The sequence below is a fragment of the Cryptomeria japonica genome, chromosome 5 (genome assembly GCF_030272615.1).
Source record: "Cryptomeria japonica chromosome 5, Sugi_1.0, whole genome shotgun sequence".
Taxonomy (NCBI): domain Eukaryota; kingdom Viridiplantae; phylum Streptophyta; class Pinopsida; order Cupressales; family Cupressaceae; genus Cryptomeria; species Cryptomeria japonica.
Window position 1 is genome coordinate 383,281,974 of NC_081409.1, and position 288,358 is coordinate 383,570,331.

Sequence of the window (288,358 nt, forward strand, 5' to 3'; positions counted from 1 at the left end):
CTTAGTTGTTGGCGATAAAATCAAGGACAGAAAGCAAGGATGGATTTGCTATTTCTAGCAAATGTACATTGAATGATGAAAAACACATTAAGATGCATCCCCTCTATGCAAGTGATCGATCCATAGCACATTGGATTATATTTGATGAAGATTTGATCGGTGGATGGAAACCCTAGCCATCCTATGTTTGAATTGGCTTTTGGCGGGAAAGCTTTTGTTTTATAGATGGCAACCTGAGACAGATATTGTGTTTGTTGAAGTGTGAAGGAGAGAGTGAAATTACTATCAAGGATCCGAAGAGATAAACATCTGAAGTGATTGAGGGTGAAAGTTATACCCATAAGGAGGAACAGAGTAAATCGGTATAAAGAGAAATCGACAAAGTGAGCATAGAACGCATAGGTGACAAATTAGAAGAAGTAGTACCTAACAGAGAGTGACCAAGTGTGATTTGAATTCAACATAACAGAGGGAGAGAAGATTTATCAGAGTTAGAACCAACAGAAAGATTAAGTTGCAATGTGTGTTGAGTTAACACAAGCTGGTAGGACAGAAACCGGTAGTGCAAAGCTTTGAAGGGTTGCAAAACTTCATTTGCAATAGGGATCTCATTTGTGTATCTAAATTTTCATATCAATTTCACTGAGTAGGTGCTTAGTGCAGGGGTTGTAGCTCTTTTAGGTTGTAACCTATAAATTGTGTAGGGGTTGGTGCTCCTTTGAGTTGGTGTTCCTTAGGTTGGTGCCCTAAAAAACTGTAATCAAATCTTTTCATAATGAGGCTGGATTGGAGCAGAAGATCTCCAATAGCTATTCTCACTGAGGTTTTGCCCACATTGGGTTTTCCTTGTACATCTGGTGTTATGTGTTACATATTCATGTGTGTGTTGTACTAATCTTTTAGATATTTCTCCTACACACTTTGTTTACTTTGTTTTGGTAACCGATCTGCATTTTGTTTATTTCATATTCTACCAGTATAGCTATGATTAAGTAAAAATTGTTTAAATCACTGATTCACCCCCCTCTCAGTGATCCATTGTGTCCAACAATTGAATAAGTCACCTATAAATACAGATCATCAACCTTATGATAAGGTCGGATAAACCTTAAACCCATAAACACATAATTATAAAAATACATTACATGATATCACCAGACTGATATTATGATTTACATTACATAGCATGGACCTAAAATAAATTCCCAAACAATTATATGCATCGAAAATCATGCTAAGACCAATCTCCAACACGTTTCTTCAACCGATAGAAACCCTCAGTCCAATAACACTGAATATCTAACCGGATCCAAATAGGACCACCATATGAGCACACCAGCCAATGCAAAACCACCAAACAATTGGGACACAATCAAGAAACACCTTTAGTACGTTAGAAACCATTTCTATAAGCCGAACCAAAATCACCAAACCATATCATCAAATATCGCTAACCGGTAAAGCTAATCGGTACCGGGAAATACCAACCGGGAACATAAGCGATAGCTTCTGGAGAACCAAATCATGAACCAACAGAATATGACAAGCATATAACCATCCTAAATAACCATCCAAAACCAAAACCAGGGATCTGATCATACTGGATCAGAATCATAGCCAAAACCAAGATAAACACCAAGTCTAACCAAGATAGGTCCAACTAGGATACAATGTTGACATCAATGACAACACTTGACCAAATCCAGCATATTTCCAATAACATTATCTTCCTTGCCTTTTTCAAAAGTCTAAACCTCTTGGTTCAAAAGTGCATGACAACATTGCCCCCAATATGAGGGAACAAACCTATTAGTAGACTTGTCACCAAGGTAGTCTCCTGGAATTCCCCCACACAAGTTCGAACCATTGCCAAAAATTCCAAATTTGATCTTCTTATGGATAGGAGTATAGTGTTAATTACACCATTCAATTGGACAAATAAAACTAGGTAAAGTCGCTAAAGTAGAATGCTTAGAAAAATCACTAATAGACCTTTTTTATTTTATTTTTTCCTTCATTCCAATCACACTTCATATCATTGTTGTCATACTGAGTTAAATAGTCACTCTTCACCAAATTTTTTATCACATTCAAAGTATATTTTTCATGATCATGCTCATATCCCCATTATTCAATATTCTCTTTAATTACATCACAATCAACTTAAATTTCATCATCTACCTTTTGAGGCTCACCAATAATTGTATTAGTTAAATTTCATTACAACTCTATGCCAAATTTTAGCTAAACTTCACTCCTCAAATAACTTGTCTCTTTCACTCTGAAGTTTTCCTTTAATTCCCTTCTTGGTTGATTTTCACTTTTCTCTTCAAGCTCAAATCTAGATTTTGTTAGAAGAGACAAATCTACCACTTCAAATGCTCCTTCCTCTTTCCACGGCATTAAGATAGTTTTCCTTCCATCATGTTGAAACTCATAAGTATTCTCTCTATCTTGATGGATAACATTATTCTCATATTTTCATGGCCTACCCAAAAAAATGACAATGCATCCATCGACAACACATCAAATAATATTTCATTCTAATATGGACCAATTTTGAAAGCAACAAGACAATACTTATCAACAAGCACATCATGACTCTTCTTTAACCAATAAATCCTGTACGGGTTAGCTTTTTTAGTATAAGAAAGTTTTACTTTATCAACCATTTATGTACTTACTACATTTCCAGTAAATCCACCATCTATGACCACCTTGCACACTTTGTCCTTATATTTGTATTTTGTTTGGAACATGCTCTTCCTCTTCTAATTAGCTTTGATTTTTTCTTTATCTCTAGATATTCAGGTTTTTATCAACATCAGGTTCTCTCTCAAATCAACTTCAACTTCATCTAACCAATTTTTTTTCCTTTTCTTTTTGGGCTATCATCACCCTTTTGGGGTTTTGAGGGAAATCTATAGCCTCGTGAGCTTCATCACAAATAAAACACTTCAAGGGGCTTTTCTCTTCTGACAATGGTTGTCCACGTCATGTACCTCTAAAGCTTCCCCTTCCTTTAAAGTCAACTTTTACATTCTTACCTTCTTCTAGCCCTTCACTGATGGCAGGTTATAAGGAAACCTCTTTCCCTTTTCTTTGATAGATTTCATCTCTTTTACTCATTTTTTTTTTTTTGATTTAGTTTCTCCCTAGCCTACAAGGCATATTGATATGCATCATCTACAATAGGAATTTCACCAATGTAAGTTCATCTTGAAGTTAGAATTTGAGTCCATTCACATACTAAGTTTCCACTTGTCCTTTATTCTTTTGGATTTCCATTCGAATTTGGAGTCTCATAAACTATTTAGTATAAGTTTGCATTGATTGGTCCATTTGTTTTAAATTCTAAAATTCTTTAAACAATTTTTTGTTTGAAAACCTTAGGGCAACAATCAGGCTTACAAATATTTCAACATCTTAGGTCAAAGACACAATTTATCTTTTTCTTGTCTTCTTCTCAAACTTTACACATTTTACCACCATAGGGTTGCATAAAATTTCCACTTGGAAGCAATGATCTTTATTCTTTTTGGTCATCTCCGTCTATGTCTTTCATCTCAAAGTACTTATCGAATTCTTGACCCAATCTAAAAATACATCTCAGTTGAGTTCATCTCTAAAATAAGAAGTGTCAAACTTTACCTGAGAACTCCATTTTGTCAATGTCGCAATAAGCTTCTCCATATGATCTAATATTTGTAGCATTCACGAAGTTCTCTAGTTCCTCTCTAGAGTCATCCAATTTTAATCTTGCCTCAAAGGTCTCTACTCTTCGAAGAAATTCACTAGTGTTCCTTCAAGGGCTTGCATTCCTCTTTCCCCTTTGCCCCTAATTGAGACAAACTCTCCTTTGGGTTATCGCATATATATTTGTTTCAGAGCAATATGCGATAACCCAACGGAGAGTCTCTCTCTCTCTCTCTCTCTCTCTCTCTCTCTCTCTCTCTCTCTCTCTCTCTCTCTCTCTCTCTCTCTCTCTCTCTCTCTCTCTCTCTCTCTCTCTCTCTCTCTCTCTCTCTCTCTCTCTCTCTCTCTCTCTCTCTCTCTATATATATATATATATATATATGCAGATTAAACTACTAGCCTCTGCAAACCAGTCTTCAAAAAGATGTTGCTTAGATCTTGTATAAGAACCCCATTACCACACACAATTGCTAAAAATAAACAAACACAAACATTTCTAATCCAAATAAAGTATAAATTTGAATCCAAGGTTATTTTTTGAATGCGTAAGAAAAACCATGCTGAAACAATAGTAACACAAATTGAGAATTCATTGATATTAAAATCACCAATTTATGTAGCATCTACACAACTGAGATAAAAAAAAATCTCTTCCTTCTTATTCCCCCCCAAAAGGAACCCAAAACCTTCCTCAAATAACGTGAAAGGAAACCAAAAATAGGAGTGACAAAAATCAACACACAAGAACAACTAAAAAAAGAAAAAAAAAAACTGAAGGGAATGTGACAGCTAGTAAACCATTACAAAAAATTTATCTATCTTATACAACAATTACATTAAGGTATGAGTAAAAATTGAGGCTTATGTCTAAAATCTAGTAATGGATGATATTAGACCACAATAAGTTATTGCCCAATTTTCATGCAAAATGCATTGTTTTCTAGATTCATATTAGAAACAAGCATGCCAAAATAAATCCAAAACGAAAGGAAAAAATATAAGATATGCAATTTTCACTGTTACACATTTGATAAAGAAACTAAACCTTAATACTTTTATTTTACTATAGAATTATTTTACTCAATTAACAACCATTAAAAAATTAAGTTTTAATGTTTACTTTAGAAAGACAAAAAAACCTACATAATTTTTATAAATTATCCATATAATTGAGACCATTTGTGCATATATTTGAACTTGGACAAGATATGGACAAGAATTGAGAATCGAGTCTATATCTAATAATGGGTTCAAATGTTTAAACTATAATCAAGTTATTTGACACTTTCTATAAGAAATGCAAATAAGTTTTATATAAAAAACAAATATGTAAAATGAATATAATTTTCTATCATTTTTTTATTAAAACGAAACCAAAAAAGTTACAAAAATAATGCCTATTCCTATATTTTTCAGCCAACAAAATTATTTTACTGTAGTGGGCATAAAATGCATGTCGTTATGTTTGATAATTTTGCTCTCCCGACACTGTATTAATTAATTATATTAAGTGGATTGTCACTCACGAGTAGTTATGTGTCGGTTGGTTGATGGTTGTGTACCTCTCGACAACCATCGAGTTCTTTAAATATGTTGTTTACTTGCCAAGGTAGGTAGTACAGTATAGTCGAGTCTATTGTAATCCTTGGCCGACTATCTCTAGTCTCTTATCTGCAATATATGCATGTGTGAATAAAGATAAATTTTACTGTCGTGCCTGGTATGCATTGTCATGTACATTTTTATTTTCTATATTTAATTTATTAGTTATAGTGGTAAGCATTTTGGCGTCATTACCTTAAAAGAAATCGGGTCAACCTTGAGTGATTCATGCTCGTAGACCCATTAAATGTGAGAAGAGACCACAGGGTAGTCAAGATCAAGTGATTCACCAACCCTCAGTTGGAGGGAGAACAAAGACAAGTTGAAGCTTGGAAGTACTCGGAGTGTTCAGACGCTGGAGGTGGACGTGTAGAGCAAACGCGCGTGTTTGAGAGTGCAAGGAAAACACCATAATGTAGCAATCATAATAGTCAACCCAGGTTCGACACACTTGGAAATACTCAAAGTATTTGGGATGCTAAAGGTGGACGTGTAGAGGATGGGCCTATTTGGTCAAGAGTGTAGGGAAAGCACCGGAACGTAGTGCTCAAAACAGTCCACCCAAGTTTGGAACACAAAGTGAATACACACGTACCTTTTGTTAGACAGTTCAGATAACCGGAAGACAACTGAGAGAGGGAGTTGAATCAGTTGTCACAGATTAACGAAAGCATTATCAATTCAAAATAATAATACCAGAATAGCAATTAATATAATTATAAACAATAATCATAGAATAAAATCCATCCACATAACACCAAGATTTGTACGTGGAAAACCTAGTAAAGGGAAAAACCACGGTGGGAAGCCTACCCACAGTTAGATAATACTTTTGCAATAAGTCTATGAATTTACAATGAAGGGGTCTGTAGTTGCAGGAAGGCCAACAACCTAGAGCACATTGCTCTTCACAAAAGGAGTCTCACTGACTACATACAAATCCAGACTACAATCCAGAGAAGTGTTGAACTGCAAAAGATAGCATCTCCTATGCCTGAGTACAGTTCTAGTTAAGCTCAATACCAAAGGACTAAATCCTCTTACAAACCCAATTCAATCTCCATTGATCGACCAACTCCTCTGTCTAAATGATATTACAATATTCACACACTACATTCCTTGACCATGACCTCTTACAATAACCATGATGATCTACAATGAGATCTTGCATCTTATTTATACAAACCCTCGACCATAAACAATCAGGTCGGCTACCAAACAATAAACCAATTACATTATTACAAACCATGTCGACCTTAAACCAAAATAAATAATATCCAACACATAAGACATCCCGAAAAATATAACAATAATTCTTGTCCACATGTTACACTAATGTCAGTCCATAACCTAGATCAACCGGGACCAAGTATAGGTCCACACGCTTTAGCAATGATCTCAAAATGCCAAGTCTCGAACAAGATTACCAACATAATCCTGAAACTCTATCAGAAGCTGCACCAACACCAATTATGCAATGCATCAAAGATCTCCACCAAAAGATCTACTAGTGAAACCCTCGTCGGAACTAGAAACCAATCTTCTGTGTAAGAAGGATAGCATCCAATCACCAGAATGAAACCAACTAACCAAATATGAGTATAGGAATTATGAACAAGCCAATTCCATCACCAGATTATACTGGAGTTAACCAGATCATGTCGGATCCAAGTTAACCAAAAACCACTCAACCTACCAGGACCAGAAGTGTGTCGGTAAACTATCCAAACAACTAGTGTTGACATCAATGACAAAACATCAATGCAACACATAATCAATTCCACCAAATGGCCAACAATCTCCCCCTTTGGCATTGATGGAAACACTAGATGTGAAAAACATCTAAGTACCAAGAAATTCCAAACAAGTCTCCCCCTGTGGAAGACAACCAACAATCTCCCGCATATAGCTCGGAATATCAATGTCTCTCCCTTGTGAATAATATCTTTGTAAAGTTCTGACTATCTTTTTCACATCGCTATCACTCCCCCTTTAACATCAATGCCAAAAATCTAACAGAAATATCAAAGCAAAAACATAAGCCGCTGAATCTCAAAGCTGACTACTCCCCCTGAGTAGTAGCATCCCCCATCAATGATGGAATGAATAGTATTTCTAATAATGCATGTCAGACTGATGTCAAACCGCATCAATCAAGTCTCTTTCGGAGGGGCAGAAACCCCCAATTTGTTTCTTTGGTATTCAAAAGATTCCTTAGATAAAGGTTTAGTGAAAATATCTGCAATCTGTTCTTTAGTGTTCACATAAACCAGTTTAACTTCATTTTCTTCAACCTTCTCCTTCAAAAAGTTATACTTGATAGATATGTGCTTTGTCTTAGACTGAAATACTGGATTCTTTGATATATCAATAGCATCAGATTTATCATAGTGAATAACTATCGGTGCATCACAATCCACCTTTATATCCTTCAACATTTGCTTCATCCATAAAACTTGTGTACAATTAGTAGCAGCAGCAACATACTCAACTTCAATAGTAGATAAAGAAGGACATGACTGGTTCTCGCTGATCCATGAAATCAACTTCTTTCCAAGAAAGAAAGCTCCACCAGAAGTACTTTTCTGGTCATCAACATCTCCTGCCCAGTCAGCATCTGTATATGCACATAAAGTGAAATTATCATCCTTAGGATACCACAAACCATATTTTGATGTACCTTGCAAGTATCTAAAAATCCTTTTCACCGCCATCTCATGATTTTCTCTAGGATTGCTCTAAAATATTGAAACAATACAAACAACATTCATAATGTTAGGTCTAGTCTGAGTTAAATAAAGTTGACCTCCAATCATAGATTTGTATCTTGTAGGATTTGTAAGATTTCTCACTTGTAACCATAGGTATACTTACCAGTTTAGAATCTCCCATACCAAATTTCTTCAACAATTCCTTGACAGATTTAGTTTGACAAATAAAAATACCTTTGTCAGTCTGAGTAATCTGCAAACCTAAGAAAAATTTCATCTCACCAATCATAGACATCTCAAATTCTTTCTCCATGTTCTTAGAAAATTCTATGCATAATTTATCTTCACCTCCAAAAATAATGTCATCAACAAATACTTAGACAATCAGTATATCATCATTAGTGATTTTATAATATAAATTATTGTCAACGGGTATGTGCAGGATCATGGTGTGCCAAAACAGGCCCTTAAGTGGCAATGAAATTTCAGAAAAATCAGAGTTATACAACTTGACATGAAAATTTGAATAAGTTGTGAACATTATTTTTAAAATATGTAAGAAGAGAATATATAGAAAATTGAATGTAGTTTCTAAGCTACTAGTTGTTTTTTGGAAAAAAAAAATCCTATTTGATGAAAATTTCAAATTTCAATGCAGTGGTACTAAAATTTTAGGAAAAAAATAAGAAGTAGACGTATGTCTGACCACCCTAATCACAATCAAATCTTAATATTTTTTTATAATATTTATAATATAAGTATTAGACTCATGTCCGGATGTGACACATATATTTTTTTAATTTTTTATGAATTAAATAATTATTTATGATTTTTTTACTACAGTTTTTCAGTAATTCAGAAACTCCTACGACTGACCACCTTAACTTGGTCAAAACCTTATGAAATTTAATTTTTTTTAATTTTTCCCTATAGTAGATGAAGCATAGGATGTGACGCATGTTTCAGTTTCAAAAAATGTTATACCGTTTGAAAGTTATGAGTGTTTTTCAATCAGTATATCAATTAGGACTATTGTCAGAATTCAATTAGAAAATAAATAATAATTATTTACTAAAGTTGAAATAAGACAAGCCTTATATTGTTGGAAAGTTGGGAACGTCCTTAAAAAACCCTTTTCGTTTTTTCAATTTTGGCTACAAAAAAAGTCGTCAGCCACCAGTGTAAAGTCTGGAAAACCAAGGAATACTGAAAAACACGTTTTTTCAGTTGACTTTCCAGGCTTGTAACTTCCAAGCCTAATACCAAAGCATTCTCGAGCCGAAATTTGAAATTTGAAAATTTGAGTACAAAAATCAGATATCGGATAAAATCAAATATCGGATTTTATCCGATATCCAATTTTTGTACAAAAATTTGCGGTCCCCGATGAATTTCCCTTTGCCGCCATTTATGAAGTAAACTGCCACATGGCAGAAATCCGATATCCAATTAAATCGGATATTGGATTATGTGGTAGAAATCCGATATTCGATTAAATCAGATATCGGATTTTATTAGTCATATTTTAAAGAGGAGAGAGAGAGAGAGAGAGAGAGAGAGAGAGAGAGAGAGAGAGAGAGAGAGAGAGAGAAGGAAGGAGAGAGAGAGAGAGAGAGAGACCATATGACCCCTAACGACACAATTTGGTGTCTTAAGGGGACCTATGGTGTCATTAGGGGTCATATGGTGTCTTGGGACACCATAGGACCCCTTAAGACACCAAATCATGTCGTTAGGGGTCATATTGTGTCTTACGACTCATAACTATGACCCCTAATGATAGTTATGTGATATGGTGTCCCATGAACCCTTATGACCTCTCAGGAGACCATATGACCCCTAATGACACCATATTGGGTCGCTTTGGGTCATATTATGTCCTAAGGGGTCATATTATGGTCTATGACCCCTTAGGACACCATATGACCCCTAACGACATGATTTGGTGTCTTAAGGGGTCATATGGTGTCTTGGGACACCATAGGACCCATTAGGACACAATATGACCCCTTAGGACACAATATGACCCAAAGCAACCCAATATGGTGTCATTAGGGGTCATATGGTGTCCTAAGAGGTCATAAGGGTTCATGGGACACCATATGACCCTTATGGACACCATATGACCCCTAACGACACCCTTGGACCCCTTAAGACACCAAATCATGTCGTTAGGGGTCATATTGTGTCCTAAGGAGTCCTATGGTGTCCCAAGACACCATATGACCCCTATGGACACCATATGACCCCTAACGACACCATAGGACCCCTTAAGACACCAAATCATGTTGTTAGGGGTCAAATTGTGTCTTACGGGGTCGTAGGACACAATATGACCCCTAACGACACAATTTGGTGTCTTAAGGGGTCTTATGGTGTCACAAGACACCATAAGACCCCTAACGACACCATAGGACCCCTTAAGACACCAAATCATAACATTAGGGGTCATATTGTGTCTTACGGGGTCATAGGACACAATATGACCCCTAACAACATGATTTGGTGTCTTAAGGGGTCCAATGGTGTCGTTAGGGGTCATATGGTGTCCCATGAACCCTTATGACCTCTTAGGACACCATATGACCCCTAATGACACCATATTGGGTCGCTTTGGGTCATATTGTGTCGTTAGGGGTCATATTATGTCTTAAGGGGTCCTATGGTGTCCCAAGACACCATATGACCCCTATGGACACCATATGACCCCTAACGACACCATAGGACCCCTTAAGACACCAAATCATGTCGTTAGGGGTCATATTTTGTCCTACGACCCCGTACAACACAATATGGTCCCTAACGATATGATTTGGTGTCTTAAGGGGTCCTATGGTGTCGTTAGGGTCATATGGTGTCCATAGGGGTCATATGGTGTCTTGGGACACCATAGGACCCTTTAAGACACCATATGACCCCTAATGACACCATATTGGGTCGTTTTGGGTCATATTGTGTCGTTAGGGGTCATATTGTGTCTTAAGGGGTCCTATGGTGTCCCAAGACACCATATGACCCCTATGGACACCATATGACCCCTAACGACACCATAGGACCCCTTAAGACACCAAATCATGTCGTTAGGGCTCATATTGTGTCCTACAACCCCGTACGACACAATATGATCCCTAACGATATGATTTGGTGTCTTAAGGGGTCCTATGGTGTCGTTAGGGGTCATATGGTGTCCATAGGGGTCATATGGTGTCTTGGGACACCATAGGACCCTTAAGACACCATATGACCCCTAATGACACCATATTGGGTCGCTTTGGGTCATATTGTGTCCTTAGGGGTCATATTGTGTCTTAAGGGGTCCTATGGTGTCCCAAGACACCATATGACCCCTATGGACACCATATGACCCCTAACAACACCATAGGACCCCTTAAGACACCAAATCATGTTGTTAGGGGTCATATTATGTCCTACGACCCCGTACGACACAATATGATCCCTAACGATATGATTTGGTGTCTTAAGGGGTCCTATGGTGTTGTTAGGGGTCATATGGTGTCCATAGGGGTCATATGGTGTCTTGGGACACCATAGGACCCCTTAAGACACCATATGACCCCTAACAACACAATATGACCCCTAACGACATGATTTGGTGTCTTAAGGGGTCTGATGGTGTCATTAGGGGTCATATGGTGTCCCTAATATCTCTCCTCCTCTCTCTCTCTCTCTCTCCCTCTCTCCCTCTCCTCCTCTCTCTCTCTCTCTCTCTCTCTCTCTCCCTCTCCCTCTCCTCCTCTCTCTCTCTCTATCTCTCTCTCCCTCTCTCTCCCTATTGGCATATGGACACTCCAATGAGACATTGTGTGTGATTGAAGGTTTTGTCATTGATGGCAACCTTGCAATCCTATGGCACCGACAAAGCATTACTCAGGCAACCTTGCAATCCTATGGCACTGGCAAAGCATTACTCAGGCAACCTTGCAATCCTATGGCACCGGCAAAGCATTACTCAGGCAACCTTGCAATCCTATGGCACCGGCAAGACATTATACCGGCAAAGCATTACTCAAACAAAACAGTGCTCCGGCATCAACAAAATCAATCTACACTGGCACTGGCACAGAAGGAAATATGTATACCGGCACAGAGGCCGACAGGATTTTTGATATGTAATATTTTGTTTATCATTGTAAGCCGACTTGGCAAATTGTAAAATGACTCTTGTATATAAAAGAGATCATTGTAGGCATTTGTAGAATATGGATAGAAAGCAATAAATAAATTATAAGGCAGACCTAATGTGTGAATTGTAGGTCAAGGGTATATGTAAAGAATATAGAAAGAACCGGTACTGAATCTGGCATTGAAGATGCTATTGTAAAGCAGTACAGAATATTGGATTTGTGTAAATCCTCATTGTAAGTCAGTGTGACTTCTTATTGAGTAGTGAGCTCCAGGCAGTTGGCCTTCCTACATGTGCAGGCCCCTATTGTAAGTAATATTCTCTTATTGGCCAGTAAGTGAATATTGTGGGTCCCAAATCCCACCGAGGTTTTTCCCACACCGGGTTTCCTCGTTAAAAATCTTGTGTTATGGTGTTCTTTTCATGTGGATGCTTTTGATTCTGTTATTTGCATTAATTCTTGCATACCGATATACTGTTACTTTATATTCTGCATATTCAGTTTTAAGAAAATTTCATTACCGGTCCGATACTGATTCACCCCCCCCTCTCAGTATCTGTGGGAACCCTAACAATTGGTATCAGAGCTTGGTCCTCTATTTTCAGAAGCCTAACAGCTTGAGGAAGATCTTGACACCGGTAAAGATGGAAAATCTGATGAAGCAACTTGAAGGAGCTCTTACTAACTATGATGCAGAGAAGTTGAAAAATATCAAATTAGAAGATGATTTAAAAGCAGCTCAGGACATTATTCAGGCACTTCAAGAAAATCTTACTGTTACAAGAAACAAGAGAAGAGAACTTTGTGAAAAATTGCAAAATGAAAATGATGAAAAGGAATCACTAAATGATATGATAAGCAAATTGAAACAAGAGATCATGATAGCAAAAAATGAAATGCATGATATGACTATGAGATTCTGCAAAGAGATTGAGGACAAAAAGAAGAATGAAGAAGAATTGACCAGAAGACTAAGTGATGCAGCAAATGAGAACACAAGACTTAGCTATGAAAATGACATGTTGAAGACAGATCTGATGCATACTCAAAATGACTCGAATGAACTAATGAGACAAAAAGAGATCTTGGAAAGGGAATTGGAAACTGCAAATCAACACAAAGAAAAATTCAAGAAAAGCTCAGAAGAACTTGGTACCTTATTGAAGAATCAAAAACCCAAAGGTGACACTTCTGGAGTTGGATTTGAAGTTGAAGAAAGCTCCGGTACTGCAAATACCCAGGATCAAAGCAAACCAGTAAGACCCTCTAATACTTACAAATTCAATGGAAAATGCTTTAACTGTAATAAATATGGTCATAGGGAAAATGAATGTAGATCTAGGAATTATCAGAACATCAATCCTCCCACCGATCAATGCACCAAATGCAAAAAAATTGGTCATAACTCTGAAAATTGCAGAATGAATGTAAGATGTTATGTTTGTGGAAGATTTGGTCATTTATCAAATAAATGCAGAACACAAACCGGCATAGGTTATGGGAAAGCTATTCAGAAAAATAATGTAACTTGTTATGCATGTAACAAGATTGGTCATATTGCTAAATTCTGTAGAAGTAAAGGTACACCGGTAGATAACAAAAGTACTAGCTTGAAAGGTAAAGAAAAGGTTGAAGAGGTTAAGCAAGAATTTTCAAAGCAATGGATTAGAAAAGGTGATCTAAATATTGGGGTTACTCCTCCACTGGTAGAACCAACAAATGCTTCACCGGCAGGACAATATGATGCTCCACCGACAAGACAGAACAATGCTCCACCGGTAGGATGTTCTTCATCAAATTGAAGAAAATTATCTTGAGGGTTTGGCAATTTAATGACACATGTGCTATTATTCTCTCGGTTAGAGAAAAGAAGTTGAAAATCCTTCATTACTAGCAAATAAAGTTGAGTTAATACATTGCCGGCAAACAATTAATGTGGTAGGTAGCAGAAAAGACTTTATAAAATAAGGTTTTTGGCTCCATTTCATTTCACCATGAATTCAAACTTTTAGAGAGCGTGAAGATTTCTGAGCTAAGGCATTCCGAGCAAAGAGGCAAAGCACTTCAACAATCAATCCATCCAAAGGCAGAAAAAAGGTATTTATCATCATGGCATCCTCCTCTGCACCTGAATTCATAGCAAACCCTATAGTAGTCAAGGTTATAAAATGACCTAGGCCCGTGTTTCAGCTAGTTCCCAAGGTAGCTAAGAAAGATGACAACACAGGTGCTTTTTCCCAAATTCCAAAGGGTGTTGTTTATGCAGAAGACCCTAGAATGTATATTCATTGCAACATAGAGGAATTAGGTGATGAAGAAATCAAAAACATGTATAAATCTGTTATATGTGACAATGCCGGAAATGTGAAACCTGAACATAAAATTGTTGAAACCCTAGGATTCACTGAAATCCTCTGCATTCCTAAATTTCCCAAGGAAGTGGTTAGGATAGTTCTTAGCAGGGTACATGGCTCATTCTTTTGGCTTGACTCAGTGCATAAAATTACAAAGGTAGCTATGAAAGCAGTAACAGGGTTACCTTCCACCGGTACTAGACCCGACAAAACCAAGAAGGTCTCCAATGACCTAGTAATGAAATTGACTGGTGCAACATCCAACAAAAGATCATTGAGGGTTAATGATGTGACCGATACAAATGTGAGATTCATTAGCATGATTCTAGGTTACAAAGCAACTCATGCAAATAGGCTTAAGTCTGTTTCCAGTTTATGCATAAAAAGTGGTTATGACATGGTTAAGGACGATGTAAAAATTGATATCTGTGAATGGTTAAAAGATGAGTTAATTGACAATTTGGCAAAAATCAAGAAGGATAAGAAAGGAACCTTTAGATTTGGAAATTTTCTTGTATGCTTAATGTTACATATAACCAAACAAGCTCCCAGTATAGGCTATAAGGATTTTGGATTCGACATACCGGTAGGAAGACAATTGTCTGACTTATTCAACAACATGGGTGAAAACAGAGAAAAGAATATCAATGAGTATTTTCAAGCACTAAAGGTCAGAATGAATAAAAGAATTAGACTATCACAAGAAATTGTCAACAAATACAAGGATGATATATGCTTTGTAATCAAAAAGGATGAGATCTAGATGGAAGCAGTCATCCCAAGAACAATCTGGGTTACAGAGATGGGGTATGAAACAGATGACCACATAGTGGAAACTTATGCCAAAGCACTTCTGGAAGCCCCCAATGAACCAAAGGAAGAAGTATTTGGTAGTGTTGAGACCATCGAAAGTCAAATTCAATCTAAAAAGAGAGTAAAGAAAATTGAGGCATTTGTGAGGAAAGGAACCAGGCAAGCAAAAGCCATAAAAGATGATGTATTAAAGAAAACCGGCATAACAGAAGAAGAGTTGGCAGCCCAACAGCCTGAAACTCATCTATCACCGGTAGATACCTCCTCAGAAGGAGATATGCCAGCAACTTTCAAAAGAGTTGTTAGGAAAAGAGACCCCTCACCGGTATCCACTCCTTCACCTAGAAGGACAAGACAGAAGCAACAAGTTGTGAGGTCTCCAGTCAAGAAATCCACACCTAAGAAAAAGTTGATCCCCAAAAAGAAGAAGAAGACAAACACTGACTTGGCCCCTTTTGACATATTACTGAATGAGATCACAAAGGAAGGTAAATTGAAAAACATAGGGAAAATCTATGACACCCTATCAGATGATGAGAAAGGACAAGTCGAGGAAAGTGTTATATTACACATGGACATGTATAAAAAGTTTTTGATGCAAGTCCTAAATGAAATTCCTGATGAATTATATAAAAGACTTGAGGCCAGAAGGCAAGGAATAGCTGAGTTGGATAAGAAAATTAAAATAGAAAAATTACTTGCAGTATACCTGGTCAACTCACCTAAGGAAATTGATGATTTGATAGCTCAGGCCAACTGGACAGTTTTTTTCACTGCACACCGGCAAATATCACTAATGGCAGGTAGAGTTACTGAAGTTTCAAATGAAACAGAAGATGGTTGGGATACATTCTTGGTTGAAAAAGAAAAACAAGAAGAATATAGGAATCCCAAGCCCATTCTGGTATATCAAAAGGACAAAGGGAAAGGTAAAGTTGGTGGACCACCAAGTATCAAGATTAGAGACAACTTACCCCCACCTCCTTTAAATACTCCACTGGTAAAAACAACAACTGCAAAAGATCAACTGACAACTGAGAGCATGGACACAAAGGATAATAATCCTAATCCTGAAATCTTATATACTGTGAATGTTGATACTCAAAAAATCAACATAGTGGTAGATAAGGATACCACAGATAAATCTGATAACAAAGAGCAACCAGCAACTGGAAACAAAGAGCAACCGGCAACAGGAAACAAAGAGCAACCGATAGCAGATTTAGAGAAAAAGATGGAATCTGAAACACAAACAGAGTAACCAACAGAGCTAAAGGCTCCAGAACAGATGCCACCAGTAAGAAATGAAGCAGGAAAAACTATGCTTAAAGAGATGGAGACACAAACAGACCTACCAGAGGTCAATACCAGCATGGTCACTTCCACCGGCACTCAGTTTATTGGGTCACCATCAAATGTAACAGAGATATTGCTCGAATCTATCAAGAAAATAACTGATTATAGCTCACAAGCCTATAAAGCGATAGATGATTCAATTCCAGTTTTGAAATCAATAGCTCCCAATTGTAATATAGCCAACAAAGATTCTTTAGGCCAGTTGGATACACTTTGTAAATATATTTCTGGAAATTTTGAGCAAACAAAGGTAGAAACTATAAAGGAAAGTGTAGAAAAAGAGAAACAGAAATTCTTTGAGGAAGGAATAAAGAAGTGTAACAGGGAATTTAACACACTTCTACCGGAACTGTGCAATTTATTGAAAGAGTACAAAACTCTGTACAAAGACACCTATAAGATAAACTTTTTGACCACAGATGTAGACAAAAAGATGAGCAAGGTACATGAAGAGATCAATAAACTTGCTAATAATTTTGTTAACTCACCTGATACATTATCAGTTTTTGAGGAAAAGATAACAAATTTTGAGGAAGAATTGCTCAAATTAGAAAGAGAAAAAGAGAAAATAATAAACAAGGCAAAACTTTTGAGATCGAAACTAAGTCCAAGATTGGACTATTTAGCATCTCTGTGTAAGGAAATCTCAGAGGCACTAACACAGGGTAGCAAAACACTAACAGAGCACTTGCAGCATCTCACCAGTACAGTATACAGAACTGAGATAGCAATAAAGGAGAGCAAGAAGTTTATGGATGGCATAAACTTAATTTTGGGAGATATTCTTCAGATAATAACTACCCAACTACAAGGTTGAGTTTATGAATTGGTACAACCACAAAATCTACTAACCTTTGTCATTGATGCCAAAGGGGGAGTAGTGGATGAGAAAATTCAAAACACAGGGATCACATGCTCAGGGGGAGCTCTCACATTTTTGGTAACATTTTTTGGTCTACACATTTTTTGGATATCTTTTTGAAATTTCTCATGAGTGTTGCCATCAATGCCAAAAGGGGAGATTGTTGGCATATGGACACTCCAATGAGACATTGTGTGTGATTGAAGGTTTTGTCATTGATGGCAACCTTGCAATCCTATGGCACCGGCAAAGCATTACTCAGGCAACCTTGCAATCCTATGGCACCGGCAAAGCATTACTCAGGCAACCTTGCAATCCTATGGCACCGGCAAGACATTATACTGGCAAAGCATTACTCAAACAAAATAGTGCTCTGGCATCAACAAAATCAATCTACACTGGCACCGGCACAAAAGATGTACACCGGCACAGAAGGAAATATGTATACCGACACAGAGGCTGACAAGATTTTTGATATGTAATATTTTGTTTATCATTGTAAGCGGACTTGGAAAATTGTAAAATGACTCTTGTATATAAAAGAGATCATTGTAGGTGTATATGGTGAAAAATGGACAACAATAATAATAATATTGAAAGGCTAAATGAATTCAACCACAAAACCCTAGCCTAACAATCAACAAAGAACCACCATAACATATGAAGATTACCTAAGACAATGCAAATCAAATGAAATTACCAAGATTATACCATCACATGTCCAAAAGGGTTTTGATCTCCATTGATCTTGCTTGATATATTTGCTCTTAGATTTTATATGCACAAGAGCTCAACAAAGAACGGAATGTGGTTGCAAGTAGGATCGTAGTGTAGTCAAGTCCTTAAGATTTTTCCTTAGGTCATTAGCCTGCTTCATTAGGGTTCATAAGCATCTCCTTATATAGAAGACACAATATGAAATGGAGGGATAAGATTGAGAGGTGTAAAAGGAGGTCGGCTATGATTAGAGGGTAGGTAAAAGAAATAATAAAATAATAAAAGGGGTAGGTAGTATAGGAATTAAGAGATGAATGACATGTGTCATGGGTAGAAAAGGTTAATGAATTAATTAAATAAATAAAGATTTATTTAATTAATAGAGGAAGTGGGATAATTAAATAAATAAGATATTTATTTAATTTAGGAAAAGGATAATTTAAATAAATAAATGTATTTATTTAAATGAGAAATAAGGCTAGAAGAGGGTAAATGAATTAATTAAATAAATAAGGATTAATTTAATAAATAGAAGAATTAAGCTAAAGTAATTAAATAAATAAAATATTTATTTAATTAGACATGACAATTTTCGGTGTCTACAGTAGGCATTTGTAGGATATGGATAGAAAGAAATAAATAAATTATAAGGCAGACCTAATGAGCGAATTGTAGGTCAAGGGTATATGTAAAGAACAGAGCAAGAACTAGTACTGAATCTGGCATTGAAGATGCTATTGTAAAGCAGTACAGAATATTGGACTTGTGTAAATCCTCATTGTAAGTCAGTGTGACTTCTTATTGAGCAGTGAGCTCTAGGCAGTTGGCCTTCCTGCATGTGCAGGCCCCTATTGTAAGTAATATTCTCTTATTGGCCAATAAGTGAATATTGTGGGTCACAAATCCCACTGAGGTTTTTCCCACACCGGGTTTCCTCATTAAACATCTTGTGTTATGGTGTTCTTTTAATGTGGATGCTTTTGATTCTATTATTTGCATTAATTCTTGCATACCGGTATACTGTTACTTTATATTCTGCATATTCAGTTTTAAGAAAATTTCATTACCGGTCAGATACTGATTCACCCCCCCTCTCAGTATCTGTGGGAACCCTAACACTCTCTCTCTCTCTCTCTCTCTCTCTCTCCTCTCTCTCTCTCTATCTCTCTCTCCATCTCTCTCTCCATCTCTCTCCCTCTCTCCCTCTCTCTCCTCTCTCTCTCTCTCTCTCTCCTCTCTCTCCATCTCTCCCTCTCTCCCTCTCTCTCTCTCTCTCTCTCTCTCTCTCTCTCTCTCTCTCTCTCTCTCTCTCTCTCTCTAAAATATGAATTAGATATCGGATTTTTGCCATGTGGCAGTTTAGTTCATAAATGGCGGCAACGAGAATTTTTTGGGGGGACCACATATTTTTGTACTAAAATCGGATATCAAATTTTATCGGATATCCGATTTTGGTACTAAAAACCCAAAAAAAAGGGTTTGTGGGCCATTCTATTGATTCCAAGGGCCAACAGTCTGGGTCCTATGTTTTCTATCAACGATCACGGAGTTGGAGACAGCTAGAGACAAATTAGTGCTTTTGGGAGATTCTTAAAGTGAAAACTTACATTGTAAATCATGAAGGAGCATATGTGTGGAGGGAAATGGGGAGTAGTAGTCATTGGAAGTCTAAACACAAAAGAAAACTTTCAAATGACCAAGTTGAAGTGTATAGAGAAAGAGATAGAGAATGTCATAGGAGGAGAAGACAATGTATGTTAAATATTGCTAATGTTACTTCAATTGAAGAGGAAATTGAAATTGAAAATGTGCCACAAGTTATTGAAAATGAAAATGTAGATTTTGAAAGTGAAAATATTGAAAATTTTGAAAATGTTGAAAGTGATAATGAAAATGCTCAACATGTGGAAAATTTTGACATAGGAGGTGAAAATGTGGAAAACTTTAACATTGAAGGTGGAATTGCCTCACCAAGTGAACCATATGTAACACCTAATTACTTTAGAAATGAAGACCCTCTCATGGATGAAAAACAAATTCCAAATCCAAGACCTTCAAGAACCCCAAAATGGTTAATTGAAATCGATGAGAACATTATTGTGAATCTTGAAGGCAAGAGGTCAACAAGAACTGTTCGGTTGTGGGCTACAAAACTTTTCAACCAAAATTTCAGCAATAAGACATTGACCAAGCAATGCCAACTCTTTGTTCAATTGCTAAAGATGATAAAGATGAGACCATTGCTAAACAAATTGAAGATTCGTATGAACAAGAAGACGGAGAGAAATTCTATTATTGCAAAAAATCTATTTGACGCTCTCAATTCTATTGGAAAGAATACCAAAGAAAGAGATAAGAGAGTCGCTCGAAGAGTGATTACAACCTCCTTAGTAAGCCATCAATTGAGGAAGGCTCATCAAATGAGACAAACTTGTGTTGATTTTAACATAAACCGTAAAACTTTGGATAGAGCACTTGCATGAAGACAAAGACTTGACGATCCACTTCAACAAGATACATGGGCATTTGGTGGGAGGCTTCCACGTGTTGATAGAAAGTTGACTGACAATGTGAAGGAAGAGATTCAACAATTTTGGCACTCTAATTCTAGAGTGTCACCCAATGTAAATGACGTTTTCAAATTAAGAATCGGCAACTGAGACCACACACCGCATCCCAAACATTTCTTGGAATCAAGCCAAACAATGTTGTACAAATTTTTTTGTGAATTACATCCAACTTTGCAAATATCACAAAGGGCCTTTGAATCTTTGAAACCATTTTATTGTGTTCCTCATGTGGAGTTTTCAATGTACCATGAACTTTTATGTCATATTCATTCTACGATGCATACTAATGAGATGTTGTAGGAGTGTGGTGCAATGCTATTTCTGAGATCATCAAGAGACTTGCAAGATCTATTTTTATGCCCTAGAGATGATGGCTGCTATTTCTATAGAAATTATTGTTTGAATGAGAAGTGCTTAGAATGCAGTGGGTTGTCAAAGTTTGTTTCATGTTTTCATGAGGGCAACGAACATGAGTTTGGAAATAATTATGTTGAGAAAAAAAGATACAAGATAGTCAGGTGAAGGTTCTAAATGCGAATTAGTCTCAAGAGAAGTGAGTATTGCTGATTTTATTTTGGATTTTAAGGAAAATCTTTTCTACAAGTATGCAAGGCACACCCATAGGTCTCAGTGGTTGGATCAACAATTCAGGATGTGTAAGAACTCTTTCCCGATTGGCAGTATTGTATCGGTGGTTCATTTTGCAGAGAACTATACATTGCAACCACAGAATGAGGTACAGTCTCAGTACTACAATTCAGTCCAGATTGCTATTTTTGTTCACATTACATATAGACATGCTCCTAATAGTATAGAAGAGGACAGGAAGATAATCAGGGAGTATCATTTTTATATGAGCGATGATAGATCACACTCCTCCGAGTATGTGCAACATTCTTTCGAGAATTTTTTTGAGTTCTTGCATGAGAAAGATATTGCAATTGACCGACATATAATATGGTCAGATAACTGTATGGGTCAATTCAAGAATGCGCGTATGTTTTATTGGTTGAGTAGAATGCATGTGGAGAGCCGTATACCTCATATTTGGTGTTTTTTTGAGGTGAGGCATGGGAAGGGAGAGCATGATGGAGCAGGTGCATGTTTGAAGAGAGCTCTAGTTAAGGAGCAATTGAGGATTTCAGGTGCAAATTTCTCTGATGTGCGTTCTATTGTTGATTGGTGTAGTTCAGCATTGTCACATGGAGGTACTCTTGATTCAGCAGTGAGCAGTTTATTTTGGTTGGTTGAGGAGGGAACAGTGGGAGATAGATTGGATTGTCAAACAATTAAAGATTCTTCAAAGATGCATTCATTTCTCAGCTCAGATGCAAGTACATGGACCATTTGGACACGAGTGTTGGCTTGTTTTTGTCAGAGTTGTCTTCGGTGTGATTGGGATCAGTGCGAGTCAAGTGAGTGGGTTGATACGTGGGTTCCCCACTATCTAACTCCTTTATCTCAAACAATATCCTTGTCAAACGATGACATGGAAAGTTCACTTGAGTATGATCGTCTATCAGATCTTGTACAACCAGGACATGTTTTTGCAGTTGTTGCACCGCAAGGGAATGAAGAGAGGTCAGAATATTGGTTGGCACGATGTGTACAGGGAAAACAAAAGCTAACACAACCAGTGACAGATGATGATGGGTTCACATATCCTACAGGTTCAGTTGTTGTTGTGGGAACTTGGTTGCAAACATACATGATTAGAAAGAATGGCATAGCTACATTTGAAGACTATGAGAGACACAAAACCATTATAATGTATTCACACCTTATTATAGCTACAAATGTCAAGTTGTTGAAGCATCAAGCAAAACCAAAGACCAAAGAGCTATGGACAGTGACTACTATTGATCATGAAGCAATACTGGATACTCTTAAACAAAGAGATGACCCTTCAGGCACACTTGAGTAGTAGGTCTTTAATGGTGCCTTATTTTTTTATCATGCATTTCATTTCAAACAATGATCATTAAACCTTAATGTTCAAGTTTGTTACGTGTATATTAAGGATGTGTTCAAAATGTAGGTCTATTGATAAACATTTTTTTTTGGCAACACGGTTTTTGCATGCACATAGCGAGTACACTCGATATAATTAGAAGGGACGTATTTTTGCAACACGACTTATTATCATGCATTTGATGAGCTTTACAATTTTTGTTATTAGAGAACACTATTTGATAATTTTTTATGATATAATTATCGCATAACCTTTATGCTCATGAAGGTATTTTTTGATGATATACAACAGTATCACATTACGATTTTTGCGTCAACATAGTGGGTTCTGTTGATATAATTCGAAGGGACATATTTTTTATGGTATATGATCCCACCTTTTCATTTATTATCATGCATTTCAGTTGAAGTGATTATCATAAATTCGTTATGTTCATCCATGCATTTTATGTGTAGACTAACAATTCTTAAAAATATAGGTTCATGCTAGATCATTCGTCGTTAACGAGACCCTCTCTTGGTGATGGTACATATTCCTTTGTGCATTAATGAGATTAAATTGTGGGCCTTGTTATATTTATTATCATGAAGATGATTCAAATGCATGTGGCTAGGACACATCTGCAGTGGATCAAATTGTCATGACAGATGATCTATTGAATCAAACATTTGACATTGATAGTCAGGTAAATAGGTTAATGTTGGGCCTTCAACATCAACACCTACTAGTCAAAGTGGTCATCAAACTTTCACTCAGGTAAACTTGTCTATTTTTATTCATTAATGGTTTATAAAATAAAGTCAGTTAGATTTTGGCAATTGAATAACATTGTTTCATTTTCAGATGCACCTAATATTCTCTCCACAATGGAGCATGGTGTTCTCAAGCAGTAGCATCTTTGATGCTTTTGATAGTAGTATGAGTCAGATTAGTAAATTTCTAATTTGATGCTTCCCACAGGGCTTTGCAACTTCAGATTGTGAGTGTGCCCCTGTTACAAATGAATTGTACTTTAATCGACATAGATGGTCTATGATGGCTTTTTTGTAAGACTATATGGTTTTATCACATATATTGTACTTTAATTGACATATAACAATATCCAAGTGGTGGTTGGCATGAGCTTGAATATGGTAAATTGTATGCATCTTGAAGTTGAATATGATATGTTGTATACATCTTGAAGTTGAAGTTTGATTAGACTTTGTCAGCATTTGATGAATCATAAATGTCATTTTATTATTAATCTTGTGAGTGTGAGGTGTAGGAATAAATATCAATTACTTTGAAAGTCATGGATGGTTGTCCTCATATGATAACCACCAAATGGTTGTGCCTTATGAAGAAAAGCTGAACAAATAATAACTAATTGAGAACATCAATTCAAATCCATAATCTAGAGGATACTAATAATAGATCTTTGTATATTTATTTTTTCTAATAATGAAACAGGTACAACTGTATTGAGATAAAATGAAGCTTTTCTCTCATATGAAGATGTCACATTGGCAAATTGGTCTTTATTATAATACACAAGACATAAGTAAAATCAAAATGCTCTTAGGGTACAGTTTTTGACTTGAACCATATTGCATAAATCTCAAGGCTTCAACTTGATTATCATTAAAGGTTTCTGATTGTTTACAAAATATCCCTTCATATCCCTTCATGGATGTCACATGCGTAGGGTAATAATGCCTAATTGGACATGTCAGAGCTGATGGTTCGTCATCACGATGAGCTGAACGAGAAATTGACCAGGCGACAACATTCCATTGAGTGAGACTGACGATTTTTTTTCCAACCGAAAAATTGCTGCCCTAATAAAACCATAGAGAAAATTGAAATACCGAGATAGGATTTTGTAGGGACCCCTCTCATGGCCCCGTAGGTTCAAATAGATTATTTGCAGGTGCCATAGATTCCGAGTTAGGGCCCGTCAAAGTTTGACAATTTTGAGCACTTAGGGCGCTCAAGGGACGATGCTGGTAGGGTATGACTCCAAGTGTTTGATCAAGTGGGGGGGGAAAATAGGAGCATGCGTAGGGTAATAATGCCTAACTGGACATGTCGGAGCCGATGGTTCGTCATCGCGACGAGCTAAACGAGAAATCGACCAGGCGACAACATTCCATTGAGTGAGATTGGTGATTTTTTCGCCAACCGAAAAATTGCTGCCCTAATAAAACCGTAGGGCAACTTGAAATACCGAGATAGGATTTTGTAGGGACCCCTCTTGTGGCCCTATAGGTTCAAATGGATTGTTCGTAGGTGCCACAGATTCTGAGTTAGGGCCCATCAAAGTTTGACAATTTTGAGCACTTAGGGCACTCAAGGGACGACGCTGGTAGGGTATGACTCCGAGCGTTTGATTGAGTGGGGGGGCAAAACAGGAGCATGCATAGGGTAATTATGCCTAACTGGACATGTCAGAGCTGATGGTTCAACATCGCGATGAGCTGAACGAGAAATTGGCCACGCGACAACATTCCATTGAGTGAGACTAACAATTTTTCGCCAACCAAAAAATTGCTGCCCTAATAAAACCGTAGGGAAACTTGAAAAACCGAGATAGGCTTTTATAGGGACCCCTCTCATGGCCTCGTAGGTTCAAACAAATCATTTGTAGGTGCCACAGATTCCGATTTAGGGCCCGTCAAAGTTTGACAATTTTGAGCACTTAGGGCGCTCAAGGGACGACGCCGGTAGGGTATGACCCCGAGCGTTCGACCGAGTGGGGGGGCAAAATAGGAGCATGCGTAGGGTATTGTTCATTAAATGAATTGTATTGTTTATGAATTGTATTGTTCATTGAATGAATTTTATTGTATTGTTGATTAAATGAATTGTATTGTTCATTAAATAAATTGTATTGTATTGTTCATTAAATGAATTATATTGTTCATTATAAAAACAACACTTACGATGAAATGAAATGAATTGTATTGTTCATTAAATAGCCATTATTAACCATTGTTAATTATTGGAATGAAGATTAAAGATTTCCATGATAACACCACACACAGATGAGCAACAATTTATATGATCGAATATCAACTTCTGTATATATAAAAATTTCGAATGATTACAAATGTATGTCCATACACAAATATGGCATAAAAACCAGCTGAAACAAAATGTATGTCTAAATACGTGAATGTATGTCCATATACAAAATATACATGCCAACTAGACATGTAAGCATCCCAAAACTATCTATAACATCCTAAGCTACTGATGGATCATCAAAATCGATCCTCTTCGCCGCACTGCTCAGCTCTGAAGGATCCTGCACAAGAAAAACAAACCACGATTAATATTAGTTATATTATATAATTCACATTCAAAAAGTTAACATAAAAATTAACTATTTAATTAAACTATTCATGTTTACCTCATCTCCATATTTTCTCTTCAGCTTTGCAGGACTCTTGATGTATGTCTTCGGTAGAGGAGGTATGTTTTGAATATTTTCATAAACAACCTACATATGTTTAGAAACATGACATTGATACAAGTTAGCATATAATTGTCACTGATAATAACAAATTATATCTACTAATCAAAAAATAAAATAAACACACATCTACTCGAGGCATCTCTTCTTCTTCAGGTATACTGGGTGTAGTCATCAAGGATGTGAAGCCAAGGATTCTCTGTATATATACACAACAAGTATATGAAACTATCAATCTATGTCTAGACATGTATAATCACTATAAGTTATTTAAACTATTCATTCAATCATATTTGCATTCAATTACCTTTCCCTTGTCTCCAATTGCACTACTAGATCCTAGATCACACTGCACCGTACTCGTGCTGCTTGTGCCCTACAAGAGTAAAATAAGATATACATGCAAGTTACTACATAATCTAATTAATACAAATATAAATGATGAGCATGTATGTACAATAAAATACAAACGACTAGGTGCAATAATATATGTACCGTCAAGCTGTCGAGGCCAAATGAAATGGCCAACAAGGTGCCCTCTTGAATCTGTCTCAACTTATCCTTGGTCATCAACTGTTAAATAGACCATGTAAATAAAAATTAGTACTTAATATTATCTAATTTATAAATATTTAATTAAAATATAACATGAACTGTGAAAACACAAATCTTACCAATACATCATCAATGTATGATGACGGTGCCTCCTCGCCTCTAGCATGTGAGGACTCCCCAAGGTATCCTCCAGTCTGTGTAATAACCTCTGGTTCATCATGCATCTCATGCACCTCGTAATCTGCACTGTCCACAGTAAGATCAACGGGCTGTCCAACTGGACCCAAGCATACATGCCCACACATGACACAACTATGGGGCACGCATATGTGTGGAGTCGAGGATGACGTGTCAGCACCACGCAATGCACCGCTACCATCAAAAGTAGGCTGAGCTCTGACGCAGCCTGAGAAACCAAAAGGCTACTCAAAGAGTGAATAGCCGATATGGTCCGTGAAGCTGCCTCACAAATTATATCAGGATACTAAACTGGAGGTGGGGGATCAACAGAAGGAGGGGGGACATATGGGCCCTAGACTACTCTGACTGCCCCAGGTCTATTTTGGGGCATACCTAAATCTACACCCTGGAAAGGTTGGATGTCAAAGTAGTTCACATGTTTCTGTAAAACAAACTCAGCATACAATTTTTTTATGAAATAGAAGGGGATATCAAGATTGTTGTTGGGTGGTTTGTCAAAAACCATCCACCAATGATCCCAAAAGTTTTTCACAATCCCATCATTTGTGCACCATTTGATAGAAAGTTTTATTTTTTGGGGATCTACAGGCTGACCAGTACGAGGATTGACAAACAATGAGGTGATTTCGGCTTTGGATATCTCAAGATCCTTGATATCCTTATATGACAAGCCATCTGCATATTTTTCCTTCATAGAATCTCACCACAAAAGGGCGGCATCGTGCTCCTCAGTCATGGTTTCCATACTTTTTACGATCGACGTGAGAGGATCAAACAATGGGTTTAGATGAGGGATCCTACGATATACTTCTGCAATCCCCCTCAATTCATTCAAATTTTGTGCAATCAAATCTTGAATTGAGGGGGGCTTTGGCAAATGAGGGTTTGGTTGTTGCAGTTGTGGTTGGTCAGTGTTTTCATTATTATCTCCCATTTTTAACCTAATTGAATGTAAACAATTAAATTTAGTTAACAAATTTAAACAATTAGGTATTTGATTTTAAAAAAACCTAGTTTTCATTTAAAAAAACCATATTTTCAATGAAAAATCAAATAAACATTCACAAAAAATACAAAAAATGAATGAAAATGATTCAAAACGACAAAATTCTTACCTCTAAATCTATTTTTTAGCAATCTTTTTGTCAAAAAACCGGATATCGGATGGAGCGGATATCGGATTTTGACAAATTCACGCGACCCGTGAGTTAAAAATGACTCACGGGACTGTCACTGTCTAAATATAAAAGTCTCAAAAAATCGGATATCCGATTTCAACACATAAATTATTTTTAAATAACATATATAATATAATAATATATTATATAATATAATAATATATTATATAATATAATAATATATTATATAATATATTACTATATTATATAATATAATACAATATTATATAATATATAATATAATACAATATTATATTATATAATATAATACAATATTATATTATATAATATAATATTATGTTATATTATATTATAATATAATATAATTTAATATTATATTATATAATATAATTTAATATTATATTATATAATATAATATTGTATTATATTATATATAATATAATATTGTATTATATTATATATAATATAATATTGTATTATATTATATATAATATAATATTGTATTATATAATACGTATTATATAATACGTAACATATAATACGTATTATATAATACGTAACATATAATATATTTTTTAAATTAAAATTACAAATAAAAATCGGATATCCGATTTGCATAGGTAATTACCACGTATTATATAATACGTAACATATAATACGTATTATATAATACATAGCATATAATATATTTTTTAAATTAAAATTACAAATAAAAATCGGATATCCGATTTGCATAGGTAATTACCAGGCCAAGGTGTACTGACACCCAGGCCAAGCAAAAAGTCAACACGGATTTTTGCGTTTTTAGGCGAGTGAGGAAGGCTATTTTTTTCACATCGCCACTTTTTGGCCCCCCTTGATCCTGCACTAACCCCAACATTGCCCTTAGTAAAACCAAGCTTCAAAAGATATTTATCCAACCTTGCATATCAAGCTCTAGGTGTTTGTTTCAGGCCATATAAAGCTTTCTTTAACCTACAAACAATATGAGTATCATCTGATAGTGAAAAACCATCAAGTTGCTCAATATAAACTTCCTCATCAAGATCCCCATTCAAGAATGCACATTTAACATCCATCTGAAAAGCCTTGTAGTTTTTATAAGCAGCATATGCAAGAAATAATCTTACAGCTTCAATCCTAGCTACAAGTGCAAAAGTTTCTCCATAATCAATTCCTTCCTTCTAAGAATATCCTTTACAAACCAATCTAGCCTTATTCCTTATAACTTCACCATCCTCATTCAATTTATTCCTAAAAACCCATTTAGTTCCAATAACATTTTTATTTTTAGGTCGGGGAACCAAAGTCCATGTGTTATTTTTCTCAATCTGATCTAATTCATCTTTCATAGATTTTAACCAAAATTCATCTTTACATGCCTCAATTACTGATACCGGTTCAACTTGTGAAATTAAACATACCTCATTAGTTTTCAGTCTTCTTCTTGTCATCACTCCATTGCTCTTATCCCCAATGATTTGATCTTCAGAATGATTCGATCTTACATACATAGGAATCTTCTGACTCTCTGTTCCTCTTCCCTGTTCTTCAATTACTGTAGAGTTTTCTGATGTTGCTAGAGTAACTAGTTTAACTCTCTATTCTGATTAAGGTGCTACCAGTTCAGATATAATAATTTCCACTGTCGATTCCTTCTCATAAATTTTGATTTGACTTTTGCTCAACTCATCTACTTTGACATTAGCACTCTCCACTATTTTCTGCAATATCTTGATATAACATATATATGCTTTGCTTTCATTAGAATAACCAATAAATATGCCTTCATCACTTATAGGATCAATTTTTTCAATAGCATCATCTCTCCTGATATAACATTTACTACCAAAGATTCTAAAATACTTAACTATAGGTATATTGCCAAACCATAATTCATAAGGTGTCTTACTGGTTTCTCCTTTGATATGTACCATATTAAATGTATAAACCATTGAACTAATTGCTTCTCTCTAATAGATATGAGGTATATTTGCTTCCATCATCATTGTTCTAGCAACATCCAAGATAGTTCTGTTTTTCCTTTCCACAACTCCATTTTGCTGAGGTGTCCGGGGAGCAGAAAACTATCTTCTGATACCATGCTTGTCACAAAAGTTATTAAACTCACCGAATGTGAATTCTCCACCATGATCTGATCTCAAACATTTAATCTTCAATCTTGTCTCAGTTTCCACTTTAACCTTAAATATTTTAAACTTTTCAAATGCTTCAAATTTTTCTCTCAAAAAAGTAACCCACGTCATTCTAGAATAATCATCAATGATTAGCATGAAATATCTATCACCATGAAAACTTTTGACTCTAGTAGGACCACATAAATTAGTGTGAATAAGATCAAGAACATCATTTGATTTATCTTGTATACTCCTAAAAGAGATTCTAACCTGTTTACCCATTTGACATTCTTTACATACCGAATTATAGGGCTTCATAATCTTAGGTATATCTCTAATAGTCTTAGTTGAACTGATCTTTACAATGCAATCAAAATTTTCATGACACAACCTTTTATGCCATAACCAACTTTCATCAATCTATGTAATCAAACATGTCTTCTCACCGGAGTTCAAATGAAATATGTTACCTTTTGTCTACGTATCGGTTGCAATCTCCAAGCAAGATTTGTTAATGATTTTGCATTTTCCATCCTTGAACTGTAATTGAAATCCCTTATCTACCAACTGTCCTACACTCAAAAGATTATGCTTCAAAACTTCGACATAATAAAAATTGTCAATATTGTTCTTACCATCCAATGATATAGTTCCTTTTCCCTTAATCATACATGCCTTGTCATATCCAAATCTAACTAATCCACCATCAATTTATTGCAAAGACAGAATCTTTCCTTTATCTCTAGTCATATGATGTGAACAACCACTGTCAATTACCCATTCATCATTATCCTCAATTTTAGCACCAAGTGCCTTCTCCTTTGGTACATTCTCTTCCAGTGCCGGATCATCTTCCTTGATAGCCAAAAATACCCATTATTTCCCATTGTCGGATCCACTAGCAGAGTCTTCTATCGGTTCATCATCTGAATTAGTAATACCTTCCTCATCCACTATGTAGCATAATTTGTTTTCCTTGAATCTAAACTTGTTCTTATTAGGCTTAAATGATTTCTTAACTCTTTCTTCAAATCTTAAATTTCTTTCAGGACATCTAGATACAAAATGACCAATCTTATTACATGCAAAACATTTAAAAGGTTCTTTTCCTTCATACTTACTTCCTACCAGTCCTTTCGATGCTCTTCTAGAAAATAGTGCTTCAAGTTGCTCAAGCTCTTCATCTTCTCTCTTCATATCTTCTAATTCTTTTGCATATAAAACTCTCCAATCTTTCTTGTCGATTGTAGATGTAGATGCATGAAAAGAAGGTTCAATTTTCACAGCTCCAGATGGTCCAAATTCCTCAAGCTCAAAAGCAGACAGTTTCCCAACCAGAGTATCTTTGTTGATAGATGTATTTGCCATTGTTCTCAACTCATTAATAGAAGTAGCCTTCATTTTGTAAGCCGGTGGTAGGACTCTCAGGACTTTAGAAACAATCTCATCTTCGCTCAGAGTTCCACCACAACATTTAATTCCCATAACAATCTCATTTACTTTTTCCATGAATGCAGTAATCCTTTCATCTTCTTCCATCTTCAGATTTTTATATCTCACTCGGTAACCATAAAGTTTAGCAATCTTGACTATAGGGTCACCTTCATTAAGGGTCTACAATTTATCCCATATAGCCTTTCCAAATGATTTGTCTATTAATCCCATAATTTTCTGATAAGAAAGTCCACACAAGAGGGCTTCTCTTGCTCTACAATCATTCTCGAGCTCCTTGTCCAAGTTTTTCAGAGGAGGATTGCAAGATCCTGGATTAAAGGGTGTGACACCATTCTTTGTGATCTCCCAAATCTCCTTGCCAAGACATCTCAGATGAGTCTCCATCTAAATCTTCCATACTGTATAATTTGTTCCTTCAAGCCTCGGTATATCCCTTCGAAAAATAGCTCCAGAAGAACTGGATGAACTTGAACTGTTAGTCGCCATAGGATCTTCCTCAAGCGGTTAAGCTTTATGCAGAGAGGAGCAAAGCTTTGATACTAATTGTTAAATAGTTCAAATAACCAGAAGACAACTAAGAGGGGGGGGTGAATCAGCTGTCACAGATTACCGAAAGCATTATCAATTAAAAATAATAATATCGGAATAGCAGTTAATCCAACTATAAACAATAATCACAAAATAAAAGCCATCCACATAACACCAAGATTTGTACATGGAAAACCCAGTAAAGGGAAAAACCACAGTGGGAAGCCTACCCACTGTCAGATAATACTTCTACAGTAAGTATGTGAATTTACAATGAAGGGGCCTGCACTTGTAGGAAGGCCAACAACCTAGAGCACACTACTCTTCACAAAAGGAGTCTCATTGACTACATACAAATATAGACTACAATCCAGAGAAGTGTTGAACTACAAAAGATAGCATCTCCTATGCCTGAGTATAGTTCTAGTTAAGCTCAATACTGGAGGACTAAATCCTCTTACAAACCCAATTCGATCTCCATTGATCGACCAACTCCTCTGTCTAAATGATATTACAATATTCGCACACTACATTCCTTGACCATGACCTTTTACAATAACCATGATGATCTACAATGAGATCTTGCATCTTATTTATACAAACCCTCGACCATAAACAATAAGGCTGGCTACCAGACAATAAACCAATTACATTATTACAAATGATGTCGGCCTTAGACCAAAATAAATAATATCCAACACATAAGACATCCTGAAAATACAACAATAATTCCTATCAACACATTATATTAATGTCAATCCATAACCTAGATCAACCGGGACCAAGTATAGGTCCACACACTTCAGCAATGATCTCCAAATGCCAAGTCTCGAACAAGATTACCCACATCATCTTGAAACTCCATCAGAAGCTGCACCAACACCAATTATGCAATGCATCAAAGATCTCCACCAAAAGATCTATGAAACCCTCGTCAGAACCAAAAACCAATCTTCTGTGTAAGCATAATAGCATACAATCACCAGACCAAAGCCAACTGACCAAATATGAGTATAGGCATTATGAACAAGCCAATTCCATCACTAGATTATACCAGAGTTAACCAGATCATGTTGGATCCAAGCTAACCAAAAACCACTCAACCTACCGGGACCAGAAGTGTGTCAATAAAGCATCCAAACAACTAGTGTTGACATCAATGACAAAACATCAATGCAACACATAATCAATTCCACCAAATGGCCAACACCTTTCGAGTGAAAAAAATGGTGAACACCCAGGAGAAGTAGAAACTGCCAAAGTTCACAAGGGATGGATTAGAGGTACCCGTACGACACTAAAAAACATGTATAACCATTTGGGAGGCAAATGGCCAAGACGATTAGGATTACTGGTTGAAGGCATTCTCAACAACCCTTCAAGGGATTGCAATTGATTGGTATATAGACCTCGATGCCCAACACAAAACCAGATGGAATGATCTGAAGAAGGTATTCCAGGAGGAATTCAAACTACTAAGAGATGATGACAAGATCGTGGCTGAAATCTATATTACCAAGGAAGGGGAAAATGATTGTGTATGCACTTACAACTGTAGGCTCAAAGAACTGTTGAACAAGATGGAGAACTAGCCAACTGACAAGTTGAAGAAGAGATGGTTCATTGAGGGATTGATACCCTCACTGCACAAGAAGATGAAAGTAGTGCCTTTATCTTCGTACGTCGATGCTTACAATCGGGTGATGGACATCAAGAGTGAAAACAAAACCTCCTTCCGAGGGAAAAGGAAGATCAATGATGACAAGAGCATTGAAGGTAGCAGTGATGATGAATCCAAAATTATACAGGCCCTTTGACGAGATATGTTGAGAATGATGAAAGAATTGAAGGCTAAGAAATGAACCAACAAAGAAGGTAATGAACTATGGTGTACTAAGTGCAAAAGTGAGGGGCACACAAAAGTTAATTGTCCTAGAAATATGTTTTGTGAGATTTGTCAAGTGTTGGGGAATTCAATCAAGAAGTGCCTGTACAATTTGAAGATGAGAAGTACACAAGTACTCTTCACATAGGGAGAGTCCAACCCATCAAAATCACATAATGTATCACCAAGCGGTTATGGAAATCAACAAGGGCGAAACCAAATACAATACGACTCCAAAGGATTGTTGGAATTATACACTCTTATGAGAATAGTTGATGTTGTCATTGATGGCAACCAACTGGCAACCAACCAACAATTACCGACACCGGCAATAGATTTCTACATACACCAGCAGGCACTTCACCGACATTGGCAACAATGCTTACCGACACTCAGGCCAACATGGAATAAACTTTTGTTTATTGTATTTTAATGTAAATATCTTTTAGCCAACATGATACATTGTAATAGACTCATATATGTATGAGATATTATAGGTCATTTTTGTAAGTAGATGGATGAGAAGTATAAGGCAATTTTATATAAGGTGATATAGTTGACAGCGAAGGTTTTGGTTATTGTCTGAGCTTAAACCGGTACTGAACCTGGCATGAGAGATTTTTTTTTGAAGCAGTACATTGTATTGGATTTTGATAATCCATTCTATAGTCAGTGTGACTCTTTATTGAGCAGTGAGCTCTAGGTCGTTAGCCTCCCTGCATGTGCAGGCCCCTCATTGTAAGTAGTATTTATTCATTGGCCAGTGAGTAAATATTGTGGGTCACAAATCCCACCGAGTTTTTTCCCACACCGGTTTTCCTCATTAAATATCTTGTGTTATGGTGTGTTTTCTATGATGTCTCTGTTATTCTTATTTGTTGCATTAATTCTTATTTACCTGTACACTATTTTGGGATGCAAAGTTTTAAATAAGTATAAATATTTTGTAAACTGGTTAGACACTGATTCACCCCCCCCTTCTCAGTGTCTTTGGGATTGTCATTGATTCTAACAATTGGTATCAGAGCCTAGTCCTCTTTTTGCAAAAGCCTAACAACTTGAGGAATATTCTGACACCGGTATAGATGGAGAACTTAAGAAAACAATTGGAAGGAGCTCTTGAAGATTTTGATGTAGAGAAATTGAATAATATCAAACTTAAAGATGATCTAAGAATTGTACATGAATTCATTAGACTTCAGGAGAACTTTGTTATAGCATAAAATAAAAGAAAAGAACTTCATGAGAAGATGCAGAATGATGATGATGATGAAAAAGAAACTCTTAGAGACATTGCAAACAAGTTGAGACAAGAAAATAGTAATATGAAGAATGAAATGCAAGATATGACTATGAGGTTATGTAAAGATATTGAAGGCATGAAGAATAATGAAGAACACTTGACTAGGAGACTTAATGATGCTGGAAATGAAAATCTGAGACTTAGTCATGAAAATGATATGCTAAAAATAGATTTGATTCACATGCAACATGATAAAACTGAGCTTATGAGACAAGTTGGAATTCTGGAAAATAAGTTGGCTACTGCAAATAAACATAAAGACAAATTCAAGAAAAGTTTAGAGGAGCTTGATGACATGCTGAAAACTCAAAAACCTAATGGAGATACAAATGAACTTGGATTTTAAGTTGGAGAAAGTTTCGGTACTGCAAACAATCAAGATCTGAACAAACCAGTAAGACAACCTAATGCTTATAAATTTAATGGGAAATGTTTCAATTGCAACAAATATGGTCATAGAGCAAATCAGTGTAGATTTAGAAATAATCAAAATATGAACTCACCCCCCGGTCAATGTTCCAAATGCAACAAAGTTGGTCATAATTCAGAAAATTACAGAATGAATGTGAAATGCTATGTTTGTGGAAGATTTGGACATTTATCTAATCAATGCAGATCACAAACCGGTCAAGGATATGGAAAGGCTATTCAGAGGAATAATGTAACTTGCTATGCTTGTAACAAGATTGGACATATTGCTAAATTATGTAGAAGCAAGAATGCACTGGAAAACAATATGAGATCTAGCTTGAAGGGAAAAGAGAAGGTAGAAGAAGTAAAGCAAGAATTTTCTAAACAGTGGATTGAGAAAAGAGATCAGAGAACTAATGAAACTATATCTTCACCAGTAGAACAGAGTAATCCTCCACCGGCAGGAGATTCTTCATCTAACTGAGGAATAATCCCTTGGGGGTATGGCAGCAAATTGAAAAACATGCTTTCTACCCTCGGTTGATGGTGAGAAGATACATTTCTTCTTTACCGGGAGGTGTGTTAAGTTTTCACTTAACCGACGATCATTTAATGATGTTTTAAAGAACTTTTTGGCTATAAAGCACCGAGAAACCCTCATTTCAAACTCACCGAGCATTCAAACTTTTTGTGAGCGTGAAATCGAGCAAAGGCATTCAAGGCGAATCTGAGAAGTGTTTTTCAAGAATTCAACAAACATCTGGATAAGAGGTATTCTTCATAATGGTTGCTTCATCTTCTGTTCCTAAATTTATTTCGAACCCTACCATTGTGGAGAATGTAAAATTCCCTAGGCCCGTATTCAAAATAATTCTTGAGATTGTGAAGCAAGACAACTCTGTAGGAGATTTTTTAAAAATACCTAACGGTGTAGCATTTGCAGAAGACCCTAGGATTTACATACATTGTAATATAGAAGACCTAGGATCTGAGGAGTTAATGAAAATGTTTAACAAGGTCATTTGTGGTGAACACGGAATTGTTAAACTCAAACATAAGATTGTGGAAACTTTAGGTTTTGTGGAGATACTGAATATCCCTCAATTTCCAGAGGAAGTGGTAAGGATTGTATTGAGTAGAGCACATGGAGAATTATTATGGTTGGATTCTATTTGTAAGATAAAATAACAAGCAATTAGGGCAGTTACTAGTTTTCCCTCAACTGGTAGTAGACCTGATAAGACAAAGAAGATTCCCAAAAAAATGGTGACAAGCCTAAACGGAGAAACATCTGACAATAGATCGCTTAGAGTAAATGACATTAAGGACATTAATGTGAGATATGTAAGTATGGTCCTTGGATACAAATCCACACATGCTAACAGACTCAATTCTATTTTTAGTCTTTGTATTTACCGTGCTTATGAAATGATAAACAACAATGCTAAGATAGATGTGTGTGGATGGTTAAAAGATGAGCTTATTGACAACTTGAAAAGTATTAAGGGAGACAAGAAAGGTACTTTCCACTTTGGAAACCTTCTGGTATGTTTGATGTTATATTTCACCAAAGAGATCCCCAGTACAGGACACAAAGACTTTGGTTATGATATATCGGTAGGAAAACAACTACAGGAGGTTTTTACCAGCATGGGAGCTGATAGAGATAATAACATAACAAATTACTTTAAAACTTTCTAATCTAAGATGAGAGCTAGGGAAAGGATTCCTTAGAGCATAGTTGAGAAATATGACAAGCAAATCTGTTTTGTCATTAAAAGAGATGAAACCTGGATGGAAGCAGTAAGCCCTAGAACTATTTGGGTTATTGAAATGGGTTGTGAGGTTGATCTACATGTTCTGGAAACGTATGCAAAAGCACTACTTGAAGCACCTAGAGAGCCCTCTGAAGAATTCTTTGGAAATGCAGAAACCATAGAGTAAAGTATCTATACAGAAAAGGACTAAGAAAAGAGACAAATTCGTTAGGGATGCATCCAAGAAGGTAAAAGAAATCAAAGAAAATGTCATGAACCTTAGTGGCATATCGGCTAGTGAGCTTGAAGGACTTCAACCGGAGGCACGTATTTCACCGGTTGACACATCTTCTGACAATGACAGTAGTAAGGCAACTGAATTTAAAAGAGTGGAAAGGAAGATAAAACCCTCACTGGTACCCTCTCCTTCACCTAAGAAAACAATAACTTTAAGGAAGAAACAATAGGCAATTAGGGAACTGAAGAAGAAAATCACACCATAGAAGAAAAAGACATCGATTACCCCTTCATTGAATGACTTATTGAATGAGATAACATAGGAAGGTAATTTGTCTAATGTGAATAAATGGTATACTTCTTCAAATGATACTGACAGAAACACCATTGAGGAAAGCATTATTCTACACTTGGACATTTATAATAAAGTTTTGATTGAAGTTATTGAGGAGCTACCAAATGATCTCTCCATGAGACTAGAAGCAAAAAGGCTATTAGTGATGGAATTAGACAAGAAATTGAAGGTTGAAGCACTCTTGGCAGTTCACCCGGTTAACTCCAAGGAAGAAATAGATTAACTTATTTATGAGGCTAACTGATCAGTATTTGCTAGTGGACACTGGCAAGTGAGCCTGATGGCTGGAAGAGTGAAGGAAATCGCAGATGAAACAACAAATAATTGGGATATATTCTTTGTGGAGAAAGAAAAACAAGAGGAAATGAACAGACCCAAGAAGACATTTAAGGTTTATCAAAAGGACAAAGGTAAAGGAAAAATTGATGGAGTTCCAAACATTAAGATTACTGACAATCTTCCACCGCCACCTTTGGATACTGCATCGGTACACTCAGAAGATCCATTGGTTATTGACACTGAAGGAATAAGACATGATAATACTAATCTTGAGTCAGAGATACTTTTTACAGTGAATGTGGATACTCAAGAGGTAAACATTGTTGTGGATAAGGATAATTCAGAAGTTAAGTCAGACAATGTTGACAATAGCAACATAGCAGAGAAACTGGTACAAACTATTTAAACTAAGACATCAACACAAACAGAGCAACCGACACAAACTGAAAAACATACTGAAGATAAAGGTAATAGCATAGGGCCACCAAAGACAGAGAATTCGATAGTTGAACTTTTAGAGAAACAAACTAAGGCAGAGGTGCACACAGAGACAGAGAAACCGACAATCACAGAAACATTGAAATAGTCTGAGAAACCTTTAAAGGTTGAGATGCAAACACAGATTGATCCACCAGAATAAAATACAAGCAAAATGGACACATTTGATGGAAGAAAAGAGGTAATAAAAATGATTGGTCAGACATCTGACACATCTACATGTGAATTCAGACCTACCAATGTTACAGAGGTACTTTTGGATTCAATTAAGAAGACAACAGATTGCAATGCATTGGCCTACAAGGCAATTGACAACACATTACGTATTCTTAAGTTGATTGCACCAAATTGTAACATAGATCACATTAAGGATTCTTTAGATAAATTGGACACATTGTCCAAATTTATTGTTGATAATGTAATAACTATTGATAAGGTGAATGAGGACACAATTAAGGAGAGAGTTGAAAAAGAGAAAAACACATTCTTTGAAGACACTATAAAGAAGTGTACAGAACACTTGAATACATTATTATCGGTACTTAACTCTACAATTTTGGAGTACAAGGATCTATATAGGGAAACATGCAAACCTCACCTTTTGACAGAGGACATAGATGAGGAGATTAGAAAAACACATAAAGAAATTGATGATATAGTAGATAATATAATTGGTTCATCCGGACATATATCAGTTTTTGAGCAAGAAATGGCAGTTTATGAGGAGAAGTTAGAGAATCTTGAGAAAGAGAAGGCAAGGATAAGGTCAAATGCCCGGGAACTTAAAAATAAACTTGGTCCTAAGTTGGACAATCTTATCACTTAGAGAATTGAAATATCTAAGGTATTAGTTCAAGGAGAGCGATCACCGAAAGAACACATGCATTATCTCACCGACACGATTCAACAGACTGAGGCAACTTTGAATGATACCAAAAGGTTTATGCAGAGTCTGAATTTAGTTTTGGCAGATACTTTTCATTGTAACCAACCGGTTACAGACTTTGAGGTGAAATTTTTGCACTCATTTGATTATTTTTGACAACCTTTGTCATTGATGTCAAAGGGGGAGTAGTGGAGAGAAAAAATGCTTGTACAGAGGAGATCACTTGCTCAGGGGGAGCACATCTTTTTGGAATCTTTTTGGACTTCAATTTTTGGAAACAGTTTTTGGATTTTTCTCATGAGTGTTGCCATCAATGCCAAAGGGGGAGATTGTTGGCATTCTACACTCTTATGAGAATAGTTGATGTTGTCATTGATGGCAACCAACTGGCAACCAATCGGCAATTACCGGCACCAACAATAGATTTCTACATACACCGACAGGCACTTCACTGACATCGACAACAATGCATACCGTCACTCAGGCCGACATGGAATAAACTTTTGTTTATTGTATTTTAATGTAAATATCTTTTAACCAACATGATACATTGTAATAGACTCATATATGTATGAGATCTTATAGGTCATTTTTGTAAGTAGATGGATGAGAAGTATAAGGCAATTTTGTATAAGGTGATATAGTTGACAGCAAAGGTTTTGGTTATTGTCTGAGCTTAAACTGGTACTAAACCTAGAATGAGAGATGTTGTTTTGAAGCAGTACATTGTATTGGATTTTGAAAATTCATTCTATAGTCAATGTGACTCTTTATTGAGCAGTGAGCTCTAGGCTGTTGGCCTCCCTGCATGTGCAGGCCCCTCATTGTAAGTAGTATTTATTCATTAGTCAGTGTGTAAATATTGTGGGTCACAAATCTCACTGAGGTTTTTCCCACACCGGGTTTCCTCGTTAAATATCTTGTGTTATGGTGTGTTTTCTATTATGTCTCTGTTATTCTTATTTGCTGCATTAATTCTTATTTACCGGTACACTATTTTGGGATGCAAAGTTTTAAATAATTATAAATATTTCGTAAACCGGTTAGACACTGACTCAGCCCCCCCAGTGTCTTTGGGACTGTCATTGATTCTAACAAGGATGTCCTATCATACAGTGCCAACAATATAGCGAATGGGGACACTTCGCGAGAGACTGCCAAAATAAGAAAGACAACATACAATCATTATGAAAATGGTGTGGACCAATTGACCATAAAGACACCAACTGTCCAAAACAAAAAGGGGTAAATATGCTAAACATCAAAGAGCCAGACGAGGAGGTACTCGCAATCACGAGGTTACAAAGCAAAAAAGAAGTGTACCCTGATCCCCATACGAAAAAGGAAAGACTTCAAGAGGCAAAGGCAGATGTTGAACGAGCGACGGGGGAGGAGCGAAGGGCCTCACATGATGCCTCCAATACTACACCATGATTGGAGTCCGAAAAAACTATCATAAAATAAATGTTACAAGCTACCATACCAGTATAGGTATCTGATCTTCTGCAGACTATTGCATAATTGAAAATGGCCCTCACAAATGTAGTTGGTGACAATATCATCAACTAGGAACATCGCGAACCGACGAAAAAATCATCTGGCACATCTACCATGTAATAACCAATGACAAAACCATCTAGCACATCAACCGTGGACCCCATGCTGCACACTATGAGTATTGGTCGGGAGACAACTGTAGTACAAATGGAGATCATGGGATGAAAGCTGACCAATACCATCGTGGATGATGGCTCTAGAGTAAATGTATTACCAAAAGAAACATGGAGGGGTCTGGGAAAACCAACTCTATGGCCACCAACATTCTAGCTTGTAGGTGTCGACAAACATGGTATCAAACCTGTTGTGAGGTATTCACACATCACCCCATTGCAAATGGGGACCCCCACTTTTTTGCTTTCTAGGTTAGTCATCTTAGTTTAGATGTTAGTTGTTGTTGAGTCTTTTCTATTAAATTTTTATTTGTAGTTTCTCAAGAGCTGATCAAATCTCCCTCTTAAGAATGAAGTGAGGTTCAACACTCCCTTTTCCCAGCCAAGATATAATCACTTCCAATTCTCCCACCACTGCTTGTGGGTGCCCAAACCCGAGAACTCCCATTTTCATTCCTCACCATTTCACTATTCCATTTCCTTCTATCTCCACCTCCTCTACCACACTTCACTTCCATTTACCATATCCTCTACCCACTTACCTTTCTATACTCCATCTACCATTCCTTCCACCCATCCCCATGTCCTAACCTGCCTTATATTTCCTAACTTCCATCCCACATCCTTAACCTAACCCTTCCACTACCTTTACCTTTATCTCCATTACCCCTTCCATCTCATACACCTCCCTACCTTCACCTATACCCTCACTTACCTAACCCTCTTCCCATCCTAGTATACTCATCCACTACCCTTCACCTACATATATCTTCATTTTTACCTACACTCCCATTATATTTTACTCCCTAACCTCCCCTAACTCCATCCACTACCCCTTATACCTCCTAAACCCACGCATCTCCTACTTCCATCATTTATATCCATTATGTCCCCCTTTCCCCCTTTCCTCCAACATCCCATTCCCCCTCTTTCTCCATGTATCACATTACATGTTGGGCCCCACACACTCCAAAATAGAGAATTAAATAAGTTTTAAAGGACTCTTTGTTGGGACCCACTAACTTTTGGATTGGGAATTTAGAATGTTTTTTGCATTGCATGGGCTCCACCAAAATTTTGAAATGAAAGAAAAGGATTTTAATAAATTTTAAATAAAAGGGAGAGCATCCACCTCACTCTACCCCTTCCACCTTAACCCCTTCATGGCACTTCTTTACCACATCACCCCATCTTTGGGCAAATAGAGTGAACTTCATGAATCCACATAGATGAGGGAATTTCATTTATTTACCCAGGACAATGAACTTCAAGATTCATGATACAACAACCAACTTTGAATTTCACCTTTGACCCTTCATGAGCGAAATGGGAAGTAAAAGAATGAAATAAATTTGAGGACACTTACTTCATGATCAAATAATTTGGAGCAAATTTCATGATTTCACAATTTGGAGCACACATCAGCAAGCTTAAAAAATTAAGACACATGAATGAATTTCAAGTGAGTGAACTCTACTTCATGTGTTCCCAACTAAAGGCGAAGGTGCAAGATTGGTTACATGATTACTACCTTAAACTGATTTGAAGTTTGGAAAGAGTCATTTTTGGTTAAGCTCATATAATGAAGGAGAGTAAGTTCAAAGGCAAGGACAACTTCATGAACATCAAGGGTGGAGTAAACTTCAAGAGCTCCTCTCTAAGAGCGAAAATCAACTTAAAAGTGCTCCTTCGTGAAGGTGAATTTCTCTAGATCTTCTTATCAAACCTCCAAAACACATAAAATCAAGGGATATATCAAGCTAAGAAGAATTATCAAAGTTATATATTATGTATTTGATATCATGTTTGTTTTGTTTTGTAGATGGGAGAGGATGGTGATTGCAAAGCGAAAAGGAGAAAGATTGTAAAACCTACACCACTGTGTAAGAGGAGAAACTTCACGCCCAAGAGGAATTTCAACCTTCACCGCACCATGGAGACATGAAGAGATCAAAGGAGTGCGAAAGAGAAGTTATACAATCACTCCAAGGCAAGCAAGTGAGGATGAAGGAAGGACTCAGTTACCTCAATATATCCCATCACTGCTACTTCGAGCAAGCTTGTAATGTCAAGTATCAAATCTTCTAAATCTAGAAGCAAATTGAGGTGGCATCTCAGTCACCACTCTTTAATCAGAGGGGTTCCACATCAACATGTCTAGATGCAATGTACCTGACTCACCAATGATGGCACAAACTTTGAGGCACCTACCCTTATCATCTATTGGTCATGCCAAAGTGCTGTAAATATTTCATTGGCCGAACTAAGTTTGTTGTAACAAACCCTAATTAGGGTTTTCATTGTAAAATATCGGCCATTGATTTCAAATGGATCTGAGCCATTGAATTGTATTGAGAGCATTATATAAAGCTCAAGCTCTTCATTTGTAAAGGTTAATAGCGAGTAGAATATCTAATAGTCAATAGATAGTCTTAAGAGAATATAATAGTAATTAGAGTAGAGTAGGAGGAGGAGGCAGAAATTGTTGCCTAAGTTGTAAATGAACTCCATTTTCATTGAAGTTATGATGAAGTGTGTTGTTTCTTTATAACGTGCATGATTTCTTGTTGGATCTTCCTGTTAGATGATAAATAATTAGATTGAATGGAAGAATTTGTTGAATGCATTTGTGTGGAATCTGCCCAGTCCATACCACTAGCCTCTTACTGATTGTAAGTGTGCCTTGTGTGGTCAACTGGAATGATATGAGCTTAACTTCAAATCTTTATTCATCCATTGCTTATGCAATAGCTTGAATGGCGATCAATGTTTGATGGTATCGATTCAAACATCTTTGAAATATCCTTAGAAGATTGCACTGAGCTTGTGTCAAATTATTCAAGTTGATGGTGAGACCTTGCTCGGTAGGATTCCATATAGTCATTCATCTATGTTCTTACATTCTAGGCCTTAGAATAGACCTTCTCAATCCTTTACCTTTTGCCATTTTTTCAAAATCAAGCTAGTTTAGGATCAAAACCATCACCATATTGTAACATCAGATGATCTAAGTTCCAACAAATCAAGCATTCAGGCATTCAAATGTAAGTCCCCTTGTAATTCTAGCATAATCACATCAACCAACAAAGCTTATCCACATGTAGTGACCCTACATTCATGAACCTTGGAGTCGTCTCGAATGATCCTTAAGCTAATCTTCAGCATCCAAGAGACTTTGTTCAAGAGAGGATAAGATACTTAAGGTATTTTATTATGTGTTCGCATGTGCCTAAAAAACACATCACCAAAACCCTTGGGAAAAATTATGGCACAAAAAGTTGTTATCGACACCCAACATTTCTTCCTCGACTTCATCGTCATTCCACTAGAGAAAAAGGCCTATGATGCTCTCCTTGGAAGAGGTTGGTTGATCATGGCGAAGACAAATCATAACCAGAAGAAGAACACACTCTCCATCAAGACTAAAGGGCATAAATATGTGATTGACTTAAGGAAGTAGGTGGTGAGTGAAGAATTGGCATCCTCTGACTCAGAGTCTGAGGGTGGATATTTTGGTATGGATGAAGGAAGGAAAGGGATGTAACCCAATGATGAAGGGGTGCTCGAACTAGAAGATTGCTTTGAAGATGAGACGAGTTCCCTGAATGGACTATTTCATAGGCAAATGGAGAACTATGAGGTATTTTCACTAGCATGTAATTTTATGGAAGCTACAACTCTTGGTAAAGAGCAATTGATGAAAGCATTTAAAGTTGATGAATAATGATGAACTGCTAAGGTCCTAATTGGTACTGAGAGGAGGGGGGTGAATTAGTACACACAAAAACTGCTTCAACACTTTGTCATATCAAAGCACAGCTAACCGATTGTCTCATAGCAACACCGATTAAACAAAAGTACTTCAGACATCTATACCGGTTAAATAAAAATACTTCAGACAACATACAACATATCTCAAATCTTGATGACTACTTCACCGATATAATCATGCATGAGTTATATCAATAATACCACAACCATTTAGCACTGCATGCATATCTAAGTTAATCAAAAACCACTCAATCATCACATGAAAAACTCACAACCCATAACACACAGATTTTTCACGTGGAAACCCAAATGGGAAAAACCACGACATGGATGGATACCCACAAGCTTCTTTGTGAACTCTTTTGAAGTCCGCTCTGTTAGGAACCTAGTCCGGTTAAAGACTTTACAATAAAGGTTCTGTTAGGAACCGATCCTGTTAGGGATCACCCGGTTAAGGGATGGTTAAAGGTTGAAACCCTGTTAAGAGTTACCTCGCAAGAGGATTTAAATAACTCAATGAACTGGAGCCACCTGGCTAGAGGATTTACAACAAAGCCTGTTAAAGCTACCCGGTCGAGGGATTTACCTTCTGTTGAAATGGTTAGAAGACAACAGGTAAAACTTCGATCTGATAACAATACTCCTTGCTAAGGCAAATCCTTTTCAATTCCTCTCTTCTGCAATCACACTCTACAGATTTCTCACTCTGGTTTGGCAAGTATCAAATCTCCAACATGCGGACACAAACACAACTTTTGCCAACAACTATAATAATAAAACTCATCGACCTTATAGACAACAATTAGGTCGATAGCATAAACCCTAAACCCTAAAATTTTTAGGTTTACAATTACAAGCGATCCAATCCTGACCGTCAAATACATTACATAGAATGAAACAATCTAAAATAGATCTCAAGTCATTCTTCATTGTCCAATATTCACTGCATCTAGAAAACAATAACACATCATGCGCTCTTCACACACCGCTAAGAAAAACGTACATTCTCGAGGTAGACATTCAATGCATTCAATCTTCATGTGCAAGATCCTCAAAGAAAACCTTCATGTGCACATAGCTGACGTGACATCTATATCTTTATCCTTGTTCTTAACTAACTCATCACAAAACATCATCGGTTGCACCGCACAAGCCAAACCGAAAACCCTAGAGCTGAACAGAGACTACCAACCGATAGTCATACTCAGTGAACCTCGACACCGGTCCACTCCATCCTGGTTGACCATAACCGCTTCCAATATTCATACCGGTGCATACCAGTTCGCCTGCTTGAGTACTTATTGACATCAATGACAACATACATGATCATCGCTTCATCATATGCCAACAATCTCCCCCTTTAGCATTGATGATAATGCTCAGTGTATCAGTACTCAGTATCTGCACCATTCTGAATAACATATACCGGTTTAACATAAGAGATCACCACCACCACTTGAACTGGTTAGTGTGCACTTCAGCCAAATATCCTCTCCCCCTTATGTCTTCATCATCAGATATCTTCTCCCCCTTTGACAACAATGCCAAAGTGGAGGCACAAGCTTCCAAGCTCCACTATGTTGCTCCCCCTATGGAGTAGCATCCTTCAACACATCAATCCTATAAGATCTAACATGGTAGTACCTCACTGATGTGGAGCACACAACTTTAGTTTACTTCATGAAGGGGCCGAACCCCTAATTCACCTCTCAAATAGGTAAATGAAGTCTTCGATAAGGGCTTAGTGAATATGTCTGCTAGCTGCTCCTTACTGGAAACATGTTCTAATACCACCTCTTTATTCTGAACCTTTTCTCTTAAAAAATGATACTTGAGCTCAATATGCTTGGTCCTAGCATGCAATACCAAATTTTTGGAAATATTGATTGCACTAGTATTATCACAAAAAATACTCACCGGTTTTGATACACTCACTTTGAAGCCATTTGGTACATGCTTCATCCAGATTTCCTGAGTGCAGTTCATAAATGCTGCCACATACTCTGCTTCAGCTGTAGACTAGGAAATACAACTCTGCTTCTTGCTCGTCCACGAGACTAGTCTTCCACCAAGGAAGAACGCTCCACCGGTTGTACTCTTCGGTCCACATTACTTGCCCAATCTGCATCTGTAAACACTTTGAGATCAAAGTCGTCATTGTATGGATACCACTATCCATAATCAATTGTCCCTTTCAGGTATCTAAGAATCCTCTTTACCGCTACGAAGTGGGATTCTGTTGGACTCTTCTGAAAACGGGCCACTATGCCCACTGCATGAGCAATATATGGTCTATTGTGCACCACATAGTGCAACTTACCAATCATTGACTGATACTCCTTCTCATCCACCAATGTTGTATCATCCTCCTTTGTTAATTTGCAGCCGGTTACCATCAGTGTTCCAACCAGTTTTCTCTCCTCCATGCCAAAGGTCTTCAATACCTCTTTGATATACTTAGACTAGGTAATGAAGATACCCTCTTTCATCTGCTGAATCTATAGACCAATGAAAAACTTTATCTCTCCAATCAGAGACATCTCAAACTCCTTTTTCATCACATCTGCAAATGCATGACTCATATCATCATCTCCAGTGAAGATTATATCATCTACAAATACTTCACATATCAGAATCTGATCACCTTTAGATTTCAGGTAGATTTTGTTGTCCTCACTTGTTCTTTGAAATCCTATCTTCATAAGATGAGAGTGTAACTATTCGTACCATACCCTTGGTGCCTGTTTCAATCTGTATATGGCCTTGTGTAATCTGCACACCATGTCATTATCTTCTGACAAAGCAAACTCATCTGGTTTCTCAATATACACTTCTTCCTCCAGGATTCCATTCAAGAAGGCAGACTTCACATCCATCTGGTATACCTTAAATCCCTTGAATGCTGCAAATGCAAGTAGCATTCAGACACCTTCCAATCTAGCCACTGGGGCAAAGGTTTCTCCATAGTCTTCTCCTTCTTCATGAGCATATCCCTTGCATACAATTCTTGCCTTGTTCCTTACCATTGTGCCTTCTTCATTCAGCTTATTCCTGAAGACCCATTTGGTACCTATGACATTCTTGTGTTCTGGTCTGGATACTAAGGACCATGTTGCATTCTTCTCTATCTGGTCCAACTCCTCTTCCATTTCCTTTATCCAGTCTTCGTCAGTAAGTGCCTCTCTGGCGGTCTTAGGCTCAAATTCTGAAATCATGCAAGAATTTTCTTTCACCTTTCTCCTTGTAAGTATTCCTACATCTTTGTCTCCTATGATTTGCTTTGGATCATGATGTAGTCTTACATACCTAGGAATGACCGTAGCTAGTTCAACTTGCTTTTCCTCTTCTTTTTCCGCTTCATCTTCTTCTTCACCTAATAAAGCTTCTATCGGTACAGAAACACTGAGGTCTTTGCAGTGTTTGTCACTTGTTTCTTTCTTAATTGGTTCCCGGAAGGCTAAATCCGGTTCATCTTTTGTTTGCTTGCTAATGGTTTCCTCAGGCTTCTCAGGGGATTCATCAACCCTGACATTGATACTCTCAACAATCTTCTGACTTCTGAGTCCTCCTGTTGTAGCACTTGAGAGCTTTGCTTTTAGTGGAATATCTCAGAAATATTCCTTCATCACATTTAGCATCAAACTTGCTCAGGTGCTCACCTCTCCTAATATAGCATTTACTCCCAAATGCTTTGAAATAACTCACATTGGGAGTTCTCCCATTCAAGTACTCATAAGGGGTTTTTTCTTTACCTTTCTTAATGAGTACCTGGTTCATGGTATAGACTACAGTGCTCACCACTTCCCTCCAAAATGTGTGAGCGACATTTCCTTGGATCAACATAGTTCTGGCCTCTTCAACTACAGTCCTGTTGTTTCTTTCTACTATGCCATTCTTCTATGGTGTCCTTGGGGAAGACAATTGCCTCTTAATACCGTTCTCCTCACAGTACTTATTGAATTCATCAAAAGTGAATTCACCTCCCTGATCGGTCCTTAGGCATTTTATCCTTCTACCGCTTTCCTTCTCCACCAATGCCCTAAAGGCTTTGAACTTTCCAAATGCCTCAGACTTGTCTTTCAAGAATATGACCCACATCATTCTTGAGCAATCATCGGTAAGAATCATGAAGTACCAATCTCCCTGAATACTTCTAGTTTTCATCGGACCACACAGATCGGTGTGTACTAGATCAAGTAAGTTCTCTGCTGAAAAGGACTTACCTTTGAATGTTGAGGAGGACATCTTCCTAAGTTGGCATTCTCTGCACAAGGCATCCTCCAGTTTGTTCAGCAAAGGCAATCATCTTATTGCCTTGATCTTACTAGCCTTTACAATATTGTCAAAATTTATATGACAAAGTCTCCTATGCCATATCCAACTGTCATCAAATTTTGCCATTAGGCATTGACTAATCTTGGCATTCAGCTGGAACATGTTTCCTTTGGTCTGCTTACCGGTGGCAATAAGTTCACCACACTTTCCAATTATTCTGCAGACTCCACCTTTGAACTCTAGAATGAGTCCTTTGTTGTTCAGCTGAGCAACACTCAAAAGGTTGTGCTTAAGGCCTTCCACCCAGTAGACATCATTCACACTGCTCTTTCCATTTAGTGAGATGGATCCTTTTCCTTTCACCATGCAAGGTGCATCGTTACCAAACTGGACAACACCACCATCATATTCTTCAAGAGACAAAAACTTTCTCCTGTCATCGGTCATATGGTGAGAACACTCGCTATCAATGATCCATTCGTTGGAGTTGTCAATATGTGAGACAAGGGTTTTTTGGTTAGACAACTCTTCCTTGACAACCACAAACATTATGTCCTCATTCTCTTCATCCTTAGATTCCTCATCGACAACACCTTCATCCACTGCAACAAGACAATTTTTCCTACCCACTCCTTTATACTTTCTAAACCTCTCTGGTTTATCCTTATTGTCATTGTTAGGACAATTAACAGCTATATGTCCTATCTCATTGCAGGAAAAACACTTCAGAGGAAGCTTACCTCTATATTTTCTGGTGCCTTTTGGAAGTCTCTTGGCAAGAAGAGATTCAAACTCCATCAGAATCTCCTCGTTGTCCATATCTTTGCTTGGCCTGGATTCATAACTGGTACTGACCTCTTTTCCTTTCTTGGTCGGTGCGGAGGAAACAAACGCTCTAAAGGCTGAATCGGTCTTCTAAACACTACCATCATAGCTATTCAATTTATATGCAGTCAACTTTGCAATAATAGAGTCTAATGATACCTTGGTTTTGTCGATAGACCTTAGCTCTTGCATAGCAGCAACCCTGATTGCATAGACCGGTAAAAGTGATCTCAGAACTTTACTGACAATAGTGGCATCATCAATTGTTCCACCAGTGCTCTTGATCTCTCCAACCACTATCTTGATTCTTATGTTATACTGCTGAATGGTCTCTCCTTCAACCATCCTCATATCTTCAAACTTTCCTCTAAGGATTTCTTCCTTAGCTTGCTTGACATGTTCATCACCGTCATAAATGGATTCCAGTTTGTCCCACACATCTTTCAGATTGTCCTCATCTTGTACATCAATGAACTCTACATTGGACAAGTTGCTAATAAGGGCTTCCATGACTTGCCCATTTTCTTGTATCTCTCTTTTCTGATCATCGGTTAGAGTGCCAGTGGGGATTACATAGGCATTCTCAACATATCTCCAGTGTTGTGCACCCAAACTCTTGATATATATCTTCATCCTATCCTTCTATATTGTAAATTTGTCCCTATTGAACTTAGGACCTTCCCTCTTCATCATTAAAACGTGATCTTTTGCCTCAAGCGGTTAAGCTTAAATCACCGAGGACCTGGATGGGCTCTGATACCAATTGATGAATAATGATGAACTACTAAGGTCCTAACCGATATTGAGAGGGGGGGGGGGTGAATCAGTACACACAAAAACTGCTTCAACACTTTGTCATATCAAAGCACAGCTAACCGGTTGTCTCATAGCAACACCGATTAAACAGAAGTACTTCAAAAAGCTATACTATTTAAACAAAAACACTTCAGACAACATACAACAGATCTCAAATCTTGATGACTACTTCACCGATATAATCATGCATGAGTTGTATCAATAATACCACAACCATTTAGCACTGCATGCATATCTAACTTAATAAAAAACCACTCAATCATCACGTGAAAAACTCACAACCCATAACAAACAGATTTTTCACATGGAAACCCAAATGAGAAAAACCATAGTGGGGATGAATACCCACAAGCTTGTTTGTGAACTCTTTTGAAGTACGCTATGTTAGGAGCCTAATCCGATTAAAGACTTTACAATAAAGGTTCTGTTAGGAACCGATCCTGTTAGGGATCACTCGGTTAAGGGATGGCTATATACCCTGTTAAAGGTTGAAACCTTGTTAAGAGTTACCTCGCTAGAGGATTTAAACAACTCAATGAACTTGAGCCACCTGGTTAGAGGATTTACAACAAAGCTTGTTAAAGCTACCCGGTCAAGGGATTTACCTTCTATTGAAATGGTTAGAAGACAATAGGTAAAACTTTGATCTGATAACAACACTCCTTGCTAAGGCAGATCCTTTTCAGTTCCTCTCTTCTGCAACCACACTCTGCAGGTTTCTCACTTTGGTTTGGCAAGTATCAAATCTCCAACATGTAGACACAAACACAACTTTTTCCAACAACTACAATAACAAAACTCATCGACCTTATAAACAACAATTAGGTCGGTAGCATAAACCCTAAACCCTAAACATTTTAGGTTTACAATTACAAGAGGTCCAATCCTGACCATCAAATACATTACATATAATGAAACAATCTAAAACAGATCTCAAGTCATTTTGCATCATCCAATCTTCACCGCATCTGGAAAACAGTAACCCATCACACGCTCTTCACACATCGCTAAGAAAAATGCACATTCCCAAGGTAGACATTCAATGCATTCAATCTTCAAGTGCAAAATCCTCAAAGAAATCCTTCACATGCACATAGCTGACGTGACATCTAGATCCTTATCCTTGTTCTTAACTAACTCATCACAAAACATCATCAGTTGCACCACACAAGCCAAACCAAAAACCCTAGAGCTGAACAAAGACTACCAACCGGTAGTCATACTTAGTGAACCACGAACCAAGAAACACCAGCAAAGCCTTTCCTCGCCTAAAGATACAATCCAGAACATCCGATGGGAAGTGGCACTACCACCCGACCATGTGATCCCGAAATGGAACCACCCCACCGTGCTAGGAGATAGTAGAAAACCCTCAAGCAAGCAAAGTAAGACAAGTACGAAAGGACTACAAGACTCCGCAAACATCCATGTAACTCAATTCACAAAACACAAGTGACTCTAAGGAGAGAGTGTCATCGCATGTCTTACGGTGGATACCAAGGTACAGCCTCCATAGGTCCCAACCCCCATCTTGGGTTTCTCCTAGTAACCTCTCCCGAGCCTCCGATTCCAACTAAGTCTCATGCGAATCCTACCAATCCTTTCGTGAAGACAAGGTGGTAAGTTTGCCATTCCAGGCCTTCTTGTAGCATTATGAGCCCTGTACTAGCACTACACCTATGCATGAGGTACATTATCTTAATTAATATTTATCTCACTCCCCCCCAAAATATTATTAGGTTATCACTTTTTAACTGACTTTCAACGGGTTCTCCTATCATCCACTTTGGGCACGGCCCCCGCTCGAAAGCCACTCTCTCTCATAGGACACTAACAGGAAATGTCTCTCTACAAGAACTCTATGGCGAAACAGACAACCATAACCAATCTTGACAAAACACAGGTGAAGGATACTCAATCACTAACCCAAGATTGACCATTTGGACAAAACACACAATGACTCACATCAATAAGGTTATACAACAACACTTGACCAAGGAGATATAATAACATAGGACACAATGACAACTCAACCAGAATTGCAACGAAATTAAGCTTGACTGCAAACACCATTTACACAAGATCCTAACACAGACAATCTTTTCTTAAAACAGCCAAAAGCACAAATAACTTGCAATTAAAGATTTTCTAGACAATAAGAAAATACAACTATATTAATACAAAGAAATCAATTTTGTCATTTGTCCAATAAGGTTAAATCAATCACATAAAAATTAACCCCCTAATTATATGTTCATGATTACTTTACAAATAAACCCGATTAGATTGTATCAATAATCTAAATTAAATTCCAAATTCCAAATTATATAATAATATAATATAATTACATAAATATATATATTCTACGAATATAATATTATATAATTATATCACATTAAATTATATAATAAAAAGATGATTTAATTTGAAATATCTTTCATTTCCAAAATAACATAATTAAAACCACATAAAATACTATATACATATATATATATTATTATTATTATTATTATTTTTAAATTAATTTATTTATTTTTTAATAATTTAAAAAAATAAAAATAAAATAAAATTAGTTTTTAAAAAAAATTCACAACTTCTTTAAAAACAGTAAATTTAAATTTATTTTTTTAAACAGAATTAATTTCCAAACCAATTTATTTCCAAGGAAATTATTTATTACATAATTTCTCCAAAATAATATAATAAAATAATTTCCCTTAACTTACAATAAATTTAATTAATGATTAAATTTATTTATATAATAACTAATTATATCCCAAAGATACACAAATATTAAAAAGGACTGCCATAGCCAAATATCGAAACAAAAATCAAATAAAAGGGAATATTTTCTCTGGTAATCCCATTCCTCCCAAATCTTGCAATTTTCATGCACAATAAAAATCTTGACAAAACTTACCATAATAATTTTCCCAATTTTCTCAAAATTAAATCTATAACACCCAGAAAATAACTTCTTTCCATAAACTAGAAATTAACTTCAGGCATGAATTTTAAATCAAGAACATGGATTAACCAAAAGAGGGTTTTGGATTGACAAATAATATACACACACATCATTCAGAAAGATAAAAGAAATAAAAATATTTTCTTTGAAACAAACAATCAAAAGAAGCCACCCAACCTGGTATAGTTTTCCTGGAAGAAAATTTGTAGAAGAGAACCAATCCTCCAACAAGCTTCCAAATAAAATTCTTTTCCTAAATTCCCTGATCTGTTTCCTGTGCATCTAAAATAAAGACCTATTCCCCTATTTAAACTAAAATTCTAGGTTCAATAGCTTTTAGTCAAAAACCTAAATTTAGAATAAAAGTAATTTTATTTTATTTTCTAATTTTATAACAAAAGATAAGCTAACATGCAATAATTAAAAATCATTATTCTTTATTTTCTTTTCTCATGTAAATTAATTAATTTTCTAAATAAAGAATTAAAACAATACTTTAATTCTAATTAATTCTTTTATTCATTTATTTAAAATTCTAGGAAACAATAAATAGAATTAATCTAATTTATTTTTCCACTAAAATTTCAATAAAATATATTTCTAATATCATGCAGCTTGCAACTTAATTTAATTATTTCTTTTAATTAACTAAATTTATAATCTCAATGCATAAACAATTCAACTATGAGATAATACCATAAATTTAATTAATTAATTAAAACCACTAAACAAACCACAGAGCAAATTAAAGCAAAGACTCATAAGAAGACCAAAATGACAAAAATACGAAGGCCGAACAAACTAACAGGACGACCAACTGACGACACTCACACGAGTGTAATTGAATAAAATAGGGTCAACTACTATCTCCTCCACTTCCATCGGAAAATATAAGGCACGCTCAGACCTGTGAAGCCAGGTGGAGACGATACCTCGTACCTACCCGATACTTGTACCTGTAATATCCTGCATCACCGAACCACACATGCATATATACAATATAGAAAATACGGTATACACATCGATGAAGGAGAATCATGACGTTCCCTGTCTCACCAAAATGAGTGAAGGAAAATCGTCTCCTTGCATCCAATACACTCGCAGACACACAACATATAATTCCACATTGCATAAATAAAGTAAAATGTCAGTACATAGCAATAATCCATAAAATGCCATAAATCACAAGTACTGAAATACTGCAAATAAATTATGCATCTCATATCCACATAAAGCATGAAATAATGTCATAAAAATCTGAATAACACATCATGGTAATGTATCCACTGAAAACAAACAATAATAAAGTATGAGTCTAAAGAGTTCAAATGAGTAGGGGTACTACAAAGTCCATATGGAATTGCTAGACAAATTTAGAGAAATCTGAAAATCCGTACAAGAAATTGGAGGATGGAATCCATATGAAGTCTGTACGAAGGAGGAATCACACCAGAAAAGGCACGTGGAAGATTCGTACGACTAGTTTGGCCAACATATCGTGCATAAATTTGAAGCCGAAGTGATTCCCTACGATTGAAAGATTTCGTACGACTGGAAGAATTGGACAAAAGATAGTGAGGAGACAATACTGTACGAAGAGGAGAGGTGGTCCGTACGTAGTCCAGACCATATGCTGTATGGCTTTGAGACAAAAATTGCAGAAAATAATCATCAAACAGGAAGTTGGGAGCTGTACTTGGAAGTACTGCCTAGGCCGTGCAAGATAGACTCTCATTGGAGATTGTTGTTTGATTTCATCAACAATGTTTTTGGCGTCTCAAAAAATCACAAAAATCATGTGCACCATGGACTTCTGTGTGGTTTTGAAGGTTGCAATTTGGTGTTGGCAGCGGGGGCACTGCCCCTTGACCCCATCCTATACCGCAACAGGGGGTGCGCCCTGGGTGCTGCCCCTCGACCCCACAAGGGGCGCTACCCCTTGACCCCTATTGTGGGCGTTGCCCCCAAACCCCCATTTGATTTGGCAGGTACACTACAAGTTGGGGTTATCTAGTCCAAGTCACTATTTGTCATTAGTCTTCTTGAATATTACTTAATGTTTGCTTGTCGTTTGGAAGATGACTTTTTCTTTTGGGGGGGGATAATGTAGTTGGCATAAAATGCATATTGTTATGTTTGATAATTTTGCTCACCTGATAGTGTATTAATTAATTGTATTAAGTGGGTTGTCACTCATAGGTAGTTATGTGCCAATTGGTTGATGATTGTGTACCTCTCGACAATCGTCGGGTTAAATAAATATGTTGTTTACCTACCAAGGTAGGTAGTCCGGTATAGTCAAGTCTATTGTAATCCTTGACCGACCATCTATGGTCTCTACTCTGTAATAATTGCATGTGTGAATAAAGATATATTTTATTGTCGTGTTTGGTATGCATTGTCATGTACATTATTATTTTCTATATTTAATTTATCAGTTGTAGCAGTAAATATACTCTATGAACAAACCATTGAAAATGAAATTTTAATTAGACTGAGAGGCATATTAAATCTCAGACATCATTTTAATCGTCACCGTTAAAAAGAATATTATGGTTTATTCGTGCAAAATAAATTGTCAACACTATAATTTAAACCCTTACAAAGTTTGCAAGAAAGAGAGATAGACAAAGAGAGGTTACAAACACTCAATAAATAAATGAAATTTGCACAAATTTCATATATGTATAAATATTCTAGTAAAGTTTAATTTACATATATAACTATTAACTTTAAAGTTACAATTTATTTTATCTAATAATTTAATAACTTAAATTAAATAAATTAAATAAAATCCAAACTAAGTTAAATTAATCTATAATATAATTAAAATGCATGAGTTAAGTTAAATCAATTTTATTTAATTTAATTATCATTATATTTTTAATTAAAATATATGGGTTTGTTTACAATTAGCTTTTTCCTTAATCTCATTTCCCTTTATTCAATTACATGCTATCCTTTACATTTATGCCAACTCTCCTTAACATTCTATTAATTCAAAGATTATTCCTAATCCTAATTGTTTTATTAATTCAAAGATTATTCTTAATCCTAATTGTTTTATTAATTCGAAGATTATTCCTAATCCTAATTATTTTTTAAATACATTAGTAAAATATATGAATTTTTTTACAATTAATTTTTTCCTCCATCCCATTGACCTTTATGTCAATTATGCTCTCAATTACATTTATGTCAACAATGCTCAACAATGCTTAACATTTTATTAATTCAAATATTATAACCCTAACTATTATTTCAACCAAAAATATGCATACTACTCACCCAACACTACTTAAAAATAAAATTAATAAAAAATATAATATAATTAAAAATAATAATAGTAAACATTAAATACTCCTTTTCTAAAAGATATATCTGAACGTACTTTACATATATTTATTTAAACACAAAAAAGTCATGTGCTTTAAAAGCTAGAAATAAAGTCCACCAATTATAACCAGACTTTAACTAATATTAAAAAACACTAGGTAATTTAATGTATAAGGCCTCCTCATACAAGCATCCTGCGATGTAGTATCTAGGTAGTAGTGTAGGCAAAAGGTTAAAATGGTGGAACAATTATTACGATTATAATCATCCCGTACAAAAAATTCCTTCACGTGAATTGTGCCTTCCGTAAAAATAAAAAATAAAACATCTCGTCGCATCAGCTGTAGCTGTGACTGTGACTTTAAGACAAGATCATTCATCTTTATTTTTAAGACACCTACCAACGTTTTTGGGAAAGTATACAGATATTTTCCAATATCCTAAATGAGGTGTGTTATGGTATAGAATAACACATTCCATTATCTGTTATCGTAAAACTATCTAAGACTCCAATTTGAAAGCTACCAAAATATCAAAGTATTGTAGTCATCCTTCAATCGCATGGTAATATGGTTGAATTAAGGTTGTAGGATGATTATTCTGTAGATTATGGTTTAATTTCAAAACAGTTAGATAATGACGAGGTAGCCACTGTGATCGAAATGAAAAAGAATCCACGAATTCCACGAACATATGTATGCGATGGATTTCCGTCTTAAATTCGTTTGAATGGTCGCTGTGGGGACGTCACACTCGTTAAATCTTAAATCAATTTTGTTGAGATCGTAGATTGATCTTTATGAGCCACGTTGGCGAATTCGAAATCTGAAAGCCCTGCAGTAAAAAGATGTCGGTCATCTTCAAGAAAGGCGTATGCAACTCACAGTATAATAGTTGGAGTCTCCGACCATGAGCTTGAAATAGGGCCTCAAGGTTTTAGAAGTAGAAGGGTGTAAAGAAAGTTGATTTTAAGCAGTTAGAGGAACACTGGAAATGGCTGGTTTTGGCAATAGGGTAATGGTGGCAGCAAAATCAGGTGCCATAGCCCCCTGGATGGGGCTGGTGGCTGGAGTTTGTATACAGATTTTAGCAGGAAATCCATACAACTTTCCTCTTTATTCCCACAAATTGAAAACTGTACTTGGGTACAATCAATTGCAGCTGACCAACCTGGGAGTGGCTAATGATATTGGAGAGAACGTGGGTCTTCTTGCTGGCTTTCTCTGCAATAAGATTCCACCATGGTCCATTCTTTCGATTGGAGCAGTTGCAAGTTTTATTGGGTATGGCGTAATCTGGCTTGTTGTCAGCCAAACTATCAATCCTTTGCCTTATTGGGTGGTAAGCAAGTCATGCTTCTTTCACGTTTTTCTTTTTCTTTTGTAAAACGTAAAATATCTCATCGTCTTCCCCTGATTTTGCCCCTTTAAGAAGATGGAAGTAAAAGTGACTTTACAGCTTCTGCAATACTGAATTATATGTAGAGCCATGTTTTGGGTGTCAAATTAGCTTGGATTGGTTATGACATTCATCGGCTTACTTTGTATATGGGAACCGTGTGGAATATTGTTTTAAGTATTTTACTGAATTGCAGCAGTTCGCAAACCAGCTTCTGTATTTTTGTTCGGGTTATTTTCCATAACTTTTAATACCAAAATTACATATAATGTTTGGTGAATAGATGTTTTTTGTTTGGGTTTCCTGAGGGAGAGTTTATGAAGTAGAAATGTAAACATAGCTAATTTGTGCCTCAGTTCAACAAGGGTTTGATTTTAGCTGGTGAGCCTCTGGGCTGAAATGTTCAATTATAAATTTATAACAGACATGATATTTCCACAGTCCACGCAAATGAAATTTAGAATGCTGCTGTAAAAAACAGTTGAAGTATTTTTAATGTTAAAATCACTTCCACGGTTTTTCCCAAGCACTCTGAACTTCATGTTAAACCATGTTTATCAGGAAGCCTAAGTTAAAAACTAAATTCTATGGTAAGGGGCAAGGAGTAAGCTGGATCAATACCAGCGACTTGGGGTCCAGCGATTACCCCAAATCATGGGAATTACTCGAGTCCTGCGATACTGTAGCATCAATTGAAACTACAAAAAATCTCAAATGAAGTAGTGGCGGAAGCTTAGTTGCAGAGTGCCTTGAAGTGAGAACTAGTTGGTGGGTGGCTTTCTTACTTGTGAATGCTAATATCCCAATAGTTTCATTTCTTCTTGTCTGCAAAAGGGTTTGCCACACCCAGTGGGATGAGAGGCAGCAGCATCCATTAAGAGGCAGAACCCCGAGCAAAACAGATGACTTGGATTTTCTATTAAACCCGCCGCCTTCATATGACAGAAATTAGCTTTTTTACTTTTTTGGAATCAAGGTAAGTCTTGATGGCTGATTACCTATTTCAAAACTAGCGGGTCATTTCTATTTATTTCAGACATTCACATTTGTCAGTTCAGTGCACTTGGGCACGGATAATATGTTCCTGTAGGATTCGTTATATAATCATTGCTCACTTTTTCATCTGTAAGAGAGGTGAAATATTGATTGAACACTAAGAATTTAATTCACGGTTGCTGTAATCACCCATGATCATGGTGTTTCTAATTTTCCAATGACTACTATGTCTTTTTCTTTTTCCAATTTTATGGAAAAGTCAAAGTTTCTTTTTGGAAAAAACCTACCAATTTTTTACTCCCCTTTGTCATTTTGCTTATAATTTTGATTTCATTGATATAAGGAGCTTTTGCTTACTTTGGGAAAATCTTATAGTGGTGAATTAATAACCCCATAGTTAAATAGCAAATGGTTTTAGATGATCAGAAATGGGGAAAGCATCAGAAAGCTCAAAAATTTGAAAGAAAATAGTGCTTATATTCTCAACTTGTGAGAATTGTTGTCAGAGTTCTGTGGTCATCTTAAAAGCACAATTTTCAAAATTTGAAACTGGAATATGTTAAATCTGGTCTTTCCAGTGCCATGCCTTTTAAAACATGCACATAGCATGTTTTTTCATGAAATTGCTTGAAAGGTTAATGAATGGTAAGTGTGATAGCAGAGCTACACGGTAACACAGTGATAGCATATGGTTGAGTCAAAAAGCCCTCTTAAAAAAATTCTCTGTTTGAGAATTTTCACACGAACATTATAAAAACAAAGAATATTATTAAGATCAGCAGATAATAACATTGAAGTACTTCTATGCATAAAAAGAAGAGAGTACTAATACAGTGTCCAGCTTCTTGGAGCATTGCATAGAAGTATAATTATGTGTTTTAGTGTATATGCTGGTGATAGCTGTCTTCCACTTCCAAAGTTTGGAACGAAACAGCATGGTGTAACAAATCTTCTAATCAGGGGTAGTTATGTTGATTATCTAACCACATTGTCAATTGTAGCTTTGATTTCATTCAGCATAAATATTTATCAGTATAAAGAGCACTTACAATGGTTTCCACTATATCAGAAAGAAGTTTTATTTCAGAAAATCATAGCAATTTGATTGCAATTCATGCCCAAGGAAATTTTGAAATTTTGTGATTACCAGGGAAACCAATAGAGTTTGAAGTAAGCCACATGCATCACAATGACACAGAATGTACCCTATTGTAAGGTACTTAAATTCTTTAGACCCAGCAAGAAAATGTAACTACTTCACTTCGTTTCAACAAATTTAAGCATTTACATTCTTTTTGTCATAGCTGCTAGGCTATATCGGTATGTGCATTGTTAAGCCCTGAACTGTTTGTGGTCTCACTTTGAAGGGAAAAGAAATAAACAAACAAACAGGAGGGTTTCAAAATTCTTGTATTTTAGTCTTAAGCCAGTTTGTATGGTCATTCCTGTACATGTCTCCAAGTTTTCAAGGTTAGTTGTGGTCTTTGATTACTAATTTGAGTTGTATTATCGAAAAATGTCTCAAGTCCATATTGCAATTTAAGGATTTTGAATTTGACTCAAATTCTTAGGTTTGTGTTTTAGATCACAAAATCCCCGAACACTGTAAGGTGTAAGTTGTAACGCCTATGCATCAAAGTCCTTGTTTGTGGAGTATAGACTATAAGTCTATTTGGTTGTGTTCCAAGGCATGGGAATTGATCAACATTATCCCATAGTCCTGTTGTGACCTAATCACACATCACCCCATCCAACCCCCCTACTTTTTAGGTTATCTCGGTCTTTTGTTTTGTTCTTTGGGGTCTTTTGGTGGCAGTCTCGTCAGTCTCTCTGCTTTGCATGTGTTTGGGGGTCAAATTGATCAAGTCTGTTTTTCGTTTGAGCGAATTTGGTGAAGCCTAGGGTTCATTTTGTCGATTTTAGGGTTTCTGCCTTTAGTCCTAGATTTTAGGGATTTTTGTTAGGTTTTTTGAAAAATTGAGTGTAGAACTGGAATCAGGAGCCTTCAGGGAACCTCCCAATAAAATTTGAGCAAAATCAGAGTAACTTTCTATTTTTAGAAAGTTCCTATTAGGGATTTTACTGTCCCAAAATGTCTTCGTTTTGCCAAAAATCAAACTTACTATTTTTAGTAGTTTCTATTTATAGTAAGTCATCTAGCGTCTTGTTTTGGGGTCTAACAGTGACATTTTGAAAAGTTTCTATTTTTGGAAAGTTCGCTTGTGACAGATGATGAAGGCTGAACATTCCCGAAAAAGCTGTGTAAATCCGGATGGTCAAAAAGCAGACAGAGTAGATAAAAAATGGCTAAGTGAGGTATTCATCCCAAGAATGGAGATCTTGAAATTTTTTTAAGTCTGGAAGCAACTAAAATCCATCAAGTCCAGGAATTCATGAAAAATGTGAAAAATCCATACCCACCCCAATCCAGCGCCCAAGGAAGTCATAGGGTGCCAAACTGAGATGCTTGTGGAAATCCTTGCTAGGTGAAGATTAGCGCCCAAGATTGAGGATAGGTGCCAAACTTAGGAAGGCATGGAAAATGTCAAAAATGGGAGATTCCTTGACTTAATGCAAATTCCGCCCAAGTCCTAGCAAGGGCGCCAAAATCACATGGTCTTGGATAGAATGCTCAAGGAAGGAATTCCTTCCACAGGGCAAAATAGCGCCCAACTGAGTATAAAGGCGCCCAAATGGGGTGCCCTTGGAATTCATAGAAATGCAAGGAATTCCTTGCCTTGGGAGAATTGTGCCAAAGGAAGGTATAAGGGCGCCAAAGTTGATGCAACGTGGAATTCATAAGCAAACCTCAAATTCCTTCCTCACCAAGTTTTAGCGCCCAAGGCATGAGTAGAGTGCCAAAAGGAAGGAGTCATGGAAAACAAAGAAAGTGCCAAGTTCCATGCCTAAGTGCCAATAGCGCCCTAGACCAAGGAAGGGCGCCAAGTCTCTCTTGCCTTGGAAAGATAGAAAAAGTGGATTTCCTTGCCTCAGTGGAAATTGCGCCCAAGGCATGATAAGGGCGCTGAAAATGACATGCCATGGAGGATTTGTAAAATGTGGAATTCCTTGACGTGAAGGAATCAACGCCCCGACCAAGGAAAAGATGTTGAAGTGACTAAGGCGTGGAAGAAGTGAAGAAATGATGAAATTCCACCACACAAAGTGAATTCCATACCCAAGTCGAAAAACTGAGGAAATTGTCTAAGGCATGAAAATCCAGAGGTCAGGAATGGAATGAAAAGCAAGAAATGCCCTCGGGAAAAAATTTAAAATTTCCATTTTTAGGCACCAAATCTAATCTAATATAAACTTTTTGTAGAATAGGAATCGTGAGAGATTTCTCTCTCCATTGGACCCGGGTCCTAAATTTTAGGAAGATGGTGGAAAAGCGTGGAAAATTCCCTCCATAGCAGGAAAAGTCAAGCCAAGCGGATAAATAGGGAGAATCTTGAAAGAATATTCCAATTTCCCTCAAAAATTTGAGAAATGGAAAGTTGGTGAGTTGGCAAGGAATATTCTTAAGTATGATGCATGACTTAGTGCATTAAGATAAATTTCCAAATTTGAACTCAACTACAAAGGAAATTCCATTTGCATGGCGTGGTGAATGGGAAAGTATGACGCATAATGAATGCGATTGCCAAATTAAATGCCCCCCAACTTAGCAACACGATTGGAGAAATTCTATATAAGCGTGAAGATGCATTTCATTTCTCATGTGTAGGATTTAAGAAAGAAGAGTTGGAGAAGTGAAGAAAGTCATACTTAGAGAGATTTTCATCATTTTCAAGGAGCTTTTCCAGGATGACAAAATCAAGTAAGGCGGCTACTATCACTAGGCAAGCACAGATAAAAGCAGAAATGAAGGGCTTTCTTCCAGATTCCAAGATTGTGTCCAGGTGGAAGGAGATCAGTGATACAAATTTAGGCACGTTCAACTTGGCTGCCTTCAAAATCAGGATGTTTGGAATAGGAGGGCATAATCTATCTCCTACAGCCGTAAAGTTTGTCAAAAGCGGAATTGTTGCAGCAGCTGGTTTTCCTCCTGCAATCCAGTGTCCAGACTTGATCTTGAATGTGCAAAACACTACAATCTGGAGAGGAAGACAATTTCAACGTTAGATGGTAGGTTGCTAGCGACTTTGACTCTGGAATTGATTGGTGAAGCCTTCGGAATTCCTTCAAACCGTTCCATGACATACAGGACCATAAATGGAGCTAAGGCAGTTTATGAAGCGGGTCCTGGCAGATGTGCGGATATGATCAATAAACAGTGGTTGCTAAAGCCTAGGCCGCATATCTCCAAAATGTCTAAGGTTCTCACTATCTTCGAATTCAAACAGGAATACGTGGACCTGATAAAGATGCTAATAGGATAGTGGGATGTTCACATACTATGAATTTTGAACTGTGGATGTTCTTTTACATCAGCAAAATCATGAATGCTAATGGGTTAGTGGATTGGGCCAGGTTGATCAGCCACTACTTGCACGAGCATCTGAAAGATTTGAAAGAAAGGAAGTCACAATCCTTCTTCATGAGCTCCTACGTGATTTATATGCTTGCAAGAAGGGGAGGCTTTGATGGTTTGTCGGCAAAAGGAATCATGGGTTGCGGACCGGCACAGCTGAAAGTGCACGAGTGTTATCCTCAACTACATCTTCATAATACTAATTCTTACAAGCTAGCGAATGACACCCTTACTATGTATTTGACAAGACTTATGCAGAATGAATTGCACACAAGGGTGTCGCCACATGCTAGGGCCCTGGTTCAAAAATATGGAGCCATGTTCTTGCAATTTTCGAAGTTCACCTATATCAGGATGCAGGGATTCTCATTCGAGTCATACAAATTGCCAAGGTATCCATCCGACAAATTGGTATTGCTTGAACTCATGAGGTAGTTGATAGCCTATGATCAATTACAGAAGAAGAAGCAGTCTATTGAATTCCCAGTTGTCCTAGGTGATTACATGGAGGTGTGCTCGAGTTTGGAGGCAGCTGAGAAAGCAGCAGAGGAGTTGGCATTCTATCGCTTGGCATTTTACACATCTAGAGCTCAATATGATCCTTATTGCCAAATCAGAAAGGTTGTTGGAATGAAATTTATACATAAGTTTCACCTAGAAGACTACTGGGCAAGTGCCAAGGATGACCTTGAAGTTTGGAAGAAAATGTATTCCAGACTGCCCCTTTGCTCCATCAGGATAGGTGAGATAATGCAGGTGCTGGATCAAGTGAAGGAAGATTCAGACTTGGTGCAACCAGAATTCGAAAAGGTGATAGATCAACCCATTCAGCTGCCAGACTGGTCGGAACTTGAAATTGACGATCTAGACATCTTGGCCAAACTTGTTTTAAAATTTACCAAGCACTGGGTTGATAGGCATATCAAAAGGTTGAAAGAAGGAAATGTCCACTTGACTTTTTAGTTGATGGGAAGTCTAGATTCCCATAGCGAAGCAACTGAAGGATCTTCACAAGCCAAGGAAGAAGGAGAAGTCTAGCTTGATAGAGGGAAACCTGCTCCAAAGATGCCGAGGATGACAAGGAAGAAGGATGTCCAACAGGAAGCCCAACAAAAAGCCTAGCAGGAAGTCCATCAAGAAATTCATCAGGAAGTTCAGCAGGACAAGCAACAGGAAGAACCACTGCAAAAGAGAGCAAGGGTAGAAATAATGCAGTCACCAACAGGTTCTTCCAGTGTGCAAGAGGTAGAAATGTTTACGTAGGATAATCTAGTAAATCCATCTCCAGGCAACATCCTTGACGATGCTCCAACACAAGATATTCTCAGCGTCAGTGCTTCACATAGACCACATCACTCAAGAAGTCAGAGGCAAGAAATTCCTCATCAGGAAGAAATTTGCCAGGATAGTTTCGTGGAAGCCATCCTTGGCGAGATGGAAGAAGTATGACGAGCAAGAGCAGATGGAAATCCATAGTCACTCCATTCCCGCTCCTGATTGGTTGATGGATAGATTAAGAAGGGAGCTGGAAAAGGAAACTGATCCAACACAAGAGTTAGAAGAATTGTTGAAAAGAATGGATCAACTGGCAGAGAAGAAGTCTCCTTGGAAATTCTCCAAGTTTGTGAGGGATGAATCTGGATCCCGAATCTTACACATAGCTGAACCTGCAGTAGATAAGGACAAGAATAAAATAAGGCCGAAAGATTATGTAATCAGACAAGTTGACCTTGGACATGCTTCCACTGCGCAGGTAATTGAAGACTTCGAGGGATCTTCCTTGGCCATGAGGGAAAAGATGCAGAAAACAAAGGCAAAATGTAAAAGGCTAAAGGAAGTAAATAGGGTCTTATGCGAATATTATAGAAGTCTCAAGTGGCCGCTCAGAGAAGCAGATCCACCTTTTGTTTCTCCTTCCTACCTCCCTAGGGAAGTCGTTGATGACACAAAGGTAATCAGAGTAATGGCACAAAGTTCCAGGGAATGGGTGGAAGATGTCTTTATTGCAGCAGGGAAGTTCATTGAAGACATAGCTTGTCTTCATTCTAGATTTGTAGCCCTTCTAAACAGATTGGAGGTAGCGGAAGGTTTGTGGGAAGATGTCTTTGTTGCAGCAGGGAAGTTCATTGAAGACATAGCTCGTCTTCATTCTAGATTTGTAGCCCTTCTAAACAGATTGGAGGTAGCGGAAGGTTTGTGGGAAGACGTCCACATCTATTAGGACTTAACCATTTCGCGACTTAGGGCTCTAATGAAGATTCCGAAGCAAACATTGATTGATGGAAAAGTAATCCAAGAGAATGAAATTAATGACTTTTCCCGATGGTTCTGTGCCGTTTGCTTAGGAAAGAATACCTTTGAAAGGTTTAGCATGGAGTCTTTAACTTTGAAAGACTCAATTAGAAGGGTGTAGGAGGAAGTCATCAATGTGATTGAAGCACTGTTCGCAAAGAGGCTCAATGAGGATGGAGTAACGGTGAACTCCTTGAAATCTCATTTACATGATTTCTTCTTCGTAGGTTCCTTTTCTAAGGAATATTTTCAGAATGTTTCCTTGTTTTTCAACACAATGAAGAAAGCACAGGAAATGATTGTGGAATGGGAAAACTGCTTCTCTAGGAGCGAGGAAGAAATTACCTTGATGGAATTTAACATTGAAAGTGTTCCAAGTTTCTCCGTAGGAGAGCTGGAGGCCGTCATTGGTAAATTCATTGCATATGCAATCAATGGACGGGATAATGGTTGCCCATTCTTGGACGAGAATCTTTTGATTCAGTAGTGGCGGCACATTTATTGCTGGGATATTTTGTCTTAGTGGCGGACTTGTCAATGCATGTTGAATGCATGAGGAATCTTTTTGCATGCAGCCGCCATATTAATGATTTTATGACGGTTTCCTTCTGCATGTAGCCGTCACATGAAGAATGATGGGCATTTATGTTTGCATGGGGAACATTTGTGGTATTTTGGGCAAATTTAATGTAATGGGGTGCATTCAATGCACAAATGGATACCATTTTTGGGCTTGTTGAATTAATTGTATACGGGCTTAATGGGTATTAATTGCTAATTCCCACCTTGTTGCATCTTGAGTGGAGAATCTTTTAGGGTGAAACCCTAATTAAAGTTTGCATGTTTTCATGGCCCAAGGCCTATATAAAGGGGTGACCCCCCTCATTTGCGGGAGGAGAGATTGTTTTCACAGATTGTTGCTTAAGATTGTTGAAGTAGCCAACTTAATACATTGTTCGATTTGATGGTGTATTCTTGTTTTATTTTAGCAATCCGCATGGTCTTGCTCTCTTCAGTTAGAATAGATTTTGCTTTATGTTGTTAGAAGAACTGGATTCAATAGGATTAATTGTTGCAAAGTCCGAGCTCATACTTTTGGTGTGTAGCCGATTGTTGCATACTGTGCAAAGTTATCCTGATCCTCCGTTATATGTGTATGCTTAACTTCGATTATTTGTGAAGATTGTTTGATTTGATGGTCTCAATTGGTAATTTGAAAAACCTTTACACACCCTCTGAAGATTGCACCGCCTTTGCGTAGTTGTGCTCTGTTGGCGAAACGAAGTGTGGTTAGGTTTTGCATGAGTGATCCCGTCTCCTTGTTCTTAGGCCTAGATTAGACTAAGCTTAGTTTTCTAAATCCTATCCCATTTACTTTTCTGCATATTCCAAATCCAAAAAATCCAAAAATATAGCTTTCGTTGCAAATCATTCGCATAGAAATCCTTGAACCCGCAAGTTTGTTAAGATCTTCTGTGAGCATACGTAAGGCCCCCTTGGGTTAACAGCAAACCCATCAACTAACTGAGTCACATCCTTGCACAAAAGGAACCTTGAGATTAGCCGTTTGATCTTTCTTTGCAATCTTAGCATACGGTCTGATTTTAAACAAGAGAGTGAAGTGACCGTTAGAAACTTTATTCTATGTTCAGCGTAGTCCTAAAAAACACGTCAACAAGTCCCAAATGTGGATTTTATTTTTTAAAGTTTGGGCCTTTCCTTTCCTTATGGTCAATAGTCTATGGTTGCACCATAGTAGCATTGATTGGGATTGGAATTGACTTGGCAAAATAGAAGTATAATTGCAATTCAATTACTTGGGATTTAATTGGAAACTTGGAAAATTAAGAAATGCTGAAATTTTCATATAAATAGGGAGAAACTGTGGCCTTTATTGTTTCAATTTTCAAACCAAATAAAATAAAAAAAATGCTGCTTTGCCAACTGGCACAGCTGTGTGTGTTGAGAGTCTTGAGACCATAAGGCAGTATTTAGGTTCTAACTGAATGAGAATGGAATGGATATTCGCTCAAAAATGAATTCCCTCAAGTGTGTTCTAATCTATCCAATATTTGGTTAGTTTGGCAAAATCCAAATCTGCAATGTAAAAATGGAGGATTTAACCGAAAATTCAAAAGAGAAGTATTTATGTAAGAACACCCATGGTTTGCTACTAAACTTTTTTTGTACTTCTTTGCCACAAGTATTTATGTCAAACAGATTGCATGCATGATGGAATAAGATTACTGTTTGTATACTCTTTGTGTTGCTGACTGGTAAGTGTCATGACATATTCCTAATGAATACATGGTTTACTCCATATGCTTTTAATGATATATTTTGTGATAATGTTTCTAAGTTTACAAGAAGATGTGCACCATAATATATTTGCGTGGAAACTCAACCTTAAATAAAGATAAATGGCTTTTATTGGCTTAAACAATTGCATATATCTCACTGTTTTAACTGGGACCAAGTTGCAGTCTTAAACCAGATTACAGGACTGATATTAACATAAGTTTGAACCAAATACATGCAGGTCCAATTTGCAAGGATTATTTGAGAATAATGTGTCAGTTTTAGAAGTAAATTTGCATTTAATTCTGACCTGGAAGTGTTGTCCAACTAGGAATCGAAGCAGCAGAGATGAAGACACAAGTATGCCAAAAATCTTCAGAAATCTTCCTCATGTCTTCCCACAATTGAAAGCTACAATCAGTAAAGTCTCCACATGCCTGAAGAGTGAATTAAGCTTATGCCAAGCAGATACTAAGCAATTATTAAGCACACAATCCAATCGTCTTAGCATAAGGGAACTTTCAACCAGCTGGAATAAACTTTTGGTTTCTACTTTTGCGCTGAGGGAAATTGACATGCCCAGCTTGATACTAAGTTTAAACTCCTTTCCTTTGGCCTCTAGTGAGGTGTGCCAGCATTATTGTCATTTTTCAAGCTTCCACGTCACTAAAACTCCAACGATGTCTTCCTTATTTTGTTTTTATTCACCTTTGAATTTTCTTATATGGTGCGGTTCCCCTTAATGAGCTTTTTTATTCTAGTGCATGGAAAAGATAGCTTTATTTTCCCATGATTTCACAAGAGATGCTTTCTATTACCTTTAATTGCTGTCATGCCAGAGCCCTGTGAGATTCATAGGCCTGCGGTTCCAATTCTTAAGCCCCCTTTTTATACGCCCAATAAATATTAATCAACACCCGATAAACTTTGGCCTCTGCTTATATGCCCAACTATGGATTATCAATGCGCCTAAAAACTGAAAAAATTCGATATCACAAACTCTTTAAAATATCCCACGCCAGCATATACAAGTGGGGTTAACCACCAATACATCAATTGACCAAACCAAGGTAATTAGATTTCCGTCCAGTAAAGATGAAGACTTGAAACATTGAACGATGATATTTAATATTCATTGACATTTGACTAGCAAATACTCAGCAAACGTCAAATATGTCATCCAGACCTTAAGGAAAGATTTCTATAATGCCCATCTAAAATATAATCTTTTAACCTCAAAATTGATGTATCCAAAACCTTCAAGAAACTCTAGAAATATATGCATTTTACCCAATCCAAACTATCTCTGAAAGGCAACACACAAATTGATAACTCGATCTTGAATGCATTGTGAAATACCTGATCGATATCTCCATCATATACCAGCCAGGGTAGATCTTTCACCATTGGAGCTAGTCTTCATTAAGAGGGGTTTCGTCCTCAAGAAGGCTGAGATGGACCAAGTCCAAATCTCCAAAACAATGCAAGATTTTCTTAGAGAGAAATATCAGAAATCATAATCTCAATATATGCAAATTGTAGAAGTTGATGATCAACCACAGGAGCCAAGAATCATCTGCAAGCAAAATACCTATCACACAAAAGAGATCAAGCAAAGATAATATGCTCTATAACAACCAGAGAATTTTGTATTATGCACAAGGAAATATTGGAGATACAATATTGGAGGTACAATTACAATGAATGAATCAATCCTTATAACGGATGAATGAAACCCTAGGTGCAAACCCTAATGCTAAAATTAGGAGCACTAAAGCAATGCAAAGTAGAAGCTAAATTAAGCTCAACTACATCTAGAATTAATACTAGAAAAGCAAATTCTAGATAATAAAAAAGCACCTAAGTTTGACTTAAGTGAAAAAGCAATTAATGGACCTAATTAAAAAATTATTAGATGATTGTCCTAAAATTACTCCAAAACAAATGATCTTTGAAATGCTTTTTAATAAGCTCCTTCAAGCCCTATGCTCTAATTAGGATTTTGCACTTTTAATTTAATTTTAAATTCACCTTATGTCTCCCTAAGTTGGCACCCACCTCCATAAAGTTCTTTATTTGATCATTTAAAACCTTAGGTGCCAAAATAAAGTCTACTTTATTAAATTTTATAACGCAAATTCAAATATTTGATTTAACTAATTTAAAATAAAATCTCAAAACACCTTATGTCGCCATGATATCATCAATTTTGGCAATTACCGACTATCCAAATATAGTGACTCTACCAACTAACTAGATCGATGTCTAGATTGACACTTACTATAAATAGTAAGTATAGACAAATTGTGCGAAATCCCTCCAGAAAGTGTCAAATAATTCCAATAAATCCTCAGAGCTCATTGGCGACATTAAAAAAATCCTTTGAACAAATTGACACATCTTGAAAGTCCTGTTGCATTGTAAGTGAACCTGAAAAAAGGGCCATTACAATTTGCCTTTCCTAAAGATTGCTTGTCCTCGAGAAATGCCAATAAAACCACACAACCATTTGGCTGATCCAAATTGAAACCAAGAATTTTCAAGGTCCCAAGTCAACCTAGGTGATCCGTAGTACCATGCAATGTCCCCATTTTAAAATAGGATTTAATAATTTTAGTGTCGTAAATTCTAGCCTTACACACATTCGTTTGCACCTAGGCCTCACTTTTGTGTTTCGAATTTCTATGCCTTGATATTGTTTTGATTCTACTCACACCCACCTAGATTCAACATGTTCTGCACCTAAGCGGGACCCTGTTCAAATTTGGATCCTAATTGGCAGGACTAGGATGCCTTGGTCCCAGGACGAGGACACCATGGGCGCCATGGTCCTCCCAAAAGGGGCCCAAATTTGGACCTCGCAACGGTCACATCTCGGAGGTGGGAAAACATCCTCGGAGTCGACTTGCTTCGAAAATTTCACACATATTTTATGCATTTAGGTGTAAAAGCAAGCCTAACCCCCTCATTTAAGGATCTCATCTATCAATCCCTCAATTGCATCTTTTGCAAATTCTAGCGAGCAAGCAATCGAGCATCATCAAGGCAGTGAAGGAGAGGTCAAAGTTCAGATTTCAAGCATTCATGATGGCATCCACAATCAAGACTTTATGAAGACATCCCACATGACATCATCAACCTTGGCATAAAGACTTCAATGCAAGATTCATCAAGGTATCAAGTTCCAATTCAAGCATTTCAAATTTAGATCTAGCTTTATCCTCAAAACAAAAAGCTTTTACTTCAGCATTTCCATTACATTTCAATTCAACTCAAGGGTTAATTCCAAATTTGGGGTTTGACCTAAGGCAAACCCCCATCAACAACAACATTTTCCTTCTTTTTGTGTGTAGGCGACAGATCCAAGAGCCACAGATAGAGATTCCGGTAGAGGAGACGATGATGATTAGATCTAGCTTTTGTAGGGGCAAAAATCAGAGGACTAGGATGAAAAATCCGCCACGGTCTTGAGGATTTCCGACGAGCTTCTCGGATCATATTCTGAGCGATATCCTGATTCCGAGAGATTCTAGTCTGTCCACATCTAATATTAGGGGTTGGGACGCAAATTGCCACACAGTCTCGCACTTCCAGGCTGAACTTGCTGTTGCAAGTGCTCTTCTATCTCTTCTGCTCAGGTTTAGCCTTGTGTATGCATTCTATATCTGTAGTTTGTTGTTTCTATTGTTTCATGTCAATTCTTCATCATCTTAAAATCAATTTTAATTATGTTAAGTTTATTTAAATTCTGTGATCAAGAGGCTAGAACAGGTGAAGATATAGTTTGAAATTTACTTCGAACTGCAGTAGTGTGAATGGAACGGAAGCACAACACTTATCAATTTCGGTATTGTACTCCTCCCATTGTATGAATGTTATATATATGAATGAGAGGGTACGTAGAGAAGAGATATGTCTTCCCACGTGGGAAGACACATCTCTTTCTACGTACCACTCATCATATCACCGCACGTTAACAAACATATCATTTGCTTGACTGATCGAGATTTATGATAAATCGTTTAGCCCAGCCCGATAACAAGAAGGGGTGTGACCGGTGGCAACTACTCTCATTCGATATTTATTCATTGTTTATTGTTAACGTGAATATGTTAACATGTAATTAATTCATGCATTGGAAATAGTACGACTGACGTTACAAGAATTAACACTCCCTCTTAGCTAGGGAGGACATATTTCATGTTAGAGGAAAAACAACACAATTCATCCATTGATTGTGAAGAGAAGAGATATCACACCATAGTGTCAGAGATATGGTTCAACAATGAATATCAAGTCTCATGATACTCACCATAACTCATAGTTATCAAGTAGGGTATGTGCACTAGCATCAAGTCACATGATACCTACCATACTAATAATGATTCATGGCATGTCCACGAATATTATGTCCATAATATTCACCATGAAGATCTCTATCATAATTATGGTTTATTTAATGATATCTACCAACTGATATCTACCATAATGTCTCAGAGATATATACTATCATGACATGTCCACAGATATCAAGTCTCATGATATCCATCAAGATAGATAAATTGATAATTGTAAAATCTTCACCTTACAATATCAATATTAAACAAGTGTTCATTATTTAAAAGTCGTCACCCTTCAATAATGTTCACAGGGGGCTGTTGTGACCTAATCACACATCACCCCATCCTAGATAGGGACCCCCTAGCTTTTAGGCCCTTTTGGTCGTTTGGCCTTGGTTTTTGTGTGTGTTGGTAGCAATCTCTTCAAATCTCTCCGCGTTGCGGATGTTCGGGGGTCAGTTAGGGTTAATCTGCTTCTCTGTCAAGCAAATTCTATGAAGTCTAGGGCCTGTTTTGTCCTTTTTTTAGGGTTTTGCCTTTTGCCCTAGATTTTAGAGGTTCCTGTTAGGGTTTCGGGAAAACTAAGCATACGACTGGAATCAAGACCCTTCAAGGGACCTCCCAGTAAAATTTGAGCCCAAACGGAGCAACTTTCTATTATTAGAAAGTCCCTATTTTTAGGGATTTTTCCGGGTCCCGGAATGTCTCCATTTTGCCAAAAATCAAACTTACTATTTTTAGTAATTTCTATTTTTAGTAAGTTTCTATTTATAGTAAGTCATTTCTGCACCCTGTCTAGGGATCTAACGCTGACACCTGGAAAGTTTCTATTTTTGGAAAGTCATTACTGGCAGGGTCAGTCAGCCAAGGCGACAAGGATTAGGCGTTCACAGACAATTCTAATTTCGGAAAGTCAGACAACAGACAGAGAAAGCCAGAATTAGGTCCAGTACTGAGAATCCACGCTGAATTGAAGATGCCATTCACAAGTGGAAAAATCCATGTATCCATGGACAGAGTGAAAATGCGCCCAAGACTGGGCTGGGGCGCTGAATTGAAGATGCCATTCACAAGTGGAAAAAATCCATGAATCCATGGACATGGTGAAAATGCGCCCAAGACTGGGCTGGGGCGCTGAATTGAAGATGCCATTCACAAGTGGAAAAATCCATGTATCCATGGACAGAGTGAAAATGTGCCCAAGACTAGGCTGGGGCGCTGAATTGAAGATGCCATTCACAAGTGGAAAAATCCATGTATCCATGGACAGAGTGAAAATGTGCCCAAGACTAGGCTGGGGCGCTGAATTGAAGATGCCATTCACAAGTGGAAAAATCCATGTATCCATGGACAGAGTGAAAATGCGCCCAAGACTGGGCTGGGGCGCTGAATTGAAGATGCCATTCACAAGTGGAAAAATCCATGTATCCATGGACAGAGTGAAAATGCGCCCAAGACTGGGCTGGGGCGCTGAATTGAAGATGCCATCCACAAGTGCAAAAATCCATGTATCCATGGACAAAGTGAAAATGCGCCCAAGCTAAAATTTGAAATTTTGCCTTAGGCATGGAATCCAAGGGGTCAAGGAGGAATAAAAAGCAAAATTCCCCTCGGGCAAATTTTCGAATATGCAATTTTGAGACACCAAATCCCGACCAAATGTGGAAAATTTTATAGATTCGGAATTGGGATGAAATTCCCCATCCAATGAACTTGACTCCTAAATTTTAGGAAGATCCCTAAAAAATAGGGACGTGGAGAAGAGCCATGAAAGTTTCTTCGAAAGCAGGAGATGACAAGTTGGAGTAGAATTGAGCAAATCTTGAGAAAAATCCTTCGATTTCCCTCCAAAATTGGAAAGAATGAAATCAACGAGTTGGCAGAAAGAATCTTCCAAGTATGACGCATGACTTGGAGCATTTAAGGAAAATTCTAAATTTGAACTCATACGCATGGGAAACTGCCTTTGCATGGCGTAGTAATTGAGGAAAGTATGACGCATCATGAATGCAATTACTAAATTAATGCCTCTTGAGAATTCTATATAAGATGGGAAAGGCATTTCATTTTTCATGTGCAAGATTCAGGAAAGGAGTGGAGAAGTGAAGAATATTCATACTTAGTCTCTATTTTCATCATTTCGAAGTGCTCCCAAGATGGCGGAACCTAGCAAGGCAGCTACTATCTCCAGGCAAGCATTGATCAAAGCGGAGATGAGGGGTTTTCTTCCTCATTCTCGATTGAATTCAAGATGGGAAGAAATCAGCGATGCTAACCTTGGCACGTTCAACTTGGCTGCATTCAAGATCCGAATCTTCGGAACAACAGGGCATAATCCATCCCCGACAGCTGTCAGAATTGTGAGAAGTGGAATAGTTGCAGCAGCTGGCTTTCCTCCCGCTATTCAATGCCCAGATCTGGTCTTGGAATGTGCAGCACATTACAATCTGGAGCGGAAAACAATCTCAACGCCAAATGGCAAGTTACTGGCAACATTGACTCCAGAGTCAATTGGTGAAGCTTTCGAAATCCCTTCACATTATTCCATGACGTATAGGACCAATAGCGGAGCTCAGGTAGTATATGAAGTAGGCCTCGCCAGGTGTGCTGATTTGATCAACAAGCAGTGGTTGCTGAAGCCTAGAGTGCACGCTTCCAAGATGCCCAAAACTCTCACAATCTTCGAGTTCAAGCAGGAGTATGTGGACTTGATAAAGATGCTGAGCAGAGTAATGGGATGCTCACATTCGGTGAACTTCGAGCCCTGGATGTTCTTCTACATAGGTGAGATCATGAATTCAAATACACTAATTGACTGGGCTAGATTGATCAATCACTACTTGCATGAACAATTGAAGAACCTGAAAGAGAAAAGGTCTTGGTCCTTTTTCATGAGCTCCTACCTGTTCTATATGCTTGCACGAAGGGGAGGATTCGATGGGCTGCCGGCAAGAGGAATCATGGGCTGCGGACTAGCGCAGTTAAAAGTGCATGAGTGTTATCCTCAGCTACATCTCTCCAATGTTAGCTCTTACAGGTTGGCGAATGACACCTTCACCATGTACCTGACACGACTTATGCAAAATAAGTTACACATGAGGTTGTCTCCACAAGCAAGTGCCTTGGTCTAGAGGTATGGCGCTGCATTCCTGCAATTCCCCAAATTCACCTACATCAGGACGCAAGGGTTCTCCTTCCAGTCTTACAAATTGCCCAGATATCCGTCAGACAAGCTTATATTGCTCGAGCTCATGAGGCAGTTAACTGCCTATGATCAGCTGCAGAAGAAGAAGAAGAAGCAATCTATTGAATTTCCAATTGTCTTGGGGGATTTCATGGAGATATGCCCAGGTTTGGAGGCCGCTGAAAGTGCAGCAGGGGAATTGGCATTCTATCGCCTACCATTTTACATATCCAGGGCCCAATATGATCCTTACAGCCAGATTAGGAAGGTTGCCAAGTGCCGAGGATGACCTTGAGGTCAGGAGAAGAATGCTTTCCAGACTCCCCCTTGACACCATCAGAATAAGTGAAATTCATCAGGTACCGGATCAGGTGAAGGAAGATTCAGATTTGACGCAACCCGAATTTGAGAAAGTGAAGGATCAACCTATCCAGTTGCCAGATTGGTCAGAGCCCGAGGTAGATGATTTGAACATCTTAGCTAGACCAGTGCTAAAATTCACTAAGCACTGGATTGACAGGCAGATAAGAAAGCTGGTAGAAGACAATGCCCATCTGACATACTAGCTAATGAGAAATCTGGACTCCCACAGTGAGGCAACTGAAAGCTCTTCACAGGTTCAGGCAGGAAGAGAAGCCTGGATGGACAAAGGAAAAAATGCCCCAAAGAGGCCAATGGCAACAAAGATGGAAGATATTCAGCAGGAAATCCCACACGAAGTTCAACAGGAAGCCCAGCAAAAGGAACCTCCACAAAAGAGAGCAAGGACAAGAAGGGAGCATTCACCAGTTAGCTCCTCGAGCGTACGGGAAGTGGAGATGTTTCCACATCCCACAGGCCCACTTCTAGAGAACGTTCCAGCGCCTAATATACTTAGCATCAATGCTTCACAGGGCCATCATCAGCCAAGAAGTCAGAGGCAAGAAAGTTCCCCGCACCAGGAAGAAGTTCACCAGGATAGCTTCGTGGAGACTATCCTTGGTGAAATGGAAGAGGAATCTCAGGAACAGATACATGCAGACGATCATAGCCATTCCATCCCCGCGCTAGATTGGTTGATAGGCAGATTGGGGAATGAAGCAGAAGGAGGAACCAATCTTGCTCAGGATGCTCAGGAGTTAGAAGAATTATTGAAGAGGATGGATCGACCATCGGAAAGAAAGGCCCTCCAGAAGTTTTCCAAGGTGGTCAGGGAAGAATTTGGTTCCCGGACTTTGCACATTGCTGAACCTGCGGTGGATAAGGATAGGGGTGAGATTAGACAAGAGGATTACCTCATCAAACAGGTTGATCTTGGCCATGCTTCCACCGGTCAAGTTGTGGGGGATTTTGAAGATTCCTCCTTAGCCATGAAGGAGAAGTTGCTGAAATCAAAGGCAAAATGTAAGCGGCTGAGGGAGGAAAATAGATTTCTATGCGAATACGTCAGGAGTTTCAAAAGACCCCTTAGGGAAGCAGGCCCTTCATCCACTCCTCCTCCCTTCCTTCCCAAGGAAGTAGTTGATGATGCAGAACTTATTAGAGCAATGGCACAAAATTCTCGGGAATGGGTAGAGGATGTCTATGCTGAGGCAGGAAAATTCGTTGAGGATCTAGCTCAGCTTCATTCGAGGTTCGTGGCTCTCCTAAGCAGATTAGAGACAGCAGAAGGACTATGGGAGGATGTAGATGTTTACCAAGACTTAACCATTTCCCGGCTTAGGGCTCTGACGAAAACTCCAAGGCAAACTCTGGTGGACAGGAAAGTGATCCAAGAGAATGAAGCTTATGACTTTCCCCGATGGTTCTACGACATCTATTCAGGAAAGAACACCCTTGACAAATTCAGCATTGATTCTGTCACCTTGAAGGAGTCTATCAGAGGGATACAGGAAGAAATCCTTAGTGCCGTGGAAGCTTTATTTTCAAGGAAACTCAGTGACGGAGGAATAACGATGAACTCCTTGAAATCTCGGTTGCATGATTTCTTCTTCGTCGGTTCGTTCCCTAAGGAACATTTTGCAAATGTTTCTTCATTCTCCGGTATGATGAAGAAAATGCAGGAAGTCATGGCAGAGTGGGAAAGCTTCTTTTCTAGAAGTGAAGAGGAAATTGCCTTGATGGAATTCAACATTGAGAATGTGCCAAGTGTTTCCATCAGAGAACTAGAAGCCGTCGTCGGTAGATTCATTGCATATGCCATTAATGAACGAGATAATGGTCGTCCATTTTTGGACAAAAGTCTTTTGACTGAATAGTGATGTCGTACTTATTGCTGAAGGAATATTGACTAGGTGTGGGACTAGTCAATGCATGCCACCACCAGATAGGGAATCTCCTTGCATGTCGCCTTCTCATTATGGTTTTATGATAGATTCTTCGTGCATGCCGCTGTCACTTGGAGAATGATGGGCATTTATGATGGTGTCAGTTATATTTTGGGCATGGTCAACATCATGAGGCATTTAATGTGCTGAGTGGGCGCTATTTTAGGCTCTTTTAATTAATTGTGCATGGGCATAATGGGTTATTAATTGCAGATTCCCACCTTGTTGCACCTTGAGTGGGGAATCTTTAGGGCAAACCCTAATTAGGGTTTTCGCATGTAATCATGGCTTGAGGCCTATATAATGGGGTGACCCCCTCATTTGTAATCAGGAGAGACTATCGTCAGAGATTGTTGCTAAGAGTTTTTGAAGCAAACACTTAATACATTGTTCAATTGTTGGTATGTTCTTGTGTTGTTTTGGAGCTCGCATGGTCTCATTCTCTTCATAGATTAGATTTGCTTTCATGCTGTTAGACGAACTGGATTTGATAGGATTGCTTGTTGCAAAATTCATGCTCATACTTTTGGTGTCCAGCTGATTGTTGCATACCGTGTAAAGTTAGCCTGAGCCTCCGTTATATGTGTATGTTTAACTTCGATTATCAGAAGAGATTGTTCGATTTGATGGTTTCTCTTGATGATTTGAAAATCTTTAACACACCCTTTGAAGATTGCACCTCCTTCGTGTAGTTGTGCATTGCTGGCAAAGCGAAGCGTGGTTGGATTTTGCGCAAGTTACCCCGTCTCCTTGTTCATAGGATTAGATTACTCTTAGTCTAGTTTTTTCTCTGCCCTATTCCTATTTACTTTCCGCATAATTCAAAATCCAAAAGATCCAAAACTAGAGCTTTCATCGCAAATCATCCGTAAAAAAATCCTTGAGCTTGCATAAGTTTCTTCAACATACGTAAGGCCCCTTGGGCTCTCGGCAAACCCATCAAACAACTGAGTCACATCCACGCACTGAAGGAGCCTTGGAAATTAGCCGTTTGAACTTTAAGTAATCCTAGCATACGGACTAATCTTGATCAAGAGAGGATAAGGTGACCGTTGGTGACTTTATTCTGTGTTAGACGCGGTCATAAAAAACTCGTCAACAGGGCCCATGAAGTCATGGAGTCACACACATGACAAATAAAAGAGTTTGCACATTAAACATCTTAAATGTATTAGTATATCAGAATAAATGAGACTCTATCTCAAAATTAAATAACATTTTCAACCATACCAAGTTTATCTCTAAAGTGCTCAATCTTGATCCTGGAGAGAGGCTTGGTAAGAATGTCTGCAATCTGATCACCTGTACTAATATAATCCAGTCGGATCACATTCCTTTCCACCATATCTCAAACATAGTGATAAGGAATCTCAATGTGTTTAGACCTGTCATGAAATATTGGATTCATTGAAAGCTTGATGCAACTCTGATTGTCACAATAGATGACATTAGGATTTAAGGGTTGACCAAACAGTCTTACAAGCAATTTCCAGAGCCATACTGCTTCTCTTGCTCCCATAGAGGCTGCAATGTATTCAGCTTCTGTAGAACTCTGAGCTATTGAAGACTGTTTTCTACATATCCATGAGATCATTCATGATCCTAAACTGAAGCAACATCCTGATGTGCTTTTCCTATCAACTACGCTTCCAGCCCAATCAGAATCAGTGAATCCATGTAAGTCAAGGTCTACATGTTTATATTTTAGACCAAAACAATGGTTCATCAAAGATATCTCAGAATATGCTTTGCAGCAACAAGATGTATTTCCCTAGGTTCGCACATGAACTGACTTAGTGTATTAACAACATAACATATATCAGGTCTTGTGTTTACCAAATACATAAGAGATCCATTAATCTGTCTGTAGAGGGTAGGATCTGCAAACTCTGATTCTGCAGCTGCTTCCTTTAGTTTGTGCAGATTTGTCTCCATAGGTGTGGTCATGGATCTACAATCCATCATTCCAAATCTCTTGAGTATATCAATGGTGTATTTTCCTTGATCAAGGATTATACCATCTGCCTGCTGCCAAACTTCCGATCCAAGGAAGTAGTGAAGAATTCCTAAATCCTTCATATCAAACTCAGAGACTAATTCTTTCTTACACTGAGAAATATGATTATCCTCTCCTGTGATTAGTAGATCATCAACATAAAGAATAAGAATTAATAATTCACCATTGATTACTTTGTAGTAGAGATTTGGATCTGCTTCATTCTTGGAAAACCCTAATTCCAAGAGATAGTGATCAATTCTTTCATACCATGTTTTGGGGGCCTGTTTAAGTCCATATAGGGATTTCTTTAATTTGCAGACATGCGATTCAGCCTTATGAATCACAAAACCTTCAGGTTGCTCCAAATAAACTTCTTCTTCAATCTTACCATTCAGAGAAGCAGTCTTAACATCCATTTGATGGACTTTCCATCCTTTAGATGCTGCAATAGCCAAAACTGCTCGGACAAAAGTGTATCTCACAACAGGAGCAAATGTCTCTTCATAGTCAATACCTTATTTCTGTGAGAAACCTCTGGCAACAAACCGTGCTTTGTGCTTCTCAATGCTGCCATCTATTGCATGTTTGGTTTTGAAGAGCCATTTTGAAGATACCACAGAATTTGCCTTTAGGCCTAGGCACAATATCCCAGACATCATTTTCCAGAATTGACTGATACTCTTCTGACATAGCATCTTTCCAAACTTGATGTTTGAGAGCATCTCCAACACAGTAAGGTTCTGCATCAATGGTTTGACTCATCAAGGCAGCATAACTGGAAAATAGGTTAGGTCTCTTGCTTTCTTTGAAGGTCCCCTCTGGAGTAGCATAATTTTTCGCTTCATGAAGCATCTTTTTAGCCTAAAGTGGTCTCTTCCTAGTTTCGAGATAATGTTCTTCCAAAGGTAAGTCTTGAACTTCATGCTCAACGTTTTCAGGGGTCTCCCTCTGAATCTCAGGGGTGGGATCCTCATCCATGTTTGTAGTAGGATCTTGGTGTTCTAATTCATTAGAGCTTTTGGACCTTCTGAATGCTATGTCTTCTTCAAAGATAACATCTCTGCTTAGTTCAATTTGCCTTTGTCCAGGTATGTATACTCTGTAAGCCTAAGAGGTTTCACTGTACCCAACAAATACCCCTTTCTTTCCAGAAGGTTCTAATTTTGATCTCTTTTCTTTGGGAACATGAATATAGACTGGACACCCAAAGATCTGGAGATGACTTATGTCAGGTTTGTTACTAGTAAAGGCTTCTTCAGGGGTTTTATTATCAAGAAGAGAATGAGGACATCTATTTTGGATGTACACAGCTGTCCTAGATGCTTCAGCCCAAAATGAGGTTTCTATATTTTGGTCAAACAACATAGCCCTAGCAGCTTCTACTATAGTCCTATTCTTTCTTTCAGCTACGCCATTTTGTTGTGGGTTATAAGGTACAGTTAACTCCCTCTTAACCCCAACATTTATACAATAATCTTTAAACATATTATAAGTGTATTCCCCCCCATTGTCTGTTCTCAAGGTTATGATTTTCTTACCTGTCATGTTTTTTGCAAGAGAAGGATTTCTTCAGATTCTTTGTACCTCAGAAAATATATCCAGGTCTTCCTAGAATAATCATCTACAAATATTACATAATATAAAAATCCTCCTAAGGAGGGTACAGACATGGGTCCACATAAATCAGAATGAACTAATTCTAATACATTTTTGGATTTACTGTTGCTAGAATTGAAAGACCCTTTAGTATTCTTTCCCAAGGCACACCCCTTGCATGCTCCTTCAGAACTGTGACTTAGCTTGGGTAAGCCAATCACCATCTTCTCTATCTTAGGTAGGGCATGGAAATGAAGGTGCCCTAATCTTCTGTGCCAAAGTTCATTTGAATCTGGAGTCTCATGAATCAAGGCTTGAGGTGTAGTGGTGCAAAATCTGTAGAGGCTCCCTTGTCTTACTCCAATGGTGTGGGCTTTCTTGATGGTGGAGTTCTTTGGCCAAGCAAGTACCTTTCCTTCCATAAAGGTTAATCTGTAACCCTTATCTTCAAGTGCAGAAACTGAGACAAGGTTTCTCTTTATACTAGGTATAAATAGAACTCTACTCAGCTGTAGGGATATGCCTGACTTTAGGTTGATATTGCAGGTTCCTATTCCCATATTTGGATAATTTGAGTCATCACCAATTGTCACTTCTTCATTTGAATTTCCACAAGTGTATCTAGGTGCTCACAAAATCCAGTGATGTGTCGAGATGCTCCAGTGTCAATCACCCATGTGTTGGAGCTGGAGGTGACTTGACTAGAGAGGGCTGACTAGAAGACTAGTCTCTCGGAATCACTCCCTTTCTTAACTTCTACCATTGAAGCATGTTGCTTGATCCTGTTTGGACACTTCATTGCATAGTGCCCATATTGGTCACATCTGAAACATTGTACTTCAGAAATGTCTCTCTTCTTCTTTGAAGACCCTTTTCCATTTGAGCCGATTTCCCTCTTTCTCTTAAAGTTCTTCTTCCTTCCTTTCTTGTGGGAATTAGAGTTTAGAACTTGAATGTCCTCATTACCATTTTTTTGTTTTATTCCTCTTGTGACAAGCTGAGATTCCTCTTGAATGCAATCGGTTTTCAATCTGTCAAACTTAGGAAATTTAGAACGAGCATTGTTTCCTTGAATGAACGATTCCCACGAGGTAGGAAGTCCATTTAGGGCCATCATAGCAAGTTCTTTGTTGTCTACTAGATGTCCAATAGTGGATAGTTGATCCCTAATCTCAATGATCCTCAAGAAATAGGATGTAACTGTCTCTCCTTTATTCATCTTTATATGGTGTAGTTGATTCTTTAAGGTGAGAGCCCTGTTAGAGTTGTTGATTTCATAAATGTCGGCTAGGGCTTTGAACATCTGAAAAGCTGTCTCATATTTAGAAATAACTGGCACAATGTGGTCTCTCACTGAATCCACAATTATCTTAAGAGCCTTCTCATTGTCCTTGCTCCACTAAATTTTCTCCGTATCATCAGAGGGTTCAGGAATTTCACTTTTGACATGGGAGTCGATTTTATTTTCTTTCAAAATAAGCATGATCCTGAATTTCCAAGATACAAAATTTGATGCTCCATCGAGTCGATCTTCAAACCTAACTCCGGTTGCCATTAGAATTATAGGAATGTGATCTACTAAGAGCCGGGTGAAGGTCTATATGATCGTTACAGAATTTAATTTGATCTTCCTTAACTTAGCTCTGATACCATGTTAAGTTTATTTAAATTCAGTGATCAAGAGACTAGAATAGATGAAGATATAGTCTGAAATTTACTTCGAACTGCAGTAGTGTGAATGGAACGGAAGCACAACACTTATCAATTTCGGTATTGTAATCCTCCCATTGTATGCATGCTATATATATGAATGAGAGGGTATGTAGAGAAGAGATATGTCTTCCCACGTGGGAAGACACATCTCTTCCTCCGTACCACTCATCATATCACCGCACGTTAACAAACATATTATTTGCTTGACTGATCGCGATTTATGATAAATCGTTTAACCCAGCCTGATAACAAGAAGGGGTGTGACCGGTGGCAACTACCTGTTGATGTGTGTTTTAGGCACATAACATTACAGAATAAATTACCAAGATAATTTACCCTCTCTTGAACAAAATCACCTCAGATGCTAAGAATGAGATCAACTAAAATGATTCCAAGGTTTCTACATGTCAGGTCTTGACGAGTGGGTAACTCAATGGTCGATGTGAATTGCTGTGTTCACTTGGGGACTTACGCAAATGTTTGGATTATCATGAATGATGCGGAATAGGTGTGTTGACAACTTAAGATTTATCAATATGGCTCTGGATTTTACTTCTTACTAAAAAATGGGCAAAAGGAATAGGGTTCAGGAAATCTATTCCAGGCCTAGGAATGTAGGAAATGATGAATGGATCTAGTGGAATCAATCTAGGCAAGGTCTCACAAACAGGTATTGACACAAGCTTAGTGCAATCGTCTAAGGTATACTTAAAGATTTTCAGGCTATCACCATCAAACGTTGACACCATCCAAGTTGATGCTTGTCAAGGGACGTGTAATAGTTGAAGTTAAGCTTACTTAAATTTCCAGTTGACCACACAAGGCACACTTACTAGCGGTAAGAGGCTAGTGGTATGGACTAAGGATTCCACACAAATGAATTCAACAAATCTTTCACTCAATCTAACATACATGAAAATAAATTCTAATCTAACTTGGAGGAATTGAGAACCATGAATGCAAATACAACACTTAAAGAGCAAAATCACCAACAATTGAACAATGATTATATTTCAAATAGCTGCAACATATACCAACAATTCTACAAAAACTCTCTCTTACAAATGAGAGACAAGGAGGCATATATAGAGTCTCTTACAAAATGGATGGCCAATATTTATCCAAGATCAATGATCGAGATCATGCCAACAAAACCCTAGAATTGCCCTAATTAGGGTTTACCTAAAAAATGGCGCCACCTACATATGGCCCAATCAAAAGATACCTAATCATCAAATAGAGAATCTTCTAGAAGATTCCTCCCTGCATCTCTCTCTCTCCTAGCATACTCCAGGAATCTAGCCAATACTGAATCTAACTCTTCCATGGAAATGCTAGGCAAGGTATCCTGTTGTAAATCAATCACGTCCAGTGAATCCGAGCAAGCATCCAAAGTTTTCTCCCAATCTGGCATGAGCTTCTGTGAACTATGAAGATGAATCAACAAAGAGACCAAGTCGTCTATCTAACTCTTTTTCAAAGAGTCCAACTGGCAAAAATACATAAATTTCATCTTGTCTCTTAATTGGGCTAAGTGTAAACCACTAGCATCACTAACGTCAACACCCAATAATTCCTCAATCGAGGCAAGGATCTTTATCTGAATGTCTTGAATCAATCCCTCCACCTCCATACAATTCAACTGGGTGTTCTCATAAGTTGATTTCTTCACGGCTAATGCACAATCCCAGCCATGGAAATCGTATTTGTCTCCACTGTGCACAATGTTCTCGCTGACCAAGGTGGAATTAGGAATCTTCTTCAAAGCCTCGAGGCGTGGAATAGTCTTCTCTTGGATAGGCCGGAATTCTTCCCAAACTCCCTCCAAATACTGGATTCTAAATGCGAGCCCTGTTGTCCTATCATATGCATGGACAAACTGAGTAAGGAAATCATTTGCCTGCTTTCTTGTACTCTCAATCCACTTTTCCACCTCCGAGAGTGTATCTTTCGCTGCCTCATAATGTGAATGCATTCCATGGTCAACTGCAATAGGGGAAATAAGGGTGGGACTTTCATGCCTTATCGCTGCAATATACTCTCTAAGTCTGATATTCTCTTCTCTATACCTTTCTTTCTCCGCAATCTCTCTGTCTAACCTTGCATCGATTGCCTTGAGGTTTTCACCAACATCCTAAAATTCTTGCTTTCTGGATGTACGACCAAGGGCAATTGAAGTGATCTCGAAATCCATAGGAGTAGCAATGTCCGTTGTCACGTTTGCAATAGGAACAACAATCTGTGCAATCCGCATTCCTGTCTCATCTCTAGCTATGTGCGACAAGATCTCCACTTTCTTGGGTTCTTTCTCCTTAGCACTCCTAGCTAGTTAGTCATCAGTGTCGTCAATTGGCTGTACCTCTATCATTTTCTTACTTTTCTCCATACTTCTCATCAGCCATTCAGGAATAGCGGCCATCTCCATGCCATCATCGAGACACATTTCTCGATCAAGTCCTCTCAATGCCGAGATAACATCATCATCATCATCAGGATTATTCCTGGTCCAATTGTCTACACCATTTCCCAAACTAACTTCCAAAAGGACAGTAGGGGATCTCGACTGATCATCATTCTCATTTGGAGATGCAGATGTCGCTGTGGCATGTAACTTTTGAGTATTCCCTGGTAGTATCACAGTGTTGGAACACTGCTGAGTCTTCTTGTTCTGCTCTGTTACTTCAATCACTTCGATTGATGAGACACTGAGAGGTGGTGAAGGAATGATAGGTGGAGGAATGATAGTCTTTTGTTTCTTCTTTACCTCTTCAATCTTCTTCCCTCTGGCCTTGACTTCTCCTGGCGTGTTCTTCCTTCTCCTGGGAGCTTGACTCTCTTCGTCTGCATGAATCTTGACATCACTGATAGTCCTCTGATCATCCTCGAAAGTAGACTCTTCCGGCTTCATCCGTTCATAAGTGAAGGGAACACCCATATCAACTAACTTATTCATTTGTATATCTACCCATGCACGGGAGAAACTCAAGACCTCTCTCATCAATACATTCAGGTCAATCTCTTCTGACTCTAACCAATTTGGCAATAGGATTGCCTTCTTCATTTCACTCTCATACTGTGGATGCGTATAATCTCTGTCATCTAACACTTGATCAGGAATGAGGAAAAGTCCACACTTCCTCATGAAATCCACTGACATTCTGGACCACATTCGTCTCTTCACTGCTTGCTTGTCCATCAGGTTGGCCCAATAAGCTTCTATGTCAACTTTGTGAATGAACTTCTCTCCCCTGATCCTTCCTACTTTCTTGTCTGGATCAAATCTTTCTCTTTTCTTATATGTAGCAAATCGATAGAATGCAAGCTCCTCACTCGTAGTCCTGGCGGCTATGGGAGACTTGCAAACCTCTGACGTCTTCCCAACTAAAATAGGGAATGTCATGCGTATCCTATGCTTCTCTCTTCGAATGACATCGAACTCTAGAAGCTGTCTCACCACTTCCAACAAGATCATTCTGTCAGTTGGATACCTAGGAAGTCTGTAGGGTTTGGATTGAAACCCATGAATCCTAAGGTACGTGAAAGTGGGAAACTGAATATACCACGATCCATATTTCTCTATTAACTCTGTTGCCTCCTTGGACAATCTTCTGTGGGTTTCGCCTTGCGGCATCAGTGTGATGTACATAGTGAATGTATCATTCACTCTTTTATAGTCTTCAATTCTATACATGCTCAGCTAGGGGTAGCATTCATGACTCCTGAATTGTCCTTGCCCATTCCCAACTCCACCTTTGCATATCAATCCTTTGTATGAAACGAACCGTGCAAGCAGGTACATTAGGTAAGAAGTCATGGCGAATGACTTGGACCGCTCTACATTTCTTAGCTCAAAGTCCAAATTGTCACTTATAATCTTAGACCAATTTACCAATGTCCCTCTTAAGACAATCCTGGATGAAATAGAACGTCTATCCATCAAATATTGCTCCCTGCGACATCCCCATCACTCTATTGAGTAGGAATATTAGGTCGCTATACTCCTCTTTGAAGTCTATGCACATGAGTGTCTTGGGAGCCTTGGAATGATGAGACCTAGGCTCAATCATCCACTCTTTGTTTACCAAATTCTTGCATACACCCATCTTCGTGTATCTTTCTGTATATTCATCCTTGGTCACACCCTTCATATGTGTTCCGCATGGAGTTCCAAACACCTCAGCAATAGCATCCTTTGCAAGGTAGGCGATGACAACGCCCTTAGGAGTCTTGATCATTCGCGTGAGCGGATCATAACATCGTGCACACTCTAGGATAAACTCACTGCACTATATGGACTGTGGAAATCCAGCGGCATGAAAAACACCACTCTTCATAATGTTCGCATATGCTGGGGAAGGAACCCGATTTCCGACTCCGAACATCCGTTGTTGCATCTGATCCAAGTCTAGGAAATGCATGTTTGTATCTGTGATCTCCTTCCATCTGGATGAAATCTTGAGCTCTGGATAAAATCCAGTCTCCAGCATCTTCAGTAGTTCTTTCCTTTCCTTAAATCCGGACTTCGACATGGCACCCATATGAAGCTTGAAGTTAGACTTAGGAAAATAAATAGTGCTTTGATAAAATTCCTGACTTTCTAAAGATTTTAGCTAATTAGAGCATGAATTCAGGAAAATAATCCATACTCTTTGTAGATTTTGACAATTAGATTCAAAGTGTGACAACACTAGGGCATGGAAACCTGTACGAAGCTTGAAGTTAGACTTAGGAAAATAAATAGTGCTTTGATAAAATTCCTGACTTTCTAAAGATTTTATCTAATTAGAGCATGAAGTCAGGAAAATAATACATACTCTTTGTAGATTTTGACAATTAGATTCAAAGTGTGACAACACTATGGCATGGAAACCCTCTATAAAATTCATTAATACCTCCTTATGCTTGGAAATTATGCAAACTAAAGTGCAAAGGAGTATATCGGATCAACGATGACTAAGGAAAGGTGTGAAAGGTTGTGTTTTCACACAAAGGTATGTCTGAAGACATCTTCCGCAGTCAACAATGAAGGTCTAAATCTGAAGACAACTGGCAACTAATAAATTAACTTCAAAAAACATGTTGCAATCCTTAAAATATATGCACAAACTCGATAAAAATCAGTTTTGATGATGAAAACATCCAAATCATATGAGTGGGGAGGGGAGTCGATACGGGTGGGTGCCCATCGCTGAACCGCTACCTGCTTGATATTTTCTTCCATGAAAGCAGCACCGGGAATAAAAAGCAAGGGTTGTGGTTTAAGCAGAGGTAGAAGCAGTCCTTTATGCAGCAGTTAAAGTAGTGGTTGGCATATCCAGGCGGTGCAACAACTACCTTAGTGGCTTTACTTTCACACAGTCCTGGAAGAGACAGATGCATATCTAGGAATGTAAGTGTGGCTGGTAAAAAATAAATTTATGAGGACAAGTCTGAAAATTAATTACTTCAGACTTACCAGCACCTTGCAAAGTAGTGAAAATCCCTGAAAATGATAGAAAATACCTAAGGAATCAATTCCAAGCAAATTCGCCAAAGTGGTTAGGTGGCTGGAAATGAAAATTTCTGAGAACAACTGGCTACAATGGAGTTTTCAGACCTGCAACAGCGATAAAATGGTCTGAAAATGCACTTAAACTCCACAAAATACCTCCAAATACAAATCGCCTAAGTTGGAATTGGTTGGGCAATGAAAATTGATGTCTGAAAATTAATGTGCAGCCAACCATGGAGGTTCAAATCAGCAGCATACCTTAGATCTGAAACAAATCAGCGAGCTGGGAATGATGGCATCCACCAAATGTGAAGGAAATCACCCCAAACAATGGCACAAAACACTCCCAAATGCAAATTGAAATTTCCCAGCTATAGCGCCATTTCTAAAATTCTGAAAATGTCTTCAATGGCAACAACAATGGAGGTTTGGAACAACAAGCAGCAATGGAGGAAAAATATCGCCAAACTGCCAAACACTAAAAATCGCCACCTTTCACCAAAAATTGCCAAATTTGGAAAAAAACACCAAACTTGGAAAAATTGCTAAATCTAGAAATGGTCTTCAATGGTAGCGAGGGAATGGATAGCCAAGCTGAAAAAAATGGAGGAAAGAATCCTCAATCCAACACTTCACTTCAGCACTTCGTCAAAATTCGCCAGTGAGGGAGAAAAATCGCCTTTCATGGAGACACCTGGAAGATTTAATAATAAAATATTGCTGGAGACTCCTCTCTTATATTTGCTTTGCCTCTCACTTTCACCACACAAGCAATGTGGGATAAAACACTTGCTTATATACTTGTTTGGTAAAAACTAACTTGCTTCGAGAAGGTTAAAATATTAAATGCTTATTACAAGTTATTTAATTTTTGCTTTTAAAATTTTAAATAATCATTAATCATCATTTAAAAACAATTAAAATGGGGCTCATTTATTAAATATTTCAATTTTAAATCAAAATTGAGCCTCCAGGGGAAAATCGACTTTAGTTGGGATTAAAAAAATCCCTTAAAAATCATTTAAAATGTCAAAATAATCCCCACAAGGGAAAATTGATCTTTAGCTTGGACAAAAATTCATGCAAAATTTCATCAAAATGCATACAAAACACTCTTGGGGAAAATTGATGGTAGTTTGGACAAGGAATCCACACTCCAAATTTACTTCATTTGCAAAAAATACTCTTTGGTGGTAATTCGACTTTAGTCTGGATGAAAATCCGAACTCAAAACTCATCAAAATGCTCTCAGTGCAAAATCGACTTGGGTATGGACTGAGAGTCTGCACAAAAATATGCACTAAATTGTCACAAAACATCCAGGTGGAAAATCGACCTAGGCATGGAATCATCCTCAACATTGTCTGCACTATAGTCCGCACTCCTGGTGGAAAATTGATGGTAGTCTTGAAAAATCCTGACACTGCGCCAAATTTTAGCACTTCCAGGGGAAAATCGACCCAGGCATGCATAAACAGTGGTGGAAAATCATAGCTAGTATGGATTTCAGGGGAAACCCATGTGTAGTGTGGATCTTGAGTGGGGGAAAAGGATGGGTAGTCTGGAATATGAGGGGAAAAGAACCTCTAGCATGGAATTTGACCTTCTAACCCTTGGAATATGGATTTCCCTTAGGAATTTGACAATTTAACCACTCAAAATCACTTATTAGAAACTTCAAAATTAGACTGGACTTAGGCAAATTTTCCAAAAAATCGAGTGAAACGATAGGAAATTATCGGGATAAAGTGCAAAATCAATTTAAATAATACCTTAGGAGCGAGAAAACAACTCCAAAAGGTTTGGGAATACCTTGGCACTTTAAAATCACTGATGTGCGTGTTTAAAAACACGTTAATGCTCAAAAGGTGAACACTTAGACAAAATTTAGGATCATTAAAATATCAACATTAGCCACTTGATCCTATAACTTCAAAAACCCTAGATGGCACTAGGTATGATCAAAACTCCGAGACTCAGGCACGGGAAACGCAAAATTGCCCACTAAGCAGCCAAAACCCTAACCTAACAACGCAGAAAGCAGGAAAAGAGGGGGTCCCCGTTAGCAATGGGGCGATGTGTGAAAAGGTCACAACATCTGGCAACTCCACTGAGGAAATGTTCCAGGACATTTCAAGAACAAAGCTCAATCCGACTCTTAGAATCTTCAATTAATCCTTGCATAACATAGCAAAAGGTCAGAAAACACATTTGAAAAGATGGAATCCAATAATTGTATCAAGTTACTTAGTGATTTATTATCCAAGTGTGTGCAATTGCGTTCATTACCTTCACGAGAATATTGTAAAGTCAAAGGATCAGTGAGACTAGCTACGTAATATGTCCATACTTCATGAGCGGCCAATTATAAGCTCACGAATATTGCTGCACTGCGCCAGGCGTCTATAGCCCCGGTGGAGTTACTCACATATTCTCATTAGCCAATTTAGATATTTCATTTCTTGGCATTTCTTTCTTTTCTTTCTTTTGATTTTTCTTTTCACGTGCTTTCAAATTTCGTCAATTCTTTTGCTTGTAAGTAATAAACTTACTTGGGTTCGAGAATTATAATGGCACTGAAGCAGGATATAAGATTTTTCACTAGTCGTAGCTTCACTGAGAATTTATAATAACTCGGATAAAATTAATGTGTAAAATATAATAATCAAATGATGTCAGCGTGAAAATACAATAAAAGTTTTCCAATCCTGTCAAATACGGATTCAACCTATGATACACTATACAAAAACAATCTCTAATTCAAAGAACTTCATGAGGTTTCGCTCAAGAAATGGACTAAACAAAACTTGGTGAAACGCAGAGTGTGTCTTGACAACAACTCCCACATCACAAGCGGATATCCCTCAGGACCAACACCTAAGCAAAGCCGACCTAAAACCTAAAGCAGAACTAGAATCAAACCTAAACTAAGGCAAACCAAAGTAGACCTATTCTAACTATGATACAAGGGGTAGGCTTCAAAAGAAACCTAAGGTTGGAAGTAATGCTTGAGGAACTGTCCATTGACGGTCAACGGAACATCCTCACCAGTTAAGGTTCTTAGCTTGAATGCATTCTCTCCCAGTATCTCAGCAATTTGATAGGGGCTTTTCCATAGTTTGTCAAATTTGTCGTGATCTCCCCTTCTTTCGTGGGCTTTATCCCAATATAGCACTAGGTCAGAAATCCTAAAGGCTTTTACTCGTGCTTGTCTGTCAAACCATCTCTTAACTACGCTCTGATGTTTGGCAAAATTCTCTAATGCTTTATCTTTGTTTTCTTCCAAGTTCATCAACTGTGGTAGTCTCGTTTGCACTCTGTCTTCGCCCTCCATATAATCTCGTATGAATCTGAGTGTAGGAATTCTCAGTTGTATGGGGAAGACAGGCTCTTGGCCATATACCAGAAAATATTGGGATGTCCCCAATGAATTCTTCTCTCGTTCTATCTGCCCAAAGGGCGAATCTTAATTGTGTGTGCCAGTCTTTCGGATTTTTCTCTAACAATTTCTTAATCACACTTAGCAAATTTTTATTCGTTGATTCGGCTAACCCATTACCCTGAGGATAATAATTCGATGAAAACTTAAGGGTTATACCATATTCAAAGGCCTAATTTGAAAATTTTAGTGATGTAAAGGCAAAACCATTATCACAAACAATAGCATGTGGACAACCAAACTTGGTAATGATGTTCTCTTCTAAAAATTTAATCACAGCGTTAGTTGTGTTGGCAATTGACACTCATTGGATTCATTTTGTTGTCATTGATGGCAACAAGATTTAATGGAAGTCGCAAACCGACACTAGGAGGCATATCCCAGCAGATACCGACATTGGAAGCATTCAGGCCTACACCGACACCGACACCGACACTGGCATCAATACTTCAAGGTAGCCGACATCAAGGAAGATTTATTTAGTAAATCATCTTGTAATTATTGTCGAGGCCGACATTGAATATCTTTTGTAAATGCATTGTAAGGCGACATAAGGCATATCATGTGTAATAGGTATATAAGTCAGTCTGCTAGGTCAATTTAAAAGATGATGAGATGATGGTATTGTGATAGAGATAGACATATATAGGTATAGATGCGAAATATATGTATGGAGATTATTTTTGGATGCAAACATTATATCATGCAATGATCTATAGATAGCTTGGAAAGCATTCTTGGAGAAGTAATACCGGTAATAGTTCAAGTTTGTGAACCGGTACAGAGCAGAACCAGAACTGGAACTCTATTTGGCATAGTAGATGCATTCTTGAGTTCATTTTCAGTAATTTACTTTGGCAGAAAGCTTGTAGTCAGTGAGGCTCTTTAGTGATGAGCAGTATGCTCTAGGCAGTGTGCCTTTCTGCAAGTGCAGGCCCCTGTTTTATGTAATATCTTTTCATATTGCTAGTGAACTGATATTGTGGGTCACAAATCCCACTGTGGTTATTCCTCATTGAGGTTTTCCACGTATAAATTCTGTGTGTTATGGTGTTCATTTATGTGGATGGTTTATTTGCTTCTTGTTATATGCTTATTTGTTTACCGGTACATACATGCATGGTTTAGAAAGTTAAAGATTGTTGATTCCGGTAGAACACTAATTCACCCCCCCTCTTAGTGTTCTCAGATCCCAACAAGTTGTACATAACTTCAAAGCTTGAGCTTCTGACCACCGAGTACAGTAATTAGTTGCGGTTAGAATGTACCTGTGTTGCGCAGAGGAAGGTGGATTGATCATACGAATGAAGTCAATACCCCACATAGCGAAAGGTCTGGACTTGATCACGGGCTGCAACGGAATGGCTGGATTCTTCTCTTCTTCAAATGTTTTGGTGATCAAATGCTATCATGTTTGCTTGGAAGCTTGGTTTGTGGTTCCGACAAGGGTTTCACCAGTAGAGCTTTGATGAATTGAATAAGTGGTGTTGGTGCGGCTTCTGGTGGAGATTCAGGATGTTGATGGTGATCATGTTCGAGACTTGGCGATTGGGATTATTGCTTTGGCGTGTATGGACCTAAATTGGGTCCCGGTGTATCTAGGTTATGGACCGACTTAATGTAACGTGTGGATTGGACCTCTCGATGTGTTTCCGGGATGTCTTATGGGTTGGATATTATTTTTTTGGTCTAAGGCCGACATGTTTTGTAATTATGTAATTGTTTTATTGTCTGGTGGTCGGCCTGATTGGTTATGGTCGAGGGTTTGTATATATATATGATGTAAGATCTCATTGTAGATCATGATGGTATGGGATATGGATATGTAATGTGCGAATAATGTAATATCATTCAGGGAGAGGATTTGGTCGATCATTGGAGATCGAGTTGGGTTTATGTAAGAGGATTTAGTCCTCCGGTATTGAGCTTAACTCGAACTATACTCAGGCATAGGAGATGCTATCTTTGCAGTTCATTCATTCTTTCGGATTGTAGTCTAGATTTCTATGTAGTCAATGAGACTCCTTTTGTGATGAGCAGTGTGGTCTAGGTTGTTGGCCTTCCTGCAAGTGCAGACCCCTCAATTGTAATTCACATACTTACGGCAAAAGTATTATCTGACTGTGGGTAGGCTTCCCACCGTGGTTTTTCCCTTTACTGGGTTTTCCTCATATAAATCTTGGTGTCATGTGGATGGTATTTATTCTCTGATTATTGTTTATGCTTAATTGTTGTATCTGCTATTTCGGTATTTGGTTTAAGCATTTTGGTATTAATGTTTTTATTGCTAATGGTTCCGGTAACTTGTGACAACTGATTCATCCCCCCCTCTCAGTTGTCTTTCGGTTATCTGAATTGTCTAACACCATCTTCTTATATCTTTCTTCATATTCATCCTTGGTTCTATCTTTCATGTCTGCTCCACGTGGAATTCCAAACACCTCAGCAATCGCATCCTCAGCAAGGTAGGCAATGATGGCACCCTTAGGAATCTTGATCATTTGGGAGCGGGGATCATAACATCGTGCACACTCCAAGATTATCTCACTACACTGTATGGACTGCGGGAATCTAGTGGCTTGATAAATACCACTCTTCATGATGTTCACATAAGCCTGGGAAGGAAATCTGGCTTCCAGTTCCGAACATCCGTTGCCTCATTTGGCCCATGTTCAAAAAATGCATGTTCCTGTCTGTAATCTCTTTCCATCGGGATGACATCTTGGATTTTGGATAGAATCCCATTTGTACTATCCTCTGTTGTTCCCTCCACATGCTAATTCCTGACTTCGACATTGCAGCTGTATGAAGCTAGAAGTCAAACACTTTGGAAAATTTATCCTGATAACTATTTTCAGAATTGAATAAGTTCTGATTTCTTAATGATTTGGACAAGTTTTTGGATGGAAATCAGGAATTTTCTCCATATTTAAAACGAATTCTGAAAAAAGGAACAAAAAATATGACAAGGTTAGGGTGTGAAACCCTCATGAAATTCATTAAAATTATCAATTTTCAGATTTAGCAAAGTCTGAAGACACCTCCTTATACTTAGAATCTTTATCAAAATTAGAGTGCAAAGGAGTATACCGGATTGGGAAATGAACTAGGAAAGGTGTGAAAAGTAGTGTTTTCACACAAAAGTTGTTTGAGGACACCTTTCCAAGGTCCAACAATGGCTGCCAGCAAGTCTGAAGACAACCTGCAACTCTATAAGTCAGCCATTAAAACCATGTTGCAATCGCATGTTATGCAAAATTTGATGAAAAAACAACTTTTCCATGATGAATACAATCAATTCTGGGTATACATGTGTGGCTGGTAAAATAAAATTTGCTGAGGACAAGTCTGAAAATGGCGGTTTCAGACTTACCAGCACCTTGCAAAGTGACAAAAAAACCCTAAAAATGATCACGAAAAGTCAAAAGAATGAGCTCCAAGCAAAATCGCCAAGGTAGGTAAGTGGCTGGAAATGGTGAATTTTCTGAGGACAGCCTACAACAATGGCATCTCAGACCTGCAACAGCACTTAGAAGCTCTGAAAATTAACTGAGAACACCTCCAATCAGCCCCTAGACAAAATCGCCTTAGGTGGAATTTAGCTGGAAATGAAAATATGTCTGAAAATGAAGTTCCAGCCAGCAATGGAGGCAAATATCAGGTCTGAAAATGTCAATCAGCAACCTCTCAGCCAAGGTGTCACAAATGGTGAAGAAATCGCCCCAAAATGTAGGTAAAACCTCCCCAAAAAAAAAATCACCCTTCTCCAAAGATGGCGCTACCCTAGCAATAAATCGCCCAAGTTTGAAAATGATGTCATATGCTCTCCAGTGGCAGCCAAAACAAATCGCCTAGGCTGGTAATGAAGGAAAACAAGCAATGAGAATAATCTTCAGCCCAATGGTGTCAACTTGACACTAGAACAAATTCGCCAGCTGGAGGAAAAAATCGCCTGGGTTTGAAACACACTTGGCAAAAATAATAATATTATATTGCTGGCCACCTTCTTTTAATCTTGTTTTCACCTTGAGTCTTCACCACACAAGCAATGTGGGATAAAACAATTGTTACTTATACTTGTTCGTTAAATGCTCATTGCAAATCATTTATTAATTGTTTTTTATTTTTTAAATAATCGTCAACATCATTAAAAACAATTAAATTTGGGTCACATCATTAAAAGATTTTAAAATTTTATCCAAAATTGGACCCATGGGGAAAGATTGATCCCTATTTGGATTAAAAATCCAAAAAATAAAAATAATTAAAATTTTTCAAAAATGCACATTGGGGGAAATTCGAGCCATGTCTGAATAAAAATCCGGACAAAATTTCATCATAAATTGCAGAAAATTGCCTTAAAGGGAGAATCGACCCAAGTTGGGAGTCAAAATCCCGACTAAAATCATCACTTTGGCCAAAAAAACACTCTGGGGGAAAATCGACCCCAGTCTGGATAGCAATCCAGACTTAAAAATCTTCAATTTCATCCCTAGTGGAAATTCGCCTAGGGTCTGGAATCACTATCCGCACTAAAATCCACAAAAAGTTGTCATGAAAAGCTCTGGTGAAAAATCGACCCTAGTCTGGATAGCAATCCAGACTTAAAAATCTTCAATTTCATCCCTAGTGGAACTTCGCCTAGGGTTTGGAATCACTTTCCGCACTAAAATCCACAAAAAGTTGTCATGAAAAGCTCTGGTGGAAAATCAATCGTCATTTGGAATCCTCACTCAAGTCATCGTCAACTTCATCCATACTCCCTAGGGGAAATTCGAAGGTAGGAAAATTCCCAACACTTGGACAAAATTTAATCATCCTGGTGGAAAATCGCCCCTAGTCTGGATTTTGAATGGGGGAAAAATAGGGCATGTCTGGATTCCAAGGGAAATCCATGTCTAGTCTGGATTTTGAGTGGGGAAAATCATGGGTAGTCAGGAATATGAGGGGAAAAACACCTCTAGTTTGGAATTTTGACCCTTAGAATATGGTTTTTTATCAGGAATATGATGATTTTTCCACTCAAAACCACTAGGAAACTTCAAAACTCAATAAAACTCATCTGGACTTAGGCAAATTCACCAAAATTTGAGCGAAACACAAGGAAACATATCAGGATAAAGTGCAAAATCAACTTGAATAATTTCCTAGGAGCGAGAAAACAACTCCAAAAGGTCCTAAAACACCTTAGCACTTAAAAATCACCGACGAGGACGTTCAAAAACACGTTAACGCTCAAATGGTCTACACTTGGACAAAATTAGGATTATTTAAAATCTCAACTTTACGTGCTTGATCCTATAACTTCAAAAACTCTAAACGACAAATAGGCATGATCAAAAATTTGAGACTCGGGCATAGGAAATCAAAATTGCCCACTATGTTGCCAAAACTCTAAACTAACCAACACAGAAAGCAGGAAAGAGGGGGTCCCCGTTTGCAATAAGGCGACGTGTGAAAAGGTCACAACACTAGTGAGATGGATTGTGTTTTGACACTAAACGTTGATGTTCCTTTGATTGGAACTACTTCTGCCCAAGTTCCAGATCAACAAGTGCGCCGTGAAGATGACATTGAGAGTGTTGAATCGGTTTATTCAGATGACATCATGGATGAGGACAACTGTGTTAGTCATGTTTTCTAGGTTCGGTGTGAGGATTTAGAGTGTGAATCAGCCTTGTTACAGAAGGTCAATGCCTCTCACAGTTTGGAAAATCAGTTGAAAGTCAATGAAGACCGGATTGTAGCTACATTGAATCATTTGGATAAGACTCACAAGTTGATAGAAAATCAGCAATGTCATGAACAACTTGTGGAAAGACAAACAGGTAAAGAAGAAGAATCTTCCCATGCACACTTCCAGGTAATCAAAGAAGCATTGGTTACTGTGAAGTCAAATTATATGCATCTACTTTCCGACCAAGATCATCTCCTCGATCTCGTTGAAATTTATTCAGGTGCATTGAGTGGAAAGGAAGAGGAAGTGGATAAGCTAATTCATGAGCTTGAGGTTTCACAGGATACGTTGGAGAGCACTCAGTTGGCTCTTCAAGCAATAGAAAGTCAGATTGAAGAACTTTGTTTGGAGTTGAGCTTGGTACGAGCTTCATCATCCATGGTAGAGGTACAAACTACAAACTACTTTGGCAGCCTCAGTTCAGGTGGATGATGGTAGCTTAAGTTCTTCAGTCTTGGACACTCCATTTGAGGGTGTAGAGCCTCTTGTGTTTGTTAAACAGGAGTTACATCCAGAGTTTCATGATTATGGGGAGAGGTTTGACTTTGAGTTTTCTGGTGATTCACATAGTCTTCTTCATGTGGATCATGAGTCATCTCTCTTTGAGAGCCCTTCATAGGATCAAATCAGGGATGAGTTGTGTTGTGACCATTTCACACATCGCCCCATCGCAAATGGGGACCCCCTTTTTTTGCTTGTTTTTCGCTTGTTTTCGCTTTCGTTTTTAGGGTTTTGTTAGTCAGTTAGTTGTCTGGATTTAGGGCTAAGCCTTAGGGTTTTAAATTTTGCCTTTTCAAGCCAAAATCCAGTCATTTTTGAGAGCTTTTGAGCTTTCTTTTCTAGAATGCAAATTTTGAATGCAATGATTTCGCCAAAATGGTCTAATTTTCAATTGGAATGTTCATGCAGAGCTTAAACTTGTCTAAGTGTTGACCGTCAATGTGAATTTTTGTCTGATTGAATATTTTGACCAAATTTTTGACTTTTTTGAATTTTGATCCTAGGTATTGGAATTGATTTGTTTTCGCCTCGTGAAGTGTGAAAATGTGAAAAATCTTGTTATTTTGGCCTGTAGGAGCAAAATCGCTCCTGTCCCTCAGTGAAGGACGGGAGCTCATTTTCAAATATCTCATCATCCTTGCAGAGTCCGGACAAATTTTACGTTTGAAGTGATAGAGAACGACAAGATCTTTCATTTGAATACAAATTGAAGATTTTTATGAGCACAGAAATGCCTCCAGGAGGAAAATCGCCCCTGTCCCTCAGTAAAGGACCGGAGCTACAATTCAAATTTCGCCTTGTCCTTGCAAGATTTTGAAAACTTAATGATTTGAGGACGTCCGAAGGAAGATACTTTGCCAAATGAATATAATTTGAGATGCAAAAAACGAAGGAAAATGACCTATATTGACTAAATCGCTCCTGTCCCTCTCCAAGGGACCAGGGCGAGGTACCTTGTAGCTCTCGTCTGTAGGATTTGAGAAATACAAATCCACAGAACCCAAAAGAAACCTGCATGCAAGAAACCTGTCACAGAGAAAAAGAGATCCTGAAGCGGCATATAATATTCCTCCCCTTGGGAAGAAATGGATCCAAAGGACGAAGATGAAGAAACCCTGTGAAGAGAGAAGAATCAATCTGTCTCAAGATGTGTGCCATAATAGGATGCTGAAGAATCCCTCTGTCTGAACTGAAACAAAAGATGTCAAATCCAAACTGAACTGAAGACTCAAAAACTGCAACCTCTGAATGCACAGATGATGGTGGGCTAACAGCTGGAATATGGCTGTCAACAAAGAGGAGCTGAAAATCCTCAAAGTAATCCTCCAAGTCTGCAATATAGGACTCTACAAACAAAGACGAAATGCCTGCAAGATAAGAATCCCAAGTAGCCATGTCTGAAAGATGTATGATGTCCTGCTTAGCTGAATCAATAGGAGCCAAAGAAGAGGCAATATCAAACTGATCAGGAACAAAAGGAGATGATGTTGATACATATATAATCTCAGTCTGAAGAGTAGGAACTGTGAGACAATCCTCTGATTCATCGGAATATGTAAGGGTGTCTAAATATTGAAGTTCCTTCAAAGTAGCATGATCAAAAGGTGTGTTATCTCTCCAACCAATGGGTACAAGACAATCTGAAGCAGGATCCTTTGGGAATGGAGAAAGACTGGGGTCTCCATAGATCTCCCAAAGACGTGTCCAAAGTGAGTGAGGACAATCAATGCCCGATATAGCCCACACAGTGTCAGAATCAACACTAGACAAAATAACTCCTACTATGTGATTTCTAATGATATCCCAAGCTAGTTTTCCCTCTAAAGTTGCTGGTTCAGGTATGAGATCATACAAATAAGGCAAAATATTAAGCCACCTACAGTGTGTAAGTATGCCCTTTGCCCATGACTCATAATTACCCCGTTCTAGAAATACAACTGCAGGGTGAGTAGAAAAACCCATGATAACTCTTCAAATTAACAAATCTGAGACAAAATGACTTTAACACTGATAAAGCAGATCAAATAAAGCCATCCCACGCAAACAAATCATTTCCAAGTCTGAAACGTCCAAGTAAATTGACAGATGTGTGAAAACACAAAGTACTGAATAAAATGTACCTGGTGCAGATTCTGGAAAAATACATGATAGATCTGGAAAGAGCACAGAAACCCCTTTCCAACGCCTATTTGTTTGCGAAAAACGGAGTCCGTATGCAAAAGATATGGCTCCTGGAGTGCAAAAAACTTGTTCTGACTTTGACTGGCAAAAAACACTGTAAAACGGCAAAATCAGAGAAAAAGACCTCCATCAATTAGTTTAGCTTTCAGAGCACCCTTGCTTGTTTGTCTCCATCTCTTCTTTCTGTGACAGGTTATTTGCATGCAGGTGATCTTCGGGGTTTGTGAAGTTGGCTTTCTCAACTTCTACATCGTCCCTCTCCCAGGGACCAGAGCGATTTCCTTCATTTTGCAAAATCCAGACAAGGGTCGAGGCAAGTTTACGTTCAAAAACAAGGGAAAACATGAGACGAGCACATTGAATATAAATTGAAGATTTTTGGGACGTCCATACCAGTGTTAAATGCCTAGTTCGCTCCTGTCCCTCAGGAAGGGACCAGAGCGATTTTTGATATAATTGCCTTTTTTGCAAAATTACAAACAATGTCAAGGCATGGACGGATAGAGTAAAGAAGGACGAATCCGTTGAATATAAACTTAGAGCATGGCAAAGTGAGATGAAAGCCACAAGGGAAGGATCGCTCCTGTCCCTCTCCAAGGGACCAGGGCGATACAATGGTGATGATACGTCCCTCCAAAGTTCAAGGTCGTCCCTCCAAGGTTCAAGGCCGATCCAAGCCAGGACGAAGGGTGGCGAGGACATTTCAAGGCATTTCCATCAAGCGCAACGTTGCAAAGGTCATCACATGGAAGGATTTGCACTCTAAAGACCTAGATCGCTCCTGTCCCTCTCCAAGGGACTAGAGCGATATCTACATAATGGCGTAAATTTCAAAAGGCAAACAAGTTTCAAGTTACCAAGAGGGTCGAAAGGACATCATTCCACGCAATGAAGATAATTGCAAGTTGGTACAAACAAGAACAAGCATATTATGATGAACTTCGCTCCTGTCCCTCAGGAAGGGACTAGAGCGATATTGATATATTAGATTAATCCATGCAAAATTTACGTAAAGACAAAGATACACAAGATTACATATACTCCAGGACATCGTTTGAAGATAATTTGCAAGAGTTCTAAACGTCCAAACATTGCTAATCAAGGTAAAAGTCTCCCATCGCTCCTGTCCTTTGGACAAGGACCAAGGCGATACTATTAAAACACTCCCGTTCCTTCAAAGATCAAGGCGAGGCGAGGTTAGGAAGTGCGAAGGACGACATTTGGAGGACATTGCAAAGAGGATCGAAGTTTAAAAGTCGCCAAGATCAAGGAGAAATAATGGATCGCTCCTGTCCCTCTCCAAGGGACAAGGGCGATGGTCCCTTTAATGCATCCAAACACATAATGAAAGCCAATGGAAATAAGCGCAAAGGACACGAGCAATGATATTTCGAAGGTCAAAAATGCAAGGTGAACGTGAAGACATGGAAATCGCTCCTGTCCCTCTCCAAGGGACAAGGGCGATGTTAGACAAAGCGCATGATATTCTTTGAAAATCAAGGACGCACAGGGTTTTAAATGACATTCAAAAGATGATGCAAGGAAAGGATCGTACCAAAATGAAGAATTTCAAGCAAAAACATGGAGATCGCTCCTGTCCCTCTCCAAGGGACCAGGGCGATAATGGTCATGGGATGCACTTGCTCGCACAAGGAAGAAATTCAAGTTCGAAGGACCACCAGATGATCGATTTGGGACGTGGAAATGAAGGGGTTGAATGTTGAAAACGCAAGAATCATGCCAAAAATCATGGATCGCTCCTGTCCCTCTTCAAGGGACCAGAGTGATGAGGTACGTCCCTTTATTTTCATATTTTGTGGCGCCAAATTAAACAATTCAAATTTTCTTTAAATGCTAAATCAATTTAAAAAATTGAAAATCCATTTTTTATTGGCATTTAATATGGCGTTAACATTTATTAATTATTTTTGCCTTATTTAAAAATCGAAATTTGCAATTTAAAAACGCAAGGCATTAATAGTTAATTATTTAATTTAAAAAAAATCGATTTGAGCGCTCATATATGGAGGTCGGCCTTGTTATGTCATTGCAAATCATTTAGAAAATGGTTTTATTTTTATTAAGTCGGCCTAAGGGGTAAAGGATGCAAGCGCTATATAAGGGGGGTAGAATTATCATTTTCTACATCATTATTTTACCTTCCTTCATGCGAGTTGACAAGAGGCGAATATAGTGCGAGTTTCATTTATCCAAGGTGGCGAAGACACTCCAAAGGTGGTGCGAATTGCATTGAAGACCAAGGGTGGCGCGCTTAGACATTCCAAAGGTGGTGCGACTTCAAACCAAAGGTGGTGTAGACATTCCCAAGGTGGTGTGAGGCGTGCGAAGTGTGTTTGAAGAGGTGCGAATTGCATTGAAGATCAAAGGTGGTGCGAATTCGAAGACCACACCAAGAGCGAATTTGAAGATCCATTTGAGACCACGTCCAAGGTGATAATTGAAGATCACATTCTCTCCAGAGGTGGCGAAATCAAATTTGAGGGGATCATATTGAAGATTATCTTTATACCTCAATTTTGCCTAGGCAAATTTTGTTTTTGCATTCTAGAGTTAGCTCTCTATCGAGGTATGGCGATTTAATTATTATTGTTTTATTCATTCATCGTCATATTTCAAATTTTGAATTTTAAATCTCTTAGCTCAATCGTTGTATTTTAGGAAATGATAACTCTAGGGACTTATCATGAGGTTTCCTAAAATCTATCTCTCTTATCTACGTTATTTGTTGCAAAATCTATTTCTTATAATGAAATGTTGTGTAGGTATGGCGACCCCAAAGGCGGGAGCATCCACTAGTCGCTCGGCTCTCATGAAAGAAGATCAGAAGACCGAAGAAGTGGAGACCAAGATCGTGTCCAAGTGGAGCAACATTGGAGATACAAACTTGGGAAACTTTAGCACGAAGAAGTTCCGAGAGGTCCCTTACATCGGCAAGCCATCACCTGTCGCCCGGAGAATAATAGAGAGTGGCATTATCAAGGCGGCCGGTTTTCCTCCAGCTATTCAGTGCCACGAGTTGATGATCGAGTGTGCCCGTCATTACAATCCACAGTCCAGGACAATTGTGTCCAATGAGGGAAACACTTTGGCGTACCTTTCAGAGGAGGCCATAAGTGAAGCCTTCCATCTTCCAGAGCACAGGGACATGATATACAAGAGCATTGAAGGAGCCAGATCAGTGTACGATGATGATCCAGATGCTTGTCTAAGCATAATCAACAAGAACTGGCTACTCAAGAGTCGTCCCCGTCTGAGCAAAGTACCGAACACACCACATCGGATTGATTTCCAAGAGGAGTACAGAGATTTGATCACCATGCTCAACAGAGTTACAGGAGCGCCTCATGCCTTCTATTTTGAGAAATGGATGTTTTACTTCATCCAGGTGATTGTTCAAGGAAAGGGTACAATACATTGGGCTAGGATAATTAGCCATTGCTTAGACGTACAGTTGAGAAGACTCAGGGCTACTAAGTCCTTCCACATGAGTTCATACGTCATCTATGCCTTAATCAGGAGCGTTGAGTACGCAGGACTACCTCACAGAGGAGTGATTGGAAGAGGACCCGGCGAGGTCAGAGTTTGTGAATCCTATACCCACTTGCATCATCCACCAGGGAAGAACTACAAGTTAATCAATGATACTTTCACGATGAACATCACCAGGACGCTGCAAGGAGGGATTCACAACAGATTATCTTAGGATGCCCAGGAGTTAATCAAGAGGTACGGTGCTTGGTTCATTCAGTTTCCCAAGTTCACTTACATTAGAGTGTATGGATGTCCTTTACCTCCATACATGTTGCCGAGGTACCCTACAGATAGAATTGTGTTACTTGAAGTAACAAGGCAGTTGGCAGCATATGTGAAGGCATTCAGACACAGACATCAGAATGGAGTTCAGGTACCTATTATTTTGGGTAATTCGGTTGAGGTATGTCCCAATGTCTCAGCCATGGATGACGCAGAGAGGGAGTTAGCCTTGTATCCTTTTTCATCTTTTGCTTGGAGGAATAGTTTTGACCCTCATGGACATTTAGAGGAGACAGTCGGTAGAAGATTTAGACATGAGTACCAAATTGAAGATTTTATGATGAATCTCCTAGATGATCTTGAAGTGAAACGTAAGATACATTCTAGATTGCCTTTGGATTTTATCAGGAAATGTAAGATTTACAGAGTAGCCGACCAAGCTCAGGACAACGGCAGGCACATCCAATCTTCATATGATAGAGAGAGCAAAACAATAAGTTTGAATTGGAATGAGCCCGAGGCCGTGGATTTAGATGATTTGATGGCACCAGTCTTGTCTTGTACTCGCAGATGGGTGGACGTTCAACATCAGAAGTTGAGAGAACAAGGCATAGCCATGTCTTTTACTTTGGAAGAAAAGCCAGCCGAAGGTGGAGCCAGTGTTAGTGAAGGCAATCCTAATCCTAGGAATTCAGGTGAAGGTAACCTTCGATGTGCCAGTGAGGGCAATCTCCATTCGAGAGGTTCAAAGAGAAAGGAAAGATCAGAAAAGAAAGAGCCTTCCAAGAAAAAGCAAGGTGCTAACAAAGATCAAACACCAGGTACTTCTTCCAGGCCAGAGGATAGAACAGTTCGAGTGGAAGAATCCATGGAATCGATGGTACAGAATGATAGACAGGAAGAGGAACAGGCACAGCATGTTTCATCCGATGGATCTCTCCAAGACTATGATTTAGATAATGATAACGAAATAACATCTCCTCCCAGACAAGAAGAAATAGTACATAAAGAAATTCAAGTTCAAGAGACAAGATCAAATATCCCAGATTGGTTGAAGGAAAGATTGACTAAGGTGATCGTAATTGAGGATGAAGACAGTGCAATTGATTTAGAGAGCCTCGTGGGACGTTCACATATGACAACGGAGAAGAAGAAGGCTATAAAGATGTCCAAGATGATTCGAGATGAGACTGGATCTAGAAAACTGTAGATAGCTACACCGGCAGCAGACAAATATGAGGGTGAGATCCTAGCAGAGGACTATCATATACAGACTATTGAGTTAGGACCATCCACAGCAGAGCAGACTTTAGATGATGCCACCGACACATTTGAGGCATTGAAGGATAAGTTTAGAGAAGAAGTAGAAAAGAATAGAAAGCTTGAGAAAGAGGTCGGTGCATGGAGGACATATTTCAGTCACATCAATGAACCTTTGGGACGTCAGGATCCAGTTAGATCACCATTGCAGGCATTGCCCCTTCAATCAATCAATGAAGCAGAAAGATTCAGGAATATGGTCCAGCGTACATGTAATTGGATGGATAGATCTCACACGGTGGCTATTGAGTTTGTTACAAGGATGTCGAAGATCACCCATCAGGCTATCCAAGTTCTTGAGATAATCCACAGATTGATGGCAACAGTAGCTGCATTTGCCCATACCAAGGACGTTGTCATCCCTGTCTTGAAAGTTATAAGACATACATCCAGAAGAATTTTAGCACAAGAGAAGATCTTGGAAGGTGATTCTCACAGTTTGTTTCAGTGGTCAACCTTACTTCATATAAAGAGTGTTCTCTTTGAGGACATCAATGTTAGATGTGGTCAAGTTGAGGAAGTGATCAATCCGATCCAGGACAGAGTATTTGAGGTACTTCGTACCATTCTTGGCAGAAGGATCGAGGTCGAGACAGATGTGGATTTACAAGAATTTGAAGATAGAATCAAGATCATCTTTCGCAAAGACGCAGATGTTACAGATGAGCAATATGATCAGATGTATGCTACCATGCTCCTGATTGATAGGACGAAGGAACTTGAACCTACTTGGGACACAGCTCTTCTAGATGCATTTGATCAGGTTATCCACTTAGAAGAGAGTATCAAGAATCTTCCCGAGATTCCAAGCACAGAAATCGAAGGAATCGTGGCAAAATTCATTACATATGCTAAGAAAGAGAATTGGAAAGGGAATAAGATTCTAGATGAAAGGTTGTTACAGATGACATGACATCTTAGTTCTCATTGGTTGATACCTCCTAGATTTTTGTGCCAAATTTAATATTTGGCTATGTATTTAATATTGTTCAGTAAAAAGGAGGTCATTTGTAACAAACCCTAATTAGGGTTTAGGTGTTATGATCTTGTCCATTGATTTACTTTCAATCTGGACCTTTCATTGTAACTGGGGATGCTATTTATACCCCCATTTTCCATTTCATTTAAAATATAATAGATGTAATAGAGTAAGAGAAGAATAGAAAGATAGTGAAATAGAGAGATTAGAAGTGTAAGCAATTTTATTTTGTAGCAAGATTGAGTCTTGAAGAGAGAAGTTCAAGCAATTGTTGTAAATGATGACTTAGAAATCAATAAAATATTGAAGTTATGGTGTTTTGTTGCAAGTTTCTTGAGTTATCTTCATGGTTGTTGGATGTACTTGAATCACGCTCAATCAAAGTAGTTTGTTAATTTGAAAGACTAAGTGTGAGATTTGATATTTGGTAGGATTCGCAATCCAAACCACTAGCTTCTTGCTGATTGTAGGAACGCCTTGCGTGGTCGACTGGAAAACACTTTGAGTCCTTAACCTTCAAGCATTTTCGCATCTAGGATATGTACCTTCGTAGTAGTGTCCTTGGTCTTTGATGCATTGAACACCATTATTACCTTAGAAGATCGCACTAATTTCAGTTAAGTTGTTATCTTATGGCAAAATTGAAATTGGTTGAGTCTTGCCAAATCTCATTCATGCTAAGTCGTTCATAGGGTTAGGCTAGATTAGACTTTCTTAAACCCTGTCCTTTTTCCCTTTTTTTTTGAAAGTTCCTTTTAGATTAGTGAAATCTTCGAACCATTGAATCCGTAAGAAGCCTTGAAGGAAACAGCAAATCACATCATACCACTAAAAAGCTTGTCCACACGTGGAGACCCCACTAAAAGAACCTTGGAGTCCATCTAACTGATCCTTTTTGCAGATCTTCAGCAGTTAGAGACTATTTTCTCAAGAGAGGATAAGATGCCTGTCGGTATTTTATTCTGTGTATGATTGTGTACAAAATACACGTCAACAAGTTGTTGCATGGAGATCCGTGCAATTCACATACTTTGATGGTACGTTTTGTTGGTGTTGATCCAGGAGTTCGTCAAGAGTCCCAACTCTTGATCTTGGAGGAGAGTACTCAGATTAGTGTTGATTGCAACCGAGAGGTGGTTGCCTTATCACATTTGACAGATGGACATGATGCTGATTACAAATCAGCCTTGGATAGGGACTTGGCTAATCAGTATGGCCAAAGAGTACATATGGAGAGAAGACAGTGCTGATGGGTTTTCCTTGACTCGTTCTCCTCTTCACGCAACTGGGACTCAACCACATTGTTGTGATGATTTCTCTAGTGCCTTTAGCAGCTCTACCGTCACAAAAGTTGAGCATGATGATGACACTTGGTTAGAGTTTTTTAATTTTTTGGGGCTGATGAGCCTTGTATGCTGATTGTGCTTGTTGGTGTGAATTTTTCACACAACGATTTGCATTGTGTGACTCCTAGTACAGAGAGAGAGATATGGATTTCTAGTGCTGATTTAGGATTCCCAGAGGAGTCAATTAGTGCATCACATTATGGTTACATTGTGTGGAATTCATGTTGTTTTACATTCAGCCCAACTACAAAGGACTTGCTATTCCGGTTGATGCATAGGCGTGGGATGGATGCTTGGTTTGGTACGCTTCCCTTCATGGGGGAGGAAGCCATGTCTTGTAGGGTTGCAAGTTTGCTTCTCTAGTATGGTCACCTATTTGGGAGTTCAACAAAGGATGTAGAGAGATGTTGTGTAGCAGATGCATTCAGTTATTCTTATCTCCTTATGGTGGATGGATGTGAGTACTGATTGCATTGGGATCTAGGTGGTGATAGGGTTAGTGCTGCAGTTTGGACAGGTCCCATTGGTTGGCTCACCTTTTTTTGGCATGATGAAATTGAGATCAAAGTTGAGCAGCAAAAGTCTGAGGATGTTCTTCTTGACAGGCTTATATTTAGAGTTTTGGATCCTTCCAGTGCATTGGGATTTTAGACAGAGCTCACTGAAGAGTTTTCAGGTGTTTACACAGTGATGAGTGCCTACAGTTTTCTGTCAGTTATTCTGATGTTGGTAATACAGGAGCTAGTTGGTATCAATAGGGACATTACATAGTTCTTCCTTTGGGACCCGGGTGGACTAGTGTGTTATTTTGTTTTTGAGATTGCTTCAGGACAAGCAATTTCAAGGAGGGCGGACTGTAATGTCCCCTTTTTGGGATGATATGGTTTAAGATTAGATTAGCCTATTATTGGCCTGCGTAGGCTAAGACTGATGGTGAGAGGGTCCCAGTTGGCAATGCAGGAGGCTTATTCCTATTTCGAAGGTCATAAGTGTTCAGGATTGCTCTTCGTTTGGTTCAATTTGTCACACTTACTATTTATAGTAAGTAACTATTTCAAGAAGTCAAGGTTACTAATTATAGCAGGGCACCTGAACATGCTATGATTGCAACGCACAGTTGGTTTGATTAGATAATGAGGCATTTACTATTTATAGTAAATCAGTGGTTGTTAGAGATGGACCCTTACTATTTTTCGTAAGGCAGTTGGATGCGTAGTGGGAACAATGGTTGACCTCTAGGTTCAGATGGGATAGAGAGATAATGAGTAATCAATGAGATATTAAAATTATAATGGCATTTAATGATATTATTGGCTAATGATTATATTATAAAGTTATTATTTAACTTTATAAAATGTCATTAAGAGTGGGGCCATTATAGCATTAAATGACTTTGTGATATGTTGACATAAGGTGGGGGTTAAAATGTATTTAAGTCATTTTCATAAAGTGACTTTATAAATTGACAATATAAAGTCACTTTATTCATAAAGCTCTCCAGCTTGTTTGAGAAGCTACTTCATAAGGAGGAATTAAAAGTAAAGAATGTTTTATCCCACATTGCTAAAAGTACAAGCATTCACCGACTTGAGAAGCTATATAAGCAAGCCTATCCTTTCATTTGAGGCATGTTATGAGAATTAGATATTGAAACTATTTCTCCATTGTTGCTGGAAATCAGTGACTGGATATTCTAAGGACGAAAACCCTTGGAATTAGTGAAGGCTGGACGGAAACCCATTACTTCAAGATTGGCGGATTCAAACGGAGTTCATATCTGGATTTAATGGTGGTTTTTGGAAAAGAATAAGCAGACCAAGAACTTACTTTTGCAGTCAGGGAAATTACCTATTGCTGATAGGAGATCAAGGTATAAAATCAGAACTGGACATCCATCTACAGGCAGAGCTTGAACTTCTTATCATTTGCATTTGACAGGGCTGGTCTCTTTGCTGGTTGTGAGCATTAGAGAGCATTAGACATGGGCAGAAATCAGAGAATATAATCGAATCTGTACAGGTACATTCACTTCATCAACCGTCTATGCATTCATTATCATGAAACCTTTGCTGGGTGCGAATCATTTGACTGGACTAATCATTAGAAGTTGCTGTGTTGAAGTTTTGAAAATATCTTGAAACTTATGAAGACTGAAACTGGTTGAAATTGTTACAAATCTGCACTTATATGGTAGACTGAATAATCTGGTTACTCAAGCTGAGTCTGAAAAGAAGACTGCTATATGTTTGATGAAATGCCTCAATTAAGGATAAAGTTCTGAAAGTAGTTTTCCATGCCAATTGTTTGTCATAATGCCTCTTGCTGCAGATGATCTTATTGCATAATTAGATTGCATTGAAAATGTTTGACTAAATGAGTAGCAGCTGTAGGTGCTTTTTCAGTCAATAATAAATATACTCTGAGTAGTCTCTTAGAGTGCATGCCAAATGTTCGTAGAAATGTCTATCAGCTGTAGATGGTCGCTCATTGTCATTGAAAGGTTAGTAATAGGTGTTTCATTACATTCTCATTTAGTTTCAGACTTTGATATATGACCATTTGAGTTCAATGAATTCATATTATCATCTCATACATCAGAATACAAAAAAGAAACCACAATCAGCAAGTACAGAAGTTTCATGACAAGTGTTTGACAATATTCCTTGAGCATTTAACCAGAAATTTTCGAATCTGATTTAGCAATGGATCCTACACCTTATTATGATTGAAAAATGAAACAGACTAATCACTGTCATAACTCTCAAATTTGCCAACCGAGGAATTGAAATCATAACATCGACACTTAACGTCCAAGTGTTCAAGGAATGGTTCCAAACACTCCAACACACCCAAACTACTGGATCAATAAGGCATCATCTGAAGTTATGCATACCATCTCTATGTAGTATTCGTAGCTACCATCACTCACCAAAGTGGAAGCAATAAATAAATGAACTGTTTTCGGAAAAAATCTCATAACAGCTGCCCTTAAGCCTACCAAGGTTCAAAATCAATCTGCTCATAAAAAGATGTCAACATAATCAACATGGAAATATGAAGACATTGGCAACCAATCTGAAATCCTACTGAAAACATAGGAGAGAATAGTATGGAAGTAGCGGCAAAGTCATCTCCTATGATCAAATCACCTCTACCATCCAGCCTCAACCATGAACTACTCAACTGCTGGACTTTAGAAACCATCCAACTCATTTGCAGATTGGAATCCGAAGTCATGTGTAAATTGATGTTAAAGTGGGCAGTAGTACTAACTCTAGAAATTGACCCACTATTCCAATTCCAAGACAACACCTCACAACTAGAAACTGCTCTTGGATCCCAAATTCTAAAATCAATTCCTCTCATCATTGAAATTGGTTAGGTTTCTGTCATTGAACTCGAAGAGTGGATTATCATGAATCAGATAAACATCCAACTCAAACAAAGGATTATCAACAAACTGAAGATCATCCTCAACTTCAAAATTAGACCAATCCTCCTGCTGATCCAAGCTCCCATCTTCTGATTTGATAGGACAATGTGCAAGATCATACTTAGCCTGAATGCAATCAACCTCCTCCAATATCTATTTGATCTCCTTGGCCATTTCTTTGTTCTCGTGCTCTCTGAACTACTTGGCCTCATAGAGTTGTCCATTTGCTTCAAGAAGTGCCTCTTGGACACTTTCCAAAGCAAGCCTCGTGGAATCAAGCTCAGTGATGAGCTGCCTAACCTCTCTAGTTAACCACTTAGTCATAGGCAAGGCCTCATCTACAAACTGGGTGGCAACATCTCTGTCATCTATCATATGCAAGAAAACTGATTTAATTCCCTCCATAGTACTTTTAATCAGGTGAAAATCAGCAAGGGGAACACTATGCTCATGTTGGTTTCTTGGTGTCATGAAGATGAATTTTCAAGAGTTGGTTAATGGTGAGATCAACAGTTGAGGTATTTTAGGAATAGTTAGAGTATGAAGGAGTGGACCTAATAATAGGTTGGGAAACATTGTAATTGACACTTTGGTAAGTGAAGTGTGGAGGAGATTGGCTAACAATGTGCTGGGAAGCTAGCAGATGGGTGCTTCGAGAAGTAAACAAGAGACAAGAGGAAGGTAGGAAAAAGTTGTATTGATTTATAAGATTCCCACATGCAACCCTAGAACTAATGTGTGCACCATTTGTAGACTGTGTAGTAGTGGTTATAACAGAAGAAGTGAATTTTGGAATAGGAGAAGTCGACATGGGTATCAACATTTGTGTTCCCATTTGGTTTTAAAGAGACATATTATTGAGAATTTTTGTGCAACTAGCTGACAAAATAACATTTGTATCCACTATGTGAGTTGGGCTATGTAGAATTTCCACATCTTGCGAATCATTGATTAGCAATTTCTTGAGATTTTCTAAAAGAGGGATAGCCTCCTGTTGTGACCATTTCACACATTGCCCCATTAGAATGGGGACCCCCTCTTTTTGCTTTTTGTTTTGCTTTCTCTGTGCTTGTTCTTCTCTCTGCTTTTAGGATTTTGAGTGAGTGGTCTGTCTGGGCTAGGACTAAACCTTAAGGGGTTCTTTTTGGGCATCATTCGAGCTAGGTCCAGTCAAATTTTGGAAAATTGTTAAGTGTCTTCCTGAAGAATTGAGATTGTTGGAATGAGGTAAACCTTTCAGGGGAATCAAATAGGTCTCTGGTTAGGTCTAGATTGAATAGGGGTTTATAGGGTAAGGTCCAGTTTGTTTCCAAGTCTGAGTCAGTTAAGCATGGTCAGTGAAGAAAGGGAGTCTAGTGGGATGAGTTAAATAAGGAATGAAATGAATCAAGAGCCTGATAATGTCAAATTCGTTCCTGACCCTTGCTGAGGGTCCAGGGCGAAATTCTTTGTAAACTGGATTCCCTTCGCAATTTTGACTAAGTGTTGACATGTTTTAAGATGAATTTGTGTGTTCTTGCCTGGAGAGGTTTTTGATCAAATTTTTGAGAGCAGGATGATGCCTGAAATAGAAAATTCGCTCCTGACCCTTGCTGAGGGTCTAGGGCGAACTTCATCCTAAACACAATTTCTTGTTTTGAGAGGATTTGCTAACTAGTTCCTGGCCTTGAAAATGACCTGACTTTGCCTTGTGAAGTGGTTTGAGACTTAAATTTTGAGCAGTTTAGCCTAAAATGGTAATTTCGCTCCTGACCCTTGCTTAGGGTCCAGGGCGAAAATGTTGTTTAAGCTTATTTGGCACTAATTTTGGCTAACTTGTTTTGTGTAGGGTCTCTCGGAGGGAAGATTGGATGTCACTTGATGCATTTGAAGGTTTGAGAACATGAAAAAATGATGAATTTTGGGCACTAAAGGCAAATTCGCTCCTGACCCTTGCTGAGGGCCCAGAGCGAAATTTTGAGTTTTCCTTATTTTGCAGTGAAAAAGGCCAAGTTTTGAGCATGAGTGGAAAGTGAACAACTCCCTCTACCCACCTGAGACAGTTTTAATTTGAAAAGATGAATGACTTTTTTGAAAACCTAAATTTCGCTCCTGACCCTTGCTGAAGGTCCAGGGCGAAAATTTCAATTGGAGTCATTTCTGGCCTTGTTTGGTCAAATTGAGATGTCAAAGGCATGATGAAAGGTGAAATGAGCGTGATGAAGCCTCCAAACTTGTTTGAAGATGAAGAAATGAAGGAGTTTTGCCCAGGAAAGGCAATTTCGCTCCTGACCCTTGTTGAGGGTCCAGAGCGAAATTCTTTATAAGCACATTTTTTGACCTTTCTGGGGCATGAAATCCTATTCATAGCACAATACAAGATGAAATCTTCCTTAGCAAAGAGGTTTTAAGATGAAAAGTGAAGCATTTTGGTCACAATTGCAAAATTCGCTCCTGACCCTCTCTGAAGGCCCAGAGCGAAATTCTCAAAAACACATTTTTCTTGCAAAGTCAAAATGATTCTTATGGTTGGAATGGATGTGAAAAGGCATGTTTTACCCATTGAAGATAATTTGGATGATCAACAAAGAGGCAATCAAGCTAAATAGGGAAAATCGCTCCTGACCCTTGCTGAGGGTCCAGGGCGAAAATCCTAACATTGGACCTTTTCCTCCAAGTTTGAACGAAGCTAAGCCTAGGCATGAGTTTGAAATGATGTTTAAATTGCCTTGAAGTGAAAAAGGATTGTTGAGAGTAAAGGTTTTGAAGGCAATTATCAAAATCACTCCTGACCCTTGCTGAGGGTCCAAAGCGAATTTCCAAGGTTCTCTCCTTTTTTTGTAGAATTAAGACAAAATCTTGCTTGGATAGGAGAAGGACGTGATGTGTTATGCCTTAGAGGTGATTTGAAGTCTAAAGAATGAAGGAATATGCCTAAAAACCAAAAAATCGCTCCTGACCCTTGCTGAGGGTCCAAAGCGAAAATCATAAAACCAACATGTTCCCTTCAAGGTTGTGCTAAGGCAAGGTTATACTAAGGTAAAAAAAGGCCTCCAAAGACATGATGAATAAAGATTTGCTTCCAAAAATTGATGATCCTGGGCTAGGAAAGAAAAATCGCTCCTGACCCTTGGAGAGGGTCCAGGGCGAAAATTTTAAAAACTCTCATTTTACCTTGCAACAACAAAGCAAATTTGGATGGGATGGATAAGGAAGGACGTTGCCCAACGATGAGTAAAAGTTTCAACGAAAAATGATGATGGATTGAGCCTAATTTGCAAAAATCGCTCTTGACCCTTGCTTAGGGTCTAGGGTGAAAAACTTGGAAAGAGGATTTTCTTGCTTAGTTTGGAGGCATTAACATGATCTTGCTTGGTGAAGAAGTTTTTTAGACAAGGAAATGAGGATTTCTAGTCAAAGTTTGAAAAATCGCTCCTGACCCTTGGAGAGGGTCCAGGGCGAAAAACACCAAAAATCACACTTTTTCTCCTAAATTGGATAGAGCTAAGTCTGGGATTCAGTGAGAAGACCTATTTGAGATGCCTTGAAGAAATTTTGAGCTTTGGAAAATGTCAATTTTGAGCCAAATTTGGAAAATTGCTCCTGACCCTTGCTGAGGGTCCAGGGCGAAATTCCTCTAAAAGCATTATTTCTTTCAAGATTTTGATAAAGTAGCTTGGGGGTGCAAGGAAATGGATCTTGGAAATTGTGTTGAGAGTTCAACAATCAAAGCTAGTGGATTACAACCTAAAATGAAAAAATCGCTCCTGACCCTTGGAGAGGGTCGAGGGCGAAATCTACATTTCCACCTAAATTCCTCATGCAGAATACCAAAATTTGAAATGCAAGACCTTAACTGGATATGAATTCACCCTCCAGGAGATTTTAGAATCAAGGTACGAAATATTCAAGGCTTAATTTGGAAAATCGCTCCTGACCCTTGGAGAGGGTCCAGAGCGAAATCATTTGCAAGCTTCATTGAGACCTTGATCAAAAATTTGATATTCTCCAGTTTGTACTAGATCGCCAAAATTGCTAAATTTGAGACGTGTGGAAAATTAAATTTAAATTCGCATTAATTTAAAGACATTTTGCATTTAATAAATTAATTTTAAGCCTTGAAATAATCGAAATTTTATCTTGGAGGCATCTAAAATTAATTTTTTAAAATTAAAATTTATTAATGAACGCTCAAGGCATTATTTTGCCTTTATTTTGCAAGTCGGCCACCCTTTTTTGGAGATTTTATTTATTTATTTTTACTCCTTTTGTTTTGCCAAGTCGGCCTTGAAGGGAGTAGGGTGAGCGCTCTATATAATGGAGGAGTGTTGCTTCACATTTCAAGTCACTCATTCATTCCTTCTAAGTGCGAAATTGAAGAGCAAATTGGAGGAGCGAAATATAGCTTGTTTGGAGCGAATTTCTACTAAGCGTGGATGCTAAGGAGGGTGGAATTTATTCTTTTTGAAGCTAGAGGAGGCGCAATTCATCCAAGAGAGGGATACGATTTAAACCTTGCCTAGCAAAATCCATTTTTCTTGCATCATTTTCAAAGGTCTTAGAGTTTAGTACTCAAGAGGAGGTATGGCGAAATTATCCTAATATCTTTGTTTAAGACTCTTGATTTTTGGGCACTTTTTTTAGAAAAGTCTTAAGTGTTGATTAGTTAATTAGGAAATGATAACTCTAGATTTATCATGAAGTTTCCTAATTAATATCTTAAATCTTCTTTTTGAGTCTTATTTTCTACCCTTTAATGCTCAAGGACTAATTTTGAAAGGTTGTGTAGGTATCAAGATGGCGACTCCTAAGGCTGGAGTATCTGCTAGTCGCCCGGCTCTCATCAAAGAAGATCAGAAGAATGACGAATTGGAGACCAGGATCGTGTCCAAATGTAGTAATATTGGAGACACCAACCTAGGAAACTTCCATGTGAAGAAGTTTCGAGAGGTCCCCTACATTGGCAAGCTATCACTTGTTGTGAAGAAGATAATTGAAAGTGGCATCATCAAGGCGGCAGGTTTCCCTCCAGCAGTCAAGTGTCATGAGCTGATGATCGAGTGTGCCCGCCGCTATGACTCACAATCAAGGTCGATCGTATCCAAGGAAGGAAACACCTTAGCTTACCTTTCAGAGGAAGCTATAAGTGAAGCTCTTCATCTTCCAGAGCATAAAGATATGATTTACAAAAGCTTAGAAGGAGCCAGGTCAATCTATGAAGATGATCCCGATACTTGTCTGAATCTCATCAATAAGAATTGGTTGCTCAAAAGTCGGCCTCGCCTGAACAAGATTCCCAATACACCGCATAGGATCGACTTCCAGGAGGAATACAAAGATTTGATAACTTTGCTCAATCGAGTTACAGGGGCTCTTCAAGCCTTCTACTTCGAAAAGTGGATGTTCTTCTTCATTCAAGTGATAGTCCAAGGAAAAGGAATGCTTCATTGGGCCAGAATTATTAGCAATAGTCTGGACGTGCAGTTGAGAAGGCTAAGACCCACCAAATCGTTCCACATGAGTTCATATGTTATGTATGCCTTAATCAGGAGTTTCGAGTATGCAGGGCTACCTCACAGAGGAGTGATCGGAAGGGGACCCGGAGAAATGAGAGTTTGTGATTCCTATGTTCATCTGCATCATCCGCCTAGAAGTGACTACAAGTTAGTCAATGATACCTTCACGATGAACATTACTAGGATATTGCAAGGTGGGATTCATAATCGACTATCTCTGGATGCACAAGAACTTGTGAAGAAGTATGGTGCATGGTTCATCCAGTTTCAAAAGTTTACATACATCAGAATTCAAGGGTGTCCTTCACCTCCCTACATGTTGCCAAGATATCCGACAGACAGGATAGTGCTACTTGAGGTAACTAGACAGTTGGCAGCTTATGCAAAGGTATCCAGACACAAGCATGGAAATGGAATTCCTGTGCCCATCATACTAGGGAATTCACTTGAAGTATGTCCTAACACTCAAGCCTTAGAAGATGTAGAGAAGGAATTATCTTTATATTCATTCACATCCTTTGCCTCGCGGGAGAATTTTGATCCTCACGGTTATATGGAGGAGACAATCGGTAAGAAGTACAAACATGAGTTTCAGGTGGAGGACTTTTGGATGAATCTCCCAAGTGATTTAGAGGTTAAAAGAAAGATGCATTCCAAGCTACCCTTAGATTTCATCAGGAAATGCAAAGTTTATAGAGTAGCTGATCAAGCCCAAGATAATGGCAGATACCTCCAGTCGTCCTATGACAAAGAAGACAAAGCAGTGAAGATAGATTGGAATGAGCCTGAGGTTTTAGATTTGAGAGCTTTGATGGCTCCTGTTTTATCATGTACTCACAGATAGGTGGATGTACAACATCAAAAGTTGAGAGAGCAGAATGTATCAATGACTTTTACTTTGGAGGCAAGACCAGAAGAAGGAGAAGCAAGCGTAAGTGAGAACACTTCTCATCCTAGAGGTGCAAAGAGGAAAGAAAGACCTGAGAAAAAGGAACCTTCCAAGAAGAAACAAGAAGCCAATCTTGGTCGCCCATCAAGCACATCTTCTCGACATGAAAAGAAGGCAAGCCAAGGAGAAGATCAAGGGAAGATGGTACCTGAAGTTGATGAATCTATGGAATCCATAGTGCAAAATGACAAGCCAGAGAAGGGACAGACGCCTCAACATTCATCAAGTCAATCTCCCCAAGTTGATGCTAATGAGCTACATGAGGAGAAGAATGATGATGAAGTGACATCTCCTCTCCGAGAGGATGAACCACTGCCTAAAGAGATACAAGTAAGAGAGACAAGATCTGCCATCCTGGATTGGTTAAAAGAGAGACTGACAAGGGTGGTTGTGGTTGAAGAGGTAGAAGATGTATTTGATTTAGAAAGCCTTATAGGAAATTCTCAAGAGGTAACGGAAAAGAAAGCGGCCACAAAGATGTCCAAGGTAATAAGGGATGAAACAAGATCCAGGAAATTGCAAATTGCTACACCAGTGGTGGACAAGTATGAGGATGAGATTCTTGCAGATGAGTATGACTTAGAAACATTTGAGCTTGGTCCACTTACCACCGAACAAGCGATGGAAGAGGCAACCGATTCATTTGAAGCACTTAAAGACAAACTTAAGGAAGAAATGGAAAAGAATAGGAAGCTTGAGAGAGAGGTCGGTGCTTGGAGAGGCTATTTTAGTCATCTCAATCAGCCCTTGAGACGTCAAGATCCAGCAGTATCTCCTTTACAAGCACTTCCTCTTGAATCAGTTGGCGAAGCAGAAAGGGTCAAGAGCTTGGTTCAGCTTATGAGCTCTTGGATTGATAAATCCCACACGGTAGCCGTTGAATTTGCAACAAGAATGATGAAGACAATTCATCGAGCTATCCAGGTCCTTGAGATTATCCATAATCTAATGATAACTGTAGCCGCTTTCACTCACACTAGGGATGTTATCATTCCTGTCCTGCAAGTAATAAGGCAAACACCAATACGGATCCTGGCACAAGAAAAGATAATGGATGGAGGAACTCATAACCTCCTACAGTGGTAAGCTCTGCTCTAGATGAAAGAGGTCCTCTTTGAAGACATCAGCACCAAATGCAGTCAAGTTGAAGGTATCATCCATCCAATTCAAGCTAAGGTGTTCGAGGTGTTGTGTACTATTCTTGGTAGGTGGATCGAGATTGAGACAGATGTGGACATCCAAGAGTTGGAGGAGAGAGTCAAGGTCATCTTTTGCAAAGAGGAGAACGTCATCACAGATGAGCAACGAGACCTGATGTTCACTACCATGTTCCTGATTGAGAAGATCAAAGAACTTGAACCTGGATGGGAGACAACTCTTCTCACTGCTTTTGATCAGGTCATTCACTTGGAAGAACGAATGAAGAATCTTCCTGAGATTCCCATTGCTGAGATTGAGGGAATTGTGTCCAAATTCGTTGGATATGCTAAGAAAGAGCATAGGAAAGGGAACAAAATTCTAGATGAAAAGTTGTTATAGGATGATGTGGCAGCTTAATTCCTTTTGGTCTATGTTTCCTCGATATTTGTGCCAATTAAATATTGGCTATGCATTTAATGATGTTTATCTAAATGGGGACCTTTTTTGTAACAAACCCTAATTAGGGTTTAGGTGTCAAAATCTCAGCCATTGATCTTCTTTCGATCTGGGCCATTCATTGTATTTGAGGATGCTATATATACCCTCACTCATTTTCATTTTGATAATAGTTAGTAGTTGGAAGTTAATAGTTAGAGCTTAGAGAAGAAAGTTATTGTGTAGCAAGATTGAGTAGTGAAGAAAGGATTTTGAACAATTGTTGTCTATTTGGCTTAGAGATCAATAAAATATTGAAGTTATGGTGTTTTATTGCAATACTTGTGGCTATCTTCATGATTGTTTATCTTCTTGAATCATTCTTAGTCGAAGTAGTATTTAAGTTTAAGTTTGAAGGACTAAGTGTTGTGCTTGATCTTTGGTGAGATTCATGTTCCAAACCACTAGCTTCTTACTGATTGTAAGGACGCCTTGTGTGGTCAACTGGAGATATTGAGATTGCTTAAACATTCAATCATTGTTGAAATATTGATATGTATCTTTATGATAGTATCTATATCCTTGATGATTTGAAAATCACTAATCACCTTAGAAGATCGCATCAATTCCAGTAGAGTTGTAATTCCTTGGCGATACTGAAATTGGTAGAATCTTACCAAGTCTAGCCTACATTGAGTCATTCTTAGGATTAGATTAGCATTCATCTCTTGAAACCCTTATCTTTTAATCTTTTTTGAGAATCTGTTAGTATTAGGAAAATCCTATTCCTGCAGTCAAACGAGAGTAACACGGACCAGCTTTCTCAGAAAGTGCGTAAGACCCCTTGAAGAAACAGCAGTTACAACGACCACTGGTGCTTATCCACACGTAGAGATCTTACAACGAAGAACCTTGAAGTCACCCTGATTGATCCTTTTTGCGATATCTTCAGCATTCAGAGGTTTTAATCAAGAGAGGATAAGGTACCATTTGGGTATTTTATTCTGTGTTTGGTTGTGTACAAAATACACGTCAACACCTCCCCGACTAAGTATTCCATACTCAAGGATTGCTGGAAACTAGCCAATTCCTTGTCTAGCTTATGAATTTGAGCCTCAAGAATCTGAACTATAGAGTGGTCTATTTCAAGAGTCTCATGAGGGGATTGTGATTGAAAGATCATTGGCAAGGTGGGAATGGGATCCAAAGGTAATTGCATTCCAGAGCCACCTAGGGCGAACAAGTTAACAAATTCAGGCTCAACACCGGAGCTATTTAAATCACGAGAAGTGATAATTCGATAGCTTCTGACAATAATTTTAGATTCAGAACATTGGGTCATGAAACTCATAAAGCAAGTATAAGTTTCTAGATACATGCATGCTCCTAGGAAGCGATGGATACAAGAAAGAGATGATAAAATGAATATGCTAATATGTTAGAAGAGAGGGTTTTAGTGTTTTGTTTCTAAACTAAACACACAATATTTTAGCAAATGTTAAATAGGATATTCAATGTAATCATGCAATCAATTAACTAGCTAATCAGATTCAAAAAGATATGAAAGTAATTCAGAATGTTTGCAAATGTAAGCTCTGTTGGGTTCACCAAAATGTTATAAGTGAAAAGAGGTTCTAGACTAATGTAGATCAATCCTCCCATACAACATTGGAACACGAACTGACCAAAGGCGTACTTGGCTAGTGTCCTGAAAGGAGAGCGAAGCTTGTTGGGTTTTGTTCCTTTGTTGTAAATGACAAGGATTGTTGGATGATACAATAAACTAAGCTAATGATGATCAAATTGACTATCTAACAGAATGCAGATACTACAAATTAAATATGCAGAAACAAAAGACAGATCAGAGAAGACGATACATAATAGAACCTAGTGCTAGAATCTGGGGTAGACTATTGAGGGTGCTAGTGCATTGCACTAGCGTACGGAGGTTGTAAAAATCTAGGGTTATGATTCTGTACGTATTTAGCACGATCCATGTAATTGAGACAACAGCCAAAAATGAGTCTACGAATTGGTCCGAATAATCATAATAACCTAATCCACTCATGATAAACTATGAAAGACAAAGAATAGGGCTTAGGACTCTCTAAGTGTGTTGTAATGTTTAATCTTATGTCCATGATAGCAACATAGATACCTGCACATTGAAAAGGGGAAAAGGGTTATGTTGTATAGGGGCTTACATCAGTCAAACTCTATGTTGGTGTTCCCACCTCCACAACAGCAAATGATGACTATGATAAAGAGTGTGTGCTCTCAAGGGAGCAGAGGCAAAGGAAATAAGAAATGATAAACAACACAAAGATAGGCATTACCATTCAGATTTGAAATCCTTGTTGGACCGATGTTGCTACATACACCAAATCTCATACAAGGTCAAGGAGTAGTCTTCATTAATATCCTGCAAGTGTTTGTGCATAGCATAATAATAAAAATAAATAAGAAACATCAAACAATGCATGAACATAGCTTCGTTGTAATCATGGAGTCAATTGATTCGCAGATGGCAAAATGGAGTGCTTGTATCCATAGTTCATAGACTCGGACTCGGAGAGTACTTGGCAAGCCTAAAATTTTCAACTCAGCAAAAACTCAGGCAATACTCAACAAAAATTCGGCAACTTAGTACTAAAAATTAAAATCTCATGCCAAATTATGAAATCTAGAATATCAACAAGGTAATGCCTCCTACTAATGACATTCTCGTAAAACTCATCAATCACCTTATGATGTGCACCTTACCATGGCCACCAATGTCTGCCATATTACCTTAAGTCCTCGAAACAAATCAGCTCACTGTCTGATTTCATCAAAATCAGCAATGCGAAACTAGGACAGCAACTACAATAATGAATAATTCTAATATGCAAAGGAGATTTGAGCATAGAATTGATTGAAAACACCTCTCCAAAGACCAAAAATTCCTTGCCAATAAATCCCAACCAATAAATGCTCAATTCCTCGATTGGAAAAACTTGCCAATCCACCTGTATGCAAGCAACTAAAATCATGTGATGGCTGATTGAAAGGATGACAGCTGCACCAAATATGAAAGTTTGTCCCATAGACCCCCATAGAATAGCCCCTTTGTCATCACAAACCTCTAGCATACCTAGGTGGTGAACCTTTGCACAAATGCTCCACAATGAAGTAGCTAAATTCATCATATTGCATATCATGATTTTTTATTCCATGTGTCATTTAGTGGTAGTGACTTAAGACAATGAAGTCTTTATGCATCATAATATCCCATTTGAAAATTTATATTCATTCAAAATTATTGACATGATGGAGTGTATGGAGGCTGTGATAGCCTTTTATGGACAGTAATAGCAACCCAAAAGATTTGAAAAATGACAATAACATTTCCTCACAACTACTATCAAGCATAATGTAACCAAACTTGAATTTTACAAAAACCTCAAGTATGGTTACCTTCTTAAGAAACAATGGACTGCTGAAATGATCCAACCCCTGAAAAATCGACACAATCAGCTAGAAAGATTTCTTCATGATCCTGCTGCAATAAGGTATTTTTGGAGCTATTATGCTAGTGATTTCACTTATATCAAACACAACATCACAAACCATGCAAGGTTGACCCAAAGTGGACTCAATGCCATGACCGGATGAGAGATCTGCTGCTGTCTTAACTGGCTAAAAGTGATTTTTGTATGGAGGAATGCCTTTATTCTTGATAACTATTGTGACCATTTCACACATCGCCCCATTGCAAATGGGGACCCCTGCTTTTTTGCTTTTTAGGGTTTGTTTTTAGTTTTTTTAGGGTTTTGTCAGTTAGCCTTTGCATTTTGAGTGTCGCCAAGGGGATCACATGGATGGCAAGTCCTGCTTGAGTGATGTCCTGGTCCTGAATTTTGGCTAAGTCTGAAAGTCCTGATCCTGAAATTTGGCTAAGTCTGGAAAGTCCTGAGCCTGAATTTGACTAAGTCTGGAAACAGAAAAACCTCAAAAAACTAGATTTTGCAATATAGCTCTTGGAAGTCTGAAACCACTCTCAAACATCCTGAAAGTATATATGGAATATAACTTAAAGTATAAGTCTTTCTTATACTTAAATGTTATATTCCATAAAAATTATCCTGTCGGAGAGTTCAAAAAGTCAAATTTCGCTCCTGTCCTTCACTGAGGATCCAGAGCGAAAAGCGCTCTTGTCCCTCTCCAAGGGTCCAAGGCGAAGCGCTCCTGTCCCTCACCAAGGGTCCAGGGCAAAAAAGCTTATTGGAGTCATTCCTGACCTTGTTTGGTCAAATTGGGACATCAAAGGCATGGTGGAGGACGAAATGAACGTGATAGAGCATCCAGACTTGATCAAAGACGATGAAATGATGGAGTTTTTGTCTAGAAAGGTAAAAGCGCTCCTGTCCCTCACTGAAGGACCAGAGCGATTTTCTTTATATGCACAATTTTAGACCTTTCTTGGACATTAACTTTTATTCATAGCTTGAGGTAAGGTGAAATCTTTCCTAACCAAGGCATTTCATGGTGAAAAGTGAAGCACTTTGGCCTAGAAGGCAAAAGGCGCTCCTGTCCCTCACTGAAGGACAAGAGCTTGAATTTCAAATTTGCACTATTTTTGCAAGATCAAAATGATTTTATGATTTGAAGAGGTCAAGGGAAGCATGTTTTGTCCATTGAATATAATTTAAGCGGTTCACAAAGGAGTAAATCAACCCAAATGACAAAAAGTGCTCCTGTCCCTCACTGAAGGACCATGGCACTTTTTCAAATTTCTCCTCTTTGTTTAATATTTTATGGCAAAACTTGACTTGGATGGGAAGGACGAACAATATTTTATGCCTTAGACGCAATTGAGAGGTTTAAAGAACAAAGAAGTATGCCAAGATGTAAAAAGTGCTCCGGTCCCTCTCCAAGGGTCCAGAGCGATTTTCCAAAAGTGCTCCTGTCCCTCTCCAAGGGTCCAGAGCGATTTTCTAAAAAGTGTAAATTTCTTGCAAAGACAAGGCAAGTGTTATGATCGAAATGAATGGAAGAAGACATGATTAGCCCATTGAAGATAATTTGGAAGGCTAGCAAAGGACAGATAAACTTGAAATTGCAAAAGTGCTCCTGTCCCTCTCCAAGGGACCAGGGCGAAAAACATGTTATCTAGCCTTTCTCGCCAATTTTGGACAAATTGGGGCCAAGGTGCAAGTTTGAAATGATGTTTAAAATGCTTCAAGGTGGAATTGTGATGCAAAAGTTGCAAATTTTGATGACAATTGGCAAAAGTGCTTCTGTCCCTCTCCAAGGGACCAGGGCGAAATCTCCAAATATGCCCATTTACCTTACATTTTGAAATGCTATTTTTGTTTCCAGGACTCAAGAAGGAGTAGGGAATGATGTTCTATGCCTTGAGGGTAATTTGAAGATTAATGTGATCAAGAATTTGCACAAGGACTCAAAAGTGCTCCTGTCCCTCACTGAAGGACCAGGGCGATTTTTTATAAAATCAACAATTTCCCTCCGAGATTATGCTAAGGCAAGGTTGTGCGAGATGGGAAGGATCTTCTAAAGCATGGTGAACAAAGACTTGACTTCAAAATTTGAGAATCCTAGCCTAAAATACTAAAAGTGCTCCTGTCCCTCTCCAAGGGACCAAGGCGAAAATCTTTGGAAAATCAATTTTGCCTTGCAAAAACAAGTTAAGCATGCATGGAACAAGTGAAAGGGATCATCACTTACCCCACAACGAGAATCGACAAATGAAAGATGAAGGATTGAGGACAAAAGTGAAAAAGTGCTCCTGTCCCTCACCCAGGGTCCAGGGCGAAAATGTCCTAAAGTCACGTTCCTTCTAAAGATCAAGTGAATTAAACTCAAGACTCCAATCAAAAATGTCATTTTAAAATGCCTAGATGAAGTTTTGAACGTGAAAATGAGGAATGCAAGGCCTAGATTGAGAAAAGTGCTCCTGTCCCTCTCCAAGGGACTAGAGCGAAGTTAATGGCATTCATTATTTTTTACCATATTTGGGCGTTAATATCCTCCAAAATTGCATTAGATGCCAAATTGCTAACTTCAAAATATTTGAAAAAATTAAATCACATTGGCATTTAATAAATTAATTTTGAGCCTCAAAAAATCGATTTTTTATTATTAAGGCATTTAAAATTAATTTTTATTAAATTAAATTTGAAAATGGAGCGCTTGAGGTATTATTTTATCTATTTTATCAAGTCGGCCTCTCTTTTTTGCAAATTTATTTATTTTTTGGCCTATTTTTATCAAGTCGGCCTATGGGGAGGCAAAGTAGTGAGCGCTCTATAAGAGAGGAGTGTTGTGGACAAATGCGAATCATTCATTCATTGTTTTAAAATGCGATTGGAGTAGCAAATTGGAGAGGCGAATTTCTTGCTAGTTTGGAGGATAATTTCCAGATTTTTTGAAGACATTTGAAGGCGAATTTCCAGATCTTGAGGAAGCTAGTGGAAGGTGGAATTCTTTTCCAGGCTAGAGGAGGCGTGATTCATCCAAAGGGAGAGCTTTGATCTACATTTTTGCCTAGCGAATTCTCCTATCTTTGCATCATTTCTTAGAGTTAATTCTCAAAAGGAGGTATGGCAAAATCATCTTGACACCCTTATTCAATGTTTGATTTTTTAGACATTTTTTTAGAAAAGTCTAAGTATTGCATGGTTAATTAGGAAATGATAACTCAAGATTTATCATGAAGTTTCCTAATTAAAATCTTAAATCTTCCTTTTGAATCCTAATTTCTACACTTCAAGATATATTACTAATTTTGAAATATTGTGTAGGTATCAAGATGGCAACTCCAAAGCCCGGAGGATCTACAAGTCGGCAGGTTCTCATCAAGGACGATCAATCAAGGAGAAGGGCGAATTCCTCCAGTCTAGCATCAACAGGGACGACCTTCTTCGATCCAGCATCATTAGGATAAGGGCGACCTCTTCCAGTCCAGTATTCTAGGGCGAGGTACATCATCATCCTGCAAATCAAGGACACAAGGAGTTAGAGCAAGGGTTCGTTGAAGAAGCAGATAGTTTCAGAAGAGTTAATTAAAGCTAGCTTCTCAGCAACATCAAGTTGGATATCAACCAAGTGTCAGACAAGGTGGCATCCTAGTCATCACTTCTCCAGTCAAATTGATCCACCTCATCACGTCCAGATTCAATGTACCCAACTCATGGGAGATGGCACAAACTTCGATGTACCTACCTCGGCTATCCATTGGTCGATTTTTCCAGAGAGGACATGTGTCCAAGCAATACAATTATTTCATTGGTCGAGCATTAAATGTTATGTAATGGTTGTAACAAACCCTAATTAGGGTTTTCATTGTTGAATCTTGGCCATTGATCTCAAATTGATCTTAGCCATCGAATTGTATTGAGGGCACTATATAAGCCCTGGCATTTCATTTGTAAAGGCAATAGATAGAAAGCAGTTAGAAAGGAGTTAGTGAATAGAGAGTAGTTAGAAGGTGATTAGAATAGCAATTAGAGTAGAGTAGAGAGAGAAGGCAAAGATTGTTGCCAAGATGTTGTTGTAAGAGACTTGTAACTTCATTGAAGAAATGGTGAAATTTATGGGTCGATTCGACAATTTGCATGGTCTCTATACTTCTCATATTTGATTTCATGTTATTAGATGAGTGGAAGAAATGTGCTTGATTGATGGTGAAATTCGTATATCCATACTACTAGCAGTTTGTTGATTGCAAACTTGCCTTGTGTAGTCAACTGGAATCATTCAGCTTAAGCCTAACTTCAATTGTCGCTTCTTCATTGATATGCATCAACCTGATGGTGTCTATGCCTGCAGTGATGATTTGAACATCATAAAGCTTTCCTTCGAAGATCGCACTAACCTTGTGGAGATGGTCCTGTGATATCAAAACAAGACTTAGTTAGAATTTCATCAAAGATCATTCATTGCTCTTACATTCTTAGTGCTAGGATTAGATCCTTTCCTCGCCCTCATCTTTTTTCCTTTTTTTCAAATCTAAGGCTGTAAAATCCTGTGTTCCAGCAATATTCAAAGCAAATCAGAAGTTCAGGCATCAAGTGTAAGTCCCCTTGTGATTCCAGCAAATCACATCATACCACAGAGAGCTTATCCACACGTAGAGACCCTACATACAAGAACCTTGGAGTCATCCTGATTGATCCTTTTCCGCGATATCTTCAGCAATCAGAGGCTTTACTCAAGAGAGGATAAGGTACCCTTGGGTATTTTATTCTGTGTTTGATAGTGTACAAAAAACACGTCAACAATAACCAACACCTTAACGGAGCCCTCAAATCCCATACACTATGTAGATGTGTATGGATTTATTTTTACCTTTCTCATGATGCAACTTTCGATGAAAACAACTTTGTGAAGACAAAGTACAAAGCATCAATCCTCTGCCCTCATGCTTACCTTCATGCTATGTCACAGAGTTCAGCAAATTTGATCCATGAAATTTGAAATTTGTCGAATTTTTAAAAAACCCAAAAAATTCGTTTTAGTTCACCCTAAAATTTGTATGGTAAAATGGGTTAGAATTTTTCTAATCAAAAATGTATTTTGGAAACACATTTTCAATGAGATTATTCGCAACAAAAACACTAGCTCCATTTTTGTGAACCTTTCCTATAGAACAATGTTGACCGACTCTTTTCTAGGGGTTTGTTTGTTCACCAACCTTGCAGAACAACATCGACCAATTCTTTTTTGCAGGTTTCCTTTTCGTCGATGGGTTAAGGAACTCCTTGACATTTGCCTATTGTAGGATGCGTGGGATCAGACACACAAAAGGGTTTCCGTTTATTTTTCATTTGTTCTCATTATTTGTAACTTTGTTTTTTTCTCCATTTTTGTTTTAGTTTTTATTTTTCAATTAAAAGTTAATATATTAATATAATCAACATCGTTATAGTTTTTAGTATACTAAAATTTAATACCCTAAATATTTAATTTAAATTATTAATTATCAATGTATTATAGTTAATATATATATATATATATATATATATATATTTTGGATCTGTAATTGCTTTTGATTGGAGCTATGAACTAGTGGGGTCACAATGGGGGACCCCATCCTCGTGGTTATATTTGGCCTTGTTGAGGATTAAATACCTCCTTGATTTGTCTCTTGCTGATCTCAATTCTCCTTCATCTCTTGGGGCGTCTTATCACTCCGTTCCTCCTAACTCCTTATCTCTCTTGCTAAGACTCCTTATCTCTCCGATCACATTATCACTTTGATCCTCTTTGTCACCTTATCTCTCGAGCTGGGGGCTCCTTATCTCTCCGGATACCTTATCACTCCAATCTCTCTGCCACCTTATCTCTTCAACTGTGATGCATCTCCTTATCTCTCCATGAAACATCCTGATCGCTCTGGAACTTGCGCCCAATAATAATGCTCTGCATTGCATTGTGAATAGATTGAGGCATTAACGCCTCAACATCAAGATCTTCAATTGTAGGTAAGGGACGGTCACACGCGCCAGACAGCTCATCTTTGACTCCGTCAACTCTACTGCAAGGATCTCACTAATGTGGGGACTATCAATAGCCACCACTGTGGCATGCGAGGCGCCTAATGAGGGACTCTTGGGATTGATTTTTATTACCTTCGCCAAGCATGGTCTGGGGATTCGAACCGGAAAATCCATATCAACATGGATTGCAATTGTCGTTGCATTGCGGGGTCAACCCCAAACCACTCTCCAGAATTAAGTGTGTGAATAAATTATTTGTATGGCTATTATTAGAATTGTAATATAATATAATTTTCTATGGGTATTTTAAATTAAGTCTTTATAAAATTGTGATTATTGTGTTAATTATTTACTATAATTTAATATTTTGAAAGATTTAATTTAGATGATTAATTATTAATATATAAAATTGAATATATTTAGTATTTATAATATTAAAATTAAAAAATATAAACATTTATATTTTAATTTTTTAAATTTATTTAAGATGAATTTAATCACAATTTTTTTTCAATTTTTTTTCTTTTGCCAAACTTCATCTGAATTTTCTTGTTGCCAAACATGAACTCGAACTCGAACCTTGTGACATAGCCTTCATGCATTGGATTATAAACCAGAAGATGGTCAAAATGCTTACCTTTTGTTGCTGATCTGAAAGTTGCAATAGACTCAAACCATGTGTTTTGCTCAAGTACATACTCCCCAACTAAGATTTTTTGTGAATCCAACCTGTTTGTTTCATGACTTGTAACATGCTGCTCATAAACTGAATTAGCATCATCAGAATGATCAAAAAGTTATCAACAGTTGCTGATTTGAGAATTTCAGCATGCTCCAAACCCTCATTAATAACAAGTGAGACACCTTTCTCTTGTACATGTCTCTCAACAAGATCATCTTGGAACTCTCTACCTCATAAAGTGGGTTATAAAATGATCTCTTTGCTTTCATCTCAAAGAATGGATTATCATAAACTTGAAAGTTACTTTCTGCTTTTTGTTCAGGCCAATCTTCCCCATGACTGAACTCTCCTTCACAAGGAAGCTCTTTGTCATCTTCTTCAGGAGGGCTCATGTACTCTTCCTCTATAGTTGCTTTTGGAGTTTTAGCTTCATCATCATTTGTCTTTGGTTCTAACATCTTATTTTCAGACTCTTCCTTTGTGCTAGTTTCCTCATTTATTGTAGTTTCAAGATCCACTTGAGTTCTTTGATGTGGAGTCTTTTGCTCATCTTCTTTCATACATGGTTCCATATGTTTGGGTTTTGTAACTATCTTTACAAGCCCTTAATGTCTCAGTCCATCAGCTTAAGCAGTTTTTGCATCAACTCTCACAAAGACTTATCAACAGTAGACATTCTTTCAACTCTGTTCTAGCAACTTGATAACAAAGTGGTACTGAAATGAAGCCACTGAAACTAACAAACAACTGCTCGCTGCAACAAAAGTTAGCTCAACCAATAGGCTAGTAGGAAAATCAACTTTGATACCATTGTAAAAGCACCCTTTTATTTTTATTTTTTTGAAATTTTACTCCAAAATGCAATATCATGCAATGCAATTGAATATGCTTTTAAACATATTGGCTAATAGAAGTTCTGATATAAATTAGCAAGATGCAACCCAAAACTGATACAAGTTTGATGATAGGGAAACATTCAAGAAAAAATTTCACTACACATAGTAAGTGTTGATGTGTTTTTATGCACTATGCAACACAAAATAAAATACCAAAGGCACTCTATCCTCTCTTGATCAAAATCTCTTTGGATGCTAAATTATATGATCAACCAAGATGATTCCAAGGTTTCTATAGTCAGGTCTTGACGTGTAGATAGCTCAATGGTTGTGATGTGATTTTCTGGTAATCCAAGGTGGACTTACGTTGATGCATGTACTTGGTTGGAATACCCAACACGATGCAATCCAAACGACCATTCACAATTGAACTTAGCACAAATTTGGGGGTTCAGGCTAACTTTACACTGCAACTTACAATCAGCAAGATGCAAAAAGTATGAACCATGGAAATTCATCAAACACCATTACATTCTCTATTGAAATCAAAGCACTATACTACTTCTACTCTATAAGTGAGGAAGGTGAAACCATGCAAGTCTTGAAAAAATAACTTAAGTGGACACCATCTGGAGAACAATGTTTCACTGTTATTATCTCAAAACTTATCGCAACAATTTCATACAAGTCTCCCTCTTGTTACAAATGAGGGGGGTTCACCCCTTTATATGGGCCTCAGGCCATGATTACATGCAAACCCTAGAAGATTCCCCACTCAAGATGCAACAAGGTGGGAATCAGCAATAAATACCCCATAAAGCCCATATACAATTAATTACATTCCTGCCAATAATGGCCATTGAATGCACCATCATCCATCAAGCTCGCCCAATAAATCATAAATGCAATAAATATGCCTCCATGAAAAATCACCCCATGATGCCATAAATGCACCATCATCTCCACAAGCGGCGGATACATGCAAAAGGAATCTGCCATAAATTCAACATGCAATGACCGGGTCGCCATTTGCTCAAATATTTCGGCAATGAATGCGCCACCATACTACCATGCGTTGAATAGATCCTCGCCATGCAAGTGGACCTTGTCGTCATATATCCGCTCCTGCACATCTCGAATTGTTGGAGAGAAAATTTGATTCAGGAAGAATTTTCTTTAAGTCTCTTCAACTTTCCTTGCTTGAAGAAGGTTTTTCATCAATTCTACACATTTCCTATTTTTTAGGGAAATTTCCAAATTAGGGTTCCACGGTCCAGGAGAGAGGAAATTCTCCTACGAATCCAAATCTGTAAAAAATTTGAAATTTGGATGTGATTTGATGCCCGAGAATGGATTTTTAAAAACTTTTTGTGGGGGAAATTTCTTGTTCAGTTCAACCCTGGTTCCTTCCTTGCCTTAAAAATTGTTTTTTTTTTTACCTTCAATTCATCCCGACGTGGAATTCATGTTGTGCAGGAATTCTCCTTTGGAAAGAAATTTCTTCCTTACCCTGAGGAAGGAAATTCTTCATGCCTTAGCCAATTTTCATTATTTCCAAGAACTATGTTGTGAAGGAAGGGATTTCCATCACAACGCCAAATTTTCACCTTTCTTGGAATTTCTTCTTCTTGGGCACAATTCTTCCCTGAGGAGGGAATTTTTTGTGCTCTTTGGCTTTTCGACCAATTTTCACATCTCCTATTTTTTAGGAAATTTCCTAAAATTTAGGATCCGGGTCCAGGAGAGAGAGAATTCACCACGATTCTGAATCTATACAATTTTCCACATTCTGACAAGATTCAGTGTCTAAAAAATGGAAATTTCAAAAATTTGCCCAAGGGGATTTTTACTTTCGATTCCTCCTTGACCCTTTGACTTTCCATACCTTAGAAGATTTTCTGAGGGAATTTCATCAATTTTGTGAATCCTCTATGACTTCTTGATTTTGGCACCCAGCTAGAGAGGGGCGGAATTTTGCATCGATGGAGGATTCAGTGAAATTTGTGAATCCTCCATGCCGCCTCCATTTTGGCGCCCAGCTGGAGAGTAGGGCGGAATTTTGACTTGGTGGAGGATTCAATGAAATTTGTGAATCCTCCATGCCTCCTTCATTTTGGTGCCTGTCCTTCATCTTGGGCGGAATTTTGACTTGGTGGAGGATTCAATGAAATTTGTGAATCCTCCATGCCTCCTCCATTTTGGCGCCCAAGTCCACAGCTGGGCGGATTTTCACCTAGGCTGAGGATTCATGAAATTTGTCCATCCATCCCTGCTTCCTCCATTTTGGCCCCCAAGTCCATAGCTCGGCGGATTTTCACCTGGGCTGAGGATTCATGAAATTTGTCCATCCATCCCTGCTTCCTCCATTTTGGCGCCCAAGTCCACATTTGGGCAGATTTTCACCGGGGCCAAGGATTCATGAAATTTTTCTGCTTTGCAATTTTGGAACGACTTCCTGAACCTTGGTGAATTTCTGAGCTTTCCATTTTAGGCATAGGCTTCCAGCACTTGATCAATTTCTGGCTTTCTCTGTTTGTTGTCTAACTTTCCGGAATTAGAAATGTTTGCGAACGTCTGATCCTTGTCGCCTTGTCTGACCGACCTTGCCAGTACTAACTTTCCAAAAATAGAAACCTTCAAAGTGTCAGCGTTAGATCCCTAGATAGGGTGCAGGAATGACTTACTATAAATAGAAACTTACTAAAAATAAAAATTACTAAAAATAGTAAGTTTGATTATTGGCAAAATGACGACATTTCGGGACACGAAAAAATCCCTAAAAAATAGGGACTTTCTAAAAATAGAAAGTTGCTCCGTTTGGGCTCAAATTTTACTGGGAGGTTCCCTGAAGGGTCCTGATTCCAGTTGTATGTTCAGTTTTCCCAAAACCCTAACAGAAACCCCTAAAATCTAGGACAAAAGGCAAAAACCCTAAAAAGGGACAAAACAGGCCCTAGACTTCATAGAACTCGCTCGACAGAGAAGCAGATCAACTCTAACTGGCCCCCGAACATCTGCAAAGCGGAGAGATTGACGAGATTGCCACCAAAACACACAAAAAAAACCAAGACCAAATGACCGAAAGGGCCTAAAAGCTAGGGGGGTCCCTATTTGGGATGGGGTGATGTGTGATTAGGTCACAACAGAAGGGAAGCATGATGATCAAGGGTTGAGGTGAAGGAAGATGCGCACAAATGTGGATGAAGAAGATCAATACTTCAAAGATTGGATGAGGATTTCCGAACAGGATTTCCAAAAGTGAAAATGAGAACTAGATCAATCATGAAGAGGACTTAACCTTGATGATGAATAAATGAAGGAAAGCAAGTTCAAGACATGAGCACAAAAGGATTCCACATTATGAAATCAAGAACTACAACATCAAAGAGCTCCAAGGAAGGAAATAATTCAAGATTCCAAGATTGGGAAATTTTCCAAACATAAGGAGGTAACAATTCATGGAATTCTTTAAAATAAGGATGGAATGCAAAGTATCATAAGGAATTCCAAACATTATGAAGAAGAAGAATGTTCAAGGCAAATTGATTAAGTGTACAAGGCAAGCTGAGGTGGCATCCTAGTCAACATTCGTTCAATCAAAGGGTGCCAAGGCAACGTTCATTCAAGGAGGGAATAAGTGACACATGGTGCTACACCAAATATCATTTATCTTACTTACCCTTGTTTCTCATTGGCCATTGTAATGGTGGTTGTAACAAACCCTAATTAGGGTTTTATCTTGTAATCTTGGTCTTTGATCTTGAATCAATCTGAGCCATTCATTTCTTTTGAGGCTCTATATAAACACCATTGCCTTTCATTTGTAAGCGAGAGATTTTGTAGAATTGTTGGTATATGCTGCGGCCTTTTGAATATAAATCATTGTTCAACTTGATGGTGATTTTGTTTTTCAAGTGTTGTTTTGCATTCAAGGTTCTCAATTCCTCCAAGTTAGATTAGAATTTGCTTTCAATGCTTGTTAGATTGAATGAAAGAATTGTTGAGTACATTTGTGTGGAATCTATTAATCCATACCATTAGCCTCTTGCTGATTGTATTTGCGTTGTGCGTGGTCAACTGGAAATTTATGCAAGCTTAACTTCAATTATTATACGTCCATTGTTATGCATCAACTCGGATGGTCTCAATGTTTGATGGTAGTAATTTGAAAATCTATGAAGTATACCTTAGATGATTGCACTAAGCTCGTGTCAAGACTTGTTCGACTTGATGGTGAGACCTTGCCTAGTTTGATTTCACTAAATTTGTTCATCATTTCCTACATTCCTAGGCATAGAATAGATTTCCTGAACCCTATTCCCTTTTGTCCTTTTTTTTAGGAAAGTTTTGTTAGAATTGAATCAAGAACTTTAGTGCAAAATCATAAGTCATCGACATACCTATCCTGATCCAGATAAGATTGAGCATTTATATACAACGTAAGTCCGCTTGTGATTCCAACATTATCACATCAAACCACTGAACTTATCCACAAGTCAAGACCTGACATTTCATAACCTTGGAGTTGTCTCATTTGATTGCGAAGCATAGCATATGAGAGACTTTGTTCAAGAGAGGATAAGATACCTTGGTATTTTATTCTGTGTTCGCATGTGCAATAAAAACACATCAACAGGAATGAGGAGAACAAACCCAGAAAAAACTCAGAAAGATTGGTGTTGAAACAAGCATTTATTATAAGTAGCAGTTTTCTCTAAGGACTGAGGAGAACAAACCCAAAAAAACCTAGAACCCTACAAAGAGTGATGCCACCAACTAGAGCACAAACTGAACTCCAAACCATCATCAGATGCTACAAAATCCTATAAACTAAGCCAACGCTCATAGAATAGGAAGGTGTAAAAGTGGGGACATTACATTCAAATCGATGGTGGGCTCTTTCAAATGTACTGTAGGCATCCTTTAGATGCATTGATGATTGCTAAAAATCTATCCAAAGGGTATGCGATCAACTTTTTTTTGCGTAAGTTGTTTGTTGATTTTGTTTCAATGGCATTTGATTTTAGCTTCAATACATCATTTTTGTCTTCCTTGTGCTTATAGATGAAATGAATGTGCTTTTAAAGTGTTTTAGAGGTTCATTTTAGAGTGTTCGGGTTTATTGATTTTATTTTATTTTGCCTTTTTAATTAATTTTTGTGGATGGATTAGATGATTGAGTCTCAATGATAGGACTCATCAAGTTTGGTGAATTTGACTAGACTTACTGGGTACTTGAGTCATGAGTCTGCTGGCCTTGGTTGGCTTGGCTAAATAGAATTGGCTTATACGAGGAGCAGGTTAACTACAAAAAGATCATTATACAAAATGAGGATTTGATCAGTTTGTATGGTCCCAGAATTCATTGCATCACCATGCCAAACTCAAATGTTGTGATAGCCACTCTTCATAGATATATATATATATAAGGAAGCTCATCCTTCAAATGGATGAACTATTTTTGGAAGAATGTCTTTTTTTGAGGCATGGTCTATTTATAGAAAAACAAGCTATTTTCAGGTTCCCTAAATATAGAAGATCCACATATCCTTTTGGAGTAATTTTTTTAGCTCAATAGGAGATATTTTTGGACAATTATTACAATTTTAAATTGTAATTGAGAGGCAAATTAAACAAAGTTGTTTTATTTTTCGTAGTAAGATTTACATGCATGCTCCTGAACTATCTATGGAAACCTCATAAACAAGTGCCTTGCACATTGTAGAAGCTAATGATGGATTTTGTTACATTACATGCAATTTCATTGGCCAAATTATTTTCTGTATTCTATTTGAGTAATAAAATCCTGGAATTTAGAAGAATACATGTTGCAAATCTGGACATTGGGTGAAGTGTGTTTCTTGTATGAATAGTATTCTCTTAATTTCAATTGTTTTATGACTTGCCTTCTTGTGTCCTTGGCATCTTACATATAATTTCTGCATTCTGAGTATTTTCAGAAATTCATGCATACATTTTTGTGTAAGTGAAAGTATCAAAAATATTTTGCATGTAGCATTTGAATGCTGGTTTGATGTATAGATCTATGTGCAAAAATTAAAAAAAAGTATTATTTTTGCATATTGTTTATTTGTTATGGTATGTTAAGGACCCACTGAGTCATCATGTTAAAAATATTATTTTGCACAAAGCGAGCTTTCCCTCCTAATAGAAGAGAGGCCTAATCTCACATATAACAAGTTCCCCTTTTTGTCTCACAAGATAAAACAAAGTGTTAACACATAACACAAGATATAGTTTGGTCTAATAGAATATGCAAACATGATTTAATAACTTATAGCATGTCAAGACGTACTTAACAAAGTTGTTTAATTCTTATTAGTATTTGCCTTTGTCACAACACAAGATATGGTTTGGTCTAATAGAATATGCAAACATGATTTAATAACTTATAGTATGTCAAGACGTACATAACAAAGTTGTTTAATTCTTATTAGTATTTGCCTTTGGCAATACTATCGTAATCAAAATTAGTTAACTAGTTATTATTATGTATACTTACTAACCATTTATATATTGCAATTTTTAACTGAAAGTAGTTTTCCTTTTTTCTAGAGTAAACATGCAAACTTTTAAAACAAAAATAGTCCAGAAATTAATTATTGGCATTCCTATTGGGTAAAAAGTTTCACCTTTTATTGCAACCTTCTCATTGTTCAAGGCATGCAATAATGAATTATACGCTAGACACATGAATTAATGTAACAAATGACCATCATTTCTTGTAAAAGTAGAATTGGAATTTGTTCGCTTTTCAGATAAATATTTGTTGTGCCTTGACAATGATCCCTCAAACCTCTACTTTACGTCTAACCTAGGTGCTTATTTGTATCACGTTTTAGTGAGGTTGGTGGGAAGCAAAGGAAATAATGCTACAGAAATGACATCATATACATTAGATGTTAAACTCCACAAAGTTGATGGAGATTCAAGTGGTGGCCATTCACAAGGATGTGACAAGTAAGAAAAGACATCTCACCTGCACTCAATTCCATTTATCCATTGTAACTACTTACAATTCAATTATTTTGAGATGAAGAGGAGTTTCAAGTACTAAGAATTAAATTGGGTACAGTGCTGTGCAGAGATATACATTTGCCATCGAATCAACTGCTATGAATAACAGATGTGCATTTAATCCACTGCTATGAGTGACAACTGTATATCAACAGGAAAAAAGCAGATTTTCATGTCCAGACCTTGAATTATTACCAGTGCTCGTCAATTCAAAATTGGTGGAGCATTGGACTTCTCTTCTCCTCACAATAAATCACAATAATTTATTTTATTACATAAGAATAAAAGTAAAAAAAAATATAATATGCTTTTTTGGCAAAACTTATTTAATAAATGTTTATTAAAATATAAATTAATTTTTTAATTATAATGAATAAATAAATTTTTTATTAAAAAATTATATCTAATTTTATAAACTATTATTTTTAAATATACAATTTATTGTATATATGGATTCTCACTAATATCACATTATATAGTATATGGATGTAACGTAATTGTGTTTTTGGGGTATGGACTAATAAACTGAATGGAGTTGCTCAGAATGAGTTGGGGCAGGCATCTAATTTCTTCTTTCTATCAATCCATATAAGATTATTGATTGGAATTGGACATGACGAGTCAAACAAAATCATCATGTTATTTGAGATTTAAATTGATGAGTCATGTCATTCTGTATTAACACGAGTAACTCTTGAAAATAGAACTTCGTTATTAGAGTAATCAAGTATACAATCCCTAAGTAACATTTGGGTGAACCCTTTGGAACGCCAATTTTTTTTTCTATAAAATTTGAAATTCATATTTCCACCTTGGAGGAAACAAATCTTGATCTGATCTTGATTTTGGTCTTGGTGGGTGAACTATACTTATCAGCTTTGAGACTTGTTTGTTTTTGCATTTTTGTACTACAATATGATCAAAATTTTAATCTTACAATATAATCAATATTTTCATCACATATAGGGCTTATTGTTGGTGAAATAGATCTAGATGTTTAAAATAGAGAAAGATTTAAATGTTTGGGCAATTATTGTTTAATTCTTGCTAGTATATCATAATTAAGACGCTATACACCTATCGCATTTCCCCTTTTCTGTGTTGACACATCCTTATCCATTCACCCTTATAAGCCATGAATGTTTGGAGAGAGTTATAGGAGTCTTTGAAGAGGCAAAATGATTGCCCCCTCATCTCATAGTAAGGATAGCGTCTAAAAAATAAATCATCTTTGGTTTCAGGTGGTATTGAACAAATTTGACAAATATGATGCACTTGAAGAATATGGTAATTGGTCCCTATGCAGAGGGGGTGTGAACAAAATTTGAATGTACTGAAGGGATCCTCAAATTGTAGACAATTGGACCTTAGTGTAAACCAGAGGTTGGATGATCCCATCATAAGTGAAGACATGCATTGTAGAAACACTGAAGCTTCAAGGAAAGAATTTCTAGAGGCTCTAAACATATGGACTGTAGGTGGCTCTATGGATCATCTTTGATACCCTTATTTGTCTTGTAAAAAGATCTGGTACATCAATTGAAAAATTATGTAGTGGAAGTTTGTCTATGTCAATGCCTACAAAGCCTAGCAGATTAGAAGCCATATTTTATGTCTAATCTCTTCAATAGTTCGAATACTAACCATACTGCCTCAAGGATGACCTGAAATTTCATTGCAATCAAGGACTATTGTAACGTTGTTATAATAAAATTGTCACAAATTTACTGCCGTGATTATAGGCTTTAAGCCATATTTTGTGTTGTGTATGTCAAATTGAGTGTTACTGATTATTTAGACCATAGTAGCAAAAGTTGTTCTCAGGAATAAATTGGCAAAACCAAAAGATAAAGATTGTTTTTTCCAAAAATTGTGATTAATTGGGGAAAAATGGGCTAGGTTCAGGGATTTTGAAAAAAGGAAAAAAATAATCCAGCTGGTGAAAATTGCAAAAACACTAGAATTAGAGTTTCCACATAATCAGACAAATTGCAAAAAGAGGGTCAAAATCAGTCAAACTTACCAAAATATTGGTGAAACTCATGATATATTGTGATCTGGCTGAACTATTGGTGCTTTTTTCACTATTAGTTGGCCAAAAATTAGTAAAAACCATTGCAGCCACTTTTATCAAAACTGTAATTTCTGCCTGTAGAAAATTGGCCTGCACACTGTTTAAATTTTGCAATTACTTGCATTTTTTTACTGCTTTGTGCTTCTGCGATTTAGACTCTCAGATGGTGGACATAACCATTATAAGTCCTAGGAAGGACTTTTAGATGTTGTAGATAAGTTGAATGTTTTTCTCCAAAGCTATGTTATAACTATGCTACTTATCTTCAAACAAAAGCAAATTTTTATGAGAGGATTGCACTAATGGTTGCTGAAGCAAGAGAAAAGATAAATGGGAATTTATGATGATAAATGCTCCTTATTTTTCAAGGACATGTTGGCTGTATAAGTGCTATAAAGTTTCTCTAAAATAGGTTTACCTCACAAATGTATGAATTTTCTTCAGAACAGTTTGTCATTATTGATGGATTTCCATATTTCTTCTAATTCATGTAACCTTTCCATCAGTATACTGAATATAGTCATGGCAGCTGGCTAACACGTTCTTGATCTAATTTCCATTGTTATTACTTCAAACCCATGATCATGTTTTGGATTTCACTGCTTCTTTTGTTTTTGAAAATGCTTTGTTAAGTCATTATGGACTGCTTGGTGATTTATTTGGTTTAAACAAGATATTCACATCAAATTTAATAGTATGTATTCATTTTTATTTTGTATGGTTTACAAGAGTATGTCATGAGGCTCTCATTTGCATTGAACTTTAGTGAAGGCCTTTATGCATCACCTTCACTTTAGGAGTAATTTGTCTATAAAGGTCACTCCATGCTTAAACTTTGTACATGAAAATTTCCTTTTGTTGGGTCAATTACTACAGATGCCTGATCACGAGCAAATAAGATTTTAGGTCTATAATAAGATATATAGGTTAATATATGAAGTATCACTGTGATCATGCATAACAGGTTGGAATTACTAATTTCAGTGCAATTATGATTATAATGCTTTTGCTCTTCTTATCTCTGAGCATATCCTTCTTGGTGGTAAAGATTAGAAAAGTTAAATCTTTCTAAGAAACATTGCCTGCAAGTTCAGCAAGAGAGTAACAGTCCTCAAATCACATCAACTGCAAAATCCACTAAATTAGAAACAAACAAAAATTTCTTTACACTAGTGGATTTCTATGTGATTTAAACTGCCTGTGTCAAGCATGAACAATTTTTTCTTTAAAAAATCATTAAATGCGTCTGTTGTAACAATAATTTGTTTACATTTTCATTCATTGTATTTTTTATATCTTACATGTATGCATTGTACCTTATATTGCACCCCTATCTCTAGGGCTGCTGTGATATCCTAAATGATTTCAATAAGCTCAATATTTTCTGTCAACTCTAGCTCAATAATGATTGTAACGCCTTTGCTCTTCTTAGCTCTGAGCATCATATCCTTCTTGGTGGGAAAGAGTAGGAAAGCTTACTTTCAAGGACTTTTTGGGAAGTTCACCAAGAGCGCAACGGTATTTAAATCACATTAACTGAAAAACCTATAAATAAAAAGTTATTTTATTGGTGGATTTGTTTGTGCTTTCAGCTGTTTATTTTTGAAGAGCACACAAATATATTGAGAGGGTGGGGGGTGAATCAGTATGATGCAATTTTTTACCAATTTTAACACTTTTGCAATCACAATAACATCATTTAGACAACATCAATAATTATGCACATGAGAAGAACACATTGACACACAATATTTACATGGAAACCCTTATGGGAGAAAACCATGGCACAATGTTGCTCACATATATAATCTTCTTACAATTTTGTAGACTCCAATCCACAGGAGATGCCAATCCCCTTAGTTTGTAGGCACCAACCCCCACAACTAAGCGCCAACTTCGCGAGAGACTCCAATCTCTCCTTTGAGAAAAACCAACTTCTGAATCAGAACTAGGTTCCGCCTTCATTGTTGCTTCTTCAACAGATGATGGATAATTACAAGATCCTTCACAAAATATGCCTTTTCAATTATTCACTTCATGATGACATCATTTAGCTTCTTTACCAAATTTGCATTACATTCTTCTCAAATCTTCATATATTCTCATCCACCAATCTGCTCTTAATCTTTTCATAAATCTGCACTATATCTGCTTATGTTCTAATACTCTTCATTGCATTGCTTGCTGCATTCTCACATACATTCTCTTCTTTAATCTGTACTATATCTGCTTCAGCATCAACTCTGCATAATCCTCCTTTAAATCTGCATTAACGCTCTTCTAATTATCTTCTTCTAATTCCTCATATGCAAATCTGAATATGTTTTTTTGATCTTTTTTTATTCCTCACTCACTTCTTTTCAACTCTCACAAATCTGATCATAACCTCATCATTAGCCTACTTATAAATCCTTCATACATCTGCTCATGTATGTCACATAAATTTATTATAATTACTCACAAACCTGATATAAATTTTGCCTTGAAATTCTCTCTAATAGTCTAAAAAATCTTTCACAAAATCTGCAATTCAATTCGTGATGATTTGCTCTTATAATTCTTTATTCATCATAAACTCATCTTATATTTGTATGATATGTCCCTTTGGCTCTCCACTTACTTCCTTATTTATATCAACCTGCTGATGTATATCTGATATATTAATTTATTTTGCACACCCACACATTTCTCTATTATTCTCTCTTTTTATACCTTCTTGCCTCGATGAAGGGAGCCATCTTTCAGCAAAGTGACACAACCTTTAACAAATCACATCTCTCTACTAGTAATCGCTGCCTTTTGTTTATCTTTGTTTACTTATTAATAAACACAAGTGTTGCTGCCTTCATTACTAATCGCGATGAAGGGAGCCATCTTTCAGCAAAGTGACACAACCTTTAACAAATCACATCTCTCTACTAGTAATCGCTGCCTTTTGTTTATCTTTGTTTACTTATTAATAAACACAAGTGTTGCTGCCTTCATTACTAATCGCACCTCTTCATAATCCTATTTTGTATATATAAGACAATTTTTGTCTTCTAATGAAACAGTTTTGTTCTTATGTGAGGAATGCTCTCCCTCAACATAGTCCACCTCCTCTAACATTTGCTATGCTTTAATCACCATTTTTTAAAACTGATTGTTCCACTTCTACTTTTCCTTAATAGTACCTTTTCCTTATGCAATGACTAAGACAGATTTGTCTTATTTGCAATTTTGTCTTATGTGCCTTTTTGTCTTATGTGTATTTTTGTCTTTATATGCCTTTTCTTATTCCCATATGCTTCCTTAATAGCTGTATATGATTGCTTGTTATTACTTAATTATTTTGTTCTTTACTCGAGCAATTTTGGACTTCCTTTTATTTGTCTTTGTCTTGGATCACTTAATCAGGATCTGATTTTGCTTAATGATTGTTGTGCTGCTGTGTATTAACATAGACCCCTTTAGTTTGCTGCTGTTATATATATATCTCTGTCCATATTAGCATAGATGCCACATTCACTGCTGTGTGTTTGTCTTGTAATAGTTCCCTGTATTTGATGCTAATCATAGCCTTTAATTGCTGCACATATATCTCTCCTTTGATAGTAATTTAATCATTGCCATTTGTCTTCACTGTCAGCCAGCATTTGTTTCTATTATCAATTCAAAGTTTTCTCATCCCGAGATTTTATTATTGGGACAAGAAATTCATATAAAATGATCAAAGCAATCCTTGGTTGCAGTGGCCACATCCATAATGCATTAAAGATACCTTAACTTAGTTTATGAGTTTGATAATCCACAATATGAAGCAAACTCTATTAGCAACCATTTTCATGTTCCATGCAAACATAGGTTTCTTGACTGAAAATACCAAGTCATATGCTAAGGTTTCTCTAACAAGACTACACTTTCAAATGCTCCTTGTAACTGTCCATTCTTTGCTTCAAACGGGGAAGCATGCCAGTATATGCACATCTTATAATCTCTATTTCAACTCGTTTAATGTCTTTATCCTTCATGATCTTTATCCTTGCTGGTTGACACTATCCTTTGACTGTTTCACTCTCTCATTACATCGTGAAGACTCCTTTAATGAGCTCGTCCATACACTAATGATAATATGCTGAAACCCTTCTTGACATGATTTTGTCATCAATGACAACTTCATCTTCTCAAATTTGACATCAATGACAACATTTCCAACAATCTTCCATATACTTGACATCAATGATCCTCTTGTTTCACTTTTGACATCAATGACATATTTCCAACAATTTTGAATATGGTAAGTGTCTACTTTAACAAACCAATAAATGTGACTGGTGTAAGTACATTTTATTTAGTTGTACCTAATGTTGCATCCCAATCTCCAGGGTTGCAATGACCTCCTATATTATTTCTACATAGGGCAGGCATCTATAAGCTCAAATTCTTCTCTCAACTGTAGCTCAGTGAGTGAACATGACAACACAATAAGCAGCTGCATTATTGCAATTAAATCAAAGTCACACATGCCAATCAAACTATATAAGGGATAAATACCAAAGCATTTGTATCCTTTTCTTTAAAATTCATAATAAAGTTAAAAGGTTTGCAATACAATACTTTGTTCATAAGCATAGGTGAACATATAGTTTAAAAATTACTCAAAAATCCTATCGTAGGGTATCTGATATCTATTGTTCCATAGATGGAAACCTTAAAATTAGACACTTTTGTGCTGATGTGAGATCTATAACATATCAAATAATTTTAGCCTAACACACACAACAATAATCCTCGTGCTGATGCACAATGAGTGAAATTTCTTCCTAGTCATTTAGATTTTTTTTCTCTAAATGGAAATTAATTAATCAACAATATCATACAGAATCTCCTCAATTCTCTCTTCAAAAATTGACTTTGACACAGGCTACACTTAACAGCCTAAGGACTTCTCTCAAAATCATGTAATTTCCTTTTTTGATGTCTAATTTATAGAGTTTTTGAGATATTCAATGATTTACCAATCCAAGTGATAGTGACTTCCAGCTGTGTGGAGTACTAGACTAAGTCACTTAAGATCCCAATGTCTTTCAATATGCTCAACTTCGTGCTTTTCCTTGATGTCTTAACCATGATCCTTCCTAATCTTCCAAGATGATTGCATGAACAAATCTAGCCTTGGGTGCTTAAAGTGTATCCTTGCTATGCATTTAATTTGATATATTTCTTGGTGGTTGAAGGCGACACTAACATCATTCAATGATTATGGTAAATTTGGTAGTGTGACACAATCATGTGTGCTAATTTTTTTTTTTTTTTGGTTCTTGATCTTATGCTTGTAATCTTTAGTTTTATTAATGATTTTTCCCTCATCTGATCTTGGACCCATTGTATTGACATGAAGGAAATGGAGTTAATAATGAACCCCACAACTCTTAGAAATCACGTGCAACCAAAACGACTATCACATTTGAAGAGAAAAAGCCATGATTGTGTGCTATGCAACTTTGTGAGAGAGATTGATCCAAAAAAAATTGTATGTGCATTGATTGAATAAACCTAGACTGAATTGATTAAATTGGATGATTACAATGAACAATAATGAATGCTTATAAAAGCAAAAAGATAAAACACTAGATGAAACCCTAGGTGAGGATTAGATTAGATCATGACAAGTACCTTCATCCCATGCTTTTAGACAACATGACTTATAATTAACTCAATCTAAATATAGAAAAGCGCTCCTAAGTTTAGCTTAAGTGCAATAAAGTAATAGGGGACCTAAGTAATTAATTGATGATTTAATCAATTGCCACGTGACTAATCTAATTACTCTAACACGCCCTCTTAAGATCAACTTAAGGAGAAAGTAAAAACCTATGATGAATGCAATGATGGATGGGTCCTGGCTACAAGACTTGATGAGCTCCCCATGTACAAACAAAATGAATCTCTCATAATTGGAGAAAAGGAAAAAACCACATGGGAAAAAATCCTCTCCAAAAGAGAATGAAATAAATGCACTAGTAAAAGAAGGATAGGACTCGATGTGCCCCCCTAAGGACTGCTTCTGTCACAAAAGTACAATGAATGTTCCTCGATTAGGAAAGAGAAAATGAGGATATGAATCCTCCCCATAAAGAAGTAGCTCCTGTGCCAATGGTGAAAGCTTGAAGAAAGAACATGATCCGTTGTTTGCAAGCAACATTTCTGCCCTTAGGAAGAAATAGATCCATTGGTGATTGGAGAAGCCATTCTCATAAGTTGGATGAATAGGGAATTCAAATCCAAATGATGTGTGCCTTTGAAAACTGCTCAAATGTCCTCATGTGGGAATGGAATGATGTCAATCCGAAAACCTATGAAGATTGATGTAGAACAATCTTCAAAGAGGAAGATGATGGTGGGCTAGTAATGACAACGTGGTTGTCAACATAGAGGAGATGAATGTCAAAATAATCCTCCGAATTTGTAATTTGAGACTTCACAAACAAAGTTAATATGTTTGCAAGATACAAATCCCAAGTAGTTTTATCTAGAAGAAGATAAATGTCCTGCTACACTGAATCAACAGGGGCCAAGGATGTGGCGATACCAAGCTGATCAAGAACAACAAAACACGAAGATTGGGTCTCAATTTGAGAAGTAGGAATTGGCAGACAAGCCTTTGAACCATCGAAACATGCAAGACTTGTGATATACTCAAGCTCCTCTAAAGTATCATTATCAAAAGGTATGCAATTTGCATCTGCAAGGGGAATGAGACAATTTGTAATAGGATCCTCTAGAAATGGAGATATGAGGGTCTCCATGGATCTCTTAAAGTCCAGTCAAAAGTGTGTGGGGACAATCAATGTCCAATACAACACACGTAGTGTTAGGATCAACACCAAAACAAATGAATCCTAGAACATGATCACTAATAATACCATCTTGGAGTTGATAATGAATCCCATAGCTCCTAGAAATCACCTGCAATCAATAACACACTAATGGCGGTAGGGTTGTACGACTGTACAAGATGCCCTCTCCCTAATTTATTTTTGCTTTTTTGTTGCTTTTTAGATTTGGACAATTTGACAGGCATCTTATGGTTTTTGGCCATTTTGGATCCAATGTTAATGCTTGTTTTGCTCCAAGATGAGCTGATTTCTCCTTCAAGCTTGGATCTCTTTGAATTCGACAAGAAGTCACAGATCTAATGCTTTGGTACCATTATGGAGTTGATAGTGAACCCCATAGCTCCTAGAAATCACATGCAACCAAAACACCTATCATATTTGAAGAGAAAAAGCGATGATCGTGTATTATGCAACCTTGAGAGAGGTTGATCCAAAAAAACAATTGTATGTGTATTGATTGAAAAAACCTGGATTGAATTAATTAAATTTTATGATTACAATGTACAATAATGAATGCTTATAAAAGAAAAATGATAAAACCCTAGACGAAACTCTAGGTGAGGATTAGATTAGATCATAACAAGTGCCCTCATCCTATGTAGTGAGACAACATGACCTATGATCAGCTCAATCTATATATAGAAAAGCACTCCTAAGTTTAGCTTAAGTGTAATAAAGTAATAGGGGACCTAAGTAATTAATTGATGATTAATTAATTACTAGGTGATTAGCCTAATTTCACCATCCCCTTAGTGCCATCGAGCAACATCTGGAGTTATTTTTACTTCTAGATAAATGTTGTTAAATCTCACACCAATCAAATTTAATGACAAATAATGGTGGTGGCAATGGCCCTTGTAGCGATTATGCTTGCATCGATAGTTTTAGTGCATATACTTCCTTGGACACGATTTTTATATCAAAAATCTCATACATACTTAGGAGACAAAAGGGTATTGGTAGGGATGGGGACAAAAATCAAATTAGGGTACATGAGTAAATGAATAAGGAGAGCTGTATTCTATATAAATGTGTCACCATAAATTGTGGGTATGAGGATACGTATGTGTTCCACAATCCTATAATAGAGTTTCTTGGAAACTATGATTTAAATTCTGTTACATAACTGTAATGTAGAAGCCAAGATTTTTTGTGCCTATAGTTCGTGCACCAGCCAATTTAGAGATAGTTGCCCTTGCAACAAATATTCTAGAAACATGCCTTTTGATGTTAAATGGGTAAAATGGTAACATCTCAATAGGCATTCTTTATTTTTTCAGGTATCGATTCTTAAATTTTAATACAGTAACTTCTAAATAGTCATCTACACCAAATTTGTTTGGTATATATTTGGATCAAAGAAACGAGACTCGGACTCGGCTTGGACTCGGCAAGGCCGAATCGTCTCGGGACTCAGAGTCAAAACTTGGCTGGACTCGACAAAGTGAAAAACTCAAGAAATTTAGAGATTTTTAAAGATTTAAAACTTGTTTCATGCACCCTTTATTAAATACACCTTAAAGACACAATAACATCATCAAATAGAAGCTAATTTGATTACATACACAAGTATGCATCTATCACATAAGCATAAACACAAATTGTAGCTGATCTATTGAAGGAAATAACAAACATAGATATATAAATATTGTCAAATGTATACAATATTACAAAACTCATGGAATAAAAAATCCATGTCATCATATGATCAAATCTTCCATACAAATACCAAAAGTAAAAACAACTACAAGCCTATGGCTCAATGGCAGGGGCAGCCTCAGAGGAGCCTGCATGCCCCGGCCTCGACCCCCTGTGAAGGCGTCTAAGGTAGGTCTTGGGTGATTCAACAGCCATAGCCTCTCCTCGTGACACCTTGCCACCCTCACCAACATCAGAAATATTTGTGTCACTGTCTGCCTCTGACTTTGCTGTCTCTGCTCGTGCTCTCTTCTCCTCCTCTGCCATGGCTACAACCTCATTTGCTTGGTCGACCCAATCAATGTCGTCCTCACTAAAGATAGGTTATGTCTCAGTGGCCCACTCGGCTTCAGGATCCACCTCATCTAGAATGATAGGGGTGATGTCAGCCAATGCATTCCTTCTCATTCTGAGGCGGAGGTTGTAGTGAACAAAGACAAGATCGTTCATCTTCTCCATAGATAATCTATTGCACCTCTTGGAGTGTATGTGCTCAAACATACTCTAATTGCGCTCACAACTAGATGCGTTGCATGGTTGGCTCAAAATGCGAATGGCCAACTTCTGAATATTTGGTGTTCTTGGGCCAAAAAAGCTCCACCAATTATCTAAATTTGAAATGAGAAAATAAAAAAAAATTAGTCTCACTCTCAACTCTCATTTAACAATATACAATAAAATTGAAATTATGCCTTAGAATGTATTTTTACTTGGCATCATAGTTGTCCTACTATCTTTGCAGATAGTACGAGAGAAGTTCTCCCCTTGAGCATTTGTAAACAACTGTATCTCTTGCATAAGTTCGGTCCGAGTGCAACTAGTAGGTGCCATCTTCTCCATGACTGAGTACAACCCATTAAGAACCTCCTCATATTAGGGCTGAAATGGAATGCCAAATTTAGATAATATGTTGCTGCATGGATGGGCCTGTGAAGCTGGTTATGCCATCTCCTATCAATGATAACCCAAATGGGACGATACCTGCTCTCATCTTGCATAGACGGATTTGATGGCCTCCTTGACCCTATCCATGCCCTCATATATGTAGACCATTGCAAGCTTTTCCCCATCCGCAACTCGCAAGAGAACCACCAAGGGCTTAACAAACTGCAAAATTGAAAATATTGTGTAATTTATAAAAATGAACAAATAAGAGAAAATGATGAATAAATTATAAAACATAAACTTAAATTGTAGAATTTATAAAAAATTTACCTTCACAATCTCATCACAAGGTGTCCAAAAGCCTCCCTCATAAAAAATGCAGTCTGCCATATATGTCCCTGCAGCGGTAGCAATATAGGATGAGGAAGACCACTCCTCACCAACAATCATACATCTCAAGGCCGCCTTACAATGAAGCATGGGCTGTAATGTAATGAAGTTAGTGCCAAATCTAGTGATTCCAGGACGAGCTAACTCCCTCTGCTCTGTGCATTGCCTCATAAGAGCTAACACCCATGAATGATTATATAAATAAATGGAAATATTTCTTGCCCTTTCTACACATCTCTTAACCCATGGGAGTTTTCCAATATCCTCCAACATGAGGTCAATGCAATGGGCGACACATGGAGTCCAAACTATAGATGGGTGCCTTTCCATCAGAATTTTACCTGCAACAACATAATTTGTTGCATTGTTAGTGATTACTTGCACCAAGTTCTCCTCACCCACCTCATGGATCACCTCCTCTATTTTCTCACATAGGAATGTGGCATTTTTGCAGTGTGTGGAGGCATCAATGGACTTGATGAAAATAGTGCCCCCCGAAATAAAAAATAAAGCAAGATCAATGATCATTCAATAAATCATTAAATAAAAGATAAAAAAAATTAATGACTAAATGAAATTAAAATTAAACAATCACCTGCGGAAGAAACAAGAAAATTAAGGAGAGTTCTATTTCTCCTATCCGTCCAACCATCAGTCATGATGGTGCAACATGTCCTACTCCATATTTGGCGTTGATCCTCTAATTCCCTCTTCACATCATGCACTAAATCAGTCAAAATTGGTCCCCTTAAATCAGATTCAAAAGGGGCTTTGAACCCCACCCCACATGGTAAGGGCATCAACCATTTCTTGCCAATAAGGAGACTAGTCACAAATAAATTAAATGAGATAAGTTTGAGATAAGTTAAGTATGTACTATGTAGTTGTACGACAAAAAATCAAACAAAGAATCAAACTATAAATATTAAAACAATCAAATAAAAAATATTCACCTGGCTGGAAAGAATGGAACACTACAGTAGACCCAAAATTTGCCAACTGCCATTTTAGCGGCATCATGGATCTCCTTTTTCCAACCCATGCCCTCAAGCGACTGTTGGGACCCAGGAGTAGTGTGAGGCTCAAAGAAGGAATCCAACTTAGATTTACGAATTCTAGACCAATGCTAACACTCCCACTACCATTGGCAGTGCTAGGAACATGAGCAGTAGCACTAGCAGAAGCAAAACCGCTAGCACTATGAGTGGGACGATATGGAGGCATGGAAGAAGGCCCTCCAACACAACCTAAACCAATGGCTGCGAAATCATCCTTTTGCTTCTTTGCCATTTCCTTTTTTTGTTCAAGTGCTTCAACTGCCACATAGCACTCACGTGTAGCCTCAGTAGTTGCTCTAGGGCATGGGTCGGCATCATGGCCATGTATGCCAGCAATATGGTATTTCAATCTATAAATGCCTCCATGGAATATTGTTTTGCAAAATTTACACTTTGTTTGCCCTTTTTTTGGCCCAGGAAAATCTTCATGAAATTTCCAAGCAGGGTCCTTTCTAAGTGGGGGTCTAGAACCAGACATTGTATGATAGTTTTGTGAAAATAGAGGCAAATAAGAAAGTCAAGGTTGCTGGGCTGCAATAAGATTATAAGACATTATTACAAATACAAAAAAAAATTAATATTTGAGAATTTGTGCATTCATTGTACATTTTTTTCAAAAAATCTAAGGTAGGGTTTGTAAATTTTTTTTAAAAAGAAATGTAGGGTTTGATCAAAATTTCAAACCCTACTTGTTATATAAGAAATTAAAAAACCCTAAATACATTAGATTTTGGAAGAAAATGTAAAACTTTCAAATAAAATGAATAGAAAATGAAATTTTTGCTTACAAGAAACAAAAAAAACTCAAAAAATCAATTTTACCTCTTACAACAAGCTTGAAATGAGCTGCAAACTCTTCCTTTCCAACTCTTGATGCACCAAATCAAAGTATAATGCAGCCCCAATGTGATGAATGGATGAAATCTTGAGCTTCCTCCTTGCTGGTTTTTCTTCAATCAACCCTTGTTTCTCTTCACAACTCACTTTTCTCCTCCTATTTTGTCAAATGAATGAAATGAAGTTCACTTTTAGGGGCATAGAAAAATATTACCAAAAAAAAAATCATATAAAAATGTTTTAAAACATGATTTTTTTTTGTCCCTAACTTTCCCTTACGCCGGCCGAGTTTGGGCATCAAGACTCGCTCAAACTCGGCGAATCCAGGCGAGTTTGAAGGGAGGCGATTTTTGGCGAGTTTGGGGTTTGGACTCGGCCGAGTCTGAGTCCGAGCCTGCCAAACTCTGCAACCACCACTCGGCTCAGGAATCGCCCAAACTCGGCGATATTGGGCGATTCCCGTTTCTCTGATTTGGATTAATTCTTTAGACACCTAGGCGGTTCACTTCCATGCTATATAATGATATTATCAACTTAGCAACTCTGAAATTTTTGGTTCCTTTGTTTTTTGTCACCAGAAATGTGCTATGGATTGGTTCCCTATTGCCATTTATACATATTATGACATTGGTCCAAGTTTTCTTGGACCTCGAATAATCTTCTTATCTTTTTTCCAATCCATGAAAATAACAACTAATTGCAAATAAAAACTGTGATCTGCTACACAGTTTTTTCTAAAAGCTTTCTACTTGATTTCATGGGCTGTGAAAATCCTGTCCTTATTGCAAAATCCATGGGGTCCATCCATTGCACCTTGGGATCAATTTGGGTCCAAGCATGTGGTAAGTTCACCATCAAACCCTGTCCTTTATTAGGGAGTTCTTCCAAATGTGTTCTTATTTTATATTTTCTCAATCTACACAGTACCTTGAGTGCAAAGTGGGTTGTCTGCATTCAAAAGAAAAAGTATATCTATAGATTCTATACAAATGAGGAAATGGATCCTCTCAACTTGTTGGGGGTTATAAGATGTGGATTATACATTTTGTTGTAAGCAGAAACACAGTACAAATTTATGTGATGTAAGGTGTAAATAAGAAGGCAAGTAGTATTTATGAAGTTTTATTAATAAGCCAGTTGTTAGCTAAATGAAAAATGATTAAGTAATAGGTTATTATGGATGCTTACAACTGACTTAAATGTGTGGATATGGATTTATAGTTGCGTAGAATATTGTAAGAAAGTGAAAAGTTTTGTGAGATTAAAGTAATCTATGCATGATTTGAATGATAAAGGAAAATTCTCGTATGAGTTTCTTCACGGGATTTAATGTACAATGTTTTTTGATTATTTGCTACTATTTATTTTCAATTGACAGTTAAGGGTTTGATGAATAATGGATAATAGAATGTATATTGTGTTCTTGTTTCTTTGTCATTCACACATATTGGAAGAAGCCTAAATCTTAGTTTGACTTCACACATATTGGAAGAAGCCTAAATCTTAGTCTGACTTTAGTGGATTGACCAGGAAGAGCTAACATACCCTTTTAAAGAAGCATAGTCCCTAGTGTTCAAGAAAAGAGGTAAGAACAACCCTGTTCCTTATTTCATTCCCTTAATATCATTCATCTTGAGGTGTTACTCATATGCCTTTATTTGAGCGACACCTTGATTCAGCAAGTTCAAGGTGTGTTTAGCTGATATGGTGATTTGATCATATACTTTGTTAACAGATTTGCTTTCACCCTGGATTCCCATTACTTGGGCTTTGGTTGGTGCAAGAAATTTTCTAATAATATAAAAAATTCAAGGTGTATTTCTTCGCTATCTACTTCAACATGGAAATGACACTGACCAGTAGTTAGACCTAAAAACAAACCAGTCAATAACGTGAGTAGAATAAATCATATGCTTATATAATAAGATACATATGAAAACAATGAATTACACTCAAATTAAGAGGTAAACTAATAAAGTAAATCATAAGATGCTTATCTTAATTGCTCTGTATAATTTCAAACAGTCTTATATTTTGGTGCCAATCTACATTAGTCCAACTTTAAAGAAGATACATTGTCTCATTTATGATGCTTTTATACTTTTACTTTTGTCTTGTGCAATCTACAGGTCCTACATAATCGAGCCAACTTGCTTCCCAATTTCTTTCAACATGTCAGGCTAAAGATAAACTGGCCATCATGATTATCCCCACTTACCATTGGCCATGCAATGCTTTGAATGATGGCATCCAATTGAATCCTGATGCTTATTATTGTAAGAAAATTTGTCAAGTTTATGTATATTTATTTCATGGATTGGTCCATGCCATAATCAGTAACCAGTCCATCACAAAGTAACATGAAATATTGAAATTTCACTTTGGTCCTATTCTAGCTAATGATTATTTCTACAATTTTCTGAATTTTTGTTCAATCTGGCTCATGCACTCGTGATGTTCTCTTCTAGGATTCTATACTTAATGCTAGAGAAAACATACAACAAAAATATTTCTAAATACCTAATCCCATGCCTCAGCTATGCTACTAACTTATCTTTCATCAAATTTTGATATTAGTATTTTCTTTAGTAAGTTTCCATCTCCACCACTCGTCTTCTAGTGTTTTGACCTTTGAGATAAAAAAACTTTTCTCTCTGTTGAAACTTCTTGGCTCTGTTCGACTCTTTGATTCTTCATCTCTTATTTCTTTTGGCCAACTGATTTTGCTAGGTTGAAATCAGCTTGCTTTGCTTTCTACAATTTCCTTATGTGTGTTCAACTTCTTGAACTTCAAGCAACTATTAGGGGTCTGTCAAAAATGCCTTAACTTCTTTGTTGACCATCATACTTTGGCATTAGAAGATCCTCCTTACAACTTCTAGCCATTTATCTTAGTGAAAAGTAGAAAAAGATCAAGTCTTTGGCAGGTTTTACCTAATATCTTTCTTTGAACAGACATCCATCAATCTGCAGCTGCTTGTTACCATATTGTGCTACAACTTGCACCCCAATCTTTGGGGATTTAGTTGTTGGCCCTTTGGGAGAATTGATTATGTGTTGCATTGATGTTTTGTCATTGATGTCAACACTAGCTGTTTTGGATGTTTTACTCGCACCCTTTTGGTCCCGGTAGGTTGTGTGGTTTCTGGTTGGATTTGATCCGGTATGCTTCGGTATGATTTGGTTATGGAATTGGCTTATTCATGTTACTCATGTTCATATTCAGTCAATTGGTTTTGGTCTAGTGATCGGATGCTATTTTGTTTGCTTGGAAGCTTGGTTTGTGGTTCCGACGAGGGTTTCACCGATAGAGCTTTATTGAAGATCTTTGATGATATGCATAAGTGGTGTTGGTGCGGCTTTTGGTGGAGATTCAGGATGCTGATGGTGATCATGTTCGCGACTTGGTGGATTGGGATCATTTCTTTAGCCTGTGGACCTATATTGGGTCTCGGTTGATCTAGGTTATGGACCGGCTTAATGTAACGAGTGGATTGGACCTTTCGATGTGTTTTCGGGATGTCTTATGAGTTGAATATTATTTGTTTGGTCTAAGGCCGGCATGTTCTGTAATTATGTAATTGGTTTATTGTCTGGTGGCCAACCTGATTGTTTATGGTCGAGGGTTTGTATATATATGTTGTAAGATCTCATTGTAGATCATGGTCATAGGTATGGGATATGGATATGTAATGTGCGAATAATGTAATATCATTCAGGCAGAGGATTTGGTCAATCATTGGAGATCGAGTTGGGTTTATGTAAGAGGATTTAGTCCTCCGGTATTGAGCTTAACCGGAACTGTATTTAGGCATAGGAAGATGTTATCTTTGCAGTTCATTCATTCTTCTGGATTGTAGTTTGGATTTCTATGTAGTCAGTGAGACTCCTTTTGTGATGAGCAGTGCGCTCTAGGTTGTTGCCCTTCCTGCAAGTGCAGGCCCCTTAATTGTAATTCACATACTTATTGCAGAAGTATTATCTGACTGTGGGTAGGCTTACCACCATGGTTTTTCCCTTTCCCGGGTTTTCCACGTATAAATATTGGTGTCATATGGATGGTATTTATTCTCTAATTATTGTTTATGCGTTATTCTAGTATTTGGTTTAAGCATTCCGGAATTAATGTTTTGGGTTTCGGTATTAAAATTTTAATTGCTAAATGTTCTGGTAATCTGTGACAATTGATTCACCCCCCCCGCCCTCGCCTCTCAGTTGTCTTCCGGTTATTTGAACTGTCTAACATTAGTGACCTCCCAAACCACCCCTTTGCATAGGAAGCACCTAATAACTATTAAAGCATCCCTAAAAGAGTGGTTCGACAAGTGAATATCGTAACAGAATAAATAAATTATGTAGTGCATACAAATTACAGGCTTGCATGCTAGTCAATTTACAAAAGGCATGAATAAATAGCAACGTGTTATTTTGCTTGATATTAAATTCTGAACAAAATTTCAATACTGTAAATCAGAACAACTAAGTCACATGGAAAATTCTTAGGATACACAGAGTAAGGCTAACAGAACAATCACCTGAAAATTGATGGGGACCCAATAAGCACACTACTGTAGTCAAAGATCCCAACTTAGTGATCCTTATGCTGATGTGAGATGTACTACTGGACTATAGAATTCATGCCTAAAAAATGCTGTTGATAAATCTCTGCAACAGGTACCTGCTAATCACTCTTGGCTTTTTAACTGAATTCTGTTCATTGGACAATACAAGATAGAATATCCTTTGATCCCTGTTTTCACAAAATAGCTTCAGTTTCATCCTCAGGTCAATAATTTTGGAAACAGTACTACTTGCAACAAATGTTCTAATTCCAACCAATCGAGTGATGTCCATCCTTGTCACTTGGATTCTGGAAAGAGGCATTTTGGTGCCAACAGTGCCCCATGACAATGTTGCAATAGATGATGTTGAAATCATACTTTGCTTTTGTGAATGCTGTAAATTGAAACTATTTGTAAACCGTAAACAACCTGTACACTAGTCTAGATCTACAAAAAACTATCCAACAACACCAATGAAGTACTCTAATCATGCATGCAAATAACAGAAAATAAGCCAAAGTTATACCTTCACATGCACAATAGGCTTGCTTCCATTGGTCTCGTATCCTCCAAGATCTTGTGAAAATTACATTTGCTCTCAGCTATGTTGCACTAGCAGAAGAGGTCATGAAAGAATGGAGTGTGGTTGCTTTTGATGATGTAAGGCTATGATACAATAAGCATGATGTAAGCTCTAGAATGCTTTTGGCATAATGCAGGTACTCTAATGAAAGTGAAAGGGAAGAAGCCTCTTTTATAGAAATCTCCAAGAGAATCAAGGGTTTAGATTAAGAGGTTAAAAGAGAATTGCTATGATCACATAGTTAAAAGAGAATCAATAGGATTGAAGAGTAGGTAAAGATGGAGAGATGAGATTGAGTGGTAGGTAAGTGTGAATAAGATTAAGAGGTAAATTTGAAATGGAGGGATAAGATTAAGAAGTGGGTTGACTTTTTGGTTCAATGAATGTGGACATTGGAGAAAGGACAAAGTGAATGAAAAGAAATATGACATTTGTCACATGCCCACAAATTTAGATTATAATCCATGTGAACAAGTTGGAGGGCTAGGATTAAAAAGAAGAGGATAATGAATTAATTTAAAAAAATAGAAGTATTTATTTATTTAATAGAGGAAAGGGAGCTAGATTAAATAAATAAAAATATTTATTTAATTTAGGAAAGAGGTGGGATTAAATAAACAAATAAATATTTATTTAATTAATATAGAAAATATCGGGAAAATAATTAAATAAATAATAATAAGGACAATTTTAGGTGTCCACAGCTTTCCTTCACCATTAAGCCAGAAGACTCTCAAATTTGGATACAACAATTCCAAATGGTATAACTTAACTGATTTATGATTTAATTTAGTCAAGTATTGTATCTATTTGATACAATAAGTTCTTTACATCTAGTCCAGTCTCATGTATGCCTTCTGCAACATAGTGTCTTGGGTGTTTGAGTGTCAAATGGTTAAAAATGCAAAGCAGTGAATGTATTCACCATTCCTCCTCTCTAGTATGTTCCTAAATATTGCTTGGGTAGTAAGTGGATCCTCTTGCATTGTAACTTTCACCAAGATAAATGTAGAAAAATGTCAAATAGTTTAATGACTATCATTATGTCATCTTGCGCTGATTAAAAACAATATAGGTCGATTCTCACCAAAATTTACAACAAAAGCATTAATCCTACATTGGAAGAATTATGAAACGAGGCTTAATTTATAAGGCATCATGTGGTACACAAGCTTTTCCAATGGAGAAATAGTCTAGAGGATGAAAACCCAAAGCTGTGAACACAATACATATTAATCCTTCCTTTACCCCTCTAATAAATGCTTAAACGTGCTTATGTGCCAAGTGGGTTCTGTTACCTGTGATTAATAATTTAATACCAACAGATTGAGGGAACATGTCGTTGGTGTACTGTTTATTTATTGAGGTCAATGGGTAAAAGACACACAGGACTCTGCTAATGAGGAAAAATACTAGAAGGTAAAAGTTCCGAAGTAATGAATGTATTCACCATTCCTCCCGTTGCTAACAAATGCTTACATGCAAGTGTGGTCCCTTGCCTTATAAATATTACCAACATAAATGAGAAAAAATTTGATTAGTAGAAATTCGACTCATTCATTTCATTTTGATATAACTAAACACTACATGGGTTAAATCCCACCCAGATCAAAAATTTAATTGACATGATTTTTATCAAGTCTTAGTCTGCATCTCTGAGTAACCAGATCACCAACACAAAGTCAAAATAGTTTACCATATTTTCCTTTGTGATTTGGTTCATCAATTCCTGGTTATTAATATATTATTGTCAATGTTTTTTAAGTTATACTTTTTTTCTTCAGGTGTGGTTAGCACTATGTCTTGGTACAAACAGTGCAACATGGTTCAATACTGCTGTTCTTGTCACCAATATGCGAAATTTCCCCTACAGTAGGGGCACTTTAGCGGGCATTCTGAAAGGTTATGTTGGACTTAGTGCTGCTGTATATACAGAAATTTACATTGGAGGTTTTGAGAAGGAATCAGTGAAGCAGCTGTTTTTTCTTACTGTGGGTATTCCTGCTGCTTGTCTTCTTTTAATGTATTTTGTTAGGCCTTGCACACCAGCTTCGGCAGAAGACTCAGAGAAGCATGGATACTTCACCTTTATCCAAGCTACAAGCATTGTTTTGGCATTTTATCTTCTAACAACTGCTATTATAGATGATGTTTTCTCCCTAGATAAAAATTTTATCTCTAAAATATTTTTGGGCTTAACGTTTGTCCTCCTTCTGACACCAATTGGAATTCCACTCAAGCTCACATTTCTTGCAATCAGAGATGATCATCACAGAGAGCCCCTTCTAGGTACTGAAGGTAATGGTTCTACCTCCAAATCTGATGCAAATGAAAACTTGCCACAGAATCCCTCAAGTGAAAATCTTCTATCAAGTATGCCAGATGAGAATGAAATGGAAAGGGAAAATTCAAATATGAACCTTTGTGTAACACACCCATCGTTTACAGAAGACTCAGAATGGGATACAGATATTCTTTTAGCAGAAGGAGAGGGAGCGGTTTGCAAAAAAAGAAAACCAAGAAGAGGAGAAGATTTCAAACTGCGTCAGGCACTTGTGAAGGCTGATTTCTGGCTTTTATTTTTAGTCTACTTTTGTGGTGTAGGTTCTGGTGTTACAGTCCTAAATAATTTAGCACAGATTGGTATTGCTGAAGGCTTAGATGACGTCACCATTTTGTTATCACTGTTTAGCATTGCTAATTTTATTGGACGCCTTGGTGGTGGTGTAGTATCAGAACATTTTGTCAGGTTTGTCCACTTTAACCACATATACTGCTTCACTTGTCAACTCCTCTAGCAAAGAAAAGCTCAATTTTTATGATTTCTATGTTTTAGTCAATTAGCATGTGAAAGAATGAGCCAATGTTATGGTAATTGAATTTGGGTTCTATATTGCAATAAGTGATTTAAAAGATTTGAGTATATTCACAAAATTCATTTTTAACTCCAGGAGTTTCGTAAAATTGTTAATCATTCAATTTTTATGATTATTTGATCCAACTAAATAACATAATAAATGGGAAAACCAAAATTTTGCTCAAGTGTGCTGTGATATGAAGATTGTTGTCTATTTAGCAGATCAAAAGCAATACCGCGGACAATCTGGATGACAGTTTCACAGACAATAATGATTGCAGCTCATATTTTATTTGCATCAGCTATTACAGGGTCCCTTGAGATTGGTTGTGTCCTTTTGGGTATATGCTATGGAGTTCAGTTCTCTGTTATGGTGCCCACTGCTTCTGAACTTTTTGGGCTTAAGCACTTTGGAATGATTTACAATTTCCTTACCATAGGGAACCCATTAGGGGCTTTCTTCTTTTCAGGCCTGCTTGCAGGCTATATCTATGACATAGAAGCTGCAAAACAAAGTTTTCTATTAAGAACATCAGACATTGAGTGTCTAGGCAGCAGTTGCTTCAGGCTCACTTTTTTTATCTTGGCGGGGGTATGTGCTGTGGGTTCTCTTTTAAGCATATATCTTACATATAGGATAAGACCTGTTTATGAAATGTTATATGCGGGAGGTTCTTTTAGCATTCCAAGGCACGATGATCCTCAGCAGCAAAAGTAAGCCTTTATAAATTTCACTCTTTAGAGATCTACTGATGTTCAGTGGTATGCTTTTACAGAGTTCATATTGGTTTGGTTATATACAAGAAAAACATGATAATGAATTGTCCTACATTGTTGCTTAGTAAAATTGGGCTAAGATCTGAGAAAATTACACAGTTTTAAGCGAACCTTATTTTGAGAACTTAAATTGCTAAGGATCAAGTGTATTCTGCAGTTCAGAGCTCGTGTATTAAATGCTCTTATATTTATTGTGATGCATATTGCTGACAGTGAAGAACAAAAAAATTAAAAATGTTTTACACTAGTATTCTATTTAGTGGACAGGATGTGACATCCTTTAATCTACCACATTACGTTGGATCCAAATTAGATCATGGTTGAAAATGTTTTCAAATTGCATCTCTTTCTTTGGCATATTTATAATCATCGGTCTATTGGGCATTAAATTCAATAAAGGAGCTTTGCCCCATGTACAGTTGCTTTCCTTAGGCTTAAAAGTGATCAAAATGCATTTAAAGAACGATACAGTACTGAATCCCCGTTTATAGAGGGATGATGTGGGCAGGGGATGAAGTATTTTTTGTTGGATGCATAGACTATACTGTTTCTTTGTGGTATATGGTGGAAAAGAAAATTGTTACATTAAATGATAATGTTCTTTGTTTCTGTTAAGTTATGAAATATCGTTAAAGTGAGATATGCATTTTATTCGAATTAAGTCTGATCTTGACAGCATTTTACTTGGCTTGGAGTGAAAAGAAATCTACTTGTTTGCAAATTGAAAAAGGCAATTTAAAGTTGCAGGAAACACCAGGTTGTAAGGAGAGATTCGTTTCTGGCCTCACAAACATTATGGAAACAGAAATTGGTGCATGGAACACTAGGCACATTTTTCATCGTCATCACCTGACATGGAAACAAATGTTTCCCCTGTTTTTCCTTGTTATTTTACCCCTGGGCAAAACTCATGCTTCTCGGAGCTCTCATGGGTTTTGCTTGATCTTCCTAATTTGCCTAAAAAATGAACACTAGCAAGCAAATTAATTTTTTATTTTTTTTGAGGAACATGCACAACACTCACGAGTCATGACACTAATTGTTAGGCATGCATGCATATATATTTTTAATGGTGAAAAAAACATACGTAGCGCTTTTCCCGTTTGTCATGGACTCACCCGTCTGCTTAAGTGCAACGACCAACATACCAGGGGAGTATTTTTGTGTAGAAGTCTGTAAATGACATGAGCCTTGATGGATCATGGCTGTACACAGCCTAAGGGCCTGAACTCATCTGCAACTTGACCTTTTGTTACTTGGAGTCATTTCCCTCGGCATGGATTTAAACTTGGTCCAAATCTGCAGTTGTGGTTTTGAACTTAAAACTTGCAAAATAAAATTTAATTGATGGGTCCAAGCTGACCTCTTTCAAATTTGTTCACTAGGGTGTAGTATAAAAGGGCAAAGGGAACACTAATTTATTTAAATCATTTAACGACTCTTCCAGGAATAATCTTCTGATTAACACTTCAGCATGAGATCAACATAGCATTAATATTAGGTTTAGGCATTTGCATGGATGCTTTAAGTGTGCCATCTTGTGAAAAATCATAAAGTTTGTTCTAGGGGTTTGACTAAAGAGAATTATATTTGCACGATGAACTTTCATGGTATTTGTAGACATGATCTAGTTTTATGTTTATTATTTTAGTCGAGTGAAAACGAAAGGTCAATGACTTCTAGATCGAGTTTGTAGGTCAAGATCAAATCAGTTGAAAGGAGGCCAATTTTGCAACACGAAGTTTATTTCCAAAAGTGAAAAAATGGCTTGAAGTGATATGTTGAATTTATTTGTTTGACAACATTTGTTTGATATGAGTTACAATGACTAATCACAAAGTGCCATTTGTCACATTTTATTTGGCATTGAACTTAGAACAATATAAATTTTATTTTTATTGTTAATAATTATTTATGAATATGTTTATGTGGCATTAATGTTTTAGCTCTAATACCTAAGGATGTTTATTATTATTTTTTAACTAATAAATCATGGGTTGTGTAGGGGCCCACTCCCATGTTTAAAGCTAGGCTATATACAATAAATGATTTGTTAAGGAGCTTGGAGAATTCAAAAACTAGTGTAATGGAAAATAAAATAAAAATAATAATCAAAACACAAAGGAAGAAAGCTGAGTACAACACATTTACCCAAAATCGAATACAAACAAAAACTAATAGAACATGAAAACTTAGAACCTAGAAAGGCCTTGGTTTAGCTCTAACACCATCATCATTATTTTTCACAATACTAAGACTTGACCTAAGAAGCCTACGTTTAAGAGGCTGAAACACAACCCTTGTAAACAACAATGAAAATAGTAAAGATAATTGGCACAAGGAGTTTGCTATTGTGCAGAGATAAGGTTGAGATTATTTATATATATCATGCCATGTCAAGAGTAAACAAGGACAAATCTTCAAGGCTCATACAAGCTAAGGTTGAGGATCATACAAGCTAAGGTTGAGGGAAAACATGAGGAGACTAAAGAATGTCAAAGTCACACACACTAGATAAGTTGCCACCCAAGACTAGTGAAGGGAAATCCTTGTCAAAGCTATTGTTAATACACTACACCTCATGTAACACCAAATGGTGTGGACTTGAATCTGTTCTTTGACTACAATATTTGCAACACTTGCTTCCAACTTAGAAGCAAAATCTCCTACAAAGGACTCGAGTACACAACACACTAGTGTTCTTGAGCCCATCCTTACCCAACAACTCTTTGATTAACTTTATCATAGATAAGTCATGAATATTAATTGTGTCAACCTCTAAAAGGAAGGCCCTAAACCTCTTGTTCCCCTTAATATCAAGCTAAGCCATGTAGAAACAAAAATCATACTCGGCGACTTCTACAGGAGTCAACAATTGGGAGGACATGAGATCTTGTGGCAACCATCATGAATTAATTCAACAGAGGGTGATGCTACAATCATTGCTCTTAATCAACTTTTTGGCTCAAGAAACAAGGGGTAGGTGGTAATAAAGGAGTTGCATATGTTTTTAACATTTGATCAAGATGCTTAAACACTTGATTCAAGGCTAACTTTGGTAGAGATAGGGGATTGCAAAGCTCCTACATCAACCTAACAATTGACAACTCAAAAGCATTTTTTTAAGCAATGATAAAATTAATAACCTCAAAACTTCTTGTTAGTTATCTCACTTACTTAAACACCAATTCTTCTAGTTTAGTGTCTTGCCTTTTACACAACCCTCAATAATTTTTGAATGACTTTCCACCTCTAATTTGTAGAGTTGCAAGAAAGCTAAACATAACCGTTCAAGGATAGATAAAAAATAGATTTTGAATCGGGGAAGAAACAAGCCATTTTCAAGATGACACTTGAAGGTGATCAAAGAAGCATGATAACTTTTGTTAAATTAGGATTATTTTTCATAATCCCATCAAGAAATAACTTGATGAAGCCATTAGTAGGGGGAAATTAGTTGATTGATTACTACATTGGGAATATTAACTATTATTGCTCATTGCATTTGAATTAACCCTAGATATTTTATATGGGGTGTTTCATTATCTTAAATTGATAAACTTGGCATTTGTTACAACTCCTAAGGTTTTTCTTTCCATATTTTTGTTTCATACATAATTTTTTTGATTGTTTATGCCTTAAACATTTTTGTTAGATTTACATTTGACTAGGTTTGGATCTAACAATCACGTGTGCTTCATTGCTTTATATTGACTAGGGTTTGGGTTTTCATTGTTAGATTTTTCTCTTTAGAGGTTATTTGAATATTGCCTTTGCCAAGCACTGTCTACTCCTCACCACCATTTAAGATCACTGAATTTGAGGAAGCCGTGTACTTGGTGAACCAATCTTCCTATGAGTGAAATTTCAAGATGCTCCAAAATCAATGTAACACGTATAAGACTTTGCTTGATTTGTTGGGTGTTTGGCCCTGAAAGCATGGAATATTGACTCTTGCTCAAAATGCACTACAACATTGAGCCCTTTGTGGAGGCTCTCCTTGGTTGGATTTTTGATTGATCAACCTCTACTACTACCAAAATGCTTTTTCCATCTCTCTTGCTGCAAGAGTTTGTTGCACAAATCATTGAACTTCAACACTGGTAGATGTGATAATGAGTATGTCTATGAAAATACTTATATAATTGTGGTAAGATATTCAGTGTTATAACCACCATATCTTCTTCTTCCATCATGCGACCTATGGCTTGCATTTAATCACAAATAAATTTGATCTTCATTAAATGATCTTGTAAAAACATCTTGTCCATCATGATTGAGGACAACATATTCTTTAAGAAGAAGAATTGTGCAGATCTCATAGGTGCTTCCAAATCTTCACAAAAACCTTTGGAAGCATTTTATTTGTTATTGATAGCTTGATGAACGTGACAACTTCACGATCACTCACATCTAACTTGTCTTGGTCTTTACTCCAATTTTTTATGAGTGTTTATATTGAGGATGATATGATTAGGTACATACTTTAAGATCATAAGCTTCCACTATTTTCAAGTATTACAATTTTTGCTAGTGAATTGAAAAGTTCAAAAAATTAGAGAAGACCCTAGCCAATAAGTAAAACCCATGATTATCTTCGGACGTGTAGTGTTGTGGTTAAAACACTTCATTAGTGAAGCAACCACCAAGGTTCAAATTCATGTTGGGCCTTGTGCCTTTGATGGGTTGTTGAGTTTGCGGGTTTGAACAAGTGAAGTGTGGGGATGAGGTCCCCCGTTTGTGGCTTCACTGGTTCATAGCTCTGGGTCAAAAGTGTTTCACATGGATCCGGATGGCATGTCATGCCAACGTCACCGATCATGTTAAAAAGTTTACTAGGCATTTAAAAAAAAAAGAACCCATGATTTTGTTAAAAAATTCAAAAAACAAATGTTAGAAAATGGTTGCCATAACTTAGGCATTGCCAAATAACAATAATTTTTGTTGATAAAATTACCAAAAATGCACTTCCAATCATGAGCTACCAAGAACGACCCTAAAATCACAAAAAAATGTTGTTTTTAACCTATGCTATGTTGAAAACGATGCTAAAATAGGTAATAAAATTCCCAAAATACCCTAGTTACAAGTAGAACCTCATTAAAATCAAAATAATGGTGCAATGTCTCAAGAACAACAATCCACAAATTTTTTCAGGAAATCAAAATGCAATTTTGAGAATAAAAAATAGGGTGATTTGGTAGAAAATAGTTATGCGATTTGGTTTGAAAAAACTCACGCGAATTTCTATCAAAATAATTCATTATTTCAACCAAATCCTTGTGCGATTTTTAGCAAAAAATTACCACAATTTTTTTTTAGAAATTTAATTCAAAAGACTTGTTCGAGCTTCAAGCTGAGTATTTAAAGCGGGTTGTGAAAACTCTTGCACCTCATATTATGAAAATATTCAACATCATCATCCATTGTGGGTTTCCTAGAGATTGGACTACTAACCTTGCAATTCCTCTTTTCAAGAGTTGTGATGTTAACAATCCCTCCAATTACATAACCATTATGATCAATCCTCTATTTGCAAAACTATTTGGCAACATGATAGAAAACAAAGTTAGCAAATAGGCGGAAGAAAAAGAAAAACGAGCAGAATGGCAAGCTAGTTTCAAACCTAAACACTTTATAGTTGATCATTGTATTACTTTGAGGCACATCATTGAAAAGGCTTGTGAGAAAAAGGAAGAAGTGTTGCTATTTTGTTGATTTCAAAAAGGCTTTTGGCATAGTCCCTAGGGATAAGCTTTGGCACAAAAAGGAAGAACTTGGGATTCTTTTACATCTCATAGCACTTGTTCATAGGCTTTATGAAGAGGTCAAAGTCAAAATCAAAACCTCAGAGGGAATTTCAGAGAGTTTTAGGAGTGATATTGGGGTCAAGCAATGATGTCATCTCTCTCTTACCCTCTTTGGTTTATACATTGACAAGTTGGAAGAGTGGTTAAATTTGCAGGATGGTGATGGTATCCGCTTGGGTGAGTTTGTGATTAGGTTTCTTCTTCATGCAGATGACCTCATTTTGATAGCTAAATCTGTTGTCCTCGTTTTCATTTTGTGTGAAAATAGAACAACCCCTACAAATTTTTCATAATTCGTCCTCTTTTCTTTTAAAGTCAAGAAAATGAGACATTTTGGTTGTCTCATTCATCCTCGAATATGTGTTTTTGGATGTTGAAATTCCCTCAGTGAGTTAAAATTTCAAAATCTTAACTTAAAAAGTGAACTTCCTTGTTTTGGTGCAGAATCGGGTTTTATCTTTGATTTGGCATCAATTTTTGGTCATTAAGTGTAAAATCAGGTTTTAACCCCAATTATAAACTTGGTAATCAATCTTAGATGTAAATCGGACCTATAGGTCCAACTTACACCTTTTTGGTCTATCAAGTGCAAATCGGACCCATAGGTCCGATTTACACCTTTATTATGCATGATTTTGCAATTAATGTTTTGAAGTGTTTGTTTCAAATCGGATTTCTTTACCCATTTATTCTCTGACTATAGCCCTAATTTTTCATTATCGTTTTCTTGCAGGATTGAAGAGCTCGATTTTCTTCAAGTTCCATTCATAGAAATCATGGTATGTGCCATTTCTTAAAGCTTTAAGCTTCCGATTTTTATCTTTTTGTGCCCTAGTTTTTTTGCATTAGTAGAGATCGGATTTGAAACCCGATATATATCAAGAATTATATTGTGTATCAGATTACAAATTCGACTCAATTCTTATTTTCCAAGTTTTCTTTCATGGTGGAGACGAGACTATGTATCCGTCACACACCATGGCATGCTTCATGGTGTGTGGTGGGCACACACCCCCGCCATCTTTACCTTTCATTATTGTTTGTAGTTGTAGACACTTGAAATTGTCTTGTCTAATTAAATAAATATTTTTATTTATTTAATTATTTTATCCCAAGTCTTCTATTAATTAAATAAATTTTTATTTATTTAATTAATTCATTAATCCTTTTCTAATCCTTTCCTCATTTAAATAAATACTTTTATTTATTTAAATAATCTTTTCCTAAATTAAATAAATAAAATATTTATTTAATTGATCCCACTTCCTCTATTAATTAAATAAATCTTTATTTATTTAATTAATTCATTAGCCTTGTCTACCCATGACACATGTCACTCATCTCTTAATTCTTCTCTTACCTACCCCCTTTATCATTTAATTATTTCCTCTACCTAGCCGACCATTTATCCTCTTCGCCTTTTAATCTTATCCCTCCATTTTCTAAAGTGTTCTTTATATAAGAGGATACTCTCCTTCATTATTGACCCTAATCAATGTGTCTAATCGATCTTATGAAATCAAGCTTTCTTGCAATCAAGCTATCAACCAAATTTCCGTTCTTTGTTGAGCTCTTGTGCACACATAAAATCTGAGAGCAAATATATCAAACAAGATCAATGGAGATAGGAAAAAATGGAGATTGAAACCCTACTTGACATGTGAAAGGTATATTTGGTTTATTTTGTTTATTTGCACGATCTTAGGTATCTTCATTTGTGTATGGTGGATTGCTTTCGTTGTTAGGCTAGGGTTCTGTGGTTGATCCTTGGTAGTCTTTCAATATTGTTGTTTTCACTGTATACAGTAGTGATAATGCTTGGGCGGGGGTATTACCTCGATCCTCAACATAGTCTATGACTGTGGTGGTGGTCGGGGCCGTATCCCCATCCCACCCTTTGTTCTTTCTTTCGTTGCAGTGATGATGGTCAGGTTTGTATCCCCAACACCCACCACTATCTCTATAGTGATGGTGGTCATGGTTACAAACTTGACCACCACGAGATTTTTGTCTGAGCTATTTGCTAAGTGTCAAATGGGTTTACAACCCCGCTCGACACTATTTTTTATTTTCTTTGTATAAGTGTCAGTCGGGGTTATAACCCCGCCCAACACGATTTAGTTTGGCTTTCCTTTTTGAAGTGTTGATCAGAGTTATAACCCCGCCCGACACGATTTAGTTTGGCTTTCCTTTTTGAAGTGTTGATTGGAGTTGTAACCTCGCTCGACACTCATCCATGGCTTTCCCTATATATTAAGTGTAGATCAAACTTTTAAGTCCGATATACACTTAACTCAGTTACATTAAACTAGTGTATATCGGAGTTACAACTCCGATTTGCACTACTTTGTGAGTTTTTCCATGATCTAAATAGCAGTTATAATTCTGATATACATTACTTTTTTATATTGATTTATATGAAGTCCAAATCAGACTTCTAAGTCTGATATGCACTTGGTCTTGATTTTAACTCTATATTTAAGAGCAAATTGGACTTATAAGTTCAATTTGCACCCAATGCGCACACATACAAATTGATGATTTTTGATCAATTTGTGCTCAATCGATGGAATTTTCCTATCAAATGAAGAATTTTATGAAGGCTAATCATTTCAAATGATGATCTTTTCATGATGCAATGCATTCATTGCAAATGTCAGAACCCTCGCCAAGCAAAAAATCAATGAAGTTCAAGAAGCAAGAAATACATCCAGTGTTTCCTCCTTTCGTGTCATCAAATATTGACTTGATATCAGGGACACAGAGATCGTCCATGTTGATCTTGAAGAATTTATTAAGAGGGTAAGAAAGCCACTTCATTCTTACAAGATGGAGCCCGCCATAAACAGTGAAATTCATCTGGTGGTCACCTTTCCCATGTCGGCTCAAAATCCAAAATTTGTGTTGGCTCTTGTCAATAGATATGATCCTGTCACCAAATCAGTAAAGGATGTGGATGGAATGAAAACACTCATTAAGCTTGATGAGGATTTCTTTGATACAATTTTCAAGTGCTCTCCTACAAATCAATATGCTGATATTGACATGCAATCAACATTGCCTTATTTTGATAAGAATTCAGAGAAATGCAGGAGGAATATGAATGATAATTGGCTAATAACACCTAGGTGTACGATTTCAAGGTGGTCAGAGACTCTTCCCCGCAGTGACTTCATTGAGGAGGTCAATGACCTCATTACTCTTCTCAGCAAAGTAAAAGGCCTCCCGACTTCCAATACTTACTATAAATGGATGTATCAGTGTTTCCCCCTACTTTGTTTTTCAATATTGCCTATCCATATCAATAGAAAGTCCTTCCTTCCTTATTGCTCTTGCCTTATCGGAGAAGTCCTAGCATATTAGAAGTACGTTTGAAATTCCCAAGTTCCACTTTCACCCGATATCGCGATAGAAAGAAAGGTTAATATGTGTCGAGATACGACTAATAAACCCCATAGTTCCTCCTACTTATCCATACCCGATACCCGATGCTCCCCCATGGACCGATATCGAGATATTAGAGGTTCTCAAGTTCTCTTTATGTCGGTCTCTAAATCAATCCACCGCCATGCATAATTTCCAAAAAGTAAATCAAAGGAGATTTGCAAAGTACCATAACTAATGACAGATTAAATGGCTAAAGGCATGCAAAGGTGGCGACGTGAGTTGTAATTTTTGATATTATTACTTTTCTGCAAACATAATTAAATTCACTAGCCTCAAAGACTAACTAAAGTAATGCATGTCATCATGAGCTCCCTCTGTCGAAATGGTTTTGCTTCATGATAACCAACTGCCATTTGACAACCCAGATTTGAATTGGTCAGAAAACCAACAAGGGAATATCATCCAAGGGCTACATGCTCTTGCATGGAAACGACAAACTAATTTAGCCTGATATAGGAAAAACGGTTACCTTATTAAGGAAAATTTTAGAGCAAGCTGAAAATCACGAACGACACCTGCAAGGAGAAATAACTGCTAGAAGAAATCCTGGTGATTAGCTTTCAAGACAACAAAGAAAATGGTGCTTAAAGGGAAAGGTCCCATGATACAACCAGATGTTGAACACATGCAAGATGACATTCTTTTCGACTTGACCAACCTTGCTTGGGAGCTTATAGAATATGAAGATGAATTTTCAGTAGTCCTCTGGGTACTTATAGAAGAATAAACGAAGACAGAGATGACCGACAATCAAATTGCTGGTCAGAACCTAGTGCACGAGGAAGAAGAAGTATGAAATTGACATCTGCTTATAATATGAGTTTAGTGTTAGTTCTAGTAATTTTTGTTTTTATTTGAAATCATGTTTAAAAAGGTCATTTTCAAGACCGTTACTCTAGAATGAACTGTTTTCTTGAAAACGGAAAAAGGGGTAGATAGTGTAATACCCTAAAAATGGTCATCTAAACCATGAGTCCCTAATCTCGATTTCATCACCAAGGTCCTAACCAAAGGCAATTAAATAAATCTTGAGCACAATTAATTTCTAAAATCATCAAATGTCACATGGCAAAATTAATCAACCAATATTAATTAAATATTTATTTAATTAATTGACCATTCCAAGTAAATCATTTTTAAACAATTATCCTATTTATTTTATTGAATATCCTAGCATATTTAATTAAATAAATCAATTTGCCATTAAATCATCAAAAGAGGAATTAATTTGAAAAAAAGAATTAAAAATTGAGAAAAGAAATCAATTGGAAATAATTTTGAAAAACAAATTAAAAATTGATAAGAAAATCTCAAAGAAAACAATTAAAACAATTAAATATTAAAATTGAATGAAATAGAGAATAAATCAGTTTTTTTCATGATTTTATCTTAATTTTAGTTCAATTTCCTTTAAAACTGAGAAAAACATCCAATCACATCAATTCACCTTGATTGTGCTTCCTCTTGGAAAATCTTGACCGCTCATCATCATTTGATCTCAACCATTGGTTTCTTATTGAATTTTCTATAAATTCGGGCTTTCATCTCTCATTCAAGGATCTTGGAGAATATATTGTTATTATGTTGTTTTTGCTCTAGGTTCATTGAGAATTTGCATTAAGATATTGCATATTAGTTATTTCATATTGCTTAAATCATTTAACTTAAATATTCATATATGGCTTAAATCATCTTAGATTAATATTGCATATCTAGCTTAAATCTTGCATCCATTTAGCTCATATTCATGCTCATATAGATTTAAAAATCCTTCGTTTAGGTGTTGTCTAGTCACCAGATAGCTTAGCAATTTGAGAGCAATCTAAACTCGCATCTACTATAAGGCAATAGGTCACTTTGTAATGATTTATTATTTATTGATTATTGATTTACTAACCATGCATCTAATGAATTAATTGAAGCGTTGTGTATTTCAGATACAGATACAAGTCCACTTTTCACACACATATTTTTGGCGCCCACCGTGGGACAAAAAACTATTTTTTTTTCGGCCTCCAAGACTAACTGTTTATTTTTATTTTTTATTTATTTTTTTCAGATTTTTGACTTTTCGAATTTTTTTTTTCCGTACAATCTCTGCTAAATATCGTACGAGTGTTATTACTGCATCATACAACATTCTGTCAAGGTCTTTGTTTTATCATACGAATCAGAAAAGGGGCTCGTACGAATTTCTGCTCCGAATATCTGATTCTGTATTTTGTCATTCGGCTCTGTGGTAATAGTCGTACGAGCAACTGATTTTGTCATTTGCTTCTGTGAGAAGTGTCATACGATTCTGTATTTTGTTGGGTTAAAACAAGTTTCATTCTTCAGGTTTTTTGTTCAATTTTGATTACACTGACACTAACCCTGAATTGTTTTCTGTCTGCCTGAGATTTTCATAGCCTAACCAGTTTCTTGCAGAACGCTTATCAAAGAATTTATCAAATCACACATATGCCTATCAAAGAATAAAAACAACATGACTACTGATTCGTTGTTTTTGCAGGTTGCCTAAAGAAAATTGACCAAACATCGTGTATTCTTTAAATTCATTTTTAGGCACCTAAATTGCTATCTGGTTAAAGAACAAATCTGTATTTCGTGTTTTAAGAAAATTCTGAGAAGTAGGAGAGTATGCTCTTGTCTGTATAGATAATCAGAAATCCAGACCCTTGAGGCATTTTCTTTAAGTTTGAGATTTGTATATCTTTAGCGGGCCTGCCCTCCCAAGGAGCTAATAACTCTATAGCCATTACGGTTGGTGAGGGGAACGACCCAAGTGGGAATGACTAAACTCCAAGTACTCCAACCCACTATAAAACAAACATGATTTGATGAAAATCAAGTCAATGACAGTGCTCGGGAATAGCTCTCCTCTATACCTTTGCGTATATTAAACCTTGGTTTTCAAGGCTGGGAGACCTCTTAATTGAGTTTATACCTCGACGCGCCGAACAGACCCCTTACTAGTTCCAATTCAAATTAGAAGCTACCCAGTTCACCTCCGAAAGGTTGATAATCTTTGTGCAAGAGAGATAGTAACTCTCCCAAGACACTTGCCATATTGTGCCCCCATTAGCGTTTGGAGTCGGCTAATACGGCGTTGAGAATCCATTGCGTGAGACTCAATGACCATATTCTGATTAGCTATTGGGTGTGTACCTAAGTCAGCAAGCAAATGTTTTTTTCTCTAAGCCAACTTCCATAGGGTTTGCATGCTATGATTGGAGTTGTTATTCATATTACCTGTTTTCATCCCTGAAACTGAAACTGGAATACCAAAAATGGAGAAAACAATACCAAATAACTCAGTGATAAACTCTGTCACTGTCAAAAACTAGTCCTCATCAGTCAATGAAAACTCAGTCCGCCTCAAAACTGGTCATACTCAATCATTGAAAACTCAAAATTTAACTTCTATCCAAACACAGTCGTACGAGTCTTTTGATTTATCATCATGTTTCATTTTCTGTGTCGTACGATATTCCATCAGTCCTAATAGTCTGTCATTTGAGCCTTCATCCTGTGTCATACGAGCCCTGATTGTCTGTTGTCTGGTTCTGAGAATTATCGTTTTAGCCTAAATCCTGTGTCGTACAATAAAACTTTGCACTGAACAGTCTGTCGTTCCAGACATACCCATCTGTTGTACGACACTAGGCAGCAACTTGTACGAAACAATATTGTTATTATCCTGAAGCTAGCATATTGCCATCTGGTCCTGTAAAACATGTCGTACGGATCTCTAATTTTTGTCAGTCCAGAACAGTCAAACTTGCCTAAACCAGTTTACAGTGAGCATAAAACTGGTTATCATCCTCCTGAGCATAAACAACATTGATAGTGTACCCCTGCCATTGTGTTGCACAATTTTGTCGATCATCCCTAAGCTAGTTAAATCAACATCTTATCAAAACCTAAGTTAACTTAGATAACGTCTTACACAGGATAGATCATTCCTGAAACTAGACCAGATCTTAGTTACTTCACTCAATCACTACGTTAAACGAACAACTAGCTACAATTTGATCTTGACTTCTTCAACACATCTAGCTCTCAGTCCCGTTGGTTGTAATGCCTATTCAAACCAGAAGTTCTCGCAACAAAACAGACAAAGGAAAATGAACACCCTTTTCATCAAATGACAATCCATTCTTTGTAGAAAAAATCGTCCCAAATAGATCGTCATCATCACAAATACCAATTTATGATCTACTAATATTTGGTCAGCCCCTATCTCCCACCATGTCTGGAGAAAGGCAAGAAAAACAAGCTGCTAAACACAAAACTTATGACGATATCAGTATCCATGATACCAACAACGATTCCTCATCAAGTGAATTTGAAACCTTTGAACCACCAGAAAAAGATATTCATAAATGTCAAAAGGATAAAGATTTCCAAAAAATGATGAAGGTTATCATGGCTAGAGAAAAAGAAGACTATTTTCTAGAACTAGCAAAACAAGGCGCTAAACTTCCTACTGGTTATGATGCGGAGACCCTTGTCACTAAAGAGGAAGAGACACCATTGGGAATGCTAAACAAACAATTACAAGCGTTGCGAACTGAGATCACAGAACTGAAAAACAAGGATAAATCACCAAAACAATATTCTTTGGACACAATATGCCCATTCCCATTTGACAAAAACCTTTACATGCCTCCATTTCCCTCAAAAATAGAAATGCCTAAGTTTGACAAATATGACAGGACTACAGATCCTCAAGATCATATTAGAGAATTTTGTCCTTTATGTATGGAGTTCATGTACGACCAAACGTATCTCATGCACCTTTTCCCGAGAAGTTTAGGGGGGCGGGCTATGGAATGGTTCTCAAGTCTACCTATGGGAATAAAAACTTTTGAAGAATTAATCCAACTATTTCTACAACAATACTCCTATAACATTCGTCACCCAGTCACTATGATAGAGCTTTGCAATACCAAACAAAAAACAGGAGAGCCCTTTCTCACTTTTCTCGAACGATGGAGAAAGATGTTCTCTAGATATTCACTGATTATTCCAGATTTTGAGAAGATTGATATCTTTGTCAACAACTTAATCCCTAAATTGAAATACAGTGTCCAGATGCAAGTACATCCTTCATTCAACAAAATGGTAGATAATGCCCTCAAAATGGAAGATGTGCTTATAAAAAAGGGAGATATATCACTTTGGAAAGAAACATCACAAGGTTCTAGTTCTAAAGAAAAGAACAAATACTAGAAATACGACAAAGATAACAGTAGAAACATTGTTAATGATGGAGTGGTAGACACCGTTAAAGCAAAAACAAAGTCCACAATATTTAATTTGGCTAGTGGCATGCAAGCACTCAAGGCAGCTGAAACTGCAGCAGAAAATCCGCCAAAAAAATCAAGAGAATGGTTTAAAGAGAAACCTTGGCTTTCAAAGCCTAAGCATGAGTTTACTCCTCTAGATGAATCATATGAATCAACTTTTAAAAATTTATTGGAAAATGATCTGATAACATTGCCAGACAATTCTAGACCATATGATTCAGAAATTAAACCCAAGTGGTGGAGATAAAACGAATACTGTGACTACCATCGGAACAAGGGACATAACACAAACAACTACATGAAACTCAGACATGAAATTCAAGATCTCATCGATGCTGGAAAAATCATTGTTGAAAATCACGCGACTAATGTTGATCATAAGGCCTTTAAAGATCCCTTACCGACTTATGAACAAGGAGATTCCTCAAAATCCAAGGGAGGTGCTAGACCTACACTAACAACGACAACGTGATCAACATGATTGAATCTTCCCAACCTAAATATTGCAATGTGATCATAATCAAAGATAAACAAGATCAAGCACAAATTGCCAATGCTGTGACCCACGCTCAAAAGAAAGTTACTCTCCAAGGAGCTAGTTCCTCAACTTTTGCTCAAACAACATCAAACCTACCAACTCCTTCAAACAGACAAACAGACACAATCACAACCAAATCAAAATAGCTAGCTTCATCATCCTCTCCTGGTTATAGTATTGTCGAAAAATTGAAAAGAACTAATGCTCAAATCTCCATTTTGGAACTACTTAAGATCTCTTCTGCTCATAGAGAGATCTTGGACAAGGCTTTGCTCACCACTAGTGACCCTAAAGATTTAGATGTAGATCAGTTTCAATCTATGGTGGGTCACCTGGCTTCACTTCATTACCCCACTTTCTGTAAAGAAGATGATAACTCACCGAGTCACTCGCATAACCAGCCATTACATATTGAAGCTATGATCCACAAACACCGAGTTAAATACGTTTTGATAGATGGAGGCGTTGGGTTGAATATCTGTACCTACAATCTATTAACACAATTGGGATTTTCTGAAAATGTTATTGATCCAACAAAGAAAATAACAATCAAAGCTTATGATGAATAAGAAAGAACCTCTAAAGGTCTGGTACTATTACCAATCAGGGTAGGACCTATAGAAAGAGATGTCATCTTTCAGGTCCTTGACCTTCCTCTTTCATACAATATCTTACTAGGTAGGCTATGGATTCACGAAATGAAAGCAGTACCATCTACATATCATCAGTGCTTGAAATTTCCTTATAATGGAGTTGAAGTTAGTATTCCTGCCGATACAAGCTATACCTGCAATGCATTAATGCAGAGTGCTGATGCTTTTGTTCCTCATAATAGAGCAGCCTCTACAGCTAAAAGTTCGGAATATTTGCTGAAAGATTTAGAGAAGAAATTGAAAATCACAAACACTGGCATGGATGGCTACAAGATAGAGCCTATACTCTCACTAATGTCTCTTCCTCTATCACCAAGACAGTCGAGAAAACCATAAGAGGTTATGAAGCCACAAACTTCAACTCCAAAAGTTATTTATGATGGTCTCTTTATACAGTCCTCTACTTCCCTTGTAGATGAAATAGAAGAGGATGATGTTCTCAAATGACTTTTCAAAGAAGATAGTGCAAACAAAGAAATACGAAATCGTGAGATTTCCCTAACACAATATGGTCCAGGCTATAAGATGCTTCAACGCATGGGATATTCAGGTACCAGTCCTCTAGGAAAGCATCAAGAAGGTATTGTTGAACCTATTCAGTTACAAGCTAAGTCTAGAAATGATAAAGCTGGACTGGGATACAATCCAAGAAAGTCATCAGATCAGAAACATACTCCTCACCATCAACCTAAGTGGAGGAAAGAGGTACTACCTTCAACATCATAGGAAATTAATACTCAACAATCTCAGGAAGAGTGTGACGATGAACAAGAAGAATCGTCAACCCAGAGAGAGGAAGCAAATGGTAATCAAGTTTTGATAGTATCAGCTATAACACTACATGAAGTAGAAGTCCTAGAGGATATGAGAGAAGAAGTATACAAAATCAGGGAATTGTTTGCACCACTGAACATTCTGGTCACATATACTGGTAGACAACAAGTAGATGATTCAGAAACTGATTCAAATGAGTATGAATGGGGTCCAGACCATCTCTCAGATACATCTACTACAGAAACCCCCAAAGAATCTATTGATATCATAGATGACGCACAAGAGATGATATGCTTAATAATGCAAAAGGAAATAGAAGAAATTAGACTAAAAAGACAAGAAGACTAGGAACAACAGTTGGAGGAAGAAAGGACACAAGAAATTTCTTCACCTACTAACTCTCCCACTAATGAGATAGGACAAATCAGGTATGAAACTCCAAAAGAGGAATTAGAAGCTACAGAAGTAGGATCAATCATCAGTCCAGAGAAAGCTGAATGGAACAGACGACATGGATTAACAGAACCATCAAGGTTATGTCCACAAGTGTGTCAAATACAAGTGATCAATGAACCAAATCACGAAGGAACTTGCAGCATCAAATATGTAGGTATTGATACTACATATACTTTTACTAAATCACTTGAAGATGAGTCAGAAACTTCATCTTATGACTCTGATAACTCAGACATAAGCTCTATTTATAACAACCATTCAACAACATATTATGAATACTTTGCCATGAATGTTGAGATGTTGTTTGCTGACCCTGTTACAGTCACACCATGGTATGTAGTCTAGTCTAAAGTAGGGGACAATGCTAGGAGTAGGTCAGTTGGGTTAGGTCCAATAAATACTAACATGAATTTTGATAATCGTGTTGTAACTCTTCCTGGTCTCAAGACACCTACGCAAGGTAGTCTTCTTGAATTCGACTGGTCAGTCCGAAGTCATGATGATAGTACTATGAACTCCCTTGAACATGTTCAAACTTTATCTTTGATATATTCTGAACTGATTGACTATACCCTTTATAACCAACCTTTAAATATACCCACCTTCGCCAATGACTACACACTATCCTGCTATCTTAATGCAGTGGAACCAATGAACTCTTCCACCAGTGAGCAAAGTGAGAACATGACTGAAACAAACATCAAGAATCTCAGTCACAAAAATCAAAAAAAGAAAAATAAGAGATCTGATGGCGAAAACCACATTGTGGCGATGTCAGAATAAAAAATAGTGAAAATAAAGGAGGTACCTAAGGGTGAAAACCTCTTTGAGGCACTTGAAGGTGAGATACTTGATATGCTGCCAAGTCACTTCCAATAAAGGTCTTCAATATTGATTGAACCAACTCAACTAGTCAATATTGGAAGTCAAGAGACGCCACATATCATTCATTTAGCTCAATCACTATCAACATAAGAGTTAAAAGATTTCAGCAACCTCTTTTCAGAAAAGAAGATCAACTTTGCATGGACATACTCCGATATACCAGGACTAGATCCCAATCTCATCATGCATAATCTCTCTATTACACCAAGAGTTAAACTAGTCAAGAAAAAACTTCGTAAGATGCATCCTCATGTGGCATTGCTAGTCAAGGCTGAGCTAGAAAAATTGCTAAAAGATGGATTTATCAGAGCTATAGACTATGCAGAATGGATATCAAACATAATACCTGTATCAAAGGAAGACAAATCTATTAGAGTTTGCACAAACTTTAGGGATCTCAACAAAGCATGTCCGAAAGATGATTTTCCATTGGCCAACATTGATATGATAGTAGATATGACTGCTGGATATGATATGTATTTATTAATGGATGGATTCTCTGGTTACAGTCAGATCAAGGTAGCTCTTGAGGATCAAGAAAAGACAACCTTCACATGTGCATGGGGAACCTTTTGCTGGAATGTCATGCCATTTGGGCTAAAGAACGCAGGAGCAACATACCAAAAAGCAGTAACCACTATCTTCCATGATATGATGCACAAAAACATGGAAGATTATGTTGATGAAACCTTAGTAAAAACCATGAAGAGATCTGCGCATATTCAAGAACTAGGCCTCATACTGGATAGAATGGAAAGATTCAAACTTTGGCTAAATCCTAAAAAGTGTGCATTTGGAGAAACATTAGGAAAATTGCTTGGTTACATAATTTCAAAGAAAGGAATTTAGGTTGACCCTGAAAAGGTCCAAGCTATAATGGAAATGCCTCTGTCTAAGAATATCCGTCAAATGAGAAGTTTACAAAGACATCTTCAATCAATAAGGCGCTTTATATCTCAGCTAGCAGACAAAGCTCAACCCTTCACAAAGGTATTAAGGAAAGGAGTTCAATACAACTGGGATACAGATTGTGAACAACATCTAAAACAAATCAAAGAATATCTTTCTAATCCACCCATATTGGTGCCACTGATTCAAGGTAAACCATTGATTCTATACATATCAGCTACAAATACTTCACTGGGAGCACTTTTGGCACAATAGGATGAGAATAAAAAGGAAAGAGCCATATATTATATTAGTAGAACATTGGTGTCTTATGTAATGAACTATACAATCATAGAAAAGGCTTGTTTGGCATTAGTCTTTGCATCACAGAAATTAAGACACTACATGTTAACACACTCTATTAAGTTGGCGGCTAAGATTGATCCACTCAAATATCTTCTCAGTAAAGCAACGCTTACAGGAAGATTGGCTAAATGGGTCATGGTTCTTACATAATTTGATATTGAATGTGGAACGTAAAGCCATCAAAGGACAAGTTATTGCAGACCAACTTGCTGATGCTCCACTCGAAGATAGTCAACCTCTGCATATAGAATTTTTGGATGAATCAATCATGAACCTTACTCAACAATCATGGAAGATGTTCTTTGATGGGTCTTTCACTCAACATGGTTCTAGTGCCGAAATACTTTTTATTACTCCTAAAAAATATTCAATCCCCAAAGCTTACAAGATTCTCTTCCCTTAGACAAACAACATTGTAGAATATGAAGCTTTGGTAAACAAGATCAAACTGGCCATCGAGTGGAAGATTATTGAATTACACATCTATGGATATTCTCATCTCATTATCAACCAAATCAATGATCTATATCAGACAAGAGATGAGAAACTGATGCCTTATAAGAGAATGGTGGATGATCTCAAGAAATACTTTACCTTTGTATCATTTTAGTAGATCCCCAGATTAGCAAATAGAGCAACGGATGCAATGGCCACCCTGACGTCTATACCACAGCTACAGGAATCTAATTTTTGCTTTGAATTCTTGGTGGAAGAGTTACATTATCCTGCCTATGACTCTCCCGAATCCCAGAAGGTCTGTTCTATTATTGGACATGACTCATCTCGCTATAGCCACATTTACTCTTACCTGTGTGACCAAGTCGTCCCTGCTAATCTTTCCTGAAATGAAAAAAGGAACCTAATCCGGAATGTGTCACGGTACGTCATAATTGCTAACGACCTATTTAGGCGAGGTTTAGATAATACTTTGCTTAGATGCCTAGAAACTGAGGAGTCCCAACGTGCATTATCTGATGTTCATGAAGGTGTTTGTGGATCCCATTCGAACGGTCTAACTTTAGCATGAAAACTACTAAGGGCTGGCTACTACTGGCCAGGCATGGAGAAAGAAGCTATAAAATTTGCTAAAACCTGTGAAAAGTGTCAGCTACATGGGAACCTTATACACGCTCCAATGAGGGATCTCATACCCTTTGTTACGCATTGGCCCTTTCAATAGTGGGCATTTTATCTAATTGGTCAAATATATCCTGCATCATCTAACAGACACAAGTTTATTATAACTGCCACCGAGTACTTCACTAAGTGGGTAGAAGCAGTTTCGCTCATCAAAGCAACCGGTAAATAAGTAGCTCTGTTCATCCTTAATTATATCATCTGCAGGTATGGTATACCTTCATCCATTATAACTGACAATGGAGGACAGTTCAAGAACAGAGATCTAAATGAACTCTGTGAAAAATTCAGAATAAAACAACACTAGTCATCTGTGTATTACCCTCAAGGTAATGGACAAGACAAAGCATCTAACAAGAATTTGTTGACTATCTTACACAAAATAGTAAATAAATCTGGAAAGGATTGGCATTTGCAACTCAATCCTACCTTGTGGGCTTATAGAACAAGTATTAGAACACCTACTGGGGCTACACCTTTTTCTTTGGTGTATGGGTCCAAAGCAGTATTACCTATTGAGGTGGAAATACCATCTCTAAGAGTTTCTTTGCAAGATCTTGTTATTGATGAAGACTACAGAATAGCTGGATTGCAAGAACTCGAATTGCTGGATGAACGTCGGCAAGTGGCGTTTGATCATCTAAGAGAATATCAAAAGAGAATGTCTAGAGGTTATAACAAAAAGGTTCGACAACGAGAATTTCAGGTTGGTGACCTTGTTCTAAGAGAAAATCCTAAGAATCAACAATTTCAAGAAAACAAAGGGAAGTTTGAACCCAATTGGCTGGGTCCCTACATCGGTACTGCAACCTTTGGCTCTGGTGCCTATCAACTCTCAACATCGGAAGGAGAACAACTCTGTGAACCGATCAACACCATCCACCTGAAGAAATTCTTCACCTAAATATTCTCTTCTCCAATAGCCTATGTAGCTAAAAAGTCCTGAAGAAATCCAAAAAATCAGAAAAAGTCTTGAAGAAATCCAAAAAAAATAAAAATGAAAATAAAAAATGCCTTGGTGAAAACCTCGTAAACAAGCACTTTGGTAAAAAAAAATAAAAATGAATCTCTACTAAGCAGGTGAAAACTTGGCAAACAGGCACCTCTTGTACTCAAGCACTCCATCTATCAATGCAGCATTGGCATTTCCCATTTTCATGCATAATTTATTTCGCTTGTACATATATTTCATTCACTTTTGTAACATCCTGGTTCGTTGGAACCCTCATGGCTTGAAACTGATCAATGTCCTAGTCTTAGGTTAATTGACAGAGCACATTACATGTCCTAAGCAGTATCAACCAAGTCATCATTTTTTCAGTGATACCTGGTCATCCACTCTGAGTCAGTCACTTGTCTCCTGACTACTGAAGAGTTTTATCATTGAGTACACAAGCAAAACAACATAACAAAAAACAATCACTAAACAGTTTGAGATATGAATGAATTTTTTTTGTGTGCTGTCTTTTATATTGGTTTTCAATTATTATCCCTCTAAGTAACTCGATGAATTCTATCTTGACTAAGAGGAGCAAGAATTGGGGGCATAATATTTTCTTTGTTTCCTTCATGTAGGAATGATTCCGATGATCTGGAAACATCTAATAAGTTGGGTGCCTGTGATAAGAGCCTTCACATCAAGGTGAAATCACCACACATACCTCGACTCCGCTTATTTGTATGCTACAGGAAGGCTAACACCATTTCTTTGTCTATTTTGAGGGAATTTCTTTATCATGCAATACGGGTCCCTGCGAAATCTGTCCAAGGATATGAACGAACAAAGGGTCATTGCAGACAAGATAATTAATATTGCACATGAAAAGAAAGGAACTCTAATATGCCTGCTATGTTTGTTAATGCTCAGTAATGAAACTTAAGCATTTCAAATCCAGTGACTAGGTTTAGGTTGCATTTCATTCTGCATTTTGTGAATTTAGAGTGATTTCAGTATGATATGAATGATCTCTTTATCTTCTGAATGAGAGTTTGAAGTATCATCATTTCTTAGCTAAGTGGTCTCTTTTTCATCACTTCTCTGATCGAGTACTTGTGTATTGAGATGTTAGCTACATACATAAGCATTTTATATAGATCCATACATTCATTTGCATTTATCTTATTGCATAGAAAAAATGAAAAAAAAATTGCACTACTCATTACTCATTTTCATTCATTTTATTTGCATATGAAAAGAAACAAAAACAAACATCCATACTGAAAAGATATGCATACATATAGAATAAAGCATATAGAAAAACATCTCATAAATCAATTGACACAAGTACAATGAAGTCAAATCAAGATCTCGTATATATAATGATCAAGTCTCAGGGTACAAAATAATGTCAAATGACATATACAATCTCCCATCGTAGCAAGAATTGTAAGGGCTACAAAAAATGGGTGTACAAAAAAATCTAGCTCTCTGCTTCTCCGTCATTGCTAGGTGGTGGAGGAGGTGGAGCCTGCTGACCCAGATCCTACCTAGGTGCCCGAGCTCCCTCTGATCGAGCCATATACTGTGAATACAGTACAACCTGCCGTGCTACGGGAACTGCTATGTTGTAAACCACAACATAATAGGCTGATCAACTCATCTGATGGAGAACCTCTTGCTGAAGAGCGTCTCACTCTGCCCTCATTGTTGCGACTTGACGATCACGCTCTGCCCTGAGCTCCACCAGCTGACAATGACGCTCAACTTTGAGCTTAGCTAACTGACGATCGTGCTCTGCTATGAGCTCAGCTAACTGATGATCTCTCTCTTCTTTAAGCTCTACTAGCTGTCCATCTCGCTCCACCAGCTGAGTTTGTGCCACTGTCAACTGTGACTATAAACCCGCTAGGCGTGCTCTCATCGACTGCGCTGTGTCGGCCCCCTGATCCCTCGCAGGCTCTCCACCTCCATCTCCACCTCCGGCTCCCCCCTGATCCTCTCTCCTCTGCCTGACCTATCTCAGAGCTACTCTCTCCTCCTCTCCTCCACCCTCTCTCTACTAAGTCTCACCCCAACAGTCGCTAGGGATCCACCCTCTCCTCTCTACTATTGCCTACCACCAGCTGGTACCCTATTGTTGCTAGCACCAGGATCGCCACCTGTCTACCTTAGAGCCTCGGCTCTATGTCCCTGCCTCTGTCCCTGTCCCTGTGCTTGCGCAGGGGCATCATCCTCAACCTCCTCTATGCGAGGTGCCTGCTTAGCCGGATCTGTAAATCTCGGGAATGGATGTTGCTGGAACCAATCCCTGTACTGGGGCAATACCCCCACATCTGCAATATCATCCAAGTAATCCCATCTCAGCCCCTGTAACCTTGTCAACTCTTGCATATCTAAGGTGTATGATAACCTAGGTCCCCATCCCTTCCTCTCCTCATCTGCATAACGTGCATATGCAGTAAACTCCTAGGAGATCCCCTGAGGTCTACCATACTGCCTCATCACTTGAGTAACAACAAACCACTCAACCACTGTCTGTGATCTTCCTATGAGAGGCCGTGTCATGAAGAGGTCTCTACGAACAACTCTCCAATCATCCCAAGGCTCCAAACCCCTATAAGGTCTCCATATCACAACTATCAAGTCGTCCAGGTGTCATCTCCAATAATTGGTCTTACCCAGATGGGGCTGCGTAATATATCTAGAATATCTATAAACAATGGGTTGCTGTGGATCTCTAGCCTCATTGACAATCGGTCTGCATACTGAGAGATGCTCCCAAGCCCATACCTGTAAAATCAACACCTCAATAGCCATACTCTTCCCCTCTCGGTAGATGATCTCATGCATCTCACGATACATGTGTGCCAATATACAAGAACCCCATCCTAACCTCTGGGGGTTATCCACAAGTCTCTCCAACATCTTGCCCCATCCACATAAAAACCCCTATTGTCCCCTGTCTGGCATAAGAAAACAACCGATGAAACCTGCTAAGACACAAGCCAGTGGAAAGTTCTCACTGTACGTGGTCATCATAACGTCCCAACTGATAGAATGAGTCAGGATGTCTGCATCGTGAAATACCTGTCTCACAGCTAGTAGCCCAGGATGCTGTACTGCATCATAATCTACCTTACCCCTAGTAAAAGGGATACAGAGAATCCTGTATACGTCCTCGAGAGTGATCGTCATCTCCCCAACTGGTAAATGAAATGTATTATGCTTTGAATGGAACCTCTCAACCAATGCAATGACCATACCATGATTCACACGGATATCAGGCAACTCAAGAAGATGGGTCAATTCGCACAAATCAATATGAGCCCGGTCAACACCAGATAACTACTAACGGACTAATATCATAGTCAGTGGATATACACATCTGAATGATACATGGGGCAATCGAACCTACAAAAATCAAACAAAAGATCATCAGAAAACATTTCAAATTTGCCTATAAGAGAAGCAAAACATCATGCAAATCCAACGCCATCAAATGCAACATCAAAATTTCAAGTTTGCACCTTCAAAAATGATCACTATTTTCCAAACGATAAAATATCACAGAGACAGAAACTCATATGAGTCAGTAATAGGTCTCGTATGATAAAACAATTTGATACGACACATGACTAGCCCTAGAGCAACAAAATGGGCTCTTTTGAAGGTATTCGTACGACATAAAGGTAGTTGCAGGACGACAAAACTAGTGACTTGAAATGATAAAACAAACTTCATGAGTTTGTCATACGAGACAAGATCCTGTCTCGCACGACAAAACAAGAAAGCCCGACTTCAACATGCCAAAAAATTAAAAAATTCAACCAAAAATTTCAAAATTGAAATGAATAACAGGCTTAAGATCAATCACTTACCGCTGGCTCATAGTTCCGAGGTCGATTATGTGATGCACTTGTGAGTGGGAAGCACCATTTTTCTTCACAAAAGGCTTTTTGAATTTTCAAACTTGGAGGGTTAAAATGAATTGAAAATGACACCTTTACCCCTTATATAGCCAAAACCCTAATTTTTCAACTTTCTCCGATGGACATGAAAATTGCACCCTTAGCTAATTTGCCCGTCCTAATTCCATTTTCAGGATCGAAATCAAAATTTGAGATCATTTTGCTAGTCAATTTCATAAAATTTGGACCACTTAGCGCTTTTCAGTAAGGAGCTCAATTATTTCTTCAATTTGCACTCAATTTCTCAGTAATCAACGCTGAATCTCAATTTATTCTACAAATAAACTTTGTGCTCAATTTCTCAATCAACGCCAAATATTCAAAAAATTCCTCTGAATCATTTGTGCTCAAATCAATATCATCACTAAACAATTGCGCAAGTCTTGCTATCTTTCGATTTCACTCCCAAGAGGGCATACTCATGACCTCAAAGTCGAGAATTTCTTTCAAAAATATTCGTTACAAGTCGAGCAACTAAGCTTCATCAAATCAATCACTAGGGGCATATCAGTTTTATCGCTTCACATCAAGCTGATATTTGTCTTCGTCTGAATCAATCTCTTAACGTTAATCAGTTTCATCACTTTTCATCAAGTTGATTATTCATTTAAACTCAATTAAGGGTTTAAAGAGTATCTTTGATCACACACTCAATTTAAGCAGGTGTTCAGTTTCATCGCATCGAATCAAGATGAACAGTTTATCTTCACTCATCGTATCTTGATCAATCAAGTTCAAGATCGATTTTCTCTTCGCTCACTGTGTCTAGTTCAATCAAGTTCTAGATCAGTAAGATCCACTTCTTGATCAGTCAAGTTCAAGTTCAGTATCTTTGCTCTTCATCAGTCCTAGTTCAATCAAGTTCGGGATCGGTATCACTTTAATCAACTCTATTCAGTTTCATTGCTTCAAAACAAGCTGATTACCTTGCTCTTCATCTGGTTCGTGATCAATCAAGTTCATAACTGGTATCTCCTAGACATCAAATTTTCTTTGAACCAACGTGCTACTCGCACATTAATTCAAAGAGGGGCAAATGTAATACCCTAAAAATGGTCATCTAAACTATGAGCCCCTAATCTCGATTTCATCACTAAGGCCCCAACCAAAGGCAATTAAATAAATCTTGAGCACACAATTAATTTCTTTAATCATCAAATGTCACATGGCAAATTAATCAACCAATATTAATTAAATATTTATTTAATTAATTAATCATTCCAAGTAAATCATTTTAAAACAATTATCCTATTATTTTATTGAATATCCTAGCCTATTTAATTAAATAAATCAATTTGCCATTAAATCATCAAAAAAGGAATTAATTGACAAAAAAGAATTAAAAATTTAGAAAAGAAATCATTTGGAGATAATCTTGAAAAACAAATCAAAAATTGATAAATAATCTCAGAGAAAGCAATTAAAACAATTAAATATTAAAATTGAATGAAATAGAGAATAAATTAGTTTTATCTGATTTTATCTTAATTTTAGTTCAATTTCCTTTAAAACTGAGAAAAGCATCCAATCACATCAATTCACCTGGATTGTGCTTCCTCTTGGAAAATCTTGACCGCTCATCATCATTTGATCTCATCCGTTGGTTTCTTTCTGAATTTTCTATAAATTCGGGCTCTCATCTCTCATTCAAAAATCCTGGAGAATATATTGTTATTATGCTATTTTTGCTCTAGGTTCATTGAGAATTTGCATTGAGATATTGCATATTAGTTATTTTATATTGCTTAAATCATTTAGCTTAAATATTCATATATGGCTTCAATCATGTTAGATTAATCTTGCATATCTACCTTAAATCTTGCATCCATTTAGCTCATATTCATGCTCATATAGATTTAAAAATCCTTCATTTAGGTGTTGTCTAGTCACTAGATAGCTTAGCAATCTTAGAGCAATCTAAACTCGCATCTACTAGAAGGCAATAGGTCACTTTGTAATGGTTTATTATCTATTTATTATTGATTTACTAACCATGCATCTAATGACTTAATTGAAGTGTTGTGTATTTCAGATACAAATATAGGTCCACTTTTCACACACACATATAGTAGATGAAAAAGGGGGATTTTTTTTTAGAAAAGCAGACTTCGTGTTTTTTTCTGAAGTTTATCTATATGAATAGACTTTGTGCTACAATAGATAAGTTTTGCGTTCTTCTTATGTGAATGCTTCATGTCCAATTTTTCATATGAGGTGTTATTTTAAGGCTTGTTTCCCTTAATTCGTTCATCATTGTATAATGTTCATCTTTGTGTGAGTACTATATGACAATGAGTAGTTGATTTTATCTAGTCTTTCCTTTATTTTGTAATGCTTGCCTTTCCTTCTTTCTGGTTAAAAGCATGCCCCGAAAAAACCTAAATTTACATCATAAGAGGGAGTTGTACCTCTAAAATTCAGAGGAAAGTTACATAAAATTAAGCAACTTCTCCAACTATTGATTTGGTTTGTTCCCTAGTCCGGGGCTAGGAGTCATATTGTTATAGTTTAAGGGGAACAAAATCTGTTAACCAACAATTAGTACATTCATGTCATCAGGTATAATAAAAAGAAGATCTATTGGGGCAAGCAAATTGTAGATGCTCTATGTGAACAATTGACCAAGGTGCCTACCACCTTGAAATTATACATGACTTGTTATCTTGTCTATGTAGCTACCTCAATAATGCATTTTCCAAGTCTATCTACCACAAGTAACAAGAGTCAAGTTTCCATTTATAAGTACTTCACCCAGTTAACTCTCTCAGAGAGTTTACACCATTTCAAGAGGGTAAATGATGTTTTCTTTGCTCATTACATGTGTTTATTTGATAAGGACCTTCAAAACAAAAGAGTATTAGATGAGGTGTGGAAGGTGGTAAGTGAATATGGTTGCATTTTTCTTCAATTTCCTACCTTCACATATATTAGAATTGGATGTTTTGATAGAGAATCCTTCATGCTCCGAAGGTATCCATTTGATAAGATCATACTTATGGAGATGGCTCGCCAAAGGATTTCTATCCATGAGCATCAGTTTGGAGCTCATAAGGCAGGTCTCAATTTCTCCATCACTATAGGGAGATATTCCATCAATTCCATCTACAAGGCCCATGCCATTGAGGAAGTGATGAAAAGGGTGACTATGAGGTTCTTTAAAGTCAAAAATTTCTTTGACTATAAGGGCATGAAGAATAAGATTAAGAAGAACTGCACACATATCCATCAAATTGAAGATGTGTGGGTAGATTGCATAACAAGAAGAAAATGAAGATGAACTAGAGAATGAACAAGAACAAGAAGAAGGAGAATTTGAAGAGGAGGGAGTACCTAAAATCCCAAGTACTTCCCATTCTCAAGAAACACATGAAGGTATTCCTTCTACATCATGTGATATTACAAGTACTACTTCAGTCTCTATTACTAATGCTATTCCTTTGGGTTCTATTGTGTCATTTTCATCCCAAGCTCCATAAATACTTATCATTCCTTCCATCCCCACAAGTGAATTAGCCCTAGATACACCTCATGACAACCTTTTTATTGTGTTCCTTCCTAATTTGTCCGAGTTTACTTCTTCCATGTTGGAAGATTTTGAAAGTTTCATGTCACAAATCCAAGTTCCTCCACAGGTTTCTACCATCTCAAATACACCTACCATTGTTACTTTCTCTTCATCCATTGTTACTACTAGTGTTTAGTCACATGTGTTGGCTACACAAGTTTTCACTACTGGAGTAGATGAAGATTCATAATTGCCACCTTGGCTAGTGTCTAACACTCCCAAGAGGAAGAAGCAAGCCATATTCTCTTGATGATTTTGATTTTAATCAATTGGTGCTCATTAAGCCCAAAGGTAAGAAAAAGGCTAAAAATTTATCTAGGGTGAAGATAGATTAATCAAAGAACAAGTATGCGGAGATGGCTATTCCTCCTCCAGATATAGATTAAATGATAAAGTGCAACCTACTGATTATGTCATTAGAAGAATTTATTTGGGCAAACAAACACATGATGGAACAGTTGAAGATGCTCAAGCTTCTTTCCAACATCTTGTGGCCATGTTAAATGAAGAAAAGGTAAAGAAAGACAAGCTAAAGAAACAGGTTGATCATCTCCCATAAGTTTTGATCAAGATTACCAAATCATCAGAGGTAATTGAGTCGGCCACTTCTTCCATGGATGAGAAAGTTATTCAACAAGATGAACAAGTAAATTCTTGAGGGAGAACAATGGGCGAATGGATGGATAGATTGTTGAGTCAAGGAACTCACCTTCTATGTTCAACAGTTACTCTTGTCAACAACTTGGAGGAGATAAAGGTTGAAATTGATGACTTTAAATTTATTTACAAATGAATTAGAAATGCATGAAAAGGACTTCAAATCTTGGTTGAAGTTAGAGGATTTCCAGTTGGACGTTCTGGTTGATAATGGAGTGATCCCATCAAGGGATATATACATTGAACAACAAGAAATACTACAACATCAGATGAACACACTTGAGGTGATTATCAAAGATTTGAGTAAAGCAAAAAAAGAATGTAATGATAAAGGCAAAGACATCATCGGAAATATTTCATCTCTTCCTTGCACTTTCCTTGACGAGAACCAGAAGCCCCTTCATGAAGATTCCATCGTCAAAGATTTCAGTCTACTAATTGGTGAAGAGGTTGATAAGAAATCTTTCATATTATCCTCTATTGACAAGTTGGTGGATATCCAAGTGAATCTGGATGATCTAGCCTTGCTTCTAAAGAAACACAAGAAATGCTACATGAGCCTCAAAGATTCTATCACCTGGGTTAAGGTCATCACAAGTCACACTAAAGGACTTGATCAAGAACATATGAAAGTAACTTTGCAAAAGTTAGAGGAATTCATGAAGCAAGATCAGAATGGAGTGTCTCGTGACACACAATAATTTTCATAGTAGATGCATTTTTGAATAAGGCATTGACACCTTAAGTGTTAATTTTGTATTTAGTTTTTGCACTTAGGCAATGCACATGTCCTAATTCAAATCAAGCTCTACCTTTGACTTGGTCACAAATTAGTTGTAGTTTTCCTAGTTTTATGTTTCACCTCTCTCCTATATATATGAGGTTGCTCATTGTAATTTGGATCTATTATCTTTAATATATATGTCGAAACTCTGCCAAAGTGAAGAGAAAAAGTGAAACTTTGTGTTCCTCTTGTGATTTTGCAAATTTGATGAAATAAGAAGAAATATTTGGCATCCAAATTTTGTGTTGGATTTATTTGTGTCTATGGTGAGAGTGTTCTTATGTCATTTTCATTGTAAATTCTTATTTCCTCAAGTAAAGGTGTGTTGAGAGAATATCATTAAAGTGTTGAGGCAATTGTTAACTTGTGAATTTTGTGTCATATCTTGACTATTGTTGTTAGAATAAGGAATTAGTGATCTTAATATCATTTTGAAGACTTTGTGCTTCATTTTGGTATTTTCAAGTTAAAAATAGTTGATTTATATATTAAGGTTTCGCTTTGAAGACTTTGTGCTTGACTGTGTAATCTTGAAAAAGGAAACAGTAACTTGAAGACTTTGAGCTTCATATTATTATTTTACAAAAGCATTATCAAAGGTGAAGATAAGAATCATTTTAAATACTTTGAGATTTATTTTGATTTTCTTGGTTAACTCTTTGGGTTACAGAAGAATTCGTAAAAAGGTTGATAGGACAACAATGAATTTAAGACTGTGAGCTTAATCACTCTTTCTAGTCCCGGAGAAGCAATGAAGGACTTTGTGCCTTTATGTGTTAGGTCCCAGAGACAAATGAGAGGGAGGGGGGGGGGGGGTGAATTAGTTGTCTAATAAATTCAAACCAAAAACCAATTAACCAACTTAATGCTTAATACCGGTAAACTAGTTAAGTGTGCCGGTAGACAGTGTTAATAGGAAATTGCTACACTGGTAAGGATTAATGCATGAAACATAAACATAAAGTCATCCACAACAAATAACACCAATATTTGTACGTTTAAACCCTGTAAGGGGAAAAACCACGGTGGGAAACCTTACCCACAATCAGATGATACTACTACAGATAGTAAGTGTAGACACCTAAAATTGTCATGTCTAATTAAATAAATATTTTCTTTATTTAATTATCTAAGCCTAATTCTTCTATTAATTAAATAAATCTTTATTTATTTAATTAATTCATTTATCCTCTTCTAGCCTTATTTCTCATTTAAATAAATACATTTATTTATTTAAATTATCCTTTTCCTAAATTAAATAAATATTTTTATTTATTTAATTATCCTACTTCTTCTATTTATTAAATAAATCTTTATTTATTTAATTAATTCATTAGCTTTTTCTACCCATGACACATGTCATTCATCTCTTAATTCATACACTACCTACCCCTTTCATTATTTTATTATTTCCTTTACCTACCCTCTAATCCTAGCCGACCTCCTTTTTACACCTCTCAATCTTATCCCTCCATTTCATATTGTGTCTTCTATTTAAGGAGATGCCTTCTTCATTATCAAACTCTAATCACTCAGCCTAATCAACAATTTTGGAGTACTTGGTTACACTACGATTCTACTTGCAACCACATTCCGTTCTTTGTTGAGCTTTTGTGCATATAAAAATCTGAGAGTAAATATATCAAGCAAGATCAATGGAGATAGGAAGAATGGAGATCAAAACCCTATTGGACATGTGATGGTATAATCTTTGTGATTTTGAGTTATTTGCATTGTCTTAGGTAATCTTCATATGTTATGGTGGATCTTTGTTGATTGTTAGGCTAGGGTTTTGTGGTTGAATTCATTTAGCCTTTCAATATTGTTATTATTGTTATCCATTTTCACCATATACAGTAAGTGTACATAAATGGGGTCTACACATGCAGAAAGGGCAACAACCTAGAGCTCACTACTCAATCACAAATGGGAGTCACACTGACTACAGTTGGATGGTTAAATCCAATAAGAATGTATTGCACAAAATAGCATCTTCATATGCTGGATTCAGTACCGGTGTAATGTTGATATGCTTCTACAAAAACCTATCTTCACCTTCAAATGATGTCTTCGTGTATACCTCTGCTTAATCTTGCATATACCTTCACACAATTCTTTTTCGCATTCCACACTTGATCTTACAAATAAGATCTTACATTTATACCATACCCTAAGACCAATTTTAGTAGGTCGGCTCTACAATATATTACAATAAAAATATTTTACAAAAAATATAATATCCGATGCAATAACCAATTAAACATGTCGGCTGAATGCATTTACATCAATAATAAATCATCTCCATAGCGTGCCATGTTGATCTGGAAACGATAAACCTACCGGTGTAACCCTAGATAACCCTGGACCTATTTGCCGGTAAAAGCAAATATGCAAATATGAATATACCAATGATCAATCCTTCAAAATAAAGTGTCCATACAATGTCTTCAACATTACCAAGTGTCTTCCATATCATTCCAGGTACTGGTGAACATTATATCCTGCCAGTGAACCATATACCAGTAACTGTGCAATAGTTGCTTGGTGGTGAATGTTGTTGGATCTCCAAAGTGCTTGTTTTCAGTAGGTGTTGACATCAATGACAAAACCATACCAAAATACCAACATTATGGACACTTTGCGTATTTTCTTATCTATATTATATTGTTCTTGCTTTCCAAGTAAATTTGTAACAAAGAAATTGTAAGAATTATTGCTGCTCTATATTGTAAATTCTTTCCTGAAAAGAGAGGAATAAAATAACATCTATCTTGAAAAAAGAGGATAGGATGATGTACCACCCATGTTAGAATAGGAGTTAGAAATTTATATCTTATTTTACTAGAATAGAGTAGTGAATCACAAGGGGAGCCTTCCCTTAATAATTAGGAGAGATTTAATCTCGTGTTGTTGTGGTTGAAACCACAATTTTTTAAACTCTTCTTGAGCTGACAAAATTTTTAACCACCAAAATCAACTCTTGGTGTACAAGAGCACCTATATGTCCTTGAGAAATCTTGCAAAGTGGTGGGGATGCAAGTTAATTTATCAACAAGACAAAAATCATGGTTTTATCTAATAGAAGAAAACAAAATTAGAATAAGTTCTACTTTGAGGGTAATATCCTTGAAGAAGTCAATGATTACAAATATCTTGGGATTGATTTTAACAAAAAAATGAGTTGGGAATGTTGCAGAAAGAAGAGAACTTTAGGTGGCTAGAAAACATTTTATGCTCTTCAAAATAAATGTAGAGAGGTAGAGATATGGGATTGAAAAACTATATTAACACCTTTTGGGCTTCCAGTTGTTTTTCATGGATGTGAATTGTGGGTCAATAGTATCTCAAAGTCGCAATAGAAGAAAATCAAACAAATTTAAAAACATTAATCATAAGCAAGTTCAAAATTAAAAGCATGTTCCCTATGATATCATGTTGAGTGAAATTGGGGCTACTCCTATCAAAGCAATTTCTATAGTGCATCTTTTAAGTTATCTAAAAAGAATTAAGCAAATGAAGGAAGGTAGATGGGCTAATCTTATTTTTCAGTGATATTTTGTGCAAAACAAGGAAGACTGGGATGCGAAAAAATAACATATGGATGAGTAATTAGAATATTTTCTTGAATATGTGTCACAAGACTAGCAAAGGGATAAAAGATTTTGTCATGGATAAGTTTCACAAACACATTTGGAGTTAAGAGCTAGGGAGAAAGAAAAATTATTATATTAATGAGTTCAATTGTAATTTTGACCATCATCAAAAAACACATATAGGGGCTAATATTTTGTGGAGAGCCAAAATCCTTATTACTTAGTTAAGAACTAACTATCATCAACTCCATTGTGAAACCGAGCCTTGGAAAAGGCCGAAAGAAGATTGGGAAGAAAGAATGTGTATCTTTTGCACTTACGAGAACATAAAAACCAAAAAACATTTCATTTTAGAGTGTGATGCCTTCAAAGATGATAGAGACAAATATGTGCATATCTTGACAACTGGCTCCTGACATAATTTATTCAGCGAGAGGATCTTTGAGAAGCTGGGGGCTCTCATCATCACCTTACATAGGAAAATGATGTAATTGCAAAAGTCAAAATGACTAGGCGAATTGTTCTATAGGCTAATCCTAGCCTTGTGGATAATAAAATTCTTTCTTTCTTTCTTTTCATGATTTTTGCCCCAACTGATCCGTACAATTTCATACAAACTTTCCTTTCACACTTCCTTCTGTGTCATGTGTGAGTTATCACTGTAACAGTCCGTAGTTCTCATACGTTCATTGATCCTGAGATTTCACATGGGTTGGGCTTCCTTGTCATATTAAGGAAAGATAGAACACAAACTGTTTGAAAGTCTCCTTAAATAAGAGTTACAAAGATCTATGCACAATAAAGATAAGAATCTATCTTAAAAAAATATTCCTAACGTTTATCTTAATAACTTCATTGACCATTATAAATTAAGTACTACAATATTACTTTAATAATGTAGGAGCATCTTAGGTTGTGTAATATTGTATTTTTTTTATATTAAAAGAAACAAAACGAAGGTGTTGTCCCCATAACATGCACAACCTGGAGGCATCCAAAAATATCGACAAACTGACAGTGAAAAAACAAAAAACAACTATATTTGTAGTAGTTTGCAAGCAGATAATAAAACCATAGTCCAGTAAAAGATCATTAGCTAATAGAATCCAATCTATAAGTACCTAAATTGTTTAACAAAGGAGTCATGCTCCAAATGACATAAACAACAAAAAGAGGAACCCTTGTAACAATAATCATGACCCAACTTTTTGACACCATGACCCGCTTGCAACATGACATTATTCTAGTCCTCCATTAGGAACTTGAAGAGCTCCTTGTGGATGTCATCCTCGTTCATTGCATCTCCCAACATATTATCCCACATTAAACAAGGAGATGTCACCAATTTGTGTATAACCTAGAGACAAAATTTGTAGATGATGCCTATCTTCTTCTTGAGGTCAAAGATTTTGTCCTTCAACATATGCAACCCCGCCCCCATGACATTCAACTCATTTTCAATGCTTTGAAAACCCATACAACTTTCACCTACAACAGTATTCTTAGTATCCTCCTCCATAGCAACCTCCATTCTATCATCCCCTAGTTGGATCCCCTGTTCAACCCAACTATTGTTCACCGATTTCTCCAGATTCTCCTCCAATTCTTCATCACCACCATTCACATTCTCCTCTTCCTCTTTTTCCTCATCCTTCCCCTTTTCTTCCTCTTCATCTTTCGAGCCATAAACAATAAGTTTGATTCTTTTGCCTTACCTAAAACCACTAGAGGCCAGCCTATTCGACCTTCTTCTACCTTCATTTTTAATATTGCTCTCCTTACCGTCCTCTTCCTTGCGGGACTCTTCAAGAATAGTAATTTTCTTGCGGTGGCTATTATTCTTTCCTTTTTTCTTGTTTGTCAAGCTCTTTTTGCCCTTAGATACACCAATCTCAATAATGACAACTGAGGAAGATGGGATTTTAGGGGAAGCGAAAAAAGCCTTGGGTTGGCGAATGCATATTTGTTTCCAAGCATCGGGCAATACCAATTAAAAATGGGGCACTCAAGGAAGGGGCTTCCATAACCACGACATTCCTAGGTAGACATAGAGCAAGGTGGAAATAATATAATCTATAAATCAAGCCATGGTGAAAGGGCACTAGCTTTTTTTCTTGGTTTTTAGGGTTAAGGGACTCTTTAACAAAGTGTTCCAATGAGTGAAATAGGTAAAATGGGAAGGAGATAGTGTCATGATTCCTAAAGTGATTAAGAAGGAGCATATGGTAAAATTAGTAAACTTTAAAGCGGCCTTCCAAAGTAAAATACTTCATTATCATCAAGCATACCATTTTCTAGTGGTCAAGTAGATCCTCTCTTGCATATCCACCCCACAACTTGATTGGGGCTTCATTCGTAGGATTTTTTTTTTCAGGCTCTCACTATTTGCCACATGACTGGTTTGCTTCCACTTCCTTCCCTCCATAGAAAGGCTAGTTTCTTGTGAAATCACCTCCTCATTGAATTCGAACAAAATTTCTCTCATTGTGAGTCTCCTATTGACCCAGGAGGTGGCGAGTTGTATAGACAATACCTAACCAAACCCTTTTAAAAGCTCTAGGTATCCATCAACTCCACCCTCCTTACAAATGTGCCACACAATCTCAATATTTTTGAACTCATCTGACTTATTAGGATAAACACACACATGGTCTCCCCCCATTCTAAAAGTAGTGAGAAGGTTTTGTCAAAATACTAGAGAAACACAAAACTTTGCAAACTTAGACCTAGAAACGCAACAAGAAATGAGAAGGCTAGCCTTGTGTGGGTCATCAAGGTCATAAGATGCTTGAATCTTTCCTTAATCCTCCACTCCTTCTAGTGGTACATGTAGTGGGATGTGAAAGTGAAATTAAAATTTGTAGCCTTACTTGCCCTAGGGATTACATTGTCATTATTATCGCAACTCCCAAACGTCTCGCAACAATGATGCCATTGCATCATTATGCAATAAGATAAAGGACTCATGAGACATAGAAAAAATAATATTCCACATCAATGAAATGTATCGCACCCACTAAGGAGACCACATCAGCAAATTCCACATCATCCTCAACTAGATCATCATCTTGTTTAAATTTTCCCGCCATGGGTATTCAAAATTGTAGCCCATAGCCCAAGCAATTATAGGTTGCAAAAATATGCTTCCAACGAGATGAGTGCTAACCATTTGAGTCAAACACCAAGGACTCTCCATGCAAGAGTAAATGAACATAATTTGGGAGGGAATCCTTTCTCCTTTAGCATCTCCATCCTTCAATCTGGAAACCCAAAGACGCCAGAGCATCAACAACCTTATTACCCTCTCTATAGACACGACCAATTTAGAACTTCTCTAATCCCAGAAGAAACTTATGTGTCTTTAATTATTCCTTCAATTGACCAATTAACCTTGTTCAACCCCTTAAGAATGTCAATTATGAGATTGGAATAATCCTCAATGGTTAAAGCCTTCAATCGAATTGAAAGGTCAACTCTGAGTCCCCAAAGTAAGGCCATCCCTTATGCTTGGTTATTTGTACTTCCCTTCAAATTCCTAGAGTAAGCAACCACCATCTCCCCCACATGCATCCTTATGACCCCCTTGCAACTACGTCCCCTAGGGAGTGTCTTGTAGCACCATCAAAATTTAGTTTAAATCACCCCAACCTACATGGACACCATTTGGTATTTCTTTTCAGCATCCTTTCAGTGTTGTCAAATTTAGCATAAGAACCAAGCATACCCCAATTCTTAGCAATCTTATCATCAAATGATGAAGGGGGAAATGATGGGCTAGGTCAAGCTATGATAGAGAGGTTATCTATGAGGAGTTTAGAGAACGATCTATAATCCACCTCAATAGGGTTTTCTAACTAACCGGAAATCCTATTGTTCCTCTCTTTCCAAATGCTCCAACCAAGATGAACCGAGATTTGTCTCCATAATTTCTTAATCAAGGGGTTATGAGAGGGCCCCCTCTAGTCCATTATGAATTGTTGTAAATCTGTATTCATAACCCAAGGAGTATCAATCTTTTGCATCACCAAATCTTAGAGTATTTTTGTAAATGAGAAGTGAATAAATAAGCGGGAAACACTCTTCATCTTGCTTACATAAAACACAATGGTTAAGGACTTGAAGTTCTCACTTGGATAGGTTATCTGGATTCAAAATCTTGTTTTGTAGAGTAGTCCACTAGAAGATGCTAATCTTTGGAATTAGTTGTTGGTTCCAAACCTTCCTCCAGCACCTCAGAGCAAAATTTCCCTTGAGGAGAGAGATAAGAAAACTTGACAGTGAAATCACCTCCAAGGTTCAATTTCCATATAAATTTGTCCTCTCTATGGAAGAGGGGAATTCTAATATTTTTTAGTAGATTCTGCAACTCCAAGGCCTCATGCATCAAATGAGGTTGCTTATGGTAGCATTACGAGATGTCTTTCCAAGATTTGGTGGGGGTAACGTATTCTGAGACCCATTGTTTGAAAAACACCTTAGCACCATCACAAATATTCCTAAAAGAATGGTGCATAATTAAGGGTTTATCCCCCAGCCAGGTATCCTCCCAGAAACAATATACCCCCATTCCCAATTTTCCATAAAAAACCAGATTGAATAATGCTTCTACTCTTGAGGATATTGTTCTAGATATTTGAGCCACTTGGGAACCCTTGAGTTGGAAGAACTCTATAGAATTTATCATGGTTAAGGTACTTAACACTCATAATATTACACCAATCAAAATTATGAATGACAAACTTCCATCCAATTTTTGGCATGAGTGCCTTGTTAAGAAAAGGGATTTTTCTAGTTCCCAGCCCCCCTAGATATTTGGGACAACAAAACTTGTCCCAACTGACAAGGGCCATTCTTTTCGCCATGGGCGCCTTGTTAAGCAAAGGGATATTTCTTTTTCCCAGGCCCCCCTGATATTTGGGACAACAAACCTTTCCCCAAATAACAAGGGACATTATTTTCTTTTCCTCCATATTAGTCCATATAAAAGCCTTCTAATCCTTTCAAGTTTTTTAGCCATAGAACCCAAAATCTTGAATAGGGAAATGAAATAGATGGGAATGCCTTGCAGAGAGGCAGATAGGAGCTAAAGTTTTCTTGCACTAGTAAGGAGCTTGCCCTTCCAACCAGCCAATTTCCTTTGGATAATTTCTAGGATTGTATTACAAAAGGTGTTAGAAATCTCTTTAATTGTGAGAGGCATCTCCAAGTAGACCCGAGGTAGAGCAGCACTCTGGCAACCAAGAATAACCCCGATTTTATCTTGTAGTTTCACCGAATTATTGAAGATATAAATATACTTTTTTTGTAATTTATGTGTTATCCCAAAGCTTTTGCATTCTGATTGAGAAAAATATTCCATTCGCTCACCTCGATCACTAGAGTTGTACCAAACAAAATGGTATCATCAATAAATTGTTGTAGAACAATTGGTGGAGGGGAAGAAGTAGGCTTAACCCCTTGCAGTTTTCTCTTGCTGATAAAATTTAAAAAATTCCTTCCCAAAACCTTAGCCAGAATAATGAACAAGTAAGGAGAAAGAGGGTCCCTTAGCCGAATGCCTCTAGCCACTCTAAAAGAGCCCCTAGGCACTCCATTGACTAGCACAAAGTACTACATAGTGGTAACACATTTCTTGATTAAACCAATAAGTCTACCCCCAAAGCCAAATTTCATTAGGACTTTAAAAAGAAATTCCCAATTAACTCTGTCCTAAGCCTTAGAGATGTCAAGTTTGAGGGTCATCCCTAGCTAGCACTACCTATGTTGAAAGGTGTGTGCTGTAATAACCCACTTTACTTAACCCAACAAAATTTGACCACTCTCTTTTTTTTGTTTAATTTAATCATTGTATTTGATTCAATCACATACTCTAGGCATCCATCCATTCGAGATTAGGAATTCATCCATCAGAGATGAGCATATAACCATACGGGTTAGGCATCTATCCATACGGAACAAAAGGTTTCATCTATCCAATACGGGATAGGCATCTACCCATACGAGGTAGGCATCTATCCAATTGGGATAGGAGGTGCTCTGGCTAGAGACTTAGACTCATCGGGACCATTAGGGTCCTGAGTCACTCACTAAGTACTACACTCCTCTAATAGGAGTGCACCGAGGTCGCCGTCCTTAGGAGAAATCAAAATAACATAATACAAGCTTGAATTCCGCCTTGGAATTTGGCTTAAAGCCTCGGGAAGTCAAGCGAATCCATACAGGATTCCTTTCGAGTATGCATTGAATTAATTTTTCCTTTTATTATACTTATCTTTCAAATTAGGATTCTTCGCAATCCATCTTCTTACAGAAACCTAGACCCCATCCACGAACGCCTGAGTACTAGGGACAACTCCATCCCTAGACTGCCTACATACCCGTTTCGGCATAGGATCAAGGCGTAAAGTATGTAGTTCTATTTTCTAATCTATGATTTAATGTAAACTGTTTGGTGGGTACGCAACCCTTTCTAGGGTCAATGTCCCAAACAGTTTCTTTGTGGTTTCTACCTGTAGACACCTAAAATTGTCATGTCTAATTAAATAAATATTTTATTTATTTAATTATCTAAGCCTATTTCTTCTATTAATTAAATAAATCTTTATTTATTTAATTAATTCATTTATCCTCTTCTAGCCTTATTTCTAATTTAAATAAATATATTTATTTATTTAAATTATCCTTTTCCTAAATTAAATAAATATCTTATTTATTTAATTATCCCACTTCTTCTATTAATTAAATAAATTTTTATTTATTTAATTAATTCATTAACCTTTTCTACCCATGACACATGTCATTCATCTCTTAATTCATACACTACCTACCCCTTTCATTATTTTATTATTTCTTTTACCTACCCTCTAATCATAGCCGACCTCCTTTTACACCTCTCAATCTTATCCCTCCATTTCTTATTGTGTCTTCTATATAAGGAGATGCTTCCTTCATTATCAAACCCTAATCATTCATGCTACTCATCTTTTATGCAATTGACTACACTACGATCCTACTTGCAACCGCATTCCGCTCTTTGTTGAGCTCTTGTGCACATAAAATCTGAGAGCAAATATATCAAGCAAGATCAATGGAGATTCAAACCCTATTGGACATGTGATGGTATAATCTTTGTGATTTCATTTGATTTGCATTGTCTTAGGTAATCTTCATATGTTATGGTGGATCTTTGTTGATTGTTAGTCTAGGGTTTTGTGGTTGAATTCATTTAGCCTTTCAATATTGTTATTATTGTTATCCATTTTCACCATATACATTTTGGCACGCCTGGTGGGACTCTTGTCCCTTTTTTGCATTTAACATCTTGTTGCAGATTTTGTATTTTGAAGTTGCAGATCTGACGTTTTCGGTAGCATTTTGTTATTTCCGCGTCTTCGTATTTTCGGATCGCGTTTTTGATTTTCTGGCGCGTCTGCGACATCTGGATCCACATCTGTGTTTTGGCAATATTTTATTTTGCAGGTTTCAGGAAAACGCGTCTGTGTTGTAAAGTCGCGTTTGCGCTGGTTTTAGCCGCGTCTGTGTCCAGAAGATGCGTCTGTGTTCTGTAGCCGCATCTGTGTCTCACAGAACCGCGTCTGTGTTTATCAGTTTCAAAATTTTGGGTTTTCATTGATTCAGTTTTTCGGATTTTGCATTTAGGGTTTCAGATCTGGTTTATTTTGAGCTAACATTTTCAGATCTAGCTAACAAAATTGGTGCAGTTTGTCTTGAAAGCAAAATCGTTTGGTTGAAGGCCCCTATTTTCACAAAGTCTTTTGGGTTTAAAATTTACCTAACTTGTGTGCTTGCAGGAAGGGGTGATCATTTGAAACAATCCAAACTACTAACAACTCTTTGTTGCAGGTCCTTGGAAAGGGTTTTTTGAATTTTTATTGTGTGCCTTGTTTTCATAGACTAGCAAACACTTCAATTGGTGCACTAAAATTGAATCATTGTCTTTTGTGTCTTGAGCAATAGGCTCTTTTTGTTTAATCTTTAGAGGGCCTATCTTCTTGTGTGGTCATTAGGACTACTAGTGAGAAGAGAACGACCCAAGTGGTAGCAAAAGAAAAGCCATCTTCTTCCGAACCACTATAAATAAATGTATTCATGGTGAAAACTATGAATAGTGTGTGCTGATTAGTTCATACCGACACCATGTCTCCCCATAAACCCTTTTGATCAAATTTATTTGATCAGTTGTAGGGCATAACCCCTACCGGCTGGGAGCCTTCTGTATTTACAGAGCTGAAAGTGCCGCATGTATGGCCACACGAGCGGATGCCCATACTAGCACCATTTTGTTTTAGAGGCCCAAATCCTTCTAGTTGTTGGGGCAGGAGGTTGGACCTCTGGTAGAGGCCCACACACATACGGTTCTTAGTAGAGATACAAATTTCACCACAGGGAGTTTTCATGGGGATTGATGCTTGGCTGACCTAAGAAGTGAGTGCCGAGGGTGGAGCCAATGAGGTCAAGCATCTAAGTATCCGCTCTGAATAGCGTAGCCTCGAGGGTAAAACCCCATGTGGGATCAACAACAATTGTCTTGGCCAACCATAAGAATTGTGCTTGACTTATTTTAAACATTCAAACATTCAAGACCAAACAACAAAACATTGTGTCTTTTGTGTCTTCAAGTGTATGCAAAACATTTTTTACATCAAACAACACACTTTTCTTGGAGTCATTTTGAGTCTAGACACTTGCAAACATTGGGTCTTCATCAACTCTGTGTCCTCTTGTCACGAAAAATAGTCAAACAGTCAGATTTGGTCACAACAAAAATGACTTCACAGATTGAAAAAATTTGCACAAATTTTACAAAAACGCGTCTGTGTCGGACATAATAGCATCTGCCTCAGGGAACCGCGTCTGTGTCAGACATAGTAGCATCTGTGTTGTATAACCGCGTCTATGAAGGGCAGAATCGCGTCTGTGTTCCAATAGTCAACATTACACTTTGCAAAAAAAATCTCAGAAACGCATCTGTGTTAAACAGAGTCGTGTCTGTGTCGGGAAACCGCGTCTATGAAGTATACAGGCGCGTCTGTGTCCAGAATTGAAAAACTGTTACAGTCCAGCAAACAAACACAGTCAGTTTCGGATTTCTTGAGCTTCCTAGGTCATTTCTCTAGGGTTTCATCTAGCATTCAACCTATCCTTGGGTCTCACAAAATCCATCATTGCTTCACATTTCACATTACATTTACATTTGTCTAAACTTGAGTCAAAAGGTCACTTGCTTGTCCTCATCATACTTTGTCAACACACTACATACAACAACACTTTGCTAAGTGGTCCCTCATCAAGGTTTCTTACCTTTGGGTCTCATTTGGTCTTACTTAGAGTCAAGGTCAACTTACCTCATCAAGAGAAACTACCCTCTCTTTGGAAGTCACACCTACTCTACTACATACATACTTGGTCTTACACTTTGGACATTGCAAGTACACTTCAGAATCATTTACATTTCATCCAACTCTTGGTCTTCCATACTCTTTCCATTTTTCATCTAGTCTTACACATCTTGGTCAATACCTAGTTCATGGTTGAAACCCGTCTTCAAAAATCTAGGAGAGAAACTAAAGAGGCTCAAGAGTCCGCAAACATGAGTTCTTATGAGTATGACAATGAGATATTTTTCAATTCTGACCATACTACATTACCTGACATGGATGCCTATAGAAACATTCCAAATGTTGAGAACATGGACACTATAAACAACAATGCTACACACAATGACAATATGGACAACTTTTCAGTACATTCAATAGATGTGGAAGAGTCCATTATGAATCCCCATTTCAATCGCTTGGTTGAGGAAATAATGAGGAGGGATAGAAAATACTTTTTACAAATGATGGCACAAAGTGGAGCCAAGATACCTTATGATTTTGACATGTCTCAAATAATGGAAAATCGACCTTTGCAACAACCTCACTCCAACATGGATCAAAGGAGATTCTAATAGTGGAGGAAATAGAGGACCATATATGGTACCTGAATCACCATCAGCTTTGCTTCAAAAACCAGAGGTCCCACATACACATGGTCAAACATATGATACTCACCTTTGCAGACCATTATGAAAGTCTTATGGAGAGAAATATGCTCAAGCACATATCAATGCTAAGGATCAACCACCAAAGCAATGAGATATTCAAAGGCATGCTCAAAATTTGAACACAAGGAAACCCCATGTCAAATTTGGGGGCAATACAATAGAACATGACATGCCTGTAGAGTATGGTATACATGTACAAAATAGATATGGTGTTCCTCAACATGAATCTATACCAAGTGGTCCATATACGCAGCATCATTACAGACCTCCTCCATATGAACATGTGTATGATCAATATCATCCATATATGCAACATGCTCCTCCTCCAATGGGTACCTCAAGCATGGGGTATGGTCCAAGAAGTCGATCTCCACCTAAGAGCAATTTGGAACAACAAATTAGGGACTTACAAAAGAAAATGGAGGACATAAATACACTGAAGCCAACATACACAATGAGAGACATATGTTCTTATCCATTTGACAAGAGCATTCCAATGCCTCCTTTTCCTACACACTTTGTGATGCCTAAATTTGATAAGTATAGAGGAAAAGGGGATCCTAAGGCACACATAAGACAGTTTTTCACAGCTTGCATTGGGGTAGCAGCAGAAGAGACATATTTGATGAGATTATTCCCACAAAGCTTAGGTGATCAAGCTATGGAATGGTTCTCCCAACTTCCACCTGGAATTAAGTCATGGGGTGACTTCGCAAAGGCATTTATTCAACATTTCTCCTACAACATAGAGATAGACATATCAGTCACTACTTTGTGCAACACGAAACAAAAAGATGGAGAGTCTTTTTCATCATTTTTACAAAGATGGAGAAATCTAGCCAGCAGATGCTCTTGTGAAATTCCACAAAAACAAATGGTAGAGATGTTCACACAAAATGTTAACAAAGACATTGGTTATGATCTAAGAAAAGATTGTTTGTCCACATTCAAGGACGTTATTGAAAAAGGCCTAGCGATAGAAAAGGTCCTAATTGAACAAGGAGTCATCAAGATATTCAAGGAAAACAAAGATGACTTTAAAGGAAAAGACAAGCCAAGATTCTGGAATAAACACAAGAACACAGTCAATGATGGTGTTGTTGATGCCAACACAGTGCGACCCAAAGTCATCTTTTCAGGATCAAGTTCTACAAACAATCAGGTGAATACTCAAACAACTTCTAGACCATGAAGGAAGTACACCCCATTGGGAGAACCACTTGAGTCAATTTTCAAGAAGCTAGTTGCAAACAAGGTAATCACAGTTCCAGATTTTCCTCCATATGAACCAAAGGTTAAACCAAATTGGTGGAATGATGATGAGTATTGCAAATTTCATAAGAGCAAGGGTCATAAGACAGGAAATTGTCATCGACTGAAGAACATCATACAAGATCTCATTGATAGAGGCGACATTGAGATTGAGGGACATTTGTCTAATCAAGAACATGAGATGTTTAAGGAACCATTCCCAAAACATGACAAGGGAAAAGCTAAAGCCATAGAGGATCAAACCAACTATACCAGAGCATCCTACAACTATGATTCAACTATCAATCACATTTCAATGGACAATTATGTCTCTACCATTACCATCAAGGACAAAAACCCTGAGAATTCTACTCAGAGACCCAAGATTGTCCTAAAAGGTGTTGGATCTTCTTCTAAACCTACCTTTGAATGTAATGTTACAACTCGTCGAGGTAAAATCACTTTGCAAGGTGCTCCAACTAAAAACACCGCTTCCTCATCAACCAAACCTGAGTATGACCTTGTAGAACAACTAGGGAAGACACCCGCGCTCATCTCCATCCTTGAGCTATTACGCATATCCTCTGCTCATAAAGCTATTCTTGACAAAACCTTGAGAGATACTGCCGTCCCTAGTGATCTAAACGTGGAGCAGTTTCAAGCCATGGTGGGATACCTTTCCATTCCACACTCCCTCACTTTCACAGAAGCCGATGACGCCTTTGTAAGTCAGCCACATAATGCACCACTACACATTGAAGCCTTCATACACAAACATCAAATAAAAAGAGTCCCGATAGATGGAGGAGCAGGTCTAAACATTTGCACATTAAGCACTATTACACAATTGGGATATTCTGATAAAGCTATGAATTCTACAAACAAAATCACCATCAAGGCATATGACAATGAAGAGCATTCATCCAAGGGTATAGTCATCTTACCTCTCAGAGTTGGGCCAGTTACAAAGGATGTGGTCTGTCAAGTCCTGGATTTAAATCTCACTCATAACATATTGCTAGGATGTCTTTGGATTCATGAAATGAGGGCAGTCCCATCCACATATCACCAATGCATTAAGTTTCCTCATAATGGAGTGGAAGTAACAGTTAATGGCAATCCTAATCCATTCATATATTGCAATAACTTGAAATCAAAGACTAAGACCATCATTCCCAGTAATCGTGAGGCTGTTCCTTCCTCAGCATACATTGATCCTGAGTCATTAAAACCTTTGACATCAAAACAAGGTGAGCTTAAAGGCAAGTTTCAAGACAAAGGCATGGGGGAATATACTTTCAATTAGACCATGTACTTAAGACGAGTCATGAGTTCCCCAAAAGAATATGGAAGACCACATCCTAACAAGCAAATCTCCATCATGATGCTTAAATGGGACCCTACTACCTTTCAAAGATGGGGTGAACTAGAAGAGGAAGATTTATACCAAATGCTTTTCAGAGACAATGAAGAGGAAACACAAGATCACATCAATCTACCATGTGAGAAATATGGCAAAGGCTTCAAAATTATACAAAAATTCGGGTATGATGGAAAAAGCCATTTGGGATTACGAAAGGAAGGCATCATTGAACCTTTACAACCTGAATTGACTCTCAAGAAGGAATGCTCAAAAGGACTTGGTTTCTTAACTTCCAAGGTCCACACCCAAAGGAAAGAAGAAGCCTTACAAATCAAAGCTGCCAAAATTCAACAAGAGAATCGCTATTCCACAGATTCCAACGAATGGGAATGGGGTTCTGACAAGTCTTCCAGTGACTACGAGCTCACCGAGACATTCAGAGAGCCAGATGAACCCACAGAAGAAGAGGAGTTTTATAACAAGTTCAAATTTGGTCAAGAAACAACTCATGAGGATTCCACACAGTCCTTGTCTCAAGGTTCTAGGTTGAAATCACATAGGATGAGAACACCTGTCGCAAAATGCGCTACTAGTGATGATAATTTGGATTCGTTCGCGATCGAGACTGATGAGGAGAGTGCCATCGATGACCTCGATAATTACCTTGACATACCCGAATATAACCACATCTTCACTCTTAGCCCCACTAACTTCGAAAACATTAACGGCCTTCCCCTTGTTCACCACCAACTCATTGACTGGGATCATGAAGGACCTGCACAGTTTGATACATTCCAAAACGATGAAGCTTTTATTGACTATCTGGGCATAAGAGATGATCTTCCCCCTAGAGACCATAAAGCGGGATACACCATAGAACTAAATAGCATGGCATATTTTGGTGAGGGTGTCAGACCTTCCAGTCGCAAAAATGTGAAAATAAGAACAAATCAAGGGTCTTATGGTGAAAACCACACTGTGGCGCTGTCTGACCCCAAAAAAGTAAAAAGAAAGGACGTATCTGAGGGTGAAAACCTCTCTAAGGAACCTGAAGATGGAAGGCTCGACATCCTCCCAGCATCATATGAGGAAAAGTCATCCATGTTGGTAGAGGAGACTATCAAAACAAATATTGGTACAGAAGAGGTTCCACACAACACATTCCTAGCTCAATCACTAACAAAGTCCGAAAGGTCAAAATTCATAAGTTTCTTCAAAGAGTGACAAATCAACTTCGCCTGGTCATACACGGATATGACTGGATTAGATCCGGATTTGGTAATGCATCATTTGACAGTCAAACCGGGGGCAAAACTAGTAAAACAGAAACTAAGAAAAATGCATCCACAAGTGGCATTACTCGTCAAAGCAGAACTTGAGAAATTACTTGATGTCGGATTCATACGTCCAATTGATTATCCCGAATGGATCTCCAACTTGGTACCTGTTAGTAAACCAGATCGCAACATCAGAATTTGCACAGATTTCAGAGACATCAACAAAGCTTGTCCAAAGGATGACTTCCCATTACCAAATATTGACTTGATTGTTGATCTCACAGCAGGTCATGAAATGTTATCATTAATGGATGGATTCTCTGGTAATAATCAAATAAGGATCGCACCCTAGGATCAACATAAAACAACATTTACTTGTCCGTGGGGAACTTTCTGCTGGAATGTCATGCCTTTCGGGCTAAAGAATGCAGGTGCTACATATCAAAGAGCCATGACTACTATCTTTCATGATCTCATGCATGTAACTATGGAAGATTATGTTGATGACCTCTTGGGAAAATCAATAGACAGAAACACACATTTGGACATGCTTTCAGTCGTCTTTGATCGGTTGGAAAAATACAAAGTAAGATTAAACCCCAAGAAATGTGTCTTTGGAGTAACCTCCGGGAAGCTCCTAGGATTCATTGTATCCAAAAGAGGAATTGAAGTTGATCCAGCAAAAGTCAAGGCCATCTTGGAAATGCAACCACCAAGAAATATCAGTCAACTTTGATCCTTACAAGGCAAACTCCAGTCTATCTGAAGATTCATAGCACAACTGACAGACAAGTGTAATCCTTTTCAGCACCTGCTACATAAAAACATCAAATTCAAATGGGATGATAATTGTCAACAGGCTTTCTAGACACTCAAAGATTATCTTCTAAATCCGTCAGTCCTGATGCCACCAGTTCCAGATCAGCCTCTGTTACTATACATATCAGCTACTCCAACAGCACTGGGGGCACTCTTAGCACAACAAATTGCTGCGAGCAAGGAAAAAGCAGTATATTATATCAGTCGCACATTGGTAGGATATGAGCTAAAATACACACCAATTGAGCATGCATGTCTCGCCGTGGTATTTGCTTCACAGAAATTATGACATTACATGCTCACTCATAAGACTAAGTTAGTTGCAAGGATAGACCCATTGAAATACCTTCTCAATAAAGCAACACTTACTGGGCGACTAGCCAAATGGGTAATGATCCTAAGTGAATTCGACATCGAGTATGTGGATAGAAAAGCAATAAAAGGACAAGCCATCGCAGATCAATTAGCAGATGCTCCCATGATAGATGATGTTCCTCTAAGTTTAGAATTTCCAGATGAATCCATTTTAACAATGTCACATGCAAAGCCATGGCAACTATACTTCGATGGCTCATACACATAGCATGGGGCAAGAGCTGGCATCCTCTTTATAACTCCTCAAGGGGATTCTATACCAAAATCATACTGCTTATCATTTCCTTGCACTAACAATATAGCAGAATATGAGGCATTAACAACAAGATTACGCATTGCAGTTCAATGGAAGATCTAGGAACTTCGTATTTTTGGGGACTCCCAACTAGTCATCCGTCAAGCAACTAATGATTACCAAACAAAAGATAAAAAGTTAACACCTTATAAACAAATGGTGGATGACCTGAAACAACACTTTACAAAGATAGACTTTGAGCAGATACCAAGAGAGCAGAATCTCGCCGCAGATGCCATGGCTACAATTGCTTCCTTGATCAATCTACCTCCAAACGAGACCTGCTATGAGTTCTTGGTGGATAACCTTTTGGTCCCTTCATATGAGATCATGCCTACTGAGATGATATGTGTTGTCAGTCCTGAATCCCAGTTATATGGTTCCATTTTCACATACCTACGTGATAATACTTTACCTCCTGATCTATCAAATAACCAACGTCGCACTTTCATTCACCAATCCTCTTGAAATGTCATTTTAGCTGATATCCTATACCGACGAGGTCTAGATGGCACTCTTCTTAGATGTTTAGAAAGCGATGAAGCTCAGATTGCGTTACGAGAAGTGCATGAAGGGATATGTGGTCCGCATGCTAGTGGTCCTACCTTGGCCAAGAAACTCATCAGGACTGGATATTATTGGCCCAATATGGAGAAAGACTCATATCAGTTTGTCAAGAAATGTAAGCAATGTCAAATTCATAGAGTTTTCATACATGCGCTAGCACAAGAACTTCAACCACTTGCGTCTCCTTGGCCCTTTTGTCAGTGGGGACTCGATCTCATAGGCAAGATTCACCCTCCTTCTTCCAATGGTCACAAATTCATTATCACTGCCACAGAGTATTTTACAAAATGGATTGAAGCCGTGCCTCTCACACAAGTTACTGGAAAACAGATTGCTACATTCATCCTCAACTATATCATTTGCCGATACGGTATTCCTGTTTCCATTATCACTGATAATGGGCATCCCTTAAAAAATTAGGATGTTCGTGAACTCTGTGACCGCTTCCATAGTTCCCATCATTTCTCCACACCATATTACCCCCAAGGTAATGGCCATGTTGAGGTGTCTAATAAAACAATCCTGAAAATCCTAAAGAAGACAGTCGACGATGCTGGTCGTAATTGGCATATCCAACTTAATCCTGCACTTTGGGCCTACCGCACAAGTGTCAGCACACCTATAGGAGCTACACCCTATTCACTTGTCTATGGCACTGAAGTTATCTTGCCTATTGAGGTTGAGTTACCCTCTTTACGAGTCTCTTTGCAAAACATCATCATTGACGAAGACTATAGGGTCCCTCGCTTGCAAGAGCTAGAACTACTGGATGAACGAAGACAAACTGCTTTTAATCATCTCAAGGCTTACCAACAATGAATGAGTCACAGCTACAATAATAAAGTCAAGCCTCGCACATTTGAGGTGGGTGACTTGGTCCTCAGAGAAAATCTCAAAAATCAACAAGACAGAGAGAAGAAGGGCAAGTTCGAATCAAACTGGCTTGGTCCCTACATCATTACAGTAGCATATGGATCTGGTGCGTATCAGCTCTCAACTATAGAAGGTGAACCTTTGGAGGATCCTATCAACACCATGCACCTTCACAGGTTCTACACATAGCTCTTCAGAATATCCTAATTCAAAAATACAAAAAAAATCAAAAATTTCAAAAAAGAAAAAAAAGAAAAAGGAAAAAAGAAAAGAGAAATAATTTCGTCCAATGGTGAAAACCACTTCGGTGGCGCCCTAGGCAAGTACCATGGTGAAAAATGGGTCACCAGTGCCATGCGTAGAGACATTGCTCCTCTCTCCTTCAAGATTCACTTTCATCCCTTACTTTTGCACACACTCACAACCAATTCATCCATAATAAACTTACCCATTCCCATCATGGCTTGTTATTGATCTACCCAAGATTGGTTAGCCATTCATAATAAACCTCCCTTTTCATCCCTTTCCATCCATAATAAATCAGATCCTATTTGTGGCTGAGGCAAAATCCTACGTCTAGTAATGGGTGTGGAACTGAGAACATCACATGTTTCAAGGAGTATAGTTTCTTCCAGCTTTCTTCAGCCTATCCGTGCACAATCCGCAATAAAGCAACATTTGCATCACAAATCCGCAATAAAGTTTCATCTTCTCCACAATAAAGTATCAGTTTCATGGATTCAGTCAGTTTCAGATGAGACATAGCAGCAACAATGGGCTTCAACAAATCAAATCTTTCAACAGACTCAGATAGCATATGGTTCAGTGCTATCTATCCATTTTGTGAAAGTAAACATTGTGACCACAATCAAATAAGACTTATACAAGTGACAAGAGACACTAAACTTGAGGACTATAGTGGATGTTGGTGTCGAGTCTTGGTTTTCTTTTGATTTCATCTTTTTTGGTGACATGTCTTTTAGCTTTTCTGGGATGTCTCTGACTAGAGATTCTATCTCCAGGATGTCTTTGACTAGAAAGGCGAGGATGGGGTATCATCACCTATTTTTATTTGCTGTCTGTGGATTGTCTTTTAGTAATGCTATGACTTGGCCAAGGATATGAGGACACTGTGAGTCTAGTATGAACTGGGGCATTCCTTGTTTGTGACTGTCTTATCTCCATGCAAATAGGTACAATGACTTTCTGGGTCGAACATATGCCTCGATTGTCATAACCTACTTGCTATAATAAAGCTCAATGATGATAACGCACAAGAAGCTCTTTCACTTTCATATCTTCTATCTTTCATCCCCCTTTCTTGATTGACTTCCATCATCCTTCTCGAGTCCGTGTAGCCTGCTATCACATGACTGAGTATAATGACACACCAAAAACATTTGCATTTCATGTAGCTGCACCTGCATTACCACATATAAGCATTTCATACATACATATAGGCATCACATCCTGCACACAACACCTGTTAGCACAATAATCATTTGCATTACATACATTCACATTTGCATTGGCATAACATATAAAACATAAAAGAACAAATATTGCATTTCATCATATAAATATTTGCATCCATATCATAAGCGTCACATAAGAACATCTCATCACATAGGTACACATGCATATAGCTGCCGCAAAGATGAATCATCTCACATATATATATATATATAAAGTGTCATGATACAATGATGTCAAAATCATATGGCTACAAAAGCACCCACAGGTGTCTACAATACAAAAATGGTACAAAACTGATACAAAGGGAGCCCTCTAAGGCTATGATGAAATCCCTCCCTCGGAGCCACCTGGCCTCAGTGGAATCTGAGCCCCTGAAGAACTCACCCCGGGATCATCCTACCTGTCCCCTCTATCTGGTGGTGGTGGAGCACCCATAACCCCACCACTCGATGCCTGTCTCCTCCGGCTCCCTCCCATAGCTGTCACTGTCCGCGACGGTCTATGGAAGCTCCTCGCCCGCTGATCTGCTGGCATTGCACCATAGTAGAGGTCTCTCCAGTAGGCTATCTTCTCCCCTGCCCCTGTATCCTCTGCGGCCTGTCTCCCTGCCCTCAGTGTTGTCTCAGCCTCTGTATCTCTGAGCCTCCTCCTGAGCCGATCCCTCTCCCTCTCCAGCTCTTGGATCTCATCGGCCTGGCCTTGGCAGATCTCTCTTAGATCTAGAAGCTCATCCTCCACTGGGTCAACCCCCTCTGCCTCTGCCTGTGGCTCCCCTTGTATGGGTGCCTGCCCCTATGCCTATACCTATACCTGTACTGGTACCTGTCTCTATCCCTGTCCCTATATCTGTACCTACCTGGGATCCTGTCTTGCTGGCACTTGTAGTGGCAATCCATCGTGACCCCTCACCACCCGAGCCTGCCTCTCCTCACCACCCTCCCTCCGAGGTGCAACTCGCCTCTCTCCAACTGCTCCCCTCCTCCTCCGTCGGCCTCGGCCCCCATCACCTCCACCATCATCATCGTCTCCATCACCATCTCCCTCCAATGCCTCTCCTGGATCTGTCAACCGTGGGAAGGGATGCTCTGCCCAGTAAGCTGTATACTCAGCATCCATGTCAGCATCCTCGATCTCTGGCCACATGTCCCAGGGTAAGGTATCATCCCTATCAACTGAGTCACTGCCTGATCATATGACAGCAAGGGCCCAAACTGTGCCTGATCTCTAACTGTCCGTGCATACCAGCCTGAGCCCCGGGGCATCCTCTGAATTTGACCAAACTATTGGCCAATCCTATCTACAAGCTGTCTCTCTAGCACATAGGGCATCCGCCCAATCAGATACCTGCTTCGGAAGGTGTACGGTAGCTCGACTGCATCATCCTCTCATTGCTCGCAGCCCAGATATGGTCTCCATATGACCACATTAATATCGTCTATCACTCACCGCCAATGCTCTAGCCTGCTAATCCGTGGCTATGATGTGATCATATCATATAGATGAACAAAGCTGCGTTCATGACCCCTACCCCCAAAGTGTATCGGTCGGGTAACCGGCAGATGCTCATAAGCCCATACCTGCAGCAGTGTCACTCCACAGCCCAATCCTACTGATCCATGGTAAACAAACTGATGAAGCTCATAATACAAATGGGCCAGCACACATGGTACCCAGGCATATCTGGTATGCTGCATCACCAGCATCTCCAGTGCTCCTCCCCAGCCCACAGCCAAACCCCGTGTCGCCCTATCCAGACACAGGAACCCACTGATAGCTCCTCCTATCACTACCGGCAATGCTAACCCTGTGGCTGTCATGGTGTCCTGCCCTCATCTCCAGTCCTGGGTCCTGGAACACCCATCTCAATGCCTCCCTATTGCCATCTCGATCGTATGGGATCAGCTCCCCATCGATCGGTATCCGCAATATCCTGTATACATCCTCTAGGGTGACTGTCATCTCACCCATCGACAAATGGAATGTGCACGTCTCAGAGTGCCATCTCTCAGCTAATGCAGTCAGCAGTCCCATGTTTGCCCAAAACTCGAGCACATATAGCACATGTCTCAATCCCATCTCCTCGATAGCAGCTCGCTCCTCGGCTGTCAATTCAGGTCGCAACCTCTGAGTAGACAGGAATCTCTCCCGTGACTCTAGCATCGGCAAATACTCCTGCAGTCAAGCAAATCAATCATATCAGTCATAGTGGCATTCACTGTTCATCACAAAATGCTACTCTTTATCTAAATGCATATGGCATTCTATCCTAGTGGTACTCCCTGTTCATCACAAAGTACTACGTGTGTGACACTCCCTGTTCATCACAAAGTGTTACTCACATTTGCACTCCCTGTTCATCACAAAGTGTTGCTCTATCTTAGTACTCCCTGTTTATCAAAAAGTACTCTATCTTGGTACTCACTGTTCATCACAAAGTGCCTTGATCTATCCTAGTCTTCCCTAGAGGACCTGCTTGAGTGTATCCTCTCAGCAGCTTATCCAATCGACAGCGTATGTTCATCACAAAACTGCCGATTTGACCTAGAAGATGCAAATTCACACTTTTTCAAACACAAACGCACTTACCTGACATAAACGCACTTTCAGACTACACAGACGCGCCTGAAAAATACAAATGCCTCTGATTAACATAGACGTGCCTATGCTTTGCACAGACGTGCCTGCCCGACACAGACGTGCCTTCTTGACATAAACGCGTCTGACCATCACAGACGTGGCCGCAATTGAAACAGATGCGGGTTCAAACGCAGACGCGCCTGACACAAACACAGATGTGCCTCGTGAGCGCAGACGTGCCTGGCACCAACGCAGACGTGCCTAGACATTTTTTGACACTTTTTGGACCCTAGTCTAAGCACATTTATGACCCTATCTAGCATGCATTAATGACAAAATTAAATGCGTCAAAGTACGAGGAGGTTTAGTGGTACTTACCGGCTCTCCTGCCTCTGCTAGCCTTTGAAATCGGCGAACGAACAAAGGCCATCACTGCTGACTGCTGCTACTCTATCTTTTCTCTGCAATTTGCTCTCGTGGATGTGTAGATGACAATGAGGATGTATTTTCCCCCGTGGTCTATCTTATAGCCTACCCTAGCCCTAGCCCTCTTTTTCTGAGTCAGTCTTCACTATCCCGTGACTTTGTCACTTTATCCGGTCAGTCCTTTCTAGCCTTTCTTTCTTATCGAGAGATTGTTTGCAATCTTTCCAAACATTTTCATCCAATCTCTTGAGGGGGCATATCATTCCCATCCTGGGGCAACTCTGTATCAGTTCATCTTATCTTCTTTGAAACAACGCGACAAGCCGCATTGTCTCAAAGAGGGGCAAAATGTAGACACCTAAAATTGTCATGTCTAATTAAATAAATATTTTATTTATTTAATTATCTAAGCCTATTTCTTCTATTAATTAAATAAATCTTTATTTATTTAATTAATTCATTTATCCTCTTCTAGCCTTATTTCTAATTTAAATAAATACATTTATTTATTTAAATTATCCTTTTCCTAAATTAAATAAATATCTTATTTATTTAATTATCCCACTTCTTCTATTAATTAAATTAATTTTTATTTATTTAATTAATTCATTAACCTTTTCTACCCATGACACGTCATTCATCTCTTAATTCATACACTACCTACCCTTTTCATTATTTTATTATTTCTTTTACCTACCCTCTAATCATAGCCGACCTCCTTTTACACCTCTCAATCTTATCCCTCCATTTCTTATTGTGTCTTCTATATAAGAAGATGCTTCCTTCATTATCAAACCCTAATCATTCATGCTACTCATCTTTTATGCAATTGACTACACTACGATCCTACTTGCAACCACATTCCGTTCTTTGTTGAGCTCTTGTGCACATAAAATATGAGAGCAAATATATCAAGCAAGATCAATGGAGATAGGAAGAATGGAGATTCAAACCCTATTGGACATGTGGTGGTATAATCTTTGTGATTTCGTTTGATTTGCATTGTCTTAGGTAATCTTCATATGTTATGGTGGATCTTTGTTGATTGTTAGGCTAGGGTTTTGTGGTTGAATTCATTTAGCCTTTCAATATTGTTATTATTGTTATCCATTTTCACCATATACACTACCCACTGTGGTAGCACTTAAGCAAAGACTCAAGATGGCCTATTGCTTGTGGCCTAAAACAACTAGATCCTAATACCTATCATAAGCATCACCCTTGACCCAATTATCAATCGTTAACAAATCTTCAAGATTAAATCAATTTCATAAAAGCATTTCACTCGATCAACCTTAAAGGGGGTTTTCTATGGTTTAACTCAGCGGATGGAAAATCATTTAAGGATTATCTTATTAGATTATCAATCCAAGGGGGATTACCCGTCCCTTGGATTTTAACTTCCAAGTGCCCCTTATTACTCCCCTACAATTTATAGGGACGATGCCACATACATCATTGATGGAGCTTTATTAGGCGTTAAGTGCAGTAGTTCAACATGATGACATTACCCATAAGCATGACCTAAAGGCATTGTAAATACCGAACACTGCTAGGTTTTGGTGTTCCGACTTCCTTTGTTTAGTTTTCTAGCTAAGAAGCTCTGATTTTTTTTTTTTAATTAGCATCATGCTTGAAACAATTATGAAATGAATGTGCATAATTAGACATTGCAAAGTTTAATTAAATGAAATAACTACTTCTACGAGATTCATGTACCACTTGATAAAAATACCATCCTTCTCCAGCTAAAATATTTAATATTTCAAACTTGAAATATAACTTGCACAATAATGACAATTATGGAACTCACATATTGATAATCAAAACGTGTAACTTTCATGAAGATGATGGAAATGTAACTCGCTCATCAATAAATGCAAATAATGTATAAGTAATTTGCATGATGCAAGAATAGTGTTACTTACATGCAAGATTAAGCAATGTTTTATTCCTAACACGAGAATAATTAATTATAGAGTCACTAGCTCAAAAATAGCAATTAGTTTAGACATTAGACAAATTTTGGATCAAATTATAATAATATAAATTAATTGCTTTTAATGAATCTAAAATACTGACGAAGTAACCCAATAAATCTCAAATAGATTGAGAGATTCCAATCATAAAATTTGATATACTTTAATTTACAATTATAATTTTACTAAACAATGATCCCAATTATTTATAAATTTTCCAAATTTAATTTTACTAACTAAAATTTACTTTTAAAGAAAATATTAGTAATGTCCTTTGCAAATTAAAATATAAAAGAAAATCTAAAAAAATATATAAAAAAAGAATACGAATTTAGTTTTAATTGGTAAATGGGGAGTGGGGGCCATGGGTCCCATCACCCCTGTGGACCTGCAGGTGTAGGTCCGCAGGGATGAGGGGACACCGTGGGCCCTTCCGCTCCCTCTGTGGCCACTGCTGTAACAGTGACCGCAGGGGTAGTGGAGGGTACCACTCCCCGACGGTTGCATTAACTCCACCCCCTCCCCCCCCATGCGTTGACCGTTAAACTTAATTTATGCAAGCAAATTTTTTTTGAACTTTATTTTATTTTATTCTTTTTTTTTTATTTTAAAAATTTAATAAAGCAATATATATATATATATATATTGTTTTATTCCAGTTTTGTTAATAGATTAAGAGGGGCATATATAAAAATGTTAATATAAAAATAAAATAAGAATTTAGTCACAGGAATAATGGAGAGAAATTATTTCAGATGATTTCACAGGAGCATAAAGAAAATACATTATGCTGGAAATTGAGGCAAGCAAATACATCAGAGGGGAGATTTTATAAATTTTCTCTCATGACAGCCATGTTCATCTACAGAGAGGAAGAAATCAAATCGATATCAAGAGAGGGAAGAAAAAATGGATTTACTCTCAGGAATTAAATAAGTTTTGGTACACATGAATAAATTTAAATTCAACACAAGATTCTTATATGAGAAATTAATTTCCATTCACAGTAAGTTTTGTTCACAGGAAAGAAAACAAGAAAAACAAGATTGAAATTAATCTTTAATCCCAAATAGTTTTATTCACAGGAAAACAAGATTTCATTTATTCATTCTAACTCACAACAAGAATTTAAAACAAGATTTCATTTTTTTAATCTAATTCACAACAAGAATTTAAAACAAGACTTCATTTATTTAATCTAATTCACAACAAGTATTTAAAACAAGATTTCATTTATTTAATCTAATTCACAGCAATAATTCAAAACAAGATTTCATTTATTTAATCTAATTCACAACAAGAATTTGAAATAAGATTTTATTTATTTAATCTAATTCACAACAAGAACAAGATGCATGATTCAATAAAAAAAAGGAGAACCTGGATTCTTGCAGCTTGATGTAGAATCCCCTCTGAATTCTTCAACTAGCCTCCCTTGATCCTTCCTTGCAACCTTTCTTTGAATTTCTTCAAACAACTACTTAACAATCCTACAGTAAAATGTGACTACAAAAGAAAGATTAATGCTTGAGAAAACTTTTCTTCAATAAAAATAATCAACCCCCTCTTTTGAAAATTTGCATACAATATATAGGAAAAACCCCTTAATTCCACTATCTAGAGAAATTAATTGAGGATGAGATTCTTTTTCCAATATTGGATCCATGCAAAATTGATTAATATCCTAGTGGGGGGAGTTACATGCAAGGGAATTAAAGAATGAAGATTCCTCTAGAAGCTTCTAATTTCTCCTACAACATGTGCCATAATTGGGAATGGGAAAAAGAATAAATAAATAATGCCTATTTAAATTATATTCTCCAAGTGTGTATGTGGGTCCATTATTTAACCTTTTATAATATTTATTCAACCATATTCAATAGGTCAACCACACAAAAAGATATAATAGAAATTGTATCAAATCAAAAGTGATAAAGGAGGGTTGTGACATCCTCCCCCCCTTAATTTGTGCATCATCCCGATGCACTTATTGAGTGTATCCAAAAGAGTCTATAGTTCATGATTAGTTTAAAACAAGAAAGGAAACAATTTTTGCATTTCCCTAGTATCTTCCCATGTGGCATTCTTTTCATCATACTGATTCCATTGTACTTTGCATTGATCAACCTCTCAGTTGTGCAATTGGTATTGGCACCTCTCCAAGATTCTGAATGGCTCTATCATTATTCCTCCCATTTCCTGGACCTATAAAGCATCCCAATTCAAAATATGTTTCTCATCAGGTACATACTTTTTAAGAAGAGATACATGGAAGACATCATGGATTTGGCTCAACTGGGGAGGTAAGGCCAACCGGTATGCAACTGGATTAATCCTTTCCAATATTTAAAAAAGTCCAACTTAACAAGGTGCAAGCTTGGTCTTTTTCCCAAACCTTATGGAACTCTTGTGTGGCCTAACCCTTAGGAAGACTTTCTCTCCCACCTCGAACTCCCTTGGTGTCCTATTCTTGTCTGCATAACTTTTCTGCCTATCTAAGGCTTCCTTCAATCTTTGCCTAATTTCCTTAGTTTTCCTTTCCATTTCCTTTAACATATCTAGTCCAACAATTACTCTATCTTCAAGACTATCCCAACTCAAAGGTGTTCGACATGGCCTACCATACAATGCTTTGAAAGGTGCCATTCCCAAAGATGTTTGATATGTATTATTGTAAGCAAACTCTACAAGAGGTAGGCAATCTTCCCATTTCTTTTGTTGGTCCATGCAGTACATGCAAAGTAGGTCTTCCAAAATCTGATTTGTCCTCTCTGTTTGACCGTCGGTTTTAGGATGGTATGCAGTGCTAAAATTTAGTTGAGTTCCCAGAGCTGATTGAAGAGTTGTCCAAAACCTTGAAGTGAATCTAGCATCTCTATCTGATATGATTTTCTCTAGCATTCCATGCAACCTAAATATTTCCTTAACAAAGCGCCTTGCTAAGGTAGGTGCATCATCCGTCAAATTTCTTGGTATAAAGTGTGCCACCTTAGTGAGTTTGTCAATTACCACCATTATTGTATCATGCCTAGAAGGTGACATGGGCAACCCTTGCACAAAATCCATGCTAATAACTTGCCACTTGTGTTGAGGTACATCATGTAACTATAATAATCCAGCTGGATGTCTATGCTCTGCCTTTACCCTTTGACACTCCAAACATTTAGCCACATACTTGACTATGTCATTCTTCATCCCTTGCCAAAAGTATAGCTTCTTTAGATTTGCATAAAGTTTTTTTAACCCCTAGGTGCCCTGAGTAAGGGGCATTATGAGCCTCCGACAAGACTGCCTTCCTTAAGTCCCCTGAACTAGGAACATAGATTCTATTATTATATCTGAGCAATCCATCTTCATCTAATGTATACCCTTCAATCTTCGGATTGGTTGGATCGTATTCTAAAGTCAATTTGACTTTCTCATACCATGGGTCATGTCCTTTCTCATCCATTACTTGCCTTCTGAAAGAAGTTTTGAATGTTGCTATAGTCATCAAGTGTCTCCTCCTACTTAAAGCATCTGCCACCCTATTTTCCTTCCCTTAATATATTCAATTTCAAAATCATATTCACTTAGAAACTATAACCACCTTCTTTGTCTAGAATTTAAGTGGGGTTGGGTAAAGATGTACTTTAGTCCTTGGTTATCTAACTTTAACTCAAAGGGCTTCCCTAGTAAGAAGTGTCTCCATTTCTTTAGGTCATGAACAGTCACTGCTAACTCTAAGTCATGGGGTGCATAATTAACTTCATGAGTCTTCAGCTTCCTGGATTCATAAGCTACTGCCCCTTCATCTTGGACAAGTACTCCTTCTAAACCTTCAATAGAAGCGTCAGTTACGACTGTGAAGTGTCCATTCAGATCTGACACTTTTAGAATGGGTGCTAAAGTTAGTTGCCCCTTCAAAATTTGAAATGCCTTATCACTTTGCTCTATCCACACAAACCTTTTACCCTTCCTCTGTAATGAGGTGATGGGGTTTGCTATCTTAGAGAATCCTTCCACAAACCTCTTATAGTACCCTTCTAGCCCCATAAAGCTTCTTACCTCTGAAACATTTTTAGGGATCGACCATTCTACTATTGCCTTTATCTTATCTAGATCAACTGCTATTCCTTCCTTTGATATTATATGCCCAAGGTAGTGAATCTTTTCCTCGAAGAAGGCACATTTTGACAGTTTCCCATATAACTTATGTTCCCTCAACCTTTGCAAAACAATTTGTAGGTGTACTAAATGTTCCTCCTCATTCCTAGAGTAAATCAAGACGTCGTCTAGAAATACCAAAACAAATTTGTCCAAGTAGTCATGAAGTACACTATTCATTAGGTTCATAAATGTCGCTGGGGCATTGGTTACACCAAAAGGTACTACTGTGAATTCATAATGCCCATATCTAGTCCTGAAAGATGTCTTCGGAATGTCCTCCTCCTTAATTATGAGTTGATGATATCCTGATCGGAGGTCTATCTTCGAGAAAACTATTGCTCCTTTCATTTGGTCAAAAAGATCCTTCTATTCGAGGTAAGGGATACTTATTCTTGATTGTGACCTTGTTCAACATCCTATAGTCGATGCATAGTCTTAAGGTTCCATCCTTCTTCTCAACGAATAAGACTGGTGCTCCCCATGGTGATACACTTGGCCTTATTAATCCCTTAGCTAAGAGTTCCTCTAATTGCATTTTGAGCTCTTGTAATTCAGTTGTGTTCATTCGGTAAGGTGCCCTTGATACTGGTTCAGCTCCCGGTAGTAAGTCAATAGAAAAGTCAAACTTCCTTTTAGGGGGTAAGCCGGGTAATTCTTCTGGAAATACATCCTTGAATTCTTGTAAGAAAGGGGTATTTTCAAAGGTTGGGGTATTTTCCTCTTCTCCTTCATCAATTTCAACCATATAGATTAGGCCTCCTCTTCTTCTTTCATTCTTTAATTGCATGGCTAATATGGTTTCTATATTAATGGGGTTAAACTTTCCTTGGATTTTGACCCTTTTCCCCCCATCATCCAAACATTCAATAACTTTTTTATAGCAATCTACATTATCTTGATGATCCATTAACCAACTCATTCCAATAATTACATCATATAACCCTAGGGGTGCCACATAGAGATCTACCCTTGTTTCAAACTCAGGAAATTGTACCCTTGCCCTCAGCAAACACTTAGTTACTTCCCTAGTTGCCTTATCCCCATATTGAACCGTCCATGATGACTCCATTTGATTAACTTTTAATGTATATTTTCTTACTAATTCAGGTGAGATGAAACATTTAGATGACCCAGTGTCAATTAGAATGGAAATCGGTTGTTCAAATACTGTACCTGTAGTTTCCACGAGAACATTCTGGAATCTTGCTCTTCGGTTCCTAACTGCTACATGAATCCTTTGTTGGGGCCCTTGTTGTGGTTTATTGGCCCTAATATTACCTTGCATCCTGGGACATTCTCTAGCAAAATGGTTTCCCCCACACATAAAACATCCACCTAGAGGACCCCTCCTGCCTTGATTCCTAGGGGGATCATTCCTTGTTTCATTGGCCCTGGGTGGATAAGTTATCCTATTTTGCTGGTCATTCCTATTATAGTTGACCCTATTATTATTATTATTTCCATTCCACTAATATTGATTAGGGGGTGGCCTTCTTTCAAAATAATTATTCCTTTGACTTTTGTTGAAGTTAGGGTTCCCCTTGAATTCCTGCTTCCTTTTAAAAGAGTGGTTCCCATTATAGTTCTACCTTGTTGCTATTAGGGCTTGAATATTTCTCTCCCACCTTAGGGAATTTTCAAGTACTTCATTCATGTTTTTGGGTCCATGCATGTCAACCTCCGCCCCTATGTTGGTATTTAGTCCCAAAATGAACTTCCTTGCTTGACCTTCTTCATCTTTCTGGTACATAGGTACGTACTTAAGTGATTCGGTGAACTTATCCCAATATTGTTGGACTGATAGGGGCCCTTGTCATAGATTATGGAACTCTATCACCTTCTCATCAAAGAACAATTGAGGGAGCCACCTTTTACGGAAGTGGTGAACAAATTGATCCCATGTGATCGTATCCCTACTATACTCATTTTGCTCCTTGGTGTTGGTCCACCAACTAGCTGCCTCTCCTGTGAGTTGATAGGAAGCCCATAAGGCCTTGGTTGTTTCACTAAAATCTCTTAGTTGAAAATACTTTTCCATTTCATTTAACCAATTTTTAGCTCCTTCACCAATTTGCCTCCCATCGAACTTAGGGGGGGTGATTTTTTCAAATCCTTGGAGAGTTCCAATATGTTATTTTATTTTCTATTGTCCATCACATTCGCTTGATTACTACTAGGGTTTCCATTTTCAATTCCACTTCAATTTTCAATGTCATTCTACCTTGCCCTAAGGTCCTGCATTGATTGCTCCAAGAAGTTGATTTTATCCCTTTGTTCGGTTAGCAGTTTGATTATAGCCTCGACCCTATCTTCGTTATTCCCTTGGTTATGTTGATTCCCTTCATGGTCTTCTTCATGGTTTTCTTCATGGTTTTCTTCATGATTTTCCTCATGGTTAGCTTCCCTTTGTCTCCTAGTGGTAGCACGTCTTCCATTTCCCCTTCCTCTTCCTCTTCCTCTTCCTCTAGCCATCTAGGGTTTTTACCTGAAAATTAAATTATGTAGTTAGTTCTTGATTTAAGATTTTATAATTTAATCTCTACCATTGCAAGACATTCCCTTAGTTGTGTAAATTGAAGTGAGCACAAGGCCTAGATTTGAACCGTTGCTTTGATACCACAAGTAATAACCCACTTTACTTAACCCAACAAAATTTGACCACTGTTTTTTATTTTATTTAATTTAATCATTGTATTTGATTCAATCACATACTCTAGGCATCCATCCATTTGGATTAGGCATTCATCCATCTGGGATGAGCATCTAACCATACAGGTTAGGCATCTGTCCATATGGAACATAAGGTTTCATCTATCCAATATGGGATAGGCATCTACCCATACGGGGTAGGCATCTATCCAATTGGGATAGGAGGTGCTCTCGCTAGAGACTTAGACTCATCGGGACCATCGGGTCCTGAGCCACTCACTAAGTACTACACTCCTCTAATAGGAGTACACCGCGGTCGCTGCCCTTAGGAGAAATCAAAATAACATAATACAAGCTTGAATTCTGCCTTGGGCTTAAAGCCTCAGGAAGTCAAGTGAATCCATACGAGATTCTTTTCGAGTATGCATTGAATTAATTTTTCCTTTTATTATAATTATCTTTCAAATTAGGTTTCTTTGCAATCCATCTTCTTACCAAAACCTAGACCCCATCCATGAATTCCTGAGTACTAGGGACAACTCTGTCCCTAGACTGCCTACTTACCCATTTTGACGTGGGATCAAGGTGTAAAGTATGTAGTTCTATTTTCTAATCTATGGTTTAATGTAAACTGTTTTGTGGGTACGCAACCCTTTCTAGGGTCAATGTCCCAGACAGTTTCTCTGCAATTGCTACCCACGGTGGTAGCACTTAAGCAAAGGCTCAAGATGGCCTATTGCTTGTGGCCTAAAACAACTAGATCCTAATACCTATCATAAGCATCACCCTTGACCCAATTGTCAATCGTCAACAACTCTTCAAGATTAAATCAATTTCATAAAAGCATTTCACTCAATCAACCTTAAAGGGGGTTTTCTATGGTTTAACTCAGCAAATGAAAAATCATTTAAGGATTATCATATTAGATTATCGATCCAAGGGGGATTACCCGCCCCTTGGATTTTAACTTCCAAGTGCCCCTTATTACTCCCCGATGATTTATAGGGATGATGCCACATATGTCGTTGATGGAGCTTTATTAGGCATTAAGTGCAATAGTTCAACATGATGACATTACTCGTAAGCGTGACCCAGAGGCACTGTAAATACCGAACGCTACTAGGTTTTGGTTTTCCAACTTCCTTTGTTTAGTTTTCTAACTAAGAAGCTATGAAAACTTTTTTTTTAAAATTAGAATCATGCTTGAAACAATTATGAAATGAATGTGCATAATTAGACATTGCAAAGTTTAATTAATTGAAATAACTACTTCTACAGGATTCATGTACCACTTGATAAAAATACCATCCTTCTGCAACTAAAATATTTAATATTTCAAACTTGAAATATAACTTGCACAATAATGACAATTATGGAACTCGTATATTGATAATCAAAATGTGTAACTTGCATGAAGATGATGGAAAAGTAACTCGTTCATCAATAAATGCAAATAATGTATAAGTAATTCACATGATGCAAGAATAGTGTAACTTACATACAAGATTAAGCAATGTTTTATTCCTACCACGAGAATAATTAATTATAGAGTCACTAGCTCAAAAATAGCAATTAGTTTAGACATTAGAGAAATTTTGGATCAAATCATAATAATATAAATTAATTGCTTTTAATGAATCTAAAATACCGATGAAGTAACCCAATAAATCTCAAATAGAGTGAGAGATTCCAATCATAAAATTTGATATACTTTAATTTACAATTATAATTTTACTAAACAATGATCCCAATTATTTATAAATTTTCCAAATTTAATTTTACTAACTAAAATTTACTTTTAAAGAAAATATTAGTAATGTGCTTTGCAAATTAATATAAAAGAAAATCTAAAAAAATATATAAAAAAAGAATACGAATTTAGTTTTAATTGGTAAATGGGGAGTGGGGGCCATGGGTCCCATCACCCCTGTGGACCTGCAGGTGCAGGCCTGCAGGGATGAAGGGACACCGTGGGCCCCTCCGCTCCCTCTGCGGCCACTGCCGTAACAGTGACCGCAGGGGTAGTGGAGGGTACCACTCCCCAGCGGTTGCATTAACTCCGCCTCCCCCCCCTCCCCCATGCATTGACCGTTAAACTTAATTTATGCAAGCAATTTTTTTTTGAAATTTATTTTATTTTATTCTTTTATATATATATATATATATATGGTTTTATTCCAGTTTTGTTAATAGATTAAGAGGGGCATATATAACAATGTTAATATAAAAATAAAATAAGAATTTAATCACAGGAATAATGGAGAGAAATTATTTCAGATGATTTCACAGGAGCATAAATAAAATACATTATACTGGAAATTGAGGCAAGCAAATACAACAGAGGGTATATTTTATAAATTTTCTCTCATGACAACCATGTTCATCTACAAAGAGGAAGAAATCAAATCGATATCAAGAGAGGGAAGAAAAAATGGATTTACTCTCAAGAATTAAATAAGTTTTGGTACACATGATCAAATTTAAATTCAACACAAGATTCTTATATGAGAAATTAATTTCCATTCACAGTAAGTTTTGTTCACAGGAAAGAAAACAAGAAAAACAAGATTGAAATTAATCTTTAATCCCAAATAGTTTCATTCACAGGAAAATAAGATTTCATTTATTCATTCTAACTCATAGCAAGAATTTAAAAAAAGATTTCATTTTTTTAATCTAATTCAGAACAAGAATTTAAAACAAGACTTCATTTATTTAATCTAATTCACAACAAGTATTTAAAACAAGATTTCATTTATTTAATCTAATTCACAACAAGAATTCAAAACAAGATTTCATTTATTTAATCTAATTCATAGCAAGAATTTGAAACAAGATTTTATTTATTTAATCTAATTCACAACAAGAATAAGATGCATGATTCAATAAAAAAAAGGAGAACCTGGATACTTGCAGCTTGATGTAGAATCCCCTCTAAATTCTTCAACTAGCATCCCTTGATCCTTCCTTGCAACCTTTCTTTGAATTTCTTCAAACAACTACTTAACAATCCTACAATGAAATGTGACTACAAAAAAAAGACTAATGCTTGAGAAAACTTTTCTTCAATAAAAATAATCAACCCCCTCTTTTGAAAATTTGCATACAATATATAGGAAAAACCCCTTAATTCCACTATCTAGAGAAATTAATTGAGGATGAGATTCTTTTTCCAATATTGGATCCATGCAAAATTGATTAATATCCTAGTGGGGGGAGTTACATGCAAGGGAATTAAAGAATGAAGATTCCTCTAGAAGCTTCTAATTTCTCCTACAACATGTGCCATAATTGGGAATGGGAAAAAGAATAAATAAATAATGCCTATTTAAATTATATTCTCCAAGTGTGTATGTGGGTCCATTATTTAACCTTTTATAATATTTATTCAACCATATTCAATAGGTCAACCACACAAAAAGATATAATAGAAATTGTATCAAATCAAAAGTGATAAAGGAGGGTTGTGACATGTGCCCTTGGTCTCCTTGTGTTGTGCAACACAACACTTGGGTTTGCAACATGGCTTAACCGCTAAGTCTAGTGGTTGTATCGAGCATTAACAGGTTGATCTTTTGGTGCAATGACAACCATACTTCTAGTAAGTGGTATCAAAGCCTAGGTCACAAGTTCAAACCCCTTCACTTGCATTGGGGGATTGTTGCAAGGTGTGAGTCCTTGGTCTCCTTGTGTTATGCAACATAGTGCTCGGTTTCATGACATGGCTTAACTGCCTCGTATGGATTCTATAAGTCTAGTGGTTGTATCAAGCATTAATAGGTCGATCTTTTGGTGCAATGACAATCATACTTCTAACAACCTATCTAGAGAATGAATGATTTCATACATGGTAACCACAACATAAAGAATTTGTCTCCTAGAAACAAACCCCTTTCAGTTACAATTGATGAATCGATCCAAGAGAGGCTTGATCCTATTCACCAGAATTTTAGAGAAAATCCTATAGATAGTATTGCACATACTGATGGGTCTAAAATCTATAATCCTTAGGGGCTCTTGCATTTTAGGAATAAGAGCAATATACAAATTGTTAAGTCTTTTCAAGAATTATTAGTTCTAAAGAAATCCTTGGTAGCCATGGTTACACCAAATCCCACAGTATCCCAAAACTATTGAAACAAAGCCGGAGAGAAGCCATCATGTCCTATAACTTTGTAAGCCCCCATTAAAAAAAATGCACTCCTAACCTCCTCATCGATAACTAGAGCCAACATCAGTGCATTATTAGCTTCATCCAACACATGAGGAGGGCATTGGAGAGTATGATCATCCAACAATAGATTCCTTACCTTGCTCTCTTCTCTAGAAGTATTGTAAAAGTAATCGGAGGCCGGAATACGCAATTGAGTGTCATCCTTAACTTCCTGGTTTGAGTCATCCCTAAAGATTAAAATCATATTCCTCCTCTTGTTTTTACTAGCTGATCTATGGAAGAAGGATAAATTTATGTCACCCTCTCACAACCACTAAATTCTAGACTTCTACTTCCAGTAGATTTCTTCCTGCTTCAAGCTTTCCTTCCATTTTTCTCTTAGATTTTTCTCAGCCCTATGTGTAGATTCTGAAGAGTCCCCCCTTGACATCCTATCTTGAATAATGACCAATCTTGAACTAATCTTTTTTTTCTTAGTGAATGTATTACCAAACATGAAATTATTCCACCCCTTCACATTCTTTCTTATCAAATCAAGTTTTTGAGTAATTCTATACATAGGAGTACCCAAAATAGGGCTGCTCCACCATCAATGATACAATCTCTAAACTCCGGGTGTGTTGTCCACATGATCTCATAGTAGAAAGGAATACATCCACTGGCAGATATATCTATGATATTTTGCCAAGATCAAGAGCTCAATGAAAATTACAAAATAGAGAGACAAAATATAGGACAAGAATAAACTGTATTCTCGTCAATAGATAAATGATCAATTTTTTAATACAAAGAATATGAGCCTTCTTATATAGGAAAGACTATATGGATATGTGAGCACACAAATATGACACATGGATCAATAAGAAACAAGGGTAGGTAGGGATAAATAGGGGTAGGTAGGAGAAACAATATAATATTCCACATGAGGTGGATCACCTACCGAATGTGGAATGTAACAACAAGATAAGACCATAAAAGGTGGAAATTCTCCTACACACACTATCCCAATGTGGCACAAACACCCAAGTGTCTCATACCCAAACTACTATGAAATGTATTATCCTAAGTAAACTTAAGTAAGGTGTAATAACATCCAACATGAATAATTAATTACACCAACAACCCCCCTTAAGTGCAACTTAGGGGAATGCACTTAAGTCTACAATGCAACTAAGCAATGCAAGTGGGTCCCGACTATGAGGCCATATTAGGTACCCATGTACAAATGCAAATGCTCACAAAACAATGCAATCTCTCATAAAGTAGGGAAAGAGAGAAAAAACCAATGGGAAAAAACCCTCCCCCAAAAGAGAGATGAAAACTATACAAGAGAACTCTCATAGAAGTGTGATAGGAACAAAACCCCATGTGAGGAAAAAGGCCCCCCACATGAGAGAATAAGAGAAGCTAGGTAGCCCCCCCTCAATGTAGAATCTGCACCAATTGTAGAAGATCAAAGATGAATGAAGAGACTTCTCCATGAAGTCTCCCCAATCATGAAGGGAAGATGTAGGAAAAAAACTCACAATGAATGAAGTCTCTGAAAAACTGCTCAAGTGTCCCCATATCGATGCTGGAAGTTACCCCCTCCAAAGGTGGTGAACTGCTCCACACTCTTGAAAAAGGCACTCCAAGATCTAGTGGAGAAGGAAGTAGAAAAAGACCCAAAGAATCACATGTCTCCTCAAGACATAAAGAGACCTCCTCCAACTATTGTACATAAGAATCCACAATCATGTCAACCTCGAAAGAATGATCATGTAGAGAATGAACAAGGGTCAGAGTGTTCCCTCACAATAATTAAAGAAGGATCATCTTCATCAAAGAGAAGATGAATGTCATCAATGATGTCTCCCAAATTTGTAATGTAGGACTCCACAAACAAACCTACAATTTCTATCAAGTAGGCATCCCAATGAACGAAGATGGAAGACAAGATATATCCTATTATACCAAATCAAAAGAAGGCAAAACTATCACACTATCTGCATCATTAGGTGTAATAGGTTATGTGATATCAATAGGATGAGATGAAATGCAAGGTTCAATAATGAGGTCACATGTGAGAATCCCCAAGTTCAAGTACCCAAAGTTCTCCTCAAAACCTGAATCATCACAAGAAGTGTGATCATCATGTGCAGAATCATTATGTGAAGAATCATCATATGTGAAATCATCCTCATCAACAAAATCCAAAAAAGGAGTATAACCGAGATGCATGATCAACCACCCCAGTCGCAATGATAGCTCTAGTCTCCAAGAAGTCTCTAATGAAAACTGACTCAGGTGTGAACTCCACAATTCTCTTAGTTGCCCCATGTGTGATTTGATAGATGGAAAGGAGATTGTTTGTCAAATGGGGTATACATAACACATCATTGAAGGAGTTATCCCCAATGTCAATAGATCCTTTCTTAATCACATCCATATATGTATGATTGCCCATCAAAACTTGTGGCATGGTGCAAGGCTCAAACGTAGAAAACATAGACTGCGGAGATGCCATATGATGAGAAGCCCCTGAATCTAGAAGCCATCTCCCTGAATCATGACTTATGGTAGCACAAAGAGATTTTCCTTTTCTTGTCCCAAAAGAGTGAGTCTTCCCACATGTAGAATCCATGAATGCTTGCCCTTTCCCTTTTGAATGTGAGGAAGTGGAAGTTGATGAATCCTCCTTCTTGTAGGCATTAGGCAAATCAATGTTGTTCTTTTTGAGGATGTGTGTGAGCTCATCAATCTTCTTAGAATGGCAACGATGCTCCTCATGAACAAGCTTTTTACAATAGGCACAAGTAGGTCTCTCTTTCTTTGGTGAATTGTCCTTCTTGGAAGAGGATGAATCTCCTTGTTGTGGAGAAGGTGGTGCCTTGTCCTTAGGCTTTGATTGCCATTTATTCTTGTTTGAGTTGTCCTTTCCTTGAATTCCTTTGTTCCCTTGACTTGCCACTAATGCTTGAGACTTAGAAGTCTTGAGAATGCCCATGCTTATCAACTTAGTTTGTTCCATCATCAACATTTCGGTGAAAGCATCACATGTAGGCATTGTGTAGCTTGAACCCAGTGTCATCCTATGGGTTTGGAAACTAGAAACAAATGCTGCATATTCTTGTGGAAGCTTGCCCATCAAATTGAAGATCAATTGAGTATCCTTCTTATCAATGCCACAATCTTTGAGTTGTGTCCTCAACTCTTTTGCCTTAGTGACATAGTCTTGTATAGTATCAAAGTTCTTGGGATCTAACATGGTGAGATCACTATCAATCTGATATCCCCTAATGTCATCAACTTGACCATACAAGTCTTGAAACTTTTGCCAAGCATCCTTAATTAAGGTACATTTTTCAATATGAAAGATAAGATCCTTTGATACATACTTTCTTAAGGTACCAATTGCCATGATATTTTTAGTGAGACAATCCAAGTGAGCAATAAGATCAGTGGGAGCAACAATAGTTCCATCAATGTAATGAGTTAGTCCTTTTTCCTTAAGTTTACTCCATGCATCAATTTTCTAAGTAGCATAATTATGAGGAGTTAAGAGAGGAAACTAAGGAGAATCCATAGAAGCAAAATGGAAAGAATACAAGAGAACAAAAACACAAGAGACACCCCCCCAAATTCACTAAATCAAAGTACCTCCCCCCCAAAAATGATGATTTTGGCACTTTATATGTAGTGCGTGTACAATAGGCCACTTACAAACAATGGCAAGGTAGAATTCTGATTTTGTTTTACAACTGCCCCAATAGGATAAGAACTATAATGCAAAAGACCAGAAAGATAGATCTATGCAATACAAGTGCCAAATTGGCCAAAAAAGACCATATGTTTAAAGTAAAATTTCTACTCAAAATCACTACAAACTGATAGCAGATTATGAAATTAGACAAAAAATTATGCACTTAAAAAAAATGACACCTGAAAAGGAGTTCGTATGAGCCCAAACGGAGTCCTAGAAGTTGCAGAAATGGGGATTGGACAAGTACAATCACCAAAAACTAAGATTTAGGAAAAATCTATCCATCAAAATCAGAAAATAATACCCCCACAAGAAATTAGACGAAAAATTAGCCAATTTCAAAAAAAATTGCACCCAAAAAGGAGCAAAAATGAGCAAGATATGGTCATCCAAAGTTGAACTGCAAAACGAAAAAGCTCAACGATGAGGGGTAAAAAAATTTCAAAAAATTAATGACGTCAGAAAAAAAAGCCTAAATTTGACAACCGTATAATCGTCGCATAAAACTTCACTCCCCTGCTGATTATTCGTCTGTATAGTATGAACTTGACACGTGTCAGTTACGGATTGGCAGATGATGATGTGGAAAGTGTATGGTCTACTAACGTGTCTATCGGCGTGGATGACGAGGTGGAAGTATGTCCTGTGATGCGGTTGTTGATGTGGCAAGGTACGGAGGGCTATTTATGTGGTGCTGGCAGGGCCGCGTGGTATGGTCCGCGTGCATGTGCAGGTTAATGGCGGGGTCGACGACGAAGATCTCGATAGCGGTGGGGCCAGTCATTGTTCGGTGGCCAGAGGAATGGTCACCGAAGTGAGCGAGAAGATGATGGTCACTGACAAATCTGGAACAGGGGGTTGGCGGTGGTTGGAACGTCGACAGGGCTGCAGGCGGTGAGAGATTGATGCCGGATGCAAAGCCCGATGCCTAAGATCGAATGTGGGTTGAGAAGTGCCAGCAGGGAGATCGCTAGTGGTCAGAGGATAGTAGACAGCCGGTGGTCATAGTGTACGATGCGCTTGCACTACCAGTACGGGGTACGGGGAGGGGTGGTGGTCATGGACCCCCCCACAATACAAAATAATTTTTTTTTTGATTGATTTTAAAAAACAACTTTTTTCAAATAAAAAATAAAAACCAATTTTTTTTTCAATAAAATATGAAAATTGAAATTCTAAGAAAATACAAATAATGTATTTTTTAAAAAAATTCGTACCGTACCGCCCAAATTGGGCAAAATGTTTCCTCCAAGCTCCAAAATTGACTTTCACCCAATATAGGCGAATTTATAGTCAAAATTCATGGAAACGACCACCCAAACTTAATGGCGAGGTCAAATCTGATCTAGGAAACCTCCAAAAGATGTTTCTCGTTAGATCTGCCTCTTGACGTTATAATAATGCCTCTCAAAGACAAATCAATGATTCTCTAATGGATCTGATACCATGTGAGATTTTGCCAAGATCAAGAGCTCAATGAAAAGTACAAAATAGAGAGACAAAATATAGGACAAGAATACATTGTATTCTCATCAATAGATAAATGATCAATTGTTTCATACAAAGTTTATGAGCCTGCTTATATAGGCAAGACTATATGGATATGTGCGCACACAAACATGACATGTGGCTCAATAAGAAACAAGGGTAGGTAGGGATAAGTAGGGGTAGGTAGGAGAAACAATATAATATTCCACATGAGGTGGATCACCCACCAAATGTGGAATGTAACAACAAGATAAGACCACAAAAGGTGGAAATTCTCCTACACACACTATCCCAATGTGGGACAAACACCCAAGTGTCTCATACCCAAACTACTATGAAATGCTTTATCTTAAGTAAACTTAACTAAGGTGTAATAAAATCTAACATGAATAATTAATTACACCAACACTATCAAACCATTCCAGGAAAATGGGATCATGATCCAAAACTATCCTAGGGAGGGCTTGAAGAGTGGCATTGTATCCAATATCCCAATTGGCCAAGAACAAAAACTTGTCCAGCTTGACTTGTATAAGATGATCACCCTTCCTATGATTGGACCATGTAAATAGTTGACCCCTTAAGTCAATATCAATCATGCCATTCTTAGTAATAAAGTTTGTCATATCATCCATGTTGTCTGAATAATCTATTAAGTCTCCATGTTTCTTCGAAGGAAACATGGGGGAGTTAAAATCACCCACCACAATCCAGTGAGAATCCTGGTCCTATTGGATCAAGGAGGAGATCTCATCCCAAAGAACTAGTTGACCAGTTTGGGTGTTGGGCACATATACATTAACAAGACAACAAGAGTTAGATTGAGAAGTAAACTTAAGAGATAAAGAACTAGTAGAGGAAGATAAAAGAGATTCTCCCAACTTCGTGGGGTTCCACATAGTGACCACACCCCTTAAGGGCCCATTAGAATTACTAATAAAAAAGGAGGATCCCAACCAAATATTTCTAGCAATATTACTAAAAGAAAGTTGTTTGTCATCTTAACTTCTTGAAGCAACAAAATATTAATCCTTTTATCAAGAATGCAGTCTCTTAGGGCCAATTATTTTTGAGAGTTGTTCAAGCCCCTCATATTCCATGAAATAAATTTCATTTTTTAATTCTGGTTGAATGTTGGCATTGTGTTGTCATCGATATCAATCGGTATAGCATGGCAACTGGTATGGGGGATTGATGTGTATTGTTGTCATTGGTGTATACCGATAATGGTGTCATTGATGTCAACTAGTATAGTAGGTTACCAATATAGCTTGTCACCGGTAAGGAAGAGAATGTCAACCTGCATTGTGATCATTGGAGTCACATGTATACAAGTTAGTGTTGGCTTGTGTTGAAGACATACGGACTAGAGATTGGTATGGTATAACAACTGGTAAGTGATATGTTGGCAATGCATTGTTGGCAACTCATATGCATATGACCCATGAACAAGCAGGGTGAGATAATGAAGAAGTGCAGAACTGGTATGCAAATTGGATATCAATCAACAAGACTCCCACCGGATGAAGATGATATCACAGGTTGATGATATGACTGATAGTGAGTGTGCTCAACTGGATCATATGTACCTAGTTGATATTGTGTCTGCTCAAACAAGGATGTCATATCAGTGCAATGTCAAAAGCAGGTGACAAGGATCCACTCCCACCAGTAAGTGGAGCTTATCCCCCAAACAAGCATGGAATGCATCATAACCTTCTGGGACAATATAAAAGAGTAGAAGGTAGGAGATTGAAGGCTCACACTGGATGAACCGGTGAAACACAAGGATGCCTCAGGTGTGTGAAACCAAAGATGTGCATTGGATCAACTAGAGTTGGCAAGTTGAGCCACCAAGACAATGAAGGAAGTGTAAATAAGTGATGGGTTTGTCATTTTGACAAACCGGTTAAGATGTTGTTAGGGATGATGAAGAAGAAGGAAAGGTTGAGCAGCTGCAAACAAGAGTGCAACCGGAATGCAGATGTAGTAAGATGGAAACAGTTGGAGATTGATGACATGGTGTCATCAAGGTAGTTACCGATGAGTATGTCCTCTAGTAAAGCTGACAAAGTGACAAGTGAAGAGCTCTTGTCTGATAAAGATGAGCATGCTGTGGATTGGCATGTCTGGTGATCAGTTAAGGTGTTCCACCAACAGAACAACAAAGTGCACGCTTGAAGGTTGACTGGTTTGGGTATAATCGACAGGGTTAGTGAACTGGTAGGTGAACAACGATAGTATGTTGGTCGGTGGCTATGCTTAAACTGACATAGTGGCCTAAGCAGAGGTGGATGTCGTCAATGATGACATGTAGGACACAAGTGTCATGCATGCAATGGTCGATGAAGTGTGCTTCAACATGGTTGGTGATGGGTCAGCCGACATTAATGTTGACTACAAATTTCATGGGTTGAGGACTGAGGATTGCGACTCAATGTAGACTGGAGATCTAAGTGAAGCGTTGATCGGTGCAAATTGTGCAGGTGCTGATCAGATTTGGTGAAGGGGACCACAAAATAATTCATCGTGGTTGACAAGTGCAGACTGCTAAAGAGGCTATGTTTGCTAAATATGGAAAATGTGTTTTGAATGCAACGGGATTGGCGGAGTTGATTGGTCTATTATAGGTCATTCTAGAAGGAGATCTAACTGGATTTGGTTTGCCTCGAGGTCGATGAAAGAACCCTAGCACACCAAAGGTTTGAATGTTGGTCATGGTGGGAAAAAACACATATAAATATGTCGACAAAAGACCAAGATTGATTGTTGTTGCATGAGAGAGTTACGCCGGTGAAGTGAGTGCAATCAGAGAGTCCATCGACAACCACAAAGGTGACTGAGTGCTTGAGAGAGAACCGGTTAGAATAGTTCAACCAGAAAGGGTAAGGCAACTGGTAGACTGAAATTGAGCCTGATAGTGGTAAGAACCGGTAGTGGTACAATCGGTAAGAGGACAGCTGCAGTGAGAAAAGTAGAGCAGAGAGAAAGTGAGAAGAAGTAGAGGTTGAACTGGTGAGAGTATCAGAGAAGATAAGAAACAACAAAGATTGAGCAGAGGAGAGATCAGAACTAGCAGAATGTAGAGTACAGGTAGAGAAGAGGTAGAGGGTGAACCGGTGAGGTTGCAACAAAGAGTGAAGGAGAGGAGGATCTGAGTGAGCTGAGGACTGAAAAAGAATAGAGTAGAGGAAGACCGGTTGAGAAGAGTAGAACCAACATAGTCAGTTGAGTGTGAAAGGTTACATAATTCATTTGTAACTGGGTTATTACTTTGTATTGATATATGTTATTGTAATCACTGAGTTGGAGCTCGGTGCAGGGGTTGGTGCTCCTTGGGTTGGTGCCCTAAATGTTGCAACCATTTTTTTATTGTGAGGGTGGATTGGAGCAGTAGACTCCAACAACATTTCTCACCGAGGTTTTTCCCATGTTGGGTTTTCCTCATATATCCGGTGTTGTGTGATATGCCCTTTTGTGTGTGCTTGCATCTTGATGTTATCTCATATCTCATCGATATGTTTACTTTGTGTTAGATCTTCTAACTGGTACACACACTTAGGATTAAAAGTTTGGAAACCACTGATTCACCCCCCTCTTAGTGGCATCTTATGTTCAACATTGAAGAATCAAGGGTCCTGTATCTCCCATCAACTATTTTCCTTACCACTTCCTTATGTATAGTGAGTCACTGTGATGGGCGTCCAGTCTTTGGTTCTGCCCTACATCAATTTTATTATTCCAAGTCTTCCTTTTTTGATTCACCCAACCATCATCACATGTTTGGGCACAACCACTAGAAGAAGCACCAGGTGAGGAGGAGGTCTGCCCCAAACTTGGGGAGGGGGGAATAGAGACCTTGTGCCCACCCAATTTACATATAACTGGGGTAATCAGAGTTGCGAACCCATCAACAACAACACGGGTGGGATTGGTGGACAAAATGTTATATATAGTCTGTTTGTTTGTTTTGTATTTTGTGTACAAGTTTGTGCAAGTGTTATGTTGTTTGTGTTGTGATAATTAGGATTCATGTATAAGGTTTTATCCATTCACTTTTTTTTTTTAAATGCACTTTGTCCATGGCCACATCTATTTGATGGTGTGGTTGACTTTGGGTCTCACACATATTGTTCTAGCTTTGCACAAAGATTTTTTTTGCATCAACCCTTGGCTCCATTGATATGACAACAATGTAGTAAATAACTAATAATCAAGAAAACATATCATGATCATAAGACAACCAATGATTAATGATGAAATTCATGGCATCCCGAAACTTGATATTGTCTCGCACATAGTAATGATCATTCATTCTTGGAAGGTGAGATAAGTGTTATTGTTGAATTTTCTTGATTGTATTTTTAATACATCCCATCCAAAATATGGATAAACTAAAAGAGAGATATATTTAGGCTATAAGGAGCTTAGAGATAAAGTTGGAAAACCTAATGTCATATGAGATCATTCAACCTAAAAATGAAAGGATTTTGATTCATTACATAGAGTTTGGATGTTCGTAATCTCCATGTGAAATAGGTAACATATGATTTAATCTATTATTCTTCTACAAGTGTACAAAATATATGTTTTTCTCTCTATAACTATTTGTTTTGTTTTCATTGTGTATTCTACATATTTTGTTAATATGATATTCATTAATTCATTAGTAATGTTGCATTCGTTAGTATTAGAGAAAGTGGTTTGAGTCTTGGAAGATAGAGTTACGCTCCATGATTAGAAACGTGTTTGGGTGAGTGTTGCATTATAAGTGGTGTAAGAGTGAAAATGACCCATAAATTTGGAAGGAGAGGTGGTAGAGACCAGGAGCACTACATGATAACAATGAGCCATTTAGGCATTGGAACCATGCAAGGAAAGGAGCATTTGTGATAAAGGATATCATTTATGACAAAAATGAATCATAGAACATAAGAAGACACTTCCAAAAGTTCAAAGGATGAATTTAATATAGAAGATAGATTTTCCATAGCCTTGGTGAAGGTAGGGAGAAAACTAATATTTAATATCCTAAACTATTTAGGGAGCATAAATCCACATGAACTATTGGACTTGATCATTGAGTTGGAGAAGTATTTTGAGTTTGGATCAATAGAGGAATTTAAGTATGTGAAGCATGCCACCACAAAGTTGAAACAATGTGACACTTGGTGGTGGGGTTCATTCCAAAATAGTTGTGGGAAAAGAGAATATTGTAAGATCTCATAGTAGGATTGCATGGTCACCAAGTTGAAGGCTAAATTTATGCTTGCCAACTGTACTCTAGGTTTGTTCAAGAAGCTTTGGAATTTATGCTAATAGGAGACATCTATGAAGGAATGCATCAAAAAGTTTTACCAGCTCAATATTCATGTCAGCCATGTGGATGATGAGACAATTATAATTTCTAGGTAGGTAAATGGTTTGCACCCTTATTCTAGAACGATATTTATTCACTACAAACTTGTTCTATAAAGGAGGCATATCAACTTGATTTTTAGAGCATAAAATTTGTTATGTAGATTGATTGTCTTTGTTGTGCCTTTTATTACTACTATGTTTGAATGAATGGATCTAAATTGATTTCTAGTGTTTACTATACTATTCTTTTAAGAAAATAAAGATCAACAAGATTCTTGACAATCTAAGGATATAAATTTTTGAGCATGTCTATACACAATATATGCATTGTAAGAGTTGTAGGTTCTCAAAATTATGCCTAAGATAAATGTATTTCTATTAAATACAACAAAAAAAGAATTTAAGACAACTCTGAACATGAACAAAGGAAAGAGATGCAAGTAATTAGTCTATTATCACACAATCGACAAATAATATGTTAGAATCTATTGCAACCATTAGATATAATAAAATAGAAAGCAACCCACAAAGTGATTGTAAAAAATGATGCATACCACACAATAACAAAATTAATAAAAATAAACTAGATGAACTTCACGAGTAGCACACCCAAAAAGAAAGCAACACACCCAACAAGTGGGTCCTTTTTCATTAGACATTGTGTATACATTAACCCTCTTATCAACACTTATGTAACATGACATTTTAGTATACATTTCTTCCAAACTACATACAATATTTATAAATTGCTATATTCATTACTTAATATATTATCTCTATTAATCTATATTTGCATTCTCATCACTTTATAAGGAAACCACAAAAAAACTAACTTTAATAATAGTTTTTGGTTGTTCCTATTTTCTTGGCACTACATAAGGACAACCATATCCTATGAGAAATAATTACAATTTATTAACTATCATCTCTTCTTGCATATGAGTGACTAACAATATGTCCCACATACAAGAGCATCCCTTTGATGCATTTTTCAGGTCGGCACAATTGGAATAGTAATAAACAAAATTTAATAATGGCCATGCTTTAAAAGAGGTGGATGAAGAGTAAACAAATACAACAACAAAGGCTTTACTAGGAATTTTTTCATGTGAGAACAAGTATCTCACTAGGTGTTTGAGTGTGTGTCTATTGCAATTGGGCAAGGTTGCATAGAGAAATACACATTTTGAAGGAGAAGAATAAACCAATATTCAAGTAGAAAGAACTATTTTGGATGCCATGTAAAATATAATGATGTGAAAGGTTCTACTAAAACCTACAAAACAATGTCATGCATTTCATGGTTAAGGAAGAGCATTTTCCACACTATGTACAAATCGAGAGGAATGTGTTGCAAGTTGATCATTGATGGAGGTAACACAAACAACAACTTGGTGTGCACAAATTAGTTTATAAATTTGGATTGAAAACTTATTATGCATCCTACACCTTATCGTCCACACTAGAGGATAAATGAAGTATGTTGTACATTTGCATTTTAATTCTCACCTTTTAGTGCGATGCAAATAATAGATTTGTGGTAAAACCACTCTTCAAATTAGAAGGGAAGTTCCCTTGTAATAAAAATTAACCAAACCTAAAAATTGTATACTTGATATTTACAATCTTTACAATATTTTCTTGGGTGGTTCACAATCATGTTGATTAATATTTGATCTTTGATTTTTTTGAAGTGTCTTCAATCTTGTCAAAAACCCATTAAATTGGATCCATGTTATTAAAATTTGGATAAATGGAGATGCTATCTATTCTAGCGCATTACCCTTCTTTATGTTTGAGTTATTTTGTTTTCATCATTCTCTACCCCTTTTCACTATATAATAGGCTTACTTAGAATACACATAATTTTATTGCTTCAAATAGTATTATTTTGAAGTGGTCCTACATTAATATAAATTTCCATGTTGCAACAAATTGTGGGTGCAAAGGCAAGATTAAAAATGATCCTAATTGGACAATTTTTGTGAACAATAGTTTTTGGCATATGCCTAATGGGATTATAACCACATGAAGGTTGAGATTTTTGTGAAGATCTCAATTTAGATATACTTTTTTTTAAAGTCTATCAACTATTTGCCTTGTGACTTTTCTAAGGAAGATCCTAAAAGTCTATGAGAACAAGGGTAGTAACAAGGATAGTCTCAAGAGAAAATATTGAACAAGTTCTAGTTGAATCTTTCAAATTCTCTTTAATAATAATACCTCAACCTCAAGCTATGACTATACGACAACTTGTAAATCAAGCTACAAACTATATTGCAAGTAAAACTATAATTCAACCAACCCTATTATTTATTTCTAATTCTATGTAAATGGATTCTACTATTAGTGCTTTCCTTTCTTTTAATCTAGTTCACCAATTTATCCCCACCATGGAAAATCCAAAAAAAAACCCTTTTATCACATGGAACACTACTAGTCCTTTAATATCTCTCATGAATCCTAAATAATGTAATCCCATTCCACCTTCTACTCTAGGGGCTCTATCGTATTATACCATAAAAATATTTTTTACCCCATCAACCATATCTAGAATGTGGTAAGTTATTTGTTGTGTATGACATAATCAAGGATAATGTAACTCTTATATTACATTAGCATAACCATTTGAATGTAAATTATTTGATTGGTATATGAATTTGGCCCCAAATTTAGTTATTGATTGAGATAAATTGGGCTCTACCCTATATAATTAATTCAAATATAAATGAGATAAATTGTTTCTAGTAGAGTAGCTTACCAAAATTAAGAGAGAATTGATGGATCTACTACCATTTACTTCAACATCTAGCTCAAGATGACCTAGACAAAGATTAACATAAAAGAAAGGCCTCTCCCTAATGTGAAATTTCTATAATTTATTAAATTTATGGGAGTGAACATGTTACCTGCAACTTATGACATTATTGTTAGAATTGATATTTTCTCATTCAAGATGGAAAGCTATCCCCTAGGCCTAATATTCATGAAACCACTCATCTCTCAATTCAAATGGCTATTCTAGTTATGAATTCCATACCATATCATCCTTAAGAAGTTTCTCAAACATCCCAATAATTTTATGAGTAAAAAGTATGTTGAGAAATGTGTCTATGAGCTAGTAGGAACATGCCAAAAACTATTGTTCACATTGCCCAAACACTCATTGATATATCCCTTTGTACTAGACTAGTAGGAACCCAAATAATTATTAACATTTTAAAATAGTTCCTACAAGACATATGCAATTAATTTATACTACAAATTAGGGACCTCAATTCCTATTCTTAATAATCTTTCTCAAGATCACAATATGTGGTGTTATCTTTGTGATGTAGCTTATGGTTCCAAATATTGATCAAAAGGAAATCCGTAGTAGATTCTCATGGTACATAATGCAATGAACATAAAATCAATATAAAAAGTGCAGGACTTTGTTATTTGTCAAATGAATTTCACTTCTATTGAAGATATTATGTGTTAGTGAGGATTGAAGCAACCCTAACATTAGGTATCCCCAAGTTCAAGTAAATTATCCAACTAGATTGAAGAAAAGGGGCTTGGACAAGCAAATTTAACCAAATCAGGTTGATCCTAATATCTTAAATCCTTTAGTATAACTAGGGTAAGAAGAAGCTACTCCTAAGGCATGAAAACCTAGAATGAGTTATCATTTGATTAAAGGGATAATTAATCAATGAATTACTCACGTAGTAAAAGAGACACATATTTATTCTCTTTTAATCCTAGTCAGTTAGATAAAAAATTGATTATAAATATCTTATTATGGGAGAAATTTCACATCCCTAGAAAAATAAATATGTTCAAGAAGGCTCTCAAGCAGAAAAAGGGATTTTTTTTGCACAATTTAGCTCTTTCCACATGTCACTGCTATATTCTTCTATTCTAATGTTGACTAGTTTTGCAATTATTACCAGCTCGTTGATTTCATTAACCAATATTTTCCTGCACATGTAAACCTTTATTTTCTACTCACCATTGCATTTCACCTAAGCATTTCACCAATTATTAAGGATATTACAAAAGAGGTAAATTTATGGAAGGTGGAGGCAAATGTTTGTTGCATTGTGTAACTCCTCCATATTGCAATGTTGAATGTTGGCCCCACTCTTGTTCCCATGATGCACAATGACTTTATATTTCCTATAGTTATGTTTATTTGGGCTCCATCTCAACAATATCTTATGTGGTGGTGAACACGTGGAAAATTGTTATTGCACTGCGTGACTCCACATAGTTTTCATATGAAACCTTTTTTGAAAACCACGTGATAATAATATCATGCCAAGTCTTCCTAAGTTAAATCTCATACCTATCATTTGTTTAGTGTTTTTCCATCCCCACATTGACTTATAAGTTGTGATTGGATCATTAATGATTATGTGTGTACACTTCATGGAGCAAGTACAAAACTATTTTAATCTTGGGATATTGACGATATTCTATTACATCACATAGATCCCTCACATTGAAATTTTGAATGTGGATCCCAAATTCATCTTATGATGCACAATGACTTTGTTTTTTGGGAGAAAATTCTAATGTGGTTTCTAGTTTTCTAGTATGGTTGGAGCAACAAACTATGAATGAAAAATTCAATAAATTCCATAAGAGAATTCAAGCACAACAAATCAACCAAAAACCACACTAAAATATTTGAATGTACAATTATCTCTCCTTGTATATGTAGGATAAAGAGGAATTAGGAAGGTGAAATAGGAACATTTAATAATCCTTCAATAGATTTGAAACATGTAAAACACTTGGGACAAGTGTGAGTGCATGAGTCATGTTTTGATTAAGTAAAAATAGGTATTTGAAGGGTACCCAAACCTTTTACAAGCCAGGAGAAAGGAAAAGCATAAAAAAAGTGCCTGATCACTTCAAAAAGTCAAAATGAACCCACCTGATGGGAACAACATAAAACATCAATACATAATTACATAAAACTCGGAACAGATAGCAACAGGAAAGCAAAAGACAGCAAAGAGATAGGACCAAGGACAACAACTGGAACTAAATACTATTCAGGATCTCCTCAGCGTGAACAACCATTTGTTTCATGTTGTTTGCTGAGGTCTTCATATCCTCCAGCTCACGACCTTTGATGTCAACCTTATTCTTTGTGTTGACTCTGGTCCTCCTTTCATGACCCTTCTTGTTCACCTGCTCTTTATCACCTTCCTTCTCTACATTGTTCTCGTACCTATTGATAAAGATTTTCATGTTGTCCACCAAAGATTTAAGGATTTGGAAATTTTGATCAGCAAGCGGCTTGACATTGTGCTCCAGCTTGTCAATTTTGCTACCAAAATCTTTTAGTTTGTTGTCCATCTCCTTTCTATCTCCCATCTCATTGACCTTTTTCTCTGTGGCTAAGATTTTTCCAACCATACATTCAATAGCTTGCGCATTATGTAGAACGGCCACTAACTCTTTAACATGCTCCGCCAAGGGCTTGTCACCAACTGTAATTCTTGCCATGGCCTGTGTATCTATTTTCAAGCTATTAATATCCTTCAGCAGAGTAGTGATGGTCTCACAGAAAGCCTTAATGGTATCTTTGTCACCACTATCACTTTGACCCCCTTTTTCCTCGTTATGCAGTCTAGTGGTTTTCACGGTTTCCAGATTATCCTTAACCGGGTTAACCTCCCCTTCTTTGTCCTAACTATCAACCCTCTTATTATCATCATCCTCCTCCTTAGACTCAACTAGAACATAATTGAGATCATAATTGCTACCCTTTTTAGTGTTCTTTTTCTGAGCCTTCTTTCCAGAGGCTTTCCCTTTCCTCTTTTTAACAGGTTTTTCCTGAAGGGAATTAGTTTCAGAGTCCGACATTTCAGATCCCACAATAATCCTCCTCTTCTTAGCCCTAATCCTCCCTTTTTTGCTAGTTTCTTTTGACTCTCCCTCAGTCTCAGAATCAAAGTTGAAACCACTATCCTTACTTTCCGTAGTCTCATCTTTGGCATTTTTGCCTTTAATAGGCTTTTCAATGCACTTCCCCTTTAGCATTTTGTAAACCAGGACCATGAGCCCCTGGTGGAGGGCATGATCACCTTTAGGGTCCTTCTGGATCTCCTTTATAGTATGATCCATTGAACAGGCCAGGTAATAGGGAAGGATAACCCTTTCACCATGACGAAAATGGTTAAGAAGGACGAAGTGATGCCCATAAACCCTGGTAAACCTACCGTCTAAGGGAATATATTCAATAGAAGAAAATAAGACAAACCTCCATGGCCTGCAAATTCTCTTTGGGGAGTGGTAGGAGTTGTCAATTTTGATCATCTTTCTTCTCTCACCATCCATAACAGGAAACTTGTCTGCAGCCTTGTCTGATATTCCTCTATCCTTGTAAAATTTCATACCCTCGGTAGTCATCCCCGTGGCCTCAACGATAACCTTTTCATCTACATTCATCATATGTGATCCAATCAAAACTTTTCCATTTTTCCAGTTCTTTATGAAGTAGCTAGTAATTGTGGGGTCCTTCCCATTCAGTCATTCCATGAAAACATTGAGTCCCCTCTGCTGAAGGATACTCCAGAATTCTTCGTTCTTTCTCCATTTAGAGCAGGAAGCAGGTTCAAATCTCTTCTTGTTTCCTCCCATTTTTCCAGCACCTTCCTTGCAATGCCTTCTCTCATTTTGATAACTTTTCCTCTTGTTTCTTTGGCTATTCTGTAAGAGCACCCATAATCCGTGCCAAATAATGATGATATGACACCTATTTAATAGCTCATTATCTTCAAGTAACCCCTGCATCGAAAAAGGCAGAGAGGTCATAAGAAATAATGATTAAAAGTACCACGTTTCCTTGTATAGCTTTGGTCCTGATTGAGCAAGGATTTCATTTCACTTGCAATCTCCTTTTCACCATAACTAGTGATGATGTTTTCCAATTGGCAAGCCAGGTTGGCTGCCCAATCAACACAAGAGTTGGCCTCCCTATAAACATGTGTAAAAACACACATTTCAAACTCTTCGCTGATTTTCCTTGTTGCTTTAGTAACATTACTAATCGACCATGATGGCAGGAATTTTATATTTAAACAATTGATAATGTTTAAGGAGTCTCCTTCACACCAAACTTTAGTGCATTTGGCTTCTTTGGCAAGGATAATCCCATGATAAGCCGCCATGGCTTCGGCAACATGGTTGGTCTATTTTCCTATAGGAATACATTTTATGGTTTTACATATTCCCCATTCATCCCTTAGGACCATTCCACATCCTGCAACCCCCCGGGTTTCCCTTAGAGGCCCCATCAAAATTGATTTTCATCCATCCCCTAGGTGGGCTGGTCCATATCACTCCCTCTCTAGAGTTACTCTAGATACTCTCTTGAGCTTTTAATCTCTATTTTTTATAGACAAATTGATCCTCCTTAGTGTTAGGATTATCAATACCACCTATAATATTCATATTTTCCATGATGCTTCTTCTTATTTTTTCAAAGACAATGTTAGCCTTAGTATACTTTCCTCTAAAAATCCTATCATTTCTCTCTTTCAATATACCTCAGCACATGTGTGGTAAAGCAATTCTCCATAGCAGGGTAGTAGTTCTATTTTTTGAAGGATGATGCCATGACTTGAAAATCTCCTGAATCGAGTTGGGGAAGCTCCATCTGATATTGAATTGATCCAGACAACTTCCCCAAACATCAGCTGAGAAGGGGCAATGAAAGAGCATATGATTTCTTGTCTCCTCATTCTGCTTACAAAGTGTACAGAAACTTGGTATGCTGATACCTCTTTTTCTTATATTCTCTATTGTTAGAATTTTGTCTTGGAGGGCTATCCAAAAGAAAATGTTGATCTTGGGGGTAAGGCCTTTCACCCATGCTTTAGCCCAACAAGGACTTTCCATGTTATTTTACTGTTGATGATAAAGAGATGCCACAGTAAAAGTACCACTAGCAGTGAGTTTCCAAATTAACTGGTCTTCTTCTTCAATCCTCACCATTGAGTTCATGACTTTGTTCAAACTACCCAAAGACTGATCCACTTGAGATAAGTCTTTCCACTATCCATCTTTCCAATAATCCTCCACCTTGGTTCCAAATCTTTCCTTGCATTGGTTCTCATATCTGTTCCACTCAAGGTTTTCATTTAAAGGGTTCTCCTAAGCCAAGGATCCTCCCAGAACTGAATAAGATTCCCTTTCCCCAACTTCCATTTTGTACCTTTGATAATTAAGTCTCTAGTCCTAGAGATATTTTTCCAAATATTGGATCCAATTGGGATAATCTCTGCTTTGAGGAAACTTTGAAGATTTGGACATTGGCTTTTATATTTGTTGTCCCATATTTTTTTCCACTCTCCTTGATTTCTATATCCTCTCCAAATCTGCTTAGCCATAAGGTATTCATTTATGTCTCTTATTCTTCTAAGGCCCAGACCACCTTTATTTATAGGCTTACAAACCTTCTCCCAAGCAATTAAGTTCATTCTCTTCTTCTCCTCAACCCCTATCCATAAAAAAGATCTCTGTATTTTTTCAATGGCCTCAACATACTTAGTAGGAATCCTAAACAGACTGATGGCATAGAGAGGGATACTTTGAAGAGTGGTTTTTAGCATTTGAACTTTACCAGCTTGACTAAGTAGAGCTCCCTTCCATCGAGACAACTTTTTATGGAATTTATCCACGAAGGCTCCCCAAAAGGTATCCGGAGGATCTTGACCTAAAGGGAGCCCCAAATAGGAGGCAGGCAAGCTACCAATTTGGCCACCCAGAATGTTACTAATTTTAGTCCTCCTTCTCTTCGGGGTATTGATAAAATAAACAAAGCTTTTAGACTAGTTTATAAGCTGACCAGTAGCCTCTCCATAGATATCCAAAGCTTTTTTTAGTCTTCTAGCATCCTTCACAGTGGCTTTTCCCATTATTATAGAATCATCAACAAACTGCTGATGAGAGCATATTTGATCTGCCGAAGAAGGTTTCAAACCACAAAACTCTTTTTTCTCAACCATTTTTCCAATACATCTCCCCAAACATTTTGCCATGATGATAAAGATCACTGGAGATAGGGGGTCCCGTTGCCTGAGACCTCTTAAGGCTTTAAAGAAAGGAGAGGGGGTGCCATTCATTAGCACAGAGAAAGTGGCTGAAGAAACAAGTTTCCTGATAAGTCCAACACTCCTAGGATTAAAACCAAAAGCTGAAAGAACATCCATCATAAAATCCCAGTCCACTCTATCATAGGCTTTAGAAAGGTCAAGCTTCAGAAAAAAACCTTCATTTTTAGAAAAGGCCAGTGAATGGATATTTTCATGAATAGAGATGATAGAGTCCAAAATTTGCCTTCCCGGGACAAAACCACTTTGCTGAGGCAATATAATGGAAGGAAGAAAATTGAGAATTCTAGAGGTAAGCACCTTAGAGATAATCTTGTAGAGAGAGTTGCATAAGCTTATAGGTCTGAAAAGATCCATTGAATCAACCCCCATCTTTTTGGGTATAAGAGCTATAAAAGTACCATTAACTTCTTTCAAAAGTTTTCTAGCAACAAAAAACTCTTTCACAGCTCTTGTAACATCATCTCCAATAATATGCCAGTACATTTGGAAGAAGAACATGGGAAAGCCATCCAGACCTGGGGCTTTGCTACCCTCAAAGGACTTAATAGCTGTCAGAATTTCATCATGGGAGGGAATGGTAGTTAAACGGTCATTGTGATCTTCCCCCAGAGTGGTAGGTATACTATCAAGAAGTTCCCTTTGGGCCTGTTTATTCAGATTCTGATCCTTAGCAAGTAGATTAGAGAAAAAATCCATTACAGCCTTGCTCATGGAATCATCATCTTCAACACATCTGACATTCACTTTAATATGTACAATTCTATTTATAGCCTTATGTCTAAGTGTGGACATATGGAAGTATTTAGTGTTCCTGTCCCCCTCCTTTAACTAGACATTTCTTGATCTTTGTTTCCAGTAGGTTTCCTCTTTAGCTATTATTTCATGATATTTCATTAGAATAGAATCTTCAGTATTTCTAGACATATAAGTATAACCATTGTGTTGTATCTCTTCCTAGATCTCCTTGAGTTCTAAGAGGGTCGATGCTTTTGAGGTAAAGATGTTCCCAAAGCAATCCTTATTCCACTTCTTGACATTATCTTTAACATTCTTCAACTTTTTGACCACTTTATACATGGCATTGCCTTCAATACTGACCTGCCACTAGTCCTTAATCTTACTTTCCAGATCCGGGTGCCTAGTCCACATTTTTTCAAATCTATCAGAGAAATGTCTCCGTCTATTTTTTACTTCAGCCGTTAAGGTTATAGGGTAATGATCCGATCCTGCCCTTATGTGAGAAGATAAAGAACATTCATGAAGATTAAACTAGTCTAAGGAAAGTAGAGCTCTATCTAGTCTGACCTGAATCAAATTCTCACCACTTCTTTGATTAGTCCAAGTGTATTTGACTCCTTGCAACTCCAGATCATGAATGCCATTATTGTTTATAAAGTCCATTAGGTCCAATCTGCTATCTAGATTAGCATGATTCCCTCCCCTTTTCTCATTTTCCTTCTGGGGAGTGTTGAAATCTCCCATAATTATCCAGCTGTCCTCAACAAATCTTCTTCTCAGCCTAGTGAGATATCTCCACATCTCGCTATGGCCAGTCTTAGTGTTAAGAGCATAAAAAATTGTTAGGACCCACGTAATACAATTCTTAATGTGCTTTAATCTAATATAGGCCAGGTTGTTATCCTGAATTAACACCTCTCCTTCTATATTGTTTTTGTTCCAGAATGTAACAATTCCTCCCAAGGCACCTTCTGAACTACCTCCACTAACTCCTCCATTTTTGAAAATATTCAAACTTTCAACTTTATCTTTCACCATCTTAGTTTCTTGAATCAACTTTATTTTCTGAACTACCTCCCGAGTGCATGAGTCATGTTTCTATGCGGTGGGACAACTAAATCACTTAGCAAATTAAGCTAGTGTGTATAGGTTTAATAGGTCTAGGAACTAGATAAATGATAACTAAATGTATAAAAAACACTTTTCACACTCACACCCCTCATAAATGATCCTTATAAAGTAAGTCACTAAAAGATTATTCTCATCGGTAAGTCTTGATGAGGTACTCATGTACAAATTTGTTATCCTCAATTTTAGTCCACTCAAATCATGGGATAACCCTTACAATTTTTTTTGTTACATAGCCTAAGTCCTCTAAGCACACATGTTGAGGTGCTTTTCAAACTCCTTCATGCGTAATCAGGTTCCTTGAGAAATCATCTCATTTGGACCACTTAATTTGTCTATTGAAAAATTGGCAAGTAAGTTTTTCTAATTTTATGTATTTCAAGTTTTAAAACCTTAAGTACAATTTATCTTTGTCATTATGTATTTCAGGTTTAAAAACATGAAATACACTTTTTCACCATTTGCACAAGCTTTTTGGGTTTTAAAATCTGAAATGCACTTTTTCACCATTTGCACATGCATTTTGGGTTTTAAAACCCGAAATGTACATCTTTGATTGTACATGCATTTTGGGTTTTAAAACTCAAAATGCACTTTGGTTACCACCACAACATATTAATTTGATGGTTGGGTTTCAAACCCTGACCAACCACCTTACATCGCTAACCATTGAACCCAATGTAAATCGAGTTTTAAAACACGACCAAGAAATCTTTGCCTCTGTATTCACAATGCACATCATTTTTTAAAACCTGATTAACATGAATTCTTGATTCCCGAACACATGTAAATCAAGTTTTAAAACCAGATTCACATCATTCCATTTGCAAACCTAACATAGAAGTAAATTGGGTTTTAAAACCCAATTTACATCACTTTGTACCACACAGTGTCATATGTTTGCATCATTCAAATGAACTTCGGGATTTAAAACCCGATGTGCAACCTTCTTCACTGTGACCCTTCACATGCACAAATCAAGTTTTGAACCTTGATTTGCATATGAATTGAATTGTCCTTTCATGTAATCTAGGTTTTAAACCCCGATTTGTATTTTTGATCCAAGAAGCAAAATTTGCAGAATTTGCTTCTTTGAGAGATGCTCATACTGAATGTTGCGATTTTGTTCTAGATGCCCTCTCCTACACACTAGGACCAGATGAATCTGAAGCACATGCTACCTTGCAATGATATGAAGATTTTCTGAAGAAGGATGATGATAACGAAGAAATGTCTCTAGACACTTAGTTTATTTTCATATTGTCAATTATGCATTATGTAATTTGTTTATGAAATTTTACATGTAACAACAACACAAGTCAAAGTCAAATAGGACTCCATTGTTGAATAAGTCAAATTTACTTCCAAATTTCCCTCTTTTTGATAATAAGTTCTCCTATATAAATATGAGGGCTTCTTTGTAAATATTATCTTTACTTTATGCATTGAAACTCTGCCAGTTTGAAGAACACTTTGAGACTTTGTCCTTAAATTAAAAATCAAGTTTTAGTCAATAAAGAAATCAAATTGGCATACACTCTTTGTCTTGGATTCAGTGTGTTGATGTGGTGAGATTGTTCTTACGCCCTTCTCATTGCATTATCTTATATTGATCGAATTGTGTATTGTGGAGAGGCAAATTGTTTAAAGGTAATCAAATATGATTACGTAGACTTTGTGCTACATCATTGTATTTGAGGTTCATTCTTGATATCCATGAATTGATAATAGCATGGAGACTTTGAGTTGTATCATATTATTTTCTTATATTACTTTGGATTGTGGTGTATGTAAAAGACTTTGAGCTACTCATATATCATAATTTGTATCTTGTGATCAACTTGGAGAAGCAATGGAAGACTTTGAGCTTGTGTGAGTTTCTTTGTTATTTAGGAATTGCTGGTGCATTCTTAGTTGCTATTTTGTGTAACCTGATAATTTATCAGCTATTATTGCTTCAATCAATATCTTGGGAATAAATATATTCTGTAATTGTTACAAGTTTTATTATTTGAAGATAATGTAAGAAGAGGAATACCTATTACGAAAGTAAGAGTATAGGAGGAACATCTATTCTGAAATAAGAGAATACAATGCATGTAACACCCCCGAGAATAGATTAGTGTATATATTTTTAGTTTAGATACTACTTGAAATAGTTAGCAATAAGAAGGCAACCTCCCCTTTGTGAGGAGAGATATAATCTTATCATAACTATTGTTGAACTCATCATTTTGTAATCGGATACCCAATTACAAAATATTCACCCAACAATTTTTTGGCGACTCTACTAGGGACACGAGAACATAACTAAGTGATTCATTCTTTGGTTGAAGTTTTCTTAGTACCTTATTTGTTGGTAAAAGCCTTTGATCATTCATCTATATTCCATGTGAAGTTTCTAACCTAATAGAATTAAGTTATACTCATGGACAAAGAGGTCAAGGGATTATAGATCCTACATTCGAGTTGCTACAAAAGCATAATTTTGACCATCTTCCTACAAGAGTGAGATCTCTACTTCAGCGTACAAGGAGTTTTCCATCTACAAACACAAGATCTCCTATACTAAGTGAAGCTTCCACTGCTCCCAAAATGTTGGTTATCCCACCAGTTAGAGGTTTGTTATTCCTGCTTTCAACCAAAGCAGAATGGCCTTAATGTATAGAACTCCTTTTATACTCCATATCCACATAACTCCATGACTTCATGACTCCCCTTAATGTATAGAACTCCTTTTATTCTTTTTCACATCTATACTGCTCCCCCTTTGACATCAATGCCATAAAAAAATTCTAAAAAGAATGTCAAAGAATTAGAATTGTACAATGAATATCCAAAAAATGCCTTACCGAAGCTTAACTAATTTCAAAATTTCTAGATAAGCCTTCTCCAGTAACTCAAGATAAGTGTCCCATCTAGTTTTGAATGTGCCAGAAATAGATATAATTCCACTCAATATATGTGCAAAAGACTCTTTCTCATTACCTCTGCCGGTGTGGGCTTTCCCACCATATCCATGCATTCTTTCTTATGTACACCGAGTGAATCCAACCAGGGACTCACCAAGCCTCTCAAACTTCTAGCTCTTCTTATTATTTTCTCTTTCCTTCTCAAGAGAAAAAATTTTGTTCCCCAAAATCAAAATTTGACCATCAATGGATGTAGTCAATGAAATCAGTCTGTCAAAAGAATTAGCTATACTTGCAATTTTGTCCTGAATTTCTTTTATCTTTTTATCCATATTAGCTGTAAGTATTTCAGTGTTACAACATACCCTATATATATTTGTACATTGCTTCAAGGAATTTTCTATTAGTATCAACTTCTCATCAATCTTTTTCTTCTCAATTTCAATTACCTGATCAAATGCAACTCTCTTAGCTTAAGTAAACCTTTCTAGTGCTTGTCGGTTTGAGATTTGATGTAAGGATTGAAAATCCTTTGAAATATGCTCAGTGATTATTTTAAGCTTGCCAGATGGGCTTGCTTCATTTTCAATCTTACACTCTGGGACCAGTCGGTGTAAAACAGTGATTGATTGATCTATAATCCCTTTATCTGTGGATCCCTCCTTCATCAGTTTTTGTGCTGCCATCATCACCAGTTCAGTGGGACTCATCTTTGTGATGTTTTTCTTTTCAACCTGTGAAGTGTCAATTGACAACAATGATGGACCAACAACCAGTTCCCTGCCAGATTCCCCTGTCTTCCCTTCTGAAGATTTATCCTTTATAATCTCCTCACTTGCACTGGTGGCTTCACCACTTGGTGTAGTTTGTGTAACTGTCGGTTCCTCTATAGAAACTATAACCTCAACTCGTACATTTGTATCTAGAGGACAATTATCCTCAATATTAGTATCCTATACAATATTAGCTTTTTCACTCTCTGTATTAATCAGTATTTCAATATTTGTCTATACATCTGTATTTACCAGGGGCTCAATTTACACTATCTTGATATTTTTCAAAACTGAGGGTGAGGTACCCATAATCCCCTTTCCTTTTCCTTCAACCGAGGTATCTACAATGTCTATCTTGGTTTCTGATGAAGTAAAGAATCCTCTATTATCTCCAAGAAAATTAACCCATTCTTTTTGAGTTTCCTTTATTATTTCATTTACTCTTCCTAGTATTAGACTAGTTATCCTATGTTTGCTATTGAAAACTTTTATGTCTACCACCTCAAGTGTCTTTTCTATTTCATCTGGAGCAATAGTGACACAAATAGATAATAGCTCTTGAATTTTAATATGTTTGTCTTCTTGCATAACTGATAGTCTTCTAGCATCTAACATGTTATACAACTCAACCGGTATTTGATTTCTATTAAGGCTTTCTTATAAATATCCAAGTATAATAAGACAACTTCCTCTACCTCTCTCCGTTCATCATCCTCTAAGTGTTCATAATAAAATTGAACATTCTTCAACATGCCATCTTTAGTGATTTCATCTACTAACTCTGCACAAGTTATAGGTGGTATGATAGTCACATTACTAGATTCAATTGCTAGGTCGATGTCACTTTTCTTCTTCCTCTTTGCAGTACTGGATGTAGTTGAAGGTGTATCTTTTGGTGCTTGCTTTTGTGCTAGTATTTTGATTGTAACCTTCCTAACTGGTTTCTTATTAGCTTCTGCTTCTATTTTCTCTAGTTTCTTCCTAACAACCCTCTTAAATACCAATGGTGCGTCATCCTCAGATTTTGATTCTGCAATAACAGGCTCAATGTGAACTTCAGGATCCTTCCTTTTTCTACCTTTCTTTGGGAAAACATCAATTATCACTTTAATTTCCTTTGAGACCTTCTCCACAAATTTTCTTGCGTTCCCTTCCTGCTTCTCTCTTTTCTTCTGGTTGAACTATATTTCAACCTCTTCAGTTTTCTGATGTGTTGTACCACAGGGCTTCTCTGCCTCATCTATTGGTGCATCAATCAACATTTTTGCATAGGCATCAAGAATCTGTGTATCCACCTCATAGCTCATTTATTAAATCCAAATCTTTCAAGGCTTAACTACTTCCATGAGTGTCTCATCCTTCTTTAGCATGAAGCATATGTTAGTTGAATATTTTTCTATAATATGATCAGGTACCCTTATTCTAGACCTCGTAGATTTATAGAATGCTTTGAAATATCCCCATACCTTATCATCTCTCTGACTTCCTAAAGAAGCAATTAACTATTTCAATTGTCTCCCTACCGAGATGTTAAAATCCCATTGCCTCTTACCAAAATTGAGTGTACCATTCATGAAAAATAACATCAAGAAAACTATTAAGTTGCCATATCGGAATGTACCCTTCTTTTCACCCTTAATCTTCCCTAGATTTATTAACAACTCATCTAGCATCCAACCGCATAGATCTAATTTTACATTCTCTCTCATCATTTTGTATGCAGCCAAAATGCATGAATTGGAAACAAAATTCAGTCAGTTTGACTGAGTTACCTTACACCCGATGATCATGCTACCAAATTTCATGTCCATGTCGGTGATAGTGCTCACTTTCATGGATCTTTTGTCAGATGTCGCGTCGGTGATCTTTCTCATGAAATCATTTGAAACCTTGTTGTCTGGATGTTGCCCAACCGATGGTAAACTAGTGATTGCCCAGATGGCTTCCTTGGTGATTTTGTAGGGTTTGTTCAGTCATATAAACTCCCCATGTACTCTGCTCAAAATGTATCTGATTATCTCATCCTCAAATTCCAGAATATCCAGAATGTTTGTAAACCCTAGGTCTTCAATATGTTTAATTCCGGTTTGATCTTTCTATATTCTCCTATTAGCTCACTCATATACATGCCCTTAATTTTTGAAGTTTGCAAGTCTTTGATGTGACAATGAATATATACCCTAACATCCTCTACATAGAAAACTCCCTCCAGAACGTGAGAAAATGCTCCAAACGAATCTTCTAGGGTAGCCACATGTGGATACTACTTTAAAATTGGCCTAGGGAAGTCCTTGACCTCTACAATAGTCTAGTTTGCAACAAAAACAAGAATAGATGATGATCCCGCTTCCATGTTTAAAGATAAATACCTTTTGATCGCTCTCGGTGAAAAAACCTCCAACAAATTCTTCCAGACGCTTGTGAAATCGCTCAAGAATAAGTATGATTGCTTTGAATTGCCTTTGATTTCTCTAAGTCTCTTTGAATCACTCTAAAATCACTTTGAATGCAAGGTGATCGATAATGAAGTGTATTCGACCTTTTAACCTTTAGAAAAACCCTAATCTTCCATTGACATAAATAACTGCCAGTGAAAGATATTGTATCTCGCTCAGAACATGTCCATGCCAGATAATCATCTCCAATATCAAGAACATCTTCCAGAACCTCTTCCCACAACATATGCAACATCTTCGTGAATTTTGCCTACCCCTAAGGCATCTTCCTTAGTTACGGGATGAGCTACCTGCCGGTGCAGGACAAACCTCTTCTACCGGATAAGTATTCAGGACATTCCCATCTGATGATTGTTCTTCAGTCTTCCTAACCCATCTCTGAGTATGATCTTGGTGGATTTCACTAATCTTCTCTTTTCCTTTCTCATTTGATCCTCCATTACTAACTGGTGGATTTATGCTTCTAAAAACTTTAGCAATATGTCCAACCTTATTACATGCATAACATGTAACATTGTTCCTTTGAATTGCTTTGCTAAAACTGATAAAATTTCTTGACTTGCACTGATTAGCCATATGTCCAAATTTTCCACAAGCATAGCATTTAACATTCATTCTGCAATCTTTTGTTTTATGACCAAACTTATTGCATTTAGAACATTTACCGGGAGCAAAATTAGGGTTTTGATTTGCTTTGTTTCTACATTGCCTAGCCATGTGACCAAATCTATTGCAAACAAACCATCTACCACTAAATTTATAAGCATTAAATTGCTTTGATCTTCATTAGCTGTACCAAAACTTTGTCCTTGCTCAAATCCAAGTCCACTTGAATCTCCAATCTGCCTTTGTCTCTTCAATAACTCATCTAGTTGTGCAGAGATAATCTTGATTTTTTCTTTGTATTCACTTGCAGTAGTTAAATCTTCTCTTAGAATTATCATTTGTCTCTCAAGCTCTTGTTCATTACTCTAGGATTGTACCAAATCTTTTCTCAACATATCATTCTCATGAACCAACCTACCACATTCTTTAAATTTGTTCTTCAAGGATACAACAAGATTTTCTTCCTTCTTCTTTCTATCCTCAATCTCCTTAGACATCCTCATATTTATAACTTGTATTTCATTCTTCATAACCATGTTCTCCTAACTCAATTTCTGACATTGTTCCTTAAGTGCATCTTTCTCTTCATCATCCTAACTTTGCACAAGTTCCTTCCTCCTAGCTTGAACAGATGATAGCCTCTCTTGTAGGACAAGAATGAATTCCTCAGAAGAGTTCAATTCATCTTGTAGTTTTAAGTTCATCATCCTTTCAACATCATAATCTTCAAGTGCCATCTCAAGTTGCTTCTCCAAAGCCATATCCATGGATTCTGGTTTCATGATCTTCCTCAAGCTATTAAAATTCCTTTGAGGAACAAGGCTCTGATACCAATTGTTGGAATTCAATAACACTAAGTGTTGGGGGGGGGGGGGGGGGAAGGTGAATCAGTGTTATACCAGATTGATTAATTTTAGCCTTATTAAAACATGTATACACGAACCGGTATACCAGTACATACATAATTGAAAGAAGTAAAGCAACCAATAATCCAATCACATAAATGAGAACCATAACACACAAATTTATATGTGGAAAACCTCAAAGAGGAAAAACCATGGTGGGATTTGTGACCCACAATATCAATCCATTGGCCATATGAAGAGATATTACAAAATATGAGGGGCCTGCACTTGCAGGAAGGCTTACAACCTAGAGCACACTGCTCAATCACAAAAGGAGCCTCACTAACTACATATAATTTCAGACTACAATCCAAAGAAGTGTGAACTGCTAAGATAGCATCTTTTATGCCAGAATACAGTTCCGGTTTAAGCTCTATTTGTTCCGGTCTAAAACCCTAAACCCTTTACCAGAATAACCCTTACAATAATTTCCTCACATACATGATCCCTCTAATATATTTTGTATCATATTACATTTGTATATGTATATCAAAATGATCTATCAAATTGGACCCTATATACCCTATACAAATTTACATGCCTTATGTTGGCTTACAAAGATATATACAATATCAAATTACATGTCGGCTAGATAACATAAATGCATAAACATTAAAATCAATTGCCGATGCTAGATCCAAGATATGTTGGCCTCCAATACTGATAACCTTTACTAAGCCATGTCGGTCTGCATTGCCGGTGACCAAAGAAATCCTTTTGTCTTGCCAGTGCCGGTGCTGGTGAAGTATCTGTGAAGTGCCTTCCGGTACACAACTGACATGAAGCCAAAACACAATACCATATTTCCATCAATGACAACATAGTGAAACCAATCAATTGAGTATCAATTTCCAACACATCTAACACCTCAAACCATCACCAACTAGTAGATGCTCAACACAAAGTTTGAAGAAAGATGAACAAGCTTGCTAAAGATATGCATGCTCCATTGGCTCAACTTACTCAGATGATGAAGGAACCACATGTTCCTATGCATGAATTTGTAGCCAAGCTCAATAATTGAAGAGTCAAATTCCAATTGTGGCTTATCATCTCTTATAAGAGAATGAAGCAAACATAGTTGGCAACTCTCATATCTAGTTAGTACGTTATAAAGAAGTTGTTGAACAATAAGAAGAGATTATGTAGGCTACCATGAAGAATAACAAGAGGTTGAAGGACACTTTTCCAAGGTGTTGGTAAATGAGAACAATCATATCATGAGATGTGAAAAGATGGATATGCATGAAGGTACTAGTCAAGTTGAAGAAGATGAAAAGAATGCATCTAGATATTCCAAGGTCACGAACTTGAACATATTATGTGTGAAGAAGATAGCAAGGAACTTGATGAAGATATTTTCACAAACACAATAGAGGATTTTTGTTCAAGTCTTGATGATAATTCAATATCTCCCAAATATGAAGTTTGTGAGGAGAATAATGAACTAAGCAATGGAACCATGTTTTTATTTGAACCCTTTGAGGTAACTCATCCCAATCAGCATGAGGTTATGGTTGAAGAAGCAACCAATAAATATAGAATCGACAAGAAGAGTTCTGATTTTGTCCTTTCAAAGGGATGTTCGATAGGAAATCTAGCTTGGTTGGAAGCTAATAAGTCTTCAAATCTCATGCTTGCACCCAAGCACGAAGATAAAATTGAGAATGAAGCCAAAGATGCATTTTTAGTTGAGCAAGAGCAATCTAGATTCAATGATCCACCCTTGAACAACAATACATATGATCAATCTGAGGAGGCATGTGAATTAGTTCATCTCTTTTAGGGAGTGGTGCATCAAGTCATGGTACAAATGTTTGTGTTTCATCTTAATTTGGTTGTACATGATCATGTAGCACATTCCACCTTATTGAAGTAGGGCAACTACTTTGAAGTTAATGGTTTCATTTGAAGAAATTTTCGTTGTTGGTTATTCTAGGTTAGGTTAGTTTCCCTTTCCAATAAGTGTAGTTGCACAAAGTTGAGTCTTGTTTTCATTCAAGTGTTGAAGCACATTGTTTTAGTCAGTTGTGTCATCTTTTTTTTCTTCGATATATTTTGTTGTCTGGCTCTTTATCCCAAAGGATGGATAAAGGATCTTAGAGTTCTAGATTCTACTCCCTTCAATTGTTTTAAAGAATGATTGAAGGAAGTTCCCTAATTAGATCTAATTGTTATCCTTGATTCTAGTTCACTCAAATCATGGGATAACCCCTACAAAATTTGTCTGTTTCATAGCTCGCATCCTCTAAACTCACATGCTGAGGAACTTGTCAAACCCCTTCATGCAAAGTAAGGTTCCTTGAGAAATCATCTCATCTGGACCCCTTAAGTTATCTATTGAAAAATTGGCAAGTTAGTTTTTCTGGTTTTATGTATTTTGGGTTTGAAAACCTAAAGTACAATTTATCTCTATAATTATGCATTTCAAGTTTTAAAACTCGAAATGCACTTTTTCACTGTTTGCACATGCATTTTGAGTTTAAAAACCCAAAACACACATTTCTCATTGTACATTCAAAACCCGAAATGCACTTTGTTACCACCGTAACACAACAATGTGTTGGTTGGGTTTCAAAACCTGAGCAACACCTTTTGAATAACCACCTTACATCGCCTTACATTGCTAACTGTTGAACCCAATGTAAATCGGGTTTTAGAAATTGATTGAAAAATCTTGACCTCTGCATTCACAATGCACATTGGGTTTTAAAACCAAATTAGATGGAATTCATGAGTGTTTTAAAACCCGATGTGCACCTTTGCATCGTTCACATGCACCTCGAGTTTTAAAACTCTATGTGCAACCTTCTTCATTGTGAACCTTCACAAGTGCAAATTAGGTTTTAAACCCCAATTTGCACATGAATTAAATTGTCCTTTCATGTAATTTGGGTTTTAAACCCTGATTTGCATTTTTGATCCAAGATGCAGAATTTGAATAACTTTGAGAAATTATCAAACTCAATGTTGCAATTTTGTTTCAAATGCCTTCTCCTACACACTAGGACCAGATGACTTTGAAGCACAAGCTACCTTGAAATGATATGAATATTTTTTGAAGAAGGATGATGATAATAAATATGTTTCTCTTGACACTTAATTTATTTTCATATTGTCAGTTATGCATTGTGTAATTTGTTTATGATATTCTACATGTAATCTGTAAAATTGTAATTACATGTAACAACAACACAAGTCAAAGTCAAATGGGACTTTGCTATTAAATAAGTCGAAGTTAGTTGTAAATTTCTCTCTTTTTTCTCATAAGCTCTTCTATATAAATATGAGGGGCTTATTTGTAAATATCATCTTTAATTTATGCATCGAAACTCTACCAATTTGAAGAAGATTTTCAGACTTTTTGCTTAAGTTGTAAATCAAGTTTTGGTCAATAAAGAAAGAAAATTGTCATCCAATCTTTGTCTTTTATTCAATGTGTTGATGTGGTGAGATTGTTCTTATGTTCTTCTCATTGCATTATCTTGTATTGATTGAATTGTATATTGTAGAGAGGCAAGTTCTTTAAAGGTAACGAAATCAGATTGTGTAGGCTTTATGCTACATCATTGTATTTGAGGTTCATTCTTGATAAATGTGAATTGATAATAGTGTGGAGACTTTGTGTTGTATCCTATTAATTGCTTAGAGTAGTTTGGACTGTGGAGTATGTGAAATAATTTGAGCTACTCATATATCATAATTTTGTTCTTGTGATCAACTTGGAGAAGCAACATAATACATTGAGCCTATGTGAGTTTCTTTGTTTTTTAGGAATCGTCCGTACATTCTTAGTTGCTCTTTTGTGTAACCTGATAATTTATCTACTATTATTACTTTAGTTAGTATCTTGGAAATAAATATATTTTATAATTGTTACAAGTTTTTGATTTGAAGATATTGTAAGAAGAGGGATACCTATTCTGAAATAAGAGGATACAATGCATGTAACATTGCCAAGAATAGATTAGTGTATATAGTTTTAGTTTAGATACTACTTCTAATGGTTATAAATAATAAGGTAGCCTCCACTTTGTGAGGATAGATATAATCTCATCATAACTATGGTTGAATTCATCATTTTGTAATTAGAAACCTAATTATGAAATATTCACCCTAAAAGATAAAGTATCTCACAAATAGAGTAAAGGAGAAAACTATGTGGGAAAAAATCAACTCCAAAAAATAAAACTACATACAGAAGAAGGAGGACCCAAGATCCCCCCAAGACAAATTCCTCCACCCCAAGAAACTAGTGCAATGCAATATAGTGAGACAATGCTAAAGGTTTAGTGAAGATGTTTGCAACCTACTAATTAGTAGGAAAAAACTCTAAGGATAGAGCACCATTCTATATAATCTATTGAATCAAGTGTGTGTGCATCTGGATGTGCTTTATCATTTATGCTCAATTGGATTGTATGAAATATGGATGACACTTTCATTATCACACTAAAGTATTGTAGGATGACCGGATGAAAGACCTAACTCTATCATAAGATCTAGAAGCCATAGTACCTACTGTCTAGCAAGAAATACTCCTCAACACTCAACCTTAGTGGATGATAATGAAATAGTGGTTTTATTCTTGGAAGACTATGTGAATAGATCAAAACCAAGACACAAAAAATTGGAAGTGTAAAATTGTGAGTCAACATCTCCTTTCTAATTTGATTTGGTGAAACCTACTTATTGTGAAGCTCATAGTTTGTACTAAATGCCAAAATAGTAGTATCCTAAATATACCTCAAAATGAATTTGGTTGTCTTTTAATGAAATTGATGAGGGATATCTGAAAAAATAGAGACTATGCCAACAATGAAGGTGATATTGAGATAAGTATGTGTTAAATACAAAAGACTACCAACCAATTGTCTATACAAAGCATCAACACCAAGTGTTGTGCAAGTGGTAGTCAACATGACACTAAAATGGATTGGTGTAAACATGATACTACAATCACATATGAAATTGATGAAGCAAGTCAATGATGTATTTTTTGGTAATATATAAAGATACCCTTATTAGATCAAAGAATATAAAGACCAAGGAAGAAATGTAGAAGTCCAATATTACTCATGTCAAAATGTGCCATCAAAATATGTTGAAAATTATGAAGCATGAATGATGATCTACTAGTGAGAATCCAGTCATCAACATGTAATAATAGTATCAAAATTTCATCTCCATGTCTTTTGTTGTCCTTGATTTCAGCGCGGCTAAAAATCGTGAGGCAACCCTACAAAACTGGTCCATTTCGTACCTCCCGTCCTATGGGAGAGCTTGACTGATTATGTCGGTTAGCTCCTTTTTCTTTTCACCTTTTGTTTTTATCATTTTTAAGTTCATTTATTTTTGTAGTTTTGCCTGCAGGTCAGACTTTAAAGTCCAACTTGCACGGTTTTCCCTAGTGAAATAATTGCACATCTAACTTTAAAGTCTGATGTGCAATGTTTTGGTTCTGCCCTTGAAGATCGGAATTTAAAGTCCAACTTGTAGGTAGTCCTTCTCTTGCAGATTAGACTTTAAAGTCCGACCTGTAGGGTCTTTGCTCTTGCACATCTGACTTTAAAGTCCGATGTGCAGGTTGATTTCAATGTCTTGCATGTCAGACTTTAAATTCCAACTTGCAAGAGGTTTAATCCTGCATGCTGGACTTTAAAGTCCAACATGCATGGCGCGCTTAACAATTAATGAGGGAATTAATTGTTAATTTTGGGGTTATTTATTGAAAATTGGGTTTTGATTCCTCATTTCATTTTGTAATCTCTCCTCCTCATGTGCCCTCCTGCTCCTTTCCTCTGATTTCACTCTCGATCATCTCGCTGGTTCATCGATTTTCATTGGTCGCTTCGATTGAGGTAGGTTTTCTTTTCTTTCCGGGTTTTTATGTTTGTTTTTCCCTTTGTTGTTCATTCTCATTTTTCCCCCTTTTCCTTCGAGATTGAGGGCACATCGGACTTTAATGTCCGATTGCCATTTTGATCTCTTGCTCCATCTTATTCTTCACCTGCATGCCGGGTTTCAAATCTCGACATGCAAGCTAATGGACTGAGATGTTTCCCACATATCGGACTTTAAAGTTCGATATGCAGGAGATACCCTCTTTCTAACAAGTCTGATTTTAAAACCCAACGTGTTAGCAGGAGGGTTAAACCTTACATATCGGACTTTAAAGTCCGATATGTAAGATGGGTTTGCCTGATTGACATGTCGGGTTCGTATCATACTTTAAAGTCCGATGTGCCTGGGGAAGAATAGTGATTGACATGTCGGGTTTTAAAAATTGACATGTCAATCACTATTCTTCCCCAGACACATCAGACTTTAAAGTATGATGCGCTTATCTTTTGAATGGTCCTTCCCTTGCACATCGGACTTTAAAGTCCAATGTGCTAATGACTTTTTCTCAACTTGCACATTGGACTTTAAAGTCTGATGTGTCGATGGCTTTTCTCCAACTTGCACATCGAACTTAAAAGTTCAATATGCAAGGAAGATGTTTTACCCCTGCACATCGGACTTTAAAGTCTGATGTGTAAATTTTGGCTCTTAAGGTGCCAGTCAAACTTTTTTCCCCGACCTGCCAGTTTTTGACAATTTTGTTCCCAAGCCCGTTCTGACTCTGAATTTTTGATCCAATTGATAAAATTTGGTTTTCTGATAATGATGAATGTCGAAGAAGCTAATCCTCTATGTTGACTACAATAATTTGCAAATGTCAAGACCCCCTCACGACAAATCGGAACCTTCTTCAAGTCAATTGGAATCCTCACTAGGCAAGTCATTAGCAAAGAAGATGAAGTACAAGTATTATAAATACTTGAATATGTACACAGAAAGCTCAGTAGATTCCAACATTAAGGAGATCAAGGACACAGAAATTGGTCATGTCAATATGTAGGAGTTTATTGATTGAGTTGAGAAAGCTCCTTCATGCTTGACACACTTGATCAGAGATGAGTTGCATAAATATGCTTCCTTCCCAGTCGCAACCCATGATCCAGACTTTGTACTTGTAGTGGCGGATCATTTCGATCCAAATACAAGACAGGTTGAGGATGCTAATCAAAATGTGGCTATGACATTGGATAATGTTTTCTTTAACAGTGTATTCAAGGGTTCTCCAGTCGAGGAAGTGGCCAACATTTCTCAAGAAAGTGCTGAGGAATATTATGAGAAAAATGAGGTTAAATGCAAGAAAGTAATTAATACAGTTTAACTCTTTGCTGATATAAATTCTACCACTTCAAGCTGGCCTAAATATTTCCATAGAAGTGAATTCTATGAGGAATACCATGATATGGTCACCATTTTGGCATGAGTGAAAGATTTGAAAGACACTCATTATTTTCAAAACTGGATGTGTTATTATATGAATATAATTAGAAAAGGATTTGCTAAGATTGATTGGGGTGAGCAGATCAGTGATGCACTCTATGCACAATTAAAGGAGGTTAAGAGAACATTGAAACTCTATATGACCTCATACCTGGTATATGCAACTGCTTCTATGAAGCAATATCCAGGTTTATCTACCAAAGGTGACAAGAGGTTAGTACCTGTCTAGGAATACTATGATAAACTCACAATAAAAAATTAAGGGAGGCATTTTAGAAGAGTCAATGATGCTTTCTTTGTTGTATAGAAGTGTATGTTTGATAAAGGCTTGCAGAAGAAAAGGTTGTCAGAGGCGGCATATAACAAAGTTTCTCATTTTGGATGTGTTTTTCTTCAGTTCCCAACATTCACTTACATCTGGATAGGATGTTTCTTAGGAGAACCTTTCATTTTGCCAAGGTATCCATCTGACAAAGTTATACTCATGGAGCTATGTCAGTAACTAATTATATGTGCATGAAAAGCAATCACAAGCCCATAAGACTGTATTGAAGTTCCCAAAATCTATTGGCCGGTATTCAGTTTTAACTAATCCCAAGGCCAAGAACATGGAAGAGGAAATGCAATGGAATACTATGAGGAGGCTCAAAGCACGAAATAATTTTGATGTTCGTGGCATGAAGAATAAGCTCAAAAGAAATTACACCCAAAAGTTTTTTGGTGACTTTGCTGGGGAGCGATGTGCAACCAGTACTTTATTTCTGGGTTGCAGTGCGCTTTTCATTGTAATATCCATATTGCTGATTTTATCAAAAATCCTAATTTGGCTAATTGAAGTTATACTCGTGGGCAACGATTAGCAAGAGTTGTTGATCCTACTTTTTAGTTTTTGCAACAACATAATTTTCCCTTTGTGACACCTCCATGGATGCATTCTCCTTTACAACAGACACAAATTTTTCCTCCTTCCAGATGACAATCTCCCATACCAAGTGAGGCATCAAGTTTGCAAGTTTTAGTTGTTCCACTTACAAAAAATTTTGTAATACCACCATATAATCTGTTAAGGATGGCTGCTACTGGCCCTTGGGGTACTTCTTTTGGTCCATTGAGCTTGATTGCGTCTTTACATGAACTTCCCAAAGGCACATGAAAAAATTTGCCTAAGTTTTTAGGAGATGGTTCTCAACACCTAGACGAACACATTGCTGCCTTCTATATTGCATGCAGGGTTCTCAGTGTTGAGAATGAAGATGTTTCGGTGAGATTGTTCATTGAAACTTTGCATGGAGCCGCTGCTGATTGGTTCTATCATCTTCTGAACAACTGTATCACAAATTGGGAAACTCTTAGAATGTTGTTTGAGGCAAGGTTTAAGTCTGCCGAAGATGATCATGCGTTGTTGGCACAGTTAACTCAAATGAAAAAAGAACCTCAGGAACCTATGCGTGAGTTCATAGCAAAGTTAAATAGATTGTACAATCGCAATCCTGTCGCTTCACAACCCACCACTAGAAATTTTAAATGCTTCTTTATCAACGCTCAATTGTCAGAGGTGAGTTGTCTTTTGCGAATGGATAATCCTATAGATTTGGCCGCTATGCAACAGATGGCCATATCGGTCGAAGATGATCTTATCCTCACTGGTAAGATAAGGAGAGATCCTAACAAGTTTAGGAATAATCAAACTCTTGATTCATCTTTTTCTTCAATGAATTATGTTGATCCCATGATACAAAAGCTAGCAAATGAGTTGTTAGCGCTTAAGAAGCAAATTTCCTCACAAGGAAATACTTCTTACTGTGATGTCCCAAGAAGGAATTATCCAAATAATGCTTCCAATTATGTCATGCATAATCAGAACAAATTGCCTCCCGCTCCAGAGAGGCTTGCGTTGGGAGCATCGCCCTGAAATTCAGCTACATGCTATTATGAAGCTGAATAGAATGATCTTCCCCCATTTGGTGACGAAGATACCAATTTGCATCAAGAAGATGATGCAGAGTTGGCTAGCAACTCTAATATGAGGTTTATGTAGTATCAAGAAGATGACATGCTAGATACACATGATGGGGATGTCTTTGCAGTATTCACTCCTTCGCAAGCACAGGCAGCTCAACCGCCTGTCACTACGAAGAGTGATGATTCTATTCAAACCAAGGATTCTCAATGTTTGCTAGTTACTATTGCTAAGTGTGGAAATCCTGTACTAAATCCCTCAAAGGACAACTCCATCTCAAATGATGTTGTGAAGGATAAAAGTGTAAGTGCGTCTTTGACTGCTGTCAATTTTTCTGCACCTGTCAATTCTTCTACACCTACATCGAAGACTAGTGCACCTAATGTTTTGAGTTCTCAAAATGAGAACCCAAATCAATCTTTGATGAATTATTTTCAGTCAAGTTTGTTAAAGAAAAAGATACTTCTCCTAGTAATCTTCCCAAGTATAACTCACTTCAAAATAACCTAGTGACTTCCCCTTCTCCTATAGAAAAGATAGAACCATTCTATTTCTCGTTGTTGATAAATGGTTACAAGCTTAGTAATTGTGTAATTGATTCTGGGGTATTGGATAATGTTATGCTGTCAAAAGTTGCCAATGCCCTTGGTTTGAATTTGACTAAAACATTTGGTAGATGTTTTTCTATGGATAACAAGCAAGTCCCCTTAATACGTCAGATCAAGGATGCACAATTTGCTTTTGCCACATTCCCAAAAAAGAAGATCAAGATGACGGTATTGGTAGCCGATGTGTCGGCTTCCTATGACATATTATTGGGAAGAAATTTCTGCAGAGATGTGGGAGGAGAGTTAAACATGGATATGACTAAAGCTCATATTCCTATTAAGGGAGTTATCCAAAAGTTACTTCCAGAAAAAGAAACAAAATACACTATTGTCAAATCTGATGATCAACGGGCTCAGATTCATTTTGAGTCATCAGGTATGTGTAATTATTTCCTACATGTTGATGATGGGTTAGAGGTTGTTCCTAAGATTGAAGATGTTATTTTACTCAATGAGGTTTCGAGTGATTATGAGAGTATTGTTGCAGAATCCAAGGGATCTTCTACCTCACAACAAGAAATTCTCAATTTTTATATTGTCCATATTGGGAGTCCAAATGATGTTTGGACGTTAGAACTTCATGGAAGTTGTTCTTCTACTGGATAAAGAGCCGGTATTGTTTTGGTGTCTCCTAATGGAAATGTTTTCCCTTTCTCCTTCAAATTGCAGTTTGACAACACAAATAACACTACTAAGTATGAATCACTTCTTTTGGGGATGAATGTTGCCCAAAAGAAGGGGATTAAAAATTTACATGCTCAAGGAGATGCAGAGTTGATAGTTTGTCAAGTTAGGAATATATATCTGACAAGGAGTGATAGGCTATGACATTATCGTAATCTTGTATGGGACTTGATTGAGGCATTTGATGCCTTTGATATATCTGTTGTTTCCCATGAATTTAATGATAAGGAAGACTCATTAGCAGTATCAACAACCTCTTTGGTTCCTCACACTAATTGTTTTAGGATCAATGTACATTATCGAAATGGTCTTTCAACCAAGTGTTCCTGACAATTCTAATAATTGGCAAGTGTTTAATGACGATCATCATGTAATCAATTTCTTACAGACTGTTGACAATTTTGATGATCTGTATTTTGAAGGTAGTCACTGCCCTTCAAAGGATGCAATTGAAAGTATTGATGCAGAAACAGGTGAGAAATTTGTACAATTAAAAGGAAACAAGATCCCTAAGGGTTCAATTTCTTTAGAAAATCTTTTTGACAAGCATGATTGCTATGTCAAAAAGAAACAAAAATCAGCTGCAGGCTTAGTGGAATTTGAACAATTAAATATTGGGACCAAAATTACTTCAAAGATTATCAACATTGGAAAGTATTGTTCAGAAGAAGAAAGGCAGAAATTTGTTGCATTATTGCAACAATATGTTGATGTCTTGGCCTACTCCTTTGAAGATCTAAAGTCTTTTTGCCTCAAAGAGCTCCGTCATGACATTCCATTAAAGCCAGGTATCACGCCTTTCTGTTAGAAGCAAAGGCAATACAACCCAAAGATCTCTGATACTATCTTTTCTGAAGTTCAAAAGATGTTGAAAGCAAGGATAATCTTCCCCATTCATTATTCTTCTTGGATAGCCAATATTGTACTTGTACATAAGAAGAATGGTGAGATCCAGATATGTGTTGATTTCCGAAATTTGAATCAGGCATCCCTAAAAGATAACCACCCTTTATTTATCATGGATCACGTCTTACAAACTGTTACTGGATCAGAGATGATGTCCATGTTGGACGGATTTTCAGGTTACAACCAAGTGGAGGTTCTTGAACAAGATCAATACAAAACTACATTTACCACACCTTGGGGCACTTTTGCATATCACATAATGCCTTTTGGGTTGATAAATGCAGGAGCGACTTTCCAACATGTAATGGACTTGGCCTTCCAAAGTTTCCTTGGTAAGTTCATTGTATTCTATTTGGATGATTTGAGTGTTTATTCTAAGAAATGTCAAGATCATTTCTATCATTTGCAACAAGTATTGGGGAAGTGTCGTCAGCATGGAATTTCCCTTAATCCCAAGAAATCTATTTTTGGAGTCATCGAAGGTAAGCTACTTGGGAATATTGTTTCAAAAGAAGTTATAAAAATTGATGTTGAAAGAGTAAAGGCTATCCGTGATCTTTCTATGCCAACAAGTAAGACTGTTGTCCACTCTTTCTTCGATAAAGTAAATTTCTTACAAATATTTATTCCAGACATTGCCGAACAGAATCGTCACATAGTTGACATGTTGAAAGGTAATTCTCTTTTCAAGTGGAATCATGAAGGAAAGAAATATTTCCATCAGATTAAGGAGGCCATGGCAAATGCCCCAGTCTTGGTATGCCCTGATTATACCAAAGAGTTTATCATGTATAGCTATGCATCAAATCATACCTGTTCGGCCATATTGATGCAAAAAAATAATGAAGGTGTGGAATCACCCATTGCATTCATGAGTTATCCGCTAAAAGCTCATGAATTGAAGTACTCAGAAATTGAGAAGCATGCTTTTGTCATGGTTAAAGTGGTGAAACATTTCAGGTTTTATATTCTAAATTCACATGTCATCGCTCTTGTTCCTGATGTTGTTGTCAATCAATTTTAACGTAACAAGAGTTTGGAACTAGAATGGGAAACTGGGTTGCTAAGATTCAGGAATATGACATGGAAATCAAGCCTACTAAGTTGGTTCATGGAAAAGGTCTATGTCAGTTGATAGCTGACAACAAATCAATTGATGAAGTGGTGTTGGAAAATGAAGGCACGAATCAAGATTTTCCCAAGGTTCTATTTGTCAGCACCATTGATGAGTGATATTCTGACTTGGCATATCTCTTAACATATGGAGATTATCCTGCACACTTGTCACGTAATGAAAGGCGAACCTTGAAGCTTAAAGTGGTGAATTTTGTCCTATGGGACAATGGTTTGTATAAGAAGGGTTTAGATGGTAATTTCCTGCACTGCGTGGACAAACAACAACAAGTAAGGTTACTTCAAGCTTTTCATGATATTGCTTGTGGTGGACATTTTCCTAGCCCTGTCACTGCACACAAAATTTTACGTGCTAGATACTATTGACCAACATTGTTTAAGGACACATACAGTTGGGTTCACAAATGTGAGCAATGTCAGTAGTTTGTGGGTAAGCCTAAGTTAGTTGCACTCCCTCTTAAGCCAGTCGTAATTGAAGAGCTCTTCCAAAAATGGGGATTGGATTTCATTAGACCTGGAAATCCAACATCTAGTGCAGGTCACATGTACATTCTCACAGCGACAGATTACTTCACTAAGTGGGTGGAGGCAATTCCAACTAAGCAAGCTACTTCAGTGGTTTGTCAATTCTTAAAGGAAAACATTGTTTCAAGGTTTGGTGTTCCTCAGAAGATAGTAATTGATAATGCTTCATATTTTTCATCTTATGAGATCATTGACTTTTTCTTTGATTATGGTATTACCCTTTCCCACTCATTTGACTATTATCCGCAAGGAAATGGCCAGGCTGAGTCAAGCAACATGAATCTGGTTACTATTATGAGGAAGCTTGTTGATGAGAGACAACATACTTGGCATAAAGATCTTTATGATTGTAAGGACCTGCTTGTCCTAACCCTAGTTAAACCATACTTAAACTCACAGTTACAATTAGAACTAAATTAACCATTATTACACATGCAAAAGCAATGCAAATAATAGATAAATACTCTGAACAACCATGCATCTCATAATTTACAAGTGAAAATGAAATAAGCGTGCAGAATAATGACATAAGTAAAATTATGCTTGAAGTTTTAAATGACATGCAAATCCATAACTAGTTACGATTTTGAGTTAAGTGTGTGCATGTATAATGCAAACCATGTGCATGAAATTATTACAAATTAAATAAAACATGCAAAAACTCATAATTAAATATAACCATGCATACATACAAAAAAAACTAAAGTAAAATAATCTAAAGAAAGTAAACCATGCATGTTAGTGGGTTAGTATGTTATTAGCCCTTTTTTCTTCTTTTCTTTGTTAGTTACATTGCATGGTGACTTCTTGTCGCTTTACATCATGTGACCTTATAGGTCTTTTACATAACTTTTCATGTGACCATCGTGGTCTTTTCAATGAGGTAAAATATACATCATATGATTATTACATCAAATTTTATCTAAAATCTCTAACTTTCTTTGTCTCCGGATGTGTAGCCTCCATTTGACCTGGATAACCTCCTCTCGTAAACCAGATGACAGACATATGACCTAGGCATTTTATCCGCCCAACCAAATGAAGCATAAGCTTCCCGGTGCTCTTGATAAGCTCCCGTCTCTCATGACAGAGTATCCTAGCAAGCCGGTACCAACTGGCAGTGAAGGAATCCTGTGCAATCATGTAGAACTAACAACCCACCCTGGTTGAACTAACTACATGTGTTATGGCGGGAAGATAAATAAATAAATAAATAAATAAATATGATGGCCATCATTACCCTATTGGGGAGGTGAAGAAAATTGCTCTTCCCTGGTTAGGCCATAACAAGCACTCTCGTTCCATAAATATCCCTCATAGACAGAAAAATAATTAACCCTCTGCGAATTAACGTCAGAATGATATTATTTAATTAATGATCTTTTAATTTTTATTAATCCCCTTTTAAAAATGTTATAATTTCTCAAATCAATTTCAATTTGAATTCTTAATATTTTCAAATATTCTCTATTTTAAGTTAATATAATCCTTTTTAAAATCAATTCCTATTTTATTTTATTAGTATTGTCAACAATTTATTACAAGTAAGAAATCATTCTAAAATAAGAAAAGAAAGATCAATCAGCAAATAATAAAATTTTAACTTTTTAGACAAAGGGTTTTGAACCCTTGACATGGCTATCTCAAAAAGATACCTCTGCCACTACATTACTAATTAATTTTGAATTTAGTTTCTAGATTACTCAATAAGGCTACTATTTGATCTCCGAACCAAATAGAAATACAAGATATATATATATATATATATGTTTAATGACAAATAAGAGGGATTTGTTAGTATTGAGAAGAAAAGGGAGAGATTTTCCGTGAAATATGGTAAACAAGGATGACATGGCAGAGACAACCAATCTAACCCGACATGACCTGCAGATTAACCACCAAAGAATCTAGTTGGGCGATTCTTAGGAAGGATGGCGTGGGGTGTGAGCAGAGGTAGGAAGGAGAAGATGGCATAAGGAGTGGGTAGTTCCCAGCCAACATCCATGCCCTTCTTCCTTGCCCGCAGGTTCACGGTAACCCCACGTAGAGGATATGTTGAGAGGGAGGAAGGCGAGGAATGGGATTTGACTTGCCTTGCTTCCAAATTTCAATTACTTATCTATTGGTGGTAAGGAATGAGGAAAGAGTTAAGATGAGGAGATGTGGGAAGAGGCGTTGACAACACAACTGGCACATCAAACAAACTAGCATTTAATCCACAATAACCAATTATTCTGAACAACAAAACAATACCAGTCAATCAATTTCATAGATAGAAGTCTTGTGGTAAAGAAGAGATTAAAAACCTACCTTTAACAAATTTATTCCCTGTACTTAAATTTTTAATCAGAAATTATGACAAGAGGAACAATTTTTAAAGGAAAAGATCAAATTAAGACTCTAATAAAATATGTAAAATAAATGAACCTGGCTATGAGAAAGAAGAATCGTAGGCATTTCCCAATTTCAGACAATCTCTTCGATCTACGTTGTTGACTTCATAGCAATCACACGAATCAAGAAGCTCAAAAGGAATTGGAATGAATCAATTAAGAGATTTGTCCCTATATTTATAAATATTAAATTCTCTAAAAATAAAATTTAACTGATTGCATGATGAAGTTCTAAAAATCAAACCAAATTTTTAATTATAAAATGCATGATTAGAACTCACAAAATAATTCTTAAATTAAATCACAAATTTGTTAGCATGTTTTTAAAGATTTAGTTTTAAATAAAATAATCTACTAATTTAATTATTTAGTTTTCATCATGCCTTGCATGTTGTCTATATTTTTAGCACATTATTTTCCCTAAATTTAGTATCTTACTATTTACTCATGCATTGTATCTTGCATGTCGAAAACATGATTAATAATCTTGATTATATATATATTAAATTAGTCCTCTAATTTTTTTACAAGATGCTATTTTTTTTTAAATAGCTTTTATTTATTTTATAATTTAATTATCAAATAACTTTTATATTTTTAATCACTCACTTTTAAATAATTATATTTTAATTATTTATTAATTTCTAGCTTAACTATAATATTAATAATTTATCCTTATTATTATTTTCATTTTATATTAAACTCCCTAATTTAATTTACTAATTTCTTATCTAATTGGGTACTTTGCACAAGTTTCCAATACTTAGGTTGCTACTGGCGAGCTAGAAAACCCCCCCCCTCAGTCATATGTTTGCCTTCAACGATTAACCTGCAACTTACTCCAACTCAACAAAAGGTCATTAGATCATGATAATAAAATGCGTTATTCATATTATCAGGTTTAAAATCTAACTAAAGCATTAATATCATTATTAATCATAATTGAAAATAATAATTCATCATCATTAAATAACGATATTATAAAGTAACTGACCATCATTAATGTCATTAAACCACAAAATACCATCTAACATCATTAAAAAGCTAATCAAATAATTATGTGTAAAATATCAACAATATAAGTATCTGACATAGTAAAGTAAATCTAACTAGGGTCTAAGTTGGGTTGTGACATCCTTCCCCACCAGGAAGAGACATCGTCCAGATGTCATAATACACATCTGCAAAATACATCTCTCTAGTAAGGTCACAATGTGCAACCAATAATCATCTATACAATAATGTTTTAAGATAGATATGTAGAATAAATGTTATTAATAGAGAACGAGTATCATATATCACTCTTAAACTCATAGCTATATCATCCTTCATCCAATTAGGTTTCATTAATCAATTTATAATTATTTATAATTTAAGCAACTTCATATTTTCTATCTATAGGAGGTTATGCCCAAACTGATTGAAAATATTATGTTAACTTTATAGGTTAGAAGATGATCACAAACCTTTCACATAGTGATCACAAAATGATAGTCTAAGGCTATGATTGCCTACACATGAAAAACATTACTTAAGAGCTAATTATTAACTAGTTACAATCAAACTATGCCTTCATTTTGTTTAATGATTTCATCCTTCTGACTGTCTTAGGTGACCTAGGCATCCTGCCCATCTCATCACCATTAATTATGTGACCTAGGCATTACGCCTATCCCGTCACATTTTATTATCATGTGACCTATCCCGTCACATTCCATAATAAATTTCCAATACATCTCAAAGTTTATCATTTACACAAAACAAGGATGTCCACTTACTTTGTTCTATGTCATTAATGTAGGTGGCCCTATTCTCAATATCCAACAAGCCAAGCTATATTAGGATTCCTTACAAGGCTTAATTTCAATCCTTTTATTTCTAAAATTCTAGAATTTGAATAAATTCAATATGATAATTCAAGTGCAACTATGTGTTAGGTCCCAAAGATAGCTAAGAGAGGGGGGGGGGTGTGAATTAGTTGTCAAATAAATTTAAACCAAAAGCAACTTATCCAAACTTAATGCTTAATACCGGTAAACCAAAATTTATGCCGATAGATAGTTTATCAGTTAATTGCAGTACCGGTAAAGATTAATGCATGAAATAGAAAGACAATAACATCCACAACACATAACACCAATATTTGTACGTGGAAACCCTGTAAGGGGAAAAACCATGGTGGGAAACCTTATCCACAATCAGATGATACTACTGCAGATAGTATGTGTATACAAATGGGGTCTGCACATGCAGAAAGGCCAAGCGCCTAGAGCTCATTGCTCAAACACAAATAGGAGTCACACTAACTACAATTGGATGGTTAAATCCAATAATGATGTACTGCTCAAAATAATACCTTCATATGTTGGATTTAGTACACATGTAGTTCTGATATGCCTTCACAAAAACCTTCCTTCAACTTCAAATGATGTCTGTGTGTATAGCTCTTCTTATTCTCGCATATACCTTCTTACAATTTCTTTTCCTAATCTCATATCGATCTTACAAATAAGGTCTTACATATATACCATAACCTAAGACCAATTTTAGTAGGTCGGCTCTACGAAGATATTACAATAAAAACAATTTACAAGTAAATCAATAACGATGCAATATCTAATTCAACATGTCAGCTTAATGTATTTAAAACAATAATAAATCATCTCCATAGCGTGTTGTGCTGATTTGGAATAGATAAGCCTGTCGGTGCTTATTCTGGACCTATTTGGGGGTAACAACAAATATGCAAACATGAATATACAAATGAACAAATCTCCAAGACAAAGTGTCCAAACGATGTCTTCAACATAACCAAGTGTTTTCCATGTCATTCCAAGTGCCGGTGAACAATATATCCTATCGGTGAACCGGATACCGGTGACTGTGCATAAAGTCACTTGCTTGCCAGTGAACATTGCCTATTCTCCAAAGTGTCAGAGTTGATAAGTGTTAACAGGTGTTGACATCAATGACAAAACCAAATCAACATATCCAAAATACCAACAATCTCCCCCTTTGGAATTGATGGCAACACAAGATGGAAAAACCATCAAAGTGCCAAAATAGAAATGCCAAATACCAAAAGCCAACAATCTCCCAAAAGAGATCATAACCAAAAATCAAAATTCAGATACAGAGAGTAATCAATCTCTCCCAAAGTAACAATCACTCCCCCTAGGAGTAACATGTGTTTTCCTTGTGTTTTTCCATATCAATCTCTCCCCCTTTGACATCAAATGCCAAAGCCAATACAAAAACTAGGTTCAAATACAAAATACCAACCAATTTAGTATACCAACTACTCCCCCTGAGAAGTAGCTCACCTCATCAAAGCCGGAGTAAAGATTTCTCTGTTAGTTCTGCCAGTTGATGACAAACATCAACTATCTAAGTCTCTACTGGTGGGGGTATGACCCCAAGCTAATCTCTAAGATATTCAAAGGTTTCCTTAGGAAAAGGCTTAGTGAAAATATCTACAATCTGCTCTTTAGTATTCACATAAACCAATTTTACTTCTTTTGCTTCAACATTCTCTTTCAGAAAATTCAGTTTGATAGAAACATGTTTAGTTTTGGAATGTAGTACCGAATTCTTAGATATATCAATTGCTATTGTGTTATCACAATAGATAGTTATAGGTTCCTTGCATTTTACCTTTACATCCTTCAACATTTGCTTAAGCCATAATACCTGTGTACAATTAATTGCTACTGCAACATATTCTGATTCAGCTGTTGATAAAGATGTGCAACTTTGTTTCTTACTCAACCAAGAAATTAATCTGCTTCCAAGAAAAAATTGTCTACCGGTGGTTCTTTTTCTGTCATCCACATCTCCTGCCCAATTTGCATTTGTGTATGCACATAATTCAAAGTTTTCATCTCTAGGATACCATAAACCAAGATTTGTAGTGCCTTGTAAGTACTGGAAAATCCTTTTTACTGCTGATTCATGATTTTCTTTAGGATTACTCTGAAATATTGAAACAATACATACTGCATTCATAATATCAAGTCTTGTTTGTGTCAAATACAGTAAACCTCCTATCATAGATTTGTACCTAGTCAGATTAACAGGTGTAGATTCATCTCTTAGTGATAATTTGTCATTTGTAGTCATAGGTGTGCTTACTGGTTTAGAGTTCTCCATCCCAAATTTCTTTAGTAACTCCTTCAAGTACTTAGATTGACTCAAGAATATACCTTTATCAGTCTGTGAAATTTGCAATCCTAAAAATAATTTTATCTCTCCAATCATAGACATTTCAAATTCTTGCTGCATTTCAATAGAAAAGTCTTTACATAATCCATCTTCTCCTCCAAATATTATATCATCAACAAAAACTTCTATAACCAAGATGTCATCATTAGTCACTTTATAGTATAAATTGTTGTCAGCATTACCTTTAGAAAAACCAATCTTCAAAATATATTTATCCAATCTAGCATACCAAGCTCTTGGAGCTTGCTTCAACCCATACAAAGCTTTCCTTAACCTGCAAACCATATCTTTGTTATATGTCAAAGAAAATCCACCAGGTTGCTCAATGTAAACTTCTTCTTCAAGATATCCATTCAGAAATGCACATTTAATATCCATTTGATATACTTTGTGGTTCTTGTGTGCTGCAAAAGCTAAGAATAATCTGACTGCCTCAATTCTAGCTACCGGTGCAAAGGTTTCATTATAATCAATTCCTTCTTTCTAAAAATATCCCTTACACACTAGTCTTGCTTTATTTCTGATTACCTTACCATGTTCATTAAGTTTGTTTCTCAATACCCATTTTGTTCCAATTACATTTTTGTCTTTAGGTCGGGGAACTGATAACTCAATGATGAAAAGTGAGTACCAAACTGGTACTGAGAGGGGGGGGGGTGAATCAGTGTAGGCACAAAAACTTCTCCTGAACTGGTTTGACTGTAGGCTGTAAACTACTGGCAATCTCCAACACCGGTCCAAACTAGACTACTACCGGTTAAACATAGTGCAACTGTGAAAGACATGAACCAGTCAATCTTCTTAGCTTTCCACACAACCTACTTCCTCATTTCCACTTTGTCCTTATGCATAAACAGATAATCTATCATCAAAAATATAATAACTTGCTAGATCAACATGATTCACCGCTTGATAGAAAACAACAAAGCATCACTTGAAAAAGACATCACATATGACACATACATTTTTCACGTGGAAACCCAACTAGGAAAAACCACGGTGGGGATGAATACCCACAAGCTGTTTTGAACTCTTTAGAAGTCCACTCTATTAGAAGCCTAGTCTGGTTAAAGACTGTTACAACAGGTTTTGTTAGGAACCGATCCTGTTAGGGATCACCCGGTTAAGGGATGGCTAGAATACCTGGTTAAGGGTTAAACCCTGTTAGAGGTTACCTTGTCAGAGGATTTTATGAACTCAATGGCTTAGAGTCACCCTATTAAAGGATTTACAACAAGCTGGTTAAAGCTACCCAGTTAAGGGATTTTCCAACTGTTGAAGTAGTTAAAAATCAATAGGTATTACAATGATTTGGTAATAGCACTCAATGCCAATGCAAATCTGCTTTAGTTCCTTCCTTCTACACACCCACTATGCTGGTATCAATCCTCTTATCTGGTCTAGCAAGAATCACGTATCTCTGCACTTAGATACACACACAACATTTTCCAACAACCTCAACATGAAACACAACATCGACCTTATAAAACATAGATAGGTCGGCAACATAAACCCTAAACCCTAAACACTTAGGTTAAGCAATTGATCAGTTCAAACCTGACCATTAAGCACTTTGCATTTGAATACAACGGTCTTGAATAGATCTCAAGATATTCTCCATTGTTCGATCTTCACCGGTTCATGGAGGTGATAACCCATCACGCGTTCTCCACCATTTGCAAAGACTTCACACATTCCCAAGGTAGATAGGATCAATCTTCTTCATGCAAGATCCTTCACGTGCATGAGATTGACGTGGCAACATGATCTAATCTCCATTACAATGCTAACTCATCACATAATGTCATCGGGCTTGGAACACTTCAACTAGAAACCCTGAAGCTAAGACTACCCACCGGTAGTCCTACCACATTCCATGTACCGGTTCTCATTCTGACATATCGGTTCTGGTTCACAACATCATACCGCTTCACTTATTGCACATATACTGGTTTACACCACCATACCGGTTCTCTTTGCCAATTGCTTAACTTCAATATACCGGTTCACTTCTGAGCATATTGACATAAATGACAACATACAATATCATCATGTCATCATACTCTTGAACATATGCCAACAGGAACTAATGTCCATGTGTTATTCTTTTCAATTTGTTCTAATTCTTCTTCCATAGCTTTAATCCAGTGTTAATCTTCACATGCCTCATTAATTGATGATGGTTCAATTTGAGAAATAAGACACACCTCTTCATTTTCTAGTCTTCCTCTTGTCATAACTCCTTGATACTTGTTCCCAATTATCTGATTTTTAGAATGGTTCAATCTTACATACCGGGGTGTCTTCGTTTTCTACTGTTCCTCAGTTACAGTGGAATTTTCAGATGATACCGGTGTAACTAGATCTTCATTCTGTACCGGTGGGTTCAATGTAGGTTCATTTGTCAATATCTCTATTGCTGGTTCACAGTCTATATACCTTGAAGTTCCTCTAAACTGTTCATCAATTTTCACATTTGTACTCTCAACAATTTTTTGGAATCTCTTGTTAAAACATATATATGTTTTGCTCTTAGATGAATAACCAAGAAATATTCCTTCATCACTTATAGGATCAAATTTGCCAATATACTCATCTCTCCTAATATAGCATTTACTTCCAAATATTCTAAAATATTTAAGAGTAGGATTAATGCTAAACCATAGTTCGTGAGGGATCTTACCAGTTACACCTTTGATGTGAACTTTGTTGAATGCATAGATTGTTGTGCTTACTGCCTCTCTCCAATATACATGTGGTAGATTTGCTTTAGATAACATACTTCTAGTGGCATCCAAGATAGTTCTATTTTTCCTTTCTACAACTCCATTCTGCTGTGGTGTCTGGGATGCTGATAACTATCTTATGATTCCATTTACTTCACATAATGTATTAAATTCCTTAGATGTAAATTCACCTCCTTGATCTGATCTTAGACATTTCATTTTCTTACCGGTTTCATTTTCTACCATCACCTTGAATAGTTTGAACTTCCCAAGTGCTTCTAATTTTTCTCTGAAAAAAGTAACCCAACACATTCTAGAATAGTCATCACTGATTAGCATGAAATATCTATCACCTTGTAAGCTTTTAGTTCTAGCTGGACCACATAAATAAGTATGAATTAAGTTAAGAGCATTATTGGATTTTTCTGGAATACTTTTGAAAGATGCTCTAACTTGTTTTCCAAATTGACATTCCTTACATATCGGATTGTGAGGTTTAACAATCTTAGGTAAATCTCTAACTGCCTTGGTAGTACTAATTTTCACAATGCAATCAAAATTTACATGACAGAGTCTCTTATGCCATAGCCAACTTTCATCAATATGTGCAATCAAGCATGACTTTTCACTGTTATTTAAATGAAAGATGTTACCTCTAGTTTGATTACCGATTGCAATTTCCAAACCAGTTCTGTTCATAATTTTGCATTTCCCATTCTTGAATTGTAATTGAAATCCTTTCTCAAATAATTGACCAACACTCAAAATATTATGCTTTAAACCTTCAACATAGTAAACACTGTCAATATTATGTTTACCATCAAGAGATATAATACATTTTCCTTTGATTAAATAAGCTTTATCATCTCCAAATCTTACTAGACCTCCATTATATTCCTGAAAAGTCAAGAATTTGCTTTTATCACTAGTCATATGATGTGAACATCCTGAATCAATTATCCATTCATCCTTAACTTCAATTTTAGCTGCCAAGGCCTGCTCTACCAGTTGAACAGTAGGTGTCGGTTGATCTTTTGTTATAGCAACAAAGACCCATCCATTGTCTATTGGATCCTCATCAGAATCATCAGTGACTCCTTCATCAACAAGATAACAAGACTTGTCTTTATTCTTCTTAAATCTGTATCTCTGATATTCAGGGTTAGGCTTGTATGTTCTTCTAGCTTCTTCTCTTAATCTAGCATGTCTATCAGGGCATCTTGAAGCCATATGACCAATCTTATTACAGTTAAAATATTTAAAGGGTGCTTTACCTTCATACTTACTTCCAACTAGACCTTTTGGCATTTTTCTTGCAAATAGTGCTTCAAGTTCTTCAAGTTCTTTATTTTCTCTCCCGCTTTCTTCAAGTTCTTTTGCATAAAAGGCTTTCCAATCAGATTTTCCAAATGATGGTGCAGATGATGCTGATGCCTTAAAAGCTAAATCTATCTTTATAGTAGCACCAGGGCCAAATTCCTCAATTTCAAAAGCTGAAAGTTTTCCAATCCATGTGTCCCTAGTTACTGATGTATTAGGCATTGTTCTTAACTCATTTATAGCAGTAACATTTTGTATGCCGGTGGCAATCCTCTTAAATTTTTTGAAACAATTTCATCTTCACTTAAGGTTCCTCCACAACATTTAATACCCAAAACAATTTCATTAACTCTTTCCATAAAAGCAAAAATCCTTTCATCTTCTTCCATTTTCAGATTTTCATACCTGACCCAGAAGCTTTCAAGTTTTGCAATTTTGACTATGGAATCTCCTTCATTCAATGTTTCCAAATGGTCCCAAATAGCTTTAGCGGTAGATCTATCAGATAATCCCATGATTTGCTGATCTGATAATGTGCTTGGAAGTGCTTCTCTTGCTTTGCAATCATTTTCTTCATCTTCTCCTAAGGTAGGTGGATTAGGTTGAATTTGAGTAGGAGTAGTATAGCCATTCTTTGTAACATCCTAGATGTCCTTTCCAATGCAATTTAGATGTGTCTCCATCCTGATCTTCCATATGCCATAGTTGGTTCCATCAAGTTTAGGATTGTCCTTCTTGAAATAGTTAGTAGACATTGGATCTCCTCAAGCTATTAAACTTTTGCAAAAAAGAGGACTAAGCTCTGCTACCACTTGTTAGGTCCCGGAGACAACTAAGAGGGGGGGGGGGGGGGGTGAATTAGTTGTCAAATAAATTTAAACCAAAAACAACTCATCCAAATTTAATGCTTAATACCGATAAACGAAACTTTATGCCGGTAGACAGTTTATCAGTTAATTGTAGTATCGGTAAAGATTAATGCATGAAACAGAAAGACAATAACATCCACAACACATAACACCAATATTTGTACGTGGAAACCCTGTAAGGGGAAAAACCATGGTGGGAAACCTTACCCACAATCAGATGATACTACTGTAAATAGTATGTGTATACAAATGGGGTCTGCACATGTAGAAAGGCCAAGCGCCTATAGCTCACTGCTCAAACACAAATAGGAGTCACACTGACTACAATTGGATAGTTAAATCCAATAATGATGTATTGCTCAAAATAGCATCTTTATATGTTGGATTTAGTACTGGTGTAGTTCTGATATGCCCTCACAAAAACCTTCCTTCACCTTCAAATGATGTTTGCGTGTATAGCTCTTCTTATTCTCACATATACCTTCTTACAATTTCTTTTCCTAATCGTATATCAATCTTACAAATAAGATCTTACATATATACCATAACCTAAGACCAATTTTAGTAGGTCAGCTCTAAGAAGATATTACAATAAAAATAATTTACAAGTAAATCAATAACCGATGCAATATCCAATTCAACATGTCGGCTTAATGCATTTACAACACTAATAAATCATCTCCATAGTGTTCCGTGCTGATCTGGAATATATAAGCCTACCGGTGCTTATTTTGGACCTATTTGCCAGTAACAAAAAATATGCAAACACGAATATACCAATGGACAAATCTCCAAGACAAAGGGTCCAAACAATGTCTTCAACATAACCAAGTGTTTTCCATGTCATTTGAAGTGTCGATGAACAATATATCTTGTCAGTGAACCAGATACTAGTGACTGTGCATAAATTCACTTGCTTGCCAGTGAACATTGCCAATTCTCCAAAGTGCCAGAGTTGATAAGTGTTAATAGGTGTTGACATCAATGACAAAACCATATCAACATATCCAAAATACCAACACTTTGTATTCACTTCATTACACAAGAAGTCATATGAGGAAAAACTCTACCATATCTACATATAATCTCTCTTAATTGCAAAAAGTATAAGGTATAATACATAATATTAGTTATAATGCTTCTCATAACAAATTCAACAAATAGGTCAGAATACATGACCTTAATTAGTTTGAATCAAAGAGAATGTTTTCCTTTAGCTAATGTTCCAGTACATGATCAACATATCGTAAATGAATACACCAGGCCAAAATATCTTATGGGAAGGAATTTATCTTTATTACTTATGTAAAGTAGGAACATCACAACCATAATTCACGAATATGAGAAATTGACTCTCCATATTGTCCTAAGGTAATAAATATCCCAAGGGAAAAATAATTTAGCAATGAAAGTTGTTAACTATTTAATCTTAGAAAGATACCTTATGTATCTTTTTAAATGCTTACTATTTTTTCTAATTTTGAAAATATTTCAATGAGGTACCTCACGTACCTAGCGAATAGAGTAATATTTAATAATTCAGTCTTCTAGTGCACAAGATCCATCTCAAATTTATTTCACCCTTTAGTCCAACTCTTATGCTTTATAGTTTATATTAGTCCATATAAGATATTGATAAACAACCATTAAACACGAAATATGAAAGGACATTCAAGTCCATTTAAGGGTATCATCCCTTATACTAACCAAGGTTCAATACTCATTCAAATTTGGCACATTCTCCACTATTTACTCCCTTAAACAACCTATCTATAAACATTTGAACATGATATCGAAATCACATAAGAGGATTAGTAAAATAAACACAAATCTAGTCACCACAAGAAAGTAAAAGAAATCTCAAATTGAAATTAACAAAATTCCTCCATTAAATCATAAAATACAAAATCAAAAAGTGTGTTAAATAATCATGAGAAGAATAAGGATGAAAGCTGTGGTGACTAGTTTCTAAAAAAAATACAGCCAATCCTTACAATACTTCAAAATTATCAATCAATAATAGAAAAAAAAGAAGCTTCAAACCAATTTCACATAAACTGTGTGGCTAATTCTAGTCCCGTCGAGGGAGTAAAAGCTACACAACACCTTGCATCCAAGGTGTGTTAGAGAACATGACCAACAATTAAGTCGTATTTCTCATACATCTATTAATCATTCTAGGATTTAGAGGTAATCACATCCTTTGTATAGCCTTAGTGCATTCTGTATAAGAATCATTCAATCATGCATACTTAACCTTGATACACCTATCAATTTTCATTTAATATCCTTTATAATTTCATGCAAAATATACATGATTACTTAAAGTCACACATAACTACTAATCGATACAAATTTATTTCCATATCAAATAGTCAAGGAATGTATGTGAAAGAAAATAATATCTAGCATTTCTTATACTTAGTAATTCCATTACTCTTATATGGTTTCTAGTAGTTTCAAAAATAATTCCCTCTACTCTTTTAAGATGACATACACAATATATATTGATTTTCATTACGAGATTAGCAGTATCATGCTTCTAGATGAGACCAAAAATTGAGAACCTAAGGCTTCTATTATTTATTTTATTTTTATTTTTTAAAAGAATTAATGCTAAGGTACCAACACTTCATTTCAAAATTTAAGAAAAGATCCATGTCTCTTAACCACTAATTAAATTTAATAGGGTATTTCATATTATTACTATAAAAGATTATAGTAAGGCTAAGTAGGGAATGTGTTGTTACTCAATGACTATACAATTTCTTTCTAAAGAAGATGTTTATTTAGGAATGCTATGAGAGATAATCACGAAGCATTAATAATAGTCTAGATGATTTATTTACTAATTACCAAAGTGTTTAATCAAGTACTAATGTGGCACTAAAAAGGGGTCATGCTCTCCCTTGCATTTATACAAAAATAATCTAATCATCTTATTTCATACAAGGTATTATCTAATGCATCACTCAATACAAAAATTATCCATGATTATGTTATGCATGCAAGTGTTACACATCATCATCAAGGGTGATCATCAATCACATATATAAAGTACTAATTTACTTTTTTCTATACCTAAAAGTGTCTATTATGCTTAACTACACTTATTAAAATAAGTTTTATTTTAATTTTCTTAAAAATAATAATCTCTTTCTTATTTTTAGAAGTACACTTTATGTATATTTTCATTTCTCCTTCTCTATAAGATTTTGGTTATATATATACTAGAAACTTAATAAAGTAATTATATATGTAACTATTGATTAATAATATTATCTTACTGTTTTGATAAAATTCAATATTTATGTATAAATTTGTGAAATAGTCTAGTTGGTCTAACTATTAACTGAATTGATAAGTACTTACATGTAAATGCACCGAGACTAGAATATCTTGCGATCCACTATCACATCTCAGAATAATAAAATAAAGGCCCTAGTGTGGAACCTGGAGTTCTGATACCAAAATGTAAGGACCTGCTTGTCCTAACCCTAGTTAAACCATACTTAAACTCACAGTTACAATTAGAACTAAATTAACCATTATTACACATGCAAAAGCAATACAAATAATAGATAAATACTCTGAACAACCATGCATCTCATAATTCACAAGTGAAAACAAAATAAGCATGCAGAATAATGACATAAGTAAAATTACGCTTGAAGTTTTAAATGACATGCAAATCCATAACTAGTTACGATTTTGAGTTGAGCGTGTGCATGTATAATGCAAACCGCGTGCATGAAATTATTATGAATTAAATTAAACATGAAAAAACTCATAATTAAATCATCTAATTAAATATAACCATACATGCATACAAAAAAAAAGTAAACTAAACTAATCTAAAGAAAGTAAACCATGCATGTTAGTGGGTTAGTATGTTAGTAGCCCCTTTTTCTTCTTTTCTTTGTTATTTACATTGCATGGTGACTTCTTGTCACTTTACATCATGTGACCTTATAGGTCTTTTACATGACTTTTCATGTGACCATCTTGGTCTTTTCAATGAGGTAAAATATACATCATATGATTATTACATAAAACTTTATCTGAAATCTCTGACTTTCTCTGTCTTTGGATGTGTTGCCTCTGTTTGACCTGGATAACCTTCTCTCGCAACCTAGGAATTTTATCCGCCCAACCAAATGAAGCATAAGCTTCTTGGTGCTCTTGATAAGCTCTCGTCCCTCACGATGGAGTATCCTAGCAAGCCGGTACCAACTGGTAGTAAAGGAATCCTGTGTAATCATGTAGAACTAACAACCCATCCTGGTTGAACTAACTACATGTGTTATGGTAGGGAGATAAATAAATAAATAAATATGATGGCCATCATTACCCTATTGGGGAAGTGAAGAAAATCACCCTTCCCTGGTTAGCCCATAACAAGCACTCTCATTCCATAAATATCCCTCATAGACAAAAAAATAATTAACCCTGCATGAATTAATGTTAGAATGATATTATTTAATTAATGATCTTTTAAATTTTATTAATCCCCTTTTAAAAATGTTATAATTTCTCAAATCAACTTCAATTTGAATTCTTAATATTTTCAAATATTCTCTATTTTAAGTTAATATAATCCTTTTTAAAATCAATTCCTATTTTATTTTATTAGTATTGTCAACAATTTATTACAAGTAAGAAATAATTCTAAAATAAGAAAAGAAAGATCAATCAACAAATAATAAAATTTTAACTTTTCAGACAAAGGGTTTTGAACCCTTGACCTGGCTATCTCAAAAAGATACCTTTGCCATTACACTACTAATTAATTTAGAATTTAGTTTCCAGATTACTCAATAAGGCTACTATTTTGATCTTCGAACCAAATAGAAATACAACATATATATATATATATATATATATATATATATATATATATATATATATATATATATATATATATATATATATATATATATATATATATATATTATATATATATATATATATATGTTTAATGATTGCAGACCAAATAAGAGGAATTATTTAGTTACTGAGAAGAAAAGGGAGAGATTCTATGTGAAATATGGTAAACAAGGATGACATGGCAGAGACAACCAATCTACCCCCACATGACCTATAGATTACCCACCAAAGAAGCTAGTTGGGTGATGATTAGGAAGGATGGCGTGGGGTGTGAGCAGAGGTAGGAAGGAGAAGAGTAAGGAGTGGGTAGTTCCTAGCCAACCTCCATGCCCACAGGTTCACGGTAACCCCACGTAGAGGATATGTTGAGAGGGAGGAAGGCGAGGAATGGGATTTGACTCGCCTTGCTTCCAAATTTCAATTAATTATCTATTTGTGGTAAGAATGAAGAAA

The 288,358-nt window shown here is 37.0% G+C and overlaps 1 protein-coding gene across 2 annotated transcripts; it reads left to right on the forward strand.

The window, feature by feature from the left end:
• The first annotated feature begins 57,991 nt into the window (after positions 1 to 57,991).
• On the forward strand, positions 57,992 to 161,307 carry LOC131060467 (protein NUCLEAR FUSION DEFECTIVE 4). Of its 2 annotated transcripts, XM_059221472.1 has the most exons (4): positions 58,748 to 58,884; positions 154,365 to 154,511; positions 159,165 to 160,129; positions 160,460 to 161,307. In XM_059221472.1, exons 2-4 carry the CDS (start codon positions 154,500 to 154,502, stop codon positions 160,953 to 160,955), a joined length of 1,473 nt encoding a protein of 490 aa, XP_059077455.1. In that variant the 5' UTR covers positions 58,748 to 58,884; positions 154,365 to 154,499; the 3' UTR covers positions 160,956 to 161,307. The 2 variants fall into 2 exon arrangements, with proteins under 2 accessions (XP_057849690.1, XP_059077455.1); XM_057993707.2 differs by lacking the exon at positions 154,365 to 154,511 and having other exon boundaries at positions 57,992 to 58,884.
• Positions 161,308 to 288,358: the final 127,051 nt, after the last annotated feature.

Coding starts and splice junctions, on each gene's coding strand:
- LOC131060467 (XM_057993707.2), top strand. CDS start 58,537: ATGGCTGGTTTTGGCAATAGGGTAATGGTGGCAGCAAAATCAGGTGCC. Junction 58,885..159,164: donor ATCCTTTGCCTTATTGGGTG/GTAAGCAAGTCA, acceptor TTTTTTCTTCAG/GTGTGGTTAGCACTATGTCT. Junction 160,130..160,459: donor GTATCAGAACATTTTGTCAG/GTTTGTCCACTT, acceptor TCTATTTAGCAG/ATCAAAAGCAATACCGCGGA.